This window comes from Balearica regulorum, chromosome 2 (genome assembly GCF_011004875.1).
Source record: "Balearica regulorum gibbericeps isolate bBalReg1 chromosome 2, bBalReg1.pri, whole genome shotgun sequence".
Taxonomy (NCBI): domain Eukaryota; kingdom Metazoa; phylum Chordata; class Aves; order Gruiformes; family Gruidae; genus Balearica; species Balearica regulorum.
In genome coordinates this window covers 81,887,840-82,132,153 of record NC_046185.1, presented here as the reverse complement: position 1 = coordinate 82,132,153, position 244,314 = coordinate 81,887,840, and the positions used below count along the sequence as shown (strand labels likewise).

The 244,314-nt window shown below is 37.5% G+C and overlaps 1 protein-coding gene across 2 annotated transcripts; it reads left to right on the top strand.

The window, feature by feature from the left end:
- Nucleotides 1-757: 757 nt before the first annotated feature.
- On the top strand, nucleotides 758-153,037 carry DNAH5 (dynein axonemal heavy chain 5). 2 transcript variants are annotated; one of them, XM_075744824.1, is made up of 79 exons: nucleotides 758-910; nucleotides 26,979-27,113; nucleotides 29,464-29,548; nucleotides 32,637-32,800; nucleotides 34,450-34,671; nucleotides 35,197-35,334; nucleotides 38,269-38,445; nucleotides 39,265-39,378; nucleotides 41,642-41,749; nucleotides 42,478-42,600; nucleotides 44,457-44,672; nucleotides 47,452-47,559; nucleotides 48,294-48,379; nucleotides 49,155-49,476; nucleotides 53,677-53,883; nucleotides 55,933-56,101; nucleotides 57,377-57,522; nucleotides 59,709-59,868; nucleotides 60,363-60,605; nucleotides 61,381-61,571; nucleotides 61,654-61,753; nucleotides 63,148-63,284; nucleotides 64,795-64,996; nucleotides 66,130-66,365; nucleotides 68,419-68,637; nucleotides 69,356-69,418; nucleotides 70,377-70,615; nucleotides 71,432-71,672; nucleotides 72,177-72,376; nucleotides 74,374-74,527; nucleotides 75,200-75,363; nucleotides 76,018-76,174; nucleotides 77,123-77,335; nucleotides 78,139-78,363; nucleotides 79,696-79,868; nucleotides 80,999-81,177; nucleotides 82,763-82,950; nucleotides 84,638-84,832; nucleotides 85,498-85,632; nucleotides 86,430-86,537; nucleotides 88,900-89,053; nucleotides 91,292-91,438; nucleotides 93,139-93,380; nucleotides 98,089-98,265; nucleotides 98,744-98,948; nucleotides 99,439-99,581; nucleotides 100,340-100,474; nucleotides 102,108-102,230; nucleotides 103,296-103,509; nucleotides 104,145-104,368; nucleotides 105,943-106,138; nucleotides 109,470-109,642; nucleotides 111,658-111,788; nucleotides 114,538-114,691; nucleotides 115,455-115,722; nucleotides 116,288-116,519; nucleotides 117,836-117,950; nucleotides 118,196-118,372; nucleotides 120,541-120,744; nucleotides 122,200-122,379; nucleotides 123,293-123,430; nucleotides 124,011-124,146; nucleotides 125,554-125,870; nucleotides 127,151-127,306; nucleotides 127,731-127,913; nucleotides 133,271-133,514; nucleotides 134,639-134,753; nucleotides 135,218-135,408; nucleotides 136,773-136,894; nucleotides 137,756-137,905; nucleotides 139,436-139,681; nucleotides 141,200-141,419; nucleotides 142,086-142,291; nucleotides 143,512-143,715; nucleotides 144,311-144,526; nucleotides 146,662-146,874; nucleotides 148,237-148,389; nucleotides 150,304-150,535; nucleotides 152,561-153,037. In XM_075744824.1, exons 1-79 carry the CDS (start codon nucleotides 758-760, stop codon nucleotides 152,710-152,712), a joined length of 13,983 nt encoding a protein of 4,660 aa, XP_075600939.1. In that variant the 3' UTR covers nucleotides 152,713-153,037. The 2 variants fall into 2 exon arrangements, with proteins under 2 accessions (XP_075600939.1, XP_075600940.1); XM_075744825.1 differs by lacking the exons at nucleotides 758-910; nucleotides 35,197-35,334 and adding an exon at nucleotides 21,859-22,144.
- Nucleotides 153,038-244,314: the final 91,277 nt, after the last annotated feature.

Below are 244,314 nucleotides of genomic sequence, written 5' to 3'. Positions count from 1 at the left end.
GCTCAGCCCCGGCACTCGCCGTACCCGCACCCCGCGGACTGCCCGGCACCCCAGACACAGGCGGGGGGGGCGCTGGGTCCTAGTGCCGGGCGGAGCGGCCCGCAGGCGGCGCCGGGGCTCCGTTACCCGGCTGCGGCAGGGCTGGGTGCCCCCGCGGGTCTGCACAGCCCCCCCCGGGGGGGAAGGTTTGCGTCGCTGTGGGTTTAGCCCCCGTTTTGCTCTGTGCGGCAGGAGACTGTGATGCCGATCCCTCTCTAGCAGCAGTCGCGGCTGTTTCCCGGACCCGACTGGCCGCTGGGTTTCATAGAGTCATAGAATGGTTTGGGTTGGAAGGGACCTCAAAGACCATCTAGTTCCAACCCCCCTGCCATGGGCAGGGACACCCTCCACTAGACCACGTTGCCCAAAGCCCCATCCAACCTGGCCTTGAACACTTCCAGGGAGGGGGCAGCCACAACCTCTCTGGGCAACCTGTTCCAGTGCCTCACCACCCTCATCATAAAGAATTTCTTTCTCACATCTGATCTAAATCGACCCTCCTTCAGCTTAAACCCATTACCCCTTGTCCTGTCACTACACTCCCTGATAAACAGTCCCTCTCCAGCTTTCCTGTAGGCCCCTTCAGGTGCTGGAAGGTTTCATGGGAAGCCGATGCTGACGGCGGGCCGGGAAGGGAAGTTAACAAAACAACAGCCCAGCGGCGGGGTCGGCAGGGGGCGGCGGCGGGAGCCCCTCGCCATGGCAACGGCACCGGGCGATGGAAGCAGCGGCGGGGCAGCGGCAGGGCCCGGCCGTCTCTGCTCCCGCCTGCCCCGGCGCCAGGGCGCAGTCCCTCACCGGTTCGGGCCGCCGCTGCCGCGACGGGCCGGGGCAGCCCCTGGCCCCGCCAGAGAGCGGCAAGGAAATGCAGGTGCGGCGGGGGGGGGCAGCGCTGCGGGGCCGGCCCGGCCGGCTGTGGCAAACAAACCCACAAAAAAACTCAAGCGGGAAAGAGAGCGCGGCCGTGGCCCGGCACCCCGGGGCAGGCCGCACCGGCGCCCGCTCCCCTCGGAGCCCTCCCGGCGGCTCCGCCCTGCCCTTCTGCCGGCCCGGCCGGCCGAGAGCCTGGGAGAGGCGGCTGCGGTGTCTGAGGGCGGCCTGGGAGGGGGGAATTCGTGTTTAGGGGAGGTCGTGCGGGTGGAACGAATTTCCTAGCGTTTGGAGTCTACGTGGAAAATGAAGTTTTAGAGCGGCTCTTTCTTTGGTCACTTTTTCCCCCTAAGATTTTTGTGGGACGAGGCGTCCCGCAAGGAACCGCGTTCAGAGGTCGTTGCACGTATGTACTTGTTTTGCATGGCACGGCGGTTTCTGGTTATCTCTGTTTTTCTGGGATGCCTACATAGGTTTGATAAAAGAAGATGATGAGGAGTAATTTCCCCTGTCGCCTCCTCTGAGAAGGTATTTTTAGCTGGGATGAAATTCACCAACTTCTGGTGTTCATAACAAAATATGTGTTGTATCTTTATTTGGAGGGCAGCTGTTTCTCATGTTAATTACTTATCTTGTGGCAAGACCTGAGGTATGAAAACACTTAAGGTTCTTCTTCCCATAGCAGTGGCAGAGGATGCTCTTGAGACCCGCCGTAGAAGAAGAGGAATAACATAACGTGCACTGACAAATCCTCTTTCCTGCTTCACACTGGAAGTCTGTTGCTTTCAGCTCTACTCTGATAATTATTTTATTACGAGTTTTGTTGAGTCAAAATGCACTTTTTCAACACTTAATGAAACTATTTGCTTGTAAACTATTTGTTTTCCCTTTTTTTGTCCTCAATGTACCTAAAAGCAAGAAAGCAGTGTCGGCTTTTACTATGAATGGACTTGATTACCTTTTTCCTGGAAGGAGCATGTAGTTAGTAGATCCTAGGGATGGATGGATTCCATGAGATTTCCATGACGTTAAAGCAATACAAATGCACCTCACTCTTAACTTTTGCGGTTGTTTCCAGGATACATCCCAAAACCACTTTGGGCTCAACAAGTTATTGCGTCTATCTCTTGTAAGAGTAACTTGTTTACCACGAGGCTTGTCCTTCTGAAACATGAAACTTTCAAGTCAAGAGAATCAGCCTGATGCTGTGGTAAATTCATCTAGAATATCCTAAGCTTTCATAAAAAGACATTGGTTTATAAGAGATTAATGAAGAAAATAGAATTAATTAGTTGATATGTGGAGCTAAGGATAAAAATGAAGCCATTATGACTTTATTACCATTCATTTAAATTTTGATCACAGCATTATTCAGTTGAGAACTTGATTGCTTCCTTTTCCTTTCATAGATGTGTGACTGTGAGATTAAATAGTCAGAACTTTTTTTTTTTTAAAGTGTATAGTTTGATTATATTTGTCATTTAACACCTTCGTGGGCTGGAAACTTTTCCTCTTGTGCAACTTGGGAATTAAGTCCATCGTGGTAAGTATATGTGTCTTGTTTTGTCTCTTTTCTGGAAAGTGACTTGATGATGTAACTTCCCAGTGACCAAAAGATCCTCCTAAGTTTTAGCAGCCTATATTTTGCAGTGAATAGGGTGGAGGAAGGTAGAGATGAAGGAGGATTCCTTCCACGCTTGAGCAATTCACAGTGTAACCACAGAGGACAAGAAAGCAGTGTTACTCTTGTGCAGGAAGACCTGCCTTAATGGGAGTTTTTATTAAGCAAACCAACATAATAATTGTTAACTTTTTTACTTGTACCTTAAATTTGGAGATGTTCAGGCACCATATGTGGAAAGAAAGATTCCTTTTCCACTGCCTCCCCAGTGGATGTACAGTGGATTTGTAAAATAATAATGGGAGATGTAATGAACACCTCTCTGGTATTGGCACTTTCCCAGGAAAACAAAATTAGGACACTAAGAATTGTTCAATACCCGGTGTAGTGTAAACAGGGGGAAGCATTTGATGTACGACTGAAAATAAGGGAAAATGTTTAAGACCATGACAACTGTTTGGCAATAACTTTATTGAAAGAAATAAAATCTTCTCCTTCCTAATAAAAGATAAAATTTCAGCCTAATTCTATATGCCATAATTTTGGTATTGTCCTGATAGGAAATGATCCCTAAACTTTATTTGTATTTCTGTTCTGAAACAAACAAAATAGAGAAGAGGCCATGGGTTCAGTATCTGCCAGAGGCAGGTTGCTGTGAGTCACTGAATTCACGTACGCGTGTTACAGCGGTTATAACCCAGCAAGTCATTGCTAAGAAAAATCCTGCGTTCAGCAATGTACATCGAAATGAACAGGAGCAGAAAGCTGCATAATTTGTGTCTTTCTGAGGAAGCATGCAAAGTTGTGAGGAGAGATGGTTTAAGATGTGGGAACTGGAAAGAAAAAGTGGATGAAAAGATGAAGAAGAGAGACATTTTCTGACTTTACTGCTTGTATTCTTTTTGAGCAATGATTGGATATCTTTGATCAGATTAAAAAACAAACTATTGGATACAGTTACTAAATGTGAAAGCAGCAGTTTGCATGGGACAGCTGTTCCTTTGGTATAAGATGGCTGAAGTAATCTTAACAATGGCTAATGATAGCTAACCTGCTGGAAGACAGGAAAAGCTGCTTTTTGTGTTCATCATCAGTAGGATACTGGGATAGGATACAAGAAGTTAAAAGAATGCACAGCAATGGAAAGAGGAACCGATGCAGTAGCATAAGAACTAGGGGTAGATTTTGTTAATTTTCTAACAGGCATTTCTAATCAAAAGAAAACAAAAAGCCAAGTATGCTGTCTTGTTAGGAAGGTGGTGACAGTTGAGCAATATATCAATATGGATTGCATTTGCTAAATATAATTGGGCAAAGCATGACATAAGATGTTTGTATGGGTAAGAAGGATTCTTCTTAGTCACAATTGTGCTGTGACTGATTAAAATAATGTCACAGGTCCCTAGTGATTTCAGTTTTCAGTAGCCAGATAATGTATTTGTAAATGCTTAGTAGACACAGGACTTATTTCCAAAGAACTGTGACTGGTAATGAAGGAGTATGTCATCATTGAATATTCAGAGGATTTACAAGTAGGGAAGACCTTGTGTCGCTTAATCTAGATCAGACAATGTGTTGTACTCCAAGTATTGATATCAAGAATGATAACACTCCATGACAAATAACAGGCACGTACCACAGAAGCAGAAAGAGGTTTAATAAGGCCGGCAGCTACAGGGTATCTTGCATCTTATCCAGCCTCCTCCACTCCGAATGTGAAGGGGAGAGATGGGCAGCCGAGGAAGCAGCCCTCACGCGGCTCCGGTTGCTCAGCAACAATTCCAGCTTTCTACCGTGTGTCTGTGTGTGGACGTACGTACACATACGCAGGCAGTAGCAGTGGTGCTGTTTCCAGAAAGGTCTCGTTTATCACCAAGAAGTTCCTCTCTGGCACAGTTGGAAGGTGTGCCACGTAGGCATGGGGTGCCCACGTACAGCCCTGAAAGCCCAGGAAAACTTCTAGCTTTGTGTTATTGCCACTTCTGTGGAGTTGAATAGTTTTGGCGTTTGTTTATGTAATTTTGAAATTTGTAATGCCAAACTTACGTAAAGGGTTGTTGACAAATACAGTTCTGTTTCTGTTCCAAGGTTTCTGAGTAGATTTTTAAAATACCTGAAAGGTGTTGGGGCGAGGACCTAGGGAAGAACAGTGGGGCAGGGGACAGTGCTGGATGTCTTCTGGCTCCGTGGGGTCAGACTACTGATGCTGAAGGGCTGCAGCTGGTCCAGTTTAACTGCACAACAAGCCCAGGCACGGTAACACCAACAGTTCTGGGAAATAACAGCATGGCTCGCTCACATGCTGTTGTGTTTCTGGGATACCAAGTGGATCGAAGGGTATTAGGATTAACGGATTAAAAGTGAACAAAAAGGCTAAATGCAGAGAAAGGCACTTGGTATTACTTACGTCTTCTAGGCTAAAGAAGGGCAGGCTGAGTTACAGAAGATTTCTTGGGGGCTCTTTCAGGACAAAAAAATACAACCCCTCTTTATTTCCTGAATATTTTGGGTACAGCTTTGCCCTTAAGTACTTACTCCATTTGTACTCAAACGAGTTGTCCATTGGAGCTGTCTTTCCTGCGTGGCTGAAGAGACAGAAGGGAGGTGCCCTCTGTGAAGGTGTTGGAGGTGTTCAGGACTCCTAGACAAGCTGAAGACATTGCTAAAGTATCATGATGAAAAATAATATATCAGTATGTGGTATAAAGAATATTAGAAACTTCAGTTTCCTGAAGCAATAAATCCTTCATGATATTGAATGTTGAGTTCTGTCTTCTAATCCATATACCACAACAGTTTTTCTCTCATGGTTCCCATACTGTTGTTCCTGTGCCTTGCACCCATCAACCCAATAGAGTTGTTCTGGCAGATTGAAGAATGGTCTAAACTGCAATTTTTAGAGTAACTTAAATGATTTTACTTTTATTAGCAGAACACAGGAGAAGCTGAAATATGTGACTTGAACCGTAGCATATTGGGTAATAATTTATTAAAAAAAATAATGCACTGAGTTTTTTCATAGCGCAGATGAACACAGCAAATTTGAAGAACCATCAGACTTTTACTATAGGAAAAAAGTGCTTTATTTAGCAGATAACAGTGGGTGGAGTATGCAAGCTACAACTGTTAAGGGAGAGCATAAATTGAATGTGTGATCAGGTGCCAGAAGCTGGAAGGAATAAGGTGCAGTTTCAATTTCACCACCAATGAATAACTAAAAATTTATATACCAAAACTATTTTACATCTCCAACATGGGGAAAATAACACAAATTCTGCCTTTTATGAAGTTTATTTGGCACATTTTAAGACAGGAAAATGTGGAAGTCAGGATTTCGCATGAGTATTTCTGAAGATGACTAGTTTGAAAAGGAAATAAAACTCAACTTCTTCCTGCTCTGAATTGTTTTCTGTTTTCAAAGTCTTTGACCCTTTCAAGAGAAATGCATAAGTGTGGTGAATTGTTTATTACTATAAATTACGTCAAGAAACACAGAACTCCTCTGAATTAAATCATTGCATTTACTCTTTTTAAAATTTTCTATAAATTTTTAGAGTGTTGTACAAAGGATGTACAAGCAAGAAGTTCATATCCGCAAGGATTTATTAGCAGGATTTGTAGCTGATGACATACATTGCCTCTAGTGGTGCAGATATTTTTTTGGGGGGGAATAAACAACAACAGAAGGGTGGGAGAGTGAGGGGGAGGGAGAGAGTGTGTTCTTCCCTTGGGTCAGGTAGAGCAGTGTCCTGGTTTTGGCTGATGGGTCCCAGCTGAGCACCTTCTTCTGCTGGCCTGTCTGTGCCTCCAGTGCAGCATGTGGCAATGATGAAGATGAGGCTGATGATTACTCTCTGCCCTGCCGTTCCTTGGGACCTGTTTGAACTCCCTAGACAATGTTACTGCTGATTGGAGTATGCTAATCAAATGCGAATGTTGCATGTTTGTGGTTGAATGTCTGTGTACGTATGTCATCCAGTACTATTTATCAAGCATCTCTGTGACTATTTTCTACTTTGTTATGCATTATGGTTATGCATTTGGTTTTCTCCAATGTAAACTAAAATCTTGAAATACAAAAGGCAAAGAAAGGAGAAAGCGAGGAAGGGTGATCCTTACGCTGGTGGGAATGGTTTCCCATAAGAAGCACCATAACAGCAATGTTGGGGTTTGCAGGTGTGAGGCCCATGGCAATAACAGCACAAGAGCAGTAAAGGAGGAGGAAAAAAAAAAACCCCAAAACTTGCTACAAAGGCTCTGGAAAACAGCACCTAGCAGTTTGGGTACAAGGTTACAAAGCTGCAAGCATGTAGGCCTTGAGCATTAATGAGATGAAAGCACCTACAGGCACCATGCAGCAAGAGGTTTTTAGATTTGTTGACATTTAAAAGCTGAAGTTTAAATCTACTGAAATACATCAATGGATTGTTACAGCCTTAAGAGAAAGGTGAGCTTCACTTTATGTGTGGTGGGGTTATTGTATCTCCCTCCCAGACAATGGCAACTCTGGACAATTATTTAACTGTGTTGGAGAGGGAACTCCTGTTAAAAGCGGAGGAGCTGGGGTTTCGTGAGTGTTGGTTTAGCTGCCTGCAGACAATGCAGTAACTTCAGGGAAAAGCTTTTGGAGTCTTACTTTGTTTTCTCAGGAGCGCTGTTATAAGAGTATTCAATTAAGAGAGTCCTTTTAAAGTTTGAGGAAAATGTGAATAATGGGACTTAACATTTAACTTCCCCCTGCCCTGAATTGCTGCATAGCAGTCATAGGAACAGACTCAGAAAAGGCACTGGAAGTGCTAAGTAAAAGAGGAATCTTGATACAATGGTGTGTTAGGGAACAGCTTCTAAGGTGCAGTTAAAATAGTAATCTAAATCTTTGGTTAATCAATATATAAACTTCCACAGGCTTAGAGCAAGAAGTGCCTTCTTAGAAGATGACTGGTTTCAGAAAGAACCAAAGACAAAAATTTCACCGAGCAGAGGATGGAGGGGGGGGGGAAGAATTACACTGCAGAAAAGAAATACGAATCTATGGCCTGTGATTATTACCTTTTTATTTCTCCAGAGGAAAGGTGTGAAAGCAGACACTACTATGTTGGCTGGTTGGTAAGTGTTATGATTTTCATGCCATAGCTGCTACTACTAAAACTTGCCAAGAGGGTGCTTTTTGTTATTAGTTGAAGAACTGGGTAACTTAGATTAAATATACCTAGTTGTTACAGTTCTATTGCATTGAATTTTTCTCAAATTGTATGGAAATGAATAGATAAAAGTTGCATTAAATGGAATCTTGGTTGGTGGTAAATAACTCCAAATGTATAGACTGAAAAATGAGTAAGACTTTCCTAAAGTCTACTTGGAAGTAAATGTTAGTTAAGATAGTCATAACCTCATTAAATAAAACCCCCCACTCCCCCCCCATGACTTTCTACATTTTGAAATGTATGTGTTGAAAGAGTTAATTTCCTTTAATTGTGCATGTATTAGTAAATTATGGGGAGGGAGAGGAAACAAGGAAGATACTTACTTGCAATGTTTTCAAACTAAAGACTTACATGAGCTAGTAATGCAGCTGAACAAATAGCTCTTTCTGAGTTACTGTGGAAGAATTGCCATGAAACTTCTATTTTTAGCTAATGCATATAGCTCTTTTCAAAGATGGACTGGTAGGCCCATCTCAAACTATTATTAGTAGGAATGATCCACAGGGCAGCTGGAGGTTTAAGTAACTTCCAAGTGACTGGAAAGAAAACACCAAGCTCAGCATAGCTTACTGGACTGTTTTAATTGAATGTTTTGCTTATAATGGAGTGATAGAGTGCAATGTAAATGCCTTTTTCTTGAACTCTGTAATGGTATAGATATGCTGCGCGCAGGTTATTTGCATCCTGATTGCTGTATGGTTTACGGTTGGACTTGATGATCTTAGAGGTCTTTTCCAACCTAAATGATTCCCATTCTATAACTTACCCCATATGAGTACAGCATGTCTTAGCTGCATAGCTAGCATCTGTATCTGCAGCATCAGATGCGATTTTTGCATGACCCATAGGCCAGATGAGTTACTCTTGTGAGCTCAGTACAGCTGTGTGTGGAGTTTTAAGAAGTTTTGGAGCAATTTAGTTCAGTTGTGTCTGAACAACCGTAATAGCTGTTGATGGCAGTACAAAAGTAAAGCTAAACACGTGTAGGGAAAAAGCCTGAATTCAGCACAAGTAATCAAAAACTTCAAAATGTTAATACTACTTATTAGAAGGGACATAGAAATTCCATCACTGGAACCATTTTACTTGCCTCTGTGTGGATCCAGCTACGCTTCTGGTGCTGGCAACTAAGCCTAAGATAGATTTGGGCCATGGAGCAACTTGCAGGGCCTGAACCAGATGGTTTTGTGTGATTGCCATTAATAGACCAAAATGTGAGTTTTTAATTGATAAGCCTTTTTGTTGATTATTCCATGGAAAACAGATTCTCCAAATGGACACTCTGTTATTAATACTAACCTACCTAGAAACATCCCAGGTTAGTACAATCAAGCTTTTATTTATTGATTTACTTATTATGTTAGGTGGTTTGCATATTAGCAAAAAATCAGGTGTGAATCTTTAAAGCTTATGCTGCTGAATCCCCTTCCAGGTAAAGTAAATAAAGAGCAGTAGAACAGAAAATACGAACCACTACATCACTGTCTTCACTCAAAAGGGTAACAAAGCAGCCTGTAGGGAGCAGTTAATACCTATGAGAGTATTTTCTACCTCAAAAAGAGATAAAATGACACAAATAGTCAGTTTGCCCAGCTTGCCACGGTGATCTGGCAAATTTATGTCAATTATATCTTGACAGGCTGCATCAGTAGAGGAAGCTATCATCCTCCCAAATTTAATGGCAACAATCTGGAAGTTAAGTCTATTTATTATGGGATATACGCTAATCTGTACAAATACATTTTTTGATCTTTATAGCGTTAACTTCAGCAAAAAAGTTGCGTTTTTCACAAATTTGTATTTCCTCATCTAATTTACCTGAAATGGAAATGTTGTAAATTTAGACACTTGTCTCTTGGAATCTTCTATATTTGTTAGACTTGGTGTTGTCTTAGACTTAATGAAAGAGAGAAGTTTTAACTAGTGATCCAATGGTAAGTCTTGGAGACCCTTCTCGGATGATGATGAGGACTCGCATTCCACAATGCAGCATGCTCAAGAGCTACAAAAGGTGGCTAATGTTGTTTAGACTGTAAAATATTTGAAAAGTTGCGGAACAGAGGTATGATGCAAAACAAAGCTGTAACAGTTCTTCAGCTCTTGACTGTAAAGTTGATGCGCTGTTTCTCTGGACAGCTCTGAAAGGCCTTGAAAACAGAAAAGCAAAAGCAACGTTTCTGTAAGGCACAATTGTTCAGGTTGGCACGGCCTGTTTAGAGCCTATTGGAGAGTCCGTAACTTCCAAACATGAAGCAGATGGAATGGAAACACTGCTTGGCTTAGCACTGCATGCTACACAGGTAATTAGCAACTCTTTACAAGAAAAATAATATTTGTGTTTTTTCTTGAAGCTAAATGCTTCATTTACTGTACTGATATTCTGCAGATAAGAGAAAGGAAATGTTTCATGGCTTTCTAGAAAATATACAGCAACATCTTCTATTAGCATCAAATTGTTAACCCCACATGGCGTAAGATAATGCAGTCTTTCGAAATGCGATATCACAACTTCAGCTGTTGTTCTGATTAAGAGGTTGAAGTTTTAGTTCTAGGATGGATAAGGATTACAACCTTTATTATGATATACTAACTTGTCTGCAGGATAATGTGCGTCTCAGAGTGAGATGGTCAATTCTTACAGTGAAATAGTGATGAATAGTGTGTCTAAAGGAGGTTCCTGCAGAAAGAAAGTAAGCTTAGACTGTATTAGGAATAGAGGCGTATCTTTCAGGTGCTGTATAATGTAGCAATCACTGATACAGTAATTCTCAACATAAATTTTGCCATCTTGGTCCAACTTGTATAGTACTTATCACTGTACAGATTACAGACAGGTTCATGCAATGTTCATTTTTTCTTCTTATTGCTGAACTCTTATCACAGTAGTTGAAATAAACCTAATTTTCACCCCCTCCTGGAGCAGGAGTCCTCAGGGATTGCAAAGTAATGGTGTACCTCTAAATGTTGGTGTAAAGATTAAGGTAACTGTACTGAGACCGCTTGATGAATACAAGAATTCAATGTTTGGATTTCAACACTGTCATTCCTTCTTAGACAATCTGGATAGTCATAACACCACATATTAATCCTACCTCCATGCTTGTGAACATGGAACACAGCAGATGTTTACAACCAATTAAAAATAATATTTTCTTAAATGCCTTCTGACGTGGAAATATTTGCCTTGACTTTTGGAGGTTTTGCTGTCTTAATAGTGAAGAAAACACCAATTCAATAGAAAAATGAATGGGTGTTTGTAATACAGAACATGTAGTCTGACGAGAGATGATATAATTGCACTCAATGCTAGTGCATTTGTACTGAGCTAAGTGGACAGATTGCTTCTTGCTCCATCAAGAGACATAACCAAGCTGCAGGAAATTATCTGTGAAAGGTCTGTATCTAATGCAAATGGCCAAAGTCTGGGGACTTCAGTATCAAGCAAAAGCACTCAAGATGCTATAAAATGTACATGTGACTATGCAGCCTTTTTACAGCCAGCTAATTACCAGAGATCAGCTTATTAAAAGTAATCTTGTGATGGTTTTGAAATCAAATGTATGAATATGTCTTTTCTTCATCTAGATATGAAAAGCCTTGCAGAACAATTAAGATAGAAAACACATCCCCCCACTCTTCCAATATTATCTGTTCCAGGACTTATGTCCTCTGTTGTGATTGCTGGCAAGCTTCTTACATCACTATTTCTTTGAAAAGTTTCTATCTTGGCTATTTCTGCCGTTGCAGAATTCTGATTTAGCAGCTTCTAGTAGCTGCATAGATAGCAAATGGTAAGGCAGAACCAGGTACTTTGTTGATTCAAGCATGACAGGGTTGTGGTTGGTGGTTTTTTTTTTTGTTTTTGTTTTTTTTTTTTAAATCTGGAGGCAGTTACTAATAAGATAACAGTGTGACCCACTGAGGCAGTAAAAGAGCATAACTTGGAATCTTGAATGGATTGAACGGGTTAGTTGCAGTTCTGGAAAGGTAGGTCAGAGCACAAGCCTGATTTGTTATAAACCCTCATATTTGATGGCCGACATGCTTTCAGTGTCGCTGTTTGGATCTGGTGTTCTGGTAGTGCTAGTTACCCTGCTGTGCAGGCATGACTGCTTGTACTAAGAATAGACATAATGTTAGGCCCTTTGTAAAACAGGTGAGTGAATCCCTGTCTTAAGGGTCAAAAGGAACGTCAGCTGCATTTTTACTGTGAAGTATACATAGTGATCGGGAGGCATGGTTAACTTGCTCAGTATGAATTCAAACCCTTGAAGTCTGTGATAGAATACCTGCAGTGCAGCATTTTAGCAGGCAGGTGGCTTGGATTTCTTGCATGGAACTGCAAGAATTGGGATTTTTTTCCTTGGACAGGGGACTTAACTGCAGTTTGATGAAACACCAACACAACACATAGGCAACTGGAAAGGAAGTTAAGCTGTGTTCTAATTTAGGTCTCGCAGGGATGTGACAGTTTTCAAGTCAATTTATGTTTCGACTAGTATTTCTTTACTAATATGTAGAGATATTTGGCCATAGTAGGCTCGATCGTTTCATTGTAAAGGGAGTGGTAATAACACTAAACCAAAGCAAGGGTTTATATCTAACTGGAGCTAAAGAACAACTTAAACTTCATGACTGCTCTGAGTAAGCTTTGGGTTAATATGCAATATGACATGGGATGTATTCCCTTTTGACAGTACAGAAAGAAAACAGCCATTTAGCCTGCCCTGCTGACTGCTGAGACGATGGTTCTGAGCCAGACTCTGCATTTGTCTAAGAAAAACAACACACCAGTGAAATCTCTTAAGAACTGCTCCTTGAACTTTTGAGGTATAAATTAGCACCAATTAATGAAAAACTATGGGGTTGGATGAGTGTGAATCTTTTGAGTTTAGAGTTCACTTTTAAAATCCATCACTTAATACTAAAGGAGTTCTGATTTAATCATAAAAATGCTGAATTCAAAAATATGCTGCCAAGTTAATGAATAAAAATACCCTACCTGAGCTTCCTGGTGGGGTCTGCAGGGAAGAAAAACTTTATTTCTAAGGTTAAATGAGCAAACAGGTAATTAGTCCATGAACTGTTATTACAGCGATGCTTTGTTTGCCATGCGTTAACTTGTAAAGAAAATCTTTTAATTGTTTAACGCTAGACAACAGCTACTGAATACCATCGTTTGCTCTTTCATTGCAGATGGTATCAGTGTTGTCTCTGTCACAGGAACCTGTGAGCTACTTTGCTGTAGGAATGGCTGGGGTGTATGTTACATATATACGTATCAAATATTGTCTGTTAGAGATTTTTCTAACTATAACCAACGACTTGCTGTATCCCCTTTTTTGACATAGACTACCAGGAACTTTTGCAGTGACAGAGAAAAGTAGGTGCCACTGCATTTATATTTGAAATGTAATCTATGGTAGTTTGAAAAGTCCTCAAGCCTGAATTGTTAATTTGTAAACATTACTTCCAAGGGAAGTAATCCTCAAGAACTCTTCTAAGAAGAGAAGTCCAAGTCTTGGATCCTTTTCCATAAGAAACCTTGGATTTGGCTACCTGTTTTATACTGAAGGCCTGTATTTCTGCTTCAGAAATGTGGGAATAAGAGGATAAGGAGTTCAGAGATGTTTTCCCTCTGAGGGAGCGGTATGAGGAAGAAAAGGGATAGAAACACATTCTCATGAAATGCTAACCAACTAATGAACCTTTATGTGGTAAACTGATCCAACTATGTGAACGTGAAGAATAGGTCCAAAATTTGGGGTTGGTTCCAGACCTCTGTTGAATGTATGCTTAACTGCTCCTCTCAAAGAAGAGAAGTCCAGACAAGCTAGGGAGGCTGTAGAGCTTCAGGATGAAGTTTTGCATTGAGACTGATGCTGTTTCACACTTTATTGAAACCAGAGAGGATGGTTTACGTCTTGCAGTTTCCTTGTCCCAGGCCTAGTAGTTGTGTGATGGTGGAGTAAACATGTTCAGTGAGTGAGATAAGATGATGAAGAAAAATCTTGCCTTTTTTGCTAGTTATTATTTAAAAAGTGAGCAGTTGTCTGCCAGTTGTCTACCTTATTTCTTAGCGGACAGTCTGGGGCCTGGTTTTCAGTTCATGCGATGTCCTGTATCTGTTAACAAGCCCTTTTCCAGGATGATCACTAATTTCTCAATGTTAGCCAGTTGCTTACTAAGGTAGAAGTAGACTTCCTGGTTGTAACGATCAGCTCAGAGACCATCAGTTTATATGTGAAATCAGGATTAGCGTTGTTCTTGTTCCATTTGCCTACACTGAATATTCATACACAGAGAACCTTCCAAGACTGAGCAACTATAATTCTTTGCGGGCATCCTTGTTACCTTGAAAACTTAGTGATGTTTGTAGACTTTGTCACTCTCACGGCTTTTCCCTTTTCCACCTGACTATGTGCAGATGCCTGGAGATCTCCACTGTTGACCAGTTGCTGTAAGAATAACTATTCATTTTATAGCTATCCTCTCCTTACCAGTGTTTAATCATGTTCTTTATCTCTGAAGGGTCATTTCCCTTATGATTCTTCTAAAAGCATTTGACAATGGATCTTTTTGGAAAGCTTTTTGCAAATCAAGGTCACGTAGATCAATTTTCTTTACACTAATGCTTATTAACCCCTTTGGTGAACCTCAGCAGTTCATGATGAGTGTTTCTTTCACAAAAACCTTGCTGACTTTTCCTTGGGAAATTATTTGAGCTGCCCCTTAATTCTATTCTTTATTATATTCCCTGTTATTTTACCTAGTCAGGCTTCCTCATCAGTTGTTTCTTGTTCAGCTAGCCCTGAAAGCGTGCATTTTACAAGTCAGTGACCAGTCCTCTGATATTGATGCAGAGTACATGTCACATTAAGCGGTTTTGCTCTTTTGTCTTCGAGTTCCTTTAGAATTTTTCAGTGACTAGCCAACTGATGCATTACTTACCATTGATTTTGTTTAAAATTTTTTTTTTGTCAGCTTATAAACTCATCTTCTGAGCTTTAATTTGTTGCTATTTCAGTGGGAGGTTCATATGAAGGAAACATTGAAGTCTTCTGCAGCAAAATGTATACAAATTTAGTAATCTTCTACTATATTCATGCAATATTATGATTTTTTTAAAGACATTCTGAGAAGTTTCCTACTTCTGTGATGCACTGTGAAAGGAATATCATTGTCAGCACTTTGTATCTCTTATTAGCTGTTATTCAGACAGCTTCACCTTGCCTTACTGCATCTCTGTGTATGCTGTTGGGGTTTAATTAATCTGGATTTTTTCCATATGTTTGTTATTCCAGCTTTTTGGAGGATGCCTTCTTGCTTTTACTCTACTGTTTAGCTATGCTGGCGGACTTATGCTTTTTCTCAAGTCTTTCTTGGTAGAAGCTGTGCAGTTGCTCTGCGTTTCCAGTACGGTGTTCTTAAATAGTTTGCATGATGTTTGCAAGGATTCTGTTCTTTTGACTGCTTCTTTTTACCTCCTCACTTTTAGTGGTTCCTCAATTTGAAGTAGCATTCAAATGCATGGCATTTTTTTTTTAACTTTTGTTAGTGCTATGAGGTTGTTGAATTTATTTTATTTTCTCTAACGCTAACATTTTGAACCTGATATTGTGCCCTTTCAGAGACCAAGGTAGGAGTCACTTGCCCTCTTGCATTTTTTTTTTATGATAAACTTTCTATGACTGTTAATAATGTCTAAAAAATTTAGTATCAGCATCACAATCTGAGATGATATTTCCCTAGCGTACATGGGGACAGCTGAGATGTCTTGCTGATACTCTTCCCTGCCATGGGGGCCCCTTTCATCACTGTCAGCACGTCACAGTCAATACTTCCATCCTAATCAGACAGTCAGTGATACCATACGCTGTATCTGTCTTGACTGAAACTTTATTCCATTGGGCTCTGGTTGACTTGCTATGTTGTTTGAACAGCGAGCTCTTTTACAGTGTTTTCCATGTTTCCTGTATAGTAAACTAAATACTTTGCACAAGGTACCAATGATACCTTCCTCATGCTGAGTTTCTACTGCTGTTGTTATAGCAATGTCTTTGTTCAAAGATAGCACCCTAGTTCCCCCAGCTTTGTTTCTAGGACTTCTCCTGCTTAGGTGGAAGCAGGTATGCACTTGTTCTGTTTTTTCTATTTCCTTCCACCCTGTTCAAAGGGACAGTATCTGTTCCAGCCTTTTGCTATGGTTTGTGGTGTGGCCTAATAGTTTTTCCTCAGGCTAGGTTTAAAACCACTCCTCTGATCTTTTTTAATAGTAAAAGCCACAAAGTTTACCTTCCTTGTTTCTTCTAAAACCTTTCCTTTCATTTCAGGATTGTCCCTAGTTTCCAGTGAATCCGGATCTTGTTTCCCTTCTAGTCTTCAATCGCATGTTGAGATTTTATCACACTCTTTAATCTGCACTGCCGGGAAAAACTGAGCGGTGTTGGGGACGCTTGAAGAACCCGAGGCAGTGTATTTTTGCCTTTGATCCTTACTCCAACTGAAGCTGATGAGCACAATGTCCACCTAATTGGTACTGGAAAAGGGCAGAGAAGGTGTCAGATTCTGTAGTTCCTTAAAATGGAAAAATGTATTTCTTGCATAGTTACTTGAAGTGAAATTATCTGTCCTCGATATGTCAATGTCTCTTTGTTTGACAAGACCCACACATCCTGTCTGTCTTGGTAAAGAGAAGGCTGATTGTGTATCGAATATATTCAGTGTTTTATCTTTAAATTTTAGTTTCTTAGCAAAAAGGTAAGCAGAGCCTGGAGAACAGATATCTTGCCTAAAGCAGAGCAGGGAATTACAGTAGGACTTCCTACATGGTGTGTTAATTCTTTAAGTAGTACTATCTTTCACCATAAAAGGCTTGCTGGGCAGCAAGATGACATTTTTACAGGTTAAAATCTTGGTCGTATCTGTTACCTCATCAAAGAAGTAAGATGAAGAGAAGTTGTATTTTTTAGATATGAGGTTTTTTTTTTTTGTTCATTTGTTTGAACTGAGGTAAGACATTAGGTGGCTGACAAATTGTACACTCAGGTGTTTAAGACAAAAAGCATTTTTGGTAATGACAAGCAACCCAAATGTCTACTAGCATAGGAAATAACTAAATATGTTGAAGTTTTAGTTTTTCTCAGCAAAGCAGTTAAAAATCCTTGCTTTTATTAAAGTCTCAGTGTCGTTTGACTTTGAAAGCAGCTCAAGGTAAGAAAGTCCACTCGGCTTTGGTTGTTATTGCTGCAGTTGTATGAGAGAGAATGCAGCAGAACATGATATGCTTTTCTTTAAATTCCTCCACTTCTGTTCAGTGTAGATTTTCATCCGTGATTTGTAAGTGATCATCTCCATAAAGGACAATTTCAATTGCCAAATTTTATATAGACTGTATTTTGTAGTCTTGTGAAAACCAACATGAAAGTAATGTACACTGTCGGCTTTTAACCACTAGATGGTAGCTAACTACTGTCATTACCCATAGTAAAAGGCAACCTCGTTGCCGAAGCTGTTCAGTATAACACTATCAAAAAAAATAATCTTCTGACACAGTGAAATGAACTTTCATAATTCCTAAACTAATATGACAAATTAATATTTTCATCTAAATTGTTTATCTCTAATGCAGTTGATTGTGCACTTCATGGCTTTACTGACCTGCATAGTGGTGATTTACCCCAAATCTGACATAATGTCTTGTAGGGTGCTGAACATAGTCAAGGCTATCCAGAGACACATGACAGACTAAAATTATTCAATTATAATGCAAGATTGCATATCCTCCTTAATGTATATATTACATTATTAACAATAATGCAACTTCACCATGGATCTTATATTCCTGAAGCATCCGGGGAGGAAATGTATTCTTCAAATTACAGATCTGATTGTGGATCACCAATAAAATAAAGGATAAAAGAACAGGGTTTATTTTATTTTTAAAAGTTGATTTAAAAACTGCAAGAAAACTTTTTTTTTTGCAAATAGTAAAAAACTTTTTAAGTGTTAAATCTGGTACCGTCATCAAACAAGGAGTCCTTCTTACATTACTGATTACATGACCCTGCCTCGGCAAGAATTGTTCTGTTCAAAAACCTTTAAAATGGATCTGGTTTATTTGGCCCATTTACATAGCCATGATACACTATTCAAACTAATGCTCTTGTGGACATAAAGTACATTCCTAAAGCAATATTTTTATAGCTTTTTAATTTTTTTATAGTTTTGGCAGTTGTCAGCTATACCAGATTTGAGGCTGAGCATTATTTATTTTTGTGGTGTATAAGGCAAAGAAGCAGTATAGGTGATAAGAGTTTTGCGTATGGTTGCAGACCAAAAGGTTGCTGCTTGGTTTTCTGAGTTGTTGGTTGTATTAGTGGTGTGTTAAATTGGCCCTGCTGGAAGTCTGGCTTTTGACACGAGGACAATAGTGACCTGACAACAGCATTTAAGTACTGTCTCAACCACTTCATTATTTTCAGTTTTTCTTTTTAACACATAATGAGGTGGAAGATCACAGGGAGTTGCTTTCCATAAATGTTTCCAGGACTCTAACCAAGATCAGCCTGTTATCTAGTACTGTAAGTGCAGTCTACTTAAAAGATTCTGAGAGCTGACAGCTCTCAGAATATATTACAGCTGCAAAGTGGTTTTCGGTGTAAGTTAATAAGTTGTGATTATTTGATATTAACACATACATGGGTCCACTCCATGGGTTATATTATTCCCTGTCATGATTGCCAGTCATTTTAATTTTGCCAGCCTTTTAATTAATGTAAAAATGCTTCATTCCAAGTTACTTAAATGACTGAGATTTCTGGAGTTTGTTGAAGACTGTTTCTTTTTGTGGATGATAAATGAGCTGACAGAGATGCTCTGCTGGGCTTGCCACTCACAAACAAGAATGAACTAGTTGAAGACGTGGAGGTTGAGGGAAGTCTTGCCTGCAGTGATCAGGATCACAGAGATTGTGATCAGAGATCACTGTGGAGCTTAAAACCCTGAGAGAAGGGAGCAAGACAATCAGCAGGGTCACAACTTTAGGCCTCAGGACAGCAGATTTTTGACTTCTTCAGGAATGTGGTTGGCAGGATCCCATGAAGGACTGCCCTAGAGGGAAACAGGACAGAGGAAAACTGGTTGATCTGCAATACCATTGTCCTTGGAATGCAATGACGGGTCATTGAATGTGTAGAAGGAAGAGCAGGCCTTGCAGAAGGTCAGCATGGATGAACACAGAGACCCTGAGTTCAAACATGAACACAACTTCCATAGAAGGTAGAATTAGGGATGGGCCACCCAGGTGGAATATAGAGACAATGCCCAAATGTGCAGAGATAGAGTTAAGAAAGCTACAGCTCAGCTGGATTGCAAACTTGTGAGGAGGGTGAAGGGAAATGAGAATGGCAGCAAAAGAAAATGTGGGCCCACTGCTCAGTGGGACAGGAGACTAAGCAACAAAGAACATGGGAAAGGCTGAAGTATTCAGTGCCTTTTTTACCTCAGTTTTCACTAGTTGAGTTTGCCCTCTGACCTTCCAGGTCTTTGAACCTTCTTGCAGAGTGTATGGAAAGGATTACCTATGGTATCCAAAGATAGCATTAGGGAGTTCTTAAGCCAATTGAACATATGGAAGTCCATGGGAGCAGATAGGATGCACCTGAAAGTGCTGAGGTATGAGACCGATGTCATTTTGTGGCCTCTCTTATCTTTGAAAGGCCATGATGGGAGGTTCCTGATGACTGGAAAAAGACAAATGTCATACCCATCTTCATAAAAGGGAAAAGAGAAGATCGAGGGAACTACAGACCAGTCAGTTGCACCTCAGTTCCTGGTAAGATTGTGGGGCAAACTGTTCCAGAAGCCATTTTGTGGCACCTGAAGGACCAAGATGATGATTGTGAACAGCCATCTTGGATTTACCAGTGTCAAATCCTGTATGACCAATCTGATTGCATTCTATGATGAGATGGCTGTCTATGTGATTAAGGGGAAAGCAATGATGGGGTGTTTTTTATCTTGACTTTTGCCTCTAAGGATATTAGGTGTCCCATAATATCCTTAGAGTCAAACTGGTGGTAAATGGAATGAATAATTATCTGATAATTTGGGTGGAGAATTGGCTGGATAAGCAGCCTCCACGTGGTACCAAATCCAGCTGGTGGCCAGTTTCTAGTGGTGTCCCTCAACAATTGATACTGAGGCTAATACTCTTTAGCGTCTATCTCTGCAAGTCTGTTGATAACAAACTGGAGGGAGAGGGTGATATGTGGAGGGCAGGGCTGCTATTCAGACAGACCTGGACGGGTTTGAGAGATGGACTGATAGGAACATAAATTCAATAAAAGCAAATGTTAAGTCCTACAGTAAGATGGAATAACCTTGTATGACAGTACAGGCCAGTGGCCAACTTGCTAGACTACAGGTTTACAGAGAAGGACTGAAGGGTTCTGTTCCACACCAAAGTGAACATGAGCCAGTAAAGCACCTTGCAGCAGAGAATGCTGGCCACATGCTGGGCTGAAATAGCCAGCCAGCTGGACAGAGCAAGTTCAGTAGTGGGTCACCAAGATGGTCAGGAGGTCAAAGCACATGATGTATGAGAAAATACCTACAGAACTGTGTTTGTTGAGGTCTAGGAAGAAAAAGCTAAGGGAAGATCTTATTACAGCTTACAAATGTCTAATGGGAGCAGAGAGAGAAGACAGAGCTGGACTTTTCATGAAGGTGCATGGTAGTAAGAGCCAATATACACAAGCTGGAACACAGGAGATTCTGGTTAGACAGATGGAAGCAATCTTTATGCTGGGTGGTAAAACACTGTTATAGTGCTCAAACAGGCTGTGGAATCTCCATCCTTTGAGATATTCGGGACTCAACTGTGCACATCTCAGAGCAACACCTTCTAATTGGACTTTTTTTGAGCAGAAAACTAGATGACTTCCAGAGATCTCTTTAAACCTACATGATTTTCTGGTTCTGTGGGTTAGTTGCTATCACCTTACATCATTTTATGAAAAAGATCCATGAATATTAGGTGGTCTTTCAGAGATTTATTCAAGTTTTTATTTATTTATTTATTTTTTAAAAAGAGCTTTTCTTTATGCATTGTAAGGTCAAGCCCATTGGGCTGAATTTTTACATTAGAAATCATATACATCCTCCAAAGAAGAAAATAATTCTTCAGTGTTATGAAATATATCCAGAAATTAGCTCAATATGTAATATTTGATAGCATATTTAATTTTAAGAAAGCTGTAAATGGTTCCGAGAAAGCTATCAATGTTTACTTTTACACTAAATGCAATTTTTTCAGTCTTTCTCTTTCAAACATGTATACATAATCAGATTTGACTATAGTAGGTGGGGAAAATTGTATGGAAAAATCAGATAATGGGGGAAAATGGTTTTTACTCATTCAATTTTTATCAACACTGAGGTTTTCAAGTGATTTTTACATATGATTCGCATTGATATGAGTGGAAGCAGAAATATTTAGAGGCATTGTAAGCCTGAAATAGTTGTAAAAATTTCTTGTTTTTCTTGTTCCTAATATTGGATCATTAGTTTGTTTTTCTTGGCATTTTCAAGAGAACATTAGATTAGATTCTGTCACTGAAATGGAAAAAATTAAGGCTATTTTAAGAAGAAAAAACTTAACATTCCTTGCTGAAAAAAAATTGCTATATTAAGCAACCATTGTACAACTGAAAAATAACAGGCTGAATGTGCTTGTATAAAAAATATGAATAGAAATCTTGGTAATTTAGTAGTCTGTAGGTAAAAGCTATTTGAAAGCTGCTTGACTGTTGTTGCTATATATTTAAACAATCATCTGTGACAAGGAAACAAAGATGTCTGTTGACATGAGGATTACTTAAGAAGGCTAAACACAAATCAGATAAGCAGTTATAAAATTGACTTTTGCAAATGGTTATGTTGCCCTTGAGCATGATGAATCGTATCGAGCGGTGTTTGTATATAAACAATATCACCTTAACAACACTGTAGTTGTCAGCTGTAATTTTCAACTCCTAATCTATAGGCAGTAAATTCTGGTGGTTAGAGACCTCTAGTTTCTAAAGTAGTCCAATTTAATTTTCAAGTAATTTAAATGCACATTAGAACTGAATTTTGAAAAAGATACAGAGCTAAGGTTAATTGTTGCTGATTTTTTAGGTCCCCACTGTATTTTCTAGGTTTCTTTTTTGGTGTTCCTACAGATAAGGAATGAAACAAATATGAACAAAAGGTTGGGGGGAGAGTTCAAAATGATGAATCAAGCAGCTTGTTCCATGGTTTAAGGCTTACTGCTGAAAAACAGTACTTGGCTCTTACATTGAATAGTACAATGTTTAGAGCTGGAAGAAAGCAACTTTGGAAGCAGAGCATTGGCAGAGTTATAAAGGTAAGGAAAACTGAACTTTAGACTAGGTCCAGGCTAGTAACTGTATAGTTTGAGTAAAGGTGTAAATTGAGGGGGGAATGGGGGGAAGAAAAATGTGTGTTTTAAAATAGTGTAAGTGGATGATGTTGGTTTCACAAAATATCCTAATTACATTAAAATGGATAAACTATGCCTTTTAAAGCATAACATAGTATTTGGGATAGGTATTTGTCAAAGAGGTAGGGGTTTTTTGTAAGTTAATTGGTAGGGTATCAATAAAGTCTTAGTTGCATGATTTGTTTTGAGAAGTAAATTGGCACTCGGAGATATTTATGCATTTGGCTACTGACACTTGTTTCTTGTCCGTATTGTTGCAGTGGTCTCGTAATGGTATAATTTCACCAATGTTATACTGGCACAATAAAGAGCTTGATGCTAGATTTGGCAATAAAACAGGGTTGTGCTCTGCCACCAAGCAAAATCAAAGTTTAACATCAATTTACACATACTTATAAAATGGGAACAGAATTTTGAAGGTACTACATAGTATTGAGAAACAATAATAAACTATAGAAGTCATTAAAACCCTTAGAAAAATTTTAAAAGCTGGTTATTTGAACAAATTGTTCCTGAGTTAATGCAATATTATAGCAAATGCGGGAAAGCTCTGACGTTTGAGATTTAAGAGTCAGCTAAGGGGATCACCTTAATTCTGTAGGGTGTGTGTTTTTTTGGAGAGGAGTGAATAAAAAGGTGTGTGTCCGTTGAAAACTCAGGGTGCTTGAAAAGTATAAAATGGTTTGCAGTTTATTTTTACAGGGACATCTGTGAGCAATATAAAACATCTTAGCAATTTAAAGGAGAGACAGAGGAATGCCATGTTGGTTAAATAAGTTTTGGATAAGACAGTAAATTAACAATAGAACACTCTTACTTTTTGACTCTTTTTACTATTGAACTTCCCAGTAAAGTTCAACTGTATTGCTCATCCATAAGACTTTGATCTGAGTGTGTCTAAATTCAGTAATGCACAGTATTCTGACAAACAAATGCATCATTTGCTGGATAAACTGTGTTCAGGAACAAGTTTTAACTTGTGCAGTTATGACTTGCATACTAAGTAACATTCATGCTAACCCCATTTTGAGTGTCTGCAGACACATCAGCAACTGCATTCTGTAATGGAGAAGTTGGCAATGGTCAATATTTGGTTTCTAAGGCTGTTGTTTCAAAGAAAGGACCCTTGGCATTTTCAACTTCCGATCTTTCAGTACCTTCTGTTTAAACATATATACTACTTCTACACTCTTGTGGTAGTTAGAAAACACTTTTTTTTTTTTTTTTTTAATTTTAAGTTAATCCCCATTTATTGCTTCAGATTGATGGTGTGATGGTTATGGGTTTAGGTGTATGTTAAAATGAATTTAGGAATCTCCCCTTTATTCTACTTCAGGAGCAGATGTCTACTGAAATTATTTTCCTGTGCTAAATTTTTGGTATTTACATATTAGGAATTTTAAGGAATTTTGGTATTTACATATTAGGAATTTTAAGGTTTTATAACATATAAGGTTTTATAACATATAAAACCTTTAAGGTTTTGTAACATATAACAAGTAACTTGTTTTAACTAGACTAATCATCAAAGAAGGACTTTTCTGTCAATTAGTGTAGCTTTGGACTTGCATCTGTTGAGGGAATGTGTCATATGGCCTTTCTTACCTTTGTAACTAACTTGGGGGGGAGAAAAGAAACACAAAACTAAAGGTGGCTGTGCTGCTATTCATCTAAATGAAGAACTTGAAGTCAAGCTGTACCATCTAAAATCTTGGACAGTCCTTCCAGACAGTCCGTCCAGATACCTGAGTGAGAAAGCATTCATCTCTCGTAAATGTTGTTCCATCTGGGTCCTCCTACATCATGGGACATAATAGGGAGACTTTGGTGTACGACCTTGGTCAGAGTTGCTGCTGATACTTTTCATTTGCATATAAATGTTACTGCACGAACCAGCAACTAATCTCTTACCTACATAAATGATAGCTTATGTGTTTTAGCAATCCTTCCATCTTCAAATCTTACTCTTTCAGTGTTCTATTAAATGATGTTTATTAGAAGTACATAAACCTGCCTGGGTTTTGGTATTTTTTTGTACAGATGCTCTTTAGGGATGCGTACTTCTGTAGTGAATCCTGCAGGATGTAAAAAATACAAAAACTCCTAGGCGACGACCACATTGCTGGTTTGAAGCAAGACGTGAGGGTAGTCAAAGTTAGCATCTTAAAGTCCAAAGACTGAATTTTGAGAACAGGTTAGTGAATTCCTTCACTGAAGTTATGGTTGATACAAAAGGATTGAGGGCCTGAAATGCACCCCTATGCAAAAATTGGGAAGGAAACAAATCTGGAATAGAAATATACTTGTTCCCCCATAAGCCTTTTTCTCATTTATGTTGGGCCCTTAAAGATGGGGAAGGAAGAATAAGAGGTAGAAAGCTCAACATTTTCTTGCAATTCATTCCCTGAGATTCCTATCCGAAGTAAAGAATATCTTAGAAATGTATTATTTGCAAAGTATGCAAATGGAAAGTGATATTCTGACAGGTTTCCAGTCTAGCTTCTGAGTGTTGTTAAATATTAAAATTAATGACTTGCTATTAAAAGCACTGAAATTAGGTTTCTTCTACTATTTTTGGGACAACCTAATCCTAAAAGTGAGGCAGAAGTGTCCTCTGATGACTGCAACAACTGAGAAGTGAGTTTTTGTGACTGGGGAACACCTCATTTGGGGAGGACTTGTTATTCTTAGAAATGACAGATCACCAAAATATGGAAGCATGACAGGCAGGGTGTGTGCTTGAATTGCCTTGTAGCTACCATCAGGAAAAACATGCATGCAACTTGCATTAATTACAGAGATATCCACCAGAACAATGCAAATGCCTCCCAGAAGTGACACGTGATAAGTGCAAGTGTACGTCCTAATCTTCATAAAACTATAGCTTTACTATCTAGTTTGTAATTCCCTGTTTTCTCTAGGTACGGTTCATTAAAACAATTTAAGTTAACTAGACTTTTAAAGTTTTGTGACATATTAATGAATGCTCTTGTTACTGGACTTAGACATCAAATATTGCTTAATGCTATGTGAAGAGCTATACACAATAGCTAGTATATTTGTTACAAGGCTTGAGAGACTGCAATTAAAGGATTGGAAAGCATTAAAAGAACTGCAACATGATTGCCTGGTGCGAGAAGGTGCTCGTGATTTCAGCCTACATAAAGAGCAACTTGAGAAGAAATGGAGGCTATGAACATACCAAGGGGCATCTGTGTAGGTGGAGTCGGGAATTGATAACCAATGTGAGATGAATACCTTGTGTAGCATTATATCTGGAGTTCTATGCTGGGAACACAGCAGTGCACAGAAGTAGTTTCTCTGTAGTTTAAGTAAAACAAAAAGAGCTTTTTGCTGGATTAAACAGAAGCTCACTAATTGGCTGAGTATTGGTTGTATTTTTCTATGTTAAAGATGCATTATCAGTTGTGCTCAAGTTCCTTAAACAGCAGTTTTTAGGATTCTAATTTTATCATCTAATGTGAAGCTGATTCAGCCCCAAATCATTGCTTTTTGTATGTCTGACTAGGGGGGAAAATTCTACTCTGATTTGAGAACATGTAGGAAAGGCCAATCCTGTGATGACATTTTACTTCTGGGAAAGTGGAGACCATGTTAGGGAATGACAGAGGTAAAATAGCGTAAAGTACATGTACAAATTAATCTGCTACTGCATTCTTCAGGCATATCTGTGTAAAGAACATGATTTGTATATCTGTCTTTTACATGGAAAAACATTTCCAGTGCATTTGGTGTTTATGAAGGCATGCTAGTAATTACGAGTTTACCAAATATTTGAAAATTCCTTCAGGAAGTAGGAAAGATATTTACATAAGGGTATAAAGTATATTATGCAAGTCCTATTGGCTCTGTAGAAGCTTGTGGATAAATCACTTGTGCATACTTTACAGAGTTACTAGATTTTTCATAATCACTAGGGAAATAAAGATTGAATTTACCACCAATGAAACATAAATCTAAATTTCTTTTGAAAATGAAATTATATTAAATCTTGTAATCCGCAAGCACAATAATACCAGTAACTATTCCAGAAGGCTATTTTGTCTATAATGTAATGAGGTGTATTACATATGGGAATTCAATTTAATTAGAAGAGTAGGCATACTGCTTGAAGAATGGTATAATAGCTATAGTTAAGCACATTTGTAAACACTTGTGTACCTTGAGGCTTGTGGCTTGTTTTACTTCCCATTTTATTAAAGAGTTAATGTATGAAAGCCTAGCTTCCTCTAGCAGCATCTTTCTTTATTAGAGAACGCTTACAATATCTTCCATGAATAACAAAGATAGGTTAGAGTCCTGTCTTGACTTGATGGTCATATGTGACTAGACTGAAAAGCTAGGACTAATGATTTAGGGTGACAGAGAAGAATGTCATTGAAGAATGACAGAGCTGTACATAAAAAAACCCTTTTTTTTCCCCCCTGCAGAGCCTTTCCACAAATAAATAATATTGTACAAAAGACTGATGCTAGAAATTTTGTGCTAAATCTGACAATAGAACACAGGAAATCAACTGTAAAATCATAACAGGGGTCACTTCTAAACATTTCATTTGAGTGCCTTAAAAACATAAATCACAAGTATAGAAGAATGTAATAGCCTTTACTTTTTAAAATAAATCTTAGAAATGTCTTTATTTTTGCCTTCAAAAATATTGTGAATTGCCTTCAAATATATTGTGAATTGTTCTTGTTCACTTTGTGTTTTATAACAGCAAAAGCTCACGGAAGAGAGGGAGGCTAAACGTGCTCGGCTGGACGGCAGGCATGATTACCTACTGGATACTGTCGCCTCTTGTGTGAATCTGGACAAAGCGGAAGTAGAAGATGCTATTCTTGATGGTAACCAGGTAATCTAATGAATTTGATAGTGAAGCTCATAGGGTACCTTAGAACTATCAAATACTTGGTGAGATAGTTGAGATAGTTGTCAGACTTTGTGTCTGAGATGACTCAAGTCTACACATAGAAAAAAATTATTTCTCAGCATTTTGTAAGTTGAACAAAAGTGTCTTTAGTTTCAGGACCTATTGTAACAATATTGATTTTTCAATTGATTATAACTTTTATTTCCAATGGTTATCGATAGTACAGTAATCTGTGACACTATTTCATACTAGATCTACAACATAAAGTCTCTCAATCCTTGAATACATAGGACATATAGATTCAAGAGTTCTACTCACAGCAGGCTGCATGTTATTGTTGTTTCCATTAGGCTGTCACCAGCATTTGTGAGACTACATTGTGATCTAGTTTAGGAGATTAAATCAGGTGGAAACTACTTGATGAAATAGAATGGCTAAGTGATCTGACTGACTGCATGAGGGCTAATGCAGGGGGTAACCAGTTAGAAACATGTATTTTGAGGAAACCGTGCATCAAAGTTGATGGTAAGTATTACATGCAATGGAGATAAGTTTTGTGATTTGAAAAGAAATCACTATTTTTTTAAAACCTAGGGAGCCAGCAAGTAGATCTTGTTTTACTCCCCAACGCTAAACATGATTGTGTGGTGGTTTGGGTTTTTTTTTTTTTTTTCTCTTGCATTCTCTTTCCATCTGTGTACCTCCAATTTAGGCATTCCCACTTCAGTGCTAATAGTGTTGAGAAACTGAAGGCAGTCCAGTGGAAGACTACCAAAATAGTGAGGGACATAGGACATGTAAAGTATGAGAAGAGGGAGAATAAGAAGTTGAGAGGCAGTCAAATAGTAGCCTGCAGTTGCTTGAAGAGCAGTTACAAAGATGACAGAGCTGAACTCTTCTCAGTGGTTGCAGATGTTATAACAAAGGTGATAGCCACAACTTGCAGATTGGACGTTACGAGACTCTTCTTCACCAGGAGAGTAATGCAGCATGGGAATAGGTTAATCAAGTGAGCTGTATAATTTCTGTCCCTGAAGTTTTTCAGACTCAGCCTAGGGAAAACTCTGGATGACCTGAGCTGCTGTTGATGATACAGGAGACTGGCCTTGAGATGTCCCAGGAGTCCCTTCCAACGTTTCTGTGATTCCATGTGATATAAGAGTATCAGCTGTGTAGAACGCTGTCACGCAAGTTAAAAAGCAGAACTTGTTTCAGCCTTTGTGCATTTTATCTTTAAATGGTATTCCTGGCAACTTTTTTATATATATATATATATGTTAAAAAAATTATATGTAAAAATTATACATTATATAATTTTCAGGCCGGGTAAAAATTGTCAGATTAAGAAAATATTGGCAGCTTTTACACTTGGAAAGAGAAAAGTGTAATGGTTGTTTTGACCTCATCTTGGAGTGCTCAAGATTTTCTGGAATAGCAGTTTATGTGATCTTGGTATAACTGAGGCCCATTATTAATGGAAGAGGGATAAATGCAGCTTTCTTCCTGCTGCTGGTCATCTCTCAGCCTTTTTCCTGCACTAGGAAGCACAAATGGTACCAACAAATGTTTCTGAAGAAGGAATTTTTAGAAGTAGAAACCTTTTCTGCTGTAAGATTGCTGTGTAGTTAGGGCCTATGTGAAACAAAGTCTCATAGAACTAGAAAAATAATGGATTAGGCCACACTTTCAAGTGCTGAAAGACTGATCAGCATACTAGCATAGAGCCATTTACTTTCTTCCTAGGCTTGCATGGCCTGTACATGAGATGCCTGGGCTGCACAACCAGTATATGGTTCAAGGATGCTTGATGGCAGCCTTAAATTGATGAAGAACTGTAAAATTGTCCTCATGCTTAAAATATAAATAAATAAAGGCTTCCTCTGTTGCTATGATATGGAATAATTGCAGCTGTGTGTTTTCTGCTGTTAGCTGAATGGCAGTAAGAATAACACAGGTCAGGGACTTCAATGAGGTGCTGCTGCACTTCAGTAAATGAAGAAATGCCCTGTGCCCTCAGTTTGAGAGACGATATACAGCATGTACAGTAAGTGGTTTCAGTAAACTGAAGCATAAACTGAAGCATGACATAGCTATATTCAATGGAATAGCATGGAAAAATTTAAATGATTCAATTGAGTAGGTGTGTGCTGCTGAAGGACAGGGCAACTCAGTCCTCTTTTAGGGAGGTAGTAACTGGACCTGGTATAATTTTAGTATTGAACAATGATAATGTGATGAGTATTTGTCAGCCCTGTATGTTAAAAATCTGAGCAAGTTAAACTTTTCATAGTGGGTACGCGATGCATGATTACATCAACATCATCTCAAACAGATAGAGCGCATTGACAAATTCTTGGTCCCTGGAGGTCTGCGTCATCTGATGTTCTACTATCAAGATGTGGAGGCAACAGATACAGGTAAAGCAACTTAGGTTTTCCTGCAACGTGTTATAGTTGTGCTGATCAAGTGTGCAAGGAAAAAACAAATAGTAAAGTTCTTATAAACTGGCGCTTAAGGCAAGTTTGGTCATACTGGGACATCTGTCCTTGCTCATGAAATGAGGATTGATGAAATTACTGAGGCTTATTAGTGCACTTCCACACATTGCTACTATGCAGCAGCAAGGTACTTCCTTGCAAGCCCAGCAACTCTTGCCTGGTGGGTTGGAAAATGGTTTTCAATAGTTAAAAGATGAGTTTCATGCAAGGTGAGCAGTGATAGGTGCTCTGCCCCCTCCCTACCAATTGGCCCTAGAAGCCCTCCTCTTTTCTTGGCTCATGACCATCCATCCAGGCGGTCCTGTTGCATGACAGATGGCCCCGGGAGTGTGGCTATTATGCGCAGCAGCAGGCTATTACCCCAGAAGTCCCTTCTGCTTGTATCCCCTTCCCCAGTGCCCCCATATTACCACACATCTGGGGGAAGCCTCCTTCTTGCTCAGCCTGGAGGCAGCTCAGGACCTCTGTAACAAGGAGATCCCCCCGTTGCCCATGGCTTCTGTCCCAGAGCCTCCAGTGCTGCTGCCGCTGGGACTAGCGAGGCAACGTATGACCTCTGAGACCCTGTGATGGATTGGCTGGAGTTCATCCGGGGTAAACAAGGGGAGCATACAAGAAGGGCCTTGTAAATACATCTATATGTATCTCTGTAAATATACGTTTTTATACATATGTAAACATATACCTATATGAGTGTACAAATACACATTTATACTTTATGTATTTTCAGTAAATATGTATGTAAATACCTAAAAGGTATGAACAGACTGTTTAATAGGATATAAACAACTTTAATTATTAAAAATTTAAATGCATATAGAAAATTAAATGAAAATACAAACTCAGTCAGCAATTTAGGAGTCTGCTGAACAAGTTTTAACATGCCTGAGTTCAAGTGGTGGGATTATGTTGGAGACAGTGTGAGGCAAGGGGCAAAGCCTAGGAATCTAATCAGAGATCAGAGTCCCCCTTACCTACCCCCAAACTGATCAGATGGCCCTACAGTATGATTATGGTGGCCTTTGGTCTTTGAGATGTGCTGCTAGATGCAGGCAACATGGAAAGCTGGAGGGGGGGAGAAAAAACCAAACCCAACCAAAACCCAAATTGACAGCAACATGTGGATTGAGTGAATAAACAAAAGTCCCCAAGACCATGCATGCTGGAGGGGAAAAAAAAAAAAAGTAAATGAACTGGTGGTGAAGGAGGAGAAGGCAGGTGAGCATGCGATGAAGTGTGTGTGTGGAGACTGCCCTTGCCCACAGCCGTGAGCGTACAGTTAGTTACTTGTAATACCATCACGGCGTGCAAGTTGTACTATACGGTTTTCCTTCTTAGATGGGGCAGAGTTTGTAAAAGAATGTTCTGTGCTGATTGTTCTGGGGCTGTGGTTCTCAGGCTAGCAAAACAAAAATCACAGCTATAGTGGTGGCTACTAATCAGTAAAGTTAAATGAATTTTTAATGGCATTACATGCATCTTGTTGGCTAAAGTACTTACTGCACACTACCTCAAATACAAGCTGGTTTTCTCACCCTGATGTGGATCAGTGAATGCTTCTGTTGGGGCAGAAGATGACCCCGTGAAGGGTATCTACGAGATATTTTGTTCCTCTGCAGAGCAGGAGACTGTGTATCTCTGCGTTCAGGAAGGTGTACTCCAGAGCCCTAAGGGGTCAAAGTCTGGTTTTATGCCCACCCTCATATGCAGATTTTTTGCAATATTTTGAGTGGCACTTTTAATAGGCAGCTTAACAACTTCTAGCACCCTTTCCAGTAACTGTGTATCTTTTCTAAAGAGACTGCAGAGTGTACTACCTACTCCAGCCCCATACGTCATGGGAATGGCCTGAAAACCAGGATAACTGTTGCTGGTCTAGCCTCTGTAATTACTGAAGTACAAGGATAGTGCAAGTTTATGTTAATTGGCAATAAATCAAATTCATAAATTCTCAGAGTCAAGACTGTTTTGCTGGTGACGGAGTCCTTGATGTACTTCTGAGGTAAACAAAAAAGAGACTTCTGCAGGAGCTGTGGTGAAAAAGGGGAGGGGGGAAGGTGATGTGAACAGAAGGGTGGGGAGGGGACTTATGAGTGGCCACCTGATCCAAAACGGGGATCTCTGGAGCAGATGGACACACGCCTGAAAAATAAAGAGGTGGGGAACTTGTCACTTTTTGCAATTCTTTGGATATTGTCCTTTAACTACTGGTATCAACAAATCACTTTTTGATTTTTTTTTTTTAATTGTTGCAGCATCTCACTGAGATGCATGTGCGTGCACATTTTACTCTGAGGAAACACTAGAAAACTAGTAACAGAGAAGTAACGTGGCCAAAACCACAATTTCGGAGAATTATTTTTTCCCCTCAATCTTTTTCCCCATGTTGGTGACTCTTAGGCTGTTGGTAACACTTGCAAAACATGAAAGTAACATATTCATGTTAGGGGAAGAAGAAAGGATAGAAAAGTCTCTTATAGCTCCATTAATGTTTTTGTTTGTTTTCCCCCTAAAGAATCTGCTGTGGCCTGTCTCTCCTTGTTTCCAGAAGCACTCTATTTTTTATTTTTTTTTTTTATGTTAGACTTATGTCTACATGTTCTTAAGCAAAGACAGTTGATAATAGCTCCCCTGAGCTAAACTACATTTGCTGATTATTTATTTTTTAATTTTTTTTTAAGCAATAGAGCATTATCTGCAACTACATGATATAGAGCCATGTAAAAGGATCTTGAGCCTGAACGTTTTCTTAGAAGGAATAGAAAACAAACAAATTAATAGAAATGAAAGTCTTTTGATGTGAGAATGGCAAAAGTAGATGAAATAGTTCTTACTGTGCTGTGAGGACTCTGGATGCTGTGTATTGGCTGTGGATAGTCCCATGGGGCGGCTCCAGGGGACTGGGACTCAAAGATACACAAATGATGACTGAACTGTTTGTTTGGAAAACTTTTCTTTGGATAAATAATCAGTATTTTTTAAAGGTTTCTTTTATTTGAATCTATAGAGCACTCTGGCCTTCCAGGAACAGGAATCAACTCTCATTTGACAAAGAAAAAGAAACCTAAAGTATTTGTGACAGAGGGAAAAGAAGTTGCTTTAACTGGTGTATGCATTTTCTTCATTAGATCCAGTCATCTTAAACCCATCACAATTGAGAATATCTATCAGGTAAGAGTCAGTGACTGCTGATCACTGTACATTAATCTTGTTTAAAATTAATTCTTATCATGGGGTATTTGTTTTCAGCATGTAATGTGACAGCCTTTGGCAGGAGGAATCAGTAAAAGGACGCAGTTTGGCTAAATGAAATGCAGGACAAAAAAAAGAGTAATGGAAAAACCAACATTATCTAGCAGCAGCAACTTGAAGTTGCTATGAAGAAATGATGTTAAGGAAGAAAATTTAACAGTTCAAAATGAAAAAGAATAATTAGTCAATACCTAAATAATAAGCTGTTAAATTTCAGTAAGCACTAGCAAATTCATTAAAAAACAAACAAAAATGGTTTTATTTTTGAGAGCATATATGCAAATTATATATAAGTAAGTTTTTACTGGTGAAAGACTCCTTAAATATATGACAGTCTGATGTGAACAAAGCTGGATCAAGTGCTCCAGTAGCGAGGAGCACGGACTAAAATGTAGGGAATCCTATAGTTGCAGACAAACTAATCAGAGCGCTAAAATAAGAACAATGGGCTAAATGAGAATTTAGTGTCGTGGAAAACTTTCTATGGACTTCTAAATGGGAACTTTCAAGTACAACTCCTAAGCAGGCAAGTTTTAACTTCCTCCACCTCTTCTAGGAGAACTTTTAAAACTCTATTTTGCCCAGATAAGAAAGAGAAGAGTAAAGGGTGGATGAGCTGGCCGTCGTCACCAGATTATCATTTGATTTCTACAGATATATGCTTTAAAGATTTTTGATTAACCTCCTAATTTTTTTTAATGATTTTGAAAGATCTTAGATTTTGGTCAATTATATACTATTTAACATTTCAAGATATTTTGCTTATTAATAATGCTTGCAAGCTAGTAATTGTAACTGAAAGATGTGTAAAGCAGACTTCTTCACAAGTACTGATATAGCCCTTAGTGATAGTAAATAATACTTTTCGACTTGTCTTTCCTAGTTTTAAGGTAAAAATGATATGTCTGAAGACACGTCTAATGTGTGACACTTAAATACAAATGGTTTGGTGTTAAATTATTTTGCTGAAAAAAATTATTGTAGTACCTTCTAATGAAGCAAAAAATGGCTGGCAGATTCCTGCAATTTACCTCAGAAGTCTTCAGAGTCTTTTTTCAGAATGTCTAAAAAGCAGATGTTCTGTAAATTGTTCTGTCTTAAACTAGATAGAGGTATTCTTCCTGGACCAAAATCTTTGGGCAACTGCAAGTCAGAATTAACTATAGTTTGTAATTCTTTTGGTATCTAAGCCTTTTAAGTGCATTGATCTCTGCCTGTATATATGTATGTATGAATATATGCAAAAATATAATTCTAGTAGCTTCAGAAGTGGCAGGCTGGAATAATTTTACTCACCTATATAAGCCGAGCTTTATAAATAGAGGTCTCATACTCTTATTATATTTTGGAAGTGTTTTCAGATCTTCATTTCCTCAGCTTTGTATGACAAACTGTGACATGGTGCAAATCTTGCAACCCCTGCCAGGAGAAATTGTGCTGTTATTGCTTGAAGAACACTTGTACCCACTAGGTAATTTCTGAGGTGCTCAAGGCAGTAGGACTGGAATACAGGTAATGATGGCAAAATTTTGTTTTCTATTTTAACTTGTATTGTGTTTCTTTTACAGGAAGTAAATTTTAATATGATGAATGTAGGTCGAGATGGCTTACTAAAAAGTGTGGAGCAGTTGATATCAGAAATCTTCATTCCAGCTTTACAGACTATGGACCGTGGCTGGGTTGAACTTGGTGAACTTCAACAAGCTTCCAATATTAAGCAGGACTTCCTTGGTTCCCTTCAAGCGTTTGTTAGTGTGCTATCAGGAACTCAGCAAAGTCTATTGGAAAAGGTAGTATGTTCATGTGGCAACTAGAAATTGAGTTAGCTGTGGAATGTCTCTTGCTCTGGAGCTTCTGAATTTTTGAATTCTACCCTGTTGTAGAATACTCATTAAAAATTGCTGCTGTTAAACTGGAGAAAAAAAATGCCACTTTTGTTTGTTCTTGTCAGTAACTTGTGATACACTGATCTGTGGCTTTAATGTCTCTGAAAGTTTGTGGCTTTAACAATTCTGCAGCTGATTCTGTTATTGTTTCTTCTGGTGCCAGTTCTTTTGAGCTATTAACTTTTTGACTGTTCAATGGCTGTGGCCTTGCTTAAACCAAGAATGATTAATGTATGACACACAGTTGCTTTAACTGTTAGTTCCTACTTGTGCCCTTTCCTTCACAAAGGCTGAGAGCACAGCTGCCAGGCTGGTGAATTGTCCAGGTCTGGCTCAAACCAGTTTAATTTAAACTGAAGTGGGTATATGAAGTGAGATACCCCAAGTGGGGAAACCTGTTTCAGGTTTTTTTATAAACTTGTGTTTTAGGTCAATCTGAGGAAATGTGAAACATATGATCTCAAAACTCTACGAGGACCTTCAGATTATCTGATGGTTGCCAACAGCATAGACGCTCTTGAAAGAATAGAAGTATGCATGAAAGGATGGACCAAACAAATTGAGCAGGTGAAACACCAGACAAATGTGATATATGACAACATCTGCATATTGCCAGATGATGAGTAATCCTGTTGGCATATTTAGCCACCTCTCTATAAATTTAGATGTGATCAATCCCTGTATTTTAAAATACTGTTGGCCTGTTTTGTGTGCTTTTACTTCTCAATGAGAATATTACAGAGAGCTTTTTTCATCTACTAGTAAATGGAGTGTACCCATGTCTTTGGAAGCCTAGTTCCCTGTATTTGATAATCATCTCATTTTGAAGAGAAAATGTGCTGGTGGAACGGAACCTCTTAATGTGGTTAGAAGTATTGTAAAGTCAGTGCACTTATTTTTAAAGTGCTGATAAAAATTACAGATGAGATTTGTAATTGCAATTTCTTTAATCTCAGAAGCAGGTCCTTTGTAGACCATATAGCATAGATCTTAAAGTTCTTTTCAGAAATTCAACTACCAATTGAGTTATTGCATGAAATCAACATCAGGTTCTTGGGGTCTATGCATCAGCAATCCATTCAATGTAAAACATAGGAGCTCAGGGAAACAAGTTCTGTAATACCTGTACAGGCAGACATTAAGGAAGCGGACAGAATGAGTAACTTTTAAACTTGCAAAATGGAAACTTAGAATCATAGAATGGTTTGGGTTGGAAGGGACCTTAAAGATTACCTGGTCCAACCCCTCTGGGCAGGGACACCCTCCACTAGACCAGGTTGCCCAAAGCCCCATCCAACCTGGCCTTGAACACTTCCAGGGATGGGGCAGCCACAGCTTCTCTGGGCAACCTGTTCCAGTGCCTCACCGCCGTCACAGAAAAGAATTTCTTCCTAATATCTGATCTAAATCTATCCTCCTTCCGCTTGAAGGCATTACCCCTTGTGCTCTCACTCCGTGCTCTTGTAAACAGTCCCTCTCCAGCTTTCTTAGTTGCTACCTTATTCTCTGTTCTGCTTGTAGAATTTACTGCAAAGATTTTATCAGAGAAATATGTTTATTGGCAAATTAAGAAATCGGCTACATGACAGACTTTTATTAAAGCCTATACCTCTTAAAAGGAAGAAAGAAAATATAAATTAAAGAGGTTTCTTTTTTTTTTAAACTTATGAACTGAAACTGGTGAGGAGAACGTATTGCAATTAGCTGCACTTCTTCCGAAAGATTTACTCTATTTTCTTTTGCTACTCACTTATTGCCAAACAGGGTAAAATAGGTATTAAAGCGTTTGCTATCGTTAATTTAGCAAAGCAAGAAAGACCTTTGGTCTAATGAACCCAGATGTCACAGAGAGATTTTTAGTTGTGCATTATTTTTTTGGTGAAAGAAGGGTAGTTTAGTTTACTTTCATTCTTGGAATTGCATTACGGGTTTATGGATTTTAATTCCAAACTTAAGAATTTTAGATTTGTTCAGAAATTGGAGGAAGGGAGCCATGTTTTGTGTTGACATTAAATGTTTTTTGTTCTTTATTATGTGAGGGATCTGAAGCATAATTTTTGACTGGACAGAAGTTTTCATAGCTATCTTGCATTTTTAGGAAAGGAAAGTCTTAACAAATGGCAAGGTTCATGAGGGCACTTTATTACCCCTTACAACAATGGGGGATATTAACAAGCAGAGGCGTATCAACAGTTAATCTTATAATAACTTATTGTTACATGATAATTCTGTCCCCACATCACCTCATTCTCCAATGGACTTGAGTTTGTATGGCCTCTCGTGAACGTGGCTTCATCCTTTATAAACAAATTAGCACAAAATCCACCATTACTGGTTTGAATTAAAGGTCCTTTTAAACCAATGACATCTCTCTGACAGCAGGCAAAAGTGGATTCTGGGGAAGAGCATAAAAGCAGAGTAAGCTGATAGCAGTACTTCCCATCAGTATTCTCCTAGCCTCTAACAATTGTAATTCAGCGATTTAGTAAACCAGATTATTATTATTTTTTTAATTCAGTAACTTTCTGGGTTCTTTCTTTTCCATGTAAACTTGTCTAGTCTCCCCTTCAACTTGTTTGCAAAACATAATGATGTCGATAGAAATTATTTCAATCCATGTTACGCAGCTCACAGAGAAAAGCTGAACCCACTGAGCTGATGAGAGATAAGGAAGCCTCCTAAGTAGTTTGAAGTGCAACTGAATCTACCCTAATCCTCAAGATGTTGAGTGATCCATTTCAAAGTTTATGTTTTTACAACTCATTCATTATAATCATGATGCAAGCTTTCACACTATTATAGATCTGCAATTCATTCTTCTATTTTTTGTGACTGAAGCGTGTGAAATATTATGGAGAATAAGTTACAGCTAGTAAAAATTTTCAGTGAATATTATACTTATGAAAAAAAGGTTGTGAAGAAAACTAAAGCAGTTGTCAGAATATTCTTAAGTAGCTGGCTGCTGGTAGTTGGATTAGCCACTGGAGAAGGACCACAGTAGATATGCTCCTTCCAATTCTTACCTCAACATTTACTGTGAGCTCCTTGTGACCATATTGCATTAGGAAAAGTATTCTGTCTATGCTTATATCATGGTCACTAAAGTGAGCATCTCTACCTCTTGTAACAAATAAACTGCTGCAAAAGATTCACCTTAGCCAAGAAATCAAAGTAGGGAACAGTGATTACCAGTGCATTTAATGAAAACAAAAGGATCACAACAATTCAGTGAACACTATTCTCAGTGGTCAAAATCGTACTTTGAAAAATGCTTTGAAGGTTATTTGCAGAAAATGTAATTGTCTGTAACAGTGCTCTTGAGATACTACTGTCTCTAACTCAGAACTAAAAAGGCCAAGCAGAATTAAGGTCTCTTCTGTGAGGTGGTGGCTGAGTTAGGTAATTTATCACGGAAGGTTAATACTAGGAGTTAAATTATGAATTAATCCATGCTATCCATGCAGATAAAAATCACTCACTAATATTACTGTATAATAAAAGGTTCTTGCAGAAAATGACCAGTTGAGAAAGGAAGCTGATGACCTTGGACCACGAGCAGAGCTTGATTACTGGAAAAAGAGATTGTCGAAATTCAACTACCTTATGGACCAGCTGAAGAGCCCAGACGTGAAGGCAGTGCTTGGAATACTCACTGCTGCTAAATCCAAACTGCTGAAGGTTTCGATTTTAAATTATGACTGATGCAAAGACTAGAAATGCTCTGTATACCCTAGTCCATTTTGGTGATGGTGATAACATTGCTGGTGGGGAAATACTGAAGCATCTTTGACTTTTGTTTTCTTTGTCCTTCCTTATTCCTCACCTTGAGTAGATAAAGTATAAATCTAATTTATTGGAAAAGACTGGGAATCCCCCTTGTCTAAAGGCTGATAATGTACTGCATCCACACAGCTCAACAGAAATAAGTACTTATAAATCTTTGAAAAATTGATTATTAAATCAGAAAATTGAATCCATTTAATGAAAAGAAAATTAAAAGCCCACCATTTTTTAAACTTCTTTCTCATGTTGTTAAAGTGGCTGTCAAAACTGCTTGTGTGGGGTCATAACTTCTCACGCTGACATAAAAAAAATTAAAGACCCTAGCAAACACAAAAATAAGTGAGTAAAACAAAAAGTCTTCGCTTGTCAGAATTAGAGGCATGTGAAACAAATACATGGTTATATATTCATCAGTGCATCAAGCAAAAATAGTTAACAGATGATGTCTATATATTTTACAGCAGCTTGACTTCACGCTACTACTGACATAACTTGTTGAGCTGAGTGGTCTAAACTAATTGTATGTTCACAGTCAAGTTACTGAAGCAAAACAAGGACCTGTTCCTCACCTTGGGTAAACAAGTGTAACTCTGAAGTAACAGATTTGTGCTTTCAAATGTGTTTAAAGGCTAATGACAGAACAGTGTGATCTCAAAACAGTTTTACTGAAATGTGTGGCTTTTTTTTTTTTTTTTTTCAACTTTCTATTCTTAGAACTGGCGAGCATTGGATATTCGCATCACAGATGCAGCAAATGAAGCTAAAGATAATGTGAAGTATCTATATTGTCTGGAAAAATATTGTGACCCATTATACAATAGTGATCCTGTAAGTAGAACTTTTAAATTCTTGCCATAAATGTCTTGAGACAACTAAAATTAATGTATTTTGCAAGATCAGTTTGGAAATCACACAGATAGCATTTTAGGTATGTCTCTTCTGTTTGAGACTTCAGTATGCTAAAGGTGGCCTAGTGGGATTTTCTGGCTATAAAATAAAGTACTTGTTATTTTCTTGCCATGGTATCTATGAAGCTTTTGGTCTGATGATGAAACTGGATTCTGTGCTATTGGAGGAACAGAAATCTTTGCGATTTAAAAAAAAAAAGAAAAAAAAAGAGGGGGGTGAAAGTGAACCTGGTGCTATGCTAAAGACAAAGGCTGGGCTTTTGTCTTTGTGTTGGTGGCCAGGTCATGCTTGGCCTAACATTTATAAGGCAATTTTCAGCTGCTTGGGTCAGGAAAACACAAATATGGTTATGTAAATATTAGGGTGTAAATATATATCACCTTCTCATACCATAGGAACAGGATGACACAAGCATAACAAGTAGTAAACAAAACCAGCCACCTTAAAGTATGGGCTAAGAGGAAGGATTCTTACTTCCCTGCTAAAGTGAGTGGCAAATGGTTGCTTTTATTAAAACTAGTTTTGCAACCGACTGTGTCTTTCTAGACAGAGGAATATGATGAGTAGCCATGAAGACTCAAAGCTTTGACCATCCTAGCAACTTCTCTTTCTCTCTCCATACTTTTCCCAAAGTGAAATTGCTTCCAAACAGCACTCTGGGCAACCATGGTATGGCTTTGTTTGTTTCCATTTACTGGACGGTGCTAGAACAGTGTGTTCTTTCAGTGTTTCCCAATCTGATATTTGAATCTCTCTGATGAAAGGTTAGTATGATGCCCATACAAAACAGAGTTAAAGTGAATATGCTGGCTGCTGGCACTGTGCAGAGTTTGTTGAACTTGATTTGCTTAGTGCTCCCTATATTGGCTTTTATGAAGGAGGAAGTGGTGTCAGCTTCAGAGGTGTTTAGAGGGTGTAGCAAAATGTGTTTCTCTTGTACACAAGACTTACTGAAAACCATATTGGGTATGGAGAATTAAAATGGCTGTGGTAACCTTGGCTATGGGCCAAGCACACTCTCACTCCCCCTAATCAACAGCATGGGGGGGAATATAGGATGAAAAAGCTCATAGAATTTTCAAAGACAGGGAGGTTACTTACTTCTTATCATCATGGGCAAAACAGACTCGAGGAAAAGTAACTTATTGACAGTGAAAATAGATTTGGGTAGTGAGAAACAAAACCAAAAATTAAAACCACATCTCCCCAGCACCCCCCTCCTTCCCAGGCTCAGCTTCACCCCTTCACCCCCTACTCCTCTACCTCCTTCTCCCTGCCCCCTGAGCAGCAATGGGGAATGGGGGGCTGTGGTCAGTCCATACCAGCTCCTCTCTGCCTCTCCTTCCTCCTCACACTTCTCCCTGCTCTGGGCCTTCACAAGGGCTGCAGGGAAACAGCTGCCCCGCCGCAGTCTCTCCCAGGGCCGCAGGGGCACCTCAGCGCCCCTCCTGCCCTCCTCCCGCTCTCCCCTCGGGGCTCGCAGGGCTCTTTCTCACCCCGTTTCCCTCAGCCCTGGCTGCCGGGCAGCGCTTTGCCCTTTCTTACCCAGGCTTTCCCCGAGGCGCCCGCCCGTGGCCAAGGGGCTCAGCTGTGCCCTACGGTGGGGCCCTTGGAGCCGGATGGAACCGGCTGTGTCTGGCACTGGGCAGCCCCGGCCACTCCACACAGGGGCCGCACCTGCGGCCAGCGCCTGGGCACCTGCACCCCAAAGAATGGGCTATAGGATCACCTCCTCCCATGCACTTCATCTATTGTATATAATTTTTTATGATCTAAATGCCAGTGCTATAGGAAAGTTGTTCTTGATAGTTCCTTTATTCAAATGAGTGCCATGAGGCTTAATGCAATTTTTGGGCTCTCTTTATGTGCAAGCTTGCATCAGGTTTAGCAAAAGAGTGTACAAACATATTTTTCATGAAAAAACGTGGTACTTTTGAAGAGGCCTTTGTCTCTATCAGATTTCACTCGTTGACCAGAATTCTTCCAGCCAAGACTGTAGTGAAATTTTTTAAAAATTGAATTGTAGATCTTGGAGGGTGATGTAGGAGAGGCTCAGGCAAATGGAGGCAGAAACAGTAGAAAGACCATGTTCATAATGCTCCTGCATTCTCTAATTAGGTGTTGAGCTAATGTATGGTAACAGAAGTACTGAGCAGAGTTCAGACTGTGTGTTTCTTTCCAGGTGTCCATGGTGGATGCTATTCCAGGACTCGTAAATGCAATTAAAATGATTCAGAGTATCTCTCAGTATTACAACACATCTGAAAAGATATCCTCACTGTTTGTGAAGGTTGGTGTTACAGCGCGAAAGGAAATTTTCACAGATTTTTTTATGTTGTTGCTTGAGTGAGAGAAAACACAAAGGGACCAAGCAATTGAAGAGGCAGCATTTTGGTCAATGTAATGCTGCTTTTTAAATGCACAGAGAATTGGAAATAGTGATAAAACTATTTCAGAGTTAGAACTTATTTTACTGCCTGTAATTTGGCGTTGTAAGAACTGTTTCAGATTTCTTGAAGATCAGAGCTAATCTCAACCCTGACGTGAACAGATTGAGAAACCTTTTTGTTACAATGAGTTTTGCTTGTGGTGAACTGTTTTTTGTAGAACCAATTATGTTAAATTTACATATCCCTTAAAACTCCCTATCATTGTATAAAAAAGGAAATGAAGTTGGAAGGACAAGCTATTCTTTAATGATCATAGTCTCATGGGTCCTTGATTTTACCTGTGCTTGCAGAAGTGCCAAAGTCTTATGACTTTGTAGTCCTCAATGTCATTTCAAGGTTGGTACAAGGTGTTTAGGATAAGTGTAGTTAATCAACAGTGTTTTGGTGGTGTAATGGTCTGGGTGGAAGCTGGATATTGCAAGGAGAATAGTCTGTGTGGTTGGTATTTGGTGTTGCTATTTTGCAGGCTTTAGGCAAGTGGAGTCAGAGGTATGGGATGAGACTGAAAGAAGGGCAAGATCTGCTTTGTCTTTAAATGTTTTTTTCACAAGGTTAAAACTGCTTTTAGGTGACCAATCAGATGATCACAGCATGTAAATCTTACATTACAAACAACAATACGGCCACCATCTGGAATCAACCTCAGGAAAGAGTTATGGAAAAGCTACAAGCAGCCATTAGGCTGAAACAGGTAGGTGGAAAGAGCATGTGGAAAACAGAATATAAGGTGAGATTTAGGAGGGCATGATTAGGAAGACTTTATTTTATATGAGGAAGCAATGTTATAATGACAGAAAATGAAGCAACCGAAAAATACCCTGTGGAACTGGAATGTTTATATTAGAGCTAACAGGGAATTTATTCCAGTGTTTGTTGATCTTCTGGAAACAGGATTTTGATGCTTAGCCTAACTTAACTATGCTTCTTATATGAGAATTACTTGGCTTTTCATGCCTGGGTTTCTCTAGAAAGTCTCTTCTCATGTGATGAGCAGAGTCGTGTGATAGAAATGAAGGCAGAGGGAGTTACTGACCTGAATATGTTCCGAAGATATGTGGATAAGCTATACTTTTATAAAGGGCAATTTATTGAACTGAGAATTCAGCTGTTCAGGTTGCGTAGACTTGTTAGGAATAATAGGAAGATAGCCTTTATTATTTTGCATGCACTTCCATGACCATTTTGTGGGTGGGGGTTTTTTGGGGGGTTTTTTGGGGTTTTTTTTTTTGTTGTTGTGTGTCCCCGTCCCCCCCCTTTAGAGCATAGGATAATTCAGCTTGGAAGGGTCCTCAGCAGGTATCTGGTTCAACCTTCTGCTCAAAGCCAAAGCAGGGGCAGGTGTGAAATCAAACTTGGTTGCCCAGTCCTTTACCCAGTCCTGTCTTGAAGTTCTCCAAGGATGGAGAGATTGCAGTCTTTCCAGGCAGCCTCTTTCACTACTTGACTGTCCTTAGAGTGAAACATTTTCTCCTTACATCCAGTGAGAATGTCTTCTGTTTCAATTTATGCCCATTGCCTCTTGGCCTCTGTCCATGTGCTACTGTGACAAGCCTATCTGTCTTTTTATAACCTCCCTGTAGATATCGAAAGGTTCATATTAGGTTTTCTCTGTTATTACTTTTTGATTCCTTAATAATATGTGCTTGGAAGACTAGAACTTTATCCTGACACCTTCTGAATGAATAAATCTTGCATAGTTCTAGCACAAATTAGTGTAAATTCATATGACCTCTTACCATCAGCAACAAGTAGTAAATTTGTATATTTCTATAAAGATATAACAAATTATTCCATTGCTGCATTAAAATATGTTGAAGGATTAGGTTTTTATTTGAGTCTTATTAGTTCCAAAAGCTTTCAGTAAATCAATAGATTAAAATTTGTAATTTGAGTCACTAACAACTTAGGAAACTCTGGGCGCATTGTATTAATATCTTCATGTGGGGTTATTGAAACATATATATGATGAAAAAGAACGTATTTTAAAGATAACTACTTTTGAAAGAAACCATTTCAAGCAAATCTGGTGACTATGTAAGCTGACTTTGGGAAGAATTTAATTTTAATGAAAACTGGAAGCTGCCATGGAGCAGTGTTCTAACTTCAAAAGGGTTTTTGTTCTGGAAAGTGATTTTGGAAAATTTGAAACATTATTACTCAGTAAAACTTATCAGCACGCAGTCATTATTTTCAGTCTCTGAAAAATGAAATCCAGGTTGTCATCTTGGATATTAAGTAAACACATCAAGCCCTGCTATAAAATGGAGGGAACAGAATTTCACAGTTGCTAAGGATGGAATGTACAAATGCATATATGTGCAGTTCATTCATTTGATGAAATATGTGATCTTGCAATTATGTATTGTTGGATTAGTTTTCAGAGACAAATTCTGGTACTGTCTTTATAGTGTTCATGATTGTTTATTGATGAAACTTCTACTTGCTATCAAGTTAGGATAATATCAGTCTGCATAAATTTTGTTCTAGGTGGTGATAGTGCCTTTTATTACATACTTGACATTCTTTTAAATTCTTCTTTGTTTTTAGGAGTATCAAAATTGCTTTCACCAGATGAAAGAGAAATTGGAACAAAATCCAGCTGAAAGACAGTTTGATTTTAGTGAGATGTATATATTTGGAAAATTTGAAACATTTCATCGACGTCTGGTAAAGATAATAGATATTTTCAATACTATGAAAACCTACTCAGTTCTGCAGGAGTCTAAGATTGAGGGATTGGAAGGAATGATCACAAAATACGAGGTACACAGTAAATTTTGGATATCGTGTCAATCTGACTTGAACTTTAAACAATAAATAATTATGAAAATTAGAAAAGTGTTTCTCAAGAGAAAAAATAACTAAGTTGAGCTAAAATTACTGGATAATAGCGATGTAAATATATGATTGCTGGGGAAGTGAGCAAACAAGATGAAAAGGGGCAGGTGGACATGTGAAAGAGGTATGTTAAAATCGAAGTTGATTGAAAAAAGCAACTAAATGGGAGGACTTTGTAACAGGAGTAATTAGAGCCATGTTTTTGTGTTATGATCAGGAGGAAAAAGTGAGAAGTACAAAACTTCTGTCTTTACAGATGTTTTATTAGCTATGGAAGTGTGCTGTGACCAAAATTGCAGACTGTCTTTATCTCTTGTCCATTATTCCAGGGGTACTTGATCAGCGCCTGCCACTGAGGTTGGCTCCGTTGTCACAGTAGTTGATGCTGCAGTGAGATGTTCCTTGGAGTTTGGGGTGAAAAAAGCTCCAGTACCATTTCAGTGCTGCATAAATACAAACAAATATAACTGTCATTTCTTGAAATAAGTAATTTAAAAAAAACCCCAAACACCCCCCCCCCCCAAAAAAAAAAACCCCAAAAACAACACACCACCAAACACCACCAAACCAACCCACCATTGGACTGTCAGATTTACCTTGTTTCATTAAGGAAATAGTGACCTTAATTCCAGCAAAACAGATTATTAGGTTTAGTTAAAATCTGTGCTCTGGATCTAGAGTACGATCATCAGCTTTGTGTTTTATGAGGGAAGAAAGAGTTAATTCACAGGTGACTAGGTTGAGGGAGGAAAAGAAATTATTTAGCTGGGTTGCTCTGGAAAGCTCTTCAGGTTTAGGCTTTTTCTTTTGTAACAGCAAAATCCCTTTGCTTGTTAGTGTTACTATTCAGGTTTCTCGCCTGGTCCTTTTATTTAGTAGGAGTGAGACTTGAACAACAAGGAGGTCTTCTGAGAATATAAGTACGCTAAATCATGTTCTTTTCCTTTCTTCTTTCTGAGATTAACTTTCTAGCAAGTAGTGTCTTCCCTGCTTTTACTGAGCCTGAGTTAACTTGCCTTATTGTATATCTTTCTTAATGCAGTATCATAATCATGGCACTTGTAAATATTAAAATAAATCAGAAGTGTTCAATGTGTGGATTTTTAGAGATCACATGTGATACAATGGCAGTACAGGCAAATGTGGCATTCTAATTTGCTCTACCCTGTCCTTTTTGTTATGGCCATGAGTAAGTCACTTTGCTTTATTTAAATAAGCGTAGGGTAAAATGTGAGCATTCCGTGGTCTGTCCTGGTTTGATTCACTCCCTGTTGCAGTTCAAGGTTTTGATTCCTTGACTGCATCCTTCACAGTAGCCATTTTTATCCTTCCTTCTCTTCTGTAGTCTTCTGAGAAGAAACCTGGGCACAACTGGAAGGATAGCTTTGTCCAAGACTATTCCACATGGGCAGAATAGATGTGGGCTGCTCTAAATTTTGTTCCCTTCACTGAGAGCTGGTCTCTAAAGTTGTGCCAGCATGCTTCTCAGCAACTCATGTTGAGGTCATTTTCGTGTCATGCTATGAAGATACTATTTTTGTAGGCTGGAACACAGACATCTCATTTATTTGGGGCATTTCTATTTGAAAAGCTACCTGTGCTCATTAGCCCAGGCTGTGATGGAGTCTACAAACTCTGTATAGATATACCACATTATCCATTGCAGCACTCAAGTCCTAAAGTAAGAGCTTTGTGTGAGACCTAGTTACTGTGAAGTTAATTTCATTTGGGGGGAGTAAAGGGAAATAGTACATGCTTAGGTAGAAAATACTACGTGGAAGGTTCTTGATAGTATGCATAAAGGGCAGAAAGTGATTGTACATTTTTAACAGTGACAAAATTGAGTGAAGTATTTGTCATGGACCATAGCTATAGTTATGTGACTGATTACATGACTTGAAAAATTTGTACAATAGGAAGTTATTATGTTGCAGTTCCTTATGCTTTACCACTTAGTTGCTATCTAGAATTTACTTCGTTTTAGAGGAAAAGATGGAATTTTTATTTACAGTTAAGCAAAACTGAAGTCCATTTGACTTATAATAAAATGGTGGAAGTCTGCTGTGCTGAATGTATGTTGAGCTTCATAACTGTCTTGTGGTAAACTACTAGGATGTTGAACAGTGGTTCATCATTAGAAATCCTTTAACTGCATGTACAGCTCAAGGGAGATGCTGATTAAGATGTACTTTCATTTGAGTGGACAGCAGCTATGTAAGAGAAGCCAGGAATAATAAGTCCCGGACTGGTGATGTGCTGTATCTTACTGTGGCTTTTGAATAGTCTGTTTTTCTAATGCATCAGTTAATTTAAAGATATGGAAAATAATAACATGAAAATATTTTTCTATGTTGAACTTTGTTAACTTTTAAATAGAAATAATGAACCTCTGCATGAAAGAATATTTAATGGGTGACAAATGTCTTTGATGAAAAGCAAGAGTCTGAATTTTCTGGCAGTTCTAATTGACTTAAACCAGAAATAAATAATATAAATGTAATTCATATGGCCATTGCACCAACTTGTTTCCTGCAAATGTATTATTTAAGTGGTTTGCTTATATTGCTCAGCAAATATGAGTAACTAATGGCAAAGGTAAAACGTGAATGTGCACAGCCCGCTGTGCTAAATATTTTGGTGTGGTACGTCTTTTTGATAAGACAGTTTTTTGGTGATAATTTTCTTTTTCTGTGAAACTGTTTAGGGCATTGTTGAGATCATGAAGAAAAGGCATTACAATTTCTTGGATCAACGGAAGACTGATTTTGACCAAGACTATGAAGAGTTTTGCAAAGAGATAAATGATCTTCATGTAGGTTTATGATTCCAATAATTTAATTTACTGATGAATCCTCATAAAAACAAAAATACCTCTGAGTTGCCACCAAAGAAATAATGTAAATCTCAAAGTTTATGTTCTGAAATTGAAAAATTATTCTAATGTATCTTGACTTTAAAAGCGTGCATTTATTATCCAACTTTCAGACCAGTTTCATGGAATAGGCCAGAAAGGGCCTTGTGGCCCTCCAACAAAAGGATTTTTCATTACTGTGCTTTATTTGGAAGTTATGCAAGCAAGAATAACACAAAAATGGGTGATTTCATTGGGTGAATGGGAGTATAGCACAAATAAGTCAGATAATTAACTTTCCCATAGTTCTGAAATCACAAGTTGGTGGAAGGAAAGGTTATCTTGTAGAAGAAAAAAATTAAAATAAATGCTTGGCTCACTTTGGCTGCTGAAGAGGTAAGCAAGCATTCTTTGAGGGCTCTCAGCATGGTGGAACACTTGAGGGTACAAAAGCTTTTGGTGGTTGCACAGCTACAGAGGAGACTTGGAAATAAAATGCCTTCAAAGTTGGTCGTATTTTGTGTAATTCTTGAGGGAAGGAAGAAAGGAAAAATTCATAATTACTGAGGTTAGTTTCACATAAAAAAATTATGTTCTCATATAACGCATGATAAATCCTGTCACATAATACCTGACATATTTGACATGTGTGCCTTATGTAGTTCTCTGCTGTAGAATTACTTGCTTTCCTTCAGGATCAATTAAGGATATTCATGGACATTACCTTTGAAAATATTCTGAACACTGGAAGAGCACTGAGTATGTTGAAGAAATTTGAAAGGTATTATGTCCTATCTAGATTGTTATTTCCATTGCCTGGCAGAATTCTAGCACTTTGAGGATGGTGGGAAGTGGGGGAAGCAGAGCAAGAGGCATCTCCTTAAATAAGCAACTCAACAAAAAGCAACTCAACCTCCTCTTACTCAACTGTTCAGGTCTGTTAAGGGGTATCTTCTCAGCAGTGTGGATGAATAAACCCCATATTTTTGTATCAGAAAATGCAAAATGTAAGTGGACTTTGAACTTCATTGTTCAAAATTAGCATAAGTACAGGAATACTTTATGACTATTAACATATTTGCCTTAGCTTTGTCCTTGAACAATGACATTAATTTGTTACCGCAGTGCAGTCAGGAGAGAGTAAAATACTTGCATTGGGAAACAGTGAAATTTGTCTTGATAAATTCACATTGTTGCAAAGCAGCCTCAGTCTTTATTGCATCAGTTTTCTTATAATCTGTTTAATGGAGTAGGCTGCTAGTGGCGGGTTGGTTACAGTTTGCTGCACATAATTTTAGCTCAGTGTTTGAAAACAGTGACAAAACAGAAAATGTGTAGGCTTACTTGGAAACTTTTATCATCTGGTCTAAATCTTGCTTGCTTGGAAATAGGTTGTGACAGCATTTATTCAAGCTTTAGTGAAAACTCTGCTGCTAAAGTAGTTATTTTCTAAAGAATGTAAGGGAACCTGGAATGACTTTATTTTCCAACGATGCATCAGAAAAATTTCAGAAGTATTGAAGGAATTTTTTTAATGATATTATTTTTCTAAGCAGGTTACAAATCCCAAATCTTGGCATTGATGAAAAGTATCAGAAAATACTTCAAAACTATGGTCATGACATAGAAACAGTCTGTAAGATCTATACTAGGCAGAAGCAGGACCCTCCACTGGCTCGTAATCTACCTCCAATAGCTGGTAAGATCTTGTGGGCACGCCACCTATTCCACAGGATCCAGGAGCCCATGGAATCTTTCCAGCTGCACCCGGCTGTTCTGCAAACACCAGATGGCAAGCGCGTAATCCGTAACTACAATAAAGTAGCAAAAGTTCTTACGGAATTTGAAGTGATCTACCACAGGGGATGGCTTCAGCAGGTAAACCAGCTGATTTTGATTAGGACGTTTCTTTAAAAAAATGTGGTGGATTTTTGTTGTTGATAGACTAATAACATCTAGCTTTACACACCAAACTGGATTCCTGTTGTTTCAGGCCTCCGTGAAACACTGAGTTACAGCAGTGTGAAGGAATCTCTGGTTAATAGCAGTAGTAAGGTATGCTAAACTGTAGGCTTAGGATGCCTCTTAAGTGAGGGATGGAATAAGAAAACGTACTTTATGACAGAGTGTTTATATTAATAAACAAAGTCTGTACTGCCTCTGGCTGAATTTAGGAGCAATTGAAAGACCTTCGTTATAACTAGGAAGTTACAATGAAAAGTATTTATTATGGTGATGTGTAATGAAGATTCAGTGGCCTTAGCTGCCTCTCTGTCTATGCCATATCCTACTGACTCTGGTGCAAGATGATGATGTGTGGAGAGAGGAGTTTTGTCAGCTTCTTAGCTTACGGTGAAAGCAGATGCAGAGGTTTCCTCTGCTCTGGAAAATACAGATTTATTTTTTGAGTAATAATCCATGGGTACACTCTGAGTGAATGTACATGTAAAAAGCATCCAGTCTCAACAGACAGAACATCCTGTAGAATTAATAGCATACTCAGTGCACAAGTGTGTTTTGAGCCGGTTGTGGGTTAACCCTGGTAGGCAGCTAAGAACCACACAACTGCTTGCTCGCTTCCTTTTGCTCACCCCCAGTCAGGCAGGTGAGAGGAAAGAAAACTAAAAGCAAGAAAACTTGTGGGTCGAGATAAGAAGTTGGTTGGTAAGTGAAGAAGTGAAGGAAGAGAGAAAGAAAACAAAGTATGTGCTGCAAAGGCAATCACTCACCGCCTCCCACGGGTAGAACAATGACCAGCCAGTTCCAGAGCAAAAGATGGCTAACCATCTCAACCCATGCCTTTCCCTTTTTATTGCTGAGCATGATGTTATATGGCATGGAATATCCCTTTGGTTATTTTGGAACATCTGCCTGGTTTTGTTCCCTCGCAACCTCTTGTGCACTGCACCCCCCCATCTCTGCAAGTTTCTGCTGTGCTATTGGCATATTTTCTACCTCCAGTTTCTTTGTTCCCTTGTCAAAGAGCATGCTATAGAAAAATTGGCCTCAGCCTCTCAAATCTCAAAAAGAAGTATCGGAATCTCTAGATAACTGTTTTGAAGGTGGTGGCACAATTAGCAATGCATCTGCCTCTTGTTCTTGGAGCTTAGCCCCAACTTTTGTGCAATGTGAAAATCTCTGGTGCTGATAAACATTAGTCTTCTGAAAGCTAGTCTTACACCAGACCCAAGACCTGCTGTCTCATGTCCAGTCTGAATATACCAAGATTTCCTGACCCTTCCCCCTTCACACTTGCATTTGCCATGAAGGTTTAAAGGATCATCAGATTTGATTTGATAGTGTGGTTCTATGAGTTGTAGTGTTTGTGTCATTTTGTATACTAAAACAGGAAAAGTGACTATAATATTACAAGTTGTATAATACGCTGTATTCAGACTGCTTTGGCTCTGATGCTGGATATATGTTAATGATGATTAATCTGACGTTGACTGCCAGTTGGGAATCAAGGAACCTGAAGAGTATTACCTCAACTGTTCTTTCATTATAGATTATGTTTCAGGTACATCAGATCTAAATTTGGCACTATTGACCTCTGTATAATTGGTCCTCCTCCCAGGCAGTAATGAAAATTGGCATTGTTGAACTTAGAAACATCTTTAACTTCAAGTGCTTATTCTGATAACTTGAGAAGCCCATCTTTGATTTCATGTGCTCTTCACAGAGAGCCGGTATGGTATGTGTATCCCTCATGTTTTATGGAAGAGGAGCTGTGATGCTTCAGGAAGCCTTTTGCATTTGTTTGGTGTTTCTGTCTTGGACTCATTTTCTGTTTTGGTGCCAGTACTGTGCTGGATACCTGTATGGTTCCAAGCATATCGATTTCACTTTCACTTTTTTCAGCTTTCACTGAGTTATATGTACTGCTATGATGTCCTTGTCTCGGCATTTTTAAGATATATCCCCTGTCCCAGCTATGAAGACTATGGAGGATGTATGCTTCTTGTGGGGCTACCTCTGTCTCCTTTGGCTAGATGATCTAGTGATCAGGTTTTCTGACACATAGCATGCCCTCACAGAGGAGTCAAGTACATTCTCCTTTTGTCTTTCACAAAATTTCTTTAACATCTAAGGCATCTCCCCTGAACTGGTGCCTTTCTTTGTGAGGTGCTAGTGATCTGTGATCTGATTCTGATCTGTGCTAAAAGTAAGTGTCTGGTTTCTTCTATAGCAGAATCAAATCCCACTTGGAAGCCATATAAATTTGCCAGGTCTGCTCCAACCTTGTACTCATTAGATGGGAACAAAGGGAGGCAGATTTAAACACAGTTTCAAGTTTTTGAAGTGAGCACGTGTCTTGAAAATACATGAAAAGTATATCTGCTTTAACATCAAAGCACTTGTCTACCAGATATGGCAAAAAAATGTGACTAGGGTTCAGTATCTCTTCTTGAGGCACAAGGGCAGCCTGATGTGGCGTGAGTATCACAGAACACGAGGTGGAGCTCCTGCTCTACTCCTGAACAAAAGCAAACCAAGAGGGCGCCAAGCGTCCTGCGGGGAATACAAATACAGCAGAAATAGGGCTGTAGTTCCTACTATTCTGTACAGTGGAAATAGTTAAGTTTAGTGGCACTTTCTGATACTTCCGAACATTTTTTTTCCCTGCTTTTGCCTGCTTGTTACTGGATGATCACCACCTCATTTATCACTTTTTTTAATAGCATAAGATTTAAAGCCATTATTTTTGTGCTATAGCCAATGATATTCAGCTTGGATATATTAAAATAATAAAATATTGGGAAGTGTGAAAGTTACTATAATTCTATGGCAGTGTAAGATTTGTGCCTTCAATGTACCCCTTGTTTCTGTTCCCTTAATTATGAAAATTGCATGAAAAAAACCCCATAAATGGGGAGGAAGAGACTGATAGTGGCAATAATGAGTCTGAAGTCCAAAGAAGTGTGCAATAAGATTTGCTGGTGAACTCTGCAGAAAAAAAATTCAGCTCCTATTTAAGGCAGCTGTGCCGAGTGACTTTGATGCTAGTGGACAGAGACAACTTCACTGACAAAATCTGATTAGATGATTTCTTGAAAAATGCTTTGTAAAATGTTATGATAATACATGATACAGCTGAAGCAAAAGTATAGTCAACTATATTTTAGACATTGAAAGGTGGTGCAAATTTTCAATGTGTGTTCCATAAAGAAAGAAAAAAGTACACTGAAAGAAATCAATGGGGTTATGAAAGTATCGCTTAAAAACAAGCTCCATCTCAGTGTAACGTGATACATGAAATTTGAGAAGTGAACAAAGAACAATAAAATTATGTCAGCAAAAGGACAGCTGGAAAATAGGAATAGCAGCAAAGTTTCTCATGTAGGAAAAATGTCCTTACCTAAGGCATGACTTCTTCCCTACCTAAGCCAAATCTTCCATGTGTGGTGGTCTTATGAATGTTCTCCCATCTAATCACATGGAGAACAAATGGTATTCTAATATTCAAATAAGGCAGTTAAAACAATAGTGTGATTTGGCTTCCCTATTAAGAATAAAATAAAAAAAAATACAATACACATTAATTTTAGTCTTTTTAAAAATTTGCCAAGAGATTGGATATAGTTGGGATTTCCATTAAGGTTGGAGCGTGGTATAACTGTTAGGTAGTCGAAAACAAACAAAAGAAAAAATGAGGATAAGTTTATTCAAAAGGTATCTGAAGAAGTTATCCTAGAATAAGTTAGTTCATCAAGGAAGTTGTGTACAGCATTACTGCAGAATGTGCAATAAGTTTTAAGGAAATGAGAGTTCAGATTTAAGAAGATTGAAGAAAGTCTGTGGTTCTGCTTTTGATTTTGGACTGTGGAATGCAGCTTATGATATCCAAGAACCAACAGAAAAAATGTCTGTTGGATAAAGAACAGTTAATCTGATTGTTAAGCATTTGGGTACATAGAGATTGTGTTAATAAATTTCAGTTGTCGATTCCTGCCATATCAATCTTTATTGTCAGCAATACCTGATTTTAGTATCTGCCAAAGTGATGTTTATGTCCAAAACAAAGTATTTAATTGTACTGTCTTTTCTGATCAGGACTGATGATTTTGTTTCCTGCAGATTGAATTAACTGAAAGGGGACTTCAGGCATCTCTCTTGGTAAAAGCTCCAGAAACAGGAGAATTATTTGTGAATTTTGACCCTCAAATGTTAACTTTAATTAGAGAAACAGATTGCATGGCTCACATGTGCCTTGAAATCCCACAATTTGCAAGTATTATTCAACAGAGGAGAGACTGGTATAAGAAGATTGTCAACAATTTGCAGGTGGGTTATTTTAGTTATTTTATGTATGTGTAGTGTACATTAAGATATCTAGGGTCTATATGTATGGAAGAGAAAAAATTAAGATCAGCTATTATGCATTAAGAAAACATTGGCAAATCTATTTTGTTATCTTTACAACTGTCTTAGGCACTTTTAAAAAGAATTTCTTGGCTTTGTATTTTCTGTGAAGTCATTTCAATGATGCATGGGTTTAGAAAAGCTCTGCAGAGCTGGGGAAAGAGATGAGGATGGGGAGGAAAGGAGGCTTACAAAATGCCTTGCTCTTTTGCCTGCTTTCTAAACGATAAGCAATTTATCTGTCATCCAGTAATGGAGACAACATTGGATACACTATTTTGAGAGGATAGCTGCGAGGGAGGAACATGCGGTATGCCTTTAAAAAGTGTAAAGCATCCAGCAAGTAGCATCATAGTTCCTGCACCAGTGTTTTACACAGATGTCTGTGAATAGTAGAAAAAAGAGAAGCTAAAATTTCCCTTTCTCTCATCTTTTAAATCCCTTGGATCATTTTGTGTATCTATGAACAGGCAAGGTTCTTGGTGGCTCAAGATGAGGATTCAAAGATAGGTATGCAGAAATCTATGGCTTCAAAAGGCTACTTGATTCTGACATGAGAAAAAGCGTCGTAATAAGTCATAAAGTTATTGCAAGGATTGTTTTTTGCAAAACATGTGAAACTAGATCAGCGAGTTAAAGATGCTTTAGAAACCAGATACCATATTAAAGTTCTGGTAAGGCTGGTCTAATAAAACTGCTGAAAAGTTCATTTAGATGCATTTCTTTTCCTTGAGCTTTTTGTCTTCTGGAACATCCATTTAGAGACTGAAATTTGCAAACCTTTTTTGATGTTGTGAATTAACCCTGGTAGGCAACTAAGCATCACACAACGGCTTGCTTACTCCCCACAGTGGTGTGGGGGAGAGAATCCAAAAGTTAAAAGTGAGAATACATGTGGGTTGAGATAAAGACAATTTAATAGGGAAAGCAGATACTGCATGTGTAAGCAGAGCAAAACAAGGAATTGATTTACTACTAGATGACTGCTGTTTAGCCATCTACAAGAAAGCATGGATGTGTCACAGTTACTTGGGAAGACAAATGCCATAGATCTGAATGTCTCCCATCCTTCTTCCCCCAGGTTTTATAGAATCATAAGATTGTTTTGGTTGAAAAAGACCTTTAAGATCATCAAGTCCACCAACTAAACCATGTCCCTAAGCACTACATCTACATGTCTTTTAAATACCTCCAGGGATGGTGACTCAACCACTTCCCTGGGCAGCCTGTTCCAATGCTTGACAACCCTTTCAGTGACGAATTTTTTCCTAATACCCAATCTAAACCTCCCCTGGCGCAACTTGAGACCATTTCGTCTTGTCCTGTCGCTTGTTACTTTGGAGGAGAGACTGACACCCACCTTGCTACAGCCTCCTTTCAGGTAGCTGAAGAGAGCAATAAGGTCTCCCCTCAGCCTCCTTTTCTCCAGACAAAACAACCCCAGTTCCCTCAGCCGTTCCTCATAATTATTTTTGAGCATGATGCCATAGGTATGAGATATCCCTTGGGTCAGCTGTCCCAGCTGAGTGCCCTCACAGCTTCTTGTGTATCCACAGCCTACTGACTGGTGGGGCAGCGTGAGAAGCATAAAAGGCCTTAGTGCTGTATGACCACTGTTCAACAATCAGCAAAACATTGGTGTGTTATCAATGTTGTTTCGGTCACAAATCTAAAACCTGGTATCATATGAGCCACTTATGGAAAAAAAAAAAATAACTCCATCCCAACCAAAACCAGTACAATCTATAAAGATTAATTTCCAAGTAGTACTTGCATTATTATGAAGAGCAACAAATAGTGAACTTCTGCCAAAAATAATGAAAACACTTTCCAAACAATTTATTATCATTTTTTAAGAATTTCAATAATGTGCATCCAGAGTAATTTTCTTAAGTTATGATAAATATGTGTAAGTGAAGAGGTTCAAATCAGTGTATATTAACTAATGCTTTCATTCTCTGTTTATTTCAGATGATCCTGACAGAATATAAAAGAATTAAACTGAAAATACAACACCCTATTGAACAACTGATGGCTCCTCGGTTAGCAAATGTAGATGATGCTATCCAGCCAGGTCTGTTACTGACCTGGACATCCTTGAATGTTGAGAAATATATTAATACAGTTTTTTACAAGTTAGGTGAGTTGCTTGCCTCTTTCCATTAACTTCTGCTTGTTTGTTTCTATACAAATATAAGCTATATAATTAAGCTTACTATCCTTTATATGATTTGTACTTAATTGACTTATATGTGAAGGAAATCAGAATTTTCACCTGTCTGGTACTTCATGAAAGCTCTGCTTTATAAAAACACCTTCTTTTTGTCTCACATATTTGTCAGATTTTTACTAATATGGATGGGATGACAGCTGGGGTTAAACCAAGCATAAAGTAGTGTGCAAAAGGTTCTGTGTATTCTGATAGCTACTTTTTAAAAGAGCTCGTAAGTTTCAGACTTTTCCTCATCTTGCCTTTTGTTTCTATAATGTACAAAATAAGTTTTCAGGGAATAATCTCTCGACTGAGTTGGCACTGTCACTGCTCAATATCTTTTCATATTAACCTTTTTTTTTTAACATCAGTCTCTTTAAAACGAATGCACGCATGTCTTGGGCAACAGCTTTAGAAAACAGACGAAGTCATAGTCTTTCAAAAGATTATTACAAGATTGCACTGAGATGCGTATTGTTTCTGAAGCTACCAAATTCCTTTTGCTTTAGCTTAATTACTACATCAAACAGATTTTGTTTTCTGAAAAGATGTAAGTAGTTCTAGTGGGAATTTTCTTTAGTTGAAAAGGTAAATTAAAATGCATTTTGGATGCTAACTTGACATTACACTCAATTTAATTTTGAATAATACAAGCAGTTTGAGATTGGAACAAGCACCTTGCTGCTATTTCAATTTCAGCGTTGAAAGCAAATTGCTATTAAACTGTGAAAATTCTAGTGATTGTTTTCTGTTAACTATTATTTGGTTTCTAACATTTTATTGAAGAATAGACATTTTACCTGTCAAAAGTTTCTGTTGCTAGTGGGTTCTGCAAGTGGTAACTAGTTCAAGCTGTAGGAGAAGTAGTATTCCTGGATCTCAGTTGTATTTTAATGTCTTTGTGTTTGAAATGCATGTACTTTAAGCTCATCTTATATATATCTTTTTAATATTTTGCCTATTATCTTTTAGGATATGGATAACATATGCTAGATGAGCATATGTTACGCGAAATATTAAGTATGATTTCAGTGGTGAACTTTGCCATAAAAGTTTAGATATTTGAAGTAAACTGGTTAAGGTTTATAATTCTTATAAAATTGAATATGATTCTTTGTTCAAGTAAAAATTTAAGCAGGAGTCTGCAAAGATTATTGTTTCAAACTTTTAAGCTTGTCTTGAATCTTCTGTTTGCTTCAAAAGCTGAGCTGGAGTTATTGCTTGATCGAGTGAATGACTTGGTTGAATTTCGCATTGATGCTGTCCTTCAAGAAATGAATAGAGTGCCACTCTGTAAGTTGCCAGAAGATGAACCACTGAGCTGTGAGGAATTTCTTCAAAAGACGAAGGTTATTAGATAAAAGTTTCATAAAGAAGAATCCAATGACTTTGAAATAAGATATTTTCCTTTTTTTTACGAGATAAAAACAGTGCAGAATTAATGAAACATGCATGGGAAACTGAAATAAGGAAATCCCAACTTGCTTGGCTGGAACCTAAAAAAGGAACGAAAATAGCAAACACAAAGAGGTCTGAGCTGAGCAGTTCTTTTCTGAGCTTATTCATGTCAAGCCAGCTGCTGTAGGATACTTCTTTTATGCTTTGATATCACTCAATTTAAATGTTTTTCCTCTATGATAGTATCTTTTTTGTCATCGTTGCTTGTTAGTGCCTTTAAATAAGGGAATTACCCATCTGATGCCTGTAAATAGCTCCATAACAAATACACTTCGTTGCCTGGGAGAGTAAATACTATGGAAATGATTGTGTACTGAATATCTTTGTTAATCTCAAGCTCTCCTGAGTTGGTAATAGGATGTGCAAAATATACTCAGAAGTACCTGGGTGAAGGTATTCTGGGAGGAGCCCCTTTCTTCATCAAAATACTCTTATGTTGAGGAGGATTAACTGTAAGCATGTTAAGTTGTTAATCAGTTAAGAAAGGTGATTAAGCTGTAATAAAACTGAATGTCAGAATGATTTTTATGAGGCAATAGTGAGATATTCTGGCATTTTAGGATATAATGTTTAACTTGTGTTTTCTCCTGAATTAAACTTTGCTTTGGAAAAGATCGTAGAGGATCATGTAGATAATCCCCATCCCTGGCCTCTTGTAGTATAAATACTACAGACAAAAGTTTTGTTTCTCTTGGTGTACTTAACTTTTTGGCCTTTCCTCTTTTGTGCCTTGTAACAGCTCACCTTGTTGTTAAATACAAAGTAAAGCCAAAAATAATATTTTATGGAATGAATGATATTTTGTAAGCTTCACAATTCGTAGTTTTTGGTGGTGGTTTATTTTTTTTGGATGCTGCTGCTTTCCTGATAGGGCTGTTTCTAAAATGTATTTTCACTAAAGTAAAAATATGTGAGAATGAGCACAAAAAGCTTCTCAGCGCTGTATGATAATTGATATTGCTTGATGTTGATCTTCTGCAAGAAAACTTGAACTGCTATGTAGCAATTACAACAGCACAACAGCCAATCAATTTGAGTTAGCAGAGTAAGTGGTATACTAATCCCAGGTATGGGTACAATGAACATAGTAACAGTGTTTGTAAGCTTATTGTAGTTTTTAATTAGGAGGGGCTAGAAATAAGTTCTATCACCTAACAGGTGACTAAGTTTCTAAAGAAATTGCTGAAACAAGAATAGTTATACCACGGAAAAAACCCAAAGTATTTTTCAGTAGTTGCTGTGATACTGCATATGATATCTGGCTTCTCTCTCAATTAGACTGAATCATTAGGAAGATCAAAAATTGTGTGTTAAAATTTGGAAAAGACTGAATCTTGCTAATGGCTGAATTTTTCCAATTACTGATTTTTAATTCAAGGGAGGTAGCCAGGTTTGATTAAGCATAAAGAAATAGGAGATAAATTAAAAAAAAATTAAAAGGCAATTATAGTTAAAAATTGTAGTTGGCTAAAGCATACTTGATCAATTTTACCATAAGTATAAAAAAAAAAAGCATAATAATATACTTCTGAATTTTATCAACTCATTCTTTGATTCCTTCTCCCCCCAGGTTAATAATTTTCTTGTTTATTCTAATCATAAATACAGCTTTTAATAGATTTTTATCTCCTATCTATCTATAAATGGGCAATATAATTGGCTAATTCTCCTTATGGCACAGCCAAGTAATGTAAAATGGCAATCATTAAAAGAAAGGTTAAATCTTCCATGTATGCATTGGAAAGTTAAGAAAATTAAGAAGCACTTGCTTTTGGGAGCCCTTTAATAGAACTAGACTTTATAAAAGTTGATTCTTGATATTAACAATGGATGAGTCGTGATTTAGGAAACAAGCCACAGCAATTTTGAAAGATGTTTATGATGTCTTGTTTAGTACAACAAAAAATCCAACACTAAATAGTTTGGAACAAACCAATTTAAAAATAATGTTGTTTATTGATCTTGTTTTTCACAAATCTGAGGCCTTGACATTTGTGTTAGTAAAGGCTGCTGTGACCGTGAAATAGACGTGAGAATCATGAGGATAAAACATATGTTTGTTTTGGTTTGGTAACAGGAGCTCTGTATAAAAGGTTCTCGGACTTTACATTTAAAAAGCTCACTGGTGGAAGATGCTGCTAATGAACTGATCAACATGTTACTTGACACTGAGGTACAGGTCAGAAAAGAAGACAAGTCAGTTGTACCCACTGGTGAAATAAGGAGAAAAAATACAGGTGAGAAGATTGTATTATAGCTGCACGCTTTTGCGTGCTGGTAGTATGTGTTGGGGGATATTATCGCTTAGCTGACTGAAGTATCAATCAGTATCTAATGTCTAAAGACTTTTGTTTGAGTTTGCCTGGATAACGGATTGTCTAACAATCATCTATCATCTGCAGAATAGATCAATATTATCAGTCTAACTTGCATGTTGAAATATTAATGCCATAGAAGCAGCTTCTTACAGTCCTTGGTTAATTATTGGACTTTGTAGAGAAAGGATGTAAGAAATAATATCTAAATTTTGGTGATAATCATGCCAGTTTGTACTGAGTAGAGAAGGAGGGTAGGGTAAAAGGATGATTACATTGAGGTACAGATTACAAATGAGTATAATCTGCACTTCTGGTAAAATTTAGCTGTATTTCAGATACCTTTGGCGATGTTGTTTTATTGTCTTTTCTGTTCCTTTAAGGTAATTTAACTAACTGGATCTCTGATGTTTTAGCAACAGAAGAGGAAAAAGGATCAAAAAGCTTGACTTCCTCCCGCAATTCCAGTGAGATATGGGCTGGACTGTCTCCTCCAGCAAAGAGGAAGAGGACAGATTTAGAAATGTTAGAGGAAGAAGCCAATGAAGTGCTTTCTTACTTCAATCACTGTAATATTGATGCCCTTTTGAAAGTCACTCGAAACACTCTGGAGACCATACGCAAGTGCATCCATGCGTCTTCCATGATCAACTTCTTAGGTGGCCATATTGCAGTACTTTGCTTTCTTAGCCTATAAAAAGAAATATGTATGTAAAAGAGAGGAAAACAAAGGGAGTTTGTACAAGCTGTCTTGTTAAATCACAATTGTTAACATGCTATATTTCCAAAGGAAGTTTTTTTTGCTGTGACAGTAGGGATGAGTCATTGCGATGCTGTTTCTCTTACGACTGACTACTGTTCTGAAGCCAGATATTAAATTTGAAGCTGGACTTGATAAGTGGTTACCTGTTTGACCTTGGCTTTTCCACAGAACCGTATGGAAAAAAAAAATAGAGAAAGAAGTGTGTTCTCTTTCTCTTACGAATTCCCTTCAGATCTTTCTATACATTATGATGGAAGACTCAAAAAGTTTCTTGTTACATACTTTTAAGAAACAAAAATAAAGGCATTTGTATTTGTTGTCTATAGCTTAAGTCGTACAGTATTCTGAGATTCTAAGGAGTTTTTGTGCCCAATTTAATATGCTGACTGGGAGTACAAGTCAGATAAAATTTCCTGCTAAACAGTTTAGCTGCACAGAACAAGTTGAAGAGGAGCTTCATGGAGAGAAATAACATGGCACTCAGTTTTTGCTTCTGCTGCTATAGACTTTACCAATATATCTTGTAAATTACTCAAATCTTTTCTTCCTTAAGAAATTACACTCATACTGAAGACTAGGATATATATATTGGTTTATATCACTACAATGCCTAGTTTGACCTCTTGAAAAAAGTGTGAACAACCTCTTTTCTTTTTTTGTCTTTCATTTAGAAAATCATGATGCTTCTAAGCAGAAAAGAAGTGCTCATCCTATAATTAGGACTAGTATTAACCTGTCTATCCCTAATATCATCATGACACCATCCTTGGATGAGGTACAGCAGACACTTAATAAAGCTGTCGATAGTATTGTGAAAGTAATGAAAGGAGTTGGACAGTGGAGTAAGGAGAGAATATCCAAGGTTTGTGTCTTTAACAGCGTTACTTAAAACCGATGTTTCAAAACTACTGCAAATAGAAAATGAAATTTTATTTTTTCCCTAGAAGAAAATGTTAGAGAGAAAAGTGGCTGTGTTGCGGTGTGAGAGCAGAGACAGTGATTCTGATGATGGAATGAAAGAGACTGGAAAGAAAAACATACATGGTAATGATAAACTCTGACATCACTCAATTTGAATGTTAGGTAAATATGTGATTTATACAGAATGTGTTAAAGCTTATTAAATACAAGGTGCATCAAAAGTGGTAGAATGAAGGCTTCACAGATTTTAAACTACCTCAGAGAAGAAATAGGATAAAATAACAATGCCAGAGCTTCTTTTTGTGATTAGAAATCAGGCTTGCCTAAAGATACTTGTCTTTGTGTGGGTTTATGTAAGGGGATATTTTGTGCCCCTCAGAGAGTTGTACTGTTTTGGGTTCTACCTGCAGCGTGTGAAAAGCTGTTAGGGTACCAGCTTGGACACCATAGTAGAAATTGTGAATGAGTTTGGAAAACAATTATAGTTGCTATTGCTGCACAAAAGATCTTTCATGATTTGCCAGTGTGGTTCATAACTTGGCGTGTTCAAATGGCATCTTAAAACTAGTGCTGAAATTCCTGTAAGAAGGGTAAGTTGAAGTTAAACAAAACCTGGTACTTAATAGAAATGTCTATATCAGTTGCAGTATCGGTGGAGAGAGAATTGTGTAGAGAATTGAACAGACTAATATTTCTGAAAAGATTTTAACTCAATCTCTTTTGTGATCAGACATGGAATTAAGTTATTGAAGGCATTAATTCAAGAAAATTTAAGATGATATCTTTGGTTGCTGGGTTTTTCTTGTCTGAAATGGTTTAGAATCCAGCCAAATTGCTCTAGTTTGTACTTCAGGTATTTAAAAATATATTGCATCTTTTTAGGTTAGATTCCTCTTATACACCTAAAAAGTGGGAAAGCGATATATGAACTTGTTAAGAAATGAAATTTTTCTTTCAAAACTAAGAATTTCTCTTGGCCAAGATGAAATAAGAAACAATGGTAAATTCAATCTTATGCGTATTTGCTCACTAATAGACCTTCCTTTTATCTTTCTTTCCTTTTGAGGACTGGCTATGATAATTTTCTCAGATTTAATGTTGATTTGTATTTCAAATTGTCAGTTGTGGTCTACCTCATAATTTCTGAAAAGAAACACATTTATGGATTTGCTCAATGCTGACATATCAGTAAATCACTTAGGTGAAGTGTACAGGATAAACGTTGGGGAGAGGTGAGAGAAAAGGAAAGTTTGTATTTGAAAGATTGGAGTGGAACTTGTTCCAAATTTGACAGAAGCAGATGAAGCAAGTTTCCTAAAATGGAGAGGTTTATGAGTTTGTGGTAGTTATATTGGTCACTTAGACTTCTAGTTCCCTTTTTGATTAATATGAACATTTAACTTTAAAATGTATGCTTATTGAAAAATATGTCATTAATTTTTGTCTATAGTAATTTGCTTGGCCTAAACAACATGTCTGTCCTGAAACTGCTTTTGTATTTAAATCTGCCTTTATAGATAGTGTGTCAGATGCAGCATCACTCAGTTCGTCTGATCCAGTGCACAGTCAGAACTACTTCAAGACTGTTTCAGAGAACAAAGAAATTATTAAACTAGTATCTTTACTCAGCACTGCTATTAATTCTACAAAAAGGGTAAGACAATTGAGATGTTAATTTCATATCACTATCCAAGTAATATTAATGTATTAACTTTAGTATCCATGGGCAATAAGGGTAGGCATTTAAAGCAATGGTTAAACATATGAATGGAAAAGTATAGGATGGTGGATGAAAAACAGGTGGCTGCAAATTTGCAAATGTGCTTTAAAAGTGTAACATGGGTTAAGTGTACTCCGTTCAAAAATTTATGAGGTTTTGAATATTACATAAAGTAAAGCTTAAGTCTGATTAAAAACATATCTTCAATTGGTAAAACATAATAAAAAACTCTGGGTGTAGTTGAGTTGTGTGTATTTAATGTAGAACTGGTAGTAATTGTACAAGTGTGTTAAATACAGTTTTATTCACATAGAAATGCCAAAGAAGCCAGAATGACTTCTGGCCTGTTATGAAGAGTTTATGAAGGTTTTTGGAAGAAAAACCTGGTTGTCAGCTTGGCATATGTAAAGTGCTGCATAGGATTTGCTACTGGAGGTTAGGAGATAGCTTAAGAGATATGCTTCATTTCTTTGCCCTTTTCTTATTCTATGCACTCTCTAGTATAAACTGTAGGTATTGAACTTATATGTCTTTGGGGAACTGCATCATTTCCTCCTGGGGCCAGTCCAACCTTACAATGGAGCCTTGCCAGGTGGAAATTTTGGACTCAAAGCCTTGTAACTTCAGTGGTACTAAGCATAACTAGCACAATGAAATACAGGGTTGTGCTGAAGATTAAGGTGCAGTTGATGAGTGGATAGTTATCTTGGTATTTTGATAGTCAATATTTTGTAATTGGAAACTTTTATCATTTAGCCAGGTGCCTGCAAGCACTGTGTTTATCATAAGTCGTGATGTAGATTATCTCTAGTAGCAGTCACCTCTTATTTACTTGTTTAATTAGCTGAAATGATGATGATTTAACTTTGTCTGACATTTTCCTGAACTCCTGAGAACCAGAAAAATAATTCTGTTGCACACTCCTTAAAAGATATTAAAATCAAAGATGCCTGAATTGAGTGCAGAATTCAATGTTAACGTCACCAATGTCATACATGTAAAGAAATTTGTCTCATAACTTTGTTATTTGAGAACAAATTGAGTTACTGCTCTTTGTGTTATGTTGGGCCCTGGAGCTCAGGTTTCGGTTGGTAGTCCAGTAAGTGGTAGGGTACAGCAAGTGTGCTGTATCCTAGTCTTAAAGAAGTATTTTACTTCCCACTGATTCCTAGGATTTTATTGACTGAAGAATCACTTAATTGGAAAATACTGTAACTGATTTGATAAATTGAATGTGATTAGTATATGGTTCCTGGCAAGGCTTTTGTCTGCTAATGGAACTTGCTTTAGCATAAGTTTACCAGCAGCCTTCTGTTTAGCGAGGTGATGCAACTTGCTCCACTATGGAGTTCTTAATGTATTCTAACAAGCAGATGCTAAGAAATTATATGTATGCTATACATATAATGCTGAGAATCTTTCTTTGAACTTTAATATGTTTCAGGAGGTTCTTACAGCTTTGGAGAGTTTTAGTTGTTACCACCATATATGGCAGAGGGACAAGGAGGAAACAATTGATAAGTTAATGATGGGGACACCATTACTCTCTGAATTTGAATCTGAAATTCTGCATTTCCAAGACTTGGAGCTGAAAATCAATTCCGAGCCTGAATACATCTGCGTGGGAGCTATTGCACTGTACACTGGTAGTGTTCAGCTTTCCATTTCTCTCTAGAGACATATACTTTCTGAGTCCTGTAGGAAGGAGAGATGGTGCTTAATTTTGGATGGGTGAACGGCGTTAAAGATGAGAAGGAGAGAGAGAATGGCTGTTTGCTGTTTTGGTTGTAAATGCATGCAAATAAAACACGAATGCCAAGGGTATCTGTGAGGCTCAGCTGGAGTTCGTAGATATTTGCCTATTCTTCTGTCACTGACCCCCATAGGTGCATATTTTATGGGAGTAAGATGATACAATTATGTTGCCTTTCTCCTTGTCTGACTGCATGTAATTAAACAGCTGAAAAGCCTTCTATTTAACATGGTTAGTTAAGTGAAACATGCATGTTGTTGCTGATTCCCTCTTTGCCATGAAAGCCAGGCCTCAAATCTTTACTTTTTTGTAGCTCAGGTTCCACAACACCTAACTAAATTTTTCATAAGCATTTTACACCAGTATAACAGGAAGGACAATTGGGAACTGTGGTGGACTGTAAGAAATGCATGCAAGTGATTTTGTAGTGGATGTCAAATCTGAGGAAGCAGAATGTTCTTTTCATTAGGAAAGAGTGTCATCCAAATGTCTTTGATTATGTCATAACGCAAAGAATTAGAGAAACAGGCTGGCTGTTGAAACTCAATGGAGGCGAGCTAGTTTTGACATTTAATAAATTAAAAAGACCATCAGGTGTGAGAGCTAAGCATGGGAAGAGGCACTGTGTAAAAAAGAAAGACACAAGTGAAATCTGCACAGGGAATGAATAAGTAACAAGGTTGAAATTATATCCAGCTAAAATTTAATGTAATTGCTTGTGTTGGTATTGATTTTTGACTCTTCTGTTGAGCATTGTGAAGAAGAAATTAGAATTTAATGGCAGAGCTTTAGAGAAGTGGACTGGATTGTTGCAAAATTGGTCAGCAACTCAGCAAGACTTCAATTTCTCTCTAAATGTTTGTCACTTGGTTCCACTGATGGTACAGATAAAACTCTGTACATGCATGGTTAGACTGAAAAACCAGAACTGGGAGTGAAGAGAACACATATTGAAAAAAGGTTGAAAGTACATCTTAAAAAACATCTACAATATCTAAATATCTATTAATTGTTCAATGTTTTTAGCTGATCTGAAGATAGCACTGAGAGCAGAAACCAAAGCATGGATGACTTTGCTGGGGTGTCATTGTAATAAGAAGTACCGAACAGAGATGGAAGCAATTCTCACTTTTATAGAGGAAACTGGCAAGAAGTTAAATCACCACATCAAGGATCTGGATGATATAAGAATAGCCATGTCAGCTTTAAAAGAGATCAGAGAACTACAGATCTCCATAGACTCTCAAGTTGGACCCATTGAGGTAGTTAACAGGAATGTTGCACAAGTGGGTACTGTTTCAACAGAGCAATTATTTTGTGGGTTAAAGCTTGACAGTGCACTTTGAAAAGGTATGATTTAATATGTGTTAAATGTTGAGTGGCAGACCTGTTATGTTTCTGTAAACCTTTTTTGCATGGAACTCTGATTTGGACAAATACAAACTTGTTGAGGTGAGAGGTGGTTTAGTGAATAGTGCAGAAATTGAGTGATTTGGGTAAGAGGAAGATGAGAATACAGATATTTAATGCAAGAAAGCTTTTGGTACTTTGTGGAAGAAGTCTGTGTAAGAAAAACATTGATTTTTCTCTTTTTTAAATTTTTTTTTTTTAGCTTATCCTACAGAAGAGGAGGGAAACTAATGATAGGCAGATTATATGAGAATGCGTGACTGCTTTATCAGCTATATAAAGGGTTGAAATAAACAGTTGATTTCCTTGAAGAAATTCACTTACTAGAATATGTTTATTGAACATCTGACAATGTAGGGGCTTCTGGTCAAATGGCAGAATTAAAAACAGATAGTAACTGTTTTTCTGCATTCTTCACCAGAGTATGGATTTAAAAATACTATAGTTTGGCAAAATGCACCATTGACTAGATGTTCAGTAGAATTTTTTTTTTTTCTCCTAGGACATGTTAATGATTCCTTATTGTCCATAATTTTATTGTCAGGGTTGTGTCCTTATTGTTTAAAATTGAAGTAACTTAACACAGAATTCTTATCTACCCAATATTTACAAATCTAATATTCTGTTTTGGAGATGCAAAACCTGTATTTGCTGTCAGACAAATGTCTTGCACCTGTTTTTTCTGATTCTGTTTTCTCTGAGCTGAGGTAAATTATGGAATGCAGTATGTACTTTTATGTGCAAATAATGGAAATGAGCATGGGGCCCTTCCATATTTCGCAGAATACAGCTAAGAAATGTATCAGTCAGCCTTAGAAGCTGTGAGGGTCTCCCTAGTTGTGTGAAGGAGCAAAAATAGGACAAGCAGTTTATGGTGAAAAGCAAAGCATATCTGCAGCTGGAACCTTCTGTGAAATTGTCATAGGTAATGGCATCTCTTAGGAGATGATGTTTTGGAAGTTCCTGCTAAGACCTATCCCGATTTGCCATGTGATGTGGAGCCAAGGCAAAGGCCAAGGATTCCTAAGCTTCAAATTCTGCTCGCAGGACCCATGAGTCCCTAGGCACAAGGAGTTATGCTTCAGATTTTTGAAATGGAGGTTAATGTATTTTCCACATAGTGGCATGGCAGACAGATAGTTATGTTTCCATTTTTGCAGTTTGTCTGCAATTTGATCAAATGGGAAAACTTAAATGGAAATAATTCGACTTTATATAAAAATTTTCAGATGAAACTGTTATGCCACAAGATTCATTGCTACCCTACCCTATGCTAATTTACAGTAAGTGAATTTCAGTTGCGTTTTTGTGAAACTTGACTAAGGGTTTCAGTATGTGGAATATGTTTATATGTTGGTGATGCAAGCGGAGATCAATGTTCTGAGAAAACAAAGGACCATTAAATAGAATTCTGAATGATGAATAGTGATAACATTTGAAATAGTTGCAACGTATTAGTTGTGGTAACTTTTGGTGGGGTTTCCTAATACTTGTTTGTTGAAAACATGAAGTGGGGCTTAAAGGTCTTTATGGAATAGAAGTTTGTTTGTTTTTCTTACTTGAAGGCGTCTGCTTAGATGCTTTCTCCTGGCTCACTTCCCAAAATATTCAGCTTGGGTCATAGCAGATGAGACATGGATTGGAAAAATATTCTCATTAAAATCTATCAGAAAGCAGAATGATATGTGAAAGGTAAGGAGTTAGGGAGAGCTAGCTAGTGTTCCGTTTGATGTTTCTTCCAGTTTGGTATTGGTTTGTCAGATTGTGATAATTGCTATGCAAAAAGAACAGATTTTTTAACAAATCATTCTCTGTTCTTAAAAAATTTAAAAATGTTAGCATACATATAGGTGTAAAATTAACTTCACTTACCATTTTGTGTATCCCGATCCAACCTTCTGACAGGAATCCTATGCAATGTTAAACAAACATGATCTACTTGTGGCCAAGGAAGAGACAGAGAAGGTGGACACTTTGCACTACACTTGGGAAAAACTGCTAGTTCGTGCAAATGAAGTGCAGAATGAGCTTGCTGCTTTGCAGCCAAGCTTCAGAGGAGAGCTTATTAACACTGTCAAGACTTTTACTGAAGACTGTGCACAGTTCTATTCAGATTATGATCAGGTAAGTGTTTATGGTGTATTGCATTACAGGAGTTTTTGAAGAGCACTGGGAACATGGAAAGATTGTGGAGCTGACTAATTAATGGGATGTGCCTCTACTGTCTGAAGAATATGTTTATTCTTGTTAATGTGGTATTTGTTTTCAGTGCAGGGCAGGCTTTGGTTATTTTTTTGTATGTGACTAAAGTACATAATGCTGGCAATCAGCTCTTAAAGATTAAGACTTGAGACTTATAAGGTTTATGATATACAGCTAGTTAGCATGAGCAAATGTGAAGATTGGGATTGATGAGAAATAATGTTAGAATGTAAGAAGCATTTTCTGATGTTAGATATAAGTACAAATGACTTAAGCTCTTATATTCTTTATCAGTAGAATATAATGAGTCAAACTGAACCAGTCTTGTATCATCATCTAAGTAATGCTGATTTTTACTTGAATAAGGAGCTACCATTGCCTAGCTTTTACACTATTATGAAAACTTCTCTATTAAAAAGACAATTTGTGCCTTTTTTTTTTTTTTTTTAATATAAAGTGCTTGTTCAAGTAGGTAACTGTGATCTCTTGGTTCAGTTGTTATCCGATGCAGGGATGGAATCCTGCAGCCGCAAAAATATTTCAGCTTAGCATTTAGAAAATGCTGATTAGAAATAAGTTGTGGCTACTTTCACCCTCTAAATTCACTCTTTATTTTTTTTTTTATTTTTTATTTTTTTAGAGTGGGCCAATGGTGGTTGGTTTAGACCCTCAGGAAGCCAGTGACAGGCTTACTATGTTCCAGGTACTGTTAATTCTAAGACATTGCTTAATACTTATTGCAAGTAAACTAGCACCTGAAGGCTCTGAGAATGAACTAGAGTAGTCGAACTAATTTTCATTGATACATTGGGTTACTGATTGGGAAAAGTCTGTTTTAACTTAATGAAAGCTTAGTTGGTATTTTTTCTATGCATTTGCAAAGAATGCTGGTTAAAATTTGCCTTTTTAGGAAGTAAAAGAAAGGCTGAATAGATAATGATTAATAATTACTAGATTCAAGTATCCTGATGAGAGCCTACTCTTTAGTATATTTGACTATAGGCTGTCCTTCTGTTCATTATTGTGTTTTTTCCTTACAACTACTATTCTACCTAATCTTCTTCCCCTCTCCTCCATTTTTTTAAATAGTATTAAAGGTTTCCATTTAAACTGACTATTTTTCCTGTTGAAAAGTTTCTTTGTACCGTGATTAATTTCTATTCCTGTAATAATGACTTCTAATGGTTTTCCTTTTCCCATAGTGCTATTCATTTGGCTTCCTGCTATGTTCCCTCAGTTAGATTGCAATTGACAATTAAATTTTGTTTTTCTTTGCTGCTTAAACAGTTGTCATTCTTACTTTAACCCTTCAGAATTGCATAGCATACTTGAGGAGGTAGAACTTGCTGTATCCACCTTTTTCTGTTTTTCATATCGTGCTCCAAATCTTTCAAGTGCAAGCTTAGCATTTATTGTTCTATCACTGTGCCACATGGAGTAAATGGCCTCCCTGTCAACTTCTGAAGATGTGACTCCAAGCTACCTAAAAATTACTTTTCTCAAGAAAATTGTTGACAAAACTGTTGACAGTGTAAGTTGTTAGTATGTCCTGTGTATCTTTCTAGTATTTGCTAGATTTTAATCACTAAGGCATCTCGAAGCATAATGCCAGATCTTGAATATTTAGTTATTTAATTTAATTTAATCTTTTTCTTTCTTAGAATCGTTTTGATAATCTTTTTCGGAAGTATATTACTTATACTGGTGGGGAAGATCTTTTTGGTTTACCTGTTACTCGGTATCCTCGGCTGCTTGAAATAAAGAAGCAACTGAATCTGTTACAGAAACTCTATAATCTCTATAACAATGTAATTGAGACAGTCAGTGGCTACTATGATATTCTTTGGTCAGAATTAGACACTGGAAAAATTAACAGTGAACTTCTGGAGTTTCAGAACAGGTGAGAGTGTGGTGCTGTGGTAAAGATGACTAAAGTACTTTTGTTACTTCTTAAATATGATTATAATTGGTTAACACCAATAATCATATCTGAGCATGTATTTGTTCATTGAAACATGAAAAATGTGGATTTTAATTGAAAAATATATCTATTACCAACTTCATAAAATAAAGGAGCCAGTTTAGACTCTAAATGTTGAGCATTATTGTTCCTTAGAGAACTTCTTGGTTAACTTTTTCTGAGATTGGAATATATGTTAAAATTGCCATTTATTTTGTTCACGAAGGGAAATTTCACTTGTTTGTTGTAATATTATTATTCATAAGAGACAGATTCACCCTAGACATCTAAAGCAAGTTAGTGAATTGTTGAATAGTTTTCCTACAAAATGGGATACATTGCCTACATAGAAGCTGAACTTTTCATCAAACCAGGAATTAAATGATTTAAAGAATTAAACCTGCATGTTCTGAGGAGCAGGGTTTTTTCTAGAGCACAGAGCAGCGCATATCACGAGCCTCACCAAAAGATGAAATCAAGATGTAAAGCAATTCAGTTGGTTTTGAAGATTGCTTGAACAAAGTATATTAGAATTATGCAGCTACACTCCTTAAGGGGAGCCTGTAGGTGCTTACCCAACTATCAGACAATGAAATAGACTGGAAACAGATTTTGTCACATATAGAATCTTCAAAATCCAGGTAACCTGAATTTGGAAGGTATGTAGTCTGCTGTTAAAACCATATACTGTGGTTAGATGGGGAACAGAAACAATATTTGAAACTGTTTGAAAAAGCTTATATTATTTCTACGTAGATGCCGTAAGCTTCCTCGTGGTGTAAAGGAATGGCAGGCCTATTTTGACCTAAAGACGACCATTGAGGACTTCAGTGAATGTTGCCCATTGCTTGAGCGTATGTCAAGTAAAGCAATGATGCCTCGGCACTGGAAGCGGATTATGGAGCTCACTGAACACAACTTTGATGTGGAAAGTGAAACATTCAAACTGAGGAATATAATGGAAGTTCCACTATTAAGATATAAAGAGGAAATAGAGGTATCGTGAAGGAAGAGAAATGGATGCATGAAACAAAACAATCTACTTCACTAGTATAGGAGTAACAGTAGTAAGAAGGAAAAGAGAATATTTCTAAAAAAAGAACAGAGAAATGGACTATCACTTCAGCTTGCTGTATAAAATAATGACACAAATATATTGTGCCATCAACGCCTCTCTTTAAATTGTGCAACTTGGCTCAGGAGTTAATTTGTGAGGGTGCCTTGCTTTGCAACATTAAAGATATGAAAAGTGTATTATTATTTTATTTTTTATTTCATATACCTTTTATGTTTTTATTCTGTATTATTTCTTTATTCCTCTAAAGCTGGCAATATTGTGATGAGGTATGCAGATTATCAGCTATGGTGTTTGTATGTCTGTAGATCTTTCCAATTGATACATAGTTGCTCATCAGCCTTACTAGAGTTAAAGGAAATACGATTTGTATACTGGAGACTTGAACCATTCATAGCTTGTGTTGACATCCTATTTATTTAAAAGGATATCTGCGTAAGTGCTGTGAAGGAGAGAGACATTGAGCAGAAGTTAAAACAAGTGATAGCTGAATGGGACAACAAAACATTTATCTTCGCAAACTTTAAAACCCGTGGGGAACTTCTTTTAAGAGGTGACAGCACATCAGAAACAATTGCTACCATGGAGGACAGCTTGATGATTCTTGGCTCTCTCATGAGTAACAGGTAACAGGAAAAGGGAGGAGGGGGGAGATAAAATTATCTCTTTTGGTTTTATTGAACACATCTATCTTTCATGGAGGAAAAGGAAAATAAACATCTAGATAAAAACTAAGACCTTGCTTATAGAATAATAGAATCATAGAATGGTTTGGGTTGGAAGGGACCTTAAAGATCATCTAGTTCCAACCCCCCTGCCATGGGCAGGGACACCCTCCACTAGACCACGTTGCCCAAAGCCCCATCCAACCTGGCCTTGAACACTTCCAGGGAGGGGGCATCCACAGCTTCTCTGGGCAACCTGTTCCAGTGCCTCACCACTCTAACAGTAAAGAATTTCTTCCTGAGATCTAATCTAAATCGACCCTCCTTCAGCTTGAACCCATTATCCCTTGTCCTGTCACTGCACTGCCTGATAAACAGTCCCTCTCCAGCTTTCCTGTAGGCCCCTTCAGGGACTGGAAGGCCACAATTAGATCTCCCCAGAACCTTCTCTTCTCCAGGCTGAACAATCCCAACTCTCTCAGCCTGTCCTCATAGGAGAGGTGCTCCAGCCCTCTGATCAGCTTCATGGCCCTCCTCTGGACTTGCTCCAACAGCTCCATGTCTCTCCTGTAGTGGGGCCACCAGAGCTGGACGCAGTACTCCAGGTGGGGTCTCATAAGAGCAAGTAGAGGGGCAGGATCACCTCCCTTGACCTGCTGGTCACGCCTCTTTTGATGCAGCCCAGGACACGGTTGGCTTTCTGGGCTGCAAGCGCACACTGCCAGCTCATGCTGAGCTTTTCATCAATCAATACCCCAAAGTCCTTCTCCTCAGGGCTGCTTTCAATCCATTCCCCACCCAGCCTATAGTCGTGCTTGGGATTGCGCCGACCCATGTGCAGGACCTTGCACTTGGCCTTGTTGAACTTCATGCAGTTCACATGGGCCCACCTCTCCAGCCCTGTCAAGGTGCCTCTGGATGGCATCCCTTCCCTCCAGCGTGTCTACCACACCATGCAGCTTGGTGTCGTCAGCAAACTTGCTGAGGGTGCACTTGATCCCACTCTCCATGTTGCCGACAAAGATGTTAAACAGTGCTGGTCCCAGTACCGACCCCTGAGGAACACCACTTGTCACCGTTCTCCACTTGGACACTGAGCCGTTGACCACAACTCTTTGAGTGCGATCATCCAGCCAATTCCTTATCCACCCGGTGGTCCATCCATTGAATCCATGTCTCTCCAATTTAGAGACAAGGGTGTCACATGGGACAGTGTCAAATGCCTTGCACAAGTCCAGGTAGATGATGTCAGTTGCCCTTCCCTTATCCACCAACGCTGTAACCCCATGCTTGTCCTTGAACTTTTCATGGGCTTGTTCTTATTGGCTGTATCCCTCCAATAAGTTCTTTTGAAAGCACTTCAGACTTCCTGGATAATCAGCTGGACAGCTTTCATTGATGCAAGAAAGTGGTGATGAGCATAAAGGGGAACACTGCCAGGTTGTGGCAGTCATACTATAGGCATTACAGGCACTGCTACTCTGCCCTCTGTGATAGGTCACTGCCTCATGCCAAAGGTGCTGAAAATCCCAATTAAAATCAGTTTGTCTGGTCTCACATGCCGAAGCCTGCACGTAAAATAAGGAACACAGAACCTGATCAAGCAGATGTTCAAAAGCAAGGATTCAGTTGATAAGGTCCTCTGGGAGTCTTGCAGCTTTCAAGATGTTGCATAGTCCCTTTTTGAAACCACTTTACTGTGAAATTGAAATCTTGCTCCTATTCAGCTTCTACTGGATCAGAGCTGTGCTACACACCATGTGTACAAAGCAGCAAGTTGGAGCTGATTTGGTTTGTAGCTACTAACTAACTGAATTCAGTCAAGTATAGGTTTCTGTACTTTAACTTGACAAAGGTACAAGCAGCAAAATTATTCTTCATCCTTACCAGTAAAGTGCTGGTTTTCAAGAGACTTCTTTCCTTCTTGAAATAAAGCAAGTGTCTTCTTTTTATTTTAGATACAACACACCCTTCAAGACGCAAATTCAGAAATGGGTACACTATCTTTCCAACACAACAGATATTATTGAGAACTGGATGACTGTGCAGAACTTGTGGATTTATTTAGAAGCTGTTTTTGTCGGCGGTGACATAGCAAAGCAGCTTCCAAAGGTCTTCAGACATGACATGCCTTTTTTCAGTTTGGTCTTCTATATTTTAAGAATAAAACTTAACTGTGGTGTCATAATTGATGTAGTAATATACACTTCATTTTTTTGGTACTTAACAAAACTAATCTTGCTAAGAAATTAGATAAACAATGCCAAAAGAAGTATGGTGTTAAAATTGTGTTAGTTGATCTTTTTATTTCTAGATTGTAAAATTGTTAACCAATATGTGTTTATGTTGTGCCCACTAGTACCCTAGCCTAGTTAGGCTAGCTTAGTAATACTTACCACTAGCCTAGCAGTACCTAGGAATCCTTATCTTAAACTTTCTTACATTGCTTTTCAAATTAAAAATCAACTTTAGGTTTAGAAAAAATCTTCAAATTTGAAGCATGCAATTCAACCATAATGACTTTTCTGTCTTTTTCTCTAAGAATGATTGAAAGAGAAAGTAGATACCAAGCTTGACAGTCAAGCATAAAATCAGCTGTATCGTGTAAGCAAGAAAAAATTGTGTTTTTCTAAAGATTTTTCAGCTTAGAAGTTGAACACAGGATTACTAGTGAGAAAATTACTGGTGAGGTTACTGGGTGCCAATTCTGCAAGCAAGTGCCTTTTCCTTCTTTTCCTTCCTCTCCCTCTCTTCCCTTCCACATTTACTATCATGTTTCAACAGGAAGCAAAGCGTTTCTCTAACATTGATAAATCCTGGGTGAGGATCATGACGCGAGCTCATGAAACACCTAATGTTGTCCAGTGCTGCATTGGAGATGAAATCATGGGACAATTACTGCCGCATTTACTAGAACAGCTTGAAATCTGTCAGAAATCACTCACAGGGTAAGATTACTACAAAACCACAGTCTTGGGCAGATGGTTGTGAATTGTGTAACTAGGGCAAGACCAGTTGCTTGTGTCCCATGGACTTTGCAAAGATCATGTTTTTATTCTACTATGAATTCAGTTGAACTGAGCAAAGAAGTTAGCAGGAGCATACAACACCTCCAAAGAAATTGCTAGCAAGTCACTGAGAAGTATTTGATTTGTGACTAAACTGTCATTCACTGTCTATGTCTGCTGAACCCAAAGTTTGTTTCAGCCTAGTTTCAATTGAGGAGATAGTCTAGATCTGCATGTCCTATTCAAACCCTTCACAAATCTGAGAGAAATTCAGCATGAGAGACCTAAATAGCAAGTAGCAGACTTAATGTAAAAATAATTTTATTTTGGTTTAGTTTCTTTTCTTTTTACAGGTGCTTACATTATAGCAAATAATAAAAGCTTTCCATGAAATTATTTCTGATGCTAAGAGAGTAGCTTTAAAGCAGGTGCTTAACATGAAGGTATGATGGATAAGAATTGTTGTCATTGCCACTGCTAAAAATTGCAATGATACATTGTGAGAAATGCCATCTTTAAAGAGGAAAGTATGTATAAATTAACCTAATTGACTTACCATCTACCCTCCCCCTACCAATTTTTGTTAAAATGCAGGTACCTGGAGAAAAAGCGCCTCCTATTTCCACGATTCTTCTTTGTGTCAGATCCTGCTCTCTTAGAAATTCTTGGCCAGGCATCAGACTCTCACAATATACAGGCACATCTGCTGAACGTCTTTGACAATATTAAAAATGTCAGGTTCCACGAAAGGGTATGTACTCCCCATGCTTCAATGTTACATTCTTTCAAATTAACAATACATGATACTTGTTAAATAAGAAAGCTACCTGGGTGCATATGGCATTCAACTGTTTTACCTCACCAAGCTCATCAACTATTTGATGCTGCATAGGCTTTCTTCATTTAAGGCTTAACTTCATAGCTTCATTTTACGCAATAGGAAAACTCTATATATAATAGCAAAAACTTGCACCAGTGCTTAGTTTCAGAAAAAAACACCCAGCTACTGAACTTTCTTCTGTAGCTTAATATAGGCTAGCATCCTCTCAGATCAGCTTCTGATTCTTTATGAGCATATTTGTATTTTCAGATTGCCTGTTTTTGTACTTTTTAATTCATTTTTGATTGCAAGAAAAAGGTATCTAGTCTGTCACCTGTTTCTGAGTTATACTTAATATCCCTTCAAACATACTGTGTGAAGAACAATTTTCTTACACCCTTTACGAGAACAGATAGCAACAATTGTTTTTCCTGTGTACGTATACATTTTCTTAGAAATTCACTACATCTCCATGCATTTCAAATTCCTTTGACTGACCATGTTCCTTAACTTCTGTGTTTTCATTATTTTTGATTGTAAGGCTGTAAATTTTGTTAGTCTATTAACCCACCAGCAATGGGGAAAGGTTTCCTTTATTGTGACTGGAAAGTGGATGTTGTCATTGAAACTGAAATGAAATTCAGGAATTGTCAGTGTATTGGGGTTTGTCTCCTTGTTCAGATGACAGTGCTTTGTTTAAAGCCTTTCTGCACACCAACAGCAATGATTTAATTGTTTTTACATTTCACTGCACAGGTTGGTATAATTTATTAGTTACCTAAGTAAGTTTAATGAAGTGATGGCAGGAAAATCAGACAGTTATGGTAAAGATAGCAATAAATCTATAAACACAAAATGTTCTTGCTTTGCTTTTTTTAGATATATGATCGTATATTGTCAATTAGTTCACGAGAGGGTGAGACTGTAGAGCTGACTAGACCTGTAATGGCTGAAGGTAACGTGGAAGTTTGGCTCAATTCTCTGTTGAAGGAATCCCAGCTGTCACTGCATCATGTTATTCGTCAGGCAGCTGCACACATCCAGGAAACTAGTTTCCAACTGACTGAATTTCTGTCTACTTACCCAGCCCAGGTAATATCGTTGTTAAATTAATGAAGAATTGTTCACAGATACATAGCACATTGATTTTTATTTTTTTTTTCCTTGTCTTTGCAATCAAAATTGCAGCCAGGGTTATAAATGCAAAACTGACATTTGAATTTATCTTAATCACCTCAGTCTTTTGAGTTACACTTTACATATCTGAAACAAAAAGAAAAGTTACCCTGAAGCTCTTGTTCAAAAATAATGCTGAATGAAATAAATTAATGCAATGGAGTTAACATTGTTTCTTTACAAGCTTAATACTTGACTACTGAAGGAAAAGTAATAAAATTGTATGTTTGTTTATATATTCAGGAAAACACTATATATTACTAAAAATTTGGAGTTAAGGGTACTGCTGAGGGAAAATTATTTTCTTAGTAAAAGCTTCACTTATGTTCAGGAATGTTGTTGGAGAGGGAATAAAGAGTTTGTGAATTATTGAAAAAATTTAAAGTGAATCATTAATTATTCATTGATTATTATTTATATATAAAAAGTATATTAGTTTATATATAATATTTTTTGTAAATTATATTGAACAGTTTTATCAGCAGTGCATCGTAGGCAGTATCTACAAGAGTGAAGTGTGGACTTAACTATGTGTTTATCAATGATGTTGGAACACATAAAACAAATGCATGGATTGAATTACCTCTAGATGGATGCAAGAAAAAATAATTTTATACAAATAGTAGCAGAACCATTTATTTAGTTTATCTACGTCTGTGTATGTACATTTTAAGTGAAAGAGAAAAGATTATGAAGCATATGCTTTTCTGTTTCCTAAGGTTGGGTTGTTGGGAATCCAAATGATTTGGACAAAAGACTCAGAAGAAGCTTTGACTAATGCCAGGTATGATAAAAAAATTATGCCAAAGACGAACCAATTTTTCCTGGATCTTCTAAACAGGCTGATAGATATGACAACAAAAGACCTTAGCCCAGTCGAGCGAGTTAAATATGAGACATTAATCACTATTCATGTGCATCAGAGGGACATTTTTGATGGTCTGGTAAGTACTGAAAAATTTACTATGAGTTATGAGGTGGTTTCCATGTAAAGCAATGTGAAAGGACAAGAAGAAAATACTACCATATCTATGAACTCCTGCCTCTGAAATTAAATGTTTAACTTAATGACTGTAATGATTATGTAACCTGGAGTATTATAAAAATGCTGATGTTGCTTCAGTCCATGTCTTAGCTTCCCGTTAAGTAATTCAGTGGTTTTTTTGTTTTTTTTTTTTTTTTTTTTCCCCAGAAGCAGTAGCAGAATTTTATAATGCTTTGTGTTGGCTGACTTAAGTTAGATTCTTCTGTTGCATGATCATTTAGGCACTTCTTTTTCCTCATACATTGTGTTGCAAGTAATTGTCCTTTCTCTGGACTACATTGTGAGTTTTGAGGAGTAAATAGAATGAATGTAGAGTTATAGTACAGGAGAAAAGTTTGAAATTGATTGAAATTACTATCCCCTCTGTTCTAGTTTCAATAGCATACCTAATTATTACTTAGAGATTTATTTGTTCACTTCACACCTTCTCATGCTGCCACAGAATACTAAAATTAGGAAAATGAAAGCATTTACTGCTTAAACAATTAAACTTCTAAACCAGCATGCCCTTTTACCTATAGGAAGCTCTGGACCTGACTGAAATTAAGCTGTCTGAGAAAAGAATTACTGACTTTTAACCCATTGCTGATAGGCAGGCACCTATCTTTTCATTGTAGAACCTGTTGTTTCTAGTTAAAATCATCTCATGTAAAATATAATTTTTTAGATACAACCTGCAGGACATATTTTTTAATCCTGTTTTAATATTCAATTGTCAACTTTTTAAATTACTCCCAGCTGTTGAATTTCTTAACTAATATCTGCACCATGACACTGTCTTGAAATAACTTTTTTTCAATTTGCATATGATTTCATACAATTCTCCTGACTTTTTTTAAAATCAGGTATCACATTACATGTTTCCTACTCATGTGAAAATAAAATGGTAGAGATGAGTAAAAGAAATGGTAATTTTAATGTTAACTGAACTTAATGACTTTTGTTTGAGGCTTATGGACTGTTCATTTGCATTTAGAATTTTGACACGCTCATCTAAAGTTTGAAGTTCCCTTGCCTTAGTATGGGTTTCAGGGACAGCAAGAACACATTAGCAATTTTTGTGGTAAAAATCAGGATAGGGTCTCCGCTATTCTTGTGTTACTAGCTGTTCTTTATGCTTTTCATTGTGATTGCAGTGCTGCCTTTGCCGTACTGTTTAGATGAGACAATATAAATGCAAAAGTAAATGTTAACCATGAATACCACTGCCTTTCTTCCCCTCTTTTCTTAGTGTCGCATGCATATCAAGAGCCCTACAGACTTCGAGTGGCTGAAACAGTGTAGATATTATTTTAATGAAGACTCTGATAAAATGATGATTAAGATCACTGATGTGGGTTTCACATACCAGAATGAATTCTTGGGCTGTACCGACAGGCTTGTCATAACGCCTCTTACAGACAGGTGAAAAAGACTGATTTTATTCCTTTATTCTTTGAGGCCAAACCCAGGCTTTTACAAGAGAAAGTTAGTCATTCCTATTGGGTGCAAAATAGATCTCTGCAGTTAATCCTTCACAGTCTTATCAAAGTCAATATTTTTACATGGAATACATGAATACTTTTGTTTCTATGCCTTATAATGTGAATAACTTCCACCTTAATTTCTGCCACATACTTGCGTGATCCCCACATACATGATGGATGGGACTCTGATTCTCATGTATGTGAGGCTAGTATATCTGAGGATCAGGTACATCCAACAGATACAATATGTAGAGGGAGATACAGGATGAAAAAAGGTGTTTACAGGCAAGCTAATGACAACAGCTTAGGAAGAATAGACAGGAAAAACAATTTTATTCAGCTGCAATAGACTGGAGATCTTTGATCTAGAAGGATGTTGAAAGAATTGCAGTCCTATTAATGGAGAGGTCTACCTACCTAACTGGAATAACACAAAGAATGCTTCATAAGCTATCATTTGCAAAATAAGGGCATTGGGTGGTGGTGGTTGTTTTTTTTGTTGTTGGTTTTTGTTTTTGTTTTAAACTATTCCATACAGTAAATTCCAGAGCTTCTCTTTAGATATAATTGTTCACTGGTGTTTTACTGCATTACACATAGAAGTTTTATTTATGAAAATGGGATGCACTGTATGATCAAATATTTGAAGGTGGATGAGAAAAGAAAGGTTAGCTGTTTTTCATTATTATATTCCACAGTATAATGTGCTTCAGAACTACTTCAGTTAAAGTAATTCAGGATCTAAGCTAACCAAACTAGACTAGGCAGTATCTCTGTATCTACTTTCTTTTCTTCTCATGATCTTTCAAGTTGTTGATTGTTGAGATTTATCTGTTCTTCCACTTTATGTATGAGGAAACAAACCTTAATATTACCTTCATCAGAGGCTGAGTGAAGGGTTTTCCTTCTTCCTGCTTTAAATTGTAATTAGAGGCATGTAATTTCAGCAGTTCCCTTGTCTCCTTAAATCAGACCTTCCTCATGTAACACATTTGAGTAAGTTTCTCTGATACTGTACAGAAAACTGCACTGCAGCCCATTAGGTGATTATAGCCTGTTGCCTTTTAGATGTTACATCACTTTGGCTCAAGCTTTAGGCATGAACATGGGTGGAGCACCTGTGGGACCTGCAGGAACTGGAAAAACCGAAACCATCAAAGACATGGGACGGTGCCTTGGAAAATATGTAGTGGTCTTCAACTGCTCAGACCAGATGGATTTCCGAGGACTTGGGAGGATCTTCAAAGGTAAGATGTGGACCAAAAGGTCAACTGTATTAAGTGCAGTATAACTAACCAATCAAAAGAAGTGATTGTGTCGCTATACTCAGCATTGGAGTGGCCTCACCTCAAGTACTGTGTGCAGTTTGGGGGTCGTCAATGTCAGAAGCATATAAAAATATTAAAATGTGTCCAAAGGAGAGCAGCAAAGATGGTGAAAGAACTAAAGGGCGTGACTTATGAGGAACAGCTGAGTGTACTAGGTTTGCTCATCTTAGAGAAAAGGAGACTGAGGGGGGCCCTCAGTGCTGTCTACAACTTCCTCATGAGGGGGAACAGACAGGGAGGTGCTGATCTCTTCTCTCTGGTGTCTGGTGATAGAACATGAAGGAATGGCTTAAAGCTGCATCAGATTAAGTTCAGATTGGATATTAGGAAAATGTTCTTCACTGAGAGTGTGGTCAAGCACTGGAACAAGCTCCCCAAGGAAGTAGGCAAGGCCCCAAGCTTGTCGGTGTTCAAGTAGTGTTTGGACAACACTCTTAGATATATGATGTAACTTTTAGGTAGCCCTGTGTGGAGTCAGGAGTTGAACTTGATGATCCTCATGAATCCTTTACAGCTCGGGATATTTTGTGATTATATGATTCTATGGACTTTGTGAAAGTTACAAATGCTAAGAGAACATCTTTATAAAACAAGGTCAACACATATTCAGCAGGTGGTTTTCTGACTTTTAATAAATGCAAGTAATTAATATCTTGTTATGAATGTAAAATACATTTGCAACACTGGCTCAGGAAACAGAAATGTCTGAAGACATAAGACAGTTTATGAAAGGATACATAAGGACACTTAAAATAATCAAGGAAGACTGCCAGTACAAAAAAGAAAAAGCTGTGAAATTTATTGCTGAACTGGTGGAATGTGTTGGATTCTCATTTCGGTATTTTTTCTCCTTCAAATGTCAGAGTTCTTATCAGTTGAAGTAAGTGCATGAATAGCGCTATATATGTTAAAAACAATTGACACAGCTTACTTAAGTTAGATGCAGATCACTTTTTTTTTTAGGGACCCGAAATTGATACCTGTCAGTCATGGCAGATGTTGAATTAGAGATCAAGTGGAAGTCCTTGACTGTTGCATTGTTGCAAGTGACTGTGTTGATGATTTTTTGTTTTGTTTTCCCCAAATATGTGAGGAAGAATGCAGTTCTGGCACAGACTGACCCTTAACTTCTTTCCAGGTGAAATCAACTTTATTGTTCATTTTCATCTGTGCAATAAGCTATTGACTTCCCATCATACTTTGATAGATTTATTGCAGGGATTATGTTAGGGTGGTAGGGAGGAACAGGAAAACATCTGAGATACTGAGAGAAGGAGCAGAAATCAAAGGATATAGCATCCTAGACAAGCTTGAGGACTGTTGGAACTTTGAGAATTCTTGTTTGAAAAAGAATTAAACTCTTTTCCTTGTCCCTTTCCCAACCCTCGAAAATATTTTTTTTTTTTTTCCTGAGGTAGATTAACCTGATTTTTAACTTATGACTTGCACCAAAAAAGGGGTAACAACATAATGGTCAGATGCTTAGTTGGTTTTCTTTTTGAAGGTCTTGCTCAGTCTGGCTCCTGGGGTTGCTTTGATGAATTCAATCGTATCAATTTACCAGTACTATCAGTAGCTGCACAGCAAATTGCAATTGTGTTGACATGTAAGAAGGAACGCAAAAAAAGCTTTCTTTTTACTGATGGAGATAATGTGGAAATGAACCCAGAATTTGGCATCTTTCTTACTATGGTAGGTATTCAGTAGATTTCTAATATGCCGGTGATGGTTGTACAATAATTGCTTCTAACCTGGTATGTTAATTGTACTTGCTAACTCTGTCACTCAGCTCTTAGAACTCACTGACTGTTTAAGAATATTGAGCATTACTAGAAAGATAGTTTACAGGTCTTATTTCAATGACATCATGCACATGCAATTAAAAAAATGCAGCCAGCATTGTAAATACAAGTTGTTATCTCAATGTCAGATTTACTTTTGCATGCTACATTCTGGTTCCCAAAGTGTGCTTTTTGCTACAAGTACAGAAAAATGGCCATAGAGATTGTGGTGGGTTGACCCTGGCTGGAAGCCAGGTGCCCTCCAAACCCGCTCTATCGCTCTCCCTCCTCAGCTGAACAGAGGAGAGAAAATGTAATGAAAGGCTCGTGGGTCGGGATAAGGACAGGGAGAGATCACTCACCAATTACTGTCATGGGCAAAACAGACTCAAGTTGGGAAAAAATTAATCTAATTTATTAGCGAGCAAAACAGAGTAGAATAATGAGAAATAAAATCAAATCTTAAAACACCTCCCCCCACCCCTCCCTGCTTCCTGGGCAAAACTTCACTCCCGATTTCTCTCCTTCCTCCCCACCAGTGGCACAGGGGGACAGGGAATGGGGGCTGCAGTCAGTTCATCACATGTTGTCTCTGTCTCTGCTGCTCCTTCATCCTCAGGGGGAGGACTCCTCACACTCTTCCTCTGCTCCAGCGTGGGGTCCCTCCCACAGGAGACAGTCCTCCACCAGTGTCTCCAACATGGGTCCCTCCCATGAGGTGCAGACCCTCAGGAACAGACTGCTCCAGCGTGGGTCCCCCATGGGGTCACAAGTCCTGCCAGCAAACCTGCTCTGGCGTGGGCTCCTCTCTCCACGGGGCCACAGGTCCTGCCAGCAGCCTGCTCCAGCGTGGGCTTCCCACAGGGTCACAGTCTTCTTCAGGTGCATCCACCTGCTCCAACGTGAAGTCCTCCATGGGCTCCAGGTGGATATCTGCTCCACTGTGGACCTCCATGGGCTGCAGAGGGACAGCCTGCCTCACCAGGGTCTTCCCCATGGGCTGCTGCAGGGGAATCTCTGCTCCGGCACCTGGAGCACCTCCTCCCCCTCCTTCTGCACTGACCTTGGTGTCTGCAGAGTTGTTCCTCTCGCATCTTCTCACTCTTCTCTTGTGGCTGCTGCACACAGGTTTTTTTTCCCTTAACTGTGTTACCCCAGAGGTGCTACCACCATCGCTGATGGGCTCTGCCTTGGCCAGCAGCGGGCCCGTCTTGGAGCTGGCTGGCATTGGCTCTGTCAGACACAGGGGAAGCTTCTAGCAGCTTCTCACAGAAGCCACTCTTGTAGCCCCGCCCCCACTATCAAAACCTTGCCCCACAAACCCAATACAGAGATATAGGTAGAAGTATCCAGTAAAAACAGGACATATGAACCAAATACAGATTTGAAGTGTTTGGCTGGAATGTTTTTCATACCTCATGGATGTAAGAGAGGCTAAAATGCTGTAAAGATTTGGTGAGAAATCTGCATGGCAATTAATTTTTACATGTGATTTAAAGCCAAAAAAATATTTTTGTCTAACCAGATTATGCACTCCTTTGCTGATTCTTCTGTTTGTGCAAAGTGTAGTCAACTTCAAAACCTATTCTTCTCTCCAGAATCCAGGATATGCTGGACGGCAAGAACTTCCTGAAAACTTAAAGATCAACTTCCGTTCGGTGGCTATGATGGTTCCTGATCGTCAAATCATAATTCGTGTCAAATTGGCTAGTTGTGGTTTCATTGCTAATGTTGTATTGGCAAGGAAATTCTTTACATTGTACAAGCTATGTGAAGAACAACTGTCAAAGCAGGTGATTATTTTCATAAGAGGAAAAATTATCTTAGGGAAAAACTATATATGATGTCACAAATTATTAGTATCTATGTGAAGCAAATGGAAAAGTTCCTGTTCACTACATAAGCTAAATGACACTTGCAGTTTAGTAGTGTAACCCTCTGCTGTCCTGGAGAACTAACTCCTGCTACAATTTTTCTGTACAAGAATGGGACTGTCCTTCAGAATACTGCTTATTATTAAGATTTAGCTTTAATGAATGGTGATGATTGTGGCAAATAAAGGGCTTATATATTAGTTAGTCTTACAGAGTGAATTGAGAAGTGTTTGGTTTGTGCTGCCTGCACTTGTTTAGATATTTCTCAAATAAAATCAGTTTCCAAGGTCCACAGAGAATTCAAAATACTACTGCTCATTTATTTCTTAATAGTCCTTGGGAACCTTATCTTGGTTCAAAGACTTGTCATTACATTTCTTTTTTCTGTCACACCTTACAGTTTAGTAGATGGTAGCAGAGGTGGGGAATGAAATCACCCATAGGCATATACTCAAAAGCTAGTTGTTGGGTGTTTGGAGGCATGTACCACTTCTCATATATATACATATGTTAAATGATAAATAAGAATTGTTTTATCCTAATTAACTCTGGGAAAATTTTCCCAAACTTTGTATATCTTCTAGGTGCATTATGATTTTGGCTTGCGGAATATATTGTCAGTGCTACGTACATTAGGAGCAGCAAAAAGAGCAAACCCCACAGATACTGAATCTACCATTGTCATGCGTGTGCTGAGAGACATGAACCTGTCTAAACTAGTAAGTTCTGAGGGCCTGGTAAATTAATTAAACTGCACTTTGGAGCTATGTGGAGTTCTTTTGGAAATACAATTTAAATCTGTTAAGGTGATCACTAGAAGATTGGATGTGGCCTTTACACTGAAGCTAGCTTGGAAATGTTCCATTCTCTGAATGGTCTTGGATACTGGATTTGGCTGGGATAGAGTTAGTTTTCTTCATCGTATCTTGTATGGGGCTGGGGAGGGAGGGAGAGAGGGGCTGTGTGGTGCTTGGCCTACCCAGGTTAAACCACAACACCTTGAATTGTTCAGAATTTTTTTTTACATATTTCCCCTGCTACCTGTAGAAATAAGTGACCAAATAGAGTTCTATGTAGTAATCTATTTAAAACCTTTGACCTAAAGTATTTAGTCACTCTCTTGAAATAATCTGTAGTACCATCTTATCCATCTTAAATAGCCAACAAAACCTCTTCTGTTGCTGTGATATTCATCTCCTATATTATCTTTTTTTACACCTTAGACAAATAATTTACTATTTGTATAAATGTTATTGCTAAAATCTACTTTAATTTACTGCATTCCAGTCTGTATGTTAGCGGTTTATTTTCAATAACTTTTGATTATTGGAAGCATCACATGATCTCCTTCTGCTGTGTCCTGCTAGAATGTTTAGCACCTAGAGGGTTACCATAGATGGTTCCTTATGTTTTCAAATATTTCTTTAGCTTTGCAGGAGTTAGGAATTATTTTTTAAAATGCTAGAATAAATAAAATAGGTTTTAATCTGTGTTCCCCCCTCCCAATTTTCACTAGATTGATGAAGATGAACCGTTATTCCTGAGTCTAATTGAAGATCTATTTCCAGATATCCAGCTTGATAAAGTAGGCTATCCTGAACTGGAAGCTGCCATTGACAAACAGGTAATGTTTTTCTTGATCTGTGCTGCTGTGGCATAACTATCATAATGTGTCATCTAAGAAAATTATTGATGTTGGAGCTACCCAGCTGGTAATAATAGGTTTTACTATCTAGAGGAAGGGTAGGCTTTTCCATAAATCTTTACCATTGACATATTAGTATTAACCTTATTCTTAAGGAAATCACTGGATTGTGGTTTTTTGAGAGTCATTTGTGGTAATCAGTTGTGTGCTTTCTGTAGTTTATACAGTTGACTTTTAAAAAGGACTTACAAATTAAGCTTTTATTAGGAGAAACTATAAAGAACTTGAATCTCATGCTTTAAATCATCATTTCCTAATAAATTAAAAAGAGGTCTTAATAACATGGTCTTCACAGCTCTACTGTTGGTGATCTGTGAAGCCAGACATAGAAAGTGTCACCTCTTTTAACAACAAACCATTATCACTTGCTTGTAAGTAGGGTGTCACGTCAGCCCATACTGAAGCAGCATGGGTAACTTGAAGAGCTTTAGGCACTGTGATTATCTTATGTAAAACAAAATTTATCAGAAGTTCAGATCTAGGGATCTTATGGTGCCTTTTTAGTGCTGACAGTGTTTTGAAAAAATGTTAGCTTATTTTGGCATATTTTTCTCATATTGCTAAAACTTAAAATCTGGAGAAACCAGAAATGGCAAGCTGTCTTGTTTGTCTTGGAAGTGAAACGATGTTTTATTGAATGGAGCTCTTTAATGTGTTTTCAGAGCTATAATGACTCAGTTCAATGAAAACAGCTAGGTTAGGACAGAATGAAGTTCAAGAGGACTATTTTTATTAGGGAAGGGAGGCAGAAGCTGTTGGGAAAATATCATAACGAAGAAATAGTCGACACTTGAATTAAAGTGTTTTTCTATGTTTATATGTTGTGGTGGGTTGACCTCAACTGGCAGCTAAGCCAACACCCAGTCACGTGCTCACTTTCACCCAGCGGGTTGAGGGAGAGATTCAGAAGGGGAAAAGAGAAAAAAAACAACTCATGGGTCTAGATCGAGGCAGTTTAATAAATGAGGAAAAAAAAAAAGATAAAGAAACAAGTGATTCAAAAACAATTGCTTACCATCAGCAGACTGATGCCCAGCCAGTCTCTGAGCAGTGGCTACTTTGGAGAAACTTCCCCCCAGTTTTGTTGCTGAGCATGACATTATCACTGCAGGGGTTGTGAACTAGATGACCTTTAAAGGTCCCTTCCAACTCAAACTATTCTGTGATTTGAAGGCATGGAGTATCCCTTTGGTCAGTCTGAGTCAACTGTCCCAGTTGTGCTTCAACAGTGGTATTCTTCGTGGTGATGAGGAATTGGTGGCAGCGTATACTTCATGGTTGCTGTTAATGAATTCATCTTGTACTGCCTTCTGTTCATGGCTTCCTTGCAGAGTGAGATAAATCATTTGAACTGTCATGAGCTTCGATATGCGAGTAATATAGCAAGTAGTAGTGCCAGTTCCATGGTTCTAACTGACTATGTGACAGTAATTGTAAAAGCTGAGTTTTATCTCACTAGTAAAAAATTAGTCCTCTTTTTACTGATAATAGTTTCTGAGACATTTTGTGGAACATAATTTTAAAAAAAAGAAATTATACTTGAATTAAAATATCATTGTTATGTTGAGAGCTTCACTTTTATAACATGATCTTGAGTTTTTTAGAAATTCTTTTTCACTATCAAAAACGTATAGTGTGCTATGAAACATGAAGATATAGTTCTAGCTTTTCTCTACTGGCTAAACACTTTCTTGTTTGCTTCCAGCTGAGTCACTTTCACAAGCCATAGCAATACCATTATAGTGAGATGAGTTCTTGAAGCTTGGAACTAGTAAAAAGTAATAAACAAGCATATGATATTTAATTATAAAACATCATGTCTTTTCTTAGAAAGATGATGTTAAGAAGTTACTCAAAGGTCTGTCTGTACACTGAGAAATATTTAACAAAATGTTTTACAGAAAAGCTTTTGGCTATTGTAAGCATTTAAAAACACAAGTCACCATCATCATAAAAAGGCAACTATTCTGAGAGGCAAGTGAAAACGGTGTGTGACTATGAAAGATATTGCTAGCAATAGTGTTTCTAAAATTCTTGGGTTTTCCTTAAAATGATGCTTTAACCCTAAGAAGAACTAAAAAAAAGAGGTGGTTTATCTTTTATTTTTCTGAATACATATCTGAATACCAAATATCCCTTCTTTTTCCAAAGTTTTTGTGTAGACACAAAACCTTTACAAAGAGTATAGTCTTCTGCTGAAGATAGATTATTTTTTTTTAAAGCATCAAAATATCTTGTGCACTGAAATAATAGCAATTTGGTTTTCTGTCACTATCTATAGGTGGAGGAAGCTGGACTTGTTTGTCATCCTCCTTGGAAACTGAAAGTTATTCAACTTTTTGAAATCCAGAGAGTAAGGCATGGATTGATGACACTAGGACCTAGCGGTGCAGGAAAAACTGTTTGCATCCACACTTTAATGAAAGCCATGACAGGTATGTGAGTATTTCTATTGTAAACTGTTATTAAACTGTCATATTGTAAACTTTAAACCATGCTGTTTCTTCATAGAAAGCCTCAATTACTTCACTGTGAGAATATATTACTGGAAGAATCAGTTTGTGTGTTGTGATACTAATTATTGTGGGTAGTATCTTTTAAAAGCTTAAAAATGTCTGACATTGAAAGTCATATGATACATTCTGTACTATGATACTTATATCAGAAGTTCTTATTCTAGAAACATTGATAAAGAGGAGTACTGTCTGGGTAGACAGCTCGAACAAGTGATTAAATCATCTCCCAGGTTTGGCTGAGGTAATGCTGAAACCTTCCCCTAATCATAAGTATTTAGTCCTTTTTGAACACAATTCACAAGACAGTGTGTTTATCTGCAGTATAAAATAACTCGTTCTATCATTTGTTGCTGCTAGGAGACAGTTCCTGGTTTAGGAAGTGCCAAAATCGTCATTTTGTGTCATGGCTGGATGCTTGAGGAGTGTGTGATTTTGTCCTCTGTATTTCTAAATAAAAATATTAGTGGAGGACCTTCTGATTGATCTTATTAAACTAAAAGCTCATAGCTGGGCGAGAAAAAAACATCACTTTTGATCAGCTTATGTTACCCCATTTCACAGGCTTCCGTAGGCTGCTTATACAGTTTTCTAGAAATGGATAGTTTCTGCGAAAAATGGTTCAGCCAGTCTCTCATCCATGCAGTACCTTAGTGTGCTTAAGAAACACTGTAAGCTCTACATGGCAGTGTAAAAGACTATTCCGTTTAGGAAAAAAACAGAAAGAACAGATAGCTGCATTATACTATTTTCCTATATTTCTGTAGCACTGAGATGTGAACTACTACCAAGATAAAGCCGCTGCAATACTTTTTTCAACCTGATCTTCTGTCATAACTTCATGAAATGTAAAACTATGTGATTTGCCAGGCTTCTATCTTACATGTGTTGTGGTTTAACCCCTGTGGGCAACTAAGCACCATACAGCTGCTTGCTCACCCCCTCTCCCTGGTGGGATGGGGGAGAGAATCGGAAGGGTAAAAGTGAGGAAACTCATGGATTGAGATAAATTTAATAATGGAAACAAACTAACAATGACAATAATAATACAAAAAAGGGAAATAACAAAAAGAGAGAGAAATAAAACCCAAGAAAAACAAGTGATGCAAATGAAAAACAATTGCTCACCACCTGCTGACCAATGCCCCGCCAGTCCCTGAGCACTGATCACTGCCCCCATCCGACTCCTCCCTCCATCAGCTGGCCATGATGTCATATGGTATGGAATATCCCTTTGGCCGGTTTGGGTCAGCTGTCCCGGCTGTGCACCCTCCCAGCTTCTTGTGCACCTCTAGCTTTCTCACTGGCAGGGTATGAGAAGCTGAACTGTCCTTGATTTAGTGTAAACACTGCTTAGCAACAACTAAAACATCAGTGTTATCAACATTATTCTCATACTAAATCAAAAACAGAGCACTATGCCAGCTACTAGGAAGAAAATTAACTCTATCCCAGCCAAAACCAGGACAACATGTTAGTGAAGTTTTATTACAATTAAGATTTTAAGCCTTTTTTTTAGCTCTTTCTTTCAACATCATAATACTGGCTCCTGGTTAAGTTTTATTATTGGGTTTTCTAAGCATGTCTGGCATAGGAGTTTTTAAGCTGTTGTTAATGAAGAAAATATAAAGGTTATTATGATCATGGTATCACTGGACAGAGTTTAGCTGCCTAAGAGTCTTCACAGGGATATGCCAATATCATATACCTTGCCTATTCTGAGATGTATGCAAGTGCACAATGGGGAAAAGCAAAAAAACCAATCAATTGTGGAGCATCTGTCTGGTATTTAGTCACTGGGTTTTAAAAAAGTGCATCCAAACCAAAGGCTTTAAAGCTCTATTGCTTGATAAGCCTTCGAAATATTAAACTAAACCTTGAATAAATTTCATCTTGCTGGTCGTCTGTTCCTGATGAATCTATGAAATGTGAACTATACTTTCAAAAGTTTCAGAACTTCGTTCTACTTTAAATTTTGCTGGCTCCAATTAACAAATATTGATATATAGCAAGAGATAGGTTTTCCAGTTAGATGCACAACTTGTTATAATAGTGAATGCATATTAAACCATACATTTGGGTGTAATGATGTTGAATTTGTTAAAGTTCTCTGAGTGTTTAAAAGAAATACCAAAACTAACTGATGATCTGCCTTCACAGATTGTGGACAGCCACATCGTGAAATGAGAATGAATCCTAAAGCTATAACTGCTCCACAAATGTTTGGTCGTCTCGATGTGGCAACAAACGATTGGACAGATGGAATATTTTCAACACTCTGGAGAAAAACTTTAAGAGCCAAGAAAGGTATAATGAAAAACAATTCCCTCCAAAAAACCCCAAGCTGCAGGACATCTCTCTAAAGGACATTAGCAGACTCTTTTTTCAAGAACTTCTGTCTATTGTATATTCACTGTTCTAAATGCTTTGTGTTCAGACTGTGTAGTGTAGCAAATACTGTTTGACTGAATTTGCTGATCCCTCTTTCAAATGATAGGCCCTTGTATGGAAGAAAAGTGGAAGGTAAGAGTCAGTTTACCCAACACTGGTATACTATAAAAAATTTTGGTGGTGTCAGGATTTCTACCTGGTCTCCAGCTGCCATACTAGGAGGGTGTGAATCTCCTTTGTGTCATACCTGCTAGCACTGCACATACCATAGTCCATCTCAAATAGGCAACCAATTTCTGCCTAGAATAATGCTGGCATGCATTCTAAGACTACTGAATAAACTAAAAGAGGCCTTGATGGTATGATGCTAGATGGATTCTTCCTTCTTTTGTCTGAATATAAATATGTGACCTTATCATTGTCAGTTTTCATTAAAAAAATCTTAGTCTTTACGGATACAGATACTTTTAAAATAGAAAATACTTTTGGATTTAATTTTGTTGGTTTTGTTTCAAATCTAGAAACGTAGCACCCATGAGAATGTAGCATAGCATTAACTGTTGATTTTTCTATTTTTCCCCTCAACGTAAAATATAAATTAGCACACTCGCATGACTTCCTCAGATTCACTGTTTGCAATACTTCTGTAATGTCTCTTTATGAAGCAAACTCCAGATCATCTCATGCCTGAGATGCCTGCACTCAAGCTATGAAAAGCCTCTAAATATAAAACTATTTGCCTCCAGAGGTGAGAAAGTTTCTCATCTGGAACCTTCTTGGTTCATACCTAACAACACACCAAGTCACCTAGACCTAGATAGTAAGGACTTGTTCTGAAGGCAGATGACACTTGGACCATCTCTGACTAAAGGTCTCCCTAGCAATGCACAGCAGGACCAGGTACTTCCTAAGGGATGGGGACCCAGAAGCCAAGTGGTGGTGGGGAATCCCTTTCCAGCCAGAGCCTGTTGCTCAGTACCCAAGTGAGGCGAGCAGGATAGACCCAGACCCTCCTAGGAAACAGAGGCAGTTTTTAAGATACATTCCTCTTACTAAATGGAAAGAGCTGAAAAAACTTCAAAGGGAGCTGGATCAAGTTTACAAGTAGAGTACAAACAACAGGAATCTTTCCCTAATGGACCTCTTTTACTTATGACAGTGAGCATGCTATTTGAGAGAGTGATTTTTCAAGTGTTCCTTTCATTTAATCTCACTACGTTTACACAAACTCTTTGGAAACAAATGAATGGTGATTTTAAGTAGATCTGTAGTTTCTATCTTCTTTATGTTGTTTTATGTAAGTTGAAATAAACCTAATTTATTACTACATTGAAGACTGGATCCATAAAATTGTTTCAGACTATTACAGACTCATGACTTACGCTGATGACACTTTATATACTGAGCAATGGCTAATTATTATCAATAGGTGATGAAATGAAGTACTTAATTGAAATTGAGTGATGGAAACAGTAATTGTATTAAAAGCTGAGATTCTAGCTGTGTGCATGAATTCGGAAGTAGTTCAAAATTTGTTTGCAGAGAGAAGAAACTGGTCCTTGAAAGAAAGTGGAACTTTCTCCATAGGCATTTTTATCTGTAATTTTGGATTATAGGTGACCACATCTGGATAGTTCTTGATGGTCCAGTTGATGCTATTTGGATTGAGAACCTTAATTCTGTCCTGGATGATAACAAAACTCTAACACTAGCAAATGGAGATCGGATACCTATGGCACCAAATTGCAAAATAGTCTTTGAACCTCATAATATTGATAATGCTTCTCCAGCAACAGTTTCAAGGAATGGGATGGTATTCATGAGCTCATCAGTTCTCAACTGGAGCCCGATCCTTGAGGTACAATAGCTAAGTGATTGTTTATATAGTCAAAGTTTTACTGGTTACTTATTCAACACTTCACTGTTGCTACTTTAGGACCTAATTTTGTCACTTTTGCTATGAAATAGCTTTTACACTGTATAAACTTACAGGTCAGTATTTAATATAGTAATGTTTCTGGTAGTATATACAAGAATGAATAATGTAACTTTTTTAGGAACGTAGTCAACATATTACGCTTTTAAAAACATGGATATTTCACTTTGGCACAAATTTGTAATTCAAGGTATTTTATACAATTGAAGAACAACTTGATTATCAAAATACCAACTACCTGGCAGCCCCTAATACAGCTTCAGACCAAGGAAGAAGAAAGAGTAAACAGGCTGATTCAGGAATCTAGAAATCCTCAAGAAAATATAAGTTCTCTTGATATTTCTTTAAATTAACTGCAGCTGGGATTTAGAACTAGAAATAAAGTCAGTGCAACATCAAAGTATGTAATTTTTAAATTGATGTTCTTACCTGGTTAAGTTGCCTGTTAACATTTCTAGAAGCAAAATGTGTGAAGAACCAAGCAGTGGTTACTCTCTCTGGCATGGAATGAATAATTTAGAAAACCAGAACATGTTATAGGTGTGTTTTGGAGGGAAGAACACCATACAACATATTCAGATTTCAAAGTGATTTATAAAGCAAGTTTTTTCTTATATACATCATCTTTCATCTTCAAAAAAATAGAAAAAATAAATCCTTTTCTTGACTGAATGCTGGTAATGATATAGTGAATGATACATTTAAAGACTTGAGCATACTATGATTTTTTTCATGTAGCAAATATCTTGGTAAAAATGAAATATAAGAGTTCCCAAAAATCTACCTAGTGTTCCGTAGGAATATCTTTCAACAAAACTTTCAGCATTTCATTCCATTTTTTCTTCTAATTTTAAGAAAATAATGGAGACAAAAATAATAAAAAAGTTGGTTTCTGATTTTTTTTTAAATTAATTCTTAAGCCCTATGTTGCTTAGAAATTTATTGGTGAAGTAGGCTCCTCAGGATTAAGGCTTCTAAAAAATTTAAAAGAAATATTAATTTATTTTATCTTTATTTTTTTTGTCTACTCAGTCTTATTGAGAATATTTTGTTGACATTATTTTGCTTTGATGAAACGTGGACCGTCTCATGAGTGTCAAAAATTAAATCTTTCTTCCTTGTGGCTAAGACACTGATTCCTGTGATCATAGAATTACTTTTTTTACTGTCTCCTGAAAAACAATTTAATATACCTTTCTTCTGATTAATCCCAAATTAACATTCCTTTATATGGCTTTAAACTTTAATTTTAATCTAGGAATAATTTAGTCTTCCTGTTTATGAAATTAGAACATCATACAGGCCCTTGTAGCGTATTTGTCCCCATTTGCAGACTCAAAAGAACAAAACTTCACAGGTTACTATGAGCTGACAGACTGAATTTAACTTTCTAGAAAGTATCACATTAACAAGTCTGTGGCACTGCCTAGAACAACTGTCCTTAGCATATTAGAAGTTTCAGCACAGGCAGAACTCAAGAAAGCAACAGTACGGTGCTGTCCAAGCGCTGAGTGGCAGGCAGTGCCTGCTGCCTCTTCCTGGGGCTGGAGACAGTGGAGCCTCTGGGCAAAGTGTGCCCTGATCACTGTGTTATCAGTTGAAGGAGCTGTGGGTAGGCGTGAGAAGACTTGTGTGCCTTCAGGGAAGATAAACAGATCAGCAGGATCATTGCAGAGACACTGCAGACTCAAGATCCCTCGCCCTGTAATGGAGAGTGAGTGAGAGACTGCCTTCAAAGCTTTGGTGAACAGAAACTATCAAGATGAAGGTGGCTGTACACTTGTGATTTCTGGCAACAGAAGGGAGGTTTCTTTTCCACCTGCAGATCTGAAATAGCAGGTCAGGTATAATGCCCTGAGAATCGGTGAGGGGCAACAAGGCCCACTAGGGAAGGCATTGGAACCCAGCTTAGCCTTAACCAATTAAGAGGAAAAAGTGTGGTTGTCTTCAGAGACACCCAAGTGCTGTGACTGGTTGCCTATGGAGGTTTGCTGCATGTGAAGGACTAAGGGTTGCTACAGAGAGTTGTTACCATATTTCTCTAGTAGTGCCTAGAGCCTTTCCCTTTTAGAATGATATTCAAATTATATGGAGCTGGCTGTTCAATTACATCTACTTAGCAACACTCGAGAATCATCACTAATCTATTTGATCAGTTTCTTTGTCAAGTCCAATATGTTTGCATTCTTATTAGGAAAAAAAAAAAAAGGTGTTTAATAAATTTCCTAAAAATTTGGCTGTTACTGAAGTTTTACCAATGCAAATACATGAAGTCAACACAAGTGCCTTATGTGTATTACTGCAAGGCTTTAATTTTTTTTTTAAAAACTAATATGGATACTTGGGAAAGTGTAAATGTAAATTCTGCATTTAGGACAGTGGTTCCCATGAGATTCCACTTGTCTTGTTCCTTTCTGTACTTGTAGCACTGCATAGAGCCTACTGATGTTAAGTTCTCACAGCTCTGCCTTCTTGCGTTGGTTAATTTGCAGACAACAACTTCTTGAATGTTTCATTTTAAGTTGAGCTATAGGTTCAGCTGCAAAGACAGCAAAACCAAAGAAAAGCATTTTATTTTGCCTTATTAGTCATGATTTACCTCCTCACTTTATAGTGATATGCAGACTTAATTTAGTTGTGTTGAAGTAAGTGTTGCATGAAAGTAGTTTCACTTAATCCATGACCTTATGCTTTTACTTTATTTCAGTGGTAGGAACAGTCAAAAAGAAAACAAGAACATGTGGGGTTTTTTTGGTTTTGAATAACACAAAACAAATTACGTTCATTTCAGCCATGAAACAACCCTTCCAAACTCCCTTCCTCTTGCTGCTCCCCCCCCCCCCAAAAAATAATTGGCTATAAAATTGCAACCTATAGTTATTTATCATTTGAGCCAATAGCATTTATTTGTGGGGTTTGTTTGTTTGATTTGGTTTTATTTCATAAATAAAATATCTTGATGGCTCTTTCACTACATCTTTTAAATCTATTTTGTAGTGCAATGTACTATATATTCCAGCAGATCAGAGTAGATGTTAATCTCACATTGTTCACTCTATTACTTTTGTAATAAATTTAAATGGAGTTTTCTTTCTTTAATTCTTAATTCTCAGATACTGAATGAAACATAGTAATTGTTGATAGTTCAGAAGAACTCTGAAAAATAATTAAACCCAAATATGAATAGCTCAGGAAGTTGTATATATTTAGATTTCCCATCCCTACAATTTACAAACAAATAAATATAGCAGCCCATACGGATACAATATCATGACATAAGCAATGTCCAAATTCAGTGAAGTAGATCTCAAACTTTTCATATTGCTGTTCTTGTTTAACATGCTGCTTAAGCAGCTTTTGCAAAGTGATCAAAGGTATTTCACCCATTACTCATCAACCTCCTCCAAAGGAAAAACATCTTACCAATTTTTTCTACTTACCCCATATGTTTTCTAAACAGCTGGTGAAGCTCCGGGTATCTATTTTAAGTAGTTCTGCCATTTAATCTTTAGCACTTTGTTTTCCACCTACCTGTTTTTAGAAAGCTTTTTCATATATCTGCCTGTTTGTAATCAGTCCCAGAGTTTATTTACTTCGGGCAGTTCAAGATAGAATTTAGAATTTCAAAAGATTATGAAGTGTAGAAAAGAATCACAGAAGCATGAAATAGTTGAGGTTGGGAGGGATCTCTGGAGAGTGTGTAGTTGAACACACCTCACTCAAAGCAGAGTCAACTAGAGTAGGTTGCTCAGGACTGTGTCCTGTTGAGTTTTGAGATGGAGACTCCAGAAGCTCACCGAGAAGCCTGTTTCAGTGTTTGACCACCCTCACAACAACAGAAAGCTTTTTCTTATGTTTAAATGGAATTTATTTAATTTCAATTTGTGCCAAATCTGTTTGAATTTTGAATCTGCAAGTATTTTTGCTGATGAGTGTATTTTATATGTGGGAAATAAATTCATGGGATGCAAATGAGAAGCATTCTGGCACACAGATGAGAGCAAGCTTCTGGGTAACTCAAAGAAGCAGGTTACTACTTTGAGCTAGAAGCATAAAGGATCAAATCCTGTTCTCTGATCTTGAGAAATAGGTAGTTTTAATTAGATTTTTTTAATCAAGCAGTATAGATACTTACATGCACAATAAAAACACTACACACATCAGCAGACATCCCCCTCCAAAATCCTGACTTTTTTTCTGCAGCTACCACAGTTTTTTGGGGTACCCTGTGTCACTGCTAGAAACTAACATTGTGCAGAATAAATAAAACCTGTGTTCAGTTTTTATACGTGTCATATTCTTTCTTTGCAGAATTGTTGTGTACCTTAAACAGCCCTTGTGATTAAAAAATATTTGAAGAGAATGATTTTTTTGCTGTTGAAACCTTTAAAGTGCTTTTTTTTTTTTTTTTTTTTATTATGTAACCATGTTTAACATCCAGTAGGAATTATGCATACTTGGGTAAAGTTTGACCTTCTGCTAGCCAAACCCTGCCCAACAGTAGGGAATCTGAGTACCCCCAAAAGAAATCAACTTTCCATGCTCGCTGGACCTTTTGAATTGCTAGAGTTTAATTTACTGAGAGTTGCATTGGGAACTAAACTTATTTTCTTGCCATGGTTTGTAACAGGGATTTTTGAAAAGACGTTCCTTCCAAGAAGCTGAAATTCTACGTCAACTGTATTCTTCATCATTCCCAGACTTATACCGCTTCAGCATTCAGTCTCTGCAATGCAAGACGGAGATGTTGGAAGCCTTTGTGATAATGCAGAGCATTAATATGCTGCAGGGCCTTATCCCACCTAAGGTAAAGTAGTGTGGATTTTTTTAAAATATTTACTTAATTTTAAGTCATGAGAGGAGATTCTTTGGTGATTTAGAATATAAATGAAGATGCAGTTCAGTAAGGAATACCTTCCTTTTCTTTAGAAAATAATAGCTAGGGTGTGCACTCTTTCACATTTGGATTTGATGTTAAGCTCTGACATGTAGCATGCATCAGACAGCAGTTTTTCTTTTTTTTTTTTTTTTTGGGGGTGTGTGAATTGTTATCAGATTATAAACTAGACCTTAAACTTATCAAATGCCCCAGTGGATGATTAAAAGTGGTATTTACAGGGTGCTTTTCTATGTTTTGTTGTCTACTTGATACAGATTCAGTCTGTTCATTGACAAAGATATCAGTAAATTTAAACATGACTGAAGGCTTGTAAGCTGATGTTACTAATGATTATCAAGTAGAATTTTCAGGCTATTAAAAATAAAAGTCTAACTCAATCCTTCAGGAGCAAGGAGGGGAATTGACTCCAAAGTACTTGGAAAGGCTGTACATCTTCTCTCTTATGTGGAGTGTAGGAGCATTACTAGAACTGGAAGACAGATGCAAAATGGAGCACTGGCTTCGAAACCATGCAACAATAAAACTTGATCTTCCATGTATCCCAGAAGGCAGTGAAGATACCATGTTTGATTATTATGTGACATCTGACGGTTAGTAACCCAGCTGGGTGGTATGGGGTAAAATTTAAAAGTAATTGTAAAATTGTGCTTCTTTTAGAGAATTAATTCAGAAGTCTTTTGTAGCTTGCCTTATTTTGTGTTTCTTAGCGAGTTTTGTTTTACAGCTACGCTTTACAGGTGATGTTGCATAAAGCTTTTGCCCAGTTTCCAGTGAGAAATCAGAATGTGGATATATTGCTACAGAAAGCTGCATGGACTTTGTGCTGATGAATTGTCAAGTGAACAAAACCATACAAGCCTTTTCCTTGTCATTATTTATGTGGGAAAGAGGAATAAGCCTCTTAGATCTAACTTGAGAGATTCTATCATTATATGATTCTATAATTTTGGTCTGAATTTACAGAGTGGGATTACTGTATGTGGGACAGAGGCACTGACAGATGAGCTAACTCAATGGAAAATGAAAGAAGCAACGATGCCTTGTATTGCTAAAACGTTAACTTAATTTCTTTCTTATTAGGTAAATGGACGCACTGGAATACACGTGTTGAAGAGTATGTATATCCCAGTAGCAGCACTCCAGAGTATGGCTCTATTCTTGTGCCTAATGTTGACAATGTGAGAATGGATTTCCTTATTGAAACCATTGCGAAACAGGGCAAGGTACGTTTTCTGTATTTCACATCTAAATCATTCTAACAGTACGCATAATAAAGTTTTTGAATTAGAAGTGAAATATTATATTATTGAAAAGGAAGAACTTTTTTTAATATAAAATGGTGATTCCAAGAGTTACATTCATGTGAATATGCTTGAACTTTTGCATACTCACTGCTTCTAGTCTTTTTTGTCTTCCTCTCAGCCATCCTTTCTGTAGTGGAAATAACTGTAATTACAGCTGAGATCAGGTCAGAACAGAAGCAATTTTTTCATGTAGCTGTTGGAGAGGGGGCAGCACACAGGGCAGCAGAGTGCCAGGCTCCGCTGATATGAACTTTGCCCACATGGGGCAGTTACAGAGTTTATGTACCTTTTAGGTTATGCAACCTGTTCTTCACCAAAACCGTGTCAGATAAGCAAGATATGGTAAATAACAACAGCAACTGAAATCTTGCAGATACTGAGGCTCTACATGAGACTCCTTTTCCAAGTAATCAACTCCTTTTACAAATGATCCATCCCTTTGTTAGGTAAATCGCACTGACTGACATGACCATTAACTGCAAATATTTCTAACTTGTGAGGCCTGAAAAAGTCTATGAGACATTAATTATTTTGCTTCCACATGTCCCTTGTTGAGAATTCACTTTACATAACTTTTTTAGTTTCATTTCAGTTTAAAAGCTAAATGGGATTGCTGAGGCTTTGCCAAGACACCTAGCTCTTGTATTTCGTCTTATCTCAGTGTTGTCTTTGTCTAGGCTGTCCTACTAATTGGTGAGCAAGGAACTGCAAAGACTGTTATTATCAAAGGTTTCATGTCAAAATATAACCCTGAAAGCCACATAACTAAGAGTTTGAATTTTTCATCTGCAACTACCCCATTAATTTTCCAGGTATAGTAGTCATTCACTTTCTAATATGACATAACTGGATGCAGAGATTGTTCTGAGAATTTTCCAGGAGGATGCTTCTGAAAGTGGTTTACTTAATTGAAAATGAGTGTAGCAACAAAAAAGCACCTGCTCAAAAGGACTAAGTGTCCTAACACAGGATTTAAAAGACTTCTCTAAAAACCATGTTCCCTTCAACTTCTTTGGTGGTTATTGAGCTGTTGTTGGACTATTGCAATACCATGCATATTATTTGCTTCATTACATTTAATGTTTTTATGTGAAATGTATCAGTTCTCAGTAATTGGGTAGAGCTGTCAGTGACTTCCCTCAGATTTCATTAAAAGCCACGAGTAAAATAAGTGCTACCCACAACAATCTGTCATAAAAAGTGTGCTGTCTGCAATTTAAATTTCAGTAAATTAAATTACTCATTAAAAAAGTAACACATGCAGTGCAGCTGCTTTAAATAGAACTATGAATGCTTAAATCCTGAAATGTACTGCCTTTCCAAATTTCTACTGAGCTACTTTGAATTATTTCGATTTTCTTTAGCCTGCTGGCAATATATATGGGAAATATTTTAATGCGTTTTAGTATGCCAAGCCAAAGCAGTGTCTGTGCTGTAATCAGAAGTGCAGTCTATAAGCTTGATGCATCATCTATCATCTGGCTCTATAGCATAGTAGAAACTATTAACATGTTTAATGTGCAAGTATGTAACTGTGGTCTTATTTTCATTAATATTTTTTCTTTTATTGATGTGGTATAGAAACAAAAAGTAGTGTTGGTACATCTAGTTTTATAAACTAGATGTCAAGTTTATTGGTGAGGGATGATAGTCTGTTGATGATCAACACTTGTGAAATAGATGTGCAAGTCTAACAGTCAATTTTCTGATAACAATCTAGACCAAAGCATTGCCTGTTACATCACACTTGCTTTTAAATTACTCTGACTTTCTAAGATCTTGGTCTAACTGATGCCACTTGTATAAGAAGGCTTTCCAGGCTACTGTACAGGAGCTTAGGCACGATATAAGAATACAGATATTTAGATTTATGCTAAAGAATAACTATGCATGGTTAAGTGAGCTTTCACTTGGTATAGAATAAATAAAAACTGGACCTTAGCAAAAATGGAGCAATGGAAAGATGATGGGAAGAAAAGTAGTGGTAAGTATACTAATAAGCAAAGTTACTTCATCAAGTCTATGTACGTGAGTTTATCACTGTATACTTTTATGAAGTACATTGATGTCTGCTGGGAAGGTCTTCAAGAATCACATATTTCAGATCTGACAGATTACTAGTTTAATCTTTATTGTTAGTAATCATCAATTTTGCTGATAAATGAATAAAATGAAAGAAAAGTTTGAAATGGTTTCAAACTTATGAAACTGTTAGGCATGGTTGGCTACACAAAACATCTGTTATATCTGATACCAACGTAATGCTGTATAACATGAGATTTCAGACATTCTAGTTGAACTAGTGCAATTACCTCCAGCAGATGCGTTGTCTAAACCTTCCTTAGTAAAGTTCCATCTAATAAAACCATCAATATGTTTAAATGGTTGAATCATGCATGAAAGGAAGGGCTCTTTGTAACTTTGCCAATAATTGCTTTTTAACAGCGTACAATAGAAAGTTACGTGGACAAGCGAATGGGCACAACTTATGGTCCACCTGCAGGCAAAAAGATGACAGTCTTCATTGATGATGTGAATATGCCCATAATAAATGAATGGGGAGATCAGGTTAGTTTCTGAAAGAGGAAAAAAGAAGACAAAAGATATTTTCTTTCTTTCCTTGCTACACTGTAAAACTGGCCTCTCTTCTTGATCAGGCAGTAGGGGGAAAATTTGATATGTGGTGCTTAATTTTTAAACAGTCTTTTTAAAGAACCCATCTAGTTTTGTATTGTCATTAATTAATTGAAAATTAACATACTGACTGCAAGAAGCAGATAGAGTACTCCTTAAAACACGCCTGTATAATTTAAAAAATGTTTTTACCAACACTCATTTTTTAATTAAAACCACAAAAATTAAACCCCCAAATTATTAGAAAAAAAATCTTTGGCACAAATTGTGATAGCAAACTGGCTGTGTGGACAATAATTAAAATACTGTGAATACTGAGAGGTAAGAGGTGACTTCTCTGCTTTAGAAAAAATGTAAGTAATCATTATGTGCATTGGTAAGATCTTCGGAAGTGTATTGCTTTGGAAACTATTAGAATTTCTAGAGAAATACAGTTGTATAATGTACTGTCTGTGGGATGTTTTCAGCTGGTTAAGCAGAAAAGCAAAGTGTCCATTTGTGGCTAAGGACAGGGAATCTTTCTTTTGTATGGAAGTAATTTTATGTTTGCAGCTTGAAAAAATATGTTTGTGGTTGTGACACATGGAAATTTAATGAAAATGTTTGGTAGCACATGCAACATGTGAAGATACATCACTTTGGGCTTGATCAAAACAAACTGGAAATTTTGTGTTAAAAGGGAGAAGTATTTCCAATACAACAGGATTGGAAATCATGCAGCATTCAAGTGAGAATGAATTGAAGTGTGAAGGATTAATTCTAAGCTATTAATTCCCCTATAGTCCCAGGATTTTTGTCCATAGATGTTACCAATGAAAAGGACAATCTAAATATACTTATTCCTAGCAGTGCATTTTTCTCCTAAAGCACATAAACAGGGGTTTTGGGGAGAAAATAAAGGTATACTCTTTATTAGGTCTTTCAAGTACCTAAGCACATTTTGTATTTCATTTATTGTGTGTCTAATATCCTGTTACATAATACCTGGGTTTTTTACAGGTCACTAATGAGATAGTTAGGCAGCTGATGGAACAGAATGGACTGTATAACCTGGAAAAGCCTGGTGAATTTACCAACATTGTGGACATTCAGTTTTTGGCTGCCATGATCCACCCTGGGGGAGGTCGCAATGACATTCCACAGAGGCTCAAGAGACAATTTTCTGTATTCAACTGTACTCTGCCTTCTAATTCTTCCATTGACAAAATTTTCGGTAAAGGGAAATTAGCTTTGTATCCATCTCATTTTTGAAAATGGTAGTTGATTTTTCTTTATTTCCCCGTTTATAAATATTATAATTAAAATTGAGGCTTGATCCCACTCAATTTGCTTACCAGCACATTTTCCTTCAGTAATCACTCCCCACCTACAACTTCATCAATCTGTATGTTTTTTTCAGGTCCAGTCATCTCTCTGAATATATCGGTATACTGTTAGGAAGAATGGCATGAAGACTATTCCTATTTTTAGTGACAATGCTGGAGAGTTGCTAAGGTGCTACTAGTGCTAAGAATTAGTGATTAATGACTAGACTTTCACAAATGACAGGATTGTATTGGTCTCAGAAAATATATTAGCTATTCAAAGGCTATGGAAGCTGTTTTGGTAGACAGAAGAACATTTTTAACAGACTTAATTAAGAACTAAATACCCAGTGAGCAGGTGGCAGAATGGTGTTAAGACCAGGTGAATCAAGATTTGAATAAAGACTGGAAAGCCATTTCAACAAATTAGAAAAGGGTTTGGGGATTAGAAAAAGAAAAATAAACTTAAGAAGATCATAGCTCTTTGTGTTGCCCTAGTGTGTTTTAGAAAAATCTTTCATTTGGCTATCATTTATTTTTACAGGTGTAATTGGAGAGGGGCACTATTGTAGCGAGCGAGGATTTTCAGAAGATGTGAAGAAAACAGTAGCCAAATTAGTTCCACTGACACGCAAGCTGTGGCAGATTACCAAGCTAAAAATGTTGCCCACACCAGCCAAGTTCCATTATGTCTTCAACCTTCGAGACCTTTCAAGGATTTGGCAAGGAATGCTGAACACTACATCAGAAGTGATCAATGAACCAAAGGTAAGTGCAACACACCAGTGGCTTTTTTTATAAATAGTGTATAATTAGTGTAGCAAAGAGAATGAAGAGTCTAACTTCTTGGCATTTGAGTTTGCTTTAGAGAAATGGCATTTCTGATTAAAAAAGTTTTACAGCATTTTTTTGAGGCAAAGATGTTTTAGTCCAGCTTTTACAGTGCCAACAGAAATGACAACTTTGTTTCATAACTATAACAAAAAATGCTTCTTTTGTCAGAAGAGGGATTGCTTCTATCTGCTTGTTTTATTACTGACAAATGCTAGTTTGTTTGAAAGAAGTGAGCAAAGAAAATTATGAGAAGTGATGAACTTATTTTAACCCAATGATAATGCATATATATTGATTAAAAAAATAAACAGTTCCTTTCTCTTCACTACTGTCTTGAGGCTTTCAGTCACTGCCTAATATCTGTCTAACAAATGATTTCTGGCTTACAGCTTAAAAGGAAGAAGTAGTAATGAGCCATAGTGATTTTTTTTTTTTTTTCATAATCCACCTTTCTTCCTGAAAAGCTCAATACTTTATGCATCATTTATCTTTCAATTATTTTAACAAAAAGTTATTTAGTGTTTTGAGCACTGAAACATGAAGTGCTAGAAAAGTAATGTTTATGGTAGTCATGGAAAATTTGTTATGTGTTTTGGTTATATAATCACTTCATGTTTAATGTACTTCCCTGCTTGTTGAATAAGGTCCTGAATTCTACTACATCTAAAATTTAGATTTTAGAATTGATTTTAATTTCTGAAGCTAAAAATATACAGCACTAAGATGATTATATAGTCTCAACTAATGTCTTTTGAAGTATAACAAACAATTGCTCAAAATCTGACTGTATAAATGTACATATTCATTCTGAAACTTGACATGGTATGTGCTATTTGTCCAAAGTGCTATAGGCTCAAACAAGAGGTCTTTAAGGAGTACTTGGAATTTTTTATTAAAATTGTATTAAAAACAGTGCTGCTAGGATGAAGAACCTGTCAGATTTTCCTTCTCCATCCTATTACCAAACTGAAGGACTTTAAAGCTATGTTGAATTTGGAGATGGAGTAATATAAACACACTTTTTTTTTCTCTAGCTACTTTTACTATAGTATTAGGATATAGTATCATCTGTGTTTGGCAGGAAATTATTCATGCCATGCTGCTATTATTTCCACCCAGATTCTATTGATTACCAGTTAAAAAAGTGGTTTATCAGTGCATAAACATGTGTTAACAGGTATGGATATGGTTTAGGGCTAGGGAAATAAAATCTTAATTCAGTAAATACGTTGCAGTTTGGAATGCTATATTAAGGCTTCTTACACCGTTAACTGAATGTAAGCTTAAAATGCTATTGGGCAGAATGAGAAGCTCAAGGTATCTCTCCTGAATAACTCCCCAAATGCTACTGTTTATTTTCTAGTGTTAATATGATATTTTAAAATAAATAAAAGCATGACTTTTAAATTAGCATAGTTTTGTTGCAAGCCTAATCTGACTGAAATGCTTGTTGGTGTGGGGATTTTTTGGGGGTGTTTTTTGTTTTTTTTTTGTTTTTTTTTAAATAGGTACTGATAAAACTGTGGAAGCATGAATGTAAGTGTGTTATTGCCGATCGTTTCACAACCTCAGAAGATGTAAACTGGTTTAACACAGTTGTGGCAAAACTCATTGAGGAGAAATTTGAAGAAACAAAAGCTTTGCTGGATCTTGAAACTGATGCATTCTTTGTTGACTTCTTAAGGAGCGCACCTGAAAGAACTGGTAAGTATGGACTCTGATAACCATGGAGATGGCAGGAATAGGGAAAGGGATATGATAAAATAAATAGAGATATGTCTTAAAAATGCATAGTAAGTTCATGCATCAAAGGTGACTGTTCTGTCCAGTGACTTTGAAAGTAGTCTGTGTTACCAAGTGTGGCACATCTTTATATTTATGGGATTTTTAAGTCCATATTTTTATCCAGATTATCTGTACAGGAGAGCCTTGCTTCCATTTATATCAATGTGGTAGGTAGACAAAACTGCCAAAAAATTAGCATGATTCTATGTTATTCTCAAGTGATGAAATAAATGTGGTATGAATGATGTGAAGGGGGTGGAGTTGCAGTACTAGATAAAAGACAGCACTCTAGCTACCATCTCCTAGAAAACCTGGTAAAAGAATACAGTACTTCTTAGGAAATACGCAGTACATGATTTTGTAACAAATGAGTATTATTTAAAAATCTCATGAATGCTAGCAAAACCTCTTGAATTATCCATATGGCTTATAACAATGTCTTTGTGTCTTTTAAATAAAAACACTGTGTCACTGACCTTGCTTAAACGACCTGGGAATATTTGTTAGTTGATGCAAAAGAACAGAAAACAGTGCTTTGGGTTTTGGGGAAGGTCATTATTTAAGCCATTGGATGATTGAGCTATCTGTGTTCCTATCACACTGATGATGGATAGTGGAGGCAATAAAAGGTTGGCATGAATGGTCAAATGCCATTTAAATCTCTTAATTGAAATAGTCAGAAGGCAGTGACAAGAGGAGACTAAAGGATGGAAGTAAAAAACTGCTGTGAGAAAGCAGTTATATACATCCTTAAATAACTTGCTAAACTGCAGCAATGTAGAGGAGACTGAAATATAAGTCAGAATACATACTGAGAGAGTGAAGAGTGACTTTTAATGCAAAAATCTGAATCCATGCTAGAAACCATTATGTTGAACTGAAAAATAAATGCAAAAAGAAGCATTTATTTCTCAAAATAATTTGCTTCCTGGTGACAGTTTACATGTGCCTGCCCTGTAATGTGCCTTTTAGTATGAAACTTCATCTAAATACAAAGTAGGAGACGCTCATTCAGAAAGGGTCTTTATTTAAAAGTATTATTTAATAATACTACTTTATGTTTTGTTTTCAATATGTTTGTCAGAGTCTTGAGAACCCCTTCCTGTTTTGGCTTTAATTGACAAGAATAACAACTGTAATTTTGTTTTAATTGTCCCTTTAATGGAATTTAGTCTTGCCCATTACGATGGAAGTGTGAGAACAGGAATTGGATTTCTGAGCTCTTAAATATATAAAAAAAGTACATCTGACATCAATTTCAAATAGCTTTATGCTCAGGTTAGTGATACATTTACATATACTCCCTGTAGCTCTGGGTTGTACAGTCACAACATATTTGTCCCTGAGATAAACACACGAAGACTTGAGATGAAGTAGCTCAAACATCACTTTTTAGATCTTACCTTCACAGAAATTGTTAGTGGTACTAGTGTTCTTGAGACCCTCAAACTGTTCAAAGGTGTTTTTTTATCAGTTAGTTTTGACATTCCTATTTAGTTCTTGTGAATCTTGAGACTAGAGAAGAGTTTAAAATAATATATTACAGTAGCTGCCTCTGTAAATAAGGTAAATGTATGGCCTTTCTTAGGTTTAGTACTTGATCATGCTGTTTTTTGACATTAATAATAAAACTGCAGGAAGAGGATTAAGCTGATATAATTCTCTTAAATGGTTTGAAACTGTAAAAACATCACTACAGTTTTACTCCTTTCTGTATTCCTTATTAGTTACTTATCAGTAGCTGAGTTGTTTAAATGTCTTGTTCACCTTATAAGACACTTATTTCCACCTGGAATACTCCTTTTGTTTAACCAGTGTCTTTGCAGGTTAATAAGTAGTTGGTTAATTTAATTAGGTCTTAATCTAAAGGGGTGTTCATATATGCAGAAACAATACAGACCTAAAGAATTCTGAAATTAAAGTGACTTCAAGCATACATAGATTGCAATATAAAGGACAGCTGAATGAGAATTAATCATCACTTTATTTTGTGAGGTTTGGTTCTGTGGTAAAAGGCAATTTCATAGAATCATAGAATGGTTTGGGTTGAAAGGGACCTCAGAGATCATCTGGTTCCAACCCCCCTGCCAGGGACAGGGACACCCTCCACTAGACCACGTTGCCCAAAGCCCCATCCAGCCTGGCCTTGAACACTTCCAGGGTGGGGGCATCCACAACTTTTCTGAGCAACCTGGTTCAGTTTCTCACCACCCACATGATAAAGAATTTCTTCCTAATATCTAATCTAAGTTTACTCTCCTTCAGCCTAAGGCCATTACTCCTCATCCTATCACTACAGGCCCTTGTAAACAGTCCTTCTCCAGCTTTCCTGTGGGCCCCCTTTAGGTACTGGAAGGCTGCTAGAAGGTCTCCCCAGAGCCTTCTCTTCTCCAGGCTGAACAACCCCACGATGGGGTGTCAGGAGACAACTTTTTCACCATGAGGGTGAGTGAGCACTGGCACAGGTTGCCCAGAGCAGTTGTGGAGTCTCTCTCCTTGGAGATATTCATAAGCCATCTGGACACTTGTTCTATGTGTCCCTGCTAGGGGGGTTGGACCAGATGACCTTTAGAGGTCCCTGCCTACCTCAACCTTTCTGTGATTTTATTTACTGTGAGTAACAATTCTTACTAATGAAGACATGTCACCTTATAAGCATGATTAATGCTTATGAATGGAAAGCTGAGACAGCAGCACTATTTCCTTCTTTATTTTGGGTGGGGAAGAGTTGACAATTCCTTGTGGCTTTCAGATCACTTGATGAAACAAATGTATGCATTTTCACAGTGAACAAACTTCTTTTTGTTGTGGTAATTATTCATTTTAGTAGTATTTTTTTTTCTCTACTACAATGATTTAATCAACTTAGAGTGTTTTTCTTTTACAAAAAAGATTATTTGGAATTTTTAACTGCAATATTTATTTACCTTCATTCTCTGGTGCTACTTTTGCTTATAGTGTCTAAGTTAATTTCAGTTTTTCATCATTCAAGTTTCACATGTAGAGAAAGAAGGCTCCTTAGGTTTTTCTGGTTTTGTCTTTGAGAATGAAGCAGCTGAACTTACTGTTCCTTGTAGGCAGAGTATAGGCAGCACTCTTATATGTCTATCTAATATGTAATATTATGTATAATAAACCTGGTTCTTAGCAGTTAAAGAGACTTCTAATTACCTTCATTTACTCATCTCCACATTGTGACTTCGTCGGCCGTTTAAACTGCTAAGGTTTTGTTACTTGCTTTTTGTTCTAGGTGAAAAATCAGAGGAAGTTAATTTAGATATTCCCAAAGTCTATGAGCCAATTTACTCCTTTCATCAGCTACGAAATTGTTTAAATGTGTTTTTACAAATATACAATGAGAATGTCCGTGGTACTGCAATGGACATGGTTTTCTTTGAGGATGCTATGATTCATTTAGTGAAGGTACAGTCTTACTGGATTGCTATTTGTCTTTTTTGTTGTTGTTCACTTGCCCTCAGCTCCTATGAGTGGAGGTATACATGAATCAAGGTAAATTACTTCTAAAACTGAAGCAAGCAATTTATTGCTAGCACATATTTTATCTGTTTCTCTGTGATTAGGTATTAAAATGCAACTTTTCTGAAAGTGCATCGGATGGAACTATTCTATATCTATCTTTTATATCTGGGATCATGGTCCTAGCTATTCTAACTCTATCTTAACCTTTCTTCTTGTTAATTCTTTTGAAGCCCTTCCACTCTTTGGAATGAGTCAAATGAAATTCAGGTTAGGACATAATTGATTTGTTATAAAGGAGTAGGCACAGCAGAGTAGGAATAAATGTAGTCCCAACTTCCTTTGTAGATCCACAGTATGCTCACTTCTTTTAAAATTCCTTTGAATATGGATTAGAGCTGACCATAATTTTTAGCACAGCACAGCTTGATAGGATTGTCCACACAGAATAGGCTTCATACAAAGGAGAAGCTTTTCTTTTCTTTTCTAAAACCCCTATTGTTTCTCAGTTGCACAGTGAGGTTATCTGTATTTCTTATAATAAATTATTAAGAGCTGAATATTAGATTGTACCATCTTAGCAAATAATATGATAAATATCACAAGAATTTAAATTTAATTATAGTTGATAGACATGCTGCATCTGCTGTTTTCAAAATTTTGGAGCGTATTCTTGTCATTTTACAAAATTAGTCCCTTTCTTTTAAGGTCTTCCCTGCAAAATAGATGATGTTCTGCTATGGATTTCTTTAGGAAAATTGTTAAGTCATCATCACACTTACTAACAACTTTCTGGTTTATTCCTAGTAAAAAAAAATCTATTTAAATTAAGGATCTAGCAAAAAAACAACAACAACAACAATAAAAAACCAACCCAAAACCAAAACACATTTCAGTGAAGAGCCACCTGTCATGAGGAATCTCTTCTTTGGATAGCAAGATGCTAAATACTTGAAATGTTATTTTAACTTCCACTTGGATAAAATTAATATATAGTGTTTCTCTGATCCCAGATTCTTGAAAACAGCATTTACAGCTGTGCAGGTCTGAGCTTTATGCATTAGCTATACTTGAGACAGCTTCTAAGAGAAAGCTAGGTAAGCACAGTTAAGGTAATGCCTAATCTGAGCTGATGTAATATAACTTGAACGAGTTAAAGCTGAGGAAGACCTTAAACAGAGAACAGAGCTTCCAATTTACAGCTTGTGTGCCTCTGCCTGGAAAAGATCTAGTAGCCATAATAGAAGTGATCAGCAATATTCCAAGGGTGGTGTGCAAATCTATTTTTCTTTCCCTGGATAAATACTAAGTATGCTTAGAGCAAACCTTCATACTTGATTTTATTCTTTCTTATATAACATTAACCTATGAAAAATAACAACTACATTGCACTCAATATGTAAAATATATGGGTTTAAAACTGCAGGAAATTGACATGACTATTTTTAATAACTTGAAAAAAAGTATTTTAGAGAAAAGGCAAGTAAATAGGTGTCCCAGGCTGCTTATTTAACATGCCTGGGACAACTTGTCTTTCTGGTCACAATGAAGGGGCCTGGAGAGATGAGTCTTACTAAAGTTGTCCAGAAGGTATGGTATTGGGGAATTTATTATTTCCTTCCCAGTTTTAATAATCTGTCGTGCTATGATAGCACATCGCTAACAAATCACAGTTGAGATTTACTTGTGCTTTATGGAAGTTGGAGATGCAATTCTACTGATAATTGAAAGTTCACAGTGATGGAACCAAGTGGTTGCTATACTGCTGGAAGGTTTACAGAAAATACTGCAAAGTGCAACTTTCTGTATAATATATTAATAGTAATATGGAATCCCTTAATAAAACCTTAAAATTTTAATTTGTTCTGCATTTCTAATATAACTATTACTGTAGTAGCATAGGATTTTTGGGTGTTTAACTTTTACACATTGTAGCAATAAATGACTGTGATTTTACACAGATTTCTCGGGTGATTCGCACTCCTCGTGGAAATGCTCTTTTAGTTGGAGTTGGTGGCTCAGGAAAGCAGAGCTTGACAAGACTAGCATCTTTCATAGCTGGCTATGATACATTCCAGATAATGTTAACAAGGTGAGCATTAATTAACATTTAAGTAAATAAGTACTCTGTGTTTGAACTTTCCTATAAATAAAACAGGCTCCCAATCTCTGCAATGGGAGAAAGAACAAGCTTAACACAGGCTGAGCACTGCTGCCTAGAGTGGAAAGACATGAAAATCCTTTGAGACCTACTAAATCCTCTTGATTTTCTAGAGTAAGTCTGAGCTTTTACCATCTTTGGAGTAGTAAACTGTTTTGTGTGTTTTGCGGAATGAGAAGAAATATTGGCAGCATCAAGACACAATTACTCTGTGTCTTTACACAGTACACTAAGCTGTACTGAAAGTATTTGTAGGTGGTGTCTATCCATAATGCCGTTATGAATTTATCTTGTAATATTTGAAATAACGCCTCTGTGAGGAGGTGGAATCCTCATCCCTGCCCATTAATTTGATAGATCTTATATATATGTCAGTATTTTGACAATGTTTTCCAAGTATAGCTTGCCTTTTTTTCATATTGTTCAACCCAATGTGGCTTATTTTGGAATAACTCACAAGAAATATATTTTTAAAAATTATAAATCCTTCTCTGAATATTTTAGAATGAATACCTCCCTGTGACTGCAGGACAAGTCAATGATCAGGAAATATTTTTGGCACGCAAATAAGATGTCATTGTAGAGAAACTAAATTATTTTAATTCTTGCAGCTGTGTTGGCTGCAGAAGAAATTGTAGATTCACATGTGGGAATGCCTCTCAATGAGGATCTCATCAGAGGATCTATCTGAAATTGGAATGACTTCAGGAGAGATTACAGTACAGTTGACAAAACAAGTAGTAACAAATTGCTGGATATCATTCACAAAGTATTATGAATCCACCTGAGGGTGAAATATTGAATTAAGAAAGTGGTGTGCAGCTTCCCTCTTAAAGTTGCCTCAGCACCTAAGGATAATAATAAGGCCTACATCAAGCCCATGAAAAAAAAAAAGTCCAGAAGAGATCTGGGGACCCCTTACACCTGAAGGCTTGTAAACCCGATGTGTGCACCAGATGAATTAAAGAAACTATCATGAAGAGTAGACTGAGTGAAGATTTGAATAAACAGAATTTTAAGAAAGACTCATCAAAGATGAGATAAAACATAATCCTTTCTTACAAACCACTAAGACTTCTCCAAGTGAGTCAACAAGCAAGTGTAGAAGTATGATGTGATTGAAAAAATGAAACTCCATACTTTTCTAACCTAAAACCACATCTAATAATTTGTGCCAAAATACCTTTGGGAAAAATTTTGAATCCTTCTTGTATAGAATTGTTTGCCATTTGTTAATCCAAAATTCCCTGTACTGTGAGTTCTTAAAGATAATAATTGTTGGGTTTATAATGTTTTAATTTAGTTCACCAAGGTAGATGATAGTCATATTGCTAACTTGATATGTATAACTTAAAGTATTTTTTTTCAGGTCAGTATTTTTGTCTAATTTTGAATAATTAACTGAATAACTTTTCCAATCATTTTCCCCTGCAGCTGAAACAAAAGGGCATAGAATATTTGTGGGTTTTCTGTGTCCGTTTCTAATTTTTGTAGTGTATTTGCTTTTGAAGTGTCTTATTTATAAACACATGTATGGAACTTTATTTTAGTGATTATGATATCTTTGCTGAAACACAAAAAATTATCTTATTAATCATCAACAAAAAGATTGTAAAACAAATGTATTTATTTTCTGAGCTCCTCCCTAGTAATGAAGAAGTATTGTACAATTTCTGATTTTTCAGGTCATACATGAGGTCATTACGAGTACGTAAGGAACTCTTAATCAAGTTACATGCAACCACTTCTCTGCTTTAATTACCAGTGGGCATTCTAGAAACCTCAGCTTTTATTGCACTCCTTTATCCAGCCAGAGAGATCATTCCAGTGTAACTTTGTATATTGGGTTTGTGTGGCAAGGTTTGGCAATGGGAGGGGCTACAGGGGTGGCTTCTGTGAGAAGCTGCCAGAACCATCCCCCACGTCCGACAGAGCCAATGCCAGCCAGCATCAAGATGGACCCACCACTGGCCAAGGCCAAGCCCATCAGTGATGGTGGTAGCACCTCGGGGATAACATCATTAAGAAGGGGAAAACGTTGCTGCGCAACAGCAACCAGAAGAGGGGAGTCAGGATATGTGAGAGAAACAACCATACAGACACCAAGGTCCAACCCACCACACCTTGTCTAATATTTTCTATATTTTTGCTGCTGCTCCTTTTCCTTTTTTTAAAACTGTGAGTGCCACCATTGATGATGACTTTCACCAGAAGGGCTGACTTGAGTTTTTTAATTAGTCAGTAAAATCTAACATATCTTGTTGAACCCAGCACATGACAAAACCCTATGAGACAACACCTGTTTGTCCTTTCACTTTTTCTAGCAAAAGAGAAATAAATAGCATAATAGGAGTTCAGGTTTGGGCGTTTTTGTTGGTTTTGGCTTTTTTTGGTGGGTTGGGGGTTGGGGGTTTTAATCTTTTTAAATTATTTATTTTTTTTTATTGATGTGGGAGGTGAAAAAGAGAGCAGGAAGAAGAATGGATTAGGTATTTACTGTGAGACTTTGAAATGAACTATGTCGTTCCTCCTAATCTAAACGAAAATTCCTGGCCTTTGGCAGCTTTTTGCCTTAAATTCCAAGAGATTGTTTTTTACTTAAATTTGCTTGTTCTTTTTCTTTTAACCAGAAGCCCTTTTTAAAAGGAATGAATATTAGTCCAACTGTCCTTTTTTGTAGATCGTACAACACTTTAAACTTGATGGAAGATCTGAAACTCTTGTACAGAACAGCAGGACTGGAAGGCAAAGGCATCTGTTTTCTTTTTACAGACAATGAGATCAAAGATGAGTCTTTCCTGGAATACTTGAACAATGTTTTATCATCAGGAGAGGTAAGATGCCTTTTCCTGATCATTTTTCTGCTTTTTAAATTTTATAATTCTGAAGTAAAATAACTGAATTTATTGGAATATTTTTCTAGATGTCAAGGGGCACACTTTCACAAACTAAAACTCAAGTACTTTTTATCATTACAGTATTATAAAAAATGGAAACAATCCATTATACTAGGTTAGAGGCAGACAAAGCTATTGTAAAATTATGAATGAGCATTATCATTCCATACAGAGAAATTCTCTTAAGTCAGACCCTTTTAAATGTGTTGACAAGCTGTCAGGGACATGAGAATAGCTTAAAAAAACCCTGAGGCTTGGGGAACATCACTGAAGTTTAACAAAATTGTCTGTTAAATATCTCATTAGTGTACAATTAGTTTTTGTATGGAAAATATATGTCCAGAATGGATGGTGTGGCTTTTATTGTTTGTTTCTATTTAATTACTTTTTTATTTATTTCAGGGGTATATTTCAGAGTAATTTCTACTAGTTATTAGAATATTAAGAGAAGAAAGCAAAGCCATTGTACATGGATTCTTTGTTTTTCACATGGGAGAGTGGGGTTTACTTTTAGATTTCAGTGTGTTTAATGGAATTACTTCTGTAAAAGTTCTAGTTTGAAGGAGTGGGGTGGGTCCTGATAATTTCAGTATCTGAAATGTCCCTGCCTGAAATGCTATGTATTAATGAACTTTATGCTATATACTCTATTTTGGATTGTCTCACAAAGTATGAAAAAAATCTTGTTTTTTTCTCAAAGGTGTCAAACTTATTTGCACGTGATGAAGTTGATGAGATCATTAGTGACCTCATACCTACCTTCAAAAAGGAGCATCCACGTAGACCTCCAACCAGTGAGGTTCTGTATGACTACTTCATGACCAGAGTCCGTCAGAACCTTCATGTGGTTCTTTGCTTTTCACCAGTAGGTGAAAAATTCCGAAATAGGGCCCTGAAGTTCCCTGGTCTCATTTCTGGATGCACTATAGATTGGTTCAGCCGATGGCCTAAGGATGCACTAGTGGCAGGTACGTGTATGTTTTATCTTTGCATATACTTAATTCTCTGATTTGAGGTCATGCAGTTGTGTTAATTGCTTTGAATTTTGCCAGCACACTGGCAGAAGAAACTTACTTGGCTCTACTTTTTGATACAGTTGTTTTCTTCTTAAAAAAAGAAGAAAACTGTTGAAATATTTCTAACACAGGAAAGGCTTTGAACACGGTTTGAAGAAAAATTCCCCTTGGAGATGACTTAGTCATTAGTAAAGAAGGCAAAATACTACTAAAGAAACAGATTATTAGTGACTGTGCTTGTTATCAAGCATACAGAGGAAGGCTGTGATTACCGAATCCCTAGTAGCTAGCAGTGAGACAGGTTCAGAGAGAAAAAGCAGTTGCACACTTTGGAGGTGAAAGAATACCAGATCCTTGGCTACACTTTCTACTGAGAAGTGTGGAATAATATCAAGAATCTGATGGTGGAGAGTGAAGACAACCAGGGTTTGAGAAGCTGGGTTTACATTGCCTTCTTCATAAGCTAATGGTTTTCCTGAGTATTTGCTTACATTTATGATTTTCTTTCTTTCCTAAGTATCTGAACATTTCCTGTCATCATTTGATATGGACTGCACTGCTGATACAAAGAGGGAAATTGTGCAGTGTATGGGCTCATTCCAGGACGGAGTGGCAGAGAAGTGTTCTGATTACTTTCAAAGATACAGACGCTCTACACATGTGACTCCCAAATCCTACCTGTCCTTTATTCAGGGATATAAAACCACATACAAAGAAAAGCATGCTGAAGTGCAGACATTAGCAAACAGGTAAACTGCTCAGTTTACTACTGTCTTTCTGTGGTTTTCTTCCCCAGATGTGTATCTTCTGATACACTTCCTTTCAATGCATAGCTTGTCCCTTTGCAAATCAAAAGGATTATTATTTTTTTTAATTTACTAAAATAATGTAAAGGTGTAACTTGTTCAAATATTATAGTTGCTCTTGGCATATAAGTTAAAGATTATATATCTTTGGAGGGGGAAAAAGGGTAGTGATGTATGAAAAAGCAAAGCGGTGGGAAAAAACGTGAATATAAGTTATTCTCACATATTTTTAATGACTAAAAGAAAACATATACATGTAATTTCATAATATATTCACAAGAATATTTTATTTACCAGTGAGAAACTTTTTTTTCTTGCTAAACAGTTATATCCTTCTTATATGAAAATGTAAGAAATATACTTGGCGTTTTTGGTTTTGTGATCATAGAGCCTAATTTAGGCTGCTGAGCTTCTTTCTTGTAGATTATTAATGTGGTTTTGATATATTAATTCTCCTTTTGAGGTACTTTATTAAACTAATGAAGTCTATTTGCAGATTTATCTTCATGTCAGAAATACTCAAATAGAATGTAAAATTAGCATTTAGTGTATCAATTGGTATCACCCCTAAGAAATACTGCCTTCTTAATTTTGAAAGATTGGCACAAAGAGCTGGAAGCTTTTAAGACAGACTCAAACTAGATTATTTCACTTTGAAACATTCTTTGGCTTCAAAGCCAAATTGAGTTAGAAATCTGTAGTTACATTATGCGTGAAACTTGCAAAACAGAGAGACCTGGTCCTGTTTTTACCTTCTGATGCCTCAAATGTACCAAATTAGCTCATGCATGTCAATTTGTTTCACTTAACCTTAGTTGCATAGTCTGAATTGGCAGGTGTTACTCTTTATCTGTTCTCCTGTATTTGTCTAGCTGTCCAAGTACTGTTTAGCCTTTGCAATAGCAGACTCTGTAGAGGCCACTTAAGCTTGTCTGAAAAGTCCCAAGTGAGGATTTGGTATGGAACCAACATACAGGATTTTTATGCAATCATAAAGGCATACTGTTTGAGTTAGAAGTGGGTAAAATTTCAAGCCACAGACTCTCTTCGTGGAATTCTTTATTGTTCACTTTCTTTATTGTGAAGACATCAGACACTTACGTGAAAGTTCCTGTACATGTTTTATTTTTGGTGTTAAAGATCTTTTGCTAGTGTTCGTTTTGATTGATGTGATTCATTCTATTGATGGAATAATTTGGAAAGTGGAGTGTAAATTATATAGGGAATCACATGCTTCTTATTTTGCTTTTTAACTCCAGAATGAATACTGGACTGGAAAAATTGAAAGAGGCTTCTGAGTCAGTGGCTGCTCTAAGCAGAGAACTGGAGGTAAAAGAAAAGGAACTTCAAATTGCCAATGAAAAAGCTGACATGGTATGTACAGCCTTCAAAACGTATTGCTGTTTGATTTTTTTTTTTTTCCTCTCTTTATTTCTTCTATTTTAAAAAGATTAATCAAGTAAAAGAAAGTGTTGCAAAGAAAGGGATCTTGGAAACTTAGAACAGTGACAAAAGTCATCTTGCTTGAGTTTTCTGGTTCTGGAATTCAACAGATAAAGTTTTACAACAAAAATTGTGTTTTCTTTAATATTTGGTGCATGGTTTTTCTCACATTCTAGGTATTGAAAGAAGTTACTGTAAAAGCACAGGCTGCTGAGAAGGTGAAGGGTGAAGTTCAGAAAGTGAAAGACAAAGCTCAGGCTATTGTAGACAGTATCTCAGTTGACAAAGCCATTGCTGAAGAGAAGTTGGAAGCTGCCAAGCCTGCTTTGGAAGAGGCGGAAGCAGCCTTACAGGTTAGTACTTGGACCATGTATAACATTATTTTACTGCTAAGGTGATGGACATCTTTGAAAACAAATATAAGATTGTAGGTGCATCACATAACTCATCAGTTGACAGAAAATGTATGCAAATAAATGTATGTATTTTGAGGCTTTTTAGGTTCAGTATTGTTTTTCTTTTTCCACCTGACTACCAAACCCAAAATAGGCAGTTTTTCAGGAAAGGGCAAGTTTTAACTTTCATTTGAAACTATGATTGATATATGATGCGCTGCAGGTTGATATTAGACCAGTAACCGAATGTTGATACTGTTACAAAATACTTTTGGATAAAGTTACCAAACCAAAACAATACTACTCTTCTTGAAATCTGGGATTCTAAGAAACAAAAATCTGATTTTAAGGAAAAGCTATACTAGCATTATTGTGAGACTTCACAGTGGAGAAAGGTAGTTTGGCTTAGTCTTGAAATTCTTGCATTTGCTGTAATAAATTGCTTTGCCTGTGCCTAAAGAGGAATGGAAAACTATCATAAAAGTAAGCCTATCAGCATGCATATCTGTATTCTCAGCATGCATTCATTCATTCAGAAACTCCTTTAAGCAAGAAAATTCTCTGTACGACTCTGTATAGGGCTGCATCTTTCAAAATAATCTCACAATTATTATGGATTTTCAAATTTCTAGCTAGGCATTCCTATAATGGCATTATGCTTGCAGTGTAGACAAATGTCTATTAAAATATCTGATAAATATAAAGGTCACTTCCAAGATAAAAAAAAAATAAAATCTGTGGTTGATTATTTCACTCCATTTTTAACATAGCACTTAGCAGTCCTAAAATATGTTACGAGACAAGTAGGTACAGAACAGTTTATAAGTATTTTTAAACATATAGTAAGATTAATTTTTTAAAGTTTGAGTAAGAATTGTCAGAGTTCAATAAAACATAGGTGCGCTTTGCCCTGCAATAAAAATGGCACATTAAATGCACAACTTGAAGTAAATAAATAAATATAAACTAAATGCAACTCTTCCCACAATTTGGATGGTAGTAAAAAAGGCTGGGCTGAATTTCTTAAAGGTCACTAAGAAACACTGGTTAAAGTTTCCACACAGATACCTGGAAAAACTCTGCTGAATTATCAGGTGCACACTGAACCCAACGAGCAGCAAAATATTGAAGGGAAACAAAAGGCAGGCAGAAGGAAGGTGATAGGGAGAATCTGCAATAATTTACAATCCCTTTCTTGATGTATGAACACAAGTAATTAAAAGTTTCCTTTGTGAATTCCCAGTGAGGCATGTGCTAGGTTAGAAGCAAGGTGTCAAAACACTTGCAATAGCCTGTTGCTTACTGTTTCTCACTGTCATGTACTCAGGCTGAGTAACTGACTGTGAATAAGCAGAACTTCTGATCCAAGTTGTCTGGTTTAGGAGTGCACCTGCCCATTAAGCAGTTATCATTGTTTGGTGTTTTTCTGCTTTGTATGTGGTGCAGTAGCACATACATTGTGCTCCTTGTCTTCCTAAGGAGACATCTTCAAGTGGATGTTTCTGATAGTCCTTTCCGATTCATGGTGTACTCTAGTGTTACGAGTTATATTATTAGATTTGCACCCTAGGCTTACTTGTCCTTACTTAATAGGGCCTAGATTTTCATACATTATTATGATTTATTTCTTTTTCTCTCAGACCTGCTTCTACAACAGGAGCATTCCCAGTAAGATGAATCAGAAGGTCCAAATCTGTACGTGTGTCAGGCTTTGTCACTGGTTTCCTTAATTCACCTTCATTTGCCAAATATCAACAGAATGTATTTTCCTTTCTAGACTCAGTTTCTGGTCAATAGGTTTGCGTTTTAAAAAAATAGGTAAAATTTCAAGATGTTTCTGTTTTGCTCTTTGTTTTGTCGAAAATGTGCATAGGAGTTTTAAGTTTTTAGGTGCTGCTGTGGCTGAGTTGAGGTTTCCTGGTAGTTGCTAGGAGGTAGTAGTGAAAATCTAGTTAGAAGGTCCTTCTAGCTTCATGCTTTTTAGAGGTAAAATTATTTTCAATCAAAAATAATATGAATAAGGTTTTTCTTCCCCAATGAATTAATACTCTTGGTGAGCTTGTGCTCTATGTCTTATTAACTAAACAATAACAGTAATTGCTTTACCCTTTTTATTAAATTCATAGACAATAAAACCTGCAGATATTGCCACTGTCCGCACACTGGGTCGACCTCCTCACCTCATTATGCGTATCATGGACTGTGTGTTACTGCTCTTCCAGCGAAAAGTGAACAATGTGAAAATTGATCAGGAAAAGTGCTGTACTATCCCATCATGGCAAGAATCTTTGAAACTGATGACAGCAGGGAACTTCTTACAGAACCTACAGGTGCTTGTGCAACCTTCTTTTTGATTTTTTTTTTTTTTAATTTTAGAAAACAGGGGACAGTGTTTTCTCTGGTGTTCATAGGAGAACAAATATGCAAGGGGAATTAGGCACACAATAGATCTGAAATGTTAAGGGCTTAAAAATAAGTATGTCATAATGAAATAAACATGAATCCTTCTGGCAAAGTCAGGTCATAAATCAATTATAGTTTCTCCTAAGTAAGGTAATGAAATTACTTTCAGTGATAAATGATTCAAAGCTTTAAGCATTTGGTTTGAATAGCCATTACTTATGCGTTTCATTAAAGCTGAGAGAAACCATCTTTTTACTGGTACCTATTTTTTTTATTAATTTTCAGCATTGCAACCTGTGCAGTGTCTTGCAAAAGGATAGTTGATTATTAGGATGTACAAAATCAGATTTTTTTTTTTTTTTTTTAAATTTTGGATTTTCAGCTCCATAGAATGATTCTAGGGAAAGGGGAAGAGTAACTGGTGAATAAATCCCTGTTCATAATTTAAACTAATAATATTATGATTAATCTACTCAGAATAAATTGTACCTTGTCCTACCCCACTGGATGTTATTATCTCTGATTTATGCATTTTGAGGAGTTTATTTAATCTGTCACTGGTCCAGCAGGTAATCGCAGATGGCAGGCTTGACCAGCTTTCTATGGTTGATAGTGCCAGGGATGCCTTTTATGTAGTATTCACATTGCATCTACTCGTACGGATTTTTAATTTACTGAAGGGCTTCAACATTTCATTGCTTGTGCATAAATAAACCTATTTGTGCTTCAGGGAACAGCTATTTTTCAACTTCATCAATGATGGACTTTCATTATACCTTGTAAATAAATCTTTAAAGATGACCAAACTTATATAGAATATTTGAGCATCAAAACAAATTTGAGGGAGAAAATTGAGAGCTTTTTGGGATGGAAAATGGAAGATATGTTTTTTGGAGAAAAAGGGTAAAATAAATTCTTAAAATTGAAACACATTCAACTAGTGAGATAAGGTAATTTAAGGAGAAGATAGCTGGCTTGCTCTTCGAAAGGACTGTCTTGCTGAATGTATTTTTATGAACCAGAGCTAAGCTTTTCCTTTTCTTTTTGAAGATTGCTATGTTACTTATTCAGTCTTAAGGAAAATGGAATTTCAAGGAGGATATCAGTGATATTTTGTTTCAACAATTAGCTGTGTAACAGTAATGGATAGTGTAAGATAGCAAAGATCATAAATGAAGGGAATTTTTTTCCATTTTGTAAGAATATAGAACAGAGTAGAATGGCTTTGGCAAACTCTCAAAGATGCATGAGACAGAGAACTCCATATTAGCTGTTTGTAAATAACATTTGTTATCTTGGTAGGGTTCTGTGTGTGCTGAAATACGTATATGTATAGTTTACATATATGACATAGATTATATATATTGCACTTTTTTTTAAAGCAATTTCCAAAGGACACAATTAATGAAGAAGTGGTAGAACTTTTGAGCCCTTATTTTGAAATGGTGGACTATAACATTGAGACAGCTAAGAGAGTATGTGGGAATGTTGCTGGGCTTTGCTCATGGACCAAAGCTATGGCTGTATTTTTTTCCATCAACAAAGAAGTATTACCTTTAAAGGTAAGTCTGTTAATCGGTTGGAGGCACACGAACACCCTTTCCTCCTCCTCCTCCTCCCCACCTGTGTGCACTTGAGGTTTTTGTCTCCTGGAAACATCAGCTGCCTTATTCCAACTGGTGCATGTCTCTGTAGGAATTTATTATCCTGAAAAAAGTAACTCTACAGTAAAATATATTCCAAATGTACTACCATTTGTAGGTTGTAAAAATTATGAGATTGTGCAGTTTTATTCCTCTGGATCCCTTCTGAATGGGGTTGAAACAGCTGTCATCTAGATTAATTCAATATTGCAATTGCTTTGCCTTAATTAAGAATTAAGTAGGAAAAAAACTCGAGATCTGGTTCTTTTAATGTTCTGGATTTCAGTTCATAAGGACTGTACAGAACTTCTGTTCGTCAGTGTTGTTTGGAGAAAATCAGGCCTAGATAGTTGTTAAAAGGTCAGAATGAAAGTCAGGAAGAAGATGGTCAAGCATGACTTTAACACAGAATAGCTTGTATTTATAATAGGAATGACCAAGAGGGAAGCAAGATTTGTAGTTAGAGGTAATATCTTTTGTTAGATAAAGCATATTGCTTGGAGAAACCAAATAGGCTTCCGGTGGCACCAGTCTTTTTTGCAGGCCAGATCGGGCTAATTTTTGTGTCAGATGGAGAATGGCTGGTATTTCCAGAAATTTTTCTAATTATTTTTTCTAATTGATGTTAGACCAATTGCTTAACTGCAGCTACCTACTAAGAAGTTAATTTGTTGTCAAATTCAAGTAAAAGGTTTTAATCAATGATGAAATCTCTACTGAGCAGTTTGATTTTGAAATGTAGTACAGTAAAACCCTTTGAGCTACATTATAGCAAATACTTGGAGATGTTTTTGTATGTATGAATACACTTTTATATTTGTATGCTTCATAGGCTAATTTAGCAATCCAGGAGAATCGCCTAACCACTGCTATGCTGGATCTGCAGAAAGCTGAAGAAGAATTGGGTGCCAAGCAAGAAGAATTAGATATTGTGCAGGCAGAGTATGAAAAAGCAATGAGAGAAAAACAGGTGAACTGCTCTTTACAGAAAAGTTGCCACCCTTACTTTAAGGAAAAACTTAATGCATTCTTTCAATGTCACCATTTTTCCTTGGAAAGGATCTTGATGGACCAAGGATAAGAGAGAGATATTATTTGGATACTGCCTCTTTGGATCCCACTGATCCTCTCCCCGCCTCCCTCCTTACCTCCTCAAAAACTATTTTATTTGGATTACTTGTTTAGTACCTACTACTATAACACCAAGTTTCATTAATGTATATTATCTGTCTATAATGTATTTGAAATTCCGAGCAGAATTCCCCAGAGTTAATAGGTACTAGGCATTTCGCATATCATTTAACATGCATGCCAAAATGAAAGTTAAGAGCAGAAATATTAAAAAGTTGAATTTATGACAGATGTTGATAGATTGTCCTGATATATTTTTTCCATCCCACTTTCCCTCCTTCTCTGCATGGTGATATAAGTGTTTGAGAATATATTTTTAAGCTGTTGTTTAACTGCTGGTTTAATTAGATGTAGAGATTTTTCTGGCCTGTCAGATACATGACTGTAAAAGATATTTCTTGGTGTATGCTTTTCTCTAGACTTTGCTTGAAGATGCTGAGCGTTGCCGTCATAAAATGCAAACTGCCTCAAGTCTTATAAGTGGTTTAGCAGGTGAAAAAGAGAGGTGGACAGAGCAGAGTAAAGAATTTGCCGTGCAAACCAAGAGGCTAGTGGGTAAGCTTTTGTGCACACCTTTGAACTTGGAAGTCAGTCACTTGAGTTGTAATGCGTATTGAAACTAAAAACATTTGAAATTTCAAACTTTTCCTTTCTAGCTTTGCTTCCCTGTTGCTAAAATGAGGATAATTGTCATTAATTTTCTTGCTAAAGCACTGCTAGGTAAAAACTACAATATGAGACTAAAGTTGATATTAATAAAAAAATACAGTAAGTGTGTATGCTGTGCATGGACTTTGTGTACAACATGCAGTGCATACTTGGGACACTGATTTTTTTTACCTTGACTGATGTTTGTAGGTAGCAGTCCAAAGAGAGTGATATGTTAGCAAGTGCCAATAAAATGTCTGTAACTGAAAATACATACAGAGGAGAGGAAGACTGATATTCAGGCACTGACATTTATATGTAGAAATCAATACTTTTAAATACAGTTACTGATGTTCAGAAAACTTTTGTTTCTTAGAAGTTAATTTTTATTTTATAAATATGTGCTTGGAAACTAAAGTACTTTATTACAAAGAATTATTTTATTAGTTAGACCAAGTAAATAAAATTTCTCTTGTCTTTTACTGTGGTCTGAATTTTCATCTCTGACTTTTACCTTGAGATGCTGCAAAAAGCAGATATTGTTGTATAGGTTGTATTATAGTATATAGGCTGTAAATTATTTGCTGGTATAATATGTATATGTGTATTATTAATTTACTAAAAATACAGGATACCTTACCCACACACTCATTGTGGGTTTTTTATAGAGAACTTGAAAAAGTCTAAAAAATATTAGTACTCAGTATAAAATTACAGTATCTTCTGCATTTGAATCCTGCATTCTTACTTCAGAGGTACAAAAAAATCCCAGAACTATGGTGTCATGAAACTTAGAGGGCCAATTTTGAAGCTGACCAGAAGATTAAAACTTGTCACGCTTGATATCTCCCTAACGATGTCTGTTACAATTTTTTATTAGTGGTAGTAATAATTGTAATTGATTTGTTCTTAATTAGTACTCCTAAATAAAGGTTCTTTTCTGCCCCCAAAATATTGTTTAAGCCTGTTCTTGTGATTGTGCAAGGAAATGATGCTTGTGCAGGATCTGGTGTTTGGAATAGTGTTATGTGTGCATGTGTTTGGTTGACCTTGGCTGCCAGATGCCCATCTCTTGATTCCTACAGTTGCATTGTAAGGATAAAATAAGGATAAATGTGGTATCTACTGAAATGTAGCATTGTCTTGCTATGTAATGAGCCTTGGGGAAAAAGGCTGATTTGTCTTCTTGATGTCTCAAAGTGTGTTCTTCAGTTACCAGCTAAACCATGTAACAACTAGAGAAGGAAGCAGTTAATTTATGAATAGAATGGGAAAGTTTTATGTTTTGTTTTCTTTTTCCTTTTTTTCTTTAAGGTGATGTACTCTTGGCTACAGCTTTTCTGTCCTATTCTGGTCCTTTTAACCAAGAGTTCCGCAGTCTGCTATTAAATGATTGGCAAAAGGAAATGAAAAGTCGGAAAATCCCCTTTGCTAACAACTTGAACCTCATAGAAATGTTGACTGATGCTCCAACTATCAGTGAATGGAACCTGCAAGGATTACCAAATGATGACTTATCCATACAGAATGGAATTATTGTTACTAAAGCATCTCGTTATCCTTTATTAATAGATCCACAGGCACAGGGTAAAATTTGGATTAAAAATAAGGAAGGCAAAAATGAACTTCAGGTAATAGGAATGCTGGTGCTTTCATAATCCCTAGAAACTCTTACCTCACAAAACATTACAATTCAGTGATTCAAATAATACTTAGCAAATTCCTTTTATATAAAATGCACAATCAGGATATAAAGGACATCTCATATTTTGATAGATTTGAGATTTGGTTACATACGAAAATGTACATTTGAAGCTTATTAGTACCAGTGACTTGATTTGTTTAGTGAATTTATTTTAATGAAACATAAACTGTTGGAAAATAGGATGGATGGGTAATGTCTGAGAAAGGCTGAAGTATGTTTGCAGAATACTATAAATATTAGAAAAAAAAACCCCAACAAGTGATTAATATAGGTTCATAAAAATGTTTAAAAATTAAGATGCACAGCATGATATTTTTATCATCTTTTAATCAGAAATTATTGATAATTTGTGTTGTCTTAGCATGGAAGTCAGGTGCTAAATATGCTGCAAATACTCAGGGAAGTCAGTATTGCAACAATATAGAGTCTGAAGCAAGATAAACCAATTCAGTGCAAACAGGAAAATATGAGGAAAAAGTCCTTGCTTGCTACAATTATGATTACACCAATAAACCAGCTTTTTAAAAAGATATCCCTGAAAAAGATAAAGGCAAATTTGAAAGATGATAATACAGTGGCTCTGAGATTATTACTAGGAAACTACTGTCATTCATGTTGATTGTTATCTCAGCGCAGAACACTTTAATGGTTGCCTAGCTAGTTATGTTTAAAAATTATTATTAGACTTTAACTATGTGGTTATAAACAAACTAAGCTGAATGTACTTTGCGTACATGTTGCCAATTAATCACAGTTGTACTGAGGACTACTTTTTAAAGCAAAGACTATTTAATGGCTTGTTCAATATAACCCCCTAATTTTTAAGGGGGGGAAGAAAAGCCTAATCTTGGAATTTACCTTGTTGCAGTTTGTGTTGGGGATGTTATCCAACTTAAAATTGAAGGTGATAAAAAGTTCCTGTGAATTTCTGGTCTAGCTGCACTGATAGGATATCAAAATGTTAAATGCGCAAGTATTGCTTTGTTTCTCCTTTCATAGTTGAAAAATAGAAGTTTGCATTCAATGAGATCCGAGAATGTTACCTTTTCTTGTGGTGACAATCTTTGCCTTAATCCTAGTCTAACCGTTAGATCGTTGTTTTTGTCAGTAATTTAAATAAAATGAAATAATTTATAAATATAAAACAAACAAAAAGCTTGGTATCTGGGCATAACGTAATATATAGGTCCATGATTTTGTTTTTAGATCACTTCTTTGAATCACAAATATTTTAGAAATCACTTAGAAGACAGCCTTTCTCTGGGAAGACCTCTTTTGATAGAAGATGTTGGAGAAGAGCTTGACCCAGCACTGGATAATGTTTTGGAAAGAAACTTCATTAAAACAGGTTTAGCCAACAAGGTAAAAATAAAGCAAATGAGCAAACAAGTAGAAACAGCTCCGCCACACACCTTGCCCTCAACAAAATAACTCCTAATAAGTATATGACTATAAAAGGTTAAACTCGTATTTAAATGTGATTAATGCTAATACCAAAGAAAAGTAGAGTTTGAGTTTAAGATCACAAATAGTTAATATATTTAACCTATCGAGTTCCTTATCGCTTTGCTTATGAGTTTCTAAAAATTGAAATAATCTGTGAATGAGTAATTTAAAGTGTTCCATAGATATTCTCAACAAATTAATTGCATCAGAAGTATAATTTAAAGCTGGATTTTTATGCCTTTGAACAGAAAAATGTAAGATTTGTTTCTACACGCGGTATCTGAAAGAGTGTGTACTGGTTCTTGATATCTCAAGACTTCTTTTTAATACTTTTCTTAAGGTGAAGGTTGGTGATAGGGAAATAGATGTTATGAAGGGCTTCAGACTTTACATTACTACAAAACTGCCAAATCCAGGTTACTCTCCTGAAATTAGTGCTCGAACCTCCATCATTGACTTTACTGTGACCATGAAAGGTCTTGAAAATCAACTCTTAGGCAGAGTCATTCTCACAGAGAAACAGGTAAGAGAATTGTATTTTATTTCTGGCTATACGTCTTATATTTACCTGTAGAAGGTTTTACTTTCTTTTTAATTTATTACTCTCTATTCCCATATTGCAGAGTAACTTTCTGGCGCTATCTATTGTGATTATTCTTAATAGAACCTATTTATGGTGGTTTAAAAACTGGCACAGAAAAAATTGACTCATTCAAGTGGAAGTTTCTATTTGTCTTTATTGTCACAACTGTACCATACTCACCTTATTTTTCCTGCCTCAATGAGTTATAACCTCATGAGAGTGGCCTATGAAAAGGAAAACAGCCTGGAATAAAAACTGATGTTCTTTTGTCCACACGCTGTGGAGCTCATGGCAACATATGCTGGTGCAAAGGATTCAGACTTAGTTACTTCCTTGCTCCAAGGGGTAATGGGCTAACTACCTATTTTGACACTGCAGATGTATTACTTGAGGAAGTTCAAGTTCAGGATAATCCTAATAAACACGCTATCAGCAGTTCTGGACGGAGACTGGTTGGTATCTTTTGAACTATTGGACACCTAATCCGGGTAACAGGGATTATAAAGTCAGACAATATTGAAGTCAAATGAGACGCTATGCATCTATGACTGTGTATTTACTAATATTTTGGCAATAGTTCCAGTTTACTTTCACCAGAGAGGAATGTGTGTGTTCCCTTATGTTGTGGTTTAACCCCAGCTAGCAGCTAAGCACCACACAGCCACTTGCTCACTTCCTCTCACCCCTGGTGGGATGGGGGAGAGAATTGGAAGGGTAAAATTGAGGAGACTCATGGATTGAGATAGAACAGTTTAATAATTTCAAAATATAATAATAACAATAGTAATAATAGTAGTAGTAATAATAATAGGAAAATAACAAAAAGAAAAATAAAACCCAAGAAAAACAAGTGATGCAAATGAAAAACAGTTGCTCACCACCTCACGCCAACTGATGCCCAGCCAGTCTCAGAGCAGTGATTGCTCCCCACCCCGCCCACCGCATCCAACTCCTCCCAGTTTATATTCTGAGCATGATGTCATATGGTATAGAATATCCCTTTGGCCAGTTTGGGTCAACTGCCTTGTCTGTGCCCCCTCCCCCTTCTTGTGCACTTCCAGCCTTCTCGCTGCACTCGGCGTGAGAAGCTGAAATGTCCTTGACTTAGTGTAATCCTGCTTAGCAACAACTAAAACATGAATGTGTTATCAACATTATTCTCATACTAAATCCAAAACAGAGCACTATACCAGCTGCTAGGAAGAAAATTAACTCTATTCCAGCTGAAACCAAGATACCTTATTGTGGCATCTGTTGAGGTGGTCCTGTCCTCCTCCTCTACCTCATTTCAATGTAAGCTGTTCCTCCTTAATGGCCTCAGACATTTAGTTAATGTCAAGTAGTTGCATTTGTTCCTGATCAGTCCATGGATCTCATGAGAAATCATACTTATTGTATGAAGGCTTATATTTTGTCAAACAGCTTCACTGCACCATCAGCTTTGCTTCAACCTGTGACAGCTTGTCAACCCACTATGTAATAGAATTATCACTGTCTGAAACACACAGTGATATGTATATTCACAAAGCCTTATGCTAAACTTCACTTCTGGGCCGTGCAATACAGTACATTCCTCAAGATGACAGTCATTTTATCAGCAAATTCTTCCAGTTATCGCAGTTGCTGTATGCCTATATGGAGGACACAGAAAAGATAGGAACTTAATTTTACTCAGAGGTGCAAAGCAATAGACTGAGAAGTAATGGATTCAAGTTGGAACATGGGAAATTCTGATTAGATATTAGGAAGAAAAAATTACCTCGAGAATAGTCAAAAACGGGAACAGATTGCCCAGGGATGCTGTGAAATCTCCATTCTTTGAGGGGTTCAGTGCTCAAATGGACATGGTCCTGATCAACTGACCTATTTAGACCTGCTTTGAGCAGGGTATTGGACTAGTTCATTTCTGGAGGTCCCTTCCAAACTAAAATTATTCTACTGTTCTGTGGTATCTTTGCCACTAACTGGGCATGTCTAATGGGTGGATGTACTGTGCTCTCTGGACCAGTTTCTCAGGGTGGTGTACTCATTACTGTTTTGTGACCATCTAAGGATAGTTCTTCAAATGACAAGTGGACCACCTGACAGGCAGGGGGACTTTCATAGAATATGCTTATCACTATTCAGTTTGCTTGGCCTCTGTTTTTGCACCATGTGATTCAAGTTTTCCTGAAGACTCAATTCGTACATATCCTACCATCCAAATCCCTTTTTTCCTATGATACCTAATTATGCACCTTTGGGAATTTGGAGATTTCTCTCTTAGAGTGTCTGGATTCTTGCTATCTTCTTGTAACTTTTGGTAGGGAGGTAGTGGAATTATTTAGCTGTGAGACAGTTTCCCAAATTGAGCCATATGACTGCTTAGTGATATCCAGTGTTTGAATGTACATGTGGAACTTCTGCCCCCAAAAGAGAAGAGATTATTTATCTGAAATTAGTGTTCTTCAAGGTTTATATCTACACTTATATCCTTCTTACCATTCCACTGTCTCCAAGATGGTTCTGCACTTAGAATGAATAAGATTTAGACATGCATCAAGGAAAAGGAGGCTTTACAACGCATAATTTAAAGATTCTGCAAAGTCTGACTTTCTGTTCCTGTCTTGTCTGGTATGCCCATTGGTAGAAGCTGTGTGGCATACATCTCAAAGAATTGACTGATTACTGGTAAGAATACTGGTAATGATTTCTTCTTTTTCACCAGAATGTTAAACCAATTTGCAAGATGTGAGCTAACCATAAGAAGGTCAAAGGACAGCTGGTATATCTGTATAAATTCAATTCTACTCTATTTCTTGGAATAACTGGATTTGAGAGACTTGATATATGTCTGAATGTAGTATAACTTACATTGTTTTGATATATCAGCTGTTATGTAATTTGACAAAGAAATTGCTTATTTAGTGTTGTAGAAATAGTTTTTGACTATTGTAACTCCACTACTAATCTGACATATCTATTTATGGCTTTTTGAATTTTCACATTCATATTTAAGATTTGTGGTGGAAAAAGACTCAAGTTTTGTAAGGAACAGTCAATGCGAATTCTTGCACTCGTGAATCATTTTGTGACAGAATGATATAAGCTGTGTAGCAGCTTTTATATTTTATGAATATTAACAAGATCTAGCATTCTTTGGTACAGCCTATAAAATGATGTCATCTTGTGAAAGCAATTCCATAAAGCTGGATTTGATCTAGCCTCTTTGGTGCAAGGTCCTTGAATTTACATATAAGGTAACTTGACTTACTGTTTTTGCATCCTCGATGTTACAACATTTTTGAAGATAGGGAGAAAACGATACTTTTCTTGATCTGCAAAAATTATTTTAAAATCTTATTAGATGGATTTTTCACTGAGGTTTTCATCTAAGGTTACTTCACTTGCTTTAGTTTGGTCATTCTGTTTCCAACTTGTTTCTCAGGCTCTTCTTGTGAGGAAGACTTAGCTTTCTGTTTTTTAAATGCATTGCATTCTAAAATATGTTTAAACTTTTAAATTGAACTCAGCAAAACATGAAATTTAATTTGGCTCAATGATTTCTCAGCATGACAATTATTATATTTAATTGGATTGTAACATTCTTTTAATGCTATACTTTTAAAAATTTTTTCTGCTTCATCAAGCTTGCATAATGCTTGTCTTGCTTCATAATTGCTACCTGCTTTTCTTTAGTTCCATTAGGCATCAGTTGATTAAAATGGAGTTAACTGTAGTTTTCTTGTCTTTTTTCATCAATTTTTGTCAGAATCTTTTGAATCTGTATGCACATCTTCTAAGTTACGTGACATTTACGTTATTCTGTGAAAAAGGTCCCAATAAGTCTTTTCTACCTGACGATGATGTTTCAATATACCTTTTATACAGTGACAAGAACCTAAATCTGATAATGAGATGAAGATGATCTTTTTTTAAAAAATTTCCTTTTGAAGATAAAAGGACTTTCTTTACAAAAACTAAATGCTTAAAATACTTAGGAGTGTTAGCAGAATATAGGAGTGAGAAGAAGACAAGTTTAGAATGTGGAAAACAAAGCAAAAAACCCCTCAATTTCTAAAGTTGTAACAGTATTGCAAGCCTGTGTACATGAAGGCTACTCAAATGAGGTAGTAAAACCTTGCCTTAAGCCTTGCTAAGGTCTCTGCTGTCTGAGAGAACATGTATTTATTAGTGTTGCCCCTGTGTCTTTGGAATAGTAGTAGCCTGTCTGTAGCGCTGAAATGGACTTCGCAAATGTGGCATGAACACAGTTTCCAACTTTGGAGAAACATCGTTAAAACCATCCACCAGGTCGTTGTAAACATTGAAGGAGTACTTCTGTAGACCTAGCTTATATTTCTACCAACTGGCTCACTTATTGTTGATTCATAAGATTCATATTATCTTTATCTTATGAAAGATTCTTATCTCACTCTCTCCCTTTTTCTTTCTTTTTACTTCACTGTGTTCAAACATTTTGTATAGTTTCGATGGAGTATTTTTATCTTCGAGGGATTCATTTGTAGTAAGTTTTTAAAGTTTGAGTAGTATAAGAATGAACAGAAGGCTTTTTATCTCTGAAGAACATATTTTTCTAGATATTTTAAACAGTTTTGGTTATTTTTTTTTTTAAATGTAAAGCTGTTAATCAACAGGTATCCATCTTTTATATATGACCAGTGGAAAGCAAAGTAGGTGTATAAACCACCCAGCTTGTAGTACTAAAAGTAATCGACTAAATACTTCTAGCAACTCAATTTGAGTTCTAAATGCTTTCCTTTCTTAATCAATGAAGCATTTTAGTGAGAGACTGAAGTTATCTGTTTGATGGAGGAGTATTTTCAGATGCACTTATTGAATTATTTGATGATTCCTTGACTAAGGCTGCTCATTATTAATGAGACTATATTTTCAATATAGTGATTGGAAAACAGGGCATAAATGACTATGGCATTAGATAGAGTGAAATAAAATCCTATGCCTGGAAAGGTGTTTGCACTTGTCTTTGAAACAGAAAGAGAAGAAAAACTATTACTATTCTGAACTTCTAATTCTATTAGGGCATGATATGAGTGTGGTCCATAATATTTGTTGAAACAATTTGTTAATGCGTAATTATGTAGCAGGTTCAGAAATCTGGCAATAGACCTGCTGTCGGAAATATCACTGGAATTCATTGCCCAAATTAGTGCAGTTGCTCTTGACCTACACTGTTTTAGTAGGATCAGTACTTTTAAAACTAAATACTTTGTTTTATTTTGTTTCTATTTTTGATTACTCTCTTGTTTTCCAAATATTACCATGTATTCCAACAGGAACTGGAGAAAGAAAGAACAGATCTTATTGAATATGTGACTATGAACAAAAGGAGGATTAAAGACCTAGAAGATAACCTTTTGTTCCGACTTACAAGCACTAAGAGTTCTCTGGCAGATGATGAGAGTCTAATAATTGTATTGAACAACACTAAGAAGACTGCTGAGGAAGTAACACAGAAACTACAAACTTCTGCTGAAACTGAAGTACAGATCAACTCAGCTCGTGAAGAGTACAGACCTGGTGAGTGAAGGTAGTGATGAAAGACAAATGACCAGAGCTTGTGATTAAAACAGCAATACTTCTAGAGTAAGAGAAATAGTAGGATGAGATCAGGAAGACCATAATGGGTGGGAAGGATCTGTGTTTTCCTGTAAGTAAAATGTGTCTATCTAGGAAATATCATATTAAGCTCTGGTGGAGAAAATAGTCAAAGTTATGCTTCATGTGGAATTTATAAAATGGAACAATTTGTTGTTTCCTAGACTTCCCATTGCTCTATATACAAGTGTACCTGTCCATCTAGTCTACTGGGTAAGAAACTTGGTAGTTCTTAGTTGCTCTTTTTTAGCTGTTAAAACGTTGACACTTTTTATGGACTGTCAATGACAGCAGTCATTAGGGTATTTAGGTAACTGTATGGTTGAGCTCAACATGTTGACATTCTTTTATGGGGCAGTATAATCATAAATGCTTTTTGTGTCTGTTTGGATGAATGCTTTGTTTATCCAGTCACAGAACCTTAAGTTACTATAGTCAGCACTTTTGGCTTTCAACTGACAGGTGAAAACATGTGAAAAAAGTGGGAAAAAAAAATGCTCTCTGGAATCAAGTGTTATATTTGCATTTTGGGAAATGAGTAAAATGGTACAGTTAGCGTACCAGAAATCATTGCAGATTTTGTAAAAACTTTGTATTTAAAACTAAATGACTGCTGAAAGTAAGTTAAATCAAGTCTGGGTAAGTTAAATCAATATAGTTCATTTGGCTTTTATATGACTCCTGTAAAAGTCTGTGAAGAGAAATTTGGATACTCAAAACTGTACTTCAAACCATCTTACTTTTTATATGTTCTGCTGATGATCTGAATATTGCAGTCTGCCATCCAGATGCTCTCCAAATGTCCTCATATTTGCAAACTGGGCTTTAAATAGTACGCATTAGTTACAGAAAAAAATATTTTTCGCCCTGATATATAAATGAGGATTAAATTAACATTTTAATTGGTTTTCTGGCCAGTAAAGAATGGAGCAACTCAAGGGTCTTCAGTTAGCATTAGTGTTAAACTCACTGTACTTGTTGTAGAGAGTTAAAGTTTTCTACTCTGCATTTCTACTTTGAATACAGTCTTGTTTCCTGTCCTTCAGTTGCAACTCGAGGTAGCATCTTATACTTCCTTATTACTGAGATGAGCATGGTCAATGTGATGTATCAGACTTCGCTTCGGCAGTTTTTGGGGCTTTTTGACCGCTCCTTAGCCAGGTAATTTAGCTAAGAATAAGTAGCATTTGTATTTACCCAGTCCTGGAGGTGGTTGTAATACAGTAAAGGTTTGTTGTAAACTAATGTCAGAAAGTGTTGCTTGTTACAATCTTGACAGGAATTGTCAATTTAAATACCCGTAAACCTTTGTCTGTTAGGTACCAAGGCAAAGAACCTTAAAATGTACTTACAGTCCTTAAAAATTAGGCATTAGGTAATTAAAACCCATTATACTGTGTTGATTTTCAGCTATGCAGAAAGGCTTGATTAGAAAGGAATATTTTTTTGTTGCTCCTTCAATGTGAAAGTTGTTGCTAGCTTGCTATCTGATATTCTGTGTTTGTGATCTATTATTTTTTCATGTTTTGAAAGTTCTAAACTATAGCTCTTTGTCTTTTACATAGTATTCCTGTTAATAAAGCCTATGCAAATTGACATTCAATTGTAGATGTTTCTTCCAACAGGTCTACCAAGAGCCCTATAACTAGCAAGAGGATTACTAATGTTATTGAACATATGACATATGAAGTATTTAAATATGCTGCTCGAGGACTTTATGAGGAGCACAAATTTCTTTTCACGTTATTACTTACATTGAAAATTGATATACAAAGAAACAGAGTGAAGCACGAAGAATTTCTGACACTTATTAAAGGTTGTAACTATGGAACAATTTTAAGTAGAGCACATGTATTACCGTAGAAAATTTGTGAGCTGTAGTTCTATCTACTAGCCAACCTGCTGCTTCCTTTTGCACGTGAGAAGCCAGTCAATTGAAAGAATACATGCTTATAATTCTGTTCTGGTGAGAGGCAATGTTGCATGGTAGTTCTAATTTATAGCAGCACATTGAATATTGACAGATATAGCTTTGAGAATCGTGAGAATTTAAAAAGAAAATTGTTAAGTACCCTTTCAGTTGCTGTTTGTGTCTGCTGCTCAAATATCACCAGGTGTGTGTTTGACTTAGAAAAAATATTATTATACTAAAAATCTTTTAGTTTATTTGGTAACTGCTGGAGGATGAGCAAGCAAATAAGAACAGAAAGTGATGCTAACACTTTAAAAAACCATGAGACTCTTAGCTGAATGTGACAAGTTCCTGGCTTTAGTCTTAACTGCATGCAAGCACTGTGTATCTTCACTTGAAAGCTTGGAGTAATTTTGTATTACCTTTCCAAGATACTTGATTTGCCAGGCAACATTTATTTATGGATTATAACTATTCATTTTTCCATGTTGAATCTTCAGAATATCTTCTCCCAACAAACATTTATTTCCAGGCACATTGCACAAAGAAATAGCAAATCCTCAAAAAAGAAACTGGTTAACAAAAATTAAGTTTAAGTTACATCATAAAAAAAATTTAATATAAACTAACCAAACTACAAATTCTGCTTCACCAAAGATAGCATGACTTTATAAGGTAGAAAAATCCTGTAACTGCAGGATTAAAAATCTGGATTCTTGTAGCTTGTATTTTCTTTCTATTTTGTGTTCACTTTCTTTAGCTTCAGTTAAATTCCAAGGAAGGCAAATGTCCATATTGGCAAAGTTATTACATTATCTACAAAAAAAACCCCAAACCAACCCCCCCCAAAAACAACAAAAAGCAAAACCACATTGAAATTAAGCTTTTTCAGTTTTTTCTCCATAAACTCAAACTTATTGTTTTAAAGTAAAAAATAGATTTAGCTTGTAATGGGAAGCTGTTACTGATTTACAAAAAAATACGTTTTGTAATAAGGTGAATAATAGGATTTGAAAATAATTTTTTTATGTTACCTAGCTTGAAAATCTCTGATCAACGTCCGTAGTTATTAAGTAGCCTTTCTCCAGACTGTGAAGTCTTAATCATAGGAAGTAGTCTTGCAATATCCAGTTTACGTTTTCCAAATGGGTCCTGTTTTGGGGTGGGGTTTTTGGTTGTTGTTTTTTGTTTGTTGGTTTTGGGGTTTTTTTTTGTCCTCTGGGTGACTCTAACTGTTTTAATTATAACTAATTCCTAATTTCTTGCAGGCGGTGCTTCGCTAGACCTTAAAGCTTGTCCTCCTAAGCCAGCTAAATGGATCCTGGATATGACTTGGCTGAACTTGGTGGAGCTCAGTAAGCTTGAACAATTTTCAGATATTCTTGATCAAGTAAGTAGGAGCTTTGTAAAATGCATCTCTTGTTTGACAGTGATCATCTGGTAGTGATCAAGGCTTGTGGTGGGAGACTAGTTTATAGAACAGAATGAAACTGACAGCAGGTAGCCACAGTTGTGGCCCTGGCTGCTTAGCAAGCTGTATTGATAAAAAGACTTAAAACCCCCTAGGAAAATAAGAAGAAAGTAGAACATTTCACACCCTATATAATTATGATACTTTTAGATTGGGATACAACTTTCTATTATCCAATTCACATAGTGCAACTTGAATCTTATTTCAGTTGTTAGACTTTCTTGCATCCCTGTTGTGCTTTCTTACACTATATTTTATGATGCTTGTTCCAGTATTTCTCTGATTACATGGAATAAGAGTTAGGGAAAGGGTGTTCAGTAAATTCAACACTTCTATGAATAGTCTTAATGGACACTACGTGTATGGTAGCTAATGAAGTAAATAGCATTTGGTATACGTGGAGAGTACCTTCTGTACAGTCATATGGGGAGCAGCTATGTACCTAGTGTTCTCAAAGCTGTATGTGAGCCTAGCTGTCTGTGTTCTGACCTTGCTGTGCCATTATGCCATTAATGGAAAATACTGAGTGGTAGCTCATTTTTTCAGAATATGAATACTTAAGGGCATTGTTGTATTCTACAACTTTGTACTTAAAATCTCAAAGCTTATCCTCTCTTTTTTTTTGATAGCCTTACTAAATCTGTGTACTAACATTGCTAAACAAATGCCTGTGTGTGGATTACACGTCTCTGCCCATCATTAAAACTTTGCGATCTAGTGGCAGTTGAAATGTGACTTGTCTCTTTAGTGAGATTTACTCCTTTGATGATATAACTGCAGATTTCCAGAGCAGAGAAACAGTGGAAAATCTGGTTTGATAGTGAGAATCCTGAAGAAGAACTGGTTCCTAGCGGCTATGGTCAATCCCTGGACTGCTTCAGACTACTTCTTCTTATCAGATCCTGGTGTCCTGATAGGACCATAGCTCAGGTACATTTATATAGCCAACGTAGTCTATTTAGATGTCATTAGAATAACAGTTACAGGATTAAAGTTCAGTACTTTTTTTATTTAATGCTAAACTTCTTTTTGTAATGAACCTTTACACTGAGTTTTATGAAATTATTTTCAGACAACTTATGCATTTGTTACAAGGGCAGTGTTAGCAAAATTATTCCCACTTACTGAATGAATATTAACCAATGTTTTTACTATAGAGATAGGATTTAATCTGGAAACGTAGGTGTTTATCCAGTTCTGCCTTATCAGTTCAGAAGTTATTTTTGACTGTCCTTCTGATGTTACTCACTGAAATTGTAGAATTGTCCTCATCTTAGGCTGAAGTAAAATCTTTTCATGAACACAGTTGGCTGAGAGAAAACAAAACATGAAAACAATTTAACTGAGGAACCATTTCTTGCATGCAAGAATTGGACTCACCTTAGAAAAATCTGTAGTATGGTCTGTTCAAAATTTTTAATTTAAAGCCATCTGTTTAGAAAGGAGAGAAATATAAAATTAAAGTTTACTGAAGTCTGAATGCATCACTAAAAGTGTGGTACTAATTTTATGGATGCATACCTTTAGACATTGTGACTAGACTTGGAGAAAGTCTCAGCAATTATTGGTGTAACTATAGTCAATAGAAGGTTAAGTGGTACTGTATAGTGAATCTGTCGGATATGTGCTATGTGTCTGAAACAGATCATACAAAATTAGTTCCTCAGTTCTGTTAATGGGGGCAAGATACACTTTCATCTTACGATGGTTTTATGAAAACTGATAGTTTGTCAAATGCTAAATGCTGAATATCTTTTGTCTCTGAGAAGTAACCCGGAGGTATTAAGGGAACATTGGTCTAAAACAAAAGCAATGTAGTAGAAATGAATACAAGAAAGATCATCTCAGACTGCTTGAAAGAGCCTTTCTATTTCTCAGTAAAAAAGAACAATAATCTAACAAATTTCAAAATAAATAAATAAGCAATAACAGAGATGGTCTTGACCTGTTCCTCTAGATCTTCTACTTAGTGACAGTTATTTTCATCATTACTACTATAAATTCATTGTTTGTTTAAGCATGAAGGTGGGAAAGACCTAACACCTAAGCCTATCTTCCATCCTTTCCTCCTTTTTTCTCTAGAATTTGGAAAGGAAAGCTAGTTTTTAAGGTTAGGAGTTTTGCTATCTAATGGAGATACCATCTTTAAATCGTTAAAACCTTTCTAAAGGTTTAATAGGGTTATTATTTGTATTATACTATATTTGTAGGTATTATGTATAACAATACATGCAGATATATGTAACATAATTTTTTAACTGATAAGGCTGTACAAAATAACACCTTCAAAGACTGTATGATATGTTAACATGTAAAAAATAAATTTGTTGCATATTTGTATTTCTGATATAAATTTACAGCAGCCTTTGCTCTTCAGTTTACTTATTGGTTGTATTTACACTGGGAAGAAAACAGTATTAAATGATTATGTGACAGGTTAATTTACCCTTTTTGATATAGGCAAGAAAATACATCATTGACACTATGGGGGAAAAATATGCAGAGGAAGTCATCTTGGACTTGGAAAAGACATGGGAAGAGTCAGATCCACGTACTCCTCTCATAGGCTTTCTTTCCATGGGCTCTGATCCTACGGACTCAATCATTGCTTTGGGAAAAAGACTGAAGACAGAAACACGTTATGTTTCTATGGGCCAGGGGCAAGAAATCCATGCTCGTAAACTTCTACAGCAGACAATGGCTCATGTAAGAGACAGAAATCTGAATGTTTTTTGTATATTTACTAAACACTTAGAAATGAAAATCCTGTCATGAAATAAAGTTGTTTAGTGCGTAGTTAATGCTGATGCAAGAACCTGTATTTATTTGTATAAATAAGTGTCCTAAACAATGGATCTGTCTTTTCACAGTCATTTAATTTGCTATAACAAGGTTTTTGATACTGTAGAGGCACCAGTGTTTTTCATATAAAATGGAGTTTTTGTTGTAGGTTGTTAACTGATGAACATAGCTGAATTGATTGTTTGGATTGCATGAATATTAAATATTCATCAGCAAGCATTTCACAACATTTTTTCAGTTTTGTATTTTTAGTAATAGAAACATATTTTGTTAAATGAAGATTAATTCCAAACATAATGTTGATAGTTACATAACCTTGAGAAAAACAAGGCTGTATAGCAAAATATTTTGTATTGCTGTAGTCTGGATTTTGAATTGGCATGGGCAGTCTGATAGCACAGGCATTTTACAAATGAAACATGGAAGAATTAAAGAATAAAATTTCCTGTATGAGTAAGAAAAGGTGAGATGTTCCAGTTTACCATGTTTTGCCCATCAGGTGGTAGTAATGCTATGCATGCTGATGTGAACAGATTAAATTTCTTGCACTCCTGTGTTATGAGCTTCTCCCCTGTCTGTATAATCAGTTTTCCTCTGACTTTTGCCTCAGATTCTTGGTTGACAACTTCACATTAAGAGCTAATTAGGAGATCAGATGAGAAGAAACTCATTCAAAAAGATAGTGAAGTGCTCCTTTTGTTTAGTTAAGAGAAATGCAGTTACTTTCCCTCAGTGTTTCACATATCCTCTTAATGAAGAAGTATGTGAAATGTCTATATGAATTATGGTAATTGATATGAGAGAGTTTGATATCTATGGATTGTTAGCAATAGATTAAGTATGTATATTTGGTGATTTTCCAAGCCTGTGACCCTTGTAAGGAGCAAGGTTTAGCAGCTTGCTCTGTGGAACTACTTCTGAGCTCCCTTATATAAGTCAAGATTTATCAGTGTTTATGAGCACTATAGTCATGTCCAGGTATGTTTTAAATGTACTGAAATGGAAAAGGTAGGGACTACTTGAGAAGGCTAGATTGGACAAGTAAGGAACACTTGCTGAGATGATAAAACCAATCAAGTTAACAATGCCTCCAGAAGCAACAGCCCACAGGTTAGCTCACATGAGCTTTATTTTGGAGAAAAAAAACTTTGTTAATTGCATGTGTACCATTACTATAGATACTGGCCTCTGTACATGAAATGTACGTGAAATAAAATGATTAAGGCCTTGTTTTTGATTTGGTGAGACAGTGGTGCAAAAATTGTTCCTTTAACAGTTCTGATAAGCACTTAAACATGTTATATTTTGCTGTTGCTTAGATGTGTTGGCTTTGTGTCTAACCTACAGCATAAACAGAGTGATTTTAGTGGTTTCAATTTGTAAACAATGTTGATAACTTTATATTCTATTGTTTTAAACTAGGGAGGCTGGGCACTACTGCAAAACTGCCACCTTGGACTTGATTTTTTGGATGAGTTGATGGACACTTTAATAGAGACAGAAACTGTCCATGAAAGCTTTCGACTGTGGATGACAACTGACATTCACAAACAGTTCCCCATTACCCTTCTTCAAATGTCTATCAAGTTTACCAATGAACCACCACAAGGGCTCAGAGCTGGACTAAAGAGAACATATAGTGGTGAGTGCTAGAGTGGTAATGATTTAAAATTAAATTTTGCTAATCTTTGAACTCTCTGGTGTTATCACGTGGTCACGTTGTAGCCACTTATAGTAGATGCAAGGTACTATGAGGAACTGATCACAACAATGTCAGGACTCATCTTGATACTTGGTTTGAGCTAAACATTGTGAAAATTAAAAGGAAGAGAAGATCTGCTGAAGTTCTGTTGCCAGAACTAACTGGACAGCAAAACAGGAAATGCTTTTTCTTTTCTCACGTTGGCTTCTAATATCTCAGTTCAAAGTGTTTAAATTTTTAATCTTCTTGTGTCTTTTTGGCAGAAAAGCAACATATTAATCTTTGTTGGCTATTAAGTGCTCTTTACATTGCAAAAAAAAAAAAAGTCTGTGCAGAAAGCAACTTAATGGGAATTCAGCTATTAGTAAATTGTTGGGTTTTTTTCCTGATGCTTCCTTTATTTGAAGAAAGTTGCTAATTTGAGCAACTTAATAACATGTCATTAAACTACCTCCAGCATAGAACGCTTTGTAGGACAATAACTTACTCTTGGGAGAGGCAAAGAGCCAACTGAATATCTCTAGGAGTGATGTTTTAGCACTGATTTGAAGTGAGTTTGGAAATACTATTACTATGTGTCTTATAAAGCCCACTTACAATCAACAGGTGTCAGCCAGGATTTACTAGATGTCAGCGACATGGTACAATGGAAACCAATGTTGTATGCTGTAGCCTTTCTACACTCCACTGTTCAAGAAAGACGCAAGTTTGGATCTCTGGGTTGGAATATACCTTATGAGTTTAATCAAGCTGATTTCAATGCTACTGTGCAGTTCATTCAAAACCACTTGGATGGCACGGATGCCAAGAAGGTAATTAATGTTTTTGTGGGGAAAGTGGATTAGGGTGATGGATCTTTCTACTTAGTGGAATGTATATACGTAGTTCCCAATAACTGAAACGCAAACATGATTTTAAATTATTCTTTTGTTTCTTTCCACGAACATTCAACATTCCAAGGATACATGTCTGTAGAGCTGCAGGCTTAAATTAGACTTTTATTCCTGTGCATGTTAAATTTCTATATTAACCTTGTCCTGGTTCTGGCAAGGATCGAGTTAATTTCGCAAGGAGCCAGGACAGGTGAGCCAAGCTGGCCGGGGGCTATTCCATGCCATGTGACGTCATGCTCACCATAAAAGGGGGCTAGTCGGTCAGGGGCGGGCTTGGCGTGGCTCTGGGACCGGTTGAGCGTCGGGTGGGTCGGTCCTGGGATAGGTAAAATCGTTCTCTGTTATCACCCATTGTTACTATCTGTTATCAGCACTGTTGTTGATTGCTTCCCTCTCCCTTGCTGTCCCAGTAAACTGCCCTTATCCCAACCCTCGAGGCTTTGCAGTTGTTTTTCCGTTCTCCTCCCCATCCTGCCAGGGGAGGGGTGAGCGAGCGGTGCATGGCACTTAGCTACCGGCTGGGCCTAAACCACGTCAAACCTATAGATTAAAGAAAAAAAAGTCCCTCCCAGTTGTCTCCCCAAAAAACTTCAGAAGTATAAACCTTAGAATTACAGATCTTCTTTTCAATGATAATTATGTCAGATAGTTAAAAATGGACCACTGTATTTAAAATATTCTTTTGTTTAAATCTATTCTGAGTAAAAATATTAAAATTTGGCTCCTCCAACCTATCTTGGCAGCATAAAGAAATTGTAAGTGACTTTAAATGACTATGAAAGAATTCCTCTTAGATTTCTCACTTTCATATGGTCACTTGTCCTATAGAGGTCTGTGGCAGATCACTTCGCAGTTGACATTGTAAGTGAAGTTGAAAGCATGGTTGGAATGTAGCTGTATCGCTCTTGCCCAGATGCTAGAATAGCCTCTTGAATTAGTTGTCAATGAATTCTATTTTGGGAAATCCTTGGAGGTGTTCTGGGAATGCAGGGTTACAGGAAAAAAGAGTAGTAAGAAAATAACTTTCTTCCAAAAGGGAAATAGATGCAGCGCTTGGTGTATCAGCTGTTCTTACTAAGGGACATGTAAATAGGTGAGAAGAGATTTAGCTGAAGTCAATGCGTTCTACTTGGTTTTAGGGGATCTCCTGGAGTACTGTTCGTTACATGATAGGTGAGATCCAGTATGGTGGCCGTGTGACAGATGACTATGACAAAAGACTCATGAACACTTTTGTAAAGGTTTGGTTCAGTGAAAATACATTTAGTCAAGAATTCAGCTTCTACAAAGGGTACAGCATACCCAAATGTACCATGGTGGATCAATACCTTCAGTACATACAGGTTGGTAAATGAGCACTTTTCAACACAAAAAACCCTAATTGACTGCTTTCTCACGAGTTCCTGAGTACTTGTATTTTGTCTCTTATTCACAGATTATTTATTGTTTTCTAGCAGTCTGCATATCTGTTAGTGACAACTAATTGTTGTCATCAATGTTAAACATCATCATGATGGGAATCTTTTCTTTTTCATGTGATTTGCTTGAGGGACCTGCCTGAAGGTATACAGTTATTAAAGAGGGCAAAGAATGGAGTCCAGACATTGGGTACAACCTCACAGAAAAAAGAGGTGTACATATATGAAAGTACAAGCTGACTATTAAAATAGCGTATAGATGTTAAACCTGAATTTGTTGTTAACCTTGGTGTGATTTGGGCTGTAACATGATAAATAGATCACAGCAAGTTATTTGCTTTAAGACTATTTGAAGAGACCTAGCCTCTTTACGATGTAAGGGGTGCGGTTTGGGGGTTTTTTTGGTGTTAGTTATTTGGGTTTGATGTGAGTTTTGTTGGGTTTTTTTGTTTGTTTGTTTTTAAATAATTAGCTAATAAATCCATTTCCAGTTGTGCTCTTTTTATGTTTTACTATGTAGAGTCTTCCTGCTTATGACACACCAGAGGTGTTTGGTTTGCACCCCAATGCAGATATCACTTACCAAAGTAAACTTTCCAAAGATGTATTGGACATTATCCTCAGTATTCAGCCTAAAGATAGCTCTGCTGGAGGAGGCGAAACCCGAGAGGCAGTTGTAGCCAGACTGGCTGATGATATGCTGGAAAAGCTTCCTGATGATTATGTACCATTTGAGGTCAGTTAATTATATTCTGTCAAAAACATTTGCTCCATCTTGCTTTGTGTTTATATATTAAAAAAAAACCCCATAATGATACTATTTTTTCTAAAAGCATGTCTGAATTAATTCATACATGCAATACTTCAAAAATGTATTTTAAAGAAGTCTAATCAGACTTAACCTTTATAATGAAGTCACTAAATGTGCGCTGAAGTGCTTTTGTAAGAACTTTTTCAAAATATTAAACCACTGATGCTTAAGTTGTCATTTGCACTATGGGGGAGGTAGGATCATCAGCTTTTGACTAAGGTTGTTGACACTGTAGACAACTGAGGTCGTGTTGCAAGTGTACTCATGCTTCTAAAAGGATTACTGCTTTAACATACGTATTATTTTGGGATTCAGCTTATATCCTGAAGATATTTTTAGGTTGCTTTCTTCTTCAATGAAGTGAGTCTGAAAAGCTTGTCAAGTGATAGCTCTCATTGACTGAAGCCTAGCGTTAGTATCTCGGGATTCATATTAACGCACAACAGCCTATGTAACTATGTAATGGACACCTGCTGCCTTGCAGCCATCTCTTTTCTGAAATAGCAACTTTCCTTCTGTTTATGTGGAAGATGGAATGACTCTCAAGGTGAGAGGATTTTCTTACAGTTTGAAAACCTTTACTGATGACTGGTAAGCTCCAATCTGATACATGAGCACTCTAATCGACTATATTCTGTGTCCCCATCCTGGAGACTGCAGTTTGAGTGTTTGGACAATTTGTGTTGTTTCTGGGTCTTTCCATAGTTCTTAGTTCTCCTTTAGAGCCCTAGAACTTGAGGATGCTGACATTACAGTTCTTCCCAGGTGAGGCTGGTTAAGAACTTCAAATAAATAAGAGGAAAATCCTTGTAAAATAGGTATGATTCCTACATTTCCTGTATCAGAGGATGCCTGTTTTATGTTTTCTGTAGCCAATTTTGTATTACGTAATCTTCCTTCCTTCAAGTGGCATAATTACGATAATATATTTTGTCTGAATGGATGAGTTAACATATCTGTATTTGGAATACTGATTATCGAGCAATCTTCCAAAAGTTTGCACTTGATGAAGGTTCTGACCTACTGTCTTTCTAGAAGCCTGAGCTTTATGACTTTCCAAAAAGCTGAACCAGGTGTCTGAGATCTGCAAAGGATTGCAATTTGTTGAGTTTCTCAGAAGGGTACTACTTTAGTGATGGGTTAAATCTCAAGGTAATTGTTAGTTCAGCTCTCTTCAAATTCTACTCAACATTTCCAGGAATGTGGCTTAATAAAGACATATGTTACATAGTGTCATTGTATAGCTAGAGTTAGCCCTGTTGAGTTTGCAAGAACTCTTTTTGGGCAGATCAGATCTGATCAGAAATGACAAATAGAAATTTGGTTTGTATTACTGAAAGTGAATGTGGAGCATGAAACTTTTTCACATGGTGAAAACTATTTAAATTCATTTTTGTGTAGCAAAATACTGATGAACTTAGAAAGGTTATGCATATTACTAAGAATAGGACTGTTACCCTGTATAGGATTCAATAGCTGTTATTGAATTAGCTGAATTTTTTCACCTGCCTCCCAATAGGACCATTATGACTAAAAAATTTCTAGTTATGTCCATACAGTTGTTGGCAATTTGTTAACTTTGCATTTTCGATTAAAGCTATATCAGCAAGTTTTATTAGGATACAAGATTGCCTGGCATTGTGGTAGTTCCTAGGTATTGCTGATAAATAGTGCTACTATGCTGAGGCAAACTGGCTCAGGCAATCACTCTTGATTGGTTTGTACAAAGCGAACCTTGGGAACTGTCGGTTGGAATTAAAGCTGAAATCCTTGAAATGGGGTATGGCCTACATGCTGTTTAATTGATGTTAGCTCATAGAATGATATACAGACTAAATCATGAGTTAAACTAAAAACATAGCCAATCTGCGCATCATAGATTTCTCTTGGAACAAATCCTGTAATTCTGACTTGCAGAGGATTCAAGGAAGATGCCAAACTGACCATTTAACTTCCTAAATAAAAGTATTATATCTTAAAAATTGTATTGGGGCCTATCCTTGACATAGTCACCTTTGTTTTTCGCTTCTTTTGAAGGATCTTTGGTTTTCTACCTACAGGTAAAAGAGAAACTAAAGAGCATGGGACCTTTTCAGCCTATGCACATATTTTTGCGACAGGAGATTGAACAAATGCAGAGAGTAATTTCCTTAGTGAGAAGCACTCTGACTGATCTAAAACTTGCCATTGATGGGACAATTGTTATGAATGAAAATCTGAGGGATGCCTTAGACTGCATGTATGATGGAAGGATTCCTGCTAGCTGGAAAAAAGTAGGTGTTCATCACTTGTTTTGTAAGGAAAAAAAAAATTCTGTAGAGCTAGATTAAACTGCTAGACATAAATACTTTTTTCAAACACAAGTGTTAACTGGGGCTGTGCAACTGCTGGAGCAGATTTTGGGCTAAAATAAACACAGTGAAAACAAGCCCTCTTTCATTTATAAAAATAGAAATGAATGTGTGAGATGCAGGTATTTCCTGTTTTAACAGCCTGTTGCATATTGGCAGGATAAAAAGCTAGAAAGAAGACAATAATTTAAAATGTCATGATGGATTTTAAAAAATAGCACCCACAGTAGTGGATTATACTGTTAATATTCCTTGAGATTAAGATTTGTAGTCTTAATCACAGAATAGTAGAGGCTGGAAGGGACCTTTGGAGATAATCTAGTTTAACGTCACTTCTGAAAGCAGAGTCAATTAGAACAGGTTTCCTGGAACTCTCCAGAATTGAGTCCATAACCTCTCTGGGCAACCTGTTCCAGTGTTTGATCGCCCTCACAGTAAAAAACAACCAACTAACCAACCAAAAAACACCATAAGTTTAAATGGAATTTCCCACATTTCGTCTTGTGCCTATTGCCTCTTCTCCTACCACTGGCAAGGATCTGGATCCATCTTCTTCCATTCTCCACAGATGACGTATAAACATTGATAATATCTCCTCTGACCCTTCTCTAGGCTAAACAATCCCAACTCGCTCAGCCTCTCCCCATAGAAATGGTTTTCAGGGACAACTAGAGCTGTTAATGGCAACTGATGGAAAGAAAAATGGGGAGGGTTTTTGGTGTTTGCTTGTTTTGTTTTTATTGACATGGTGTCTTCATCATACAAAACCTAGACCAAAGCAGATGCTTCACAACGCAAGTATGATACAACTATTCAAAGAGAAAAATGTTCATAAATCTTCAGAGTCCAAGCTCAGTTTTCTTTAGCCCCCCAACCTCCCCACCCCGAAAAAGCAGAATAGTTTTGGCAGAAGTCCTGTTATCGCAATGCATTGACCTTGGCTTTAGAAAGCCACGTATACAATATTTCTTCCTAGTTTACACGGCTATCTAATTTTGCAAAAACAACATAAAATGAACAATTACCACACGGAGCATTATGCATGTCTAAATGGAATGGTAGGCATGATTTTGAACAGAGCAAGAATTTGCTTCAGATTTCAGTGAGATGCAACATTTATCTATGAGGTTAAAAGTTAAGGTATGTAAAATGAGATTTAAATATGCTTTGCTAATATTATATTGTATGCTACCTTGAGAGGAATTACCTTTTGTTGACATGAATATGATGTTTTAAAAGTCTTGAATAAAATTAAAACATGAACATGCTGTTTACAATTTTTAGGCATCTTGGCCTTCCAGTACACTTGGTTTCTGGTTTACTGAGCTTCTAGAAAGAAACCACCAGTTTTATAATTGGATTTTTGAAAGCCGACCAAACTGCTTCTGGATGACGGGGTTTTTTAATCCTCAAGGATTTTTAACTGCAATGAGGCAGGTAAACGGTGTTTAAAGTCTCACTCTGTTTATTCTTTGATATACTAAAAAAAAATAAATACTGTGTGATTAAGGCTGCGTTATACACGTGGCTTCCTCATGTCAGCAGGGAAGATACATGACGGCATAACTGTCTAACATTTCCTGAGTGAAGTGTTCTTCCTCTGCACATACTTTTTCATTATATCAACCACTTGTGTTAAAATATATTTCCTACTTTGACCAAGCCCCATGTATGTAGGGGCTACCTTACAACATTATTAAGCTAGATTGGAGAAGTAATGTCTCATGTTGCCATTGAGATATCCCTGAGAAGAGCTGTTAAGCCCATGAATTTATTTTCCTTTCTTCCCTTCCTTTTGATCTGTGTTCAGTACTTACCTGGCTGGAGACTTGCCAGAACAACTATTCAGAATTACTCTTAAATTGCACTTCTGCAGTTCAGTAGCTGATTCGGTCTCTCTTCATGAAGTGGGAAAAAGTTTCCTTTATTAATGCCTAAGTATGAAGTTTGATGTATTTGTTAATGTATGTATCTCTGTTGATGATTGTGTTGGTTGCTCAGCATGCTAGTTGCAATGGACAAGTGAGTGACTTTTTACTTTAAAAAGACACAATAAGTATCTACATTGGTTGGAATAAAGGGACACATTGGAGATAATATATGTCTGGAATCTGTAAACCTAGGAAAGAATACTCAGGTGGAATCCAATGGGAGCTCTCCTCCAAAAGCCAACTTTTGGAGGAGAGAATGAAGAGTTGCAGAGAAGGAAAATCTCCCTTCTTGCTCTGAGGTCTGGGTAGTGTAATCTTTGGCTGTCAGATTGAAGTTCTAATTGGTGATCTACTTCTACTAAAATTGCAGGCATATAGACTTGGAATTATATAGCAAGATATTTCTTTTGAGTAAACAGTCCTAAATTGGGATTTTCTTTTGGACTCAAGCTTGTGGAAAGGGTGTAGTAGCAGGATCTGAAACGATTGGAATCTACAGAATCTTCTGGTTCCCTAAAAAGAGAATGTGGGTACATAACAACCTAATGTCCTAAGCAAAAACCACAGTGACTTTTAGTTTTGCGATGTGGTGGAACAAATAGAAATGAGAAAGATGAGGAGCCAGAATAATCATTGAACTATAACTCTTCTGCTCTTTTAAAGCAGCTAATTAACTGCAGTATCGGAAAAATATTAATTCCAATTACTTCAAACAAAGATCTTGGAAAACATTTACAAGACCGCAAAAGAACTTAGATCTGGCGTAACTTAATGGTTTGGGATAGTAAGGGATTGGGCAAGATAAAGGAGTGTTGTCCAGTGCCCTAACTGACTAAATTTGAAGTATGTGTTGAATCTTAAGCATGTCTGTTTTCAAGTGTTCTCTGTGGTTTGTTTTTTTTTTTTGCAGTCTTTTTATGTAGCTTTAAAGCTGAGTGAGCTCTTAGTTATTATTAAGAATAAAGTTAATGAAGAGTATAAGGTACAGGAAAAGGAAGGTAACCCCAGAAAATATGCACCGAATTATGCATTTTGTTTTTGTCGTTGAAACTGTTTTACTTAGCACATGCAGTTAATGTTTTCTTATCTCATGAAAGCTATGAGATTTTCATATTTTCAAGAGTTACCATTGACATTCAGTGGTTATGTTACTTGGTATGATCTTAAGACACTGTATATAATAGAAAGATTGAAAATCAAATATAGTGGATAAAGTACTGAAAGCTTTCTTGTAGTACCGTGCTATTACTAGCTTAGAAGTCAAACTGCTGTAAACACAGATATCATAAAAAGTTAATTTTCTTTGTATTGAAGAGGATAAGTTGTGACCATACAAATATGTTCCTAATAAATGCTTGGAAAAAATGGATTTGCGCACATGTAAAAATGTAACCTCCATGCTTTTGTCTATTTTGGGCAGGAAATAACAAGGGCTAACAAAGGATGGGCTCTTGACAGTGTAGTGCTGTGCAATGAGGTCACTAAATGGATGAAGGATGATATCACAAGCCCTCCTTTGGAAGGTGTCTATGTATATGGGCTGTATTTGGAAGGAGCTGGTTGGGACAGAAGAAACATGAGACTGACTGAATCTAAGCCCAAGGTGCTCTTCGAGATGATGCCAGTTATAAGAATATATGCAGAGAATAACAGTAAGTAAAAGAGTGTTATTTTGATAGAATTTAATGTAACATTTTCTTCAACGGCATGGAAGTCATGCCAACCATGTCCTGGGCTGCATCAAAAGAGGTGTGACCAGCAGGTCAAGGGAGGTGATCCTGCCCCTCTACTCCGCTCTTGTGAGACCCCACCTGGAGTACTGCGTCCAGCTCTGGGGGCCCCAGTACAGGAGAGACATGGAGTTGTTGGAGCGAGTCCAGAGGAGGGCCACAAAGCTGATCAGAGGGCTGGAGCACCTCTCCTGTGAGGACAGGCTGAGAGAGTTGGGGTTGTTCAGCCTGGAGAAGAGAAGGCTCCGGGGAGACCTTATAGCAGCCTTCCAATACCTGAAGGGGCCTGCAGGAAAGCTGGTGAGGGACTGTTTGTCAGGGAGTGTAGTGACAGGACAAGGGGTAATGGGTTTAAGCTGAAGGAGGGTCGATTTAGATTAGATGTTAGAAAGAAATTATTTACTGTGAGGCACTGGCACAGGTTGCCCAGAGAGGTTGTGGCTGTCCCGTCCCTGGAAGTGTTTAAGACCACGTTGGATGAGGCTTTGGGCAACCTGGTCTAGTGGAGGGTGTCCCTGCCTGCAGCGGGGAGGCTGGAACTAGATGATCTTTAAGGTCCCTTCCAACCCAAACCATTCTATGATTCTATGAAGTCTTTTGGGCTTTAGGGATTTCATGAGGCTGTCTCTATTCATTATATACATACTGAATCTTTTTCAAGGGGGGAGACTTCCCAGTCTTCCATATAAAATGAGCTTTCACCTTTCCTTGATAATTGATAATAGGCATCTTTTTTCCTAATATTTACATAGATCTCTGTCTTCTAGTCTTAATTTTTAAACCCGTTACAGATGACTATTCTGTCTCCTCTGACAAATATGCTTGTATTGAGTCTTCCATTGATAGTGTATGTCCTTGATTGAGAAGATCAACATTTGTATACATAAACTCTGTAAGCTCTGTAGCCTCTGTAACCTAAACCCAAATAAACGCTTTCCCACATCCCAAAACCCAATGTAATTATGTATAGCTCTCTCTATAAAACTTACATAAGGATGCATACACCATATAAATATAAAAATATAACATGCTATCCATAAATATCTTACATAAGTTATATATGTAACGTGCATATTTATAAAAATGCTCTTTTCTGGACAAGGCTATTTTTGAGCTAAAAGAAACAAGCAAGAGATGGAGTGAGGTGGTGGAAGATGTTTTGTCTTTGAGGCTAAAAAGGACTGTAAGAATGGAAAGGAAACTTATGGGGCTGAGGGATAGTGCTGTTTTGTGAAAATGTATAATTTAGGTTAATGTGGGGGTTTTTTGCATATAAAACAGGAAATACTGTTGAATAGGGATGTAAAATAGGATAGGGCTATCCAATGTTGAATGTAAAATTGGAAATTTCTGTGGAAAGGCATTCCACCTCCAAAAGCAAAGCCTGCTTACATGCTATTTTGCCAGGATTTTGTGTAGCTGGTTTTTGATAAGAGGCATGATTACTGTGAAAGCAGCCAAGATACTAAATAATGAACACTGACGCATTAAGCACGACTAAACTACAGTTCTAATTCTGCAGTGAATAAGTTGACAATTTATACTCTGAAATACTAAATGCCTTTCAAAATAGGTTGTTCAAAATAGGGCATTTTTAATTTTGACACATTAATAATGTATTGACAAGAAGTAATGTTCAGTGGACACATTGAACTAATAGTAACGCTAATCACACTAGAGTGTCCATTTACATTTCTTGCTACATCCAGTTCCTAGGTGCTGATGTTAAACCTTAAACCTACAGGAATTTCAAGCCATATGTGGCCTTCAGCTGGCAATAAACCAGTAGTGAACAGTGTGAGAATCAAGTAAGAGTTTTCTTTGGTAGTAATGGAGAGCTGTGTGCTGCTGAACTTCAGTCAGTTTTACATTTATGCCCAGTCCCTTTTAGGGCCCTGGTTGTTCAACCTAGTTTCGTTGTTGTTTATGTCTCTTCTGTCTTTTCAGCTTCAAAAGATCCACGTCTGTATTCATGTCCAGTCTACAAAAAGACCATTCGAACAGATATGAATTACATTGCTGCTGTGGATCTTAAAACCCTTCAGCCCCCAGAGCACTGGGTACTGCGTGGGGTAGCACTTCTGTGTGATGTCAAGTAATGTTTAAAAAAAAAAAAAAAGAAAGGTTTCTAGGAGTTCTTTTCTGTTTTTAAATGTAAACATCAATATGTAGTTAGCTATAAAGTGCATAACTTCTAAAAAATATACTTTCTAAAGCATAGACTCCATTATGGTATTTTTAGAAAATGGTTCTCAATAAAACTGTACAATAGGCTTATAAAGGATAAATCTTAAAGTGATATTAAGTTTGGTAAATAGATTGAAGTACTACCTTTGATGTCCTGACAAATCATGACAAATATGTAGTGTGCCTATCTCACTATTGTGTACTTAATTTTACCTCGAATAAAGATTGACTTGAACATTGTTACTTTTCAGTGGTAAATATGCTTGTACCAGAACTCACCTCCAAGTAGCTAAAGGCAAAACTTTTTCTTTTTTTCTTTTTTTTTTTTTTTTAATTGTGTGTATCTATGGAGAGATAAGCCCAGTTGCCCATTCACATTAGTTAATATCCCTCAAGATAATATTCCAAGATTTATCTCCTAGCTGATAGTTTCTAGTTTTCTTGCTGTCTAAATAAGGAAGGTGAGACTGGAGAAATATCACACCTGTATCACCACTTGGAGAACAATTGCATTGTGTTACATAGGAAAACAAGCATTTCATATCTGTCAGAATTCCTTCGTATCTGGCTCATGACCTATAAATATATAATGGATAGGAAGAAAATAGTTCCATAAGAATGCTTGGATATTTTTTCATGTGCTAAAACACCAGATTTGAGTCAATCTTCATCAAGGTTATTAGTTTTATGACATCAGTTTTAGCTTTGTTTCTGTTCTAATTTTGCAGTGTTGTGATTTTATATATTGTGGGGTTTGTGGGTTGTTTTGTGGGGTTTTTTTCCCCCTTTCTCCTTCTTTATGTGCTGTAGTCTTTTTGGTTTCCAGCTAGATAGGAAACTTCTCACATAAGAATCTGTCTTGAGAGAAATGTTAGCAGCTCCATTTAGTTGAAAACTATTGACTTCACACATTAAGCACACTTATTTGATCATCAAAAATCCAATGTATTTTTGTTGCTGAGTCCAATGGGTCATGTATCTTAGTGGTCCACTAGTCATTCACAATAACGGGTGCTACAGAAAAGGAAGCAGAAAGAACCAATATTTCCAGTGCATCTGTCATATATAAATGCTGCAACGAAGAGGCTGCTTTGAATTTTATGTCAAATCAATATATGGAATTTGAAAGGTGCGTTAATTAATTTATTAAATAAACACGTTAAGTATATCTCCTGCCTGAATCTAACATTTAAAGAAATAAATTTGCTTATTAGAAGATAGAATAATTGTATTTTAGTGGAGACTTCAGCATTCGTTTCTACAGTCAAACCAGTTATGAAACTTAGGTGGAACATTTTCTTTTTTCTTTTAAATAACTCCCAGTGAAACAAATGAAATGTATGAAAATCTTCTTTAGGAAATATTTTTAATTTAGACATGGCAATAAATATAAGATGGGAGGGTTGAACTGTTCTTTACTGGACCTTGGTGCACCATGTTCAGACTTGAAGAAGATCCTCCAGATGCTCATTGGAGTTCTAAGTTGCTGTGGACTTTCACCGAGACCTTCCTCTCTGGAGGAGATGCACATACTTTGTCCTTGTGCAAGTCATTCACACTGAGAATTTACAAGCCGTGTACACTTGAAATGCCACCTTTCAAACAGTGGATCTGATGTACCATTATGCTATAATGTAGACACAGTGGAGATGTCAAATCCCATGGTAATTCTCAGTGAGTGAGCTGTGCACGTTTTTTTCAGAGTGTGATTTTTCTGTGGGGGTGGTGGGGAGAAGGGTAGTTCCCTAAATAAATACACCCTGATGATCCTAGTTGTGCTGAAGACTGTTAGATCAGTGAAGCAATTGATGTTGGCAGTCACTGTTATTTCTGTTCTGTTAGCTCCATTTCTTAAGAATTTTGGCATTGGCATCTGCAAAACCACCAGCAGGATTGGAATGATGAGGCATGGGAAAGTTCAATGAAAAGCTCTTTTGAAATGCAGTATCATGTCAGGAGCCAGAGTGCATAAACCTGCTCTCCCAGGGGTTTTGCTGCCTGGGCTGGGGGACAACTTGGGGCAGCTGGAATTGCACCTCCCTCATTACTATGGCCCTGCCTGGCGATCACTGATCTGTGGCAGACTCTGGTTATCCTCATCAGATCAGGCCCTGCCTTGCTGACTCAACTTTCTGGCGTCACGTCAGATCTGCCTTGTTATTACAGCCTCATCTGGCAGTCACTGGTACGTTAGCTGGCCCTGGTTGCTGTCACGGACCTGCTCTGCTTTTTCGTTCAGGTGCCGTGGGACTGTGCCCTTGTCAGAGCGTGCTTTGCCCTGCCCACCCTGCTGTGACTCCTGGCTGCCAGCTCCACTTTCTGTTCCAGGCAGCCTGCCCTCGCTGCTCCCTGACGTACGCCTTCAAACAGGTGAAACAATGAGTTGTTTGTTGTCAATCTTCATAGCGGAAATGGGTAATAAAATATTTCTATGGAAAGGAATATCAATAAAACAACCAGCCCTGACGTGTTATAGAACTGGATGTACTTTCTCCGCTTTTTGCTTTGCTATTGCTACTGAATGTATTGAGAAAAACCATTCACAGACGTCAATTGTGCTGTTAAGCATGCAGCACTGTAAATTTGAGGGTATGGAAAAATGCAGGATTACAGAAGGTATTCCTTTCTTTTCTTTCTGATACTTGGCATGATAAATACGTGTATTTTGGAGAATATTTAAAAACAAATGTTATGCAAAATTCTTCTAGAAATTAATGGTAAAATAACATTCTGAATAAGGTGCAGATATTACAGCTTCATCAGAATCCTTTGAAATTCCTCATCAATTTTATAAGTATTTTAAAATAAGCAACCTAATATTTCAAATATATGTTATGCTGTGTAGGCTATACTACATAGAAAGGCCTTGTCTTCTGAGCTTCTCTTCAGAAATACTTTTTTCCCTGTGCTCTGTGCTCACATTCATACTTTTTAGCTCATAGGTAACTCACATTAAATTTTTTGTTCTCACTGTTGTGATTTGTTCCACCTTCAGAGATTATAAGGAAGAAGAAAAAGCCAAGTTTTTATCACAGGAGGCAGTACAATTCCAAATTATCAGTAAGTACAGTTGTCATAATTGAAAAGGATTTTTTTTTTAATCAGAAGTACATTGTTATGATATATGTACAAACTGGATCATAGAGAAAGTAATGCTCATTCTGACCTATCCTTCATTAAATTCTGTTGATAATGAAATTAATATTGAAGAGAGTTCAATTTTCCTCTATGATGTGGTGGGTTTTTTTCATTCCTTGCTTGGACAGTTATCCTGTTCTAACTAACTGGAGCTGGACATACAAAGCGATTTCCTAATGAATCTTGAAATAGAGCTTGACCAGTGCTCATATACATTTTAATTTTTAACCACATTTGCATTGCATAAGCATTATAGGTGTATACATATGTCTGAAGCCTTTTAGAACATACATAAAGCTTAAAAAATGAATGCTGCAGAGGTGGATTCTTATGAGACTAGTTGCTTATCAGTTGTGTAAAATTAAAGGTCTATTAAACAGATGAAGAAAAAAGACATAGTTCTTGACACATCTGTGGATCCCACAATGTACCATTTATTGGAGCTTCTGGCACCTTTTAATCTGTAATACATGGGTTTCCCTCGAACTTTTCCAACTACTATACTACCTTTTTATATACTTTTTGTTCTTATAATAAAGTTAAAGCATCCAATGTAAGTGATAATGCATTATGTGTGTCTGTATATTAATATAGAAAAAGAAAAAATGAAATCTGAGCTTTTATAACTAAACAGGGAATACATCTTTATTTGCTTGTGAATTCTGCAGATAGAAATAGATATTTCTTGGTATTTGCTTGCATATTCAATCTTTTAAACAAACATCCAAACCAAAAAATAAGTATTGAACCAACATTAGAAAAGCTGGCAGAAGAAAGAGTGGGAAGAAAAACATGGTTAAAATATTTTTCAGTTAGGGCTATTATTTGAAATGGATACTGACCTTTAACTTGTTAGTAAAGCTATTATTTGCATTGCAATCGCTCTGAGAACTGAGTGACAATACAAAAAAAGAAGAGTTAGGAAACTGTAACTTTCTGTGAAAAGAGTTTAACGTGGTTTAACAGAAGGCAGCGTAACTTGCTAATACCCTGTTTTTGCCTGCAAATAACTGAAAGTTTCCAGTTTCTCGGTTAAACCACCGGAAGAAAGGCAGCCAATATATACAGCTCCTCCCTCAAAGCCTCTCCCCCACCTACTTGCATAACTTGAGTCTAAAACATGTATTTTAAAAAAAAAAAAAAAAGTAACCTGGAATATCATTTCCTGTTAGTTGACCTTACTGTATCATACATCACATTATGCTTTCCTTTACTTCAGATGAATTAGTTCCTATCTACCTTGCCTGCTCTGAGTGAACTGTGATTCCAGCAAAGTAATAGTAGATTAGTTTGGGAAGGGCACTGTAAGTGGTTAATCTTATCTTTCTTTTCTAATCTGATCAATATGTACATGGAAAGTAAGTGTTGACTGATGAAGCCTGTTACCACTGTGTAAGATTGTGACAAGAGTGTGTATGCAAAGAATGTCTAGAAATGCTTTGTGAAGTAAGATATGTTCAATACATCTCCTTTTTCTGAGCTGTCATTTGCAAAAATCAATTCCTTTTTATTAAGTTTCAATACTTAAAGGGGGCTTATGAGAAAGATGGGGACAGAAGTTTTAGTAGGGCCTGTAGCGATAAAGAGGTTTTAAATTTGGTTTTAAACTAAAATACGGTAGATTCAGACTAGCTATAAGGAAGAAATCTTTTACAGCGAGGGTGATGAAACACTGGAACGTGTTTCCCAGAGACGTGGTAGATAACCCCATCCCTGGAAACATTCAAGGTCAGGTTGGATGGGGCTCTGAGCAACCTGATCGATTTGAAGATGTCTCTGCTCGTTGCAGGGTGCGGGACTAGATGGTCTTTAAAGGCCCCTTCCAACCCAAACCATTCAATGATTCTATAACTTGCATACATCAATATTGTTTCAGTTAAAATATTTTGCATAAAATGTGCATATGAGAAAAAAAAAAGCAACCAAAGCTCAAATGACTTTGTGCCTTCAAAGAAATATGTTTACTTCATTTTGTTCATAAAATAATTTGCTTTGCATTTCTTCTTCACACTACCTTGTGGAGTGATAAAGCTCAAAAATGTATATCACAGAATAGTTTGTCATGGTTTAGCCCTGGCAGGCACGCAGGTGTTCAGCCATCCCCAGGAAAGCAGGGCTCCATCACGCACAACGGTGACTTGGGAAGACAAACGCCATCACTCCGAATGCCACCGCCCCCCCCGCCCCCTCTTCCCCAAGCCCCTTATATGCTGAGCATGACATCATGCGGTATGGAATATCCCTTTGGTCAGTTGGGGTCAGCTGTCCCGGCTGTGTCCCCTCCCAGCTCCCTGTGCACCCCCAGCCTCCTCGCTGGTGGGGTGGTGTGAGGAGCAGCAAAGGCCTTGGCTCTGTGTCAGCACTGCTCAGCAGTAACGAAACCATCCCAGTGTTACCAACACTGTTTTCAGCACAAATCCAAAACACAGCCCCATACTAGCTACTATGAAGAACGTTAACTTTATCTCAGGTGAAACCAGGACAAGTGACATGTTGAGTTTTCTTTTTAAGCATTTAGAAGATATTTTATCATTGTGGAAAAATGTGAGCCAACAAAGAAGCAACTTTTGCAAAGTAAAATAATAAATCACTTATACACTTGAAGTATGTTTTCCTTTTTGCATTTTGGTCTCCAAATTCTGCATAGTAATTGTTACTTTCCAAGGGCAAATAAAGCTGTTCTTTATCCTTCTAAAGCAAGACATCTTAGGTGAGTTTTATCTGAAGTTCAGTATGTTTGTTGTTTGGAAAAAGTGAGAAGCCAATTAAGAAATACGTGCTCTATGCACAACAGGAGAAATTTCACAATAGGAAGAGGTATGAGAGAACATAATGGAAATGAAATCCTTTTGAAGAAAAATGCTGGTTAGTGATCTTTGGATTTAAAAAAAATTTGATCGATTGGCGTTAGTGTTACAGTGTGTTATGTCAGCACAATAAAAGTTATGCTTGATCTCTATGTACTGAGAAATTTAATACTGACTTGAGCTTTGTTTTTAGGCAGGTTTGAGTGGGTGTCCTCCTTTTTGATCCTTTAAAAAAAATTAAAAAAATAGTAATGCTACAGGAACTAATCATTTTTACTGGATAAGCACTGGTTTCTGGTCTCTGGACCAGAAGAAACCCAGGCCCTGGAAATATCCAGCCCATGTGTTTGGTGTATGAAGTCTTGTACAGCCAGAGATCCTCTCAGAATACTACTTCATGAATAGGATGCTTTTTTGCACTTTGTGTTGAATGAGTTCTTGTGTTTGAGAAGAAGGAAAAAAAAAGACTGGGGAAAAAGAGAAGGCAGAGGACCATGTGAGAAAGTGGGGGTGGATCAGAATCACTTCAATATTTTATTGTACATTCTATATTTTGAATTAGTTTTATTTTAGGGAAAATGTTCTCTAGGTCTATTACCTGTAACTAGGGATGTAAGTTGTGGTATCACAGAAAGGTTGAGGTTGGCAAGGACCTCTGGAAGTCATCTGGTCCAACCTCCCTGCTCAAGCAAGGTCACCTATAGCAGGCTGCCTAGAATTGTGTCCAGATGGCTTTTGAATATCTCCAAGGAAGGACTCCACAACCTCTCTGGGCAACCTGTGTCAGTGCTCGGTCACCCTCACAGTTAACAAGGTGTTTCCTGACATTCATAGGGAACCTCCTGTGCTTCAGTTTGTGCCCGGTGCCCCTCGTCCTGTCACTGGGCACCACTGAGAAGATCCTGGCTCCCTCTTTGTACCGTCCTTTCAGGTATTTATACACATTAATAAGATCCCACCTCAGCCTTCTCTTCTCCAGGTTGAACAGTCTCAGCTCTCTCAGACTTACCTTATGGGACAGATGCTCCAGTCCCTCCATCATCTTTGTGGTGCTTCGCTGGACTCTTGCTAGTATGTCTGTAGATTTATTTATGGTAGATTTCTTTTACAAGAGTTGGTATGCATTTGGTTCCTAACTCTGCATGTGTTACAAGTGCATGTATTATAAATACAACAGGGTAACTGGTTTGCTGTTCCAGTTTTTGAACTGTTGTGTTTTTATCACAAGTGTTTATTCAAGTGAATCAAAAATGTATTCTGTATGAAGAGGTGGTGTGCTTGCCTCTTTAGCCTGGTTAAGGCATTGCTGATTGGCTGTGTTGTAATGAAAATTGGTAAATGTTCTAATGTATTTTTTTGATATAAAATTAAAATACATTACTTTCTCCCTAACACCACCTGTGTATTGAACTACAGAACAGATACTGAGACCGGCAATATGTTGTGCAGGTGCTGGATGTTAGACGTGTATAGTCTGCTTCTGCTTTTCTCACACTCGATCGGAAAGTTTCAGGCTTATATTGTGCTTTCAATTATTGTATCAAACCTTTGAGAATTCTGTTACCATTCCAAATTGTCTTGATAGCTTGACTGCATGGTAGATTCACAGTGCCTACGGCTATACTCAAAGCAGCCGCATTTACCAGGTTATGTTGAGAAACTGGGGGCATCTGGAATTTGGATGCAGTTCTCAGGGAATTTAATCACACTGGTTTTGTTTCTTTTTCTAGTATGGGTGCATTGGGAATATGGATATCAGGTGTGTTCCAGGGATTAAATTGTTGGCATACTTGCAAAAGGCTCTGACAGTGAAAAGCATAGAAACAGTACAAATGTCTTTATTTTGAGACTGTTCAGGGCTTTGGTGGATGTTACTTTATCTTGCACCTTGTGGGTTTTACAAGCCAAGGTATGGCAATGGGACAGTCGATAAAAACCATCTTTGTGCTTTTTCTCAAGAAGAAATTGTTCCTTGCATTAAGTGGAGATAAGAGAGATCTGAGGAGGGATCAAGACAATCGAAATGAGAACAAAGCAGTTTCTGCCATTCATCTAAACAAGTTAAGGCTAAGGGGTGAAAGCTTTGAAATAAAAGCAGCTCTGCTCCTGAACTTGTTTGATAAAATAATCTTGCCTGGTCTGTTTCTCTTCTCACTTTTTTTTTTTTTTTCTTTCAGTGGGAATATATTATTTCCTTGACTATACCACTTAAAGCCCATAATTATTGTTGTAAAGGTTAAATGTAGAGGTAATTATTTTGGATATATCAATTACAATTAATACACATCTTGGTGAATGACATGTGAACTGGTCAACTTTTTTTTCATTTAACTAATAACAATAATCTTCTGCAGCTGAGGCCAAAATTAGTTATAAAAAATACTAAATGTGTATAGAATAAAAGTATACTTTTGATAAAAAGAAATATTTTTTTTGCACAAAATAGAAGTTTTAATTTGCAACAGAAAAATCACTTAATTACAAACTTTAAGGTAATTGTTTATTGAGTAGTGTAATAGAGTTTGAGTTTGAAATTCATCATGGATAAAAGTGAAATATATCATGTGGTAGTGTCTGACCTGTTAAGTCAAAAAGTTCAATTAATCACACTTAAATGTAGGTAAGAAATAAAGTGTATATTACACTTATAGACAATTAATTGCAACTTTCAAAAAGCTGCTTAAACACTGAGGCTTTGATTAAGGTCTTGGTCTAAATGCTCAAACATACTATTCCTAATATAATTGCAAGGCAAAACTATATTAAAAGGTGATGTTTCATCTGAGCAGTTTTATCTTTCACTGGTAACTGGTAATCTTACATGTATAAAATACAAATTATAGACATATAAGTGTTTTGGGCATAATCTTCTTTTTAGTCTCAGAGGTTCAGCAGCCAGAATGTGAGAATTAAGATGATAATCCCAGAGGATTTTAAAGTGCCCTCTCTTCTCTAGCTGGAAATATTTATTTTGATTATTGTGCCTTGGAGAAAGAAATAGAGCAACTGAACTTCCTATTTAAGTGCAGGATTAAGTTCTGACTGGCTGAAGTGCCTACGCCAAGATAACGGGCTGAGGAGGAAGGAAAGTAGCAGCGACTGTCGTGGTACCGCAGCGGACAGGCAGCTCGAGCGGCATCTGAGGAGAGAAGCACATCTCCTGCCACGAGCCCTGTGAGAAAAGCTCACCCTGGAGGCACGAGCTAATTTCTTTCACTGACAGAACCGCGTGTTCTCTGCTGTTTTGTAGTCATATTCAGCCTATGCAATCCTTAGCATCTCTGTTATGTTTGTAACACAAAGAACTACAGGGTGGGTTTTTTAGTGGCTTCTTTTATATCAGTGAGGTTAAGTTTGATTACCCTCAATTTGTTATACTGAAAGTTTGGAGCAGCACGACTCTCTCTGCATAAGTGTTTTTAAGCGTCCAGACATTTGTGCATTTTGTAAGATTTTAGTTAGTTAAACCATGTATTTCAGAAAGACAGATAGTAAGTTCTTTTAGGGAAACCTAAAAATTCCTGACCAGCAGCTCTCAAGAGACTAACTTACATGACAGTTGGTAGCAGTATGTGTCCTCCCATTTTTTAGGCAAGACTACAGATCATGACCTCCTGGAGCCATTTTTGAGGGAAGTAAAATGAGATCTTATTCATCATTGTTATCACAGGTAGTCAGCACTTAGGTTCAATTGTTCATTTTCTGTTTAAAACAGGAGGTCAATTCCCTCCCTCCCCTCTCCTCCCCTCCCTTCTTCCCGTGATTCCTTGACATCAGAAAATGCCGTGTCATCTCACTGATGCCTGTTTCCTAGGCAATATTAAGCCACCTCAGTGAAGCTGAGAATCTCATGTGAAATTGCCGTTCTCCCAAACTAAGCCAAGGATCAAGTGACATGTTTATACTATTGTAATGATAGGATTAGATTGGAATTAATTTTGAGTCAATAACAAAGAGTTGCTTGTAGTTTATATTTTATATTTAAAACAAACAACAAAGGAGCCATTAACTGGAAGTTACAGACATTGAGATATCTCCGTTCAATATGTGAAGCACAAAAAGGAACAAATTGAAATCACAACCAATGACAAGTTTCTTTGAGTCAGTCATCCTTCTAAAAGGTATTTAGGCTTGGAAGGAAAGACTTTAACCATTACTTCTTTTCGTTGTTGTTCTTTGCCCTTTTTCCTCTTTACCATCTTTCCACGTTTTTATATCTCATCAGTATTACAGTGTTCTCGGAGTTGATACACAATTCAGGGCTCTGCTGAATCACAGACATGGCCATATAAAATATTTTACTGCAAGTGGAATGAAAAGAACAGCCGCTCTGTTACCACCTCTCTCTTTCTAGCAGCTTGTGTGCCTGAAGCTGTTCGAGCCGAGGCTCGCTAGGTGTCAGCAAAGTAGTCCAGAAAAAAGCTTTTTTCTGAGAATTAAAAAGGGAAGTGACACTTAAAACTTCATGCATGTAGCAGAAATTTTAAAGCATACTAGGTTGTTTTAGTTCAAGTTAACCTAACCTAGAAAACCGGTGTTATTGTACTTTCCATGCCATTAGCTCTGGTTTTTTTCATAGTTAAACTGCTTTCTGTACATACCATCTCTGCGTCTAGGGAACAGTGACTACGGGCTGCATTTCAGGCAGTAAATGAGAAAGACTTTGAGTTAGAAAAGTGATCGCACTGTGAACTTTTTAAAATACCCTATCTGCTCAAATATGAGGTGTGCAGTCTGTCATGAATAACTTTCTCTTCCATTTCTTGTATGTTATCAGATTCCATGGTTTCTTCTACAGATACACAGAAATTCTGTGGTGCTTTTTTGTTGTTTGGTTTTCCACTCCACTAATTGATAAAACTTTCTGTATTTTCCCTGGCTTTCAGCTAGCTTCTCCCACAGAAGATAGCATCTGCCTTCACACTCAAGGTAATTGCGCTCACCAGCCATTCAGATGTCATCTTCCACCGGCGTGCTTCATTCTAACGCTGGGCTCAACAGTGGGGTTTTATTTTGTTTCTCGACAAACAATAGCTGATAGATCAGCCTCCCTCAGAACTTTGCCTTTATTTCCCAATGCCTTTTTAACATTTTGGCCCACTCTTAGGGATGCTTGCAAAAGCTTGCCTTGCCACTCAAACAGTTCAGTTCAGAAAAGCCTTTCTATAATGATCACAAAATGAGCATTACCTGGAACTACCGTAGCACTAGCCATAGGTTGCACCCGAAGAACAAACAGCTTCTACTCCATGATATCCAATAAAATGAAACTGGTGCAACCCACATGCAGGGTGCATAGTTGCATAAGTCTCAGTATATATGCATTTATATGTATACAAAAAGTATGGGTTTTTTAACATTTTTAAATACTTGGTATATGATGCTCTCTCAAATAGCTTTTCTTTCTTTATTTTTTAAACTGGATGCTTTAGTATCCTTGTAGAAGCAATTGCTAAGTGGCTTAGGGAATTGTCTCTGGAAAGTGGAACTTATTTCTGTATTTTTTTATGGAACTGTTTCAGCCTTTGTCTAAGCAGGAAAGCATATATATTGGCTTATTGAGGAGGCTGAAAAGTCCATCCTCTGTGTCTGATAAAATTTGTTGAGTTAGAGATGTGTGATGCTATAAGGCAAGAAGTAATGACCTCTGAGGCTCAAGAAAGAGTCCCAATAGAAATCAGTTGGCCAAATCTCAGGCTATGCAGTATTAAATATGGTCTGTGAAACTGCGGTTTAATGTTAAGCTACTGCAAATGTTCATGAGGATGCATCTTATAAAGAAGTAAAGCGCTGAATTTAATTATTATTACCTTCAGATAATTCCTGGTATTAAATTTACTTTTGAAGAGACAGTTTTGAAGATAGTGCTCCACAAGACTACTGCAATGTTTGACTTCTGCTGCGTTAGGGGGAACTGATCAATTGAAAAGCTATGGATCATACAAGCTTTGTTGTTAGTGGAATAATGTATATAGGACGGAGAATAAATGTTGTCTTTTGCCTTTCCCATTTCTGGAACATTTGCCCCGAAACTGAAGAAACCCAAGATGCAATAATTGCTTTGATGGCAATTCAGTAAAGAAACGTATGGGTTTTCTGTTTTCATAAGTTTATAAATAATATCTATGCTAAAAATAAGCAACACTGTGTGAAAATTTAGTGATGATCTTCTAGGCTGTATGCTGCAACTGAATAAGTGGAGAAGTGCAGATCTTTATGATCCTAAAGATCATAAGATCTTTAGGAAATCTTATAAATTCATGGCTTTAGGTGTGCACAGCAATACAGGAATTAAAAAAAAAAAAATCTATATAATTTTCCAAAAATATCCTGAAAGCCACTATAACTGACTGCATGTTTGCTTGCTTGTTCAGAAACATGTGCTATCAAGAGGTATGCTTTCATGTTACATTAGCTTTTGATAAAATTAATTCTCTACTCAGGGTTGGTGTTAGTGTATGGACACTTCCTGCTTTAAACTTAATAAATTAGCAGCTATATGCTGTATGTAGCATTTTGCATCCTGAGGAGTGGATCCTGCACTCTGTGTAAATCAAGTGTACCTATTTTCAGATCCCTTCCAATTAATCTCCATGAGGTGAGCTAGTGATAAAAATCATTGACAGTCTTGTTTGCAGATCTCTCAAATGCTGTATAGCACAGCTTTTCTTGTGGCCTAAGGTAGGGTTTTGCTGTATGAGTTAGATTTTAAATCACGTTGGCACTGTCATTATCCAACAAATGGATTTTTTTTTTTTAAATCTAGCATTGATGCAAGTGCCCTGAATGATAGCAGTAACAGTGCAGTTGCTTTATTTTTCCATAGTTAACTTCGGAACACCATATGAAATAATTTCTAATATTGTAAGAAATGTTCTAGGGGTTATTGTAGAAGTCTGAAATCGATTTTGCCGGCAAATGGAAAACAGGAACAACAGATTGCAGGTGTAGCATGACTGCTACGTGACGTCCACTCAGCTTTCGATGCATAGAAACAGTACGATGTCAGAAGTAATACCATTAATTATAGAGAAGGTGCAGGAGTACCCAAGCAAGAGAACAGTTGTCACTGAAACCGGGCGCACCAAGCCGGCCAAGTTTCTCAGGGATGGAGCTAATAAGGGACTCAGGAGTTTGGCTCGTTGCTGTATGCGTTCTGTGAAGCAGTCAGTCTTTAGTTTCAGGAATATGATGAGCAGAGGGACATCCTGTACAAAGTATGTTGGGTTGGGGGTTTTTTTTATGGGGGTTTTGAGGTGAGCAGCCTTGCGTCATCTCTCAGGGGTTTTGTGCTGTCAAAGGCGCTCCAGCTTGGTCTCACGTGTGTAAGTTTGTTGCAGGTAGGCTTTGGAAAAAGAAGGAAAAAGCTCACTGCAGATAAACTGCTAGCAATAATGAGTTGTAAAGCTTTGACTTGCTTTTATTAACCTTGATTTCTTTAATTTGTTCAATGTTACTTTTGTATGCAAAATATGTCTTAAACGCTGCATGTTCTAACTTCCTAAACTCTTCAAATATATTTTGCTGCTTTAGTCATAATGGAAAATGACAATAGTAGAAGAAAATCTTGGCTTTTGTGTTCCAAGTGTACCCCAGTTCATAAAAGCATTTATTGAGGTGAATTAAGAGCATGGTTCAGGCCTCTGCTGCTATTTCTTTGAACTGTGTGTAAGAGTTTTGTAAAGCTAGATAATTAGGGCAGAACTGTGTTAACAGTGCAGATTGCTTCCTTGGTATAATAAAAGGTTGTTAACTTAATTTTTATAGACAGTCTCTCCATCCAAAAAAAAAAAAAGAAGACAAAAAATCATGCATACCCTTTACTGCAACAGAACTTTCTGGAGAAAAAAAGTGAATTAAAAAATAAATAAAATCAAAACCTGCTTACATTGAAGATACTAGCCTGAAAGGTTTCCTTAAAGTCATTGGTTTTTAAAACCTCTGGGTACATTGTTGTTTTGCATAGAGTATGTTTAGTATGGAATCTTATTTTTAAAACAAAGTGTCAGAGTTCCATGGTTTTTTCATTCCCCTTTATTGACAATAGGATACAAGAGTATGAAAGGAAATACAGTAACAGCTTAAAAAAAAGAAACATAAAGGATTCTGAATGATTTTATGGCTGCTATGTGAAAAAAAAAAAGGCACAACTCTTGATATAACTGTCTCTTGAGTGAGTGCTTGAAAGGCACATGTTGAAGTGTTTTTTACAAATTAAAGTTCCTAGTCATAATGTGTTTGAGAACGGATAATATTTACAGCAAGTCTGTATGCAAGCATGAATCCTCTGTTTTCTGGGGATACGTAAAAACAAGCCCATCCTCTGTCTTGCATAGTATCTAATCAGGATATATGTATTTGAATCAATAAAAAAATATATTATATGGTTTTAAAATCACTGTAGTACCACTGAGTTTCAGCTTATCTTTGAGAAGCATATATGCTACTGTACTGGCTGATAGGAAATTTTGAAGACACTGGCAATTTAACTATAGAAAACCTGCAAGAGAGAATTATTCTTTAGCTATTTCTAATGAAAATTAAAAGTGGCATTAAGAAAAGTACAGCCCGAGTTAGTGCAGTACTTCTGAAAAAGGTTGTATCTGGAATGGGCACTAGCTAGACGCAAAAAGCTGTTGGTTTAATCCATAGTGTCTTGAATGTTATATGCTGAAAACCACAATTAACAGCAGGAAAGGTATGTCTTCTTTTAAGAAAATACAAAAGTTCCTTAAGAAGCACTGCATATGATGCCAACACCTTGTAAGGAAATACAGAAATTGAGTGAAGTTGACCACAGAAGACATGGGGAATGTTTGAGCAGAAGCTGGTTATTTTAGTGAATACAGGCTACGCAGCAAGTCTGAAGCCTGACAGAGATTCTCAGAACTACCTTGCCTGAGAAAACAATGTAGTAATTAAACATGTTTCTTTCCAGCTACTGCCACTTATAAGGGGCACGTAAGCCATAGCTGATAGCAAAATTTATTTCATATTTCATGCAGGATACTATTTTTGCAGTTGCTGGCCAAATTTTTACAGTTGAGGATGAAACTGTGGTTTACATGTGCAGTGCAGAGAGTCGTCAGGGCTGTCATTAGCATCTATGGATGATTTAGTCTTCAGCTTTCCTCTGACTTTTCCAGTATGCTGACTGGAGACACTTTATCCACAGTGATTTCCCGTGACTCCTTTAGGGTGAGAAAAATCTCCTGGGGGAGGGTCCTGTTTCCTCGCAGGGTGCCCTGGCCATGTGCAGGAGGACAAAGTTACCAGGTGAGAGGGGAGCAGATGAGAATCTTGAGAAAGAGAAGAATAAAAGGTTTGGGAATAAAGCCAAGATTGGCATATGGAAGAGGCAGAGGAAGATCCAGGGTACAGTTAAAAGCAGGTGGGAGTAGAGGAAGCAGGAAGGGATGTGAGCTGACTGGGGAACGTAGAGGTTTAAGATATGACAGCAGGGAAGAAGATAACTAGCAGAGACAAAGCAGGTAGAGAAATGAGGTAACAAAAATCTGTGTAGGAACCTAGAACCAAGAATAAACTTTTGCAACACCAATAGACTTCTATTGCAAACCATGGCTTTGCATCAATGATTCCTGTGTCCTGGTACGAGTTTATTGGACGAAGAGTGGAAGTGAGACTTAGCAGTCATAAGTGTACTCCCCCATATTTTGGCATTACTATGAAATTTCCTAAAGTTAATTGTGGTGGTTTAACCTGAGATGGCAACTAAGCCCCACACAGCTGCTCACTCACTCCCCCCATGGTGGAAAGGGGAAGAGAATTGTAAAAGTGAGAAAACTCCTGGGTTGAGATAAAGACAGTTTAACAGAGAAAGCAAAAGCTGTGCACACAAGCAAAGCAAAGCAAGGAATTCATCACCACTTCCCATGGGCAGGCAGGTGTTCAGCCATCTCCAGGAAAGCAGTAACTCCATCACGTGTAACGGTGACTTGGGAAGACAAACACCATCACTCCGAATGTCCTCCCCTTCCTCCTTCTTCCCCCAGCTTTATATGCTGAGCATGAGCCATATGGTGTGGAATGTCCCTTTGGTCAGTTGGGGTCAGCTGTCCCAGCTGTGTCCCCTCCCAGCTCCTTGTGCACCCCCAGCCTCCTCACTGGTGGGGTGGTGTGAGGAGCAGCAAAGGCCTTGGCTCTGTGTAAGCACTGCTCAGCAGTAACGAAACCATCCCTGTGTTACCAACACTGTTTTCAGCACAAATCCAAAACACAGCCCCATACCAGCTACTATAAAGGAAACTAACTCTGTCCCAGCCAAAACCAGCACGTTAATTTCTGAGTAGTTAGTCACCCTGAAGTGTTTGCTGCTGTTTTGTAGTCTCAGTTGGGAGCCTGTAATGAGCTCTCTGCCTCTTTGTTTCTTTCAATCTATCCCTGGCTAGTTTCCCAATGTATTATCATCTAGCTTTACAATTTTAAGTTTTTTTAAAAATTTTTTACACATTTTTATACAAATAATGTATTTATTGCTTCAGTCAAAACTGTTGGTTTGTTTTTTTTCCTAGAACCTTTTCTGCTGAAATGATAGAACCCAAAGCAGTGAAATGACCAAGTGTGAGCATTTAAAATATTTCTGTGGATTTTCCTTTTGTTCCACAGCTGTTGTTTCTATGGATTAGTCACTGTTGCTATGTATTTTTTCTCTTTGTGGTTGCCAGAACATGACTAGCTGGGTCAACATGCTCATGGTGTTAGTGGAGAATAACATAATTGCTGCTTGATTAGAGGAGGTATTTTAGAAACAGCTTTCTGAGTTAAAAAAATCCCCATAATGTTTAAATTTCTCTTGGAATGGCATAATCACAAGTAATTAGCTAAACAAGGTAGGGTTAATTGTGATGAGCTAACAACCTTTATATTGGAAAAAAAAAAGGCAGGAGGGGAAGTATTCGATATTGTGGTGTCCTGAGCTTTGCTACTACTCAGTGTGCACTTATGCATATCAATCTAAAATCTCTAGAGCAATGAAGCAATGATCCTTTAATTATTTTAATCAATACTATATAGTCAGACAGGTTAAGTAGTTACCTGCCATAGCTGAATAAACTTGACTGAAAGAGCCCCTTTCAGTCTGTGTTCTCACGGGTGCACTCGGATGGATGCACTTTCACCTGAAGGGCATGCAGATGCCTGACAGCAAGCTTTTCGGAAGTGTTTTGAGTCATGAAAGTTTTAAGTTAATGGGTTGTTTTTCACAGGTGTGAGAGGAAGAGAAACGAAGAACGTGTCACCAGCAAAAACTGGCATGTTACATCCTCTTCTCCAGCTTTCTGCGCTTATTTCAACCACTGACTTTTGGCCACATGCGTTGCCTTTTATCATTCTGAGAAATGCTGAATGTAACTTATAAACTAGCAGGAAAGAAATATTGTGCTTGTTATTTTTTGTACAAGTTTTCTTCAGAGGCTGCTGAATTTCTCAGTCAGTCAGATCCCACAGCCTTGCAGCTTAGAACATGCGTGAGCATGAAACTGAATTTTATCATCTTGAATATCATGCTGACAGAGAAAATGCCTTAAGAAAATTCCTAATGGAGCCAAGACAGAATGTAGTATAGAGATGAAGCAGCTCAGAGGAGAGAGGAGCTGATTTGCACCATCAGGTGCTGCTGTGGCTGGATTCTGACCCCCGCGCAGGGACAGTTTCAGCCCAGCAAAAGTTCAGGGATGCCAAGAATTTCCTGTCAGCAAAAAAATTTCATGCTTGCAGCGTTCATTTTAGTGAAGGCTTCTGCAAATACAGATTTTTTTTTTTTTACTAGAGACCACCATTTCTGAGGAGAGGACGTAAACTGAAAAGGTAGCACATCAGAGCGGAAAGTAGAGCATGTCAGGGAAGACAGTGCTCGTAGCCCAGGCTGTTTCAGTTGTACAGCAGGATGAGAGCTCAGCTGTTTGCACAAAGTAAAAGTTTTACAATAGAAATGACTGTGTAAGATCAGCTAGGAATAACAGGGCTATGGAGCATCAACAAAGGATTTCAAACAAATGCTCACTGCCGGCCTTGCCAGTATGCCACCCTGTGCCAAACGTACGGTGAACTCATGGCGATAGAGCGATCGCATTGTGCTGAGGTCACGGGCAGCTGAGGAGCGTTATTAAACTGTGAATACTCCATATCCACTGTTTATTGTTTCCTGTTTGCTTTGGGCTTAGCAGTTCATTAAAATGCTACAATGTGACCTTTAGATCTTTGAGAAGCATAATTTGCTACATAACTTCAATAGTTTGATAGTTTTTCTCAAATGAGGTCTAAGATTGGAAGAAACTGCAATACGGACAAGGCTGTTACCATCATGCATGTGAACAAATGTGTTGCCAGAAGCAGATTTAAAAATGTGCTATAGTTTTACGGACCGAGTAAATACACATAGCTCCTAGCTCCTGTAAACCAAGAGATGACAGATATTTGTTTAGAAAGTTAGAAAATCTATGAAGATACAGCTAACTGAAATACCGATTGAAGGAGACGCTCACCATGCATTATAACCAGAATAATTGGACACATTGTGAAAAGAAGCGTAGATACACTATCAAGGCACCTCAGCATTAATCAGAAAAAGTGAAACTACTGTCAAGACATGATCATACTTTGATAAAAGTGTGCTTCAGAAAATACTTGTAAAGCATAGAAATGCACAAGCCATGAAAGGAATCCTGAACTGGCAATAGAGAAGTTAAAGTAAGGTCAGTGAAAACTCTTTCACTGTTACCTAAAATGATTGATTTATTTTTATCTTTTTTGAAATAGCAGTGTCCTGGTCAGAGTGATAATGGCAGATTTATGCACCTTTATTCAGAGTGATGATAACTAAAATGGAGACTCACACACCGTTCTTGATGACAAAAGATTTTTTGCTTTATGCAGCAATGTCTTCACTTGTGGTTGAGATAGGTAATTTGGGACAACAGCCTTCGTACGTCTGGTTCGTGATTTCATCTGTTGGCCATGTGAAGCTACGATCTTTGGTAGAGTTACCTTCAGTGCTTTTTTGTCAGCAATACCTCCATTACTGAATTAGTACTGAACAGAGATTTTTTTTTTTTCCCCACAATATCATTAGACATCATAATGTATGACTTCTTTTGCTATATATTAATTCATGCTTATTGTGTCCTTGCCTGCTGATGAGATTCTACTCCTGCTTCTCCTCTATGAACTATGGATGTTTCATGTCCACCTAACAGGAACACATTTCTAAGATCACCTGAACTCTAGTGGAAAGTCAAGTCTTCATTAAAATTTCTGTTTTGAAGGGAAAATAGGACAAATTGGGGAAAGAAAGTGGCATGGAGAGATCATTAGAAGCACTTTTAAGGGGAAGAAAAATAGTGTTACATTCCAATCTCACAAACATTCGGTCTTCTTGCTAATGTATCCTCATCTTGTGAATGTGATCGAAGACATCACTGATAATGTTTCCTGGTAAGCTGGTGAATGATAGAAAGCTGCTGGATAAAAATAGGTTAAAATTAAGTTAAAGAATTAGTTCATCTGGATCAATGAAATTTTGACCTTTGAGTTGAGAGACATGACAGTAAATGACCTGATGTGAGGAGAAGATTCAGTACAGTCATGAAATCAATTCAATAACTCCATCTTTATACTTAAGAAACACAGAGAACTCCTAAATTGTTGGTGGGGTCAATGTTTGATAGCAAATGTTTCTCAAAATTAATATCACTTGAGGCTCTCTGTACCTAGGCTTTACAGAGATGAAATTAGTGTAGCTGAGGATGAAATCAGTAGAGTGTTTAACCTCAAAAAAAAAAAAAAAAAAAAAAAAAAAAGATTATTTTACTCTCTGTTCAGGGTCAGAATAAGACAAATAAATTGTATTGCGAGGGCCTTAGTAATGGAAGCAAGGTGAAGGTATATCCTGAAAAGACTGTGCTACTGCAGAAGTAGGGCTACGACTAAGACAGTAGTGACAGCATGGAGGGAATTCGTGATAAAGTCAGCTTTTGGATGGAGGTGAGACTACTACATCCTCTGATCTGAGCTAAGCTGCACTTATTCCTAATGGCTAGAAATAAACCTGAGTGCCAGGGAGGATGTAAGCAAATGTGATTTTCATTTCAACTGATTCTGTAATTTGATGGTTGTTCTATTTATTTTAACTTGTTTCTTTGAAACATATAACAAAAGAGACAGGGTAAAAGGTATATACCATGAATTTGCTATTGAAACTATGTAGTCTCCTGTAACATAAAATTTTTATCTGTTTATATTAGGAAGACTTACCAGACAGGAGCTGTGTCTGAGGAATCCGAAGCACGATGCTGATCACTTGATGTTCTCAAAAACTTTTCCCTGTGAAGCCTTTGTGCAGTTTGAGGGGAAGAGTTGTACAGTTACCCTTTTTGATAAATATGTTGTGTGTACATTATTTCTTTATATCCTAAAATGTCACAGGGAGTGAAGTGTGAGGGGAAAAATACCCGCTGAGGTAGCGTTGTAATGCTGCACTTTACCATTATATAGTGAAATTAGTGTATGGCGTTCCTCCCTACCTCCCTTCAATTCTTTTGGGATATTTGAGAAATACAGCTGGTGGATTTTTCCCCATGGACATCCCTATTTTTTTTTGAAGCTTAACAGTGTGAAAAAGGTATTGCAGTTTTTTCCAAATGTGGTTTTACCCCAGCCGGCAGCTAAGCCCCACACAGTCACTCACTCACGCCCCCCCGGCAGGAGGGGGGAGAGAATCAGAAGAGTAAAAGTGAGAAAACTCGTGTGTTGAGATAAAGACAGTTTAACAGGGAAAGCAAAAGCCGCGCACACAAGCAAAGCAAAACAAGGAATTCATTCACCACTTCCCATGGGCAGGCAGGTGTTCAGCCATCCCCAGGAAAGCAGGGCTCCATCACGTGTAATGGTGACTTGGGAAGACAAACGCCATCACTTCGAACATCCTCCCCTTCCTTCTTCTTCTCCCAGCTTTATATGCTGAACATGACATCATATGGTATGGAATATCCCTTTGGTCAGCTGGGGTCAGCTGTCCCGGCTGTGTCCCCTCCCAACTCCTTGTGCACCCCCAGCCTCCTCGCTGGTGGGGTGGTGTGAGGAGCAGCAAAGGCCTTGGCTCTGTGTCAGCACTGCTCAGCAGCAACGAAACCATCCCTGTGTTACCAACACTGTTTTCAGCACAAATCCGAAACACAGCCCCATACCAGCTACTGTAAAGAAAATGAACTCAATCTCAGGTGAAACCAGGACAGCAAAGAAACCCTTTCTTAAAGGGCATGTGATTTTTTTCTAGTACAACTTTTTTCCCATTCAGAGCACTTAAGGAGTACTAATATCTCTTTTACATAACAGACGATGCAGACTTGTTTAGCAAGGACTCAAGATAACATGGGAGTTTGTAACATTCTGAAACTTCAACAATGAACATGAATGAAAACCATCTGTTTGATTTCTATCCACCTATCCTTTCCATAATATTACTTTGCAGTTAAGGGACACCTTCCTCCCCGGTGCTGCTTCCCATTCCCAGCCATCTGGAAAAAGGAGGAAAATGACTTGGCTGATAAGTTGTATCGTGATGGTTGCACTGATATCCAGAGGGGCTACAGTTTTATAGGATCGATGTGCCACACAAAGGCTTTCAGCATGTCACCTTACAGAGAGGGAGTAAGATTTTTTGTGTTTTATTTTGCTAACAATTTGCAGAGCCATTTGAAACTTTCTGGAGACAAATATGTTCTGCTCTTAGAAGGTGTCTCACTGTCCTAAAATGTAGTAGTGACAATTGAAATGCTAGGAAACTTCCTGAAGCAGCAACAGAGAACAAGGATGCCTTTGGATCTATGTTATTTGGGATCCTATTCAGTTTTTACCACATGAAAAGGGGATTGCCTCCAGTTACTGTAGTATATCAGGGTAGACAGAAACGCTAATTACATTACCATGACGTATGATAATAGCTTTGACAGGTAATAGACTACTTTCCCTTCTTTTCTGAAGGGGCTGGTGAGAGTGTTATGGGATTGTCCTGAATTGGGCTTTACCTCCTGTAGAACCATAACAACTATAATGTTCATCAGTCCACAGGCGGTTTTATTTCATTAGGTTAGAGATTCGCTTGTTCTTTAGACGTTTCTGTATTGATGGAAAACAGTGTAATGAGTATTTAAGGGCAACACATTGGATGAAGCAGGGAGAGGAAGGAAGATAAGGTCAGCTACCATTTTACTTGAATATGTTTTATTTAACAAAACCAAAAGAGATGGAGGTTTCTGCTGAAGGTATAGATTTGAAATCTATGTTAACTCACTGGTCAGCTCAAAAGTAGCAGAGACATTTTTTTAAGGACAACGAAGTCTTAATACTTACCATTACAGTTTTTGTAAGTACTTTAAAATATGAGTTATAGAACTGGGTTTTTTTGCCAAGTTGTCTTTTGCTTTGCTTGGTTCTAAAAGATACAGAATCTGGCCAAGAGCAATCACACAGAACAATCCATGCATCTCTGAGGTAAATTTTTGTGGGTTTTCAGGTAGCCTCTGAATGTATAAAGTAAAATGTACAGCAATAGATATGACTGTAAGCTTAAAATCAAGGTCTTTTTGACAAAATCGGTACACTGGGATTTGTTTTAAGGTGAACTATAATATTTAGTCTCTGTAAATACTATGCTCTTTTCTAGAAGATACACTTCTGAGCAAGTTGTTAATTTTGTGATTAGCACCTAATATTGATTGGCTTGATCTGATATGGTGCAATTGAAGGACAACCGGTACTATTTATGGCTCTATGTTGATCACTGTCTATCATAGTTCTATCATTAGACAAGCCATCTGTATTAATTGTAATAACATTTCAGTAGGACCACATTTGTTATTCTAAATTTGTGCAGCTTTTCTTTTAAATTTCCAACAGTAGAATCTCTGTAAAATTAATTTCTGGAATTTCCAGTAGTAGACACTATCTACAGAAATCACTTCATGGCCTGAAGGGGGCTGATTATGTTAGTTTATTTTTAGCCTTTTATTGTGCATGACTTCTCACTGAGTGATGCATTTCTTAGGCTATGACATTTTAACATTAGCTGTTAGGTTGGGCTTCCCAGGATCCTGTGCAAAGAGTACAGATCTTAGTAAGTGTGTAAGATCTTAGCAAGTGTGTATATAGTGATGAGCACATTCACTAGGCTGACGTGATTTGCCCATACGCCTCAACAGTGAACCAGAATTGTGCATTGCAGGGGGGAAGGGGGATGTGAATAAGGTCCCAGTGTCTGATGAAGTTGTCCTCCTCCTGCGTGAGGGCTGCTGGCAGTGTTATGTTGTAGTATTTGCAAACTTGTGCTCTTAAAAAGTTAACTGGTGTCCCAATTCAGTTCAAATTGGGATGTGCTGGTTAGGCATCAGACTGAAAAGCTTTGATTATGACCTGCAGCCAAGACTAACAGTGGAGTGAAGATAAAAAAAAATATTATTGTGTGACTAGTTAATCTATTTAAATTTCTACTGTTCCTCATTTGCAGTTATTTAATATGTGCAAAAATTTATATTTTTGAAAATCCTGCTTCAGTGGACTATGTATTTAACAGCTTCAAGAAATTCCTGTGTTGGTAACTACAGGTTAAACATCTGGGACCAATGTCTGAGGAGCTTGCTGGAAAAAGGGTGCTGTATATCCTTTGTGCTCAACCTATGCAGCAGCAGGAGACACAGGGGTCTGTCACTCCATTTGCTCACCTTCATCCAGCAGTGTGCTGCAGGCTTCCGAGCCCTAATCCTCTGCTGACAGACATACAGACCCTGTGCCAAAAGAATATAAAATCATATAATGAGGCTGTGGCATAATGTGCGAGGACAGGAGTTTGGAAATAGCGCTCCTTCAACCATCTTAGATGTTGTAGTTCCTTTCTCCTTTAAGTTTCTGATAATTTTATATTGCGTGCATGCATGGATAGTTTGGCAATAGGAAAAGAGCCAACATTTTAGGAAGGAACATCTCTGGCAGAGTACATAAAAAGCATGTTATGCATTAAAAGCTGCTTCTTTCCACACTACAAGTGTCTTGTTTGTCACTGTCTTTATCCTTGTGAAACCTATGTGAAATAATAAAGCATTAGTATGAAATACAGTAAGAAAAAAAGGAACACTGAAGAGGACTTACCTATGTCTCTACAGTAAAAGCATGATTAAAGTGGTGTGTGAACCCAGATCTTCTGAGTCATCATGCAATATACCTAGACTCCTGAGCAAATTCATGGTGGCTACAGTTTTGCCAGGTAAGGTGTTATACTGCCGCTTATTTAAAAAAAAAAATAAAAATCTATGATTGCTAATGCAACTAACACACAAAGATGTCTCTATTTGTCTCTCTTTTCATCTTTTCTTTCCTTCAGTCTTAAAAACATGAAGAACTCCTGAGGACAGTTGATGAAAAATGAAATTATAAGCAGGTAAGATATCTACTATTTGCATGATATTTATATGCAATTGATCTTCACTGCAGCATTCCTAATTCAGAAACCTACAAGCAAGTTGAAGTGATATTTATTTAGAAGTGAATCATAACATCATGATGTTCCTCTAATATTTGATACATTACTGGCCACAGAAGAGATTTGCTGGTGGTAGTCTCTAGCCGATTAGTGTTTGATATAAAGAACTCAAAACTGTAGAGATGCTCTCAATTTAAAGAAAACCTTTTTGCCATTGACTATGATACATGTAAAAAACTAATTTCCAACCTACATGAAACACTGGAGAATTTTTTCTTAACAACTTCAGGAAACCTTTTCTATTAGTTTGAGGCTCTTAATCAAAATAGCATAATGAGTAAATTTCCCTCTAGATCATGCTGTTGAAAACGGAGAGTTCTAACTCTGACGATTGATTTAAGATGTTAACCTAGTGCCAAGCATTTTCCAAGTTAATTTGAGTGTGCTGAATGATATTAGGGGATAGGTTAAGCAAATGTTTCAACTAGTCAAGCTAGTGAGAAAGCTCCTCTGTTCTGATGATAGACACAGAAATGATTCAGCAAACTGCAAATGAAATAAAGCTTGGCATTTTAAAGAGCATAGAGTTGATTTCTTGTGCACATAAATGGCTAAGATATAAAATTTTCTCCATTGTATGAGCTCTTTCAGAACTAGGACAAAAGGTAGAGAAGAGGCACCCTATTAATATGCATTGGCGCATTAATAACAGCAATAGAAGTAAGGAGCAGGAATGAGGTTTGGATGCGGAAACGAAATGCTCTTTGCTGCAAATCTTGAGATAAGTCGGGCTACAGGAAAACATCAAATCCAAATGCTAATCAGCCAGGGTGCTCCAACCAAAGCAAAGGCCCACTCTGAGTGAGCAAGGGGAAGCGTAGGCAGCCTGACAGGTTCCCAATCAGACGCATTTGAGGCTCGGGAAGAGAAAGTAGTGGGAAATGACAGGATTTCAATTATTGGGATGTCAATAACAGCCAAATTGTGATACCTGTTTAATCAAATGGCCAAGCAGGAATATTTTATATTCTGAAAGAAAACTGTTTGTGGAAGAGATAGGGGATTTTAAAGCAAGTTGTGGTACTATGCAAATCGGAGAACCTGCACAGACTGTGAAGTAAAAGAAGACTCCAGTGATGTTTATGGCTGTCTCTCACTTGCATGAGTCCTGCTGCAGTCAGGGACTGCAGAGGAATGGAACAAAGAAAGCGAAGGCTTTAAATTGCTTTTTAACTACATTTGAAGATATAGAAGTAGTCATTCAGATGGCATCATCCTCAATAGGAATACAACAGAATGTCAAGCCTAGAGTTAGGAAAGTTTGTGTTCTACTTCCTTAATGTGACTTGTTTCATTTATTCAAACAAAATGCTTAATTATTTGGAGAAAAATGTCCTATCTTTTATTTCACACTGATAGGAAGCTTCATAAATCCGTTCGAGTAATGTTTTCTAAAGAAGGGAATTAATTCTTTTCCCTTTAGTTAAAAATATTTCCGTGATCAAAACAATGCTAAACCTAATTGTGCTTAAAAAAAGATGTATTTCAACAATGGTAGGGAAGATTAAAATATGTGATGAATGTGAAAGCAATTTGACTAAAGTTCTGTAAACTGATAAATTCCAGGCCAATGCTGATTCTTTTTCTTAATTTCCACTTGTCCTTGAAAAACATGAAGTTGTTGTATTAATTCATCACCTAATTTTGTTCAGATTGATTAGGTAATAACAACTTCAGATCCTACTGGTGCATTATTTAGACCCTCTCTAAATAAGTAATTCATCTCACTTGAGGACTTCTTCTGGTTTAGGAACTGAATACTGGCAGAATGCAGATATATTTTCTACAGTCATTTCAAACCACAAGATTTTAATCAGAACTGTGATGTTGATAATATCTAGAAATGGTTTAGTTTTAGTGTGTTATGATGATTTACTTTTGGTTACCTGTCACACAACAAAAGTGGTTCCGTATAGAGTCATAATAGCAGGATGGTTCAGTTCACCAGGTCAAAGGAAGTTTTAAACTCTGCTGGTACTTGGTTTCACAGCTGCAAGCTTGGGGAATGAAAATAAGAGATTGAAGATTCGGATTGTTGCTCTGGTGGGGCTGAATTTAAAAGCTTCTCCTATATAGGCACTCATTCCTGTCTCCGTATCTTGCTACTACCAGCCACACACGTGATATAAGCACTTCACAGGGTTCCGCATCTTGACAGTAACGTTTTGGCCTTATCTTTTGGAGATCTATTGCAAAACTGAAACATAAATTAAATTATTATTATTGTTGGCGTTGTTTTTTTTTTTTTAAATGAGAGTTTGGCTTGCATAGCCTTGGCGTGGATACAGGAGAAAGTGAACACCTCTCTAGAAACCAGGCCTGCTGAGAGATATTAGATGATAGTATCGCAGGCAAAAGTTGCTGTAGTTCTACTTTGACCATACCTACTGTAATATCCTGCAGGTCAGTAATACAGTGATGCCTTTGCTAACAATAGGACACAAGCTTGCTGTTGAGTTTGCAAGACCTCAGAGCTGAGGCTTGTTCTCTCTGAAATTGCCAGGCTTGCTCTGTTGGAGTTTGTCTTGACCTGCCTGGAGCTTTGTTTTTGACTTGATGTAGCTGTAATAGCAATTTTTCTTCTGACTTCATAGGTGACTCTGGACAGTTATTTTACTTTCCTTACCTTTGTATGGTACAACCATAATTTTATAGAGATAGCAGTAATAAGTTGTTATTCTGTGTAGAATGAGACATTTATGAACTGACATAAAGGTATAGTTTAGATATATACAGGTCTGCCGTGATAGCAGAGGTTTTAAGAAGTGGGGAGATGGAGTGCAGTGTAGAGGAATACAGACAGGTGATGATAAGACATGGGGCATAGACTGGCGCTGCTTGTGGCTTGAAACAACTCACCGGCGGTCAGCTAAAGCAATGCAGACCTGCAGCTGGACAGAACGACTTTGAAGGGTAACAAAGAGAAAAAAGAAATAGCATCTAACAGATGTAAAATGTAGTTAATGCGATTGTAACATGGAATTGCAGACCAGTGAAGAAAAAGTCCTAACAAACATATAGAAGTGACTCTGAGTGGATTCTAGGGGAGGAAGAAGTCATCATAGTCGTGTAAGTCATCAAAATGATATTACCGCCTGTGAAGTGCACCTGATGCTGACATCTTGCCATAGCCCCCCAACCCCCACCAGACCGAAGTGTCCAACTTTAGGACCCAGAGAAGCAGAGAAGGGTGAGCATAACACTAGGAAGAGTGACAACTGTAAGGGGGTGTGTGTGTGTGTATGTGCGTGTAACATCTCAATCAAGTGATTCCTGAAGTTATGACAGTGTGCAATTGCATTTAACTTCATGGCAGCACCGATTACATACAAGTCTGATTTGGTACACCAAACTGCTGGAGGAAAAAGCCAACAGGAAGGAAACAAGCAACTCTATTCCTCAAAAAGGCTTTGGCTGGAGCAGGATTCTACATCTGGGGTTAAAATTCCTTTTGCTCTTAATTTTGATACTATTGTCTTTTGTACCGTAAATTGTTCAACGACTTTACTGACTGCTTTCCCACCTTTGAGTGTTTCTGTGAAGATAAGTGTTAGAACTCACTTTCATTGTTCTTGACGGCTGGAATCCCCTTTCAGCTCCTCTTAAAGGGAGCAAAAATGTCTTGATAGGAGCACTTTTAAAAGACAACAGTTTCTGACTGCTCCTTACTTCCAAATACTGTGGGAACAGTCTGGTGTCTGTGCAGCAACATCAGCCTCACTTTTTGTGAGATGGTGCTTTATAACCTTCCAGAGTTTATACTCTGTTATTTATGTTGTTAATAAACATGGGAAAGAACTGAAAAACTGATGAACATTTTTTTTTTTTAAATGTGCTTGCATATTTCAGATTACACACACAATATTATTTTTACAAGATTATGGATTCAAGTGACAAAATCCAAGAGCTTACTTAAAATATCTCGGGTGATTTGAATGCCAGTAATTTCTTTACTGCTTGTCCTGCTCTCCATTTTCTACCCTTTCTTCTAACAAATCATGTAAAACCAGGCAGAATATGTTGACCTCTGTGCAGGGCTGGAAGACTTCTAGGGAAGTGTCAGAAAACTCTTTCAGACTGAGCCTACTAACAGCGCCGTCTGTTTAGCCACTGCTATGGTGGTAACTCCTGCTGTTATGCTGTGACCGAGCGCAATGGTCAGTCCTTGAATCCCAAGGTTCAGGTCCTCATTGCTAGTATTACATCAGTGTTATTACTAACTTTTTACTATCAGGTCGGTGCATTGTTTTGTAGGCACAAAAATTTAGAATAAGAGGTGTCATTTATATATACAAAAATATAAACATATATATATATATAAATAAAGATATATTTTACACAAAGGACTTGAATTGTTTCCCTTTGATGATAGACCTTGCCTTTATCTTATCACACAGTCTTTTTCTTCAGATTCTTAATTTTGTTTACAGGTCAGGACAGACGACGCTTAGGGAAGAGACTGGAATACTATCATGGAGGTGACTGATGTGTGTGGTTCTTATTGGTTGTCAAAGCTAGACAGCATGTCTGGACCAAGGTGAAGAAATGTAGGAATAGAAAGGACAGATGTGTAAAGGTATTTGAGAAATGCAAAGCTGTCCCCTGTGCTTTTGAAGTTCTTAGTAACATTGGACAAACGACTGAGATCAGAGGCAGCACAAATAGTAACACACTGCGTATTTCTTATTCCCGCATGCCTGACTCCACACCCTGGAGCTTCATGTGCTGGAGTGCTCAGTCCTGCAGCTGAAAGTGGAAGTCAGCTTGGGAAGGACAGGCAGTAAAGAAACACACAAGAATACTAGCAATTCTGGAAACTTTAGTTTCTGCATATCTAAATGTATGCTCATAAATTCAATATAAAATCCTGATAATTTGGAATTAATGCTTGCTTTAATTCTCCTTCATTTAGAAGACAATAACTTTTGTTTATAAAACTGTATTAATTTAACTTGTTTTGAGAAATATTTGAAATAGAGAATTTTTAAACTCACTTTTATGTATGTTCATTCATTAATGGTTTTGTCATTAATTATAGCAAGAGCCACATGCTGAGTGGTGAAAAGTACAAAGACTGTAGAAAGTTTTTTAAAATGAAAAAAACTGTAGAGGTTCAGTGATCACAAGTATCATTGTTTCTTCAGTGAAACATATACTTGGAATCGGACCATAGAAAAGATGATATTTTTGAGATCTTATTGATAAATAAGTCTGTATTTTTCAGGACCAGGGGCTTGTTTAATGTAGCTACATCCTAGTATAATGCAACCGGATAGCGGAATTTCAATTATCAAATGTATTTACAATAAAAATTTTCACGTTTTTCTTAAAATGGTCAAATGTTTAAAACTCTATGTTTCAGTCAAGTATTAAATACTATAATTTTGATATAGGAGTTCCTTCCATTTAAAAAACCCCAAACACTCAAAACTGCCAAAGTTGATTGATCAATAGGTCCTCAGTGAAACCAAAATACTACTTCTAAAATGAAATATATGTCCATCTTTCTGCCGAGTTTTGGATTTGTCTGCTTCATTTGGAACAATTATGGCGTAAATGGTTCACTATGTTCAGCAGTAACTTAGTTTTAGTTTTGAAAGTCTTATTGAGAGTAAGTCGCAACAAAACCAGCCATCTGTATCGGAAATATTTGTAAATGAAGGCTCTAATGTTGTGTCCTCTAAACTTAAAACTACTTTTCTTTGCAGTGGTAAGGCTTTGTGTCCATGGTGAGGAAACACCTGAATGGATTTTTTTAAGGCTTGATATTCAGGTGCTTGTTTGCGGCTCTGGTAAGATGTGCTATTGGGAAGTTAGTGAGTGGAACAAGATAAAATGCTTAAATATAGGTAAGAAATAGCAGCCAGACTAAAATGTATACATTAGCCAAGGCTCTCATAAGTATGCATTTGATATCTTCTGGAGAAAAAAACTTTTAGCAGAAGTCTTTGCATTATGCTAATGTTTGCAACCTTAACATTCAAAATCATGAGACATAGGGATTTGGACTGGTCACTTTTGGACCTTCACTGCTCAAGCTCCATGGCAAACAGCAGCATCCGGCAGTAAACACGTATGGTTTGTCTTAATGGACTCACCGCTACAGATGGACTCTTAACTTACTGTAAATGTGTAACCCCTCTTTCTTTTTCAGGCTGTGTAGGCAAACATCCATGTAAACATCTGGCTAGGGTTTACATCAGTCATTTTGGAAAATGAGATACGAGTCCTCAGTGAGGAAAGGTGTTTCATTCCTGTACTAAGGTTGCATCACGCAACCTTATAATTTTTGTACTTGGTTCTTATGTGGGTAATAAATAATCTTGACTACCATCAATATTGCTTCTAAATTCTGATGCCACCCTTTTTTCTTCATTTAGTTTGGTCAGCCAATGAGTTCCAGGAAGAGCAAATCAAAAGTTAGCACCAGGCAAAAGACAGGATGAAAAATCATTGCGGTCACTGTAATGCCAGCACTTGTTTGGTGACACATTCTGCTGATGTCCCATCTAGAAGAGTAAATTACGGCATATTCCACTAAATATGCTTCACTGATGAAATATATCCATCCACACATCTGTACATACATGAAGTCACTGTAACACAGAGCAAGTCCAATAATGTGAATTCATTCAAAAATTCATATGGGATAATCACAAATATTTTAGGACTCATAAGTGAGCAGCAAGGGGAAAGCGAGGATCATCTCCTTTCGAGAGCATAGAGAACATTTAATTAAAACAATAAACTTTATAGTATAGATTGGAGATAGCACTTTAACGTACTGCTAATACCTAAGTGTGAAAGCTGCACAATAATTTAAAGGTGGCAGTTTCGATTTAGTATAACTCTTTGCACAAAGAGATAGTGAAGAGAGTAATCAATTATCTAGTGCTGAGGGTTACCAAACAAGGCTGAAGTGGCAGAAAAGGCAATGAATGCACAGTGGGAAAGGCAAGTTTGCAAATTTAAAGGCTTAGATGCAAGTACAACAAGCTAAGTGAGTAATGGTGTGTGCAGTAACGAAAATCAGATGCTGCTGACATATGCCTCTTGCTGTTTGTGCCACTGAACGTTGATACAGATGCTGAGCGTTTATTTGCAATGATGGCCTCAACTGACACAAGGAGGAAGGGAAGGTTTGGGATAGTTACATTGCTCACTCTTTATAACGTATGCATTAAGCTATCATGAGCACCACTAATTATTAAATTGGGAGTGAGATAGGGATTTTAAAAAGCTGGTGATTAGTGCTGTGATGGAGTATCAAATGCAGTGGTTGATTAGGTGCCATGTATGTGAGTGGTTACGTGAGTGGTTATATTAAAAAGATGGGAAATAGCTGCATCAATTTCTATTTAGTACAAGGTTGGTGAAAACATGCAGTCTGTCTTGTAGACTAATCACAGGAAAACTTTCATTGGAGTAGCAGCAACAAAATGACTTAATCTTGCTTACATTACTCTGATGCAGCAAAAAGCAGGTAAAGGGTGGGAGTGAGACTGAGAAATTATATGCATTTGAAATCAAGGCAGAGTAGGAGAAAATAGTTCTCACAAGTTGACTTTACTCTTCAGTAGCCTAATGCTCTTCCTCACATATTGATGTTTTGATTTCATCAGAGTTGGCCTATGTTTACTTGTATTTTGCAAGGTTTCATCTTGTCACTTTTCAGCATCAGTAGAATATGAAGAAACCAGCGTGACTGGGGTAAAAAGCAGTTGGTATGTATTTATCTTCTAGGACAGACATAATTAAATGGTAGAGATTATGAAGGAGAGAAATTAGTATTTTGCAAATTTTCTGAATCAAGGAGGCGGTGTTAAATGAGGGTATATATGCTTGATTCGCACCAGTTGCTGCTGTTTTAAGCCAGAAGAGGGGGCTGGCATTATTTGGGCTATGCAGATTTAGAGACAAAATACGGAGGCTCATGTGGCTCTGAGAACTGCACCATCACTTCAGATGGATAGAGGTGTAATCAGTTGCAATTGGAAAGAGCAACCAACAATAAAGAATTAGCGTCTTCATTCGATAGTAATAAAACATACTGAAATGGAAAAGCATGCGATGTATTGAAGAAATTGCTTACACAGCTTTAAAAGGCACTGTATTGTCTATTGAGTTATGTGGAGCTCTGTTTCAAGATTTATTAACCTCAGAGCTTACATATATCTAGTTCAACAAGCTGACCTAAGTGAATGAAATCCCTCTATAAGCGTTAAGCTCCTGATTTAACATTTCTGCTCATAGCACAGGTGCATGTTCACACACCCAGAACAGCCAGGCTGACTACTCTGAATATCCTATCTTTGAATCAGAAGTTAAGAAATTTCTGCCTCTGTCATTTGGTTGTGTTGTTGAAAAGTACTTCTGCCAGTATTAAGAGTGTCGTGCTTTTGACTGTGATGGAGATTATCCTCTTGTATTGCTTCTACACACTAGTGCAGGAGAAAAGTAGCTTTAGCTGAGGCTTAAGCAAAACTCTTTAATTCCTCAAAAGAACAGAGTATATATTTAGCTAGATCTTTTGAAAATGACATATTGACACTTTGCTCTTCTCACGTAACACCAAAAAATGAGGCATATGTATTTAAAATGAAACCCAAACACTAGAGTAAAAAATAATAAAAAATGTTACCATTCCCTAATAGACTGTCTATCGACATAAATCATGGGCAGTAATAAATGTCTTTAAATTATGTAGCCAGAAATAAACAGTTAGGGAAAAAGTCTGTGCTTTGCACTATTTATTACAGTTATATTAGCCTTTCAGTCCTGCTATTTCCAGATGTCTTTTGTCAAAGTGTTGTTTTTATTCACATGCGGATGTAAGTGTCTTGGAACAAACAGCCAACACAGAGAGTACAGTGATTGGATAAATATTACGTTACAGAGCATAGTGAGCGTAGTGAAGCAATGTCAATCTGCTGTCAGATGGATGACCATCGCTTACATCTATGTAGTTAATTTCTGAGGATGAAGTACGTGCTTGAATTTATTTTTTTCTTACCACCACTGATAGTAACAGCAGTAATAAGGCAAATTTTTAAAATAGCAAACAAAGCAAGAGTATAAACTGAAGTTAGGCAGCTGTAGACGGGTAATGGCTGTTGCTTAATTTTCTAAGGGTAAAATTCAAGACGTTTGAAGTGTGGTGTGTTAACAGCAAGAAACATGACGCTTGCCTGGTCTCTAACAGGAGCTGCATTCACAGTCTCCAAGTATGTGCTCTGGTCCCGAGAGAGCAAGAACTGGCACTGTGATCCAAATATCCAGCTTTTGTATGACAGAAGATCTTGAATCTGTTTTGAAGTCGTACTTATTAGTGGGGCATTTTAAGTATTTCCTATGGCTCTGTACTGCAAAAAATAGATTATTACCTTATAATTTTTCCAGTAAACTTTGACAAAGTTTTTCTTTCTCTAGGAAGCTGGAGGGAAACGGGGAGAGCATTTCTGAATTGTTAGCATTTAAAACATCCCAGTGGGATGATAATCCTGGCTGCCAGGCCCTGCCACGATCCACCCTGGGGAGCCCCCAGCATTCCCGGTCCCAGGGAGCCCCCGGACCCTGCAGTGCACTGACACTGGGAAACAGGATTAGTCTTTGCTGGCGTGGGCAAGCCCTTCACCAGCGAGGCAACGGCTTGCCATTCCAGCCGCTCACTAGGAGCGCAGCTTCTGAATCAGGCCGTCGGCTTTTCAGTAGATTTAAGTGGTTGTGTTTGGTCGCTTTAACAGCGTGAAGCCCTCCAACTGGTTTGAATTTGACTTTTTTTCCCCCCCCATTGATGATACAGTAAGCCAAGTCACAATTCTCTGTTGAGATCTACCTGCATTTTACCTGAGGATAGGAAATCTCAAAGAATTATCTGTGCTTTTGATTGCATAACCGTAACTGAGAAAAGCACCATATTCACATGAAGATGTTGGCTAATCACAGACTGCAGGTAGTGGATCATAACTTGTGCTATAGTACTGTTGGCTGGTTTTGTGTGTGTGTGTGTGTTAAACTTCACATTAATTTGTACTGGGAATTTACACCTTTTATTAGAATTATTGGATTTTGACACTATTTAAAAGAAAATGCCCACAGATTATGAGTAACATGGCTGAAGAAGGCTGAATTCATATTATATTCTTCTGAGACTCTGTATCAAGAGAGCTTTTGCTGAATGTGAAGAAAAGTCGTTTCATATAATAAAGTTGGCACCAAGCCCAGTTTCTCTATGGAGGTAAGATAAGTGAAAATCAAGATACAGATATATTTAGTTGATCACATACCTTTTTTCTTTCTATTTTTTTCCTATATATCAGCTGCTAAATAAGGTTATTAAAGATAATTCCAGTCCCTTTACTAAACCAGATTTTATTTGAGGGAAAAGTAGTCTGTGCTCCTGGGAGCAATTTGGTATTCTAAAATGGCTTTCTCTGAAGTGTTTATTGAAATGGGGGAATTATTCCCCATATTCTTTCCATTTGGAATGGAAAGCTACTCTAATACAGCGAATGACCCAAGGAAATGAAGAGTACAGATCAAAACAATTTTTGATGAAAGTGTGGGAGAGACAGGCACAGGAGACAGACAGTAGAATCATTTAAGGAAATGGGAACATCAAATGCAAGCGATGAAGACATAGAAATGACCACATTTTTCATTGGCAGAGTAATGATGACAACTTGAAAAGTTGTTTAGGTCAGTGACATGCAGCACTTTAGGCACTTGTATATTGACCTTTCTTTGGATCAACTCCTTGGAGACAGTATATGGCTCCTCCACTTCTTGAGAAGCTTAATGGTAGGGGAGTGAGACTTGAAGTCTGCTGGGTGAGTTCAGAAGAGCTTATAAATTGCAAAGTATTATTAATATCATAATTTGAGATCTGTAATATTTTCAGATATCATCTTCTTTATTAACAACAGTGCTTAATCTTATACCAAATGTGAGATTTCATTATTTTTTTAGTTTGAAGTTGAGGTTGGGACCATGACTAGGTGAGCAAGGTCTTCCGGAACTGCTGACATGCAGGACAACAAAACAGTGGAGATTGTACCCTAACAGTACACCCCACTCAGTCTCTTTTCTATCCACAGCATTTCTGCCCTGTGGCAAAGATAATTTGCAGCTTATGGAGTACTTCAAGAAAGACAGGGCTACAGGCTCAGGAATGTTATAATCTTGGGGAGTGTCTTTGTATTACCTTTCTGCCAAGACTTAACTGGGAGCAACAAAGGATAGGTACAGATTTTGGAGGTCTTTATTAAACATTGTTTTGCACTCCTACTCAGCATACTGGGAAAGCTGAAACATTGTGAGATGCTGGTGAGATAACCTTCCTCCATCGCCACCTCCAAGAAGGAAATCAAATAGCTTGATAGACATCTTTCCTTTTTGCCTTTCAATAAATTTAGCAGTAAGATAAACAGGCTAATGAAAAATGACTAAATATTCTGTTCCCACAGTATGTCTACAGTTATTTAAAATCCTTCTCTACGGCTTATCTACAAAGCAAAGCTCTCACTCAAAACTTTGTCATTGTCAGGTCCCATATCCTCGGACCGGTGCTACCTTTTACCCAAAGTCTCACTTGCACCAGGAGGTAGCTGGCCACCGGTGCTCAGGTAGCGACTGTTGGTCACCCTCTGGCGATGGCTGTGCTCAGCCAGCTGCGCCGACAGCCTTCGCAAACCCCGCTCTTCAGTTGTTCTCTGTTAGTAACAGCTGCTGTAGGGTACAAGATCACGTACAATCCTGGATAATCTGCCCCCGCCAAAGAAAAAAAAAAACACCTGGAAGAAGCCTCAACTCCTTCAAACCACCTCTCTTAAACAGGCTGCTTTTCAGTTTGGGGTTTTTTTTTGTCTTTCATGTCTGCAAGCTATACTATAGTTTAGGGCAAATATTAATACTAGGCATATTTGGGCATACTTCATTGGCTCAGATGTTCACATATCTTTACAATTATAAAAGTTAGCGATGATTTCCTTTTAATTTAATTTTTTTAAACTGAAATTTCCTCAAACATCGTAAACAAATCTCTAATTGTATGTTTCAGACCTGCTCATTAGTCTTATTCATTTCCCTTTCATGTCATCACAACCACCTTAAATGATTTCCTCCCTTCTTCCCTGGGACTTTGCATATAACTGTTTTTCCTCTCCTAGGCCCCTGTTACTAGGCTTATATATGGCATTTTTTTTCTCAGGAAAACAAAGGGGACTGTTTCTAAGCTTTCAAGAAGACCAGTGACATAGCAAGGGATTTTTATAAGGTATGATCATCACTTTTAGAACAGGATCGTATCCTGTTTGGGGGGGGAGGGGGGGGAAGTTTTAAAAAAAAAAAAAAAAAAGGTAGGCAGATGATAGGCAAGGGCTTGCTGTTAGTGGTAGATTAATGGAAGTAAATGGTATTCTAGAAGTACAGCTGCTCAACATTACATCAGAGACTTGCTTTTGTCTTCATGGAAATTAAGCATACTGTTATTTGCAATTTTACAGGACAAGAATGGCTTATTGATTGTATTTGGTTTTTTTGGTTTTGGGTTTTTTTTCTGAAATAAGACTTGACTATTGCTACCTTGACCTATTTTTTCAATGGCACTTATTACTGAAAATGTAAGGGTTACAATAGCTGTACGTTTTGCCTAATGCAAAGTGTAATTGAAGGAGCAGGTACGACAGCTTATAAATATTATACTGCTGTTGGCATGATGCTAACAATACTTAAGAGATAACAGGGTTGTTTTTTCATGTTTAAGTCCATAGGCTTATTATATCTGCTTAAGGTTAGTGCTTTCATGACTATTTCATTGATTTAGGCATTATCTGGAGAATAAATTACATTAGGAATGACTTCACGTTTAGAAAAAAAGCATTGTTAAATTTGAATGGGAAAGATGTTTCTTTAAAAATGCAAAATGTATTTCATTTAAAAAAAAACAAACCCAAAAAAAGGCAAAACAAACAAACAGACAAACAAAAACAAAAAGAAGAGAAGCTTGGGAGATGTCTCGGAATAGTAGGGAAAACCAGGGAAAGAGTATGGAAAACTCTGGTGTTCATGGGAAATAATCAAGCCAAAAGTCGTAAGAAAAGTTGTGATTAAAAAAAATTGAATCCTTTAGATTTAGACAGATTTTAATGAAATTAGGACTGCATCCATTGTTGTTATGCATGACTGCAGCATCAGTGATACATGGCTAGCTAAAATATAAATGGTTAATAAGGTTATTGAGGACAATCAGGAAAATTTAAGTAACCTCATGTGTTTCTGTGTTATCAAGGCTCAGCGAAAGTTAGCTGAAGACAGCTGTGTCCTCATGCCCTCTTTTTCAGTCAGTATCTTGTTGTTCACTGTCACAGTGACAAATGAAAACATTTCATGGCAGCAACTGTCAAAAGCCCTCTTGTGAGCCTTGTGTTTTCTTTCTATTTCTCAGTCAACAGCTGCCATGAAATATGGCTTCATATCAGTAAGCTACAACTCTGTGATCAAATGGGCTAGCTGTTAGTCACTGGTTGGTGGCCATTTAAATGGTGAATGATGGGCTTTAGTTGGCCATTTTTCACTGAAAGAGGAAATAAATCTTTCTTTATAGGCTACCTCATACTACAAACATGGAATATTTATCTGTGACATAAGAGCCTATTCAAACAGTGCAGTGTCAGACTCACAATAAATGGATGTGCTGGCTGATAGATAAAAAGGTGCTTGGCCTGTATCCTGCTGGCTATGAAGTTTCCAGCAACTTTATTTTTCCTGGCATCCATGTTACTTAGAAAAGGAATGTATGCACATTTATTGCTGTGTATGGTTCTAGTCTTAATAATTAGTAACTGCCTGCCATCCAGGTGTTTTTAATTTATTTTCCACCTGATCCTCCATCTCCTCTTGCCTGGCTATATAGGACCTTCATTTAATGGAAAATGAGTTAATGGATTTCTGGTCATAAGCAAGCAGTTCTGCTGTGTGGGAAGTACAAATCTGGAATGGGGCATAAAATTCTTCAGGCAATGAAAGGTGTGTGCGCAGCATTAGTGCTAGTGTTAGTGCATAAAAGAAATCACAGATGAAACTTCCTGGGAAGTGAATTTGTAGGTTGTCCAGAGCATGAAATAAGAAATTAACCTATAACATAACATAAAGAAAGAAAAAAGACATCTGGAAATTATCCAACTCATCTTTTTTTGTAATATCACTGCTTTCTCCTGATGAATATCCAGTGACAATCCATGTTTGTATTTTCTTGATGGTCACTAACGTGAAGACTGTAAATTGTTCTAATGAATGGAAAGTAATTTCATATCAGCTGGTGTTGCAGAAATAGATTAAATCAGTATTGATCATCCACTCTCAAGTCTAAGAAGTTTTCGAGTAGAATTCAGCTTGTTAGATTTGTCCCTCTGCTCTCCCTTGCTAGTTCCTCTTCTTTGTCATGGAAAAGAATTGAATATTATGATAGCAATTTTATTTTTTAGTTTTAGTAAGATAATGGTAAAAGAGAGAGTGGATCTTTTGATAATAATACAAAATAATTCTACTAGTAGTTCTCTGCCCTTCAAATTAATTTTGCATTATGTAGTACTTGCCAAAAGCTGATTTCTGGAATATCAACCCAATGTAACACTTTGACCAATTGAATTATATCTCACCTTGTTTTGATGGCCAAGATTTTGACTCAAGGATTGGAGTTTTCACATCAGTATTTACATCACTTTGGTATTTCTTTTCAACAGCAGTGTTGGGGCCTTGTTGGTGTTTGTATCATCTCACAAAGAGATCCAACATTTCTTTCATATTTCGATCTGCCCTTGTCAATGGGAAGGGAATTTTCTAGCTAAACTATCAAACCAAAATTTTATAGTTGGATAATTTTACTCAATCTTCAAAACTTCTTAAGGATATTCTGTGTATAAGCTTAACAATATCTCCTTTCCTCGTATCTTCCATTAATCTCCCCCCAAAACGCTGCTGCTGAATCTCAGTACAGTATGGCAAGCTAGTTTTAGCCACTTTGAGGTAAACTAAAAATCAGCAAGGTTCAGACTCTAACCCTTGTGAAAAATGGACACAATCAATGTTACTTTTGCCTTTGGTCATGCCATAATTTAGACAGGTATCATTTCTACAAACCTTTGTCATTCAGAATATACTAGTCCTATGATACTGTGCTAAAGCCATCTCTAATGTAATGGTCCCTGTGGATCAGCAGAGACCCAAAACTGATCGTCAAAGCCAGAATGGCAGCAGAAAAGCCAGTGTCACCTCGAGCTCTGCTGTACATCATCAGTCTTTAGGATGGGGGTGGTTAACTTCAAACCTGACTAAGTCATCAGACCTCCAGGTCAGTTAAGAACTCCAGTGCCTTCATGGACATCCACCACAAACCCTAGAGACAAAAAGTCTTGCATATTTATGCAAATTCATAAAGACAGTGCTTAGTCATGTTGCCAGGCTGAGGCTAGATAAGAGAGAAAAGAAGTCTCTGGTGGATAAATCATGATGATACTGCAGGATATAAAACCCTTCAGTGTTCATTCAGGCTGGGAATGGGATTTGTGGAATGAAAAATGCAGTGCTGACCTTGGTATTAGAGTAAAGTTAGAAAAGCTTGAAACAGGCCCTGGAGCTATGTGAACTATTTCTAAAGACTTTTTTATTTTGTGTCAAAGAGGTAAACTGACTCATGTCGCTCGGCCTTTTCCGTCTGGGAAGATGTACTTCTCATTGCCATCACTGACATATTCCTTCTCAGTGGTTCAAGGGGAAATATCTCTACTTTCAATGAAAAAAGGCTTGATATCTTTTACTCACATTTAAACTAGGAAAAGGGGCACAAGGGAAGAGAAAAAAGAGAGAGGCCCACGAACTGATCTTCACAATTCAAAGTCAAAATTATAAGTTCAGTAACACTTTGACATTCCTTTACTTCAAGCTGCAGTTCGGTTTGTGTGTCTCAACCAGTGTACATTTTAAGTCATATACTTGACTACATGTATGCAATTTGCAGAACACATCAAAGTTTTATACAATACTGTTGTCTGGACTGACCCGGCAGAGAGCTTTCACAAAGAGCTTTCACTTACCAGAAGTCTTGGGAGGAAGAGAAGACTCTCACATCTGCCTTTTGTATGAAGTTCCTCTGGTCAACCCACAGACATTTTGAGTATTGAGCCTGGGCTAAACTGCCTGTTTTGGTCATGCTCTTAATCACTTCATTACTCCAGGGCTTAATTGCAAGGAGCTAACTACAAGTACAGCTAAGACCTTCTTCAGATAAATGAGTGTAAGACAGATTCTATAAGCGTTACATCATTACATCATGGTTAAGTTTGTTGTGCTTTTTGGTCTTTAAGCTTGCCTTGCTGACATGCCACATGAAGCACCAGTCTTGCATTTTTTACTATTGCTTGGTCATAGACCTTATTAGTGCTGAGGACAGTATGAATGTTATGAATACAAATCTGAATAAGAAATTAAGTCACCCACTTGCATGATCTGGGTGTATGTAGCACTCAGAGATGCAGATTTAGAAACTTCTGTTCTTGTTAGTTTTTGCATAACATATTAAGAGTAGCACACTATGCCATGAAATGTATTAAATAAAATTTGATCTTCTACGTAAATATGTATGAAGGAGTTTTCTATTGTTCCTGCATGTGACATTAGTGTACGTGTTAGTTATGAAGCCTCTGTCAGTCTTCAGCATATGCTAATTGCAGCAAGGCCCAATGTTTATTAGGAATAGTTTACTTTCATCAGCTTGGAAAAATGGACACCAACCCACTGCCTCAAAATTCTTAACAATTTAAATTTATTCCATTGATGTTTAGTCAAATCCCCAACCTTTATTTTCAAGTATTGAAATGCCAGTCTGTGGCAGCAAATCACTTTAAAAATGCCTTTGCCAGACATTTAAATTTTTGTTGTTAGCTAATGAATTATGTTTTGACCAAATGTGTTACTTACTAGCATGTGAATACTAGTTTTTATTGCAGCTATTTTTAGATCCTGTCACAGGTGGTGATGAATGAATGGAAGATGACAAATGTGGTAACTATATTTAAGCAGGAGCAGTGCAGGGAAAGGAATTGGAGTGATTCAGTATAAGACGGAAGGACAAAGAAAAAGAGAAACAGTAGCAAACTGATTAACTACACCCAAATGTAGATTGTATGAGACTGATCTGTCATCTGTTGAAATAGAACTAATTGTCTGGAGGATATAACTGATTACCTGAAGGAAAGAAATGTGGTAGATCTGAATCACAAAAATTTCAACAACTCATATCATACGCTATCACAAAGCAAAAGTGTTCAAGTTCAATGACATGAAGACCATTAGGAAACTTGTTTTAGTGGGTGCAGGTGAGAAGATGTGGTATCTGCTGAAAAGAGCATGTGGCAGATTAGAACATGACTGACAAGTGGAATTCCTTAAGAACTGCAGGATGACCATACAGGGGAGAAAAAGAAAATTAGAAATAGTTTAATCAAACTTGTTGATTCAATAAAGTTAGAAAGCTCATATATAAAGAAAGGGACTGGATTTTAGACGTGATGAATTGGATGGTTTTGAGGAACAGGGTATTAGACATTAGATGAAACTGAAAAGTCTGAAATCCAAGGTCATTCATATGGAGACAAGGAGAATTTTTACTAAAAGCAAGAAGCTTATAATTTGGAAATAAGTAAAGGCATAAAAATCTGTGTGCATTTATTCAGTTACCTATTGAGTCTGAATTGTCCATGTGATCTGTTTTTGCAAAATGTAATTGTGACCTTAGGTTACATCAGGAAAGTTGTTCCCAGGAGAAATGGCAAAGTATTAGTGACATTCTGTAAGGCACTGGCAGAAGACCTCATCTGGAATACTGAAAACATGAAATAAAATTGGAACAAGTTCAGGAAAGGTTTAGAGGGATGGAGAACCTGAAGATATGGTTATGCTTCTGTCATTTGTGTATGTGGCTTTGGTAGGTATGTGCTAGTTAGTGCAAATCTTAATAATGTCGCAAGTAAGTGGTGTAGAAGCATCTCAGAGTTCAGGGTAAGAATATATCCCAGGTGTTAGTTCAGTTTCTCAAACAGCTTTACAGGCCCCACTGATCTGTGTGACCATGAATAATTTTAGTCTGGAAACTGAAAATGGTTACCAGCTATTTGAGTGGATGGATTAATGAAATTCTTTCTGGTAAAAGAAGAGGTAAATGCTGAATCACTTTTAAGACTAAACTTCAACAGTTAATGAAAAAAAAAACCAAAAACAAACTCATGTTTTGCCTTGACAACAGAGAATTACACTTACTGGACCAGAAGGTACTTCTCATTCCTTTGTGGTTTGTAGGATAGTAATTTGGCTGCATGTATGCCCCAATTAGTAAAATCACTAGAGAGAGAGGAGAAAGATATTCTTTATCTCTGTGGGTAGTCCACCCTTACACTGTACACAAGATGCAAAGATACTATGCTAATCTTGTAATCTGAACTTTAGAAATGCAATTTTACCTGATATGGCAATTTCAAAGTCTAGCTTCAAAATATTGAGGTAGAATATCTTACTGATTCTCCAGTGGGATACTTTTAATAATGATTTTGTAATCATTACAGACTTTAACCAAGATGATGCTGCAACACAAAACAATTCCTCTAGGGTTATTAAAAACAGAATCAAACTCCAGACACTATTCCACTGCTTCTGAGATACAGAATGTACTGTTGCATAACAAAAGAAGAAAAAGAAGGCTACATTTGGTATAGAGGCTGTTAAATATATGCACGTAAGAGTACACTCTATTTTGAGAGATCATGAGCATCTTCGGGTGCTGCAGTTATAAAACTCTGTATAATTGCCTGTTTTTCTCGCCCAGTTTTTAAGTTTTGATCCTCATAGCTGAGGAACTATGACATAGTTCCTGTCATAGCTGAAAAAGATCCATACAGACCCTATCACTTACGCAACTGGTTATTCTAGCTTTATCTCAGTCAGCTCTGATGATTTGAACTCAATCAACAAATTCTCGTCTTCACCTGCCTTTGATGGAAAAGAGATCATCAACAGTATGAGCTAGAGGAGCCACATTCACGAAGTAGATTCTACACTACTTAAGATATATGAGGTTGAGGGCAAATTTAGTTACACTTAAACTAATAAAAGGGGTGGGTAGGTAAATAAAGTCCTGAAAACAGTTTTATTTTCCATGGTAACAGACACAATGCAGCTTCTGAGAATATAATGCTGCAAGAAGAACAAAACCCAAAAAACCCCCAAAAATGAGCAGCAAGGGTGAGGATACTGGTATAGCAATAACCTCCTTGACATTTTTATTAATCTTGTCAGCTTGAATCATAGAATTATAATTATATTACAATTCTATGATGGTAATTAAAAAAAAGGTTGTCTTGTTTGAACTATGCAAAGACATGACAGTGTAATTCAAAAAATTATAGTGAATTTTCCTCTCTCACTTGCTGCTTCACAATATACTGTGGCAGAACAAATTTTTGTGAAACATACAGGAAGTTTGTCTAGGAACCGCTCAAACTCTCAAGTCCAGTGATGTCATTTTTCATTTCTTCTCACAACATCTTTTATTTGGAGAAGAAACAAAAGCTGGTTTTTTTCTTTTCTTTTTTTCTTTTTTCTTTTCTCAAATACAACTAAAATATCTTTTTAGAAATGTTTTAATAAATGTAAAGTGGTATCAAAGTTCCCACAGAGTGTCACAGCTGGTAGGTTTCACCGACCTTTGCTGGCACAAGCAAAGTGCTGAGACTGAAGAGGAGGACCTGCCTCTGGAGGCACTGGTCTGCTGCACTGCACGCACCTTCTCTGGCACGTTCCTCCTTTTGTCTGACCTTTTCTGTTCCATTGCTTCTGACATGTTCAAATCCTGACTCTTCTTACTTCCCAGATTTCAGGTGTCCCACAACATTCTCACATCTATACTCTATTTCTTCTATACAACGTAAGTTGTATCTTCTGCCTTATCTATTTTCTTGCCCCACTAATTTACAATTGGCTTAACTCACCATGGAAAACCCATTTTCCCTGATCCCCATCACCTTTGGATTCATGGGTATTCCTCCTGTCTGTACATCCTCACCAGCTCCCCCAACCTTTTCACAGCTGTTTAGCACTTTCCTTCGTATTGAAGCTTCATATGTGTTATTTTGGTTTCAGCAGTGTGTTGTTGAGAGGGACAGGCAACCTGCTAAAAGGTATTTGATGCAGACAGAAATTTTGGAACATGTATTTTTTAAAGTTCAGTAGGATGGGCAAGTTTTGCAAAGCTGCAAGCAACTGAAGACCGATACCAGTCTTAATAATACTATATTCCAGTTATGACCAAAACATTAATTATGAGATGGTGCACTGCATTTCAGCTGTAGTCTATGTAAAAATTAGTTAACCGTATAGCTGAAATTCACCGACTGGCATCTCTAATTTATTCCCCAGTGCTTTCTTAAAGGCTTTATTGTACTTGAGAAGCAGGGGGGGGTTTTGTGGATACTGGAAGGAGATTTTCCACAGATATACCAGTCTTAATCACTGAAGATGAGATCAGTGATCACAGAGATATACGTTGGAGAGATCTGAGAGCAAACACGTTGTTAGGGTATTTCTGTCATACTATAGAGGTTGTATTTTGCTACTGGTTTTAGCTTTGCTATCTGCAGTACGTTTTTTTCTTCAGCAGAGGCACAGTAAGTGACCATGTACCTATTTCTAATTTATTAAATCAATGACCTACAATGAGATAAACCTAACGGTATTTTTATTAGGAAAGGTCACCCAGTCTGTTATGAGGAGCTAACTGAAAATAATAACAACTTCCTCAGTTATAACCATTTTGACCTTTCAGTTTTTCACTCCATAACTATAGTTGCAAACAAATAAAATTTTAGCCAAAAAACATTCAGGTGCTGATCCCTCTTGTGATGAAGCCAATATTCTTAGGAAATGAGACACTGATAGTTTTCCGCATTTAATTTCATTTTTACATTGACAGAATTAGAGGGGTGAAAAACAGACTAGCTTGGGGCTTGCTAGAGGAGAACTAACTGTCCTTTTCTAAGAATTATTAGCATGTTAACCTTAAGACTACACTGTAATACTGCGTTCACCAATAACACCTCAGTTAGAAATTTGGTTCTGGAAATGTCTGTGAGGCAGAGAGCCACCAGGTGACTTTAAAACAGTTTATCCCTGAATGCCTTCATCCTTAGCACAATCAGCTGGCTATCAGAGGTGGAGATGTTTTCTACAACCTGGAGATGGACATTCTGTTAAGAATTAAGGAAGCAGGATCACATTTCCATGAATAAATACTTTTGGTTCTGGTCCTATATTTGTGTTATTGGTCAGTTTCACCTGATTTTTAGTTGTTATTTTTCTTCTGGCTGAAAAAATTATGTTCCTTGAAGTTCAGCAAGGGCAAGTGTAGGGTCCTGCACCTAGGGAGGAATAACCCCAGCACTAGTACAGGTTAGGGGTTGACCTGCTGGGAAGCAGCTCTGCAGAGAAGGACCTGGGAGTCCTGGTGGACAACAAGTTATCCATGAGCCAGCAATGGCCAACCTTGTGGCCAAGAAGGGCAATGGTGTCCTGAGGTGCATAAAGAAGAGGGTGGTCAGCAGGTCAAGGGAGGTTATCCTCCCCCTCTACTCTGCCCTGGTGAGGCCACATCTGGAGTTCTGTGTCCAGTTCTGGGCTCCTCAGTTCAAGACAGACAGGGAACTACTGGAGAGAGTCCAGCGGAGGGCTACGAGGATGATGAGGGGACTGGAGCATCTCTCTTGTGAGGAAAGACAGAAGGAGCTGGGTCTGTTTAGCCTGCAGAAGAGAAGACTGAGAGGGGATCTCATCAATGCTTATAAATATCTAAAGGGCGGATGTCGAGAGGATGGGGCCAGACTCTTTTCAGTGGTGCCCAGTGACAGGACAAGGGGCAAGGGGCACAAACGGGAACACAGGAAGTTCCATCTGCATATGAGGAGAAACTTCTTTACTCTGAAGGTTACCGAGCCCTGGGACAGGCTGCCCAGAGAGGCTGTGGAGTCTCCTTCTCTGGAGATATTCAAAACCCGCCTGGACGCAATCCTGTGCAACCTGCTGTAGGTGATCCTGCTTTAGCAGAGGGGTTGGACTAGATGATCTCCAGAGGTCCCTTCCAACCCCTACCCTTCTGTGATTCTGTGATTCACCATTTCCCAAATGTAACATTTCATAAGCCTTTAGCTTTTTATTACTGTAATTATTGGTGTTTTACATAATGCTACAATGATAGCTGACTTTGTGCCTGATGTGTGATGTGTTTTAATAAAAGTTAAAATGATTACTTGATTATATAAATTGTGGATGGTTTTGGAATGGTTTACAGTTGGTTCAAATTAAAAATTATGAGAAATTGTTGACAAATGCTTATATTAATACTTTTCTTACAATTGCAAAGCAATGCATTTATTTAATGATGCGTCTGTTATGACAGCTGAAGTGCATTTCAGGTGAATTTATTATCTTTTTCTTGAGAATCCCTTATTATAAGTTAATGTCATTTCATACAAAAAGATTAAAGACATAGCAGCTGCTGAAACTAGTTTGATTTTAAAACTTCAGGGCCACTTTTTATTTGGGGTAATTTTTTTTTTTTTTGAGCCATTCTTTAAAGAAGTAATTTTTTTTTTCTTTTTTAATTATTTCTACCCCCCGGCATATAAGCCTCATTTTGAAAGTGAAACTATAAGGGAAACTTATTTTTCTGGCTCAGAAATGGCTTTTTCAACCAAGGAAGAAAGCTGAATTGCTGCTACCTTGATTGTATTCCTAACAGTATTTGATCTCAGATGATTCTTTAAGCACTTTGTAAATCAGATTCCTAGGGATAGTGTCCTGAACTACATTTCAAACAGTGGGGAGAAAAAAATAGGTAATTGTTTTGCAAAAATGAAATGATGAAGAAGGCTTTTTACCAGCATTGAGAGTTAAAGGGATTTGTTAGTGATCATTACTTACTGGGCCTGCTGAGATAAATAGCGTAGAAACCCTTTATTATCCACTAATTGTCTCACTTGATTTTACATACTAAAATGTCACTTTACCTTTACATTGCTGAAGAACAACTTCTAGGCATTCAGTTGCAAGATGCCCAGGCACTGTATACATCAACAAATAGCTCTTTAACCTTCAACAGAACTACATAATTTTATTAAAATTCTCTTCACTATACAAAAATAGATGAAAAAGCAAAAAAAGAAACTAATTTCCCTGATCAAAAAGAAGGCAAGACTCCCTGCAGGAAGAGCTTTTTTGGTTCTCCACATTTTCTTAATAATAGCATTTTATGATCATTTGGAAATAGAAGGAGGCTCTTCTGAATAATGGGTTCAACTTTGGTTTGCTGTTGAATAGACTAACATGGAAAAATAGCAGATTACTATCTTGTAAAGTTTCGTATGTCAATGTTCAATAAATGCACAATCCAGTCCTATCATATGCCAAATAAATACTTTCTGCAGGCTTAAATGTACCGATCACATAAATTCAGAAACATTAAAAATGCATCTATTTCATAAATATGTCTGCATATCATAATGTACAGGAAACATATAATCTTTGCTGTATTTAAGATCTGCTTGATTGCAACTATTTTTCAGGTCTTTTGTGAAAAAAAACTTGGGTGCAATTTTTAGTTGCAGTGACAAACAATGGGTTGTTTTTGTATAACCTGGCATTTTAATTTGCTTGTTTAATTCTTTATTTCGGTGTGATATCAAACAGTTAATGACTGGTCAGTTTCTAACTAGAAAAGGGAACTCATCAATTGAATGGGCTATTTTTAATCAACAATTTCTTTTAAAGACTTTCTTTACAATCCAGTAGGTACTTCAGTGCTGTCCATTTGGTGTCCAAGGCCCAAAAGGTGTTTTTTTTTTTTTTCCTATCATGCTGACTCAGGGCTTTATGACAAAAAATTAATACTACTTATAGCCAGCAAGTTTCATGGATTTAATATGAAATATTAATTGTGAGTTTTTAAGGATAAAAATTCCTTGTTTTTGCCACAGGTCACGCTCAGCCCCTTCAGCAAGGTAGCAAGGGGGGTTGTGGTCGGTGCACAGAGGTTTCCTTCTGCTGCTCCTTCTTTCACACCCTTTTCCTACGCACTGGTAAGAGTCCTCCATAGGCTGCGGAGCTCACGTGTCCGTGGTGCAGCAAGTGGGGAGAGAAGAGGGCATACACATTGTGTGTGGGTGTACGTCAGTGTGTGGTCACCAGTGAACATCAAGCTAGACTAGCTAACAAGTAGGCAGCCTAGTGTTGATTTGATTTCCAGATTTGGCAGCCCTAACAATTTATGGATGTCTTTATGTCTCTCTCTAATCCGTTGGGTGGATCTCCCATGTGGCATGGGTGATAGCATCTCAGCCAGCAATTTCAGCATAGCACGTACTGCTTAAAGTAAGGAAGATATATATTTTTAACAGCTTCTACATGGTTTAAACACTTAATTTTTAGAGGAGGAATTATTTTTTCAAAGCTGTTACTGCAAGTGTGGCCTCTAAGACACTCGTGCTTTCTTTAGATGTTAATTTCTTTTTAAAAAGAAAGCTTAATACAAGGTCTGTCCTTTCACATCATTACTTGTTAAGCTTTTCCATGGTCAGTTACTCATTTCTTCCCTGATCAGAGTTTTCCACTTTGAGCATTAAATGTTATACCTTATTATGTTTTCATTTGATGCACTTAGGAATGCACTAAATCAATTTTAAATGTCTGTGCAATATCTGCCAAAGTTTAAGCCAGCTAATCAGTAGCTGATGATGAAAGTGGTTCTCCCCTTAAGTGAGAAACATAAAGAAATTACTTTCCTCTTTTAGGTTGACATCACACTGTCAGAGAAAGTAGTTCATGTTTTATAGCAAATTATTGTACTTAGTTCTTGGTGAGACACAATTGTTGTGGACATAACCAATGTGAGACTGCATGCAGAACTGTAACAATTGATATTGGGGAAAAGTGTCTCAGCATGCTTCCTTAAAATTACAGATACTTTTGGTTGAATTGCTGCTTTTTGCACTCTCCATTCCCAAAATTGCTAAATAATCTAGTGGGCAAATCTGAGTTTTACTGGGGAGCAGAAATGTGGTGGCTGAGTGATACATAGGAGTTATGGCATCATTCTTTAATTGCTAGTGGCTAGCAGGCCATGCCAAGTCAGCAGAAGTGAACTCTGCTGCTGATGCACCTTAATCCATGTCACCTCTGAGAATTGAGACTGTAGTGATTATTACCAGGTAAAAAAAAAATAAAAAAAAAATATCTGAGTGACATTAATGGGATGTCCTACAGCTACAAATTATTAGCTATTTATGTGCTGGGTGTAATAACAACTTAGAACAAGAATGACAGTTGGATTTTACCCTTTATATTTTGCAGTTGTTTCAGTCTTTAAAAAACGAAATAATTTCAGCTTTTTTTTTTTTTTTTTAAGTGCCGCAGCATGTCAGCTTTTGGGATAATTGTAGTTTTAATATGTAATTGTGATTGCTGAGGGAGAGAAAAGGGGAGTTAAATGCAATTTCTAATGAAGAATAGCAAAGAAGAATAAGAAATGATATATTATTCAAAGGGATAGTAGAGATGGACTTAGAAAAAGGATTTTTTTTCCTTGCAGAGGTTTAGATAGAATGATATAACTAAATGCACCTTTTGAACAAGTTCAAGATTGCATAAATCAAAGTGAGATTAAAAATGTCTTTTAATTGATGATCTGTGCAACTGTAATTCAGTCCTGAAGTCTAAATGTACTAAAGAAATCATTGAAGACTAATTCTGTACTGTTAGTTACCCCACTTCCTTTTTGTGGACAGTTACAGTGCACTGGGTAAGCTATATAGAAGATTTTCTTGGTTCCCATTTTTAAGTTTTATTGCAGTGCAAAAATTATAGATTTTTCTTTAAAGACTGAATTTTTAATTGGCTTTTCTATGGCATTTTTTCTTATAGTAACCAACACTTCACAAATATCAACAAACATATATTTGAATAAACACCCCAGTTTTGCAGTGACATCTCATTTTTTGCCCTTCCCAATTTACTGAGGTATTAAGTTAAAAATATTCCAATTTATTGGAGTGCTCAATAGAAGAGCCTGGAACTTGATTTGGGAAAGTATTTAGCATTCCTTGACACTTCATACTGAAAGTACATCTCAAATGCCCTTCTGCATGCTAGAGCTCTCTAACAAGCACCCAGAGCAGTTGCCAGTCATCTGTGGAAAATCTAATTAAAATCTCGATGGCAAAAGCCAGAACAGACAAATCCTGACTGCACTGTTTACCGTAAGATGTTTCTTTATTCCTCAAACCTACCTCACCATCAGGAGGACTGCACAACCCCCTGCAGCTGAGGAGATAGGGCTTTTGGCAAGAAGCAAGTTCCTTAGCTGCTCATCCTCAAGCCGCTGCCTCCTCTGCCTGCTTGTCAGTATCTTTTACCTTGAACCCTCTGTCTGGATCAAGTCACTTCTCCAGGGAATCACAGTGGTTATCCTCGTTGCCAAAGCAGTAATGTTCCTCCTTCACTTTACATTTATTTTTTCAGCTGTCCCTAGCCTTTTCTGCCTGATCTATTTTTCCTTGCTCTTGGACCACTCTCAGTTCTGTTCCCTTATTCTCCCTCTTTCTTTTTCAGGACTATTGTCTGTCCACCTTGTTGCAGGATCCTTGCTTAGCTATGTCCATTTCTGTGAATTAAGTTGATCCATTTTTGAAGTGTAATGAACACTTTTGGAATAAGAGTATACACATAGGGAGCTGATTAAAGACAAAATTAACTGTCTCTGAAGGACAATCCTTATTACAGTCCCTAGCCAAATACCAATTTTCAGGTGTTTAAGTCTGCATGTAAAACCTGGCTTTAGTTATTTAATGCCAGCTTCACTTCTGGCATGCTTAAAAGTGACATTCTGGTCCACTGCAATATGCTGTGGACTAAAACTTTTGTTTAGATACTACTGGTTGGCACACAGAGGAGAATAAACATGAAAAAGCCTCAACAAACAACACGGAGTTCTCCCCAGAGAGGCTGATTCAGCTGTTCTGATACAGATATGGGGAAATCTTTCAGCGATATGAGGAGGAAAGTGAAATACTCTGAGCATGAGCTTTGGGTTGCAAACATTTTTGCCTTGTTCTTTTGGTTACAAAAATTAGGTGGGAAACGATAACACTATGTAGTGGGGATAAATGAGAAAAGTAGATTTGCCAAAAGTTATCATCTGGCCTAGCCGAGAGCAGATTTCCTGTAGTCTCTGAAAGAGATAGAGTTTTTGTACAGTAGCATTGCTTAATAGCCCACAGCCCCCCCCTCACTCCCCCAAACCCCAAACAAATGGCCAACAAAAAAAAAATTTAGATTAGTGGATTCTTCCAGAGGTTAGCTCCACTGTAGCTTACTCAGTAAACCTACTAATGAGCAGGTTAAACACCTTTAAGTGGCTTAAGAGAAACTGAACAGATCCATTTGTATTTAGCCTGAAAAAAAAAAAGAAAGAGTCCTAAGATATACCCTCCAGGGCTGCTCCTCATGAAGTTACAGGAAAGCTGGGAAGCTGCCAGATAAGGGCTGTTCTTGCTTCTGTGTCCTCATATCTTGGATGATTACTAAGTTCTTTTTAAATAGAGATCTTCTTTTCAAACACCTCTCTGACTTCCCCTGATTTTTGGAGAGCCCTTTAATTTTTACCCTGGTTTGATTCCAATTCAAAACTGTGCATCATAAGGGTAGTGTTAATTGACATTGGCATTAATACCTGGAGATCATTAATACTATGTGTATGAGTTAACTGTCAAGACTGTAATGGAGCTGCTTAGTTCTAGGCTGTATTTCTGTCTGTAGTGTGTGTTCAAGGCTAGTATCAAACAGCAGTCTCCTTGACTACTAATACAGCTTACAGTTCTGGGATTTCTTCCCTTTCTTCCATACAGCTTCATGCTTTGGATTTGCAGAAATTTATAACCTTAGGGAACAATACTTCAAGGTTAATGCAGTCAGTCTTGACAATCCTCCTCCAGAAAAATTATACATTACCCTATATAGAAAGAGCTGTGATACAGCACAAACATCAAATATTGCAAGTATTTCAGATGCTGTATGAACTGCTTGTATTTTTATTTTCTTTCCAACTTCCTGCCTTCCTTGGGAGAACTAGTTCCTTTTGAAGTTTTTTTTTGTTTGTTTATCATACTGAAATATGGCAAAGTTGTAGATAAAGCATGAGGATATCAAAGGAGATTATTTAACATAACTGAAATCACACACATACAAGGAGAAATAGACTACTGTCAAATGACACTGACAGGATCTTGCGCTTTTTTTGCAAAACAGAATGAAAAACTTTTATGGCTCTGCCATAAAGAAAAATAAGGGACAAGTTGTATTTGTCTTCTGCAGAAGCCATGAAGTTAGTACTTAAAAAGTGCTTAAAAAGACTGTATTGATATCTGAGTTGATTGATAACACAACGGGGAAAGAGTACTATCATCTCACAATTCATTTGTCTTCTAAGACAGATGGAGAACCAAAATGATACCAGATATGTAGCTAACCCCGCTCCTGATTCTGTCACTTGCTGAATTAACAGAGTTAAAAAAATAGTGCGGTGTCCAAAAATACTTTCTCATGGCAATTTTTAGAGGATTGTGGAAGCAAAAATTAACATAGGTGCCTACTTATGCCTATGACCATAGAAAGCAGAAACAGAAAAGGACGTAGAGTACAACCTATTAAGTCAAGGATGTAAACTCTACTTTCTAACAGGTTCTTTCTCCAAGCTATTACATGGACAAATTGGTTGATTTAGTGTCATGGTTTAATTCCAGCCAGCAAGTAAGCCCCACGCAGCCACTTGCTCACTCCCTTCCATGTGATGGGGTAGAGAGTCAGAAGAGTAAAAGTGAGAAAACTCGTGTGTTGAGATAAAGACAGTTTAACAGGGAAAGCAAAAGCCACCTGCGCAAGCAGAGCAAGACAAGGAATTCATTCACCACTTCCCATGGGCAGGCAGGAGTTCAGCCATCCCCAGGAAAGCAGGGCTCCATCATGTGTAACGGTGACTTGGGAAGACAAACGCCATCACTTCGAACATCCTCCCCTTCCTTCTTCTTCCCCCAGCTTTATATGCTGAGCATGACGTCATATGGTATGGAATATCCCTTTGGTCAGTTGGGGTCAGCTGTCCCGGCTGGGTCCCCTCCCAGCTCCTTGTGCACCCCCAGCCTCCTCGCTGGTGGGGTGGGGTGAGGAGCAGCAAAGGCCTTGGCTCTGTGTCAGCACTGCTCAGCAGTAACGAAACCATCCCTGTGTTACCAACACTGTTTTCAGCACAAATCCAAAACATAGTTCCATCCCAACTACTGTGAAGAAAATTAAGTCTATCCCAGCCAAAATCAGCACATTTAGTAATAGGAATTTACAGCTCTTTGAAATATGACAAAAGCAATCTTGTTGTTCAAAAAGAGGAAACACCTCTATTAATCCTTAAAATTCTTCTGATTAACAACTCTGCAGACCTCTGCTTTTTTGAATTATGCAAATGGTAACTAGTGCAGTGGAGAATAAAGTGTCTTTAATCCTCAAATTAAAATACAGCAGTTTCTCTGTGTAACAGGTGCTTTTAAAAGAAATCTTATTTTGCTTTACATTGATGTTATAAGCACTCAAATTATGGAAAGGCAGTGGCAATAATTTTTGAAAACACTTAAATTTTATTATGAGTTCTTGTCTGATTACATTCTAAAATCAGGTATTAGATGAAGCAGATCACCTCTAGCATAAATGTGGAATAGACTTACCTTGACATCTACTGTTACTTTTTTTTTTTAATAGACATCTACAGTTGTATTGTGAAATATAATGTAAGAATCATTAGTACAGCATACATTACGACAGAAAAAGGGATGCATATTTGTGGGATATATCTCACTACAGTATTCAAGCCCTTCTATACAACTTGTACTGAATCCTGGTGGAAGAAATATATCAGAGAGTGCTACAGTAGATGATATTATTATTAGTCAGTTAATAGTTTCTTTGACCAGCTAAACAGAGATTTTAATGGGATTCTCATTTTGTCTTTATTCTTTTCTGTATATGAAGTGAAAAAAAAGAGATGTCTTATAATTTTATAAAATTAATATTTTATTTCAGTTATGGATGGTTTCTGTGAACCTTATTTCTGAGGTATTGTATTACTTGATAGTGCCTGAAAGTCTGCAAGTGTGAAATTTCCTTGCGTGGAAACAAGGATAGAAAGCTTTCATTTACTCTGTCTCCCTATTCACAGAATTTCTATTGCAGCACAGAGCACAGACTTCATTTATGCCATTAGTTAACCTTCAAGCAGGCTTGATGTTTTGTAAAACGTACATTGTGCATTCATTCCTCCATAAATAGCTGTCTACAGTTTGGGGATTTTTTTCCCCTTCTGCTATATTATGGAAAAATCTTACTGATATTCCTATAATGCTATACAGCAGCTTGTGATAATATTATGCATGGAGGAGAAATTTAAAACTTATTCTTCTATTAGTCAAAAACCTTGTTGTGCATGAACATTATCCACTCAGCGAGGGGGCTGAGCTGTCAGTCAGAGGTCTGTTTTGCATGGTTCTAGAGTCAGTGCCATAAAGGAGAACTGAATAAATCCTATAGGCTTAAATAACAACAGCATACTAGTGAGATGCGGAATTACTGCCTTAACTGAGCCTACAGTCAGACATTAAAGAGTGCAATAGCTGGGGAATTAGTGATGAGACTGTTGATTAGGCCTAACTGAAGTTAGGCATGGAGATTAAAGCTGGTCAAAAATTTTTTTGAATCTCAGAAATTGTATAGTACGATGAAATCCGGTGGCTTCTAATAGGTGCATGTGAGTACTTCTGAGTTCCTGATTTTCTGAGTCAAGGCCTCCCAGACCAGCATTTCCACCTCTAGTCATTTAAACTCCGTAGCTCAGTCCCACCTCTGCCAGCCCTACTGCTCCATCCAATCCAATGTTTCAAAAGCTCAGGCTATCAGTCCTATCACCTTCCCATAGTATTTCCTTTTTTTCCCTTGGTACATTGGAAAATGCATTGACTAAAGCTGTTTCGACCAGGCTGTTGGTACTTTGAATTTCTGCTACAATCTATTTTGGAAAAGTGTGACAGGCTTGATGCGATTAAAAGTTTAGCAAATAAGTCTTCTACTCATTAAGATATCTGTCCGAATGTTCATGTCTGCACTTGAAAACTATTAAAATCTTGAGGGATGCTGCCCTCTAGCATGACTTGCTTTGCTGATTTGGGCTTTGAGCTGGTTCCTCTGTCCTCTTTCCTTCATGTCTTTTTTTACTTTTTGCAATGGTTGTCCCTGTTGCAGAAGAACTGTACTTTTAGATATGATGTTTTCTTAGTGTTGTATGCTGTGCCTAAGAAACAACCCTACTAATTGTAATTTCTCTTTTTCCCCTCCTGACTCTTCCTGATGATAAAATAAAATGTTTCTTAGTGGTAGGCCAGTAGTGAAGCTGACAGTCCCAGAAGCTTCTTAGTTATATTCCTTCAATGAATTTCCAGGCAGGGTGACCGCAATGCAGTATAGTAGATTCTTTAGACAAGGTCAGACTTCAGCAGAATGCAAATAGAAATTGTAACTCAGCACAGACATATCTCACTCTGTCACATACGCTGCCTGCTGACAAATTAATAACTCTTTCAGGATTTAAATGCAGATGTTTTTCAAGCCTGTTCACTATTTTTGCGGCATCTATAACATTCTTGCGTATATCTACCTTATACATTTCTTTATGAGGTGAATCACTGAGCTGGAAACAATTATTGACTAACTGCTCATATCCCACTGAGTGTTACTGTGGGTTGGTATTTAGTTTGCAATGCTGTCTGCAAGTTGTCCATATATCAGTGGTTTGAAAGGTAGTCCGTGAGCCTCTGCATCCTCACGATGTGGGCAAGTGCTGTGCTTTCTTTTACCTGTCTTACAAAGAGGAGGTTACCACATCAGTGCCTGTGGCAGAAGAGTGATGCTAAAGAGTTTCTTTCTGCCATCGGTTACTACTACTGCCATTTTAGGAAGTCATGCTGGTGTTACTTTCTGCTCTCTCTGCTTCTGCTCTGTGGATCACTGTACCACAATACTCTTCACAGTGGATCTTGTATGTTTTTCAGGAGGTGGTATGTGAAGCACTGGCATGTATCTGATGCTGACCTAGTGAGTGAGTGAGTGAGAGAGAGTGTGTGTGTGTGTTTAGAAAAACTTCTTCAACCACATCTGAATGAAGACTTCCAGGTGGAAAAGATGAAGATCTCCCAGTGCTGCTTGTCCCTCACTTTTTTTGTGGCACAGATCTGCCTCCAGAGGCTCAGTGGAGGGTCTGAGCTGGAGAAGAAAGCACCAAAATGCGGATGCAGAGGGTCTTATTTCAAGGTCTTTGTCAAGAGCAAACAGGTGCTCTGCAGCATCCACATGTGACTTTCCAACTGTGTATCACAGGAGGGAGGGTTTCACAGTAAAAACTTGCAATAGGGGACCAGAAACAAAGGCTAGACAGGAGACCCTTTACCCAGGTGGTTGCTGACATTGTTCTTTCTGTGGAGGTGGGGGGCAGTAGCTACTCAAGTTGAAGTAGGAGGCTAAGGAATAAGCAGAAACCTGAACATATCTGAAGAAACTTGCTGTGGTGTTTGGCCCAGTGCCAGTTTTCATTTTCTTAAACGTGAAGACCCTTTCAAGGCTTGCAGAGAAAGGTGTGGATAGGTACTTCCTGGTGGTGTCTCCTGCCTAATTTTCCCAGCTGCAAAACTGGGACCTCTGTCCTAGCACAGTCTGACCTGCACAACAGCTTACTGCAATGCTCAGGGAGAGGGCCAGGCACATCTGCTGCTTTAGAGGAGAAGGGAGAACAAGGGAAGAGAATGTTAAGAACATGAAGGACATGTGAAAAGAGGAGAAGGAGGCAAAAGAAAGGGGAAGGAGCTGAAGAGAAAAAGATCTGAAAAGGTGAAAATAGCAACTAGCCAGTAGCATGGCAAAAAGTGGAATGAACAGCAGAGGCAGGCACACAAGGCTTGGGCTGGGAAACTTGTCACTGAATGAATGTCATGATGCTTGAGAGCTCTCTTAGTTTCCTTTTATATTGAGGTAACCATGGGAAGGCTTCCATCTGGTAGGGTGGGACAAGCGCAGCCAGGCAGGGTTGGAAGGCAATGGAACGTTCCACTCTGCTCCCTCCTCCTTGCTTGGAAATTCTTGAGTGAAATTTCTTCTTTTCTGTGTTTTATCTACAATGGAAACTTTTTTTTTTTTTTTAAATTATTATTCTAGCTATGTGTCAAGGAGACATGTAGCATGTGTCAATTGAGGGCATTCTGAAATGAAGTAGGTGACATGACAAACTGTTAGGGTAGGTACATACTTGTTATATCTGTTCTCAAAGAATGAGAGACAAATTAAGCCTGTATCATATGTTACATATGTTGTAAACGTGCTTCCAAATGATCTAAACAAGTATTCATACATTTGCAGTAGTAATGTTTTAACTGGAAACAAGGAACATGTTTACCGTTGCATCATCTTCCCAAAGAAAGTAAAAACACATTCCAATAACTGATAATGTATAATAAATAAATGATTCTAGGATAGAAATAACCTGCCCTCGTCAACTTCAAGTCAAAATCTTACTGTCTATTGAGAATGCTGATTCATTTGTCTTTGTGGCTATAGAAGTAATTTTGAAAGAGTGAGAAGTCTACGCAAGCATGAGATCTCTATACAAGCATTTCTTGGAAGAAATCATAGAATCATAGAATAGTTTGGGTTGGAAGGGACCTTTAAAGATCATCTAGTCCAATCCCCTGCAATGAGCAAGGACATGTTCAATTAGATCAGGTTGCTCAAAGCCCCATTCAACCAGGCATTGAATATTTCCAGGGATGGGGCATCTACCACCTCTCTAGGCATCCTGTTCCAGTGTTTCACCACTCTCATTGTAAAAATTTTCTTCCTTATAGCTAGTTGAAATGACACCAGTGTTCCTGCTAAAATTTTGCATTTTCAAAAAATGAAAAGTGATAGAATGATGAACTAGTTTCTGTATAAATATAATACAGAATGTGAGTTCAATGTTAGAGTGTACTTAAGTTCTTTCAGCTACGAAAGTTACAAAAAATTGCTGAAAAATTTCTATGTGTTTCCAGTATTTGAAAATAATGCTTGTCCAGAAATCACATTTGGAATAGATTTTACACCCAATTCCAAGGTGAGTGGTGTTGAGAAACAGGGAAATAGAACTGATCAATCTTAGAAATTGGAATACTGCTCACTTCTCATGCCAATAGCCCTAGTTATCATATTGGAAAAAGCCTAATGGCACTGGTTTATTTTTCTTAAATTAGAAGCTAAGAATAAGCATGAAAAAATAATTTTCTGTATCTCCAGGATATTCTGTTCAGTTTGAAATTGAGAATAATAAAATTGAAGAGTGCATAAATACCATCTAAATAAAAAAGAGCCCAGTACTCTCTTTCATTAAAATGTGTACATTTAAGTGTGTTTTGCAAGGAGGAAGTCTTGGTTTGTTTTTACTGTTTTAGGCTGGCATACTTGTTCAGGCTTATCAGTAATTTCATTGAGTTGTGACAATGAACATAACTTTTATCTTCTAAATATTGAAATACTGTCAAATCTTCCTTAGTTTTTATTTTAAGGAACTACATCTTTAGCAAGTAACAGAAAATAGCAAACACAATCTTTTTTTTTTTATTTTTTTTTTTTGATAGATTTCTACCATTCTTACAACTCATGAAAAGAGATAACCTGGTTTATTCTACAGAAGCAGCCCAGTGTGAAATAATGGGGTTTTTTAAAAAGTTTTTTCCTCACTGTGTCATGAAGAATGATAGGGAGACATGTGAATAAACAACAAAGTAAATAAAAAGGTGTGAATAAATAATAAAGCCTTGAGTACTATGCACTCTTGCAGACGTTGTAGAAAGCTGCTATATCAAGAAATAGGAAGCTTGACAAAAATGCTGGAGATTAACTCTGTGAGTGCCTCGAGAACACTGTACGATGTTTATAACTAGAACACCACATTAGCAGTTCACTTTCCATAAATTTACCTTTACTTTCTAACTAACTATACATATTATTCTGGCATCTTCATAAGAAGAGAAATGGAATATATGATACTTTAAAAACTTTACTATTGAGTAATTTTGTGCCAAAACTAAAATACACAACCATTCCTCTTAAAGTAAATTATATGTGCTGTAACAATAGAAAAGTTCAGAGAGGGCAAATATTTCTGGTGATATTGTCAAAGATTTTGCAAAGTTTCTGTGCTAGAAAAGACATTTAAATTATAGACTCACTGGGAGGGGAGTGGATGCATGCTTTTTGCTCTGAACAGCAAAACGAATTCTGTGCAAACTTTGAATTAAAATGCATCCTGCCTGTTTTGGGGATGGGATGCTTAAATGTGAGTGAATGGAGGGAAAATAGTATGGAAGTAAAGAATAGGACACACTTCCATTTCTAAGCTGTTTTGCACTTCACAGCGATTAGCTAGTACGGTGGCAATCGGAAAGAGGTGGGTTTTCTTCTCGAAAGTGTTCACAGTTGCTGTGAAGAAAAGCCTACGTTGTCGCCTCTAAGGTAGCTTCCCATTGGCTAAATACACCCCTTTCCTCCCTACGTAATAGGTCAAAGTGTTCCTAACAGAATGTGTTACATGCTGCTCTTGTTAATTTTTTCCCTCTCTTCTTCAGACGAAATGCAGCATTTTCACCCTGGGTAGTTAGCCTAAACCTTCCTTACTGTTTTCTTAAACCTCGGGTAGTGATTCACCTTAAAGTTTGTTTCCTTTTTTAATAACTGAAGACACTTAGATATTTGAAAGGGACTCTCTACTTTGATTTCTGTATATTATATGACGATTTTGCTTAGTGATTATATACATCTAACATTTGTTGACTACTTCAATTCTGTTTTTTAAGATTATGCAAACACCCTTACCTTCAGGGCTCAGCACTTCAGAAAGAATAAAAGTCTGGAACAGATTAGATTTGATTCTTGCTTCCTCCTCTTGTGTGCTGACCATCATACTTAACACACAGCTTTTATTACAGGCTTTTGGAGTGTCTGATAGCAATCCAGGCTTTAAATACATTTAAATGTGATTTGGACTTATGTTCCATTTCATCAGTTAATTTTGGGGAGAAAAAAGAAAAACAACTTTGTACCTCAGATTTTCAGCTGGCACTATGCCGATAAAATCTTACCACTTTTTCTGGAGTATTTGTCAGGGTCTGCATGATATGTCAGAACTGCATTGAAAATATATTTGAAATAGGAATGCTTTGGATTATGTGGTATCCCTTTTTGCATTTTTTTTCACCTATCAATTGATTTGGATGACCTGCTCAATGATTGTGTTAAAAATTCTTATTTTTACAACCATTAATATTTATTTTGGTCTTAAAACATTATTCTACAAATATTTGCAGCACTCTTCTTGTTTGGAAGCTGTAATTTAACCAAAAATGATAGGAAAACAATTAACTAGAAAGACTTGTAAAAATTGCCACATAAGAATCTTGGAATTGTTTTGGGCTGAGTTCACATATATTTTTCACTGTGGAATAACTTGTTTATTTGATCCACTGGCTTGGTGGCCTGAGCTAAACTGGCAATAGCTATTTGCTTTATCTGCATCTATTAATTATTTCAAATATTCAAAACTTTCTCTTTGCTTAGAACTAGTGAAGACTAGATAAGGCTTTTCCTGGCCAAGAGTATTCTCCTCTAATGAGGTATGATGACATGTTCTGGGCTCCGCTAAACTGTGAGGGAAATAAGACTTTAAATCAAGCACTAATCCTTGTTCCTGTTTAATACCTTATTAGCATTTCTTTTTTTTTTTTAATAAATTCACCAGTCTGATTCAGACTTCGAGTATTAGTGTTGTGTTCCTATTGAAGCTGTGTCTTGTGGGAAAAAAAAATGTTTATGAGCAATATCGTCCTGTTGGGTTATTGTTCTTATCAATATTATTTTTTGGGATATTGGAAGAAGAAATAGTGAACTGTATGTGGTCTAATGATTTGTAATAACTTCTTTGAAAAAACATTATTTTTTTTCCATCTGTTGACATGTTTCATAAACGGTACTAAAAAAATCTTATTTTTCCACTTATATAATCACTTTATAGAACTTTAATATAATCTCCTGTTCTTTTGCTGGTGTCAAATGTATCAATTTCCATACTTACACCTGAACTATTATTCAATGAGCTTTAATTCTGTTTAGGTATGTGTTAACTGTTCTACACTTGTTGTATTCTTTAAGCTTTAAACTACGATAAATATAATGCACTATATAGTTTTGTAATTATTGATGTATTATAGCATCTCTTCAAATAATTCAGTATTTCTCAGAATGCTGTGATTCTTTTAAATTATTTAAAACATACTCATATTAAATATTCTTGTGCAATTAGTAGAAAAACTGAGAACTTTTCAGTTCCCACTGCCAAATTGTGTTTTCCAGTAATGTGCTAATTTTATTACAGTTTATACACATTCATGCATTCACTAGTTATATTGTATTGCACTCAATTTGCTGTGTTCATTGCTCCTTATTTCTGGAAAGAGCTTTTTAAAACTTTAGCTGGGAACTCCTTCTTTAGAATCTGGCACTGTATTCCCCATCAGGGTTTGTGACAAATGATTAGAGGAGAGAAAGAAAGGGATGATTATAACCTAAGGCAACCTGCATGACAATATTGTCAGCAAAACAAAATTTACTAAGGCTAACACACAGCTTTAATTAGCATGAATTCAAAAACATTTCTTATTTCTGCAAGAAAATTGCTTGATTTCATTAAATCTTGGATACTTAGTGCGTCTTTTTGTGTTGCCTTTTTTTTTTCTTTTTTTTTCTTTTTTTTCTTTCTTTTTTGTTTTTTCTTTATTTTTCCTGCATAGAGTGAAATATGAAGTAGATATGTAGTGCTTTTTTGAGCTAAAGTGAAAAGTGTCTTTTTAAAAATTGAGAGTAAATAATCTGAGTTCTTTTTCCTTATTAAGGTGATGAGATTTCCATTTTCAAAACCTATATTATCTGTGTGAATTTGATGTTCAAAAAAAAAAAAAATTAAACTTTTATGAACCCATGATGCGAGTCTTTTGCCTCCTAGGAGATAAATGAAAACAAGAGAATTTTTTCACATATTTTTCATAGCTTTCAATTTCTCACTGTTGAATCTGACACTGTTGGATCTATCTCTTTAGTCATCTTGATCTCCTAGCACTCCATGTTCTCCCTCAAAATCTTGTAATGCCTGTGCTTCCTTCACAAGACAATGCCTTCCAGTTCCCTGGTATGTCTTTTTCAATCCTTGCTAACGTCCCGTTCTCTGGAGCTGGGACTCCAACAGGCTGGTGTTCTTTTTGGACATGGGCCAAGGCAATTTCTTCACATGCATGTTCAATTTTCAATTTTTGTCTTTTCCATTCATGAACTGTATTCTTTGATTCTGAAATCAATGAAATCATATTTTTCCTCTTTTGAGGGAGAATAACACTTGAGGACTGTTAGATTTATTTTTTTTTCCATGAAGCATACACAGATACACTGTCTCTGGTGTTTTTAACATTCTTCTGCTGTACAGCCAGTTGGTCTGAGAGTTTCAAGGAAAACATAACCACCAGCGTTCAGATCTTTTTTCTGGTTTTGCTCCATTGAGGGTTTATTTTAATTTTAATATTATATGGTAAATTTCTACCTTGATTGCTGGTACCAGAGATATCTTTTCCTAGAGACCTCAGAAATAAAGCTCATAACTTGCAAAATTTTATGTTACTACCTCATCTTTCCATTGGATCAGTATGAATTGCAGACATGGATATATATTTAGACTTTAACTTCATTAAAAAAAATTGGACATGCCTCTAATCTGGGAAAAAGTGCTTTTGGACTTCAGTCAATTGTTCCTGTCCACTTAGGAAATCTACGGCCCAGGGCACATTCCTACCTAGAATAAAAAATCCTTTCACTACTTTCAAAATCTTCTGTTCAAAGATATAAAGGAGGTGTTATATGATTTTGAGCAGGAGTATAAAGTGTTGATTAGATTGATCAGCGAAGCGGAAGAGAATTTATGGCACCATATTAAACAGACGCATAGGAAAATTTCCACCTAAGTTTGAAATGATACCACAGTGGTCACTCATAGTCATGGGAATTTTGAATGTATTGTCATGTTCTGGTTGCTGTAATTTTGTTTGTTTAACCAGTGCTTATATTTCTACCTAGGACAGTATTGTGCTACTTGAATAAATGGAAGCATAATGGTAGGCTAATGTCTTGTCAGTTGCAGGGCAGGCCTGAAAGGGCCTCTTAATAGTGGGTCACTCGGAAAGCACGAGGAAGCCAATGATGGGTTCAACTACTGTGAGCTGGTGCTGGTCTAAGACTAGTCCAGTGTAAGAATTAGCAAGTGAGAGCTAAGGGCTTTTAAAATATGGATAAAAAGGAGGATTCATAGACTGCTGTCAGACAAGCGTAAAGTATTGGTATAAGTTAGCAGAAACACTGCGTTCATGGTAAGTCAGGACAGGCATATAGAACACCACAGTAACTGGCGAAAAAGGAAGGTAGCTAGCTGAAAAATGCAAGTTGCTATATTAACTTGGTAGGGCTAAATACAAATAAATTACATGGACTGGCCCTTAGTGATGGTAAGAATAGCTGATAAACACAAAGTGTTGTGTTGTGGTTGTGTCATGTAAGTGAATGCTCTGGCAAATGACCTGCCTCCATCCTCCTGGCAAGCTGTTGAGTTCATCACCTACTTGTGTCTCTAATACAGTAGTCCACCTGTCTTTAACTTTTGTGTTGACCTTGGAATTTGAACTGAGAAACATCCGTTTTTCACCCGTTTTTTTCACCCTTTGGCTGCATGTTCCTTGAAAACACACTTGAAAAGACTGGATACTTCAGACGATCTTAGTTTTCCTCCCTGTCTGTCTGATCTGCCTTGGAGACAGTCCCAAGATCATGGCATCTACTCTTGAGGCTTTATTCTGGAGTAGTAAGGACTGGGAGAAAGAGCAAGTCATTTGGCAAGTGAGATATGTTAACTTGCAGAGGAAGTGAAGCAGCCTGCTGACCAACCTTGTATATATGGCTCTGTAGAGACCTTGCTCCAAAGTTTGCTTTTCTGGGCTTCCTTCACCTCATTCCAGACAGCAAAAGTTAATTTATAGTACTTAGAATTTCTGTTTTCATTTAAAGCTGGAGTTGATGTGTTTTATAGACTCATAAAGTAAGCAAAGCCAGGAAAGTTACTGGAAGTAATGGTAACTATAAATTGACTTACTCAGGACTAGTATAATAATGGATTACTTTATGTCCCTGTTTCACAGTTAGGCCACCATGATAGACCTGACTACTTATAAGCATATGTAGAGAGGTAGAAGGTGAGCACACATACAACGCTTTATGATAGCCATTAAACCTTATCAGATTTCACACATTATATTTGTGTTTTTTCAGTAATTCTTTTTACATTTGACTATATTGCTTCATTTCTTGTTGTACAATGTAAAGACCAGGAAGCAAATGTATGCTGTTTTGTGGCTTTTTTGTTTGTTTGTTTGTTTTGGTTTTGTTTTGTTTTTTAATGTGGACAATAGTAAGAACGTACATAGACATTTTCTTCTAAAAGAATGGATTAAATAAAAGTAGCAGAAGAAAGTTTCCATATTAAGAAGCTACCAAAACACTAAGACTAAATAAGAAACAGCAGTTGATTTCAAACGCAAATTTTCATAGTGAAGACAAAATGCCCGAAAAAGGATTAATAGTTTTGAGCCTTATTCAATTCTACCCAGCATTTTTAGTAATGACATGTATTAATTTATCTTTTTCCCCTGTAAAGAGTTTTTATATTATATTTTTTATGATTTTGAAGCTATCTAAGAGTGATAAAATGTAGAACCTCATCACCCTGCGGTACTTAAATGTTTCTTTTTCTTAAATATGATTATACACTCCAGCTGATTTTCTAGAAAAGGTGAGGACATTTGTTGCTTAATTTTTTCTGTGCATTTGTGGATACAAACATATTTGTACATATAAAATAGTATGTTAATATATATGATGACTATTTGCATTTTACATAAAATAATGATAATAAACTGTGGTAACTGTCAGACTAAAATAATAATAAATAACAAATTTGGACTCCTAAACGCAGGTATACTGATCACTTGCTAGTCACCCATTTGTAGGTTTGAATTTCCATAACAGCTTTTCTCTATTTAGTTTTGATTTTAATGAAATAAGTATGATGTCCTCAAGTGAGAGGTCAGTATTTTAAAATATTTCTGTGTACATATTTCTAATCAGTTTTAGGAAAAATATAGCATCTCCCTGAATGATGCTTTTTACTACTGCATTGAAGCAATCCCTCTTCAATTATGTGTAAGTATTTGACTACACCTTTATATTGAATTTAAAATTGGAGGAGAAATAAGAGTTGATGCTTCTGCTCTTAAGTGTTTTAGGCCTAGATGTTTTCCTTAACATCATACATATTTAAAATCTTTTTATTTTATATTAGGTGAAAAACATATAGGATTTAGATAAAATTTATTTTTATGTTTTAAGTAATTTTAAGTTGTACTACCTGCTAAGTGAAGAGAGCGGAAATTGAAATAACATAAATTTACCTTAGATGTTTGAAGTGGAATACACTTTATGCAGATTTTAAATAAGAATATCTGTGAAGGTGCATGTGTTTAGTTGACAAGGGTTTATGAATGGAAAGGAGTAAGCTTTATTCCATGACCAAAGTGTCTTGGAAATCTAATCTACCATTATGAAATAGAATGCATTACTTAGAAGTTAAGCACTCACAATATGGTGCTATGAATTAGAAAAGCTGACTAAATGACTCTATGGCAGGTACTGTGAAATGACAGATAATCACTTCTTTTAAAACAAAGTGAATAAGGATTATTTTTTACAATATTCTTTTGTAAACTTGCTGCATATAATGAATCTCTAGGAATGCTGGGGGCTTCAGCTGCAAGTTAATGCTTGAAGAGCTGTTTTCTAAGGTCTTCCAGAAAGAAGCAATAGCTGTCAAACAGCTCACGTGCCATGGTATTGGGTGCAGGTGTCAAGGTTTTGGTAGTGCTGAGGGCTTGCAGCAGTGGCACATTGTATTTCCCCTTGTTGAACTTCAAGAGATTCTTGTTGACATACTTCTCCAACCTGTTAGGTCCCCTGAATGGCTGCAAAACCATTTGGGGTGTTGGCACCTTCTCCCAGTTGTGTCTCATTTGCAGATGTACTGTGGGTGCACTCTCTCCCATCATTATGAAGAGGTTAAAGAGGATTGGCCCCATTAATGATGCCTGGGACACACAAGTAATGACTGGCCTCCAGATGGACTTTGTGCCACTGATCATCACCCTCTGGGTCTGGCAGTTCAGCCAGTTCTCAATCCACCTCACCATTCACTTGTCTGGTTTGTACTTCGTCAGTTTTTCAATGAGAACTTTATGGGAGACGGTGCTGAATGCCTTGCTGAAGTCAGGATAAACCATATCCATTGCTCTACCTTCATCTACAATGCCATTCGTTACGTCATAGAGGGCCATGAGGTTGATCAAGCATTCTCTTCTGTTTTATTACTAATCAGTTGTGTCTGCTTGTACAACTTTCTTCAGTTGCTTTCTCCACCTATCTTTTTTTTCTGGTGGAGATAGAAAGGGTCCTGTAACCATTCATTATGTTAGTATTGTTTTCTTGAGACTTTTAACCAAAAGTGTAAGTTTTATTTTCATAGAAGAACATTGAACATGTAAGGGTTAACATAATTTTATTTTCTTAAAGCTAATGGAAATCAATGAAACAGTGTAAACACAGCTACACAGAGTCTTAAATACCATCTAATAGAAGAATGGATTAACAGATTTAATGGAATTAAGAGAACTGATGGCAGCTTTAGTATTCCAATAAAAGAAAGGATGGAGATGGAGATGCTCTGAAATCGTTTTGTAGCTACTTTGGTGTAGTGTGGAGGTTGTGAGACAGCTGCTTTATTTACTGTTTTTCAACCTATGGCTTCTTTAAAGTGAAATAAAATCACTAAAATTGTAAATGGGCTAAGTAGCAAAATAAGAGATAATATTGGTATCTTTGGACTAGGACTGTTGCTTGAATTTTTACTTTACCTGTCTTAACAAAGAAATTGTTTGGAAATACATGAAAAAATAGTATGCTAATCAACCTGATGATTCATTCCATGGATTTACTTATGTTCTGGCTTCAGCTGAGGCAGAGTTAATTTTCTTTCTAGTAGCTGGTATAGTGCTGTTTTGGATCTTGTATAACAATAATGTTGAAAACACACTGATGTTTTAGTTGTTGCTGGGTAGTTTTAGTGCCTACACCAGGTCAAGGACTGTTCAGCTTCCCACTACTTATATGCCCTTTTGCAAGTAATCTTAAGATGTAACAGATTCTTGCGCAGTATGAATTGAAGCTACCAAAATTATTTTCTAAAAAAGTTTGAATTATCATTTTATGTAGTATATGCAGAACTTAAATGTATTTGAAAACAATTCCACACACTTAAATTTATCTGTTTCATTTGTCGTTGGTTTACTTGCTGCTACCTCAAATAGGTTTAGCCACTATCAGCAGAACAACGACATTTCCTTCTAGATGATCATAAATATATTGTGAAGCTCTTTAAAGGAATGACATCAATTTTACTTCCATAATAGTTGTTTGTTTGTTTGTTTGTTTTGTTGTTGGGGTTTTTTTAATACAGAACACAGAAAAAGCATGTGGTATATATGAAATTAAGAAATTTGTGGTAAAATATGACGATCTATGAATGATTAAGTTTTGCTGTTTTCTTTCAACATTCAGAAAACTATGTGAGCGATATAAATTAATATTTGAATATAGAGCTCCCCAGCTTTGGCCTTAAAATGGGTACTGAATTGACCACAATGGAAATAACAGGCTGTGTTGAAATTGGAAGTATCAGAATTGAAAGATGTGATTAGTAAAATTTGTCTGTGATCATTCTGGGAATCATTTTATTTAATACTTGCTTTACTGTCTTGGGAGGAAAGGAAGGTACATTAATAAGCTGGGATTTCATACAGAAGGAAGTAGATTTTATGTAGTATTGGAATAATAGAAGAGATGGAACTTAACAGTATAAAAAGTAAAGTTTGAGCTCTTACAGTGTGTATTACCAAGTGGAAGCTCATCAATTTTTAATAAGAGAAATGAATTGAACTATAGGTGTAATATTGAATCCTAGGGTGGTGTTTGATTAGTTTGTGAAGGTGATTCTTTGATGTGCTCACCTGGAATCACAGGAGACTATTTGGGATAGAAATGCTTAGAGTGTTACTTAGCTGTTTTTTCAAAAGTGAGGGATCATTTGATGCATTTGATGATAGTCTTTCTACTATGTCCTAACACTTTAAATTGGTCACCTTAGGAGAACTGGGCTTTTTTAATCTGGATGAAATGCTTTTGGGTTTGGTGTGGGGTTTTTTAAAATTTTTTAATTTTTTTTATTTAGATGGCTTTGGAGTCACAAAGTAATCTCTGAGGTGAACTGAGAGATCAATTGACCCTGTGAAATTGAAAACCACATAAAAGAAAGTTTCTTGTTCTTTCATGCAGTCAACAAAGCAAAAATAGAATAATAAAACTCGCTCTGTCCAGTAGGATCTTAAAGACATGTACCTCAATACTCCTGGCAGATGCTATCTAATATGTTAAAAAAGCTCTAGCATTTGGAGACAATACTATCTGATACCCAGAAACTTATTGTAGAGCACCATATTCTTTCAAGTTGTTAACGTGTATATTTAAATTTACTCAAAATCCTAAAGAACTAGCATCTAATCTTGACTATCCTTTGTCTTGAGTATAGAAGATATTTACTTTATATCATGTTTCCCTTTTTCTGCTAATTTAAAATTTTTTAATTCTTTCTTACGTGCCCATATTTTCCTTACGGTGCACAGAACTGGGCACAGTAGTCCAGCTGGGAGCTTACCAATGGTAAGCAGTATGGAAGATTAGGTAAGAGTAGAAGGCATTCACACTCTTCATCTGTAACTTTCTCCTAATGAAGGAAAAGTATAATCTTCTGTGTAAGTATTGAAAATGTTTGTTTATGGGAAAACCATTTTAACAGTGCCCTTAATGAAAATACTAGTATGTTAACAAATTAGACATTTCTGTGTAAAAAAAAAAAAATAAAAAAAAAATCACTGTTCAAAAGCTCCTGTTCTATGTGTCTTAAGCATTTTTTTTTTATTAATTAGTAGAAAACAATGGCTTGTTACGATGAAGAAAAGTAGAAATGAGAATAAGGAACCTACATGTGCAATAGAGTTCTAATAAGTGAGTAATAAAAATGTCTTGTCCTGGTCCATCTGACCACAATAGTCTCTAAAAAGGGGTAGGCATGTGAATTTTGCTAGTTTGAGCAGTACTATTTTTTTTGTGATGGCCTAATATTGGAATAGAGGATTAAATCATCCAGATTCTTATGTCATTCATACTTGTCATGAACTCAAAAGCTTAAATAATCCTAACTCCATGTTTATAAAGTGATTTTTCCAAATGAATGCACAAGTCCATTGTATGGCAATGAAGTATGAAAAGGGTTAGTGTGACTAGAGCACTAGAGATGAAAAGCATAGGTCTGTGCATGTAGACCTTGCAGGCACTCTGAAGAGGTATCTCTGGAAGGGCAATAATTCTTCTGGACTATCAGTTAAGTCAATTTCTGCTGAGAAGTGTACTTGAGAGATAGGAAACTGTTCTAATGTAATTGAAAGGGAGGTGATAAAAAGATGTATGTACGTGTTTTGGTCACTTCTCAGTTGTGGGAGAGCAGGGTAAAACAATGTGGTGGAAGGAATGGTAATTGACATGGTGGCATCTAGGAAATAATGGTCTTATCTCTTCCATAAAACTCAGGGTAAGTCTCTTTTTCCAAAGTCTCTTACAATGGAATATGCCTATTCTGTTAGAAGGTATAGTGGAAGTTCTTAAGGAAAATTATATTTTTTTCCTCATTAAGTTTTCCCACTGATTTCTTCATTTTTTGGAAAGAGTTCTGAGAGAGGAGAGATTGAGATGTGGAGGAGGGGATCTTGACTCAGTCATTTGGGGAAAAAAATGTCCAAAAGCACATGCTCAATTAGAGAATCTAGTTCAGACTAGCTATCTTTGTCCTTCTCCATTTGAAAATTTGAAATGAAAGTACTTATTTGAATAGTGTCTTTTTATTATTGATAGAAAATTTAGTAGACTGATGCTGATGAGTCATGTAAATGGTAGCAATTATATTAAATATGTGTGCTAGCAGCAGTAAAGCAATTGATTGCATTATTATTGTCTAAATTTGTAAACATGGTTACCATCACAGTTGAATTTTGAATGGTAATGTCTGTTATCTTTCTGATTCCCCAGTGTAATTTGGAGTCTCTCCTAAAGGTAACAAATGTAAATCTAAATGTCTAACTAACAATTGTCAGACTAACAATTGATAGAGTGTTTCATCCTCGACTCATCATTACTTTAATCAGATGATAGAATGTACATAATTTTGTGTGTTTCTGTTCTTCAGAATGAATTGCAGCATACAGCTCTTTGCTGGAGACTGCTTCTTTCTACCAACAAACAGTGAAACTTTCTTATTTCCCTTCCACTCTTTCACTTAGATTTTTATTCACTTCCTTTTCTTTGAAATGAACACAAATATTTGAAAGGCCTTTTCCAACTCTGGACCATTTTGTTTCTCAAACCTTTTCATCATATCTCTTACTGGCATTTTTTTTTGCCACTCTTCATCCCTCTGCTCCTTTTACACCTCTTTTTTTTGTTTTCTTTTCTTTTTTTCTTTTTCTGACAGCCTGTTCACAGGAACATCTTGTAACATTGCTGCAACTGGAACGCCAAAGTCTTGCTCAGTCAAACTGTATATTTAAATCCTTACAGAGGATGATTAGAAAAATGAAATAACTTCTGGATTTCTTTTAAAAAGAAACTATCACATTTTCACCTGTAAAACTTTCCTCTTAAATGATTACAGAACTGAAAATGAAAGGTTAGCTGTGGTTCATTTTGATACATTTTAGAAGATCACATGTACAAACGCTTCTGAAAGACAATATTTTCCTCCTTCCCTAAGCTCCCAGAATGCATTCTGCAAAGCTTTCTGTTAGTGCTGGAAATTGCCCTGGTCAAAATTCCTGTGGTTTCTTTCCTCTGCCAACCAAGAAAAAAGTCTGAAATTCTTAAAATTATTCAAGCAAAAAACTGTCAAAACCAAGCTTCTGCCATAAGGCCCTTTATTGTCTAAACGTTACAAATTCTCCTTGTGGAACCCAGCATACTGCTGTTCTGCTGCTGTTTCTGTGGTTATGTGTATTCTGACCTGGCTGGCCTTGCCTTGTAGTCACTTAAATCTGTTTTGCTCATACCTGAAGACATTTTTAACTCTGTGCTGAAGGTTTGATGCACGATTGTTCTTTTCTGCATCTGCTCACAATGCAGTGAATCACTGCTGCTATTCTGTAGTGAGAAAAATATGCATTTCTGTATGAGAAAAATATGCATTTTATTTCAATAGTTTTGTATCCTCTTAGAAAAAGAATGTATCGGTTTTGTATTAATATAATTCTCCTGCACTGCAGTCCTTTGTTCTATGATTTCTCACTTTGCTTCATGTTTCTGCTCTGAAAGCTGTCACCCTTGTTTCTAAGTGTTCACCTCCAGATTTTGCCCAGGTCTATCAGTTAGCAAAATGCCAGCTCCTCTGTGAGCTACCAGAGAGTTATACCAATGGGCTGTAGAGAAGTGTGTGCATAATCAGAGTAATAGCTACGCTGTTTGGAAAAGAACTCAATATCTGCAGTTACCAGGGAGATAACCTTGCCCTGTAATGTAATCCTGCCCATATGCAGTCTCACCTATGGAGCAGTGCAAAAAATGAAGATGCTCCAGGGCCTGCACTGTGAAATCAGGCAAAATCTCTGGAACAGTCCATGGAGCAGCATAAGCTAGTAAGTTTTGTGTTCAAAGTCAGCAGCTTAGTAAAGCGGTACTTGAACACCTGCTTTCTAATTGTTGCTCATTAACTTCACTGTTTTAGGAGAAATGGTAGCCTTACAGAGTAGACCACCTGGCTTAAGACAAAAATAGCTTTTCATGCACGAGAATATGCACACAATCGTATGACTTAACTTTATCTGGGCATAGCAGCTAGGGTGTTTTTCTGGAAAAAACTTTCCTTCCATACAGCCATATGTGTGAAACTGGGTTTTAAAAGAGAGTTTCAGGGTGAGAAGATAGAATTGAGCTTATAATTAATGGTAGCGGTAAATGATTTCTGTTTCTAAGCTGAGTGATGGAATTAGCATGAGTAAGTGCCTGTGTTAGCAAATGCTTTCCTTCTTGTAACTGAGCCATGAGTCATTAGAATTATGGTGTGCTATAAAACTTAATTAGCATTAAAGTATTCTCACAGGTGATATACATTTTAACAATCCTGTATTAATAGTCACATCCCACAAGTCCATTACAGATTTCATGGTTTAATTATGTCTTCTCAGTGTTTAGAACCTGTCTGGATTGTCCACTCTTTGGCAATGAGTGGCAAATTCGTCGTGGTTTTAGTAAGTTTCTACATGAAGTAGTTTCACATCCTGTTAATATCTGTCTAAATTTTGGCTGTCTGGGCAAACAGACAGTCAGGAATAGTCAGTGTGGACTTATGAAGGCTAAATCATGCTTGACGTAATTGCTTTCTACATTGAAATGAGGAAGGGGAAGCAGAAAAAGTGGTGCATGCAATATACCTTCATTTTAGTTAGATTTTTTACACCATCTGCCACAGTATTTTCACTTGGAAGCTCATGAAATATGGACTGCAAATATGGATAATTAAGTGGACTGAACATTGGCTGGATCTTCATGTTTAAAATGTAGTAATCAATGGATGAACATCTACTTGGTTGCTGGTAAGAAGCGGAGTGCTCCAGGGGTCAATACTGAGGCCCAGGTTATCGAATATCTTCATCACTGACCTGGCTCATGAGACAGACAACATTTTTATCAGATCTGTGGAGGACAGCAAATGAGATGAAATGACTATCATACCAAACAGTCAAACTTGATATTTTTTAATATTTAATATTAAAACAAATACATGGAACAAAGCTCAGCAACTGAAATCAGCCATGTTCCCCCTTTCTTACCTTTTTTTCTTCTTTTCACCTCTGTCAATTTTAGGTCACTTTAAATCTGAATTAGTTACTAAAGCCACAACTCTGGCAGAAGCTGCTCAATGTGTCATGAAAAAAAAAAAAAGTAAAAAGTAAACTTTTAAAAGGTTTTAAATGTTCATTTTTAACTGAAGGCTTGATGCAGAGAATGAAATATGAAAGACTGAGATAAAATACCAAATCACTCCATACAAATTCAGGTGTTTTTGCCTCACATGTCCATTCAAAAAGAAAAAAAATACATCCTGCAGACTGCTTTAGAGAAGATTCAACCCATGAGGTGAAGGACAGCTATGTGATGGTAAATGTTACGTCCTAGGGCAATGTGAAAGATCTATTGATCTCTGCTGCTGCTGGTGAGGGTACAGCACACCTTTTGCCTGGCCTTAACAGTAGAGTTTACTCTGTTGAGATAAGTTAATAGCTGGACACCAACAATTTCTTAAGAAATTTCTTCAGGGTAGAATGTGACCTCTACTTGTACAAATAGCTGCTAAATTTCATTGCCACTATGCTGTCTATTTTTTCTGTATGGAGGTTGTTCAATGAACCTACTTCTGGTCAGTCACAAATTTTAGAAGAATGGAGTGGCCTCTTTTGAACTTGGCATTCACATACTTACTCTAATGTGCAGAGCATGTGAAAGTAAGTGGTATTGGTTCCTTGATATCTTGGAAAGCTTATGTACTGGAAAACCAACAGTTATTTCAGCTTTATTATTTATGTCAATCATAACATCTATGAATGTGAGTGAGCCACAGCATTGATCAGTTCAGACTTCCATCAATGCAATATTAAAATGCATTGCAAGCAGTCAACATAATATTAATGGCAATCCATCATAAACAGGTTTCAGAATGCATTTGAAATGTATTTCTGAACTGTAATCACCACCTTTGTGTGACCAGCTACTGGAGAACATAGAAAGGGGCTTTGGGAGGCCTAAAAGTCTCTTTCTTCATGCGGCAATTGTTATAAAAATCATAGAATGATTTGGGTTGGAAGGGACCTCAGAGATCACCTAGTTCCAACCCCCCTGCCATGGACAGGGACACCCTCCACTAGACCACGTTGCCCAAAGCCCCAACCAGCCTGACCTTGAACACTTCCAGGGAGGGGGCATCCACAGCATCTCTGGGCAACCTGTTCCAGTGTCTCACTGCCTTCACAGCAAATAATTTCTTCTTAATATCTAATCTAAATCTACCCTCCTTCAGGTTAAGGTCATTACCCCTTGTCCTATCACTCCATGCCCTTGTAAACAGTCCCTCTCCAGCTTTCCTGTAGGCCCCTCCAGGTACTGGAAGGCTGCAATAAGGTGTCCCCTGAGCCTTCTCTTCTCCAGGCTGAACCCCAACTCTCTCAGCCTGTCCTCACAAGAGAGGTAATATGGGTATGTCAAACAATATAAGTTTCAGATGCTACTACTCTTTAATGCTTTTGTCCCACTCTAGTTACTACTCACTTTCCATTACAAAACACTGCTATAAAATCTGTAATGATTTCCCCATGAATATTACATTTGCTATAAATGTAACACTTCAAGCCCTGGTAGCTTCTACAATTCAGATAATGATGCATCACTTTCAGTTTCAGAAAACATCTTTTTGCATTCACACTTCACAAAGAGAAACAGTTCATTCCTATCTTAACCTCAGTTTAAAATGAACATGGGCAGAGTGCACATAAAATGCATTAAGTAGTGATGGCCAAATATCTCCAATTAACAAGACATGAAAGACCTTGGAATATGTACTAAGGACATAATGTCCTTAGGGAATAACAGGTTCCCATGAGGAATTGCATGTTCAACAGTATTACATATTGCTGGGGAGTGGATACTGAGATATGACCAAATAATGACGCATAATCAAGATGTAGATAATATTTTGTAGTAATGTAGATGTGTCTCTCAAATTCTTTCTCCCTTCACTATTAATACCCAGAGGAATTGGATTAGCATAATTTTGTGTTTACTTTTTGAGATTTAATTATGCTGTCTCCTACTTCATCAATGTTGTTTCTCTCTCTGTTGCCTAACAAAGGGCCATATCCCTTTTTCTCCACACTCCTTCCTTATTTGCTATTGCACTACACTGTGGGCAGTTCATTTGTTAAAATACACTGGTACTTGTAGTCACAGCCTATGTCTAACTCAGGGAATCCAGCTTTGTCACAGCTGTCCTAGAAATAACTTAAAAATACCTTGTGGAAATTGCTTGTTGTCAGTGGATCCGTATTGAATCTCTCCATTGCCAAGATAGAGAACGTATATAGACACCACGGATCGGAACACCAAGAAGTTGTTTTAGTATGTGAATGTACTTGTACTGACAAAGCCTTCAATTGTTATTATAATAAAATAATAAAATATATGTGAGTAAAGCTGGAAGGCTGGCTGCCAGCTGACAGGCTGTCTTCCATCTTCATGTTTTACACCTTGGAGGAGGTCACAAAGAGAAGACATATGATAACATAGTTACTGTTGTCTTTTTCTAACACTTCTTGTAATTTATACTTTACAAAATCTAAAGATAACTTTTCAGTTCCTGTTTAAATAATAACTTCTATGAACAAACATAGCTGATGATTCATCATATTTGGTTGCTGTGGAGATTATATTTCACCAGTAGGAGAGAAACAATTAATCCTACATTTTCATTGTAGCCTTTAGTGAGTAATGAATTGGTAATATCTGACCAGTAGAACAAATTTTGAGGTCCTAGTGCAACTTTAGAGAAATACAAATGTTCACTGTTAGCCACTTAGAACTAGTATCTTTTAAATAAAACTTCTAAATTATTCCTTTAAAAACATATTCTTTTCTTAAATGCTTTTGGTATTGATTTTGAGATTCTAGGGAATTCACAAAACAAGCAGGAAGTTACCCTGTGACACCTAGGTCAATTACATATATATATATATATTAAATCCTCTTATCTTCTCTAACAACATTTATATACTGGAGATTTTGTCTATGATTTTCCATTGACAGGAATGCCAGAAGTGGTCTTCACCCTTACAACATATTCATGATAGTCACTTGCTTGTTGTGTGATATTGCCAATTAAGTTTAAAACTAGAATCAGTAATGTTTCACTTAAATACGGACAAATCTAAAGTTTTCTAAGAGTAATGTCATGTTGTATCTATGCAACAATTTATGTCAGAAAGTGCTGGAACTTCCTGTCAAAATAACTTGAAGTGTTATTTTCTGAGGCTGAACAGCTTTTGCCCATGGTGATTCCTTTGACTGTGTTGTTTGCAAATCTTTTCATTTAAAAAAGAGAGGTTGTACGAGGGCAACGACAGAAAACCAGAGGAATAATCCCTTGCAAACTCTTAAACTACCAGTGATGTGAAAGGTTTCTGAAGCTGTTTCATGAATCTGTAAGAATCCACTAGAAATGTGGAACTATAGCTCTTGGGGGGAGGGGGGTGGTGGTTTTCACTTGCTTACTTCAGAGACTTTAAAAATCTGTAGTTATTCTACTTGAATTTTAAATGGAAATTAATTTGATATTTCACAGAGCATTTATTTGCAAACAGGAAAAATCCAACCTTCTTCAGAAGTGCATTGCAGATTCTTGACAACATTTTAGATGTAGATTTTTTGGTTTGGGTTTTAGGTTAACTGTCATACACTAAAGACAGACACCATGTATCCTACTGTAGAGGGAGTTGGAATAAAACGTTACAGAAAATGGAAAACATTCTATTTCATTAAATATTTGCACTCTTATACTGGTAACAAGCTTCCATTAGTCACACACAAATATAGCTGATATTACAGAATTATTGTCATTAACCAGAATAGTAATCAAAATCCCATTCAGCTACACCAGTATTACTTCCATCCTACAATCTAAACACAAAGTTTTGAAAATTCATAGCAGTGTGAGAAATTAATGTGTTCTATATTAACATTCGATACCCATTGTGTAAAAGACATTTTGCTTTTACATGTGAATGGACTCAAGATGACGTACATGTTGCAAAAGAGAGGATTAATAACCTTATGCAGTTTTTATCTAATTGGAACCATTTTTTCCACTTCTAAATCCATTATCCCCACTAAATACAGACCTCTAGAATTAATTATTTTGGTAGCAATAGAATAGTCTTTTGCTTCTTGTCATGTGTTGTACGCTGCTGTTTAGAAGTGTTGATGGTGAGAAGTGGGAATAGGTAAAATGCATTTCTTCTAAATCTAGGTAATCCAAATTTTTTTTTCTTCAGAATAGCATGTCTGGATTTTTTCACTGTCCTTTTATGTGATGTTAATTACATTCAATTATGTAGTGCCCAAGGTGGTTATTTATAAAGATGCCCTACAAGCAGTTTGAAATTTTACTATGAGAAAAAGATGGGAAAATATCCATTTGGAATAGGAGCAGATGCTTCATGAATACTGTGGTTTATTTTGTTTATTTTTCTGACTGACTTAAATCTGTTGAAATCTTTGAAACAGTATGGGCTGTGCCTCTTTCAGCATAGGAGCCTTCTGTAGGAAATGAAACCTGCAAAGAAACTGTGAATTTGGAGTAATACACCAAATACACCTCTACAGTAGGATACATGGTGTCTGTCTTTAGTGTATGACAGTGTGTTCCGATTGACTCCAGCAATGACTTTTGCATGAAAGGCGTTTGTATGCCATGAAGCAGAGAAAGCAAACAATTTCTTCCCTGACGTGGTTTAGCCCCAGCCACTCGCTCACCCCTCCCCCTGCAGGCTGGGGAGGAGAACGGAAAAACAAGGGCAAAGCCTCGAGGGTTGGGATAAGGACAGTTTACTGGGACAGCAAGGGAGAGGGAAACAATCAACAACAGTGCTGATAACAGATATTCACAATTGGTGATAACAGAGAACGATTTTACCGACCCGACGACTGACCGACTGGACGCTTGACCCGTCCCGGAGCCACGCCGACACGCCGAACCCACCCCTGCCCGACTAGCCCCCTTTTATGGTGAGCATGATGTCACATGGTATGGAATAGCCCCCGGACAGCTTGGCTCACCTGTCCTGGCTCCTTGGGAAATTAACTCTATCCTTGCCAGAACCAGGACATTATCCACCCCTTATTCCATACCATCTACGTCATGCCCAGATTATTTTACAGAACTCATTGCCTTACTCTATGGGCTATCGCTCTAAAATGTCTGTCGAGTTCATTTAGTCCATGGTTTTGGGTTCCATCTGCCATTACAGTCTCTCAGAGCAGGAGCAATGGTGCGTGCAGCTGGATTGTTGCACGCTGCATCCGGAGTCTTCACAGCCGGTGTATCTGGTATGGTCCATGCTCACAGTCTGGATGCCAAAGATGTGATTTTTCGATAAAGTTTCTGGGTACCAGTTGAAGTCAGTTCTAGTTCCATCATCGTGGCACTTTGTTCAGTTTCAAAGTCCATCCTTCATTAGTTTTGGGTGATTCTTATGGTCATACCATTGATACAGTATATCGCTATTAATATCATGCAATTTAATTTATTGGCTATTTTCACCCAAAATCAAATCTCCTTGGGGTACACACCGGACTTCCCCATCTTTTCTCATCACCCACCAAGTGCACCCTGGTCCCTGAGCAAAAGCAATCCCGCAGATGGGCTTGCCTTTGCCTGAAGCAGGGATAACACAAACTGTTTTACCCAACATATTTTTCATGTGCACTACAGGAACTTTATCCCCTTCTATTGGGCGTGGGAATTTTGATTGGGCAGGGCCAGCTCGATTGGCACATCCCCGAGTGTTAACTAACCAGGTGGCCTTTGCTAAATGCATATCCCAGTGTTTGAGGGTCCCACCACCCATTGCCCTCAGGGTGGTTTTTAGCAGCCCATTGCACCTTTCAACTTTCCCAGAGGCTGGCACATGATAGGGGATGTGATACACCCACTCAATACCACGCTCTTTGGCCCAGGTGTCTATGAGGTTGTTCCGAAAATGAGTCCCGTTGTCTGACTCAATTCTCTCTGGGGTGCCATGTCGCCACAGGACTTGCTTTTCAAGACCCAGAATAGTGTTCCGGACAGTGGCATGGGGCACAGGACATGTTTCCAGCCACCCAGTGGTTGCTTCCACCATTGTAAGAACATAACGCTTGCCTTGGCGGCTTCGCGGGAGCGTGATGTAGTCGATTTGCCATGCTTCCCCATATTTATATTTCAACCACCACCCTCCATTCCACAGAGGCTTTACCCGCTTGGCTTGCTTGACTATGGCGCACGTTTCACATTGATGGATGACCTGTGAGATGGCGTCCATGCTCAAGTCCACCCCTCAATCACGGGCCCATCTATATGTCGCATCTCTTCCTTGATGACCTGAGGTGTCATGGGCCCACCGAGCTAGAAATAATTCACCCTTACGCTGCCAGTCCAAATCCACCTGAGCCACTTCAATCTTGGCAGCCGGATCCACCTGCTGGTTGTTCTGATGTTCCTCAGTGGCCCGACTCTTGGGTACGTGGGCATCTACATGACATACCTTTACAACCAGCTTCTCTAGCCGGGCAGCAATATCTTGCCACAGTGGGGCAGCCCAGATGGGTTTGCCTCTACGCTGCCAGTTGCTCCGCTTCCACTGCTGTAACCACCCCCACAGGGCATTGGCCACCATCCATGAGTCAGTGTAGAGGTACAGCGTTGGCCATTTTTCTCTTTCAGCAATATCTAAAGCCAGCTGGATGGCTTTCACCTCTGCAAACTGGCTCGATTCACCTTCTCCTTCAGCAGCTTCTGCAACTCGCCGTGTAGGATTCCATACAGCGGCCTTCCACCTTCGATGCTTTCCCACGATGCGACAGGACCCATCAGTGAAGAGGGCATATGGTTTCTCATCTTCTGTTAGTTTATTATACGGTGGGGCTTCTTCAGCACGTGTCACCTCCTCCTCTGGCGACATTCCGAAATCTTTCCCTTCTGGCCAGTCTGTGATCACTTCCAGAATCCCTGGACGACTGGGGCTTCCTATTCTAGCCCGTTGTGTGATCAGTGCAACCCACTTACTCCACGTAGCATCGGTTGCATGATGTGTAGAAGGAGCCCTCTGAACATCCAACCCAGCACTGGCAGTCGGGGTGCCAAGAGGAGCTGTGCTTCAGTGCCAATCACCTCTGAAGCGGCTCGAACCCCTTCGTAAGCTGCCAATATCTCCTTTTCCATTGGAGTGTAGCGGGCCTTGGATCCTCTATATCCCCGGCTCCAAAATCACAGGGGTCGACCTCGAGTCTCCCCTGGTGCTTTCTGCCAGAGACTCCAGGTAGGGCCATTCTCCCCGGCTGCGGTGTACAGCATGTTTTTTACATCTGGTCCTGCCCGGACTGGCCTAAGAGCTACGGCATGAACTATTTCTTGTTTAATTTGTTCAAAAGCTCGTCGTTGCTCAGGGCCCCATTTGAAATCATTCTTCTTCCGGGTTACATGGTAGAGAGGGCTTACTATCAAACTGTAATTCAGAATGTGCATTTGCCAGAAACCCACAACGCCTAAGAAGGCCTGTGTCTCCTTTTTGTTGGTTGGTGGGGACATGGCTGCTATTTTCTTGATAATATCCATAGGGATTTGACGCCGCCCATCATGCCACCTTATGCCTAAAAATTGGATTTCCTGCGCAGGCCCCTTCACCTTACTTCGTGGTGAGGTGGCAAAGCCAGCCTGCAGCAGGATTTGGATTATTTTCTTCCCTTTCTCAGAAACTTCCTCTGCTGAGTTGCCCCATACAATGATGTCATCAATGTATTGCAGGTGCTCTGGGGCTTCACCCTTTTCCAGTGCAGTCTGGATCACTCCATGGCAGATGGTGGGGCTGTGTTTCCACCCCTGGGGCAGTCGATTCCAGGTGTACTGGACGCCCCTCCAAGTGAAGGCAAACTGTGGCCTGCACTCTGCTGCCAAAGGGATCGAGAAAAATGCATTAGCTATATCAATTGTGGCATACCATTTGGCTGCCTTTGACTCCAGTTCATATTGAAGTTCCAGCATATCTGGCATGGCAGCACTCATCGGCGGTGTGACTTCATTCAGGCCACAATAGTCTACTGTCAGCCTCCACTCGCCATTGGACTTCTGCACTGGCCATATGGGACTGTTAAAGGGTGAGCGTGTTCTGCTGATCACTCCCTGACCCTCCAGTTGATGAATTAGTTTGTGGATGGGAACCAGGGAGTCTCTGTTGGTGCGGTATTGCCGCCGGTGCACAGTTGTAGTAGCAATCGGCACCTGTTGCTCTTCAACCTTCAGCAACCCTACAACAGAAGGGTCCTCTGAGAGACCAGGCAAACTAGACAATGGTTCAATTTCCTCCGCTTCTAAGGCAGCTATTCCAAAAGCCCACCTGTAACCTTTTGGGTCTTTGAAATACCCTTTCTGGAAGTAGTCTATGCCCAGGATGCACGGAGCCTCCGGCCCAGTCACAATGGGGTGCTTTTGCCACTCATTCCCAGTTAGACTTCCTTCAGCCTCCAACAGAGTCAACTGTTGGGATCCCCCCGTCACACCAGAAATAGATATCAGTTCCACCCCTTCATAGTTCGATGGCATTAGGGTACACTGTGCACCCGTGTCCACTAGGGCCTTGTACTCTTGTGGGTTCGATGTGCCAGGCCATCGGATCCACACAGTCCAATAAACCCTATTGTCCCTTTCCTCCACCTGGCTGGAGGCAGGACCCCTCTAATCCTGCTCGTCATAGTCACTACTCACCTCTTGCAAAAAGGACTTAGAAGTCCCTTCAAGAGGATCAGAAGTGCGATCTAGCCTTGTAGCTCATGTACGCGTGCCCGCAGGGTTGAGGTGGGCTTCCCATCCCATTTCCTCATGTCTTCTCTGTGGTCACGCAGGAAAAACCACAGGATACCTCATGGTGTGTATGCTCTATATCCCGTCTCTGGAGCAGAAAAACGCTTACTCCTAACAGCTGAAATGCAGGTCTGTACAGGTGGGGAGTAAGATATATCCTCTTTGAGTTGCCGGACATCCTGAGACAGTTTCTCCACAGCCGAGACTAGGGAGGAAGAAAGGCTCTCTTCATACTGCCGGAGTCGGCCAGCCACTTCGTCCACCGTGGGTGCCTCTTCACTTTTCCAGTCGATTACTGCCAGTGAGTTGGCGTACGATGATGGTGCACTTCGCACAAATTTTCGCCACATGGGTCGGGTACACTGGACTTCATCGGGGTCTGTGGGCAACTGTGCATTGTCCGGATCATAACAAACCATTTCCCGCACAGCTAATTCCCTCAGATATTGGATACCTCTCTCCATAGTGGTCCACTTGCCTGGCCGACATACGACATCTTCGCTGAAAGGATACCTTTCCCTCACACTTGACAGGAGTTGCCTCCAGAGGCTAAGGGCCTGTGCCTTCTTTCCAATTGCTTTGTCAATGCCCCCTTCCCTAGACAAGGATCCTAGCTGCTTGGCCTCCCTGCCCTCCAGTTCCAGGCTACTGGCCCCATTATCCCAGCAGCGGAGCAGCCAGGTAATGATGTGCTCCCCTGGAAGGCGGCTGAAATCTTTCCGCATATCTCGCAGCTCACTCAAGGACAGAGATCGGGTGACCACTTCTGGTTCTGGCTCTTCTTCTTGTTCTCGTGATGGCCCCGGTTCATCATCATCTTTCACTAAGCGAACTGATTTCCTTGTGTATTTCTTTTTGTGTATAGGGGCAACTGATACTGGGGTGGGTTGATCTTTTGGCTTGACTACAGTGCCTGTTGCGGCGGTTTGGGTAGCGGCAGTGCCTGTTGCGGGGGCCTGGGCAGCTGCAGTGCCTGTGGGTCCTCTCTCTCCCTCTGGATGGCGCTGTCTACTATCAAGCAGTGTTTGATAGATTGTGACCAGGGCCCAGCACAGCGCAGTAAGTTGTGTCTCCTTAGAATCCCCACAGCATTTTCCTTTCAAATATTCTACCATTTTGTCAGGGTCTTGCAGTTGTTCAGGAGTGAAGCTCCAAACCATTGGGGGTGAAAAGGTCTCTAGACACCCGCCCATACTCTCCCACATGCCATGCCAACCCTGACCACTCAGCCTTGGGGAAGATCCCTGGGTGGTACTCTTGAAAAGATTTTTGCTAACCCTGAACAGGAGTGGGAAAGCATTCAGGAGACCTAGCAATAGGAATATACTGGCATGAACATTCCAAGGGTATTCAAAATACTCAAAAATTGTTGTAACCAACCAAAAGAGAAAAGAGGAGGTGAAAGAGTGGGAGAAGGTATCCCCCCCTGTCTTCCCCATAGATTGGGTCCAATTATTAATCAATTCTGAAAGATATTGACCGAGGTACGGGCCTGACCGAAATGCTACATACACATACCAGCTCAGACCCATGACTGTCAATGATATCTTATCATAAGTCATTATCACACAATACAACAACATGATAACAGGAACCCCTCTCCCAGAGGTGATAAACAGCACCGCAGGGATTACATAGAGTAAACATGGGTTTACAAACCAGAGCCATGTAATCAAACAGATCATCATTATGACCAGCGACTGTTTCAATAACATTATAAATGCTTATAACAACTTTGTTTTAACACACTTGGGTCAGACTTGTCGTTATCACAACCCCTCAAGCCCCACGTTGGGCGCCAAAAAGGACTGACGTGGTTTAGCCCCAGCTGGTAGCTAAGTGTCACGCAAAGCCTCGAGGGTTGGGATAAGGACAGTTTACTGGGACAGCAAGGGAGAGGGAAACAATCAACAACAGTGCTGATAACAGATATTCACAATGGGTGATAACGGAGAACGATTTTACCGACCCGACGACCAACCGACCAGACGCTCGACCCGTCCCGGAGCCACGCCGACACGCCGAACCCGCCCCTGCCCGACTATCCCCCTTTTATGGTGAGCATGATGTCACATGGTATGGAATAGCCCCCGGACAGCTTGGCTCACCTGTCCTGGCTCCTTGGGAAATTAACTCTATCCTTGCCAGAACCAGGACATTCCCTCAAGTGCTTTCATTGCCATTGAGATAGGCAGCTTGGTAGAGCTAAATGACTGGAAACTCATGTGAGTTGAAAAGTTGCTTACAACATGCTTTATTAAAGATGGTTAGTGACAACTGTCCCAGTGCTCTGTTATATTCACTATTGCAAGTGAACCCAGTTGTTGGAGCCACTATTATTTTTGTGACAACTCAGTCTTGTTACAGATGAATTGTTGTTCCTAGTGGGTTATGAAGGCACATTCCCAGACTCAGTTCTCCTGCCTGAGGCACACACTTGGGCTTCAAGACTCCACTTGCTTGTTGTCAGGTACCTGGAGTCCGAGACCTTGTCATCCTTTTACCCTTCTAAGATGGGCTCTGAGGTACCTGAGTCTCCATTTAAATTCCTTGGGATATTATGATCATTACCGAAGAAGCAGAAGTCTCCCATCTCAGCAGTCATCTTTCCTGGTAAGCTCTGGAATGAACATGACCAACAAGACTGTGGTAAATGATAGTTCTGCAAGGACATGAGTTTTCTGTCATCCTGAAACTGAAAGCTAGGATTGAATTTTCCAAAAGGTTTTGAGTATGAGCAAAAATGGTTTTAGAGACTTTGTGCCACTTCTCCCTTAAGTTCTCAGAAGTTATAGCATTAATTCGAAAATGTGGGATATTTAATTTCAATTTCCTTTTCTTTCCATAGGTAGCAATATACTCATCTTAAAAGAGTATCCTGACTGCAAGAATACTTCTATTTGTCTTGGCTTTGGATCTCTTGTTTTGGCAGTGGAGTTCTCTCAACCTGTACTTTAAGATTTCTGCCTCATCTCATAAAATGCTTATATCTGAACGATAAAAATGAGTATGATCTGGTTTGATGGTTAAGGAATTTTCTTGGGAAGTGGGAGACTTGGATATCCAGTTACTTATTGATCAGATGCTCATATAAAATTGAACCATGTCACCAGGAAAGATGAGCTGGACAGTTTCCTGAGAAGAAGGAAATGAAGATTCTAATCATTTTTGGCAGTGGAAGAAACCAGTCTAAATCATGCATGCATATTTTTGCCCCTGTGCTATTAAGCTCTTACGTGAATCAGTCTTTCACTTTCTTTAAAAAAAAAAAAAGTTGAAAACTTTTTTAAACAAAATCAGTAAGACAAATTTGACCTTTGTTTCAGTTCAAACTTACTTTCTAAAATACTGAAGCAAAGTTAAAGAAAATTCACTTCCTTCAGGAAAGTTAAGGATGTGCTTGCTGTAGGGAGAGTTTTGCTTAATTCTGATTTGCATGCTTTGTTAATCTAAATCTATTTTTCTATAAAACTGACATTTACCAATGTTTGTAAAACTGGTCAGAGTCCATTCTGCCTTTTTCCTACAAGTTCTTATTATATGTAAAATTAACCATGCCTGTGCCAAGATAGACACCTACTTTGTATAGATATCAAGATAATCAAGTAGATCTTTTCTGCATGCCATGCGTTCCACCTGGGAAGCTGTAGCTTCTTTTCACACATCTGCAGAGCAGGGGAAGACAATAAACAAAAAGCTCTGCCCCATGGAGGATTGGCTGGTGTTTGTTCTGCTTAATAACTCTGAGCAGTTTTCAGCAACCATTCTATCAAAGGGTTGTCAAATACCTCAACAGAGCAATTATCCAGATGTAGTGCAGTAGATTCTCTCTAGGCATCTTCAGGCTTCTTTCCAGTCTAATAATTTGACATCGATGCATCCTATTCTGTCATTTAGTGGAATACTGGTGCTGAACTAGCTACTGACCTAATGAAACAAATAAACTGTAAGTTGCCTGCACCCATGATGTACTTAATAAAAGATTTGTGGAAACATGGAGAGCACATAAGAAATCAGAAATCAGTAAATATTGTTGTAAAACATATAAAATATTGCTGAATGTGTAAATAGTTCTTAATGCTATGAAAATGCTGTCAGGACAAACAAAATTTCAATAAGAAATTACTGGCATTCATACAGATGTAAACTCAAGCCTTTAATAGCTGGGATGACAAAAACTTTGGTTCATATTATGGAAGAGAGAGTCTATGAATAAGACAAATGAATAAATGTTTGGGCAGCTTTTCTGTATAGAATACTCATGTATTCATTTACTCATTCCTCCAATTCAGTTTAATGTTCAGGTTTCAGATTTGCTTACTATATCAGCGAAAGTGAAAAATCAAATTTGTATGAAAAACTCAATGAAATTCTGTTGCTGGTAATATTATTATAGGTAAGTCCTTGTAAAAGTGACATCTGAGAGAAGGTCTAGCTCATTTGTCCTGAGATAAAGTAGTTGGAAGTGTCAGAGTCTATAGTCTTAGTCATCTTTTTCCTAAATAACAGCCCTTTCTTCCTGGAGGGACTTGTTATCATGATCAGACAAACTATTAAGCTCCGCAGCAGTAATTATATGTATGTAAGATACCCATTTATAACAACTTATAGTGAAGACACAATTTGATTTCTGGAAAGAACTTTTGTACTACGTAATCATTGAAATAATTCTAAGTGAAATAGAGATTTCTGATAAGTAAAACAATCCTGTGTACAAAAAAATTACATACATTAACATCTTTAACAGCAAAAATTTATTTTTCCCAGCTGATATAGAGCTTTTGATATCTATGCAAATAAATCCCCTACTGTCTATGTTTTATTTCTGAAATTTTTTTTAGACTACTATTTATCTAGTCTAGAAGCTGCAAACAGAAAAATGCATATTTATATTCAAAAATATAAAGAAATGGGCAGGTTTTGTGGTTTTTTTGCAATGGAAATGGAGGAAAAGCCTCTTTTTGTGACTTTTAAATTTGAGAAGACATATCACTAGCAGTATCAACAAAGGACCAGGTAGCTTTTTTCTTAAATAAACCTCAAAGAATTGTGGAGACAAGGTTCCTCGAATTGCTCCATTAACTTCCTGCTTTTGGTTTACCAATATCTTTGTGCTGGTTCTTTCAAGTTATTCTTTATTACTGCAGCATGTTTTAGAACATCTGCATGGAGAAATTCACATTTTTTGTTATGGAAGTAGTAAAATATAGCTGTATATTTTCTCATGCTTTTCTGTTGCATATTTTTGCCTTCTAGTTTTATTGCCTCTCCTTTTGGGGAGGTTGGAGCCTCTATTGGACCGCTTCAAACCAGGTACCTGACTGGGATTTAAGGTTCCAGGTGTTATTTTGTGTTTTTCTTCTGCCAGTGTATGTGGTATTCTTGTCCCTTTAGAAATGATCTCTGCAACTGCTGAAGCTTTTGTACAGACAGATCTTTATTAAAATGGAAAAAAACCCCAAAACATAGGCTTGCCTTTCTAATATTGTTCCTATCTTTTTTCAGGGTTGTATGGAGCCAAATTGAATCCTGTAGTCCCTTTCCTGCCTCATCAGGTGGCACTTACAGTCCATGGTCCTATGAAATATCTCTTCCCTCTGTTTCAGTGTAAAACATACCACTTCATTACCATTGGATTTTGCATTTTTTTATAGGAATGCACTGAAAGCAGTATGCATAGTGATGAATCACAAAATAAATCAATTGGTCATCTAATTCCCTTCCCTAGGGATGGGATGCTACCAAGCCCCTAAAATCACTTAATTAGACAGTGATACGTGCAGTACGGTTGTCACTTGAACTATTTGAAGCAAAAATAGCAATAAAGCAAAAATTTCACCTGTACTGACCCTTATGTAATTGTACAGTGCAGTTCCTCCTACCTTGATTAATAGCCATGAAAGCAACCATTTGACCAGATAGTTAAAACTAGTAATAACGGAGCAATTTTTAAATTTACCATCTGTGTTCTCAAAAAGTGATGCTTAAGGCTTTATAGTACAGAAATATGTAGTTTCTGTTGAAAAAACTATTATTATATTCATAATCCAAAAATGCATAATCAAAACTGTTTTGATTCCATAGGTCTTGGGAAATGCTGATGAACACATCATAAATAAATATGACTCTCTTCTATAATAGCAGAATAAGAATATGTGTAAAGGAATGCAATTATTTATCCTTTGGATTTCAGACAAAGTCTTTAGAGTTGAATGCAATATCAGAGGCTGGTTTCCTGTGTGTGATGTGGTGAGGTTTACTCACTCAGAAATACTTGCAACGGTTCTAGATCTTCACTGAATCATAAGAAATGTGTTTTTTTAGCTAGAAGGAGTTGGTAGTTACTGGACACGCTGCGTATCTTCTGAAGCTGTAAAGCAAAATTCCACCCAGAGTGAGGAAGCTTCCAAAATGAAAGCCTTGAGAAGCTGATCCTTGTAGACCTCAAAGAAAAAAGTTTTAAAGGTAGACACAGGAGACAACTCCACAGACACTAGGGATGATTGAGTGCCCAGTATAATGTTGTGGGCTTGTTTTTAGCTACTCATCAGCTTTGATATAAGTTTCCAAAATGAGTCTAGCCTTTTCTCAAAGACTGGGTATGCTGCTATGTCAAAGATCTTATAACCTGAGAATGAAAAGATGAAGGACTATTTGCCTACTCAGTCACTTTAGCATCTTCAGAAGCACTGTCTGTGGAAACCAGAAGGAAATGGATAGATTCTAGCATACTAAAGTAAAAGTGTATATGAGTTCTACTGGAGGGAGTGTTTATAGCAACTGAACAAGCAAGTCTGTATAAAGTATATAAACTTCTGCTGTGCTAGGTGGCCTTCTTACTTGGACTGACACTGTCTGTCTTGTCTTCTCTCCCTGCTTCCTCAATCTATTATCTCAAAACACCTCGCATTTATCGGTGCTCAGCTGATCTCAAGCAAGTTACCATCTCCTCCTTTTACAGAGGTTTCAACCCAATCCAGAGCACAGCAGCTAGAGCAAAGCTAACAGGCAGCTTCCCTCCTGCTGCCAAGCTACCACCTTTTAACAACAGCTAAACAATAGTACAAACAAATGTTTATATAATTCACACATTAGCAAAACAAAAAAGTTTCTATTAAGGTAAGCGGATGTACAAAAAAATGTGTGTGTGAAGATATGTGATTGACTGAACCCTAGGGGTAGAATGTGACTCCCTGAACAAACCTCTTCAATGGAAGAAGTCTCAGAGGAGATGGGCAAGGAGGATGTGCCCATGAAGCTCAGGGAATAATGCAGGCTGCGACTGACCACAGCAGCTGCACAGAAGCTGACTGTATCTCAACACAGGGGACCAGAAAGATGCCTTCGTTTTAGATAAACAGCTATCAACAGTTCAGTGGATCAACTGGTGGTGTATATGTTTCTTCCTGAATTCATTAAAGGACTGTGAATGTCCCCCTGAATTACCCAAACCAGCATGGGGAGAGTGAATACGTGGCTTAGCCCAACATGCAGTATGGAAAATAAACAACTAACCCCCCCCCCCCCCCCAAAAAAAACCCACCCAAAAACAAGCAAACAAAAACAACAACAAAAAAAATCAAATAAATTAATGGACATGAGCAACTTCCCAGTGACTGGGGATACTCAGCATCGTGATGATGAATATATTATAAAGACTGATAATGGGGATGACATTGGTATTGTGATTGAACCATGTATTGCAATTGCTATTTTTGTATTGTGATTTCAGTATATTTTGTATCATTCTACTAAATCAAATATCCCATGTAACATCCATTGCCTTCAAACAAGTAAATTTGATGTTAAACTTTACACCCTCCACTCATGGAATATTTAAAGAACCTGGTCAGAGAGTATTTCACTCTCACAGGATAAAAGAGGATAGAGGAAAAGCATCTAATAAAACTATACAAAAAATATCCAACAAAAAAAACCTATTAGAAACTTTTACTTAAAAACCTCAGCCACACTTTTCCAAGCTGAATAAATAGGCAGATATTTTTCCCCCTTTCATGCCCTCTCTGTATTTTGGAAAATTGTATGCAGTAATGCGAATGTTCTAGATGTGGCATTTTTGGAGACTAGGATCTTATGTCAGACACTGTCCCTTTGAGAGTTCAAGAACTAAGTGATTTAATGAGAGGCCTAGAACATCAATGTTCTTTATTTGGTAGAGTTCACTTGCTTCACCTTCACCCTTCCTGAGTAACAAGGACTGGAAAGATTTGCCAAAGTTGAGGTATTTTAATCATAGAATCATGGAATGGTTTGGGTTGGAAGGGACCTTAAAGACCATCTAGTTCCAACCCCCCTGCCATGGGCAGGGACACCCTCCACTAGACCAGGTTGCCCAAAGCCCCATCCAACCTGGCCTTGAACACTTCCAGGGATGGGGCATCCACAACCCCTCTGGGCGACCTGTTCCAGTACCTCACCACCCTCACAGTAAATGATTTATTTCTAACATCTAATCTAAATCGACCCTCCTTCAGTTTAAACCCATTACCCCTTGTCCTGTCACTACACTCCCTGATAAACAGTCCCTCAACAGCTTTCCTGTAGGCCCCTTCAGGTACCGGATGGCTGCAATTGGATCTCCCTGGAGTTTTCTCTTCCCAAGGCTGAACAATCCCAACTCTCTCAGCCTGTCCTCATAGCCCCTAATGTTATCTCACATCTCAGGTCTTGAAACTTAAGCAAAATATGTATTAAAGGAGCTGAAGATATACTTTGAAAGAAGAAATTAATCTACTCAGATAGAAAACATCACTGCAACAATAATAGCTGTTATGACAACTTGCAT

Coding starts and splice junctions, on each gene's coding strand:
- DNAH5 (XM_075744824.1), top strand. CDS start 758: ATGGAAGCAGCGGCGGGGCAGCGGCAGGGCCCGGCCGTCTCTGCTCCC. Junction 47,560..48,293: donor AAGAGATAAATGATCTTCAT/GTAGGTTTATGA, acceptor GCTTTCCTTCAG/GATCAATTAAGGATATTCAT. Junction 48,380..49,154: donor ATGTTGAAGAAATTTGAAAG/GTATTATGTCCT, acceptor TTTTCTAAGCAG/GTTACAAATCCCAAATCTTG.